At 40.0% G+C, this 288,358-nt stretch overlaps 2 protein-coding genes and 1 long non-coding RNA gene across 25 annotated transcripts; 1 reads left to right on the top strand and 2 right to left on the bottom strand.

Moving 5' to 3' along the window:
* The first annotated feature begins 58,341 nt into the window (after window positions 1–58,341).
* Window positions 58,342–70,809, top strand: LOC134295304 (uncharacterized). Its single transcript, XR_010001840.1, has 2 exons — window positions 58,342–58,483; window positions 65,639–70,809. It is a non-coding gene; the product is annotated as an uncharacterized LOC134295304 (long non-coding RNA).
* Window positions 70,810–74,230: 3,421 nt separating this feature from the next.
* Window positions 74,231–230,416, bottom strand: bin1 (bridging integrator 1). 21 transcript variants are annotated; one of them, XM_062967339.1, is made up of 20 exons: window positions 230,115–230,414; window positions 137,047–137,127; window positions 128,669–128,723; window positions 127,666–127,760; window positions 126,026–126,121; window positions 118,761–118,868; window positions 116,579–116,671; window positions 109,060–109,145; window positions 108,691–108,766; window positions 106,955–107,037; window positions 102,451–102,495; window positions 99,767–99,914; window positions 94,307–94,435; window positions 89,976–90,086; window positions 89,252–89,275; window positions 86,143–86,253; window positions 81,276–81,374; window positions 80,144–80,254; window positions 77,752–77,853; window positions 74,231–74,728 (listed from the first exon to the last, which is right to left on the bottom strand). In XM_062967339.1, the coding sequence occupies exons 1-20, from the start codon at window positions 230,193–230,195 to the stop codon at window positions 74,621–74,623; spliced, it is 1,842 nt and encodes a 613-aa protein (XP_062823409.1). In that variant the 5' UTR covers window positions 230,196–230,414; the 3' UTR covers window positions 74,231–74,620. The 21 variants fall into 21 exon arrangements, with proteins under 21 accessions (XP_062823409.1, XP_062823417.1, XP_062823412.1 ...); XM_062967347.1 differs by lacking the exon at window positions 230,115–230,414 and adding an exon at window positions 226,540–226,655; XM_062967342.1 differs by lacking the exon at window positions 81,276–81,374 and having other exon boundaries at window positions 230,115–230,416.
* An 11,318-nt stretch (window positions 230,417–241,734) lies between these two features.
* On the bottom strand, window positions 241,735–288,022 carry LOC100557779 (cytochrome P450 27C1). Of its 3 annotated transcripts, XM_016996653.2 has the most exons (10): window positions 287,477–288,022; window positions 272,292–272,482; window positions 266,283–266,482; window positions 264,912–265,121; window positions 264,397–264,560; window positions 261,526–261,692; window positions 258,984–259,062; window positions 256,843–257,046; window positions 254,366–254,528; window positions 241,735–250,044 (listed from the first exon to the last, which is right to left on the bottom strand). In XM_016996653.2, the coding sequence occupies exons 1-9, from the start codon at window positions 287,828–287,830 to the stop codon at window positions 254,412–254,414; spliced, it is 1,686 nt and encodes a 561-aa protein (XP_016852142.2). In that variant the 5' UTR covers window positions 287,831–288,022; the 3' UTR covers window positions 241,735–250,044; window positions 254,366–254,411. The 3 variants fall into 3 exon arrangements, with proteins under 3 accessions (XP_016852142.2, XP_008116992.3, XP_016852143.2); XM_008118785.3 differs by lacking the exon at window positions 241,735–250,044 and having other exon boundaries at window positions 250,094–254,528; XM_016996654.2 differs by lacking the exon at window positions 241,735–250,044 and having other exon boundaries at window positions 250,094–254,528; window positions 272,292–272,479.
* Window positions 288,023–288,358: the final 336 nt, after the last annotated feature.

The raw sequence follows: 288,358 nt of genomic DNA, 5'->3' as shown, positions 1-288,358 counted from the left end.
ATACTCAATGCCAATCATTTTTGACATACACCTACTCAAATCATTTTCAATAATAATGAAATGGCCAGAAATGAAAAGCGGCAAATATTCCCTTTTGGTGAACTATATATATAAGCATGTCAGTAATAATTAATTAACATGGAATATTGCATTACAAAAAAGGAGAAAGGAAGTAATGGATTATTATGCTTAAATTAACTTTTTTTTAAAAAGCAGTATGATGTCTAGTGCCTCTTCCTTTTCAGAATGCAGCCTGGATATCTGGTATTTCTCACTCAATATATGGTGAGAATCTTTGCTGTAAAATTCTAAGCATTACTTTACTTGCATGGAAGATTAATCCAACACTCCAATAGTAACTTCAGTCCTTAATACTTCTAATTATTTTTAATCTTTGCTTTGGTTTCAGTCCTGAGGATCTGGGGGTATATGATTCATACTTACTTTAAAGATTCATTTAACTTAGGATTCAAATTACCATGACATACACCAAAAACAAGATGTTAGCCCTTCCTAACAAGCATATGTCTATCCATTCGTTTTCTACACAATACATTCATCTATACTCTAACTAGCTTACATCTCCTTTCTACTGGGGACATTCTCAAGAAACCTGGGGAAAATTAAATGAATCTTATGTTATTCTGGAAACCCTATAATGGTTGTCATGTCTTTGCCCTGCATGCTGATATGCATATTGTGTTGCAAAAAAGAAGACAAAAAAAGAAACAACTTTGTTCTTTCCAGCCAAAGCAAGCTCTTTTCCATCGAGACTAGAATGTACTCTGCAGTATTTTTCTGTTTCCAGATAAGCTGGGCTTGCTTCTTTGAATCAAATCTTATTAGAATCTGAGCCAGGTAATGATTTTAACATATGCCAGCTACAATGCCTAGAATCTGGATTTACTCTGGGCAGTTGGATCAAATGGAAATCTCCATTGAATTCACCATTGTGCAGAGAAGAAAAATCAGTAAAGAAAGAAATTATAACTCACACGAGGACAAATGCAAAAAAAGGGAAGAAGGAAAGATTCTACAGGCTTTTTAAGACTAACTATTTTGGCATGAGCTTTTGTAGATATCAATTCACATCTTCAGTTATTGCCTCTGAGGAAGTGGATTAATACCCACAAATGTTTGTGCTAAAATATATACCAATTGTCAGAATTGTCCTGTGCGTGTGCGCAGGCCTTTCAATCGACCGCGGGGTCGATTGGAAGGCCTGCGCAGGTGCACAGGACCATCGACCATCGTCCTCGGCCTCCTTCCCCAGAGTCCGCCCCCCCCCCTCCCATTGACTGAGCCCGTGACGCCCCGCCCACCAGAGGCCCCCCATTGGCTGCGTGCCGCCCTCCGGCCTTGATTGACGGGCAGCAAGGAGGGGCTTGTGTGGGCAGAAAAAGAGAGAGGGACAGAAAGATGGAGGCCTCAGAGAAAAGAAGAAGGAGAAGCCCTGAGGGAGGGAGGGGGAGGGAGGGAGGGAGATTGGGGACATGCCTTTCTTGTTTGTGGGTCTCTCTGGCTTCTCGCGTGGGGTAGTGAGGAGGAGGAGGAGGAATGCCCTGTGTTGAGAGGCGAGGGCCAGGCCCGTCCTTGGCTGGGCGCAGGGCTCTCTGGGGAAGGGAGAATTACAACTCCCAGGTCGACGGGCGGGCGGCGGGCAACAGCAAGGGAGAGCAGGAGGGCGGCCACACAGATGGGTGGCTAGGCCTTCCGCCGCCACTGCCGCTGCCACCGGTATTTATTTTTGGGGAGGGGAGCAAAATTCAGGAGGGTCACCAAAATTCCGGTCGCCTACTTCCAAAATTACCTCGGGACAGCTCTGATAGCTTCAGTCCAAAATGAAGGGGCATTATTTTGACTTTCCAATACAGATACAGACTTTTGCAAGGCCAGCATAGCCTATGCATTCTTCTTTCTTTACTTTTATTTTCTTTCTCCTGCTCTATTTCTCTAGATGTCTCACGGTGTCGGCCGCTAAAAGGTGTCATGTAAATATGAAGAGATATAGATGCAGCTTGAAAATATGAAACCTTTTGCTGAGTTGTGGGCATGCAATTGTATTATCTGCACAGCAAGACATCTTTTCAGACACACACATTCCTCTGGAGCCTCACAAAATGCATGGCAGTATAAGTGAGTGGCAAGGGTGTTTTGGGAAAATTGATTTTGGCAGGCTCGGCAAGAATCTAAATGCTGGAAAAAATAATGGAAGAAGGATGAGACACTTTTATAATTGTCAGTCTTACAGCAGGAAAATCCTCTCCTCCCCACCTCCCAGCCTTCTTTCAATATGACAATGATGGATAACAGCTAAAAATATGAATGCCCTGCAACCTCTTGGGTTAATGGGCTAGCCCATTAACAGACAACCATGATTCCCAAGAAAGGAGGATATAACAGAGTTATCTACATACAGAAATGACTAAAAGAAGTATGGTTCCTGCTGTGTAACTAGGGATGGGTAGGTGTTCTGCAGGAGACAGCACTTTGTTATGATTGGTAATTTAGTTTGTTATGGATTCAGAAATACAATTCCCAATCTATTTGTCTTCTCCACCAAGCACACATAGACACACACATAAGAACACACATGAGAACATACCAATTCCCAAATTATTGTTTTAACCTGTTTCATACATCATTTGCACATTAAGAATTTCTCATATCACATTTATTAGAAAATGCTGTGCCAAAAATTCTTTTTGATTACAGCAGTTTTCGAAGAAGGAGTCATTTTATGACTTTATCACATAAACCGCCAGAATTGGCTTCCCCTGTTGATCCCTATGCAATGCAGGAAGCTTCCCGTGTTGTCGCCGTGGTGGCATATACCAATTCCTCCCTAGTTGCATGCTGGAGCAACTAGAGAGGAATATACCAATTCCTCCCTAGTTGCATGCTGGATGTAGCTCTACATTATGGGATGGGAGCCAGCGGGCTCTGTGGTGCAAATAGAGGGGAACCAACATATGCAACTGAAATTACCCCGTATGATGAGGTCATTTGTGTCTTGCATCACAAAAAGGAGGAAGTGGGGGAGAGGGAATGTGGCGGCACTGCCATCATTTCTTGGTGAGGGACTGGGCATGCAGAGGTTATTGTTGCTTCTCCTTGATCCTGTTATTCCACAATTTCCTAGAGAGGCAATTAAAAAGGTAGCAAAATAAGAAAGAAGAGAGCAAAAGATTCCAGGGATTAGAAGGGGGACCCTTACCAGGGTATCCCTATCAAAAGATCCCGCATTATGCCAATTCTTATCATAAACCCTAAATCTGCATTTTCTTCATACTTCACTATTTTCTTTTGGGGAATGAAGTCCTGGTGCTCCAAAATCCAATGGATTGCCAGCTCAAGGTTTTGTACTCTGGTTACTAAGAGGAATGACTGTTGGTACAATCACTGCAATCTACAGCAAAGCAGCATTTAGATGGTCAATTCCACTACCTTTCCCTGCTTAATACTGATGATTGATTGCTGATGCCTTAAGAATACAAACTGTTTTTCTGTCAACAGCAAAGGACAGAATTGCGTTAAGAAAACAGATCTTCTTCCTCTAACTTTACATCTACATATTGATTTTTAATCAGTCCCCCTTCTACCTGACCCTGATGTGGCAGAAAAAGTCAAAGCATGTTCTATCCCTGCCATTCGCAAGTGTGTCATCTATTACCTCATTAAGGAGAAAGTAGATGCATGCCCTACTTTTTCCTCAGTTCAATCTTTTCGAAAGTTTTTTTAATCACTTTTGTTTCAGTTAGCATCAGTTTTGCACTGATTAACCAAATGTTTTCCTTCCCTTCTGGTGGAATAAAGAGATCAAAAGAAATCTCATAGAACTAACTTGCAACTTGCCAAATTCTTTGAAACCTGGAGCAGAATATTTCCCAGTTGCCAAAGACAATTCATTGCCTACAGACTGGCACGAAAGTATAGTGCGATGTATATGCAGAATTTGAGGGATAAATTAAAAGCATTAGCAGTGGGTGATCCACATCTCTTTAAAAAGAATATATCCCATTTATTTGTAAAACCAGGGTCAGAGAGATCATTTTAAAAGCAAAGAGGATATGAGAGTGGGAAGTACAGATCTTCCCCCACACACTGCTCTATTTGACATCAATTTTCAACACATAATCAGTGCCCATTTTAACTGTTAAAGTGCTCCAAGGATTAGGGGCAATGCCACCTGAATGATCATTTCCTTCTGTAAGTGTGTATAGTACTCTGAGATGCTCTTTCAAGCGTTCCAACCAAAAAAGGTAGAATTGGTAGCTGCTGGAAATCTTTTTCCTTTGTGGCACAAAGTTTGTGAAACATGTTGATGTTGAAGCTGCTATTCTCCACGGCACTGGATTACAGCAGATTACAGTCCCAAAAATGCCCCCTTAATGTCCTACACATTTAGTCTTTTAACCTATAAACCTTAGCCTTCAAGAACAAGAGAGAAAATTGGTAAGTGACAAATCACAAATCGGAGTCATCTGACATGCGTATTCTGTCTTGATATTGAGAATAATAGTGCTCCAAAGCAGTCAGACCAAACCCAAAAAAGAGCCAGTCCAGAGTATCTTTCTAATAGGTCCTATCTGTTATACAGTAGAGTCTCTCGTATCCAACATAAATGGGCCGGCAGAACGTTGGATAAGTGAAAATGTTGGATAATGAGGGATTAAGAAAACCTATTAAACATCAAATTACATTATGATTTTACAAATTAAGCACCAAAACATCATGTGTTACAACAAATCGACCGAAAAAGCAGTTCAGTACATGATAACGTTATGTAGTAATTACTGTAATTACAAATTTAGCACCAAAACATTGCAATGTATTGAAAACATTGACTAAAAAACATTGACTACTAAAAGACCGACTGCGTTGGATAATATAGAATGTTGGATAAGTGGAAGTTGGATAAGCGAGACTACTGTAGTTTGTAAAGACACTGTAATGTATGGATTCACTGAAAAACTATGTGTAAGAAGCTGATTGGCCGAACCTGCAAGGAGCTGGGAATTTGATTGGATACTTTTTCTGTCATGCTGCTGGAGAGCCGGTTTGAGCTGGTTTACCTCAGAGAGAGTGTGTAAGCTGACTGAGAAACAGCCAGGAGAGAAGATGGCTGCCTGCTCTCTGAGGCCTTGATATTTCTGAGGCAATGAAGCAGATTTATGGACTTTAAAAGGACTGTGTATGTCTGCTGGTCTCTGTAAGCAATCAGAGGGACTATTGTAAATATCATTGCTCTGTTTACCTCTCAAAATTAGTAAAGTTCCTGTGTTATTTGTTCTACAATCCTGAGTGCTGCGTCATTACCCTGCAGGATAACTTTGGGTTCTCAGCCACATATAAGAGCTTCCATTTAACATCTACAATCTCCAACACTGTCTACTTTTCTTACTTCTTTCAATATGGGCAGTGAAATCTGTGGTAAATAGTGAAGTAAATGACCTTTTGTTGAGGACTAATATATCTTGGTCAGTGAAGCATTTAGCATTTCACAGAGCCTGCCAGTATTGAGTTACTCTGTCATCAACAGTCAATTAAATATGCTAGACTGTAAATCTACAGCAGTAACCCTGGGATTACAGCCTGCATTTCCAAGCAAGCACTTCAGGCAAAAGCTTGAAATGGTAACTATGTAGAATAAAGAAGAACGATTATTGGACATCATTTTTCTCTCCCTCATTCCCCTAGCCCCAGCCTTGTATAACTCTCAGTGATATCCCAATGGGATACTGTACAGTGTTTTTACACACTTTAAAGTTTAATTACTCTCTTTGTTGTTGTCCATTGGACAATCAGCCACCTATGAAATGAAGCTTTTTGGAAGGCACTTTATTTGTTGAAAAGACCCAGAACAAAGACTGATGAAGCGCACAAGACTGGTTATTTTGATAATATTCAGAATATGGTATGAAAACATTCTCTCTTTTTTTGTGATGTTAGGATTTGCATTTGACACATCAGCAAAGGTGTTAAGTGAACAAGGCAAAAAGGACATTAGGTGCAAAGTGGACTTTCCCCACTGAGTCGCAGCATGCTGAAAACTATTTCTAAGTCCAATTCAAACTGCCAAGTCTGGTGCCAGCACGCAACATCAAGCTTTGGCTGGGATTTTACTACCACTGACCAAACTACTATGACTGTTTGCATAGATCAGTGGTTCTCAACCTGTGGGTCCCCAGATGTTTTGGTCTTCAACCTCCAGAAGTCCTAACAGCTGGTAAAATGGCTGGGATTTCTGGGAGTTATAGGCCAAAACACCTGGGGACCCATAGGTCGAAAATCACTGATATAGATGGATTGCAGTCTGGAGATAACCCTGCAAAAATTATGATTTTTACTTCTGATGTCCCAAAAAGTAGGGATACAGATAATGCAGCCCCATAGTACTTTGAACATATCATGAGAAAACATGATTCACTAGAAAAGACACTAATGTTTGGTAAGGTGGAAGGAAAAGAAGAAGATGGATAAATTCAAACAAGGGAGACACAGCCTTAAGTCTTTAAGACCTGAGCAAAGCTACTGATGACAGGGTGACTAAGGGCCCTTCCACACAGCTATTTAATCCAGTTCAATGTGGATTTTCTGCAGCTGTGTGGAAGGGGCATTGGAGATCTCTCTTTCACAGGTTCACCATAAGTTTAACTCCTCATTAGGGCAGTTCGCAAACAATAAACATCCTAGTCACAAGCATTTTTAATCAGTTTCAATGGTGACATTTAGAAATTTAGATAGCCCCACTTCCACTGTTAGCACCCTTCTTCATATGCTCAGAATATCCTGGCATTTATATTTTGCTCTTGCAGGAGAACAGCACAAACTGCTGACAATTAAGTGTGCCTGAGTCTGTCAATATAATGAGACTGAAGTACTTCTGTAACTTTTATCAATAAAATCAATGGATTTGACTATTTTATGTCCCTATTTATGTATATGTTGAATGGTGACATCACAACTCTCCTCAGAAATCATGAAACACGTATTTCTTTTTCCCCAATGTGATTACTCTCCATTTCTTTTTCTTGCCTCCCTTCACCATTGCTGACAACTAGACACCAATATTTAGCTGTGGTTTCACAATGGTTGGACTTTCTTCAATAAATATGAATGTTGAGGGGAAGATCAATGTGCTTATATGGTCTACAAAGCTTTATGTCATCCATTTCTTCCAGATGAAGGAGTGAGCATACTAGAACTGGAACATTAAACTGGATTACTTAAGTATATGTTTTATCTTCTGCCTGCATCCCTATGGTTCTCTGTTATTTTTCTTTTGCCTTGAATCCAACTGATTCAGTCTTATGCATAAAGAACCAATCCATTTACTTTTTGTTTAATCTGTTTCCCTTTTCTTCTCTTTTTTACTGATTGTTTAGAGGATTTTTTTTAACAAATCCCATGGCTTTATATCACTTTATATCGCTGGCCACATGACCTTGGAGGTGTTTACGGACAACGCCGGCTCTTCGGCTTAGAAATGGAGATGAGCACCAACCCCCAGAGTTGGAAACGACTGGACTTAATGTCAGAGGAAACCTTTACCTTTATTTTACTATGGCCATGTTCCAGGTTCTTATTCTGTGTTAGTCTGTGGTAAAAATACAATTGCCAGGCACATAGTCTTTGAATTACATGGGAAGAATAAAAAGCATATAAAGTAAATTAGTGCCATAGTTATATAAAAACAATGGCCAGGAGGTGTGACAGTTCCTTTCCCAGGCTGATCCCATATTCTCCAAATCTTAGACTCCTGTAATTCACTCTTGTCTTTGTTCCCGCCCTTAAATCTTTACTGGCTTTAAACTACAGGAAAGGAGATCCCACCATACATAAATATGTGAGGGGAAGTCATAGGGAGGTGGGAGCAAGCTTGTTTTCTGCTGCCCTGGAGGGAGACGGAACAATGGCTTCAAACTACAGGAAAGGAGATTCCACCCGAACATTAGGAAGAGCTTCCTCACTGTGAGAGCTGTTCAGCAGTGGAACTCTCTGCTGCAGAGTGTGATAGAGGCTCCTTCTTTGGAGGCCTTTAAGCAGAGGCTGGATGGCCAACTGTCGGGGGTGCTTTGAATGTGATTTTCCTGCTTCTTGGCAGGGGGTTGAACTGGATGGCCCATGAGATCTCTTGCAACTCTGTTATTCTATAATTCTATGACTTGGGCCTAAGGTCACCCCTTATACTTGGACCAGTGGCTGTGCTGTTGTGGTGGGTTCACTGTGGATATTGTGACCAGCCTTCACTATACTTAATATTAACAGACAGAGAGAGTGATAAAACAAGTAGAATTTTACTAAGATATGTACTCAAAGAACTTTGAACTCAAAGAATCACAGCTTCCTAAGCCACAATCAGCTTTTTCCTTTCACTGACTATCCTGACTCTATTCCAGGTGTTCCCTGTCTCTGCCAAATCCAACCCCTATCATTTTCAAATCCAAATCCTCTCCGTCTTTCATGAAGGCAAGTCTTTAAGCATTTATTGAACCATGATTGGTTGCCTTGAGCCAGGTCTTACCTAGCTACTATCTTCACAGGGGCAAAAAATGAGCTGTTAAAACTACCCCAAGTAGGTCATCCTTACAAGAAACAAGCACAGTGTGACATTTAAATCCTTGTCTCCTGTGATATGCTCTTTTTGATAAGCAGTGTGTGCAGCTGTGCTTTTGGACCATCATGAGTTGGAAACACTCTTTCAGAAATGATGTATCAAAAGCTTCTGTTGCATATATGATAAGACCGAGAGTTCTTCTAGATAAGTGTACAGAAGCGTGTGTTATTAAGATACAGCTTTCTCAATTTTGCCAGCACCATCCACTCATTCCTTTCTTTTGGGGGCCGTTTGAACCGATTCCTCGTTACTGCACTAACCAGATGCACTAGATCAGGGGTCCCCAAACTTTTTAAACAGGGAGTCAGTTCACGGTCCCTCAGACCGTTGGAGGGCCGGACTATAGTTGAAAAAAATTATAAACAAATTCCTATGCACACTGCACATCTCTTATTTTGAAGTAAAAAAAAAAAACGAGAACAAATACAGTCTTACTGTTAATAATAATCATAATCATAATAAAAATAATAAAGATGGTTGGAAGAGACCCCTTGGGCCATTTAGTCCAACCCCCTTCTACCTTTGTGCACCAAAAGCACAAAGCAAAAAGCTACCCAGCCTCAATGTTGTTAATCATCATCATCATATATCACACAGTCCTAAATGCTGGAGAAGTGTTCAACTTGTGATTTTGTGATATGATATCCAGCTATGTTATACTGTGTCTTTGTGTCAATAATAATAATAATAATAATAATAATAATAATAATAATAATAATAATAATAAAGAGGATTGGAAAAGACCCCTTAGGCCATTTAGTCCAACCCCGCTTTTGCCTTTGTGCACCAAAAGCACTGGCAAAGCACCCCTTAATAATTATTAATTAAATAATAATTAAAATACCATTATAAACAAGGAAAGCTTTGGAAGGTGCGTACCAGGTGAGGGAGAAGGCGGGAAAGGTGTGTGCCTTTCCCTCTTCCCTTGCGCCACATGCGCCTTCCTCAGTGGAGGAGGAGGGAGCCACCGCTGCCACGGGGGGCGGATAAATGGCTTCGATGGGCCGCATGTAGCCCCCAGGCCTTAGTTTGGGGACCCCTGCACTAGATCATTGGTGTCCAATCTTTGGTCCTCCAGGTGTATTGGACCTCAGGTCCCAAAATTCCTGACGGACAAGCTGGCTAAGGCTTCTAGGCATTGGAGTCCCAAATACCTAGAGAACTAGAGGTTGGGTACCACTGGAGTAAATGAAGGAGACTAGATGAAGTTTAATGGCAAAACATCTCCTGCAGTCTCAGTGCAGCACCAGGTGACAGGTCCAACTTCAAAGCTTTCCATAAACTAGGCCCATTACCAAAGGGCTTGTCTTTTACTATCACTCATTCCATCTCATTAAATTGGAATTTCTAGACTTTCCAGCATGTGGCAGTGGTTTGAGCATTGAACCAGGGCCATGTCTACATTGAGAGATGGTGAATAGACCCCATGGCAGCCAAATGAATAATAGAACTGGGTTAATACAACTCCCCAAGAATTCAGAGCAAACTGTGACTTTGGGCTGGTGTAAGCAGTTGGGCTGATTCCAAGCTGGAATGGATTGCAACTGTTTACCTGATCACCTCATATTCCCTGGGCTTCAGTGGCCAAGGACACAGGATGGTACTCACAATCCCCTTCCCGTTCTCATCATCATGGCAGCCTGCAGGCACAATATGGCTACTGGCTGTCGCTCATTGCCTGGAATGATGCTAGCCAGTAATGAGGTGATCAGAAAAGGGAGGAGGGGAAGAATTGAGCTATTTCTCTTCTCTCCTGCCAGCCCACATCACCAAGACAACCTGGCCAATGTTGTCCCAGGAGATGAACAATGATCACTAGCCATCCAAGATTTCAGGTACCCAAGGGAGATCTTGGTATATGTCCCCTTCAGAAAGGGAAATCATACCATACCACATTATGCAATACTATGTCGTACAGGTTCTATGGCCAAAGCAGAGCTCTGTGTTGATCTCAGGACCGTGAATAAAAAATAAATAAATGAGTTATTAATCCACCCCATAAAGATAGATTTAATATACAATTTATGTAAAATTAGAAATAAGGGATTACCATGGGAACAGCTATGGTTGCATTTGATATTCTATGCTCAATGTCATACGAATCCCAAACCTACTCTGAAGTTGGTGGCATTCTGGTCCAAAAATATTCAACAAACTGCACACTAAAAGGTATAAATAATAGAAGTTGAATTAATACAACTATGAACAGTGTAAGTACAAATTACTTCAATGCTGAATGAACTAGCAGCCTGTTTTCAATACATGTTGTAATATTGGTACATGTCACGGTCTCTATTGAAGGTCAAGATGGATTACTCTTATGTATTAGCAAATCTGTTCTTGTTAGTAGCCATTAATTTAGCACTTTAAAATTGAATTAAGTGCTTTCTAAGTCTTTATTGTGTATTACTTTATAGCTGTCTTGGGAGGAAGGTCATTTTGATTCATGTTTTCAGATATGAGACTGAAAGGAGGTAATTTGCCCATAACTCGTTGAGAACACGCTAACAAAAAATTTAACATAGACAACTTCCTGTGTGGTTAAGACTTAATATGCCATTGATCAGGCTGTACTGATTGTAGCATATTTGGAAAGGCATGTATGGGAATCCTGACTGTGTCACAGCATTCAAAATATTAATAATCCATTTATATGAAAATTTGCTATGTCAGGAATATATTATACTCCAGACCAGTGAATTACAGTTGCACTGTACCCTTACTGAAAGTAAAGTCCTTCTTTTTCATATTTTTCCTTGGACTGGAACAAACCTTGTTTCAGGCCCATGTTTTATGAGTTCTGCCAGAGAACTAAGGTTCTTGGACCTCAAGAGGCAATCCTCAGCCCTGGGCCATATTCTCTGGTCCTTTGGGGAAGGGGGAGAAATCCCAAAGTGGAATTACTGCCTTGGAAAGTGTGTGTGCATACATTTTCCTCATTTGTTAGTTTTGGCTACCCATCCTTTCTTGTAATTGTGATGGCATAAACCTGACTTGCAATGTCATAATTATGTACCAGTTATATTTATTGTTGGTTCAAAATTTGAATGACCCAAAGCACACACACACACACCCCAAATACTGCCTTTCAAGCCTCACAGCCTCTCCAAACAACCATTGGAGGCCAATGTGATGAGTAAAATGATGAGTCAAACCCTCTCCCAACCACAAGGTGTGCAGAAACAGACAGCTGAGACATGATGCTGACAGGCATGACTGCTTCATCATGTTCCGAGTCAAAGAGACAAATGAAGACATTATCACTTACTACCTCACTCTCCAGCACCCTGGAAATAACTGTGTAGGAGTTGCTTTCAGGTTTCCAAAAAAATGGTGAATGGCATCAGGAGACATCATAGCTACAACTCTGTTGCTACATCTGATGTAGGATCTCTTGGAGTTTCTTACAAAAATGCCATACTCTTTGCAACTGTGGTGCTGCTTTCATGGTGAATTACATCCCCAGGACCAACCACCATGACGTCACAAGGGTTTGAGCCTAGGTCTCAGATTTTGGACCTGAAATCTCAATTACTGGGATAATCCTGCACTGGCAACTTTCCATTAACAGGCATATAGTTATTTCTAATAAACCTCTTACCAAAACAAAATATTGCTTTAATGTTTGTTTGTTTTTCATTTGGAAAATAATTGGGGGGGGGGGGAGACAACCCTCAAGAGAAAACTGAATTATAAAAATTCTAGATTGCCAAAAATGGATAAATTATCTTGTCTAATGAAAGAAAGTTCTATAAACATTATTCTAAAAATGGGAACTATTTGTATTATTCATAAAAAGCAAAGAAAATGTAAAAATGCTTATGAATTTTCAAGATTAAGTATATATATAAAATAATAACATTTTAAGGTAGAAACAGAGAAGACTTTAAGATAAGAAATTAGAATGTTAACAATACTTTGATTGTATGCCTTTTAAGGAAGGACATGGGGAGTCAACTTTAGTTGAGGGATTTTCACCCTCTATAATTTTAGTATTGAGTTTGTTATATTGGAAGGGAGGGTAGTTTTTAATTTTAGATTGGATATATCAGAAGTGTTGTTCATGATCATTGATTGTATAAATTGTATAGTGATGTCTTATCTTGCTGGAATACACATAGTATCTTAGTGTCTTAAGAACTATGCCTGCTGTTTCAATAAATCTGTTAAGGAGCCCCCAGATCGTGTAGTGGACTAAGTGACTGGAAGGTTGGGTTGCTGACCTGAAAGCTGCCAGGTTCGAATCCCACCTGGGGAGAGTGTGGATGAGCTCCCTCTATCAGCTCCAGCTCCATGCGGGGACATGAGAGAAGCCTCCCACAAGGATGGTAAAAACATCAAAAAACATCCGGGCGTCCCCTGGGCAACGTCCTTGCAGACGGCCAATTCTCCAGAAGCAACTCCGGTTGCTCCTGACACGAAAAAAAAAAATCTGTTAAACCTTTCTCCAATAGGAGTGTTTATTGTCTCCAAATTCTAAAAGAACTGCTTTGCCTTTGATAAAACAGATAGTTAGCAACTATGCTGGGGACTTTAAAAAAAGAAATATTACGTGAGCATCAAAAGGGAAGGATTTTCATTCTTTACTTCTAGAGCATGAGAGAGCCAATTTTTGGACTATAACTCCCAGAATCCTCCAATTCACGTGGCTACTTATAATGCTTGCTATATCTGCAGTCCCAAAAGTAACCTCTCCACGGTTTGCTTTCTTCTAGTAATCTAATTTCTCATTTCTGGACATTTTCCAAAAGCAGCGCACATTTAGAGCTAATGTTTTGTATTCACTGAGAGTTTATACTCATTTATTCTTAATTTATTTCTAAAATTGCCATCATTAGACATTTACTTGAACTGCTGAATCAAGTTGTTGACATTATGTAGCCTCATTTTCCCACCTGCCCTCTTTTTAATCTCTTTTGGCTGTTTTTATATTCTAATAAGGTTATGTTATTTCTCAGAATTTAAACCCATCATGCATTCCACTGGATCTGAATCTGTCAAAATAGTTTCTGGTGTTAGGTGCCATCTAATGCTTTTCAGCTGACAGAACATAAATATACAGTTTTCTCATTTCAGTGGGTCCCCTGTAATATCGAAGTTCAGCTTTATGATGGCATTTAACATGCCCTTTTCACATATGAAGCCATCATGTTGCTTCTCATCAATCATTGTTTGGTTTTTGAACAGGCTGCGAAATGAGACTAAGTTTTGTACTTTCTGAAAACTTTGGCAAGGGTCCGCTTTGTTTTACTCCAAGCAATAAGCGTACCTGAAGTTCACTCAGCATTTTGACCAATGTGTATATATTAAGCAGCTTCTATCAAATCTGTTTACTAAGCATTTAAAGTTAAAACATTGCAAATATCTATGAATATTTTTTAAACGAACGACAATAGCTCTAGTCTAGGACATGAATTACTAGATTCACATTGCAAGGTAGGAAATTCCACCTGAACATTAGGAAGAAACCTTTTGATTGTATGAATTTTTCAGTAATGGAATATATTGGAGAGTAGTGGACTCTCTTTCTTTGGAGATTTTAAAACAGAAACTGGATGGACTTTTTCAGGAGTGCTTTACTTGTGTATTGCAAAGGATTGAACTAGATCAGTGGTTCTCGACCCTAATGCCGCAATCCCTTAATACAGTTTCTCATGTTGTGGTGACTCCCAACCATAACATTTGTTGTGTTGTCGAAGGCTTTCATGGCCGGGATCACAGGGTTGTTGTATGTCTTTCGGGCTGTGTGGCCATGTTCCAGAAGCATTCTCTCCTGACGTTTCGCCCACATCTATGGCAGGCATCCTCAGAGGTTGTGAGGTATGGAGAAAACTAAGCAAAGAGGTTAATATATATCTGTGGAAAGTCTAGGGTGAGAGAGGTCAATATGAATGTAGTGTAGTTAATCACTTAAATTAGCATTGAAAAGCTTATCTGCTGTCTTCTTCCTGCCTCTGGGGCATCCTTTGTTTAGAGTCGTTAACTGCCCTTGGTTGATTCATGTCTGGAAACCCTCTGTTTTCAGAGTATTGCTTTTTATTTACTGTTCTGATTTTTGAGTTTTGTAATACTGGTAGCCAGATTTTGTTCATTTTCATGGTTTCTTCCTTTCTGTTGAAGTTGTCCACATGCTTGTGGATTTCAATGGCTTCTCTGTGTAGTCTGACATGATAGTTGTTAGAATGGTCCAGCATTTTTGTGTTCTCAAATAGTATTCTGTGTCCAGGCTGGTTCATCAAATGCTCTGCTATGGCTGATTTCTCTGGTTGAATTAGTCTGCAGTGCCTTTCATGTTCTTTGACTCTTGTTTGGGCGCTGCGTTTGGTGGTCCCTATGTAGACTTGTCCACAGCTGCATGGTATCCGGTAGACTCCTGCAGAAGAGAGAGGATCCCTCTTGTCCTTCGCTGACCGTAGCATTTGTTGGATTTTCTTCGTGGGTCTGTAGATAGTTTGTAGGTTGTGCTTCTTCATCAGCTTCCCTATGCGGTCAGTAGTTCCCTTGATGTATGGTAAGGACACCTTTCCTCTGGGTGGATCTTTGTCTTGACTCTCATGGCTTGTTCTTGGCCTTGCAGCTCTTCTGATGTCTGTGGTGGAGTATCCATTGGCCTGTAGAGCCCAGTTTAGGTGGTTGAGTTCACCTTGGAGGAGGTGAGGTTCGCAGATTCTTTGTGCACGGTCTGTCAGGGCTTTGATTGTGCTCCTTTTTTGACTTGGGTGATGGTTGGAGTTTTCACCATTTCACCTGTTTCACCATTGCCTCACCACTAGCTACTTTCAGTGGGACACTGGATTCTATGAACAGAAGGATGGAGTGGCCATGGGGAGCCCTCTCAGCCCAGTAGTAGCAAATTTCTATATGGAATACTTTGAAAAACAGGCCCTAGAAACAGCACCAAAAAAGCCAACTGTTTGGTTCAGATACGTAGATGACACCTTCACAATTTGGAGCCATGGAGAGGAAGAACTCAGCAAGTTCCTGGACCATCTTAACAGCATCCACCCAAACATCCAATTCACCATGGAAAAAGAAAAGGAAGGAAAACTGCCATTTCTAGATGTTCTGGTCATCCGCAAACCCAATCAACAATTGGGCCACACAGTTTACAGAAAACCTACACACACAGATAGATACCTTCATAAAAACTCCAACCATCACCCAAGTCAAAAAAGGAGCACAATCAAAGCCCTGACAGACCGTGCACAAAGAATCTGCGAACCTCACCTCCTCCAAGGTGAACTCAACCACCTAAACTGGGCTCTACAGGCCAATGGATACTCCACCACAGACATCAGAAGAGCTGCAAGGCCAAGAACAAGCCATGAGAGTCAAGACAAAGATCCACCCAGAGGAAAGGTGTCCTTACCATACATCAAGGGAACTACTGACCGCATAGGGAAGCTGATGAAGAAGCACAACCTACAAACTATCTACAGACCCACGAAGAAAATCCAACAAATGCTACGGTCAGCGAAGGACAAGAGGGATCCTCTCTCTTCTGCAGGAGTCTACCGGATACCATGCAGCTGTGGACAAGTCTACATAGGGACCACCAAACGCAGCGCCCAAACAAGAGTCAAAGAACATGAAAGGCACTGCAGACTAATTCAACCAGAGAAATCAGCCATAGCAGAGCATTTGATGAACCAGCCTGGACACAGAATACTATTTGAGAACACAAAAATGCTGGACCATTCTAACAACTATCATGTCAGACTACACAGAGAAGCCATTGAAATCCACAAGCATGTGGACAACTTCAACAGAAAGGAAGAAACCATGAAAATGAACAAAATCTGGCTACCAGTATTACAAAACTCAAAAATCAGAACAGTAAATAAAAAGCAATACTCTGAAAACAGAGGGTTTCCAGACATGAATCAACCAAGGGCAGTTAACGACTCTAAACAAAGGATGCCCCACAGGCAGGAAGAAGACAGCAGATAAGCTTTTCAATGCTAATTTAAGTGATTAACTACACTACATTCATACTGACCTCTCTCACCCTAGACTTTCCACAGATATATATTAACCTCTTTGCTTAGTTTTCTCCATACCTCACAACCTCTGAGGATGCCTGCCATAGATGTGGGCGAAACGTCAGGAGAGAATGCTTCTGGAACATGGCCACACAGCCCGAAAGACATACAACAACCCCATAACATTTGTTGCTACGTCATAACTAGAATTTTGCTACTGTTATGAATCGTAATGTAAATATCTGATATGTAGGATGTATTTTCATTCACTGGACCAAAATTGGCACAAATACCCAATATGCCCAAATTTGAATATTGGTGGGGTTGGGGGGGATTTATTTTGTCATCTGGGAGTTGTAGTTGCTGGAAAGGTTTGGTGGGTATTGACCTTGAGTTCTGGAGTTGTAGTTCATATATCCAGAGAGCACTGGACTCAAACTTGGCAAGAGAACTCAATATGCCCAAATGTGAACGCTCGTGGAGTTTGGGGAAAATAGTCACTGACATTTGGGAGTGGTAGAGGCTGGGATTTCTAGTTCACATACAATCAAAGAGCATTCTGAACCCCACCAAAGAGAAGAATAGGCGGAGAGATCTTCAGCCTTCTCTGCCAAAGGGGTTCCTAAGACCAACAGATATATCTCTGACATACCCCTCGCAACTACCATCCCAAATGTCAAGGTCTATTTTCCCCAAACTCCACCAGTGTTCACATTTGGGCATATTGAGTTCTCTTGCCAAGTCTGGTATAGATCCATCATTGTTTGAGCCAGTGGTCCCGACCCCCAGGTTGAGAAACACTGGACAAGATGGTGCTTGGAATACCTTCCAGCTCTGTGGGTTCTATGACCTTAGACCAAAAAGTCTAGAATTATCTTTCCATAGAAGTAGAAATAGACCTTTGAGAAAGAGGCTTTTTTTTTTTTTTTTTAGTTTTAACCCCCTTCCCACACATACACCTCCATGGAATCCTCTCTCCAAATATGCCTTCCTTGGCCAGACATGCTCCTCCTTTTGGCACAAGTTAAAGATATTTCTCTACTCGGGCATTTGATGGCATATGATTGCATGCTTTTTCCTAAAAACATTGGCCTCTGACTCTTTGATTATCCCAGTATTTTGTTCTCTCTGTGTGCGCATATGTTTGTACTTACTGGCTTAGACATTTTCTAGTTTGATTGAAGTATCTTTTTTTTAAAGTCCCAAAATATGAGAAATAATATTAAGAAATAATAAAGATGGGGCATAAAAACTACATGAAATCATGATGCATGTTGGCCTATTTGTTATATACATATAACTACAGTAGAGTCTCACTTATCCAAGCTAAACGGGCTGGCAGAAGCTTGGATAAGTGAATATCTTGGATAATAAGGAGGGATTAAGGAAACACCTATTAAACATCAAATTAGGTTATGATTTTACAAATTAAGCACCAAAACTTCATGTTATACAACAAATTTGACAGAAAAAGTAGTTCAATGCGCAGTAATGTTATGTTGTAATTACTGTATTTAAGAATTTAGCACCAAAATATCACGATATATTGAAAACATTGATGACAAAAATGGCTTGGATTATCCAGAGGCTTGGATAAGCGAGGCTTGGATAAGTGAGACTCTACTGTATTACTAATGTTTTAATGAATATAAATCAGAATTCTATTGTCTTATCCCAGCTAGAAAGGATTATTGTATGTGAGTCAATTTGTAGGTACATTGATTACCCAAGTCTATTCTAGTTGGGATTATCAATAGAATTTAGACCATAAGAAATTCATGGTGTCACCATCACTAAGCAGGCAAGTTGAATGCACACATACACACCTTAAACTTGTTATTAAACTGCTTGTTAAACCCTATCATCAACAGCCCTGCTCAGGTCTCGCAGACTCATAGAATCATAGAATCCTAGAGTTGGAAGAGACCTCATGGGTCATCCAGTCCAACCCCCTGCCAAGAAGGAGAAGAATCACATTCAAAGCACTCAGGGCTGTGACTTCTTTTATTGAGTCCATCCATCTGTGATGCTGTCTAGCTCTTTTTCTATATGTATACCCTATACGCAGGGCCGTAGCCAGAAAAAAATTTCGGGAGGGGTTTTGAAAATTTCGGGGGGGGGGGGGTTTGAACCCCTAGCACATACCCCTCCCCGCTACAAACCTGTCAATATCTGCTTGAGATAGTGCCTGGAGGGACTCTTAATGTTTTGCATCTCATAGACTTAGCATGGGGATTTGGTTAACCAGTTAAAATTCATGAGTAAACAAGATTTTTTTTATAACTTGAAAAATTTTGGGGGGAGTTTGAACCCCTAACCCCCCCCCCCCTCGCTACAGGCCTGCCTATAAGTATCAAATACTGACTCATATGCTAGTGGTTCGAAAACAAGTGGCCCTTTCTTACCGCCACAATTATAGGGTTATATTCCACTTTAACTGTCCTAGTTGTATCCTGTGGAATCCTGGAATCTGAAGTTTAGGGGAAAACCTTTAGAATTCACAGAGAACAAGTCTTGTTCCTATGATCAAAGTACAAACCCAAGATTTCATAGAACACAGCATGATAAAATTGAATCGTGATGCAATAATTCTGTAGAAATGTGCACAACTGTGTAGAAAATAAATGTATAATCTTCAGACACCTCAATCAGTGTTTCCCTTCCTCATTTCATGAACCTTCCTCTTTAATTTTCTGCTGTCCTTGTTTGAAAATGTGTGGTTCCTAACCGAAAAATCTCTTTGCTTTAATTTTGGGTTTGACTACTTTGTAGTCTCTTGTTAAGGCCTTTTGAACCAGAGGCTGTGCCACAGAGGCACATTATAACTTATTATGTACATACAACACATTTGCACCACCACGAGGAGAATTTAATAACAGATTCCTGAAAGGCAAAGGGAGGCGATTTCGTTCTTTCAGGATGATAAAAAAGTTTTTCCTCTCTGCTGTGATTCCAAAAAGGTTTTCTTTTGTCTGTTCACTTCCCTTTGAGGTTCTTTTGAACTGGAATTTTGGTGAGCAGCAGCTTCACAAGGGCAGCAGGGCACCAATAAGAAAAATAGCAATATCTATCCATACAACAACAAAAAAGGGTGAAAAGATTGAGCCTGGCTTTATATTTGGATTTCTATTAGTTTTGTTAGCACAGAGGCGTCTGGCTGAAATAGGGGAAGAAGAAACCAGGGGTCAAGACTGGGGAGATAATAGAACTGTTGGAATGTAGATAAATATGGTCATATACTTTGTTTTACACAAAATACACATGAAAGCTGTGCATGATGAAAGGTGTACACAGACACACTGATACAGGATGCACAATCTTCAGTACAGCCTACCGCACCCTTGCAATTTGTTTTGAAGACTCACAAGAGACACGCAGCAGCATGGTATGACATTGTAGAGTTATTTTCTATGGGAGGTTTACAAAACATCCCAGGAAATGGCAGGTATATTCTTATACACTTCCAGAAAGCTTTGTAAGAAATGGACAGTGGCAACTTTGGGGACGATAATGATATTAATATCTCTATATATCCCACCATTTCAAAACAGATACAGCTTGAAAATGTACATCATATAAAAGTTAAATTTATAATGGAACTTTAAAAAATCATAACTATTAAAAAACAAATATAAACAACATGTTACATGAAAAACCTTTTCCTCCCAAACAGTCAGCCCTCAATGTCCTGCCAAAACAAAGGTCTTTCCCTCCTTACAAAAGGACAGTAAGAATGATACCAGTTGAACCTCTCTAAGGCCCCTTCTACACTGCCCTATATCCCAGACTCAGATCTCAGGTTATCTGTTTATCCCAGACTAAATGGCAGTGGAGACCCATATAATTCAGGTCAAAGCAGATAATCTGGGGCCAGATCCTGGGAAATAGGGCAATGTTCCAGCCTAAGAAGGGAGTTTCACAACCTGGCAAGAGCCACTGAGGAGGTCCTCTCCTGTGTTCCCACCAAATGCACCTATAAGGATAGTGAAAAAGTTTCTGAATATTCTTCAAAGGCAGCACCATCCAGAACATGTAACATGTGAATTTATCCAAATGGGATAAATTTAAGGCATGTGTGACTATAGCCAGATTGGACATCTCAAGTAATAGGTGCCAGTAGCTCAATAGCCTTAATGGTGTGAATGCAGGTCAGTGCCAAAATCTAACTTTCAGATCCAGGATTAAATCCAGGAACATACCTAAAATACGAACCTGCAATTTCAGAGGGAGTATATTCCTTGTATTTTATGTTGACGTGTTTTAACTGCATTATGCCCCACCGTGAGGACAAGCAGGTAATAAATTGTTTGTTTGTTGTTGTTGTTGTTCAGCACAGTCCGAATCCCTATTCCCTGATCTACTTTCAAATGTGTCCCCATAGGTCTTGAGGAGCTATTTGCCTCATGTGATGTAATGCACCATACTTCACATCAGAGCCCCTAAGTCAGTATAGGCAAACAGCCAAGGGTTGGGGACCACATTGGCCTTCTCACAAGATTTTTTTCTTTGCAATTATCTATCTAATCTCTTTAAAATGTCAGTGCCTTGGACTGTTAAGTGTTTTGCAACCTGTGACTTTCCTTCTCGAAACTGTGGACTAAACAAATGATTGGACTATTGCAGAATTTCTTTGAAGCTGACTGTTTTATCATCATTATGTTTTCATCAATCTTTTAATTGTTTTACATTCACATTTTTCAAAATGAGTATTTAATTGTTTTTTAACATCTGCGGTGAATTTTGTTTTAATTTATATTATGAGCTTCCTTGGGTCCCATATTTTGAAAAGGGTAAGGTAATTAATTTATTAATTAGTTGGTGGGTTGCAAGTTCCAGAAAATATCTGGGGAGTATGCACATTTCCTCAGATCCCTTCTGATTATCGTCTCATGTAAGAGAATTAGGCTTACATTTTAAGAGTAACTAATTGTCCGCATTCTATTTCTTATTCTGCAGCATACTATGTTCACTTGGGCAAGTGGCAAACTCGTTTCTACTTTAGATAAAGTGCTTCAGTGTTCTGATAGGTGGAATAATGTTCCCCTAATATTATCTTCTCAGTGCAGTTGTGCAAAAATGATGCAGTAGAGAATTTCTTAAGTAAGTTTATTTGAGAGGATAAGCCTATCTCTTTGAGAGCCTGGCAGGGCATGTCCAGTTTTCCTCAAATCAATTCACTCCAGAAGAAAAACAGTGATATGCTTTAGAACATTCAGACCTTCAGTTACTGGATTTGATGCTGCGATAAATGGAAGCATTGAATCATTCATACATGTATAGTCAGCCCTCCATATTCACAGAATATGGATCCACATCAAGAAAATACACTTTACAAAATTCAAAAAACAAACCTTGATTCTGCCATTTTATTTAAGGGACACCATTTTATTATGCCATTTTATGTGATGGGACCTAAGCATCTGATTTTATTAACCATGGGGAGTCCTGGAACCAAATCCCCACAGATAGCAAGAGCCCACGGTATGTGCATTTATACTGTACAGAAACTGCTCGACACCTAAGAAATTTCAAACAATAACAATATAAAAATACAGAAAAGAAATGTGAAATCTCAGGTGCTTGTACTAACAACATCATAGCTAGTCTTTCAATCAGAGAAGAATTGTTTAAATATAGATGCTATCTGGTGGGCACCAAACTGCACTGAGGCAAATGGACTGACAATGGAAAGAAGTACAGAAGGGATACGATGAAGGAAGCCGTGTGATAAATTGCTGAGCTAAACCCTTTACAAGCAGGGTTTTTGTGAAGTGATTGTTTGTTGAAGGATCATGGTTACCTCTTATGTCTTTTGAAATGGAAATCTAGGATATAAATTACTCAAAGACATACAGTCAGCCCTACACATTCACTGGTGGTAGGTCCACAAGAAGCTTGGAAAGTGGAAATGGCACCATGAATTTGGGGCACCTTTTACTGTTTGGCATTATGTTTGTCACTGCAGTTCTGTACCTTATCTGTAGGCAGGTCACGTAAGAAGGGAGAAGACTGGGTACAATAACACTCAAGCCAGATTAAACATCACCTTCCATCCACCAGTCTGCCCTGGCCAATCACCATCTCAAATCCTGTCTCAGATTTATAAGCATAGGCTGACTATACTTTCTCAGAATGCCGTACTACCCTTAGTTGCACTTGTGGGGATTTAGAAAAACTGTTCTTTACCTCTTTGTTGCAACCCTGAAACAAAATACTTCAAAGAATGACCTCTCAGACCTAACCCTCCCTGAGGTAACCTAAAGTCTGTTGAAAACTCCCCCAGAACTATGATGTTTCCCACAAGGGAATGTTTGACTCTGCCTCTGAAATGCCTGGTGGCTCTTTGGTTTGAGGCAGTGAATACATTCAGACTTTTATGGGGAAAACTTTATGGAAGTGTTTTAGAGGAGCTATCCAAGACAGGTTTCAGTACTTTGGATAGCGCCCATAAACCTCAGCATGAATTCATTGCCCTGAAGCAACGGAGCTATGGGAACACTCTGTCTGAACTGCCACCAAGCTCCATCCATTGGCTTTTATTCTGAGACCAACTGTGTTGCTCCATTTCCTTTTTTCCTTTTTGGAGAAAATAAAAGAAATGTAGTTTCATCTCAGAATGGTCTCATGTGTGCTAAACCAATATGTACTGGTGTCAGACAAGTTTGTTGAATTGCTTCATAAAAGATATGGAGAAAAGCCAATTGCCAGCTGTGGCACAGCCTTGTACTTCCAAGCAGTCTTTGATAGAGAACCACAGAACTGGGAGGGCCCAAGAGACCATCTATTACAACCTATTGGTTTACACAATCCAAACCACAGGGGGCCAATATCAGCCCAATTAATGGTGCTAAATTCAATCTCTGGCTCCGCACATCTTTTAAAAGTACACAGCTTTTCTTTTGATGTCATGTTCTGCTGAGAAATGTTTGCACTTCTTTTAAGTGTCCCAACCTCTCTTGTTGCTTTTCATTTCCTAAAAGGGATTCCTTCTGGGTCAGACAGTGGAACGCCTGCTGTGTTGTTTATGGCATCCTATTAACTTTTGCTCCTCAAAAATTACATTGTTCTTCAACTTTGATCCTTTTTTTAAAAGCGTACGTGTGTGGAATTCATTCACATTTTTTCCCAGCCATGCAACGTTAAGTCATTAACATTCATTTCAATTAAAGGGGCTGCGGATGAAAATAAACCAAGCATCTGCAAGTAAAGTCAAGAAAGTGGCTCTAGGTCTATAATTTAAATTGTTCCTAATTCAAAACATTCTGAAACCTCTAATAGGCAAGGCTACAAACAATGATAAATGATTAAAAAACAGGACAGCTAGGATATTAATATTTAATAGTTGGGCCTATTTTACATTCACAAAACATGTAGTATTTAATATTTCAGTATTTGCAATCATTCAAATAATATTTCTAAATGCCTTAAAAGAAAAAAAATCAAAATTACTTATGTAATTGTAAACAAAACAGCAGATTTTGCCTTTCCTCTTCTTCTATGCTTGTAAAGTCTTGACCTATAATTTCTATGTGATCTATAATGTCATGACTCTTGTTGAACCAAGTATCTTCTAGTGAGCTCCCTTTGATATTAGTGGCCATCCATACAAGGGGCATCGCTGGGTCTGATGTCTGCTGTTAATTATCACCTAATGCCTTGGAGCAGGGGTCCCCAAACTAAGGCCCGTGGGCCGGCTGCGGCCCTCCAAGGTCATTTACCTGGCCCCTGTCCTAAACTTTAGACTTAGGGTTGACCTAAGTCTGAAACGACTTGGAGGCACACAACAACAACAATCCTAATTTTGGACTATTTCATCATAGTCTGGTCCCACAACAGTCTGAGGGACTGTGAACCGGCCCTCCACTTAAAAAGTTTGAGGACTTCTGCCTTGGAGCAACACAAATGCCAGGAGATTGTGAGAGATTTAAATGCCTGCTTCCAGATCTATTTACTTTTTTTAAAAGCCAGGGTAAACTTCAGCAGCAGGTGCTACTACAGCCCAGACCAAATGATTGCCATGCTGTTGTTGGCTGGGACAGAAAAACTGTATTATTGCAAAAGACCTGTTTGCCAGGTCTTACATGTATGCTATTTAGCAGCATGAGCCTTCCTTTTCTTTAGTAATTCTAAGCACCTCCCTTTCTCCTTGTTTAGTTCTCTTCCTCGAGGTTGCTCAAATCTTTTGACAAATCCTATGCCTGATCGAACATGTTTCCAAATATCCTTGGCATTATATAAAGTGAAAGTTGGGAAGTCGCCTGTAATGGAACAGGTAGGTTATGAATAGATTCATGTCAGCTAACTCTAGGCTGATTCTGATGCCTGCAGGAGTTTAGAAAACTTCAATAAAGATTTAGCAAACTCCAAGGACTAGAATAAAAGCAAGATGAACAAAACCTAATTTGAAACTGGGAATAATGAAAAGCAATTGTATTATTATCATCATCATCATCATCATCATCATCTTTATTTATATCCCGCCACCATTTCCCTGGAGGGACTCAGGGTGGCATACATGGCACTCCAGGGCATACATATAACATACAACAGGTAAAAATTGTATAAAAGTATAAAACAAGACACATAAAATTATAACAACAACCCCCATCAACACATATAGCATAAAATCAAAATAATACAATTTTAAAACAACAGTTGATAAAACTAACTGTCGTCAATTCACAAAGTGCCAAGTGTCAGCTTCATATGGGTCCATCCAGCCTAATGAAGGTCAAAGGCCTGTTTGAACATCTATGTTTTCAGGTTGGAATGGAATGATTGAAGGGTGGGGGCTAATCTAATCTCTTTTGGGAGGGTATTCCAGAGCCGGGGGGCCACCACAGAGAAGGCCCTCTCTCTCATCCCCACCAACCACGCTTGAGACCATGGTGGGACCAAGAGAAGGGCTTCCCCTGTCAATCTCAGAGCCCGTGCCAGTTCATAGAAAGAGATGTGGTCACAAAGATAGGTTAGACCTGAAGCATAAAGGGCTTTACAGGTGATAACCTGCACCTTGAACTGAGCCTGGAAACTTGTAAAATAAGCCACCCCAATATTACAGTATGTGTGGCTTCCCCAAACCAAACCTATGTGTTCCACTAAAGCTCCCATGAGCACCATACAATATGGCTTGGGATGATGAAGGTTTCAATGCAGCACCGCTGTAAAAAAAAGCCACCTTAGGAGGACTGCAAGTACCAGTGTGAATCTTTCACCATGTTTCATTCCATTGTCTTGAGCATACTTCTCATTTATATTTGCATATTACATTTATGGCACATGCCGCAGTTGTGAAGCTAGGGCAGAAGTGCAATTTCCTGTCCACCCTTACGTGCCATAAACTGTCATGGATTCCATTTGTTGTTACTGACCATTGCTGACAACAGCAGAGTTTACCCATGCCAGAATAGAGGCCAGTATAGAGGAGGGGGAAGAGCAAGAGAGAGGTATAGCACCTGTACATCTGAAGGCCTTCCAAGAGAAAAAGACTGATAAGGACTGACTGGGGCCTGAGAAAGGAGCTGGCTGAACTGTGGTGAACTTTAACGGGAGGGAAAGGATTCAAGGGGGATAGACAACTAGAGTTTTGGCATGTGATCTTCATTAGCAATTGAGCTATAGTAATTAGGCAATAATGATTTCTTTCTGAGAACCTCTTGTGAGTGATTTTGCATTGCTAGAAAGGTTCTGGAGTACATCACATAAACCCTATTAAGACAGTAATTAAGTTTCTAAAACTTAAAATGTTGATACACCTATAACACCTCCCATTAAAAAATCCTTCCACCATAGCCAGATAATAGTCAAAGTCCCATCTAAATAATTTTTAAAAATAGATCTTACCTGCTGGTGAAGAGAGCACTAACCTAGCCTCACTTGGGAGGAAGTTCTACAGCCTGGGAGCAGCTATCAAGGAGGACCTCTCTCTAATCTTCACCACATGACCACGGTGACAATCGTTTTCACTCGGTGCTTAAAACCCAAACAGACTCATGCAAGGAGAGGGTTTTGGTTTTTTTTTTTTTTTGGTTTTTATGTTTTAGGGTGAAGAAAGATACATCTCTGCTTCAAGGACAGTTTTCGGTTGGGGTAGTTATTATTTTTATTTTGTATACCATTTTATTTATTTATTTATTATTTATTTACTGCATTTATATACCGCTTTTCTCACCCCTGGGGGGGACTCAAAGCGGTTTACAACATAATGGCAAAATGCCAACCGTACATTAGAAAACATAATAGACTGATCAAATCATAAACAATAAATGAGCAACATCAAGTGTACTTATCAAACAACTCAAAAATAACCAAAATAGAAATTTAAATATGTAAATCAAACATTTAGGACATGTTTACTAACAGATCTAATATTAGTAAACAGTTAAAACGTTAAACGTAAAAAGGCAATTTGCAACAATTTTGTTGTTTACTTAGAGTGGTGCGAAGGTTTGGGAAGTGTTTTTCAGAAGAACTTGGGGGCTGCAAAAAGCCTCTGGGAAGACCTGTGACTCATTTGTTGGTGTCATTCAATCATAGAGTTGGAAGAGACAATAAGGGCCATCCAGTCCAGCCCCCTGCCATGCAGGAACATACAATCAAAGCACTCTTTGACAGGTAACCATCCAGCCTCTGCTTTAAAAAGCCTAGCAAAAAACACTCCACCACAATCCAAGGTAGCATGTTCCACGGCCAATAGCTCTTACCATCAACTTCTAGTGGCACATGGAAAGCCTATCATGGGGTCTTCTGGGACTGAGAGTGTGTGATTCACCCAACATCACCCAGTGGGATTCCAAGTGACTATCACTCCAGAGTTATAGTCCTATGCTCAAACCATTATCCTATGCTGGCCCATAGGTCACACTTTCCAACTCATGAGGCACATGGAAGTCTAAATCACTGACGGACATGTGGCCCTGCAACAGTTTCATGATGACAATTCTTTACAGAGGAGTATTGTACAATCTATTTGCCCTTTGAATATTATAGTGATTTGGTATGTAATTGAAACACTTCAGAAACATTGTTCTTTTCTTCTTGCCTTCTTTTTGTTTTAGATGGGGTTATTGTTAGTTCAATGATCTATTTTCTCTTCTTCCCAGTCCTATTAAAGCCAAGATCATCTTGATCCTTCACTATGTGTTTTTTTAGAAGCACTGAATGAAATACACAAGTGTACTTTGCATTCAGTATTTTTGACTTAACAAGCTGATTGACTTCAAGTGATAGCTTCACAATTTCCCCTCCGACCTTCATTACTTACACAAAGATGTGAAGTCAACCTTAACTGAAAGTAATTAAAGCAGCCTTGAAAAATAGCTCCTAGCCTCATCAAGCCATCACACAAACACACACACAAACATGTTTTCACATCAAACCTATTTTTAAGGAACAAAGGACAACATGAAAATGCGTTGAACACTCATTTGTTCACTTATGGTAGACATAGGGCCAACTTATATAAGCCCTACACAAGGCTGACAATACCATTTAGTATGATTTGACTGTATTGTATTCAAAGACCTGAACTGCTTGGTCCTATTTTACTTGAAGGAGTATCTCCCTCCCCCATATACACATGCCCAAGGACTGAGATCTGTGGGAGAGCCCCTCTTCTGTGACCCAGCAATCTTCAATTAAAAGTATGTTTTAAATATGCTTAAAGGATTTTTATCAGGGTTGTTGTATGTCTTTCGGGCTGTGTGGCCATGTTCCAGAAGCATTCTCTCCTGACGTTTCGCCCACATCTATGGCAGGCATCCTCAGAGGTTGTGAGGTATGGATATCCATACCTCACAACCTCTGAGGATGCCTGCCATAGATGTGGGCGAAACGTCAGGAGAGAATGCTTCTGGAACATGGCCACACAGCCCGAAAGACATACAACAACCCTGTGATTCTGGCCATGAAAGCCTTCGACAACAGATTTTTATCAGTCTTTACTCATGTTTTAACAATATTGATTCATAATGTTGATATGTAATTTTTTTAACATTTGTAAATTCATGTTTAAGCTGCAAACTTTTTAAAACATTATATGATTCCTTGAATTCCAATTTGGGGGGAAAGATAAAATATAAATTAGGTAAATACACAACAGAGGGCTTTATCTTCTTTGTGACCCCATCTGTGGGAAGTCTTCTCTTGTAAATCCAATCGGTAATAATTCTGGCTTCATTCTGATTCCAGTTTTAAACATTGGGGCCAAATTGATCTCTTCCAAAATGTACACATCAATTGTTTTAAATTGTTTTAATCTTTTAAGCTCATTTAATTTGTTAAATTGTTCAGTACATATTCAGTCTGTTTCAATTAATTTTTGTCTTATACTTTAAAATATTTATTGTACTTGCACACTACCCAGAGATTCAATGAAATACAGCAGTTATAAATCTAGGAATTGATTTACTGCAGTACACCCTTTAGCACCCTCCAAAGAATCCTTTTGTTGTTTATCTTCCATTCTCCAAGGAGAACAACCTGATCCCAAACCACGGCCAAAAGTGAGGTAAGACATTTCCATTCCCATTTTTGACAGGGCTATCTATCAAAGGTTTCCTACCATTCTAAATTACTGACTGAGATATCAAAGGAAAGCATTGGCATAGACTGCATTTCGAGCTGAAAAATTTAAAACTCCCTTGAGAAGAAAGACAGGGCAAAATTGGCAGAACTACCTCTCCGTTCCACAGCATTTTTCTACCCAACAGTTTATTACAGCTCAGATGTATGCAGTTTTGCACTCTTATCATTCTGTCTGGTAGAGTATGACCCCCGTATCTGTGGGGGATACCTTCCAAGACTCTGCATTGATATCTGAAACTATGAATAATAATGAACCTTCTATTTTGGATGCACTTGGCTGGAGACATACCATAGAATTGCATCAGTGGGCCTAGAGAAGCCAACAAACACTTCCAAGGGGGGATCTTTTTTGGAGGATACGTAAGAAGGCCATAGAGCTACTTGGCGGTAGTAGCTCCAGCAGCGACATTAGGATAAGGGGACAGACCAGCAAAGGGATAGGTTGGATCATCTTGACACATGACCCCAGATTCAATAGGTAAGTGCTGGATCTGGGGCACTTCTGGGCCCCAAATAACCAGGGTTAACCTGCCGAGTGTAAACACCTGCATCCAGGGCCTGCTTTCTTAAAATAAGCAGGCAGGCCCCAGCAATTGATCTCTATTTTGAAGCTGTTGATCATTTTTGTCAAGTATTTGGGTATTTAATGAACAGGTCCAAGTCAGAAATGCAATTAACTCTAGGATGTTTAGAGTATGGCAGTTTTTATATTGTCCAAATTCTATCACTTATTTGGATAAAATTATTCCTAGGAATTTTTCTCAGATGATGAATCTTAATATAAGTAAGCTGATTAAATATGTTGCACAAGAGTGGTCTTAAAATGAGTCTATGGGGTAAAGTAAACATGGGCATTTGGTCACTTTTTACAGAAACCTGTGACAAATGTTTTTTTTCTCCTTTGTGTTTTTATTTTGCTTCCTTTGTTGTAGTGGAACATTATGAATGCAGTTGTATTAGTGTTACAATTACACAATTCTTAGCTCAGATTGTACTGAGGATGAAAAGAATATTCTCGTTATTTTCCTAGTTGAAGTAACATAGGTTTCCTGGCACTCAGAGAACGCTATCAGCAAGAATAATGGAGAAGGAAGACTTTTGCACAGTTCCTCCTTATGTTAAAACACCACAAAGTGCTCCAAGGGAATTATTCTATGAAGAAATACATGGGGTGGGGAGAAAGGCTGCACCAAAACCAAAACATGTTTCTGTGCTGAAACTGTTTCCTGTCCAGGAAGTATGTTCTTTGCACACACAAAATATATTTTCCATGTAGGAAAATAGTAGGGAAAAAAACAATGAAAAAAGTATTTATTTCAGGAGAATAATGTTTTTAGAACACTTTAAAATTTTGAAATATGAATGCTTATCCAGTGTGTAGCGGGTTAAACCACTGAGCTGCTGAACTTTGAATCTGGGGATCAGGGTGAGCTATTAGTCCCAGCTTCTGCCAACCTAGCAGTTCAAAAACATGCAATTGTGAGCAAATCAATAGGCAGTGCTCTGGCAGAAAGGTAACAGCCACATGACCTTAGATGTGTCTACAGACAACGCCGGCTCTTCGGCTTAGAAACGGAGATGAGCGCCAACCCCCAGAATCGGACACGACTAGACTTAATGTCAGGGGAAAACCTTTACCTTTACTTATAGCAGAAATATGTTCATTTCTCCTGTAGCAGGACTAAAACTATGGTAATCTGTCCTTGTATTCAATAATGAGTAATAGTGTATTTACAAAACTCCAGGCAAGCAAATAGAATAACAGGTATAGAGCTGTAGAAATATGAAAGCAGCTACTGCTTTGTGGATGGGGCAGATGAGTCACTTGGTTGCCAAATCCTTTGGGTTTTCCCAGTTGTAGGCCACTGGCTGAAGTTGTCAAACACAGCTTAGTATCAGCTTACTTTTAAAGGGAACACTTCTTCACCTGTTCAGCAGTTTTTCTGCTTCTTATCGATCCCAAAGGAGGGATTTAAAAATTCAGCTTGTGGTTTAGTTCTTTAAAAAATAACAGGGCATAAGTTTAGAAACACGTATACTGAGGCAGATTGGCAGCATATCAAATCCCTGCATATGTTTTTAAACAGAGTATAAAGTTTTGTTTTTAATCTTCACTTAATTATTTATAGGAATGCTCATATAGTTTGAACTAAGTAGAAAACAGATTTGAAAACTTGGAAAGTAACAGGACATGAAACTGAAAAAAATAGTACAGCTGCTGAGAAATTGGATATTGGACGCTACACAACAGGGTCCAGCTACTAAAATGCTGCCATTGATGCATATGATGTGGCATTGTTTTTCCAGCTCCATATCCAGTCTCATCTCTACAAACTCGAACATAAGCACTCGGATTAGAAGAGCTCAGGGAGGAAAAGGCAGAGCCAGCAGCGTGTAGAGGAGATTTGAGCTGTTCTTTCTCTGGCTTCCAAGGAGTTGTTTTATCTCAGCACCCCAGCCGCAAAATAGTAGAGGAGCCATGTCAAATAAGAAATAAAAATGAGTGATGCCTATAAAAGAGAGATATCATGAGAATCTGCCATTTGGGAATAATGAAAGGCACGGCCAGCTTGGGCCGATTATGCAGCCTTACTAGAGGCCTGTCAGCATTGATAACAAAGGCAGACATCAATTCCTGTAAAAATGGCAACAGTGTGAATTGAAAATTCTGAAGCACCATTTAAGGTTGAAATGAGATATTCTTCAGAATGCATTTGTCTCTGTGTTCCTGCTCACTTGAAAAGAAATGGACAGAGCAAAAGGAAAAGGCAGTCACAGAAGTGCTGAGTGGATAGGACGGTGATCATTATTAATGCTGTTGTGGTTGTTTTCTCTTGCTTCCTATACAGCACCGTTAATTGCTAAGCATTTTAGAGTACAGTGCTACTTCCCAAAGGTGCAATTTCAAATCAAAAGAAAGAATCAAACTGAATTTTCTCAGAGAAAGTTTTGGTGATATCATATGATAGCCATCTTTAAATATCACAAGAGATAGCTATCTGGTAGCAGATAGAGAAAGCTTGTTTTCAGCTGCTACACATTCTAGGAAGGCTTGCTGGTAAAAAAAAAAAAGAATGTTTTGCTGGTAATAAGAACTGTTCATCAGCAGAATAGACTGCCTCAGAGGATGGTAGCTTTTCCTTCTTCATAGGCTTTTAATAGAGATTGGACTGATATATCTCAAAATTGCTTTAGTTAGATCAGTAGTTCCCAACCTTTGGGCCTCCACGTGTGTTGGACTTCAGCTCCAAAACACCTGGAGGCCCAAAGGTTGGGAACTACTGATCTAACTAAAGCAATTTTGAGATATATCAGTCCTTTGTGTTCTTTTCCAATTATGATTTTATGACAGCTCCAGGGAGGCAGATGCAATAGAACAGTGGTTCTCAACCTGTGGGTCCCCAGATGTTTTGGCCTTCAACTCCCAGAAATCCTAACAGCTGGTAAACTGGCTGGGATTTCTGAGAGTTGTAGGCCAAAACACCTGGGGACCCACAGGTTGAGAACCACTGGATTACAAGAAGAAAGTATGGAAGGGGCTAGCTTGGAAAATCAAACATGTCACAGTAGGAGGGATTTCTCAAATCATATACTCCATAGTGCAGGGGTCTCCAGATGAAGGCCCGTGGGCCAAATGCAACCCTCCAAGATCAATTACACAGCCTTCACCCTAAACTTTAAACTTAGGATCGCCCTAAGTCTGAAATGACTTGAAGGCACACAACAACATCAACCCTAACTAACTTGACTATCTTATCAGTCAAAAACAGACCCCAACTTCTCATTGAAATACTGATAAGTTTATGTTGGTTAACATTGTTCCTCATTTCAAACATTGAATAGTTTTTTCATGGAGGAAGGGAATTCCACTACAAATAAAATATGTGCAGTGTGCATAGGAATTTGGTCATGTTCTTTTCAAACTATACTCTGCCCACCTCTGTTTAAAAAGTTTGAGGAGCCCTGCCTTAGTACCTTGTCTTTGAGAAACACTTGAAACTAGGCATTCAAAAAATTGGCAGAATCTTTTTCTGACTACCACCACCTTCTCCACTTTCTGCATAACTAGATTGGTAGAGGTATTTCATCTTGATAAACCCTGGCCAATGGCATGCAATAGGTGAAAACCACACTTGAGTCACTCTCATAATTGTGAGGAGTGTTCATGAGGCATGGACCCCCTTTATTGTTTAATCCATTTTGGGACAGATATCTCAAGGACATTCTGTGACTGAAAAAAATATGGAAAGACAAAAAATATGGAAAGACGAAAATATGGAAGGATTGCAATAGAAGAAGAAAGTATGGAGGGGGCTGGCTTGGCAAATCAAACATGTCACAGTAGAAGAGATTTCTCAAATCGTATATTCCATAGTGCAGGGGTCCCCAAACTAAGGCCAGTGGGCCAGATCCAACCCTCCAAGATCAATTACACAGCCTTCACCCTAAATTGCCTAAATGTTTTATGTTGTGTCTGTGATTGCTATCACAGTTTTATAGTTTTAATGGTTTTTATTCTATTGTTATATGTTATTGTGGAACCCCCGATGGTGCAGCGGATTAAACTGCTGGGCTATTGAAATTGCTGACTGAAAGGTCAGCGATTCAAATCAGGGGAGCGGGGGGAGCTCCTGCTGTTAGTCCCAGTTTCTGTCAACCTAGCAGTTCAAAAACATGCAAATATGAGTAGATCAATAGATACCACTCCAGCGGGAAGGTAACGGTGGTCCATGCTGTCATGCTGACCACATGACCTTGGAGGTGTCTACGGACAACACTGGTTCTTTGGCTTAGAAATGGAGATGAGCACCAATCCCCAGAGTCAGACACAACTAAACATAATGTCAGCGGACATTACCTTTATCTTTACTATATGTTTTTGTTTTAATATTTGATGTTTACATTTGTGAGGCATTGAATTTTGCAATTTATTATATAGTAGAGTTCCGGTTTCCGACTTCTGGTTATCCGACCTACTGTATTATCCAACATGCTTGCCGGAGGGACGAAACTCTTCCCTTCAGCAAGCACCCGGTTTAGGGAAGCCTGGTTCATGTTGCTACCTAGCAACACGCATCAGGCTTCCCTAAACCGGGCACTCACCGGAGGGAGGAGGCTCATCCCTCCGGAAAGTACCCGCACTTTGGAGAAGCCCGGTGCATGTTGCCTAGCAACACGCACCAGGCTTCTCCAAAGTGCGGGTGCTTGCCAGAGGGACAAGAGTCTTCCCTTCGGCAAGCACCCGGCTTGCCGGGAGGGATAATAGGGTCTCCCTATTATCCGAAAGTTCCAGTTAACCAACATTCCACCTGCCCGTTTATATCCAGATAACCAGAACTCTACTGTATTATGAACCACTTTGAGTTCCCCCAGGGGTGAGAAAAGCAATATATAAATGCAATAAATAAATAAGAGAAATTAAATTTGTCTGAACTTAGTCCCACAGGTGTCTCAGTCAGAGTTTCCAGCCATTTGGGAGAACTAACTAGTTCAAGTTCTGTTAATAGGGATTTTTTTAAAAAAACACAACGCTTTAGTTACTCATGCTGTAATCAGTGGGATTTATGTTTTCATGACTAAGTTATTCTATTGATTTCAATGGAATGAAAGCATGACTACTTTAGTAAAGATAAAGGTTTTCCCCTGACATTTAGTCTAGTCATGTCTGACTCTGGGGGTTGGTGCTCTTCTCCATTTCTAAGCCGAAGAGCTCACATTGTCTGTAGACACCTCCAAGGTCATGTGGCTGGTATAAATGCATGGAGCGCCGTTACCTTCCCGCTGGTGCGGTACCTATTGATCTACTCACATTTGTATGCTTTCAAACTACTAGGTTGGCAGAAGCTGTGGCTAACAGCTTGTGTTCACACCACTCCCTGGATTCGAATCACTGACCTTTCAGTCAGCAAGTTGAGCAGCTCAGTGGTTTAACCCACTGTGGCATTGGGGGCTCCTCCATGACTACTTTACACCAAGTTAAATAGTTTACCATGAAAAGCAACACTAGCAACAAGCACAGCAGAGATTTAAAAATATATTGGAGTTAAGCACCTGGGACATAAATATTTCCATACACAAAAGGTTTTATACATATACATAGTTCTTTGAGGCATGTTAAAATTTCTATACTTCTGTACAAATGGGCTCCCTGCTTATATGCAGAGAGAAATATGGCCAGGAGACAAAATTCTCTCCTTATATAGAGCCCTGTCTAGCCTTTAGAGGTGCCAGGCCAGGACTACCCTCATCACTGAGATTCTGACACCAAATCTAAGACCTAGGGATGCTTCCTTGTGGTAATACTGGAGGCAGATTGCAATGATGTTACAAGGGTGGTGATACAAGGGACAACTGCATAAAGCCTCAGTCACTCCTCCAGGGACAATGTCATTCACATAAAAACCACCAAGTTCTAACAGTTGCAGAATATATACTTCCATGCACTTTTTAAGCAGCACTTTTATCCTGAGGTTCCTCCTACTTTCCTGAAGACAGGGGAATAGTTGGGGAAGAGCTTCAGGACTAGGCTCTGAAACATGGAAACCCTACTACCAGTAGTCATGTTTGCAGCAGTGTGGCCATTGCTATGCTATATCTACCCTCTAATTTCCTCAAAGTTTCATTCCTCCAGATTTACATTTTTCTGCCTTGTTTCATAATACAGCATTCTTTTCACTATCTTTGGGTGTTGCCCTGAGCTTATTTACCATTGGAAGTTGGATGAATATGGGTGTATTTGTGTGTTTTCCTTTCCATTATATGAGGGGTCTTCAAAAAGTTTCTGCACTTTTATATTTCATTAGAAACACAAGGGCAGGAAGAATAGTAATTGGTCGTGTCTGAGAGTGTCATGCGACTGTCTGGCAAGGTAGCCTTGCCGTTTAGTATAAGAGTTGTCATGCTGTGGTGAAGAAGGCTGCCAAACCCATAAATTGCACCAAAGAGAAACAGTGTTCTGTCATAGTTTTTTTTTTTTGTAAGTAGAAGCTGTGCTGAGAGCACAAATTCATCTCTGCATGTGTGCTCACAGTCATCTAGAAGTGGATTGAAATGTTCAAAAATGGCCATACTAGTGTGATGGATGCACAACCCCCCAGACGTCCAGCTATAGGCATGACCATGAGGGATGAAGAAAGAACCCTTGAACAAATCAGTGTCCGAATGCATCAGTAGCTACGCGCTCACACAAAAAACATTTTTGGCTGGTGGCATTACGACACTGGGAAATATGCATTGCAAAGGAAGGTGCCTATGTAGAAACGTGACATAATTTGTTTTGAAATTCTTAATTGAGTTTTTAAAAGTGCATAAACTTTTTGAAAAACCCTTATATGTCTCCACATTAACCTGTAGCTTTTTTGTACTTCATGATCTGAAAAAGGCCCTGAAAGCCTTTTCCGGGCTTTCATTAGAGCTCAGTAATCTGAGCATGGTGGAGAGACTATTATATAGTAAAAGAAAGGACAAACATACAGGTGTTTATATTGCCACATAAATGAGGCAAGCACAAAAAATGAACTAAGGATGCAAGATAATCTCTCAAATTTTCTTCCCTTTTGAACATTTTCCAAGCAATTTGTTTCCTACGAGGCTGAATGAAAAAGGTCAAGAGATGTCAAAGAGGTTTTCAACACAGCAGTAAAAATTAATGTTACATTTTCAGTGCCTTCAATTTGTTTTATTTTCTCAAGACTAAGGAAAATATGTGCGATCATATTGCCATGCTCCCAGATGTTTACAAGTAAGCAAAAAATAGTCAATGTAAGTTGATTAGAAAATTACATGTAAAGTACACCGACAGAGTAATTAATCTGTTTAAACTGGGGTTAACAAATGACAAGGCTTTTGTCTCCAATTTTTGTGGGTAATCTCAAGGTGGGAGACAAGGGAGCAAATTCTCCAATAACAACAATAATTTATTTGTTACCCGCCTCTCCTCACCGATGAAGGTGGGGCACAACATAGTTAAAACTCATTATGGTGGCTGTAGCTCTGAATTTAAGAAAAAGTTCTGTGCTATTCTCCATTTCTCTTATGACCTTATCACACCCGCCCTCCACGCCGTTTCAGCAGCAAGTGTGGCAAAACAGCAGGTACAAGGGATAACTCCATCACTTTGCATGCTGATCTGGTGCAGCAACGCTTATCCCATCACACGGGGGAAGCATTGCTCAAGTTGGCATGCTCCTGTGTTTGCAGAGAAGCATTGTAGAATGCTTCCACTCCAGTTGTGGATGGGTCTCTGCTGGAAGTCCAGTGATGTTTTGGAACGAACAGTGTGCCTATCCGTCACTGGACTGGTGGGGAATCATCCTAGGATGCTTCCATGTGAAGACGTCAATAGTTTGCTACAATGCCTGAATTCATGTGTTATTGCAACTTGCAAAGACTCCCTCCAGGGTATCTACATATTTACTGTGACGGCTTCCTATTTCCTATTACTTCAATAATTCTGTTTAGTTGCATTTTTCTGGGAGAAGGATTCATAGTGTTCATTAATCTCTCAAGGTGAGAGGAGTGTCTATGACCCCCAAAGTATTTAATTTTTCAGGACACTGAAAAAAATTCCGAAAATTTCAAACATTTGAAATGAGCCAAAGCCATGCAAAAACATGGTCATGCATAGGAGAGAATTTCCTGCTGGGTATTAACTCACCAGCAACATTCAGAAGAGTGGACCTTCACATAAAGCGAAATAGTAACAAAAGCTGTCACATTCTCTGTGGACTGCAAATTCTACTAACTACTTGGGTCCCAGGACTCCCGCTTGCAGAAATATCAACTTTTATGATTAATTCATCATGCAGGCATTTCACAGCATCCATTAAGCTTTTATATTTCAACAGAAAATCCTCAAGGAGACAACAAACCTCTCAGCAAGAATTTGAAGCCAAAATCTACAAAAAATAAAATAAAATAAAGTTGATTATAATATGCCCCTTTATCCCATCTCTCCAGAGTTCTTTCATTCACTCTCTTTCAGGCAAATTTGAAAGTCTCCCAAATCCTCCTGGTCTCAGCTGGTCTAGTTCTGTCACTTAACTCCATTAACATTTCTCTCTTATTTAGGGTTTTTTTTTTTTACTTTGATAGAAACGAAACCAGCTTCATCTTCTGTTTTAACAGAAATCTGAGGCGTCTCTTTTTTGCATGTCACATTTTTAAGTTTTAGCAAAAATGCTTTGACACTTTTTATTCTGCTTCCTAATTTCCAAGAGAGAGAAAAGCATATATTTGGTGATAACTATATCTCCCGACATGAAATGGGTCTGTGTGATTTAAATAAGGATTTAATATGTAAATCCTCTCTCAAAGACAATAAATTAACTATTTATCCAAAATGGATGTGTGGTACTTTTGTTGTTGTTGTTGTTGTTGTTGTTGTTAACTACCATCAGGTCAGCTTTGACTTATACTACACTATAATAACAGACATCCAAGAGCCTTAGCCTTCAGTAGCCCTAAGTAGGTCTTGAAAACTTGACTATAGCTTCCCTGTAAAACAGTGTCCCTCAACCTGTGGGCCCACAGATGTTTTGGCCTTCAACTCCCAGAAATCCTAACAGCTGGTAAACTGGCTGTGATTTCTGGGAGTTGTAGGTCAAAACACCTGGGAACCCATAGGTTGAGAATCACTGCTGTAAAATCTGTAGCATGATCTTCGTCTTCTGCAACCTTCCCATCTGGCCACTTTACTTTTCATGTTACTGTTTTCATACTAATACAAACTGGATCAATTAATTCTATTGCAGATCTGTTTCATAGTAAAGCTATGTGATTCTCAACAACTATTCACTCTGTATATGTGTGTGTGTGTGTGTGTGTGTGTGTGTGTGTGTGTGTGTGTAGCAGGATTGTAGCTAGCTACAGGATGAAGAATGAAGGCATTACTCCGCAATATGAGAATCCTGCCCCCTCTCAATGCAATTATTCCTTAATACCCAAATTCCTAGTAATTCAGACAATGATATTTGCATTTTTCACACCTAGGACTCTTCTATTTGCTGTATTATCATTTTCATGTCTGCCTATTTTCTTTGGATGCCTAAACAGTACAGCAGGCCCTTATATTCATGTAACACAATTTTCACACATAATCTGGAACCCTATTTTTTCTTACCTGAAATGAGTGATGTCTTGGGCTTCCAGCTGAAGCATACCATAGAACAGGGGTCCCCAGATGTTTTTGGCCTTCAACTCCCAGAAATCCTAACAGCTGGTAGACTGACTGGGATTTCTGGGAGTTGTAGGCCAAATGTCTCTGGGGACCCCAGTTTGAGAACCACTGCCAGAGAATCTCTTTGGAGGACCTAATGATGTATAAAGAAGTTTTCTCTCTTGGCTTCCAGCTTGATTCTGTGGTCAACTCCCACTGGAACATCTGGCATAACCTCTGGCAGAACTTTTTCCATAAAAGCACACTGGAGACTGAGAGAGAACATTTCTCTAGTCATCATTAAGTCCTTCCAGACAATTCTATGATAGTTAAAGCTCTTTGCATATAAATGAAATCACATCCAGTGATCTCACATAATACAGGCCTACTGTATTCCTAAACACTCAATGGAGACTTCCAATTAACACAATGCTAGAAATTTGAGGAGTGAAGTAAAATTTCTTGGGGAGGGGCAGAATTCTTTGGGAGTGCCAATTCTTTCATTTTGCTTCTTTCATAGTCACAACCCTGGGGAGGCTCCATGGCCCAGCAGCCCTGCTCCCTATGCCCTGCCTGGTTGCTGAAGCCAGAGCAAGAAAATGGGGATAGTTTTTTCTAACCTTCTCTATTCTCTTTTGAGTCTGCTCTTTTATCTACAGGGCTATAACTCACTGCTCCTTTTGTATTCTGTCACTAGAAATAAGGCTCTTGGATCATCTTGCAGGTGCTTGGCCATGCTCAATACATGCCTGAAATGCCCTGCATCCGCTGAGCAGTGGAAAGACTTTTTATGTTTTATTATTTGTTTAGAACATTTGGATCCCACCCTTCAGGCTCCCAGAACAATTCACAAATTATTAATTTGACAGTTCCTTGCCCTCAGGCTTACAATCTAATAAAACACAACATCCATGGAAAAGGGGATGGCAGTGGGGGGTTAAGTCCAGCAGATGCTAACAGATCTCTTCCTCAGTGGAATGAGAAAGAGAGAGAAAGGGCTAACTAACTCCCCACCTCCTCAAACACACACTCAGTTGTGGTATTCCTGATGAAAATTGAATGGAAGGGATGCCTCCTTTTTAAAAATATATATATATATATATATGTTGCTAATCTTGTATCTTGTTCTAGGCCCATGCTACTTAAAATGATAGTCTAGGTATCTGACCACTTTGAAAAAACTAAAGAAACAACAGCAGTCAATGGACACAAATAAGGTGCTGGTCCTGGCACAGGGGTACAAGTAAACCATGTCAGATAACTTAAGAAATACCAGTCTAGGAATACCGGTCTAATCTATGTTTCTCAATCACTGCACCTAAACTGTGGAATTGTTTGTCCTGGCAGGCTAAATTGGCATGCTCTTTGGCATCATTTAGCCTTAGGACAAAAACTTTCCTGACCACACAGTTATTGTGTGAGATTTATTGAATTTTTTAACAGTAGCATCTGGCTGTTTTTTATTGTAACATTGTTTTTTAACACCACTCCCGGGGTTTGAACCTGGGACCTTTCGGTCTGAAGGTTCAGCAGCTCAGTGCTTTAACACACTTCGCCACAGGGGCTCCTATGGATTGTGGGGGCTGTAGTCCTAAAGATTGACTTTGAGGCCTTCTAGCTTCAATACACACGTAAGGGTATATAACCCATTTACAAAATATCATGAAAGTCTGAGTTCACCCAAAAATTTGCATTGTAGAAGATGCTTTCCATCCCTGATCCAGGGTGAAATCAGCTCATTTCCCCAATTGCACAATCAGAGATTATCTCAACTGGGAGTTGAATGTTATTTCATCACTGGATTCAGGAAAGTATTTGGTAATATATGAAGGTGCCCATCTCAGAAAGTAAAATACAGGTTATATGGCGCACACACAGCTTTGTCTCCAGGAGAGGGGAATATCCATGGAGCTAAAGAAGCGGAGTTGTTGGCAACTGCGGCCACTGACACACACCTGCCCAAAATATCTGTTGCCCAATGTGGATGCTTCACTCAGTTTGATTGTAGGGCCAGCAGTAACTACATCACTGTTACCTGACTCGAGGCCTTCAGATCTTATCAGGACAATAACTGTGACATGTTTATCAGTCATGGACTTCTTTAATAATCTCCTCTTCAAGTAACTAAAAACTAGAGATCACCCCATGAAGACCACAATGGAACCCATAACCCCTACATTTAACCACAAAGCTATTAAGATAATAGGCATCAGTGTAAGATCTTTCCCTGAGGACTCTTTATTTCATCTTGTGGTTAAGGACTCCATACTGTCTTACCGCCTGCCCTTGCGGTGACACCAGCCTGCCTCCTTCCAGGCAGCTATGTTTAATTCCCCTTTTTGTGTTTTCCACTTTTTTCTTGCCATTATGAAAGAATAGCTGAATTGCTTTCTTATTTGAAAGGCTTTGACCCAAGGAAGTGAAGGAGGGAGGAAGAATGAATGGGACAAATAAAAAGCTATGGCAGATATCAAATGTTAGAGGAAAACATAGTCTCGTCAATGACAAAAAGGTGCAGAAAGATCAAGACCCAAAGGTTTTTCCTTTAGCTGCATTGGGCCAAGGCTCTGTCACAATGAGTCATTTGCCATCTCTCGTTTGTCACTGACATTTTAATATTCACTTTTTAGTACTGTGTAATGTAAGGATCCTATTTGAGATATAATGGCAGCTAGTGGTAAGCACTGAACTGAGACTCTTGAGATCCAGGTTCAACTCTGCACTGAGCCATGAAACTCACTGGGTGACTGAAGTCAAGTCACTCTCTCATATTAATATATCTTATAAGATATATACGATAAACATGAGGATAGAGTAGGAACAAGCGGCTTGTCTACATTAACTACAAAATTCCATCTCCATCATGAACTACTGGCTGTTTTCATGATGCACAGTAGGTTTTTTCTGGTTATGTTCACTTTGTTCTGATTTTAGCAAAGTCAGAGGATGTTTCAGAGTTTGAAGAAAACTCTGGAGCATCCCAAGGGTTTTCGGGGCAGCCAGGACAGTGAGATTAGTTCCAGTTTATTTATTTATTTATTTATTTATTTATTTATTTATTTACAGCATTTATATTCCACCCTTCTCACCCCGAAGGGGACTCAGGGCGGATCACATTACACATATAGGCAAACATTCAATGCCTTTTAACATAGAACAAAGACAAACAAACATAGGCTCCGAGCGGCCTCAAACTCATGACCTCCTGGTCAGAGTGATTCATTGCAATTAATTGCAGCTGGCTTGCTCTCCCGCCTGCGCCACAGCCTGGGCCCAGTTTGGGCCTATCCCCTATCCAGACTGGACACCAGCATCATCAACTTTCCTTGTTCTCAACAGCACCAGTCTTAGCCAGCCATAAAACTTCATCTAGGTTCCTTCACCTCTCCTGATGTTAGACTGACCAGCAAGAAGAAAATGGTTGATGTGTAGTGAAGGCTCCTTCTTTGAAGGCTTTTCAGCAGAGGCTGGATGGCCATCTGTCGGGGGTGCTTTGAATGTGATTTCCTACTTCTCAGCAGGGGATTGGACTGGATGGCCCATGAGGTCTCTTCCAACTCTATGATTCTATTATTCTATTATTCTGTTTGACTTCCTTTTCTCTAATCTTTATAGTATGTGAGTAACAGACAGAAAATAAATTCACAAGTCCAACAGATGTTTTTCAAAACCAGAGATGGATTTCTTGCAACTTCCAACTTTTCATTTTAGTTTTGAACACTTTTCATAATTCATTGTGAAACACACACCAGTCAGTCCCTGAGAAAGAAAGCCATGCCTCACATAGTTGTCTGCCTTTGACCTAACTGCTCCATTGACTGAGGATAAGGCTAGCAGTTGAGAGAGTTTGATGGGCTGCTGCACATGTCTGGCATTTCAGTTCAAAATTGGAAGAAAGCCAGCCTTGCACCAAAGCTTCAAAATTGCTTTGAACTCTGTTTGCAACCCTGGTTTGTCTTGGCCTTGGTGACAGTGATTCAGTCAAGTTTGTAGCGAAGGATGACAGCATTGCTCTTCCCAAATAGGAATTCTGCCCCTTCATGAATTTTAACTTCAATCCTCAATTTTCTAGGACTGCAGCAAATTAAGACTAGAAACAAGGTTTAGAGCCAAAGCAGAGGGGGAAGCAAAGTAGCAAAGGGTATTTTATTGATTGATTGATTGATTGATTGATTGATTTCCAACATTTATATCCCGCCCTTCTCGCCCGAAGGGACTCAGGGCGGCTTAAACAAATGGCAACAAATTCAATGCCTACACATAGTTAAAAATCATAACAGTACATTGAATCAATTAAAAACTATTTAATACAATATAATATACAAATATAGCAAAGAGAAGAGTTCTAGGTCTGAACAATTTTCAAAATTTCACTCTCTGCAATGCTAGAAATCTGGGAACTGCAGAATTGGAGGGGATAGCATAATTATTATTGGGGGAAGCCTTCATCCTGACCCTTCTCATAGTTACACTTGCTTTCAGTGTGCAGTGGGTTCAATTATATTGCTAACACAAGGAGGGTAAAATCTGTGGTGCTGTGAGCAACTCAAAAATGAATATAAAGCAACACGGAACTCTTCCAATCATGAAGCAACAGTGCCACCTTGAGATGCTTGACTTGAAAGCAAAACAACTAGATTTGCTGCTTCCAGTTTCACGCAAAACAATTGACTTTTATAGTAGCTAGGGGGATCATTTGACCCGTAAAAGGACTCTATGGGGACTATGCGGATAATGGAAATATAAGTAGAAGGGTAGTTTTCCTTTAAGTTTTTCTGTTGCTTGTGTAATTAATTGGGACTGCATAAATGGATACAAAGTGTGAGAAACTGCTGTTACCAATTGGTGAAAGTCTGGACAGGGATTGACTCTAAACTATACTATAAATAAAAAGGACTTGAAACCAAAAAAACCAAAAAGATTGACTTCGAACAAAATAAAAAAGACAGGCTGCTCAAAATGGAAGGATCGTGTTACACTTAGGGATGTTTGGCTGAGAATATAGCATTTTTCTCATTGGTGATTGGTGCCATTTTATTTGCCATAAGACCACAACCTTTAAAGAGGAACTTCTGGAAGATTTTAAGGCTTCCATAATGTTGACCTGACACCAGCTACTGACAGGTTTTTTATGTTTGCATTCAGTGAATGCAATATAATGGCATCCTGTGTACAGCGCTGGGTACTACACATTAGAACGGGTATGAGAGAAATGGAAAAGCTGCAACCAACATGATTAGGGAATTAGAGTGACTCTACCACAAAGAAAGGGTGCATAGTTCATGGAGAATTATTTTTAGTTTGGAATGAAACTAAATAAGTTAGACAGAGAGAACTTTCCTTCAAGTATCATTTGTGGGCTTGTCAGAGGCAACTGGTTGAGCTAAGCTTGAAAAGTCTTTAAGGAAAGGAATCTGTCTGCCCTTTGGGATTTCTCCCTAGGTAAAGGTTTTCCCCTGACATCAAGTCTAGTTGTGTCCGACTCTGAGGGTTGGTGCTCATCTTCATTTCTAAGTGGAAGAGCCAGCATTGTCTGTAAACACCTCCAAGGTCATGTGAGCATGGAGCGCTGTTACCTTCCCGTTGGAGCAGTACCTATTGATCTACTCACACTTGCATGTTTTCGAACAGCTAAATTGACAGAATCTGGGGTTAACAATGGGACCTCACCCTGCTCTCCAGATTCAAACCGCCCACCTCTCGGTCAGCAGGTTCAGCAGCTCAGCAGTTTAACCTGCTGCGCTTAAGCAGCAGATTATTGCCATCATCATATTCCTACTGCTACTGTAGAAATAACATATTCAGTTATTTGTAAGTAAGTTTTATATGGAACTCTTCTGTTTCTCACTAAAGCAGAAGTCATTCTTCCTTAATCCAAAATCTACTATTCCTCCCTCCTTCTTTCATTTAACTATAAATCAAAGCTAACCAGGACATGTCAGCCCTCTTCAAAAGGCTCCAAAGCACAAGGGCAAATCTCCTGGAAGTGCTATTGATACTCTGGAAATATAGAACTAGGGCCTATGATGTAATTTCCAGGATCATCCTAAGTGCTATGTTTGCACAAAAAACTTTGAAATGGCTTAATACTATTATTAGCAATGATACCTTATCATATTAGCAATGACAGAATTAAATAGCACCTCCCCAGAGTACCTCTCCTGTAAGAAAGCAATTGGTTTTTGTTTTCAAACAGTTATCTCTGTGCACGAGTTATCTCTGAAAATGTGGAGAAGGCACATTTGAAATAAAATTACTTTCTTTTTTAAGAAATGATTTGGCAGTGTAATCCTATATCCCCCAATCTTCCTGCATGCTAGATAAAATCCTGAAGTTCCACTGCTCTATCATATGTTTTGTTTTGTTTTTTAAAACTATTTAACAATTACAGCTAAGGTTATTTTAAAATTAATAATAAAACTTCAAATAAAATAATTTCTGCTTTGGGAAAAATTAGAGGTAGACGAGGGGACCAGCCATAACTTCAATGCTCACATGTTGGCAGAGAAGTGAAACAACCCCATTGCACAGATAGGGAAAAGGCACAACTTGCAAGTATTGAATGGCTTTCCAGTCAGTAACAGAAATAAGTTTATTATGAAGAGGAGACACACCAGTTTGCAATGAAGTCAGGTGTCTAGGGCCCCTTCCAAACAGCTGTATAAAATCCACATTGAACTGGAATATATGGCAGTATGGACTCAGATAATCCAGTTCAAAGCAGATATTGTGGATTATCTGATGTGATATTCTGAGTTATATGGTTGTGTGGAAGGACCCTAGGTTTCACATTCTTGGAAATATGCTGAAGACAGATACAGGAAAGCACCTCTCCCCCTCCCCAGTATTATTATTATAACTATTGTTATTCGTTTAAAGTTAAACATTATTCTATTAAATAATAAAATATGTATTTTTAACACCAGAGAAAAATAATGTACTTTTCCAGCCTGTTTCCCCAGACCCCAATTCTTCCAAGTTTTGTTTCTCACCCCTGCAGGTATATGATCAGCCTATTAAAGTTAGTGCCACTTATGCACATGCATTAAAAAGGAGAACAATTCTCTTAATGAATGTATGCATCCTTGATAGGATTTAATTGGTGCCTAGCAGGAGATCTAAACTTGCCAAAGAGGTAGAAAGTTCAAGGGAGAAGGAAAGCAAGAAAGAGTCATTACAAATTTAACCAGCTGTGTTAAAGCCTCAAAGCTTAGGAATTAAAAGCTTTTTAAAAGGCTTCCATCAGACTCACCGAGTCATCAAAATTTAAAGGCAGAATGACTCAAAACACGGATGCTAAGTCTTTAGCAGGAATATGGGAGGGAGGAAGATGAGGCGGGAGATCCCTGAAGAAGCTGGCTGTGTTGCGTGTTATTGATGATGTTCTTGGGGGGGCTATAAATTGCTTGCTTAATCTGCAGAGTGTGGCAGCATAACAGTGTGCTGTCAATGGAACATTAATGAAATGTAGCTTCATGGATGAGAATTGTTTGGTGTTATGATGGAACTCCCCATCTACAGCTCAGCAAACGGTATGAATAAGGTTGGCTGTCACCAAGCTGGGAGGAAACTGTAATCCTGACCCAGCTATGCGCATACTGGCTTCAATTAAAACGGTGGGAACTAAGTGAAACCCTCAGGTGTAGGGAACCCAGAGCCACATCACCTGACTCCAGCCGAGGGCAATAAGATAGGGGAAGCATGTGTGTGTGGCTTCCCCCAATGCATGCAATGGCATGCTCTGGTGGTGGCATGCACTGGGTCCACCCTCCTTCACCCTTGGAGCCATGCCAATGTCATGTGATGGGAGCTGGCCAGTTCAATGGGTGACTGGAGTTAAACTGATGCATGCTGCCGAATTTAGCCCCATGTGAAGAGGTCGTATGTAGGGAATAGGAATGACCACTGAGATCACTGTGTCCAAGGTGAACAGAATGTCAGCATTGAATGAGGAAGGAGTCCAAAGATTAACTGCATTTACAGAGATCCAGATGGGGAGCGGAACACTGAGATCACCTTCCAAACACAACAGAATGAAAGGCAAACCATCCAGGAAAAGCCCAGATCTCAAGAATGCTAAGGGTATTTCTGCATCTTTGGTAAGCAACTTTGGAGGGTCCAGGAGACCATTTTCTGCATCAGATACACACACAGGGGGGCACACTAGGCCTGAAAAACTAGAAAAATAGAATAAACTGGAAATGGTGAAACACTCAGTTTTGATTTTGAATTTGTTAACTTTGGGAAAAGGCAGGGCTAGAAGCCCTCTGGTTTCAAAAATCTCAAAATTGAAACTTCCAAAATGTTATGTACCATGAATAAACACTTATTTTAATTTAAAGATTTTCAGAGATGGGGAAAAAACAGGTTAGGAAGGGAAAGGGCCATGAGGGACCAAAGAAACACCTTGCATGCATAGTCTCCAACTGTCCTAATTTGATAGTCACAATTCATTGGTTGTCATGACACTTTTTGATCTGCTTTTAAGTTATTCTGTGTTTTCTCTGCTCCTTTCCCCCTTTGTTCTCCACTTACTTCAATGGCTGTAAACAGTTGTTTGCACTCAACTCAACAGAGTTCCTTCTCTGTAAGACTCAGACAAAAGCAAACTGCTGCAGCATCTCTTAGCTTGGGTGATCTTCCTCATTTTTGCCATCTTGACTACATTGTGATGTTATTTGACCACATGTGTCTGTGAAAGGCTGGAGTGTGTGGGAGTTGCATGCAGCTCAGTCGTGCACTATACTACATTTAAAATACTTTTTGAAAGTAATTTTCACATCTACAACACAGAAGAAATATGACATCCACAAAGAGTTAGAAAGTTGGAAATTTAGAAATATTGTATTTAAAAACCCTAAATATCCCTGAGAAGTCTGTGACTTAAGGATCTGATCACACTGAGGTCCGAATCTGTGGGGCAATGGAAGGGTGTTATCCTGCACCCCATATCATCCATTACTCCCCTTACTTCATCTCACAGGGGGAAGCATGGCCACCCAGCTTCCCCCGTTCTTCTCTATGGAACACAAGAAGCCCTCTGTGTTCCCAAGAGAGCATCTTAGCACACTGCCAGGATGCCTCCACTATGGAGTCTCACCAGAAGTTGCCTTACATCATATGATGGTGTCCAGCGGGCTCCACGGATGAAGCGTCCTGTCAGCATGCCAAGATGCAAATCCCTCTCCATGTGATGAGGTGGTAAGTAATTTACATGCCTGAACAACTGGCTATCCAGGTGCCAACTGTTGATGAGGAGTTCTAAGATCAAGCCCTGTATTTTGTATTTACAGTTCCTTGTTTTTAAAGCCAGATTTGTACCGAAATGCCTTCCAAATATATAGTACCTTTGAGTAAAGGACTATGATACCCTAAGGCTGCACAAAAGGCCTATGTGGGAAAGTTGAAGGATATTGTGGCCTGGAGAAGAAAAGGCCAAGGGGAGGAGAGTTGGAAAGGCAAGTGCAGGAATCTACTGCTAAAGTCTCCCTAAAGTAAACCTTCAGAAAAAATAGTATCTGCCACCTTCCAAGCTAGCTTATACTCTTAGGACCTTATCACATTCGCCTTAGGCTCCATCCAGGACAGAGCCAGGATGGAGCCCAATGGAGCCCATCCCATGTTGGAGGGCTACTTCTGGCAGTGCAACTCCCAGCAGGGCTCTGTCCTGGCTCCGTCCTAGAAGTGTCCTAGAACATAGCCCAAAGAACACAGGAGGCTTCCCATGTTCTCATTAGTTAGAATCAGGGTCAGTGCCGGGGAAGCAATGGTGCAGGGTGTGAGGCAATGTTTTCCTTCCCTGTCCCACAGATTCACCACGCTGCCTGGTTGAATTCCCCCACTGTCCCCCAGCCTGAGGACCTCAATGTGATGAGGTCCTTAGTGAGTTGTGTTGAGTAGTAGCACTCAACATAAGTATGCCTTTTAGAAGAGGGCAATGTTTGGGGATTAAATCTAAAGGGTTTAAAATGAAGAATGAAAATTTTCACTCCAAACATTATTAAGAATGTCTTACAGGTAAGACAGCTTCAACAATGCAACAATTACCCGAGTCTTCAAGCACAGATTGTTCAACCCTTTGTTAGAGATAATCCAGATCTGTTTCCTGCATGGTTTAAAAGACCAGCTCTAGGATTCTATGCAGTTAAACTGCATTATATTGGTTTACACTGACCATATAATGCAGATTTAAACTGCATTATATGGCTGAGCCTAAGATAACTAATTTAAAGATCAGTCTCAAACCTAAAGTGAATTTGTCACCCCATTGACATGGAAGCATCCAGTTACCATTGTATCGACCTGACCTACAAATGCAAGAGAACAGACAAGAAATTCAGCCTCAACTGTAGTAACCAAGGCAAATTTTATCTTTCATCTCCCTGAAGCAATGGAAGGCAGTATGTTCACTTTTACCATACTATTATTTATGGCAATAGAAGTGCGCTATAAATGCAAGGATGGAAAGAGGCTGTTCAGCTGAGAGAAGATGCTCTTCAGATGGCTGCTCAGGGGAGAATGAAATGTTTTTCCATCACTAATTGCCTCATAAATTGGTTTTATTCTTGCAGCTGAGGCTAACTTCCCCATTTAAAGTTCATAAAAGGACTGGGTTGTGCTCGATATTTTGGACTTGGCTGCCATGAAAAGAAGGAATTGTTGGAAAGGCAGAGGCTAAGTCAGGTGAGCTTTCACAAGCTGCTATAAGGTAGACTACAACCAAGGCTGTGCTAATGTTTATTCAGATTGTTGCCACAAACAGATTACAATATAATGCTGAGATCTAAACACATAAATTCAAAGCTTACCTGAGCCAACTCTTATTAGGCAGTCTTAGCCAACTCAAAATTTTCTGAATCAAATAGGTCAATGAAATAATTATATTTGTCAAATCTGTGCTGTAAAAGCGGGTGTTATTATTAGCAAGAGCTGCAATTTCTACAAAGTATCCTGGAGAAAAACTTTGTTTCTCAGAAAGTTATCAGATTAAATTAAAAAATAATTAATGGAAGAAATACATTCTTGAAAAGTTTAGACCTATCTATACTGGCCTTATCCTGCAATTCCTAGCCATGTGTGAAAAAGACAACAGAATGGAAACTTGGTGCAATTGCATGATTTAAAAGAGCTGCAATATTGAAGGTGCTCAACCCAATACGTTTCCATTACTAACAATAATGTGACTGTAGCAGAATATTAGGTTTGTGTGATAAAGTCCTCAGGAAAAATAATGCCTATTCTTTCACACTCAGAATCCAAACCTTTAAGCGTTTTTTAAAAGGAAAAAGAAAGAAACCTACAATTCCACAACAACAATTTATTGATTGAGGGATTCTGGGAGTTACAGCCCAAAAATGTAATTTTCTAAACTTCTTAAAAGGTATTTAGAGTTGGTCACTTGTCATCTGAACTAGCCTTGGCTCACAATAAGCCCTAGACATTTTCTTCCACTTATCTGTTCCTGGTTCTCGCTCTTTAGCGCACAAAGAACTAGAAACTGCAAGGAAAGGTCAGTACTAATGGATGTGTGGTCTTTAGTGATGTCTTTTTGCCATTACTGATCTTTTAATCTAAAACTCTCCGATTATTTCCTGAGAAACTACATTTTTGGAAATTGTCACTCTTGCTTAACAAGGCTACTTGCTTTTACATTTGGATTTGGATGTTTTATGTATTTAATTCATTTGATTTATAGGGCCACGAGTGATGTTATTATGAACATGAAGCAAAACTAGGAAATAACACATGTCTTTGGGCCTATGGAATTTCACTTGCATTGCATTTAGTACTTGCCTTAGAAGATCCTCTAAATTCCTGAGCAGTCACATCAAGTCTACGTATGGGAAGCAAACTGTAACCACTTTTGGTTTAAAAGAGGGAGGAAAGAGCTTTAATGTCTTGCCTATGGACTTTAAGGGTGCAATCATACACTCCAATTGAATCCCAATTAATTCCATTCTGGTGGCTGGCTGGGCTTAATTAAATAAAAATGTGAAACAAGTTTAAGTAAGGGCAATTAGATGGAAATGCAGTGTGCCTGGATATGAATGCTGATTAACCTAATATCAGGCAGAAATGCAGCTTTATGAGAGCTAAATGGTTTGTTTAATGGATAGGATGGCTTATAGTGTGTAATATATAAAGTCCTTAACAATAAACATTTAATTAGCAACTCCTCTTCTGTTTTTCTTCAATGTGCAGAGCAAAGTGGTTAATAAAAGAAAAGTCACAGGATTGGTGTAATTTATGTCTGGGTGAGATTTAATCTCCAGACTGCAGTGGTGGCAACAGATAGAAAATGGGTTTATCTGAGATTCTGAAAGGCTTGAAAAGGTTGTTTTATCATATATGTCATATTTTCCAAGAGAAGTAATCGATTTTCTCCCACAAGAAAACATGGGGAGCATCTAGACCAGTGGTTCTCAATGTGGGGTGTCCAGATTTTTTTGGTCTACAACTACCAGAAATCCCAACCAGTTTACCGGCTGTTAGGATTTCTGGGAGTTGAAGGCTAAAGACATCTGGGGACCCCAGGTTGAGAAACACTGATCAACACTGTTAAATTAATATAGTTTGAGACCACTTTAACTGCTATGGATCAATGCTATGGAATCCCTAGAGCTGTAATATAATAAGGCATTTAGACTTCTCTGCCAGTATAGATGCAGTTGAAGAAGCTTTCTCTGCCTTCAAAGTTCAACAGGACACCTAAGGGAATGTGCATTCCCTATTACTGGTCCATTCTGCCTTTCATAGCAGGATTTATTCAAGAGCTATACCTTAACAATCTGACTTGAAAATGTAATCTTGTGGACCTTCACAAAACAAACTGTACTCAACGTAAGAGAGATAGGTGAAGAAAAACATGTGCTATGTAAAAGACATCTTCTGCAACAGGTATGTTAAAATATTGTTGACATTTTTCATTCTAAAGAATGTTGCATAACTTTTAAAAATTATAAACCCAGTATTCAGGAAATAAGGAGATTTTGCTTCCAGAGGCAGAAGAGCAGGTGGCATCCTTGCCTCCTCCCAAATATAAACACCCACTACCCAAAGAGAGACAAATTGTTTTGGCACCTAGAGAGGGAATGCTCAAGCATAACCATAATGAATGAAATAATGAACAATCATCTGCTATTTTGACCTCCCCACCGCATATCAAATGGTGTCAGGTAGGTCCTTAATCCTCTACATAACAATGGGGGCGAGCCCTCATTCCATTGTAAACTCAAGCTAACTTCTCTTTAGCAAGTCCAGAAAATGGTTTTAGTATGCCACCATCTTCTCTAATTCACTAGATTTTATGGGAGCTCCCAACAACGACATCCTCCTCTTGTAACCCTTACCTGATTTTCCACCACTTTTTCCATCCTTTTGCCTTAATGCAGAAAATTAATTTGGGAGAAGAAGATGTTGGCCAGAATCCTGCTAGGGACTTGCATCTTCATGAATGAACATGTGTCTGTGGAATTAAAATTGGGCAGTTCCATAATATCCACATTCAATAAAGGGCTGCTGCTGTATTATTATGTAGGGCACCCAGTCAATTGATTAATGTGCACTGTAATTGATGCATAACTGGATGAATCTACCATCAGACAAAAGAATCAGAACGTACATCAGGATATCAACTAGAGCAGTGGTTCTCAACCTGGGATCCCCAGATGTTTGGCCTTCAACTCCCAGAAATCCCAGCCAGTTTACCAGCTGTTAGGTTTTCTGGGAGTTGAAGGCCAAACAGCTGATAAACTGGCTGGTATTTCTGGGAGTTGTAGGCCAAAAACATCTGGGGACCCATAGGAATTGAACTAGAGAGTATGCAGCAGTATAGCACAATGGCAATCATAACATTCTTACTAGTGTCCTATTATCAGGGCCAGCCCAACGCGGAGGCCACTGAAGCACCCGCTTCGGGCGCGTGGTCTCCAGGGGCGCCGTGGAGGCCAGCCAGGCCAGGGCGCGCGGGGTGGGAGGTGGGGCCTGGTCTGGGCGGAGCCCCACCTCCCACCCCGCACTCCCTGGCCCCGCCTCCACGCTGCGTGGGAGGCGGGGTCAGGGTGAGCAGCGCGGGAAGCGGGGCCAGTGTTGGCCCCACCTCCCGCACCGTTCGCCCTCGCCCGGCTGGGTACTGCGGCCTGGAGGGACTTTCCCGCTGCTTCCTGGCCGGCTGGCCTGGGCCAGGGCACATGGGGTGGGAGGCAGGGCCCCTTCTGGGTGGAGCCCCACCTCCCGCCCCGCGCGCCCTGGCCCCGCCTCTCACGCTGCGCGAGAGGCGAGGTCAAGGCGAGCAGCACGGGAGGCGGGGCCAGGGCACGGCAGGCGGGGCCAGATCTGGCCATGCCCCACCTTCCGCAGCGCATGGCCATGCCTCCCGGTGCAATTCCCCCCCCCCTTAATATTTAAAATTTTCTCGGGCCAGCCCTGCCTATTATACATCTTTGCAATTCTTTAAAAATATTTCTTAGTGTGTCTGCTACCTAGCTAAGTGTAGATAAAGTTATATAAGTTCCAGCTTTTATAACTGTGTGTAAAGGGGCTTCTTCATACCTTCTTCATACCTTACTTCATACCTTCTGATTGTCCCCATCTAGAAATGCTCCTTTTTCTTTGGTTGTTTCAGCTTCTCAGGCTTGAATTCATGGGTGAAATACATCAGCATATAAAAGCAGCCATTATACTTTTGTTGAATGCATTGGTATTGTATTCTGACATTAACTATTAAAGTGGGTTGCAAATCACAACAACTGTTGCCAGTATAGAATTGGTTAGACTTTCAGATGCCACAAAATTCTTTGTTGTTAACCTGGATAGGGATCACAAATTGTTCTTCCACATTTTCCAATGCCAGAAATAAGTTGTGATTCTTGACCAGTCTGACAACAAGGAATTTAACACAGTTTCTAAAAGTAATTCACAAACATATCTTTTCTAACTGTAGGCTTCTGTTTGACTCCAAAGAAATTGCTTACATGTTACTTCCAGTCCAAACACATTAAAAGCTTTCCTTGTCATTTATATTGGAGCACAATTAAAGGATATGAAAATACAATAGCATCCATCTCTTTTGCATTGTTTCGATTCTAAAGGATGGGGAGAATGCAAGCAATGGAAACGAACATATTAATTTTATCACACATTCACACCCACAAGTATCTATTTATTATATATGCTTGAATGCTTCGTATACCTATCTGGAAAAAATAATTACACCCTTTGAGCTGCCAGATTTCTATGGTATTCTGTTCATTCATTATGTGAGTAATTTTGTGAAAGAAATTCATTTTTAAACATCTGTGTTTTTCAACAGAAGTTCACTGCACATCCTGCATCACTGTTTATTCAGCTTAGGGCCCTTTCAAACTACATAATTACAGGACTATGGTTCCACTTTAACCACCGTTGCTCCATTCTGTGGGATTCTGGGACTTGTAGTTTAATCAGAAGAAAAGTTAAGCTCTCAGCCTAAGATGCTAAAGGCCCCTCTCTACACTGCAAATCCCAGGATTTCATAGGATGGAATCAAGGCCTTTAGAGCAGAATCATAGTGCTAATATAGGTTAACTGCATAAAGCTGTTCTGCCTTGGAAATATATGTCTTATACCTATAGTAATTCAGTTGTCCCATCAAACTACAGAGTAAAATGTGTTTTTATCTGTTTTGTTGTACTTAATTTTTGGGCCTTGGCAAGCATAAAGATGACTATCAAACACTTCTAATAAATGAAGGTCCTTCCTGGATAAAACAGGCGCACCCAAACCTTTTTGATAATGGAAATTTTCAGAAGATTTTTTTCCTTGTGGGGCCCTAACTCTGTCCCTGATTTTCCCACAGAACTCTAACCTTGTTTCTCAGAATTGTGTTCTCACACAGTTCTTCCTTCCTTCATCTACTCCTGTTTCCTGGATGTTTTTTGTAATGTAGTAGGTTTAGAAATAAAGAGATTCAAATTTTGTGTGTCATCAAAGGCTTTCGTGGCCGGGATCACAGGGTTATTTTATGTTTTCTGGGCTGTATGGCCATGTTCCAGAAGTATTCTCTCCTGACGTTTCGTGACGTTTCACCCACGTCTATGGCAGGCATATTCAAATTTTGTTTTTAAAGCAGAGGTCCAATAAGTACTTTGTACACTGGCATATACTTTTTAAAAAGCTTTTAAAATATTTTAAATATGCTTTTACAAAACCCTAGGGTTCTGCGAAACACAGTTTGGGAACAACTAGTCTAAAGAAGCATTTTTAAAAATATATAACATCACTTCATCATCGTAATCTCTGCATCTACTCGTTTCATTCTTGGGGGGGGGGGGGTGTTTTGAAGTAATTTCTTGGTCTTATCCAAAAATGCAAACCAGAACATAGTTTTCTAAAATTTTCTTCTCATTTTGTAACTGATTTTAAAACATTTAAGAATTATCATCTTAGTGGGAGTCATCATGGCATACTTGTTTGAGTGTGGGACTCAGCCATAGAAATCCATTGGGTGACCTTCAACTAGTCAAACTCCCTCAACAACCTCCATCTTAATAAATCTTTTCCAGGCAAATCTTCTGATAGGGTCATTGTGAGTCAGAGTTGACTTAGAGGAACACAACACCAGCAACATAGTCATAGTGCAAAAGTACAATTTCATTGCTGCCCTGTAAGCTTTAAAAAGGGGGCAGAATAAGAAACTTGAACATAATTCTTTCAATATATCTCAGAATTTAAAAGAAACCCACTCCAAGAAAGGAATAAAGTATTGCAGCTATTGCTTGGAATTTCCAGAAAAATAATTTGGGACAATGGAAACAGTATTCACATTTTAACAATGGTGGGGGAAGAACAAAGGGGGGGAAAAGAAACTAAGAACACCATAGCCTCCCAATACATTTACCCCCAAAGAAATAAATGAAGAAATGTTAGGGCACATTAAGGGCATATATGTGCCAAAAGAATTTTTTTGTAACCTTCAGATTTTCTTCCTCGGGGAGAAAACTGGAAAAACAAAAAGAGACAGCTTTCAATGCCAACAGGCTACCAGTGTGAAAATCCCCATGAACTTTGAAAGGGGACAAGTCAGAATCCCTTGGATTATTGGCTCAACTACTACCACTGGCAGCTGGTGGGCTTCTGTGCCAACGGAGCAGAGAACAGCATGAACTTTAAAGGAACTCTCCAAGGTGCTGACCCCTTTCCCCTAAGATAAATTCTTTGGACAGCTTCTTTAAAGTTCAGAGTAAAACCTGAAACAGGTTCACCACTCTAGGCACTAGTTGCCATTGGCTTCAATTCCCTGTGAGTGTAAATGGAGAGAAAAGTAGCATAGGAGCTTCTGTGAAGTTAACACCCCATCTTACTTTGCTGGCCTGCAAGCCTGCTTCTTTCATGACCTAGGAAAGATGAATAGTCCCTTGTGAGCAAAAACAGCCCAAGGAGCAGAGCCTGATTTTTAACTGTCACAGCAGTAGGCTAATGAATCCTGGGTGCTTGCTAAGTTTCAGCTCCTGCCTGATTTATTTATAGCCTTTGCAAATTGAACAGACAGTACGAGACCCAGGACAGACTGATTGCCAATCACATTTGGGGCTTTGTTCTGGCTGCTAATGAAGAAGAAAAGGACGTCATGCCTAGAAGCTGCGATCCATTTGGCTTCGGGCTCAAGTCAACCCAAGACAAAGCTCAGCTGCCAGCCCTGCATCTGCAGCATCATTAATTTAAGAATCCCACCAGGTGCCCTGCTGTGGCTGCTGCCAAGGACACTCTGCTCAGGGAAGGCATCCGCGTCATAACCACAGAGGTGCATGGGGTTATTTATTGACTGGGCAGACGTTAGCTGTTTTATCACTTTACCTCCACAAAGTGCCCATTACATGTGGATATTCATGCAATGATGTGGAATTGAGGTCCCTGTTCAGAGTGTACTAGAGCAAAGCTGCTTAGAGTGCATAGGACACCAGTCTGCAATACTTGCCTTCAAGATTTGCCAAAATCATTACAGCTCTGAAAATCATTTTTGGACTATAACTCCCACAACAGTCCCAGCCACTGACCAGGTCATCTGGGGAAGAACTTTTCCAAGCTCTAACTATGACCATAAAAGACACTCCACTCTGAACAATTGATGAACATGGAAAGGCAATAAATAGATCTAATCCTTAGCATAGAATTAGAGCATTTTGGTGTCATGCAACCCATTGGTGCAGTGGTTCTCAACCTATGGGTCCCCAGATGTTTTGGTCTTCAACTCCCAGAAATCCTAACAGCTGGTAAACAGCTGGGACTTCTGGGAGTTGTAGGCCAAAACATCTGGGGACCGACAGGTTGAGAACCACTGCACTGATGTCTGCAGAGGATTGCTTTCAGCTGCCACCAAAAATATGGAGGACTCGATGTGTGTTAGACAGATCACCACCCACTGACACTAATATTTGGAGGATTCGTACTCGTTACCACTACTAACACTGCCACAATGTTATATTCAGGAGCCTCCCCTGTGTTAGGATATTTAGAGCTCCACAGAAGACACTTTATGTGAGGAAAAACACAAAGCTGTTGTTTGTGTTGTCGAAGGCTTTCATGGCCGGGATCACAGGGTTGTTGTATGTTTTCCGGGCTGTATGGCCATGTTCTAGAAGCTGTTGTTTATTTGTTCTTAAACAGTAAATATTCATAGTGGTTTCAATAAAAGATTAGGCTTTACTCTTACGAAGAATGGTTTTATAACTTGAATTCTGTGGAGATACAGGAGTATAGTTCAGGTCTATGAATACCTTTTAAAAACCTTTTCTCCTGTTACTTGACACCAGCACTCTAATCTATGGAGTCTCTATAGAATTCTTAGCCCTTCTTCCCTGAAGGCTCTTAACTATATTCCTCAAAGAGGTTTCTTTTTAAAAACACAGTTCCCAAAACTATCTCTATCTTCATACTCCAAACACCTTCCAAACAAACTCCCTAGCTAACTGAATAAATTCTCTGACTGCATAGCTCCAACTGTTACTTTGGCTCTGCCCATCTCCAGTTGCTAAGCAACTCTCCCCATTTACAACAGCCAATCAGACTGCGCTTCCAGTAATGGCTGCCTGATCGCTCCTCCTCCTTGCTCTGCTCAGCTTTTGCAAGCAAGGCCTGAATCTACCTGTACATCGACCTTGTAAGGTAGGATAATCTGTTAGAATGTTGCTCTAAGGAAGCCACTGGTTACAATGCTTCATGGCAGATTCATTTGCTGATGAAAAGGTTCTAAGAACATTATCTTTCTTGTATCCTGATTGGCATCTTAACAGACCTCTTTCATATGATGCAGCTGCAGGTTTAGACCCAGGAGATATTACTGAGTTATATCAAGTAACCAATGGGTATGTGAACTGAGACCCAAAACAGGGTAAATGCAGCCATTGGAAAATGATCTACTACTGCTTGGACCAATCTGGAGCTAAGCCACCTTGGCTTTCAACCTGATTTTAGACTGCAACATATCTGAATGCCTATTATGATAATTCCAAAACCATGGCTAAGACTTCATTTCTCCTTCCAAATGTCTACAACACCCAAGAACAAGCTCAGGTCTTGTCAAAAAAGGGATAAATGTTTAGTAGGCTTTGAGGGAGGGAACTTGAATCAGAGAAACAAGTGCACAGATTTTTATGCTGCATGCCTTAAAATATTTTCTGAAGGGAACTGACAATATAACTTCCTGGTTATCCAAGAACCTTCTGCTAGAAAATCATGCAAAATGTACCAATCCTGAGAGGAAGATTGATTCAAAATGTATGAGGATTGTGTTGCAGAAATGGAATGCTAAGGCTAGAACACCAGTCATAGAATCATAGAATCATAGAATAGTAGAGTTGGAAGAGACCACATGGGCCATCTAGTCCAACCCCCTGCTAAGAAGCAGGAAATCGCATTCAAAGCACCCCCGACAGATGGCCATCCAGCCTCTGCTTAAAAGCCTCCAAAGAAGGAGCCTCCACCACGGCCCTGGGGAGAGAGTTCCACTGTCGAACAGCTCTCACAGTGAGGAAGTTCTTCCTGATGTTCAGGTGGAATCTCCTTTCCTGTAGTTTGAAGCCATTGTTCCGTGTCCTAGTCTGCAGGGCAGCAGAAAACAAGCTTGCTCCCTCTTCCCTATGACTTCCCTTCACGTATTTGTACATGGCTATCATGTCTCCTCTCAGCCTTCTCTTCTGCAGGCTAAACATGCCCAGCTCTTTAAGCCGCTCCTCATAGGGCTTGTTCTCCAGACCCTTAATCATTTTAGTCGCCCTCCTCTGGACGCTTTCCAGCTTGTCAACATCTCCCTTCAACTGTGGTGCCCAAAATTGGACACAGTATTCCAGGTGTGGTCTGACCAAGGCAGAATAGAGGGGGAGCATAACTTCCCTGGATCTAGACGCTATTCCCCTATTGATGCAGGCCAGAATCCCATTGGCTTTTTTAGCAGCCGCATCACATTGTTGGCTCATGTTTAACTTGTTGTCCACGAGGACTCCAAGGTCTTTTTCGCACACACTGCTGTCAAGCCAGGCGTCCCCTATTCTGTATCTTTGATTTCCATTTTTTCTGCCGAAGTGAAGTATCTTGCATTTGTCCCTGTTGAACTTCATTTTGTTAGTATTGGCCCATCTCTCTAGTCTGTCAAGATCGTTTTGAATTCTGCTCCTTTCTTCTGGAGTGTTAGCTATCCCTCCCAGTTTTGTGTCGTCTGCAAACTTGATGATCGTGCCTTCTAACCCTTCGTCTAAGTCGTTAATAAAGATGTTGAACAGAACCGGGCCCAGGACGGAGCCCTGCGGCACTCCACTTGTCACTTCTTTCCATGATGAAGACGACGCATTGGTGAGCACCCTTTGGGTTCGTTCGCTTAGCCAATTACAGATCCACCTAACCGTAGTTTTGTCTAGCCCACATTTTACTAGTTTGTTTGCCAGAAGGTCGTGGGGGACTTTGTCGAAGGCCTTACTGAAATCCAGGTAGGCTACATCCACAGCATTCCCTGTATCGACCCAACTCGTAACTCTATCGAAAAAAGAGATCAGATTAGTCTGGCATGACTTGTTTTTGGTAAATCCGTGTTGACTATTAGCAATGACCGCATTTGTTTCTAAGTGTTCGCAGACCACTTCCTTAATGATCTTTTCCAGAATTTTGCCTGGTATTGATGTGAGGCTGACCGGACGGTAATTGTTTGGGTCGTTCTTTTTTCCCTTCTTGAAGATAGGGACCACATTCGCCCTCCTCCAATCTGCTGGGACTTCTCCCGTTCTCCAAGAACTCTCGAAGATAATTGCCAGTGGTTCTGAAATAACTTCCGCTAGTTCCTTCAGTACTCTTGGGTGTAGCTGATCTGGCCCTGGGGACTTGAATTCGTTTAGGGAGCCCAAGTGTTCCTGGACAACTTGTTTCCCTATTTGGGGTTGGATTTCCCCCAATCCTTCGTCCATTCCGTGTTGCTGAGGTTGAAGATGGCTTTCTTTTTCTGAGAAGACCGAGGCAAAGAAGGCATTAAGTAGTTCTGCCTTTTCCCTGTCCCCTGTCGCCATCACCCCATCTTCTCCTTGCAATGGCCCTATCGCCTCCTTTTTCTTCCTTTTTCTACCAACGTAAGCAAAAAAGCCTTTTTTGTTGTTTTTTATGTCCCTGGCAAGCCTGAGCTCATTTTGCGCTTTAGCCTTGCGAACCTTTTCCCTACAGGTGTTGGCTATACGTTTGAATTCTTCTTTGGTGATTTCTCCCCTTTTCCACTTCTTGTGCATGTCACTTTTGAGCTTTAGCTCAGTTAGAAGTTCTTTGGACATCCATTCTGGCTTCTTTGCACTTGTCTTATTTTTCTTCTTTGTTGGCACTGTTTGCATTTGCGCCTTGAGTATTTCACTTTTGAAAAACTCCCATCCATCCTTAACTCCCTTGTTTTTTAATATCGGCGTCCATGGAATGCCGCTCAGTAATTCCTTCATTTTTTGGAAGTCAGCTCTCTTAAAGTCCAGAATGCGTGTTTGACTTGTCTTAGTTTCAGCATTCCTTTGTATTGCAAACTGCAGGAGCACATGGTCACTTGCCCCTAAGGATCCAACCACTTCAACTGTATTGATCAGGTCTTCCACATTTGTTAAGATTAGATCAAGAGTTGCTGATCCCCTTGTTGCCTCTTCTACCTTCTGGTGCACATCAAGAGGCCACAGTAGGATAAAGTAATGTATTTGGAATTGAGGAGGGGGAGGTTAAATCTTCCAGGATTTGAAGGAAGATGCAACACAGAGAGAAATGTTTAAGAGGTTGAGATTGGGAAAGATAAAGGATTTTGCATGATTGTTGTCAGAAAGATAAGAAGGGCGGAGAGGTTCATCTTTTCTTTAGGTCATGGGAGCCTAAGGAGTGGACGGAGAAGGAAGAACCTGATTCTGAGCATATGTACAAATGAGTGTGCATACACCCACACATAATGATAATCCAGGTACTAATATTTAGCATTGTTCATGTAATGTTTTAAAATTGTTTTTAGATCATTTGGATAGTTTAATTACATTAAAATTTGCTTGTTTGTATGTATATTATATTTTAACTTGTAAACCATTTGGGCTCTAGTCTTGCCATCGTATAAGTGAAGTTAATATTAATATGCATGTCTACTTATAGTCCCCAAGCTAGTAAACAAACATGAATTCAGATAGGGTGATTGAAAGCCACTTCTAACTTCGAAGCAAGAGATTAAATTCTATATTTTATTATTTGTAACAGTTTATATACTGTATTGATACCATTCATAATCTTCGCTGTGTTCATGTTGCATGAAGCAACATCTGAATGTTCTTTATACTATTGTAGTTATCTTAAAAAACATACAAAATTGCCATGGATTTTATAATATTCCATGCCTTCCAATACTTCTCAGCCGTGACATGTGTAACTGAGCAGCATTAGTGTGGTTATGATGGTAAATGTTAAAAACAAAGAAGATCAAATAAGATAGGAATGGCTGAAGAAGTTTGCTATTGTCTGAACATACAGGGAAAAGAAAGCTTCTACCCTATCCTTTCCTCTCCTCCTGCCCAGAATTGGGCACCACAATTCAAGAAGGAAATTGACAAGCTAGGTGTGTTACTCACTTGCAATTGGACTTTATTTAATAATGGCCATTGGCCATGTGCAATTCTAGTTTCTTTGTTGATTAATGAATACTGCTGTCAGCCATGATTAACGTGTTGGGTATACATTAAGATCCTATGTCAATCATTCAGTTATCCTTCAACTGTAAAATGTGTGGTTAATCGTCAATAGTTAAAACTAGGTACATGATATCAAACAGAACCTCTCAGTATAAAGTTGTGAAGGAAGGCTGTCTAAGGAACAAAATATTAAATTAAAATAAAAATTCTCGCAGTGAATATTGACTATTTAATATTTGACTAAAGAAACAAATAGAGTTAGTTATTCATTTTTTGTTCTCCACATGCTCATCATTCAGTAATAATTCCATGACATATTACCTCTGTTGTGCATATGAACCAATTTTAACATTTGAACGTAAGAGATATTGACCATAGACAATATCTGTCTCTGAATAAAACAGTCTTGTAATGGTCTTCCAAAACAGTTTGAATTTTGCTGTAAACTGAATTACTTCTGTTTTAGAAAACAAAAACTATGACCAATGTTCCTCTCTATGGTACTATGAAATGTTCTTTTCGCAAAGGAAAGCTAGTCTTATCCCTTCAAAATCTCTATTTTATAACCCATATTCCAGATGCTTATATGCGAGTTAAGAGATGTTTCAACTTCCAACACAAATTTCTCCAATTTCCCTTTGGTATATCCACAGTCTATCCTTTAGGCTCAGAGCTCTGGATGATATGGAACTAAGTAATGCCAAAAATATGAACATAGGAGAAATATTTGAGAGTAGAAAGCTTTCTTCATTTCCTCAGAATTGACAAGTCCCAGACATGGTTACAAACAATATTTAAGGATACAGTCCTTATACTATATACTTAAGGCCCACTGAAGTCAAGTTCTGAGTAGTTCTTAGTAGAAGTGTATAGGATTTCACAGTCACCATACACCTAATGCAGTTTGAATTGGTTTTAATACAGAAATAGCCAAAGTTCCAAGTATCTTATTCAATTGAGCAGATGACGTTGATTATTCTATTTGTTTAGTGAAAACCTTCACAAACAGATTTTTATTCAGTAGGTACACAACCCAGCTATGATCAAACAACAATATACAGGATGGGCTTAAAGCTAACCTTAAAAATGTGGAACACCAAGAACTGAGAAGCCCTGGCCCTCGAGTCTTGTAACTGGAGGTCAGCTGTTACCAACAGTGCTGTGGAATTCGAAAAGGCATGAATGGAGGGCAAAAGGGAGAAACATGTCAAGAGGAACCTTGTTGGAGCCACCCTACATCTGAAAATCTGTGTCCTCATTGTGATAAACCATTCAGATCCAGAATAGGTCTTCATGGTCACTTACAGATCCACTACCAAAACAATCATACTTGACTCTGAGTGATCGTCCATGATGATGATTAAATTTGCTAGAGAAGAGAGTTATTCTGATTGATGGTGAGACTGAAGTTGTCTTCTTTCTGTGAATTGAAGCTGAGAAAATGTGAGCTACTTCTAAGAAATTAATTAAAAGAAAAACAAATCTTGGCCTACCAGACTTAAAGTTATACTATGAGGCCTGTGCCCTGACATGGATAAAAAAACTGGGTAACACTGAAAAGGGGGAAAATATTAACATTGGAAAGATTTGGCTTAAGAATTGGCTGGCATTCTTACCTCTGGTATGAAAAAGCAAAGATTGAGAAAAATATTGGAAATCATTTTGTAAGATAAGTCTGGATTAAAATTTGGGAAAGATATATAAAAAAAAGATTTTATCCAAAAACCCAACTGTGGATTTCTCCCCTGGAAGCAGGTCAGAGGAGACTGTTAGGGTGGGTAAAATGGCACACTTACAAAGAAATTTTGAAAAAGTAAAATGGAACATATCAGATGAAAACACAAGAAGAGATTAACCATTTATACAAGAACATCTCCTGGTTTCAATATATGCAACTCAAAGAATACTGTAACAAAGACAAACTAGGTTTCATTGATAAAGAAATCGTATGGGATAAAATAATATCAACAGAAAAGAAAAGCATTACAAAGATATAGAAAAAAATTATTGGAGTGGTCCACTAAAATTGAACAAATAAAAGAACGCATGATAAAATGGGTCGCCAATATAGGCCGCCCAATAAAATTAGATGAATGTGAATGTATATGGAATCAAAAATTAAAATATACATATGCTGTGGACGTAAAAGAAAATTGGTATAAAATTATGTACCAATGGTACATAACCCCACAAAAATTAGGAATGTTTTACAAGAATATACAGAATAAATGTTGGAAATATGAAACTCAAGCTGGTTCATTCTACCATATGTGGTGGACCTGTGGAAAAGTGAAGAATTATTGGAAAGAGATCCAAGAAACTATCCAAAAGATACTCAAATTTATGTCAAAATATAAATATGACCAGAATAGTTCCTACTAGGATAGACAGATATGGATTTAGATATGGACACAGAAAAAGAGATTCTCTTTAATTACGTAGTAACAGCGGCAAATATTGTATACGCAAGAAACTGGAGAATAAAAGAAATGCCTACAAAATCAATGGCTAATAAAAATTATGGACATGGAGAAACTAACTCATTTACTGACAAAGAATTCAGGGAGACCAAAGAGTATAACAGACTGGCAATTATTTAAGGGTTATATGAACTCAGAGAAAATGAAGATAATAGTATAATTTATTCTGACAAATACAAATAAAATGAACCCAATAAAAGTAGAAAGAAAAGGAGCAGCACATATTGGAAAGAATAAGAGTCTAGAGACTATAAATCAACCACAAAGAAGAAGATTGAAAGACAACAACCCCCCTTTCTCCCTCCCTACACCTTTCCTTCCCTTTTTCCTTACCTCCCTAATCCCCTTTAGACCCTGACCCAGATAGATTAGTTTTACCCCATCCTTCCTACCGTATACAAACCCGACCGAAATTCTATCCTGCCAAATACTGTCCCTTTTTTTAACCTATTGTACACATAGGTAAAGGTAAAGGTTTTCCCCTGGCATTAAGTCTAGTTGTGTTCAACTCTGGGGGTTGGTGCTCATCTCCATTTTTTAGCCGAAGGGCCGGCGTTGTCTGTAGACACCTTCAAGATCATTGGCCGACATGACTGCAAGGTGCGCCATTACCTTCCCGTGGTACCTATTGATCTACTCACATTTGCATGTTTTCAAACTGCTAGGTTGGCAGAAGCTGGGGCTAACAGCGGAAGCTCACCTCGCTCCCCGGATTCGAACGGCAGACCTTTCAGTCAGCAAGTTCAGCACCTCAGTGGTTTAACCCACTGCACCATTAGGGGCTCCTATTTGTACACATAGAAAACCCTCAATAAAAATTATAAAGAAAAAACAAAAAAACACAGTTTAATAAGATTGTAAAGAGAAATAGGGGACAGATGTTTTGAAAAGATACAAGATTTGTATTTGGCAAATGTGTCCTGAGAATACTGAATTTTGCAAAGGAGCCAGACCAATGTGGTATGTTTATTGTTAAGAAGATAAGAATGAGGACAACCAGATGGCTGAGCTACTCAGACCACATTGGAACCAAATCCTTACACAGATCGGAAGGCAAAAGAAAAAGAAAAAGAAAAGAAAGAACAGTGAGGCTTGCTTTCTGCTTTTTACCCTGTCGTTGCTAGAACTTATTTTGGATTTATTAGAGATGGAGCAATGTCCTTCTCCAGAAGATTTACAGAAGTTTCTGGAAAAGATAAGATCTTTCAGAAATGATGCTATGTTAATATTAAAAGAAGAACTGAAAGAAAATTAAGCAATGGCCAGAGAATCTATTTCAGTTTGCAAGGCAGTAGTGCGTGAAGCTGAGTTAAATACAAGAGGAAGAATACGTTAAAGGAAATACCTTAAAATAGGTTAAGAACTTCGGTAATAATATTCCAATGGATTAACAGGAAGATATGAGGTTAAAGGAATAGAGATTATATTGTTACTAGCTGTGCCCGGCTACGCGTTGCTGTGGCGAAGTCAGGTGGTATGGGAAATAAAGTATTGAGGAATTGGTGGTAGTTAAGGTCAAGGGTAAAGGTTTTCCCCTTACATTAAGTCCATTATAAATGGGCTATATAGCTGTGTGGAAGGGCCTTGAGTCTACACTGCCATATAATCCAGTTAAAATCAGATAATCTGTATTTTATAGGCAGTGTGGAAGAGGCCTAAGTGAGGCCTAACTCTGCCTGTCCCCTGGGCTGAGTGGGTTGCTAGGAGACCAAGTGGGCGGAGCTTAGCCTTCTAACTGGCAGCAATTGAATAAAAACAATTCTTCCTCTCCCTTTAATTAGGACTTTATTTTTCTTTTCTTTTTGTTGTATGAACGTAGAGGCATGGATGACGGGTTGTGCTGCCAAGTTTAGTGTTTCTGGGATGTGTAGTTTTGTTGTTTTGTCCTAGGCTGAAATTTCATTACCCTTTTATATATATAGATGGTTTTAAAGAGAAATGTTATAAAATGAAACTTTATAAAATGATGTAGTGTTGATATGTTAGATGGCTTTATTAGATGGCTCCTATGAACTGACACAGGGCCTAAGATCTGCAAGGGAAGCTTTCCTCTCGGTCCCACCTCTGTTTCAAGTGTGGCTGGTGGGAACAAGTTATTGATTTACATGACTATGTATCTTACTGTATTTTATGTGTTTTTGCACCACTGAGTGCTTTTGTGAGCCCTCCCAAGTTGTTGGGGATTGTGGATGATAGATGGTTTTTAAGTGTGCCTGTGAGCCCAGAGACACCCTGCAGAATGATGCACCACTCAGCTTTGCAGAACAAAGTAACACAGGAACTTTTACTAAATTTAAGAAATCAACAGAACAATGGTATTTAGAATAGTCCCTCTGATTGCTTCCAGGAATCAGCAGTCCTTTCTTTGTCCATGAATCTGCTTCAGTGAAGATCAGCAACAAATAAGGCCTCAAAAATAGTCAGGCCTCTCTGAGTACAGTGCCATCTTCTTTCCAGCCAGTACTCAGTAGATTCACACACAGAGAGAGAAACCTGTTCAAACTGGTTCTCCAGCAGCAGGATAGCAACAGTTACAAATCAATTCCCAGGTCCTTGCAAACTCAGCTAATTGGCTTTATGCATTTGATTTTCCAGTTAACACACATATAGCAAACCCTGACACGATTCCCTTCAGGGAGATGGTGGCAGGATGCAAATAAAGTTGTCTATTATTATTATTATTATTATTATTATTATTATTATTATTATTATTATTATTATTATTATTAGTGTGCAATGAATGTGAATTGTATTTTGTCTTATAATTCTGTTATGACATGGAGCAGAATTGAGAAAACGTGTTAGGATGGAAGAGATTAAATTGATCATTATTGGAGTAGATTTTCAGTGATGAACAAAAACATTTTGTTTAGAATTATGTTTGCATTTCAGACAGCATATGCTTTTATAACTAATGTATATAGTTTAAGCAACGACAAAAAGGTACATTTATATGAAAATGCATGTATTTTGGAAATGTGAGTAAGGGATGTTTTATTGATTTTAAAGAGTAAACTTAAATCTGAACTGGAGCCTTTTTTTTGGGGGGGGGGGAATAATGGATGTACAGTTGGGAAAGAGATGGAAGATAGATTATAGTGTACAAATATGATAGCAAGATTTTTATGTGTAATGATGGAAGCCTTATCCAAACTGGAGAAATGGTCATCAATGTCAACATGTTTTGGTTGAAATAAATTGTTTTGGTTTGCTTAGAGACTTTTTATAGACATTTTATAATAAAAAAGAAAATAGTGGTTTTAGGCTGAATAAGTGATTTAAAGAAGAGAACATGCTGTAATGTTTAGAGAGAATAACTTTTTGTACATATAATTGTTGAAAGGAAGACTGGAAATTTTCTCTTAATTTTTCTTTTTCTCTATTTTTTCCAATTTCTGTAACTGTTAATGTTTTTTATTCTCAATAAAAAATGAAGAGTTCCATAATAAATCTGAGAAAACATTCAGGGAATATAGAAGGCTCCATGGGAAGGAGAGCAGACATGGTGTAGTGGTTTGAGCACTGGAATAATGACTCTGGAGGTAAAGGTAAAGATTTCACCTTGAGATTAAGTCTAGTCGTGTCTGACTCTGGGGGTTGGTGCTCATCTCCATTTCTAAGCCGAGGAGCCGGCATTGTCCATAGATGCCTCCAAGGTCATGTGGCTGGCATGACTGCATAGTCACGTTACCTTCCCGCATAAGCAGTATCTATTCATCTACTCACATTGTTTTCGAACTGCTAGGTTGATAGAAGCTGGGGCTAACAGTAGGAGCTCACCCCGCTCACCGGATTTAAACCACCGACCTTTCAGTCAGCAAGTTCAGCGGCTCAGCAATTTACCCCACTGCGCCACTGGGGGCCATGTTGACTCTGGAGAACAGGCATCAAATCTGCACTCAGCCATGGAAACCTACTGGGTGACCTTAGGAAAGTCACACTCTCTCAGCTTCAAAGGAAGGTAAAGACACACACTCCCAAACAACTCTTCTGATAGGGTTGTCACAAGTCAGAAATGTCTTAAAAGGCACACAAGACAACAAATAGGAAGGGCTAATTGGCGATGGCAGTCTCCCAATTCAGCCAGCAGAATTTCTCATCGAGAGCAAAAGCCTCCTGTTAATGAATGGAGCTCTTCCATATACAGGAGGATTTTGTGAGATACCACCTAATATTTCTGTAGCAAAAAATACTTTGGTTTTAGATTATTCACACAGAATGTATCATAGCAGGCATCATCTCATTTGAGGCTTTTGTTGTTTGCATAACAAAGCATGTGTCTTTTATGTTATTGTTTGCTGTCTGCAGTTTTTTATAAGCACTTGTTATATAAACAGCATCTACCTGGTTAATTGACTTTTTAAGTCAATCAATCATAGAGTTGGAAGAGGCCCCAAGGGCCACCCAGTCCAACCCCCTGCCACGCAGAAACACACCATCAAAGCACTCCTGACAGATGGTACTTTTAATAGATTAACCCCACTGATTCATCTCGGAAGCCCTAATTAAAAAAAGAATCCAACACTGGGCTTGATGCCAGCTGTGCTTTTATATCCATCTACAATATCCAGGACATAATAGGGCAAATCGTATTATTTGTGTTCATTTGAAGTATTCCCTCTTTATTGAGCAGCTTTCTTCAGAAGCAAATTGAAATCCATGTGAGAGGTGCATTTCCCTATTGCATCAACAGAGGAAAATTGAATGAGACCTGAGAATACAAGCTTATCAACCATGATTTTAAAGGCCAAGAGCTATACCATTTTTGTACAGCATTAAAATACAGAATCAATACGGACATAATACAGTACTGGATGGCTGCTTTTCCACAACAAAATGAAAAATTTATCAGAAACACTTTTATAACACTCGTCCGAAAACTCAGACACAAACATCAAGGAAAAAGACAATGAATGAGAAGTCAGCAAAAAAAAATATATTGTTATATGTATATATATATGCACTAGTAGCTAGAGAAGCAATATAACATTTCACATCTCAGCTGGAAATTATAATTGTATCATCATTCATTACCATCAATACCACCATATTTTTATTCCACAAAGTTTAGGTTTCTGTGGTTTCTAGTTTGCATAAAAATATAGTATACCAATAACTTATTTACTGGCTAAAAACATTTTTAGTTGCTATTTCTTTAAAGGTGCCTCACAGTATTTTGTTTTGTAAAAGTGGGACAAATTGGCTTTACAAATACATAAGAATAGTTTTAAGGACAGGCTGTAAAGGATACAAGAATAACACTATGATAAAGTAACCATCAACAGTGCCATAACTTCCATGCTTGCAGTGAAGTAGTTGAAGGACATGCCAGTTCTACAGAAGAATTTATATAATGGAGTTTACCTGAAGGATTTCTCACCAAATCCAGAATGCATTAATTGTTTTTCAAGTCCCATTGAGTCACTTTAAAAAAATCTTCTAAGCTTAGTTGCAAAGCCAATAGTAAATCCATGAGATATAGATTCAGTGGTTGTAAGTACATAAATAATTTTTCCCTATTGTACAAACACTCTTGGCTTTATGTGTCTGCACTTTTGACAGTGGAGTGACTCTGAATAATAATGCATCTGCAAAGCAAAGCTGGACCAGAGATAGTTACTGAGTAAAAAAGAAGCCTCTCTTTTGGACCTCCCCTAAAAGTCTGTTAACATTCTCTCATTCTCATGTGCTTTGTGATTTTACAAACCATTTTAAGATTAACCGGATTTGATTTGCGTCTTCTAGATAGCTTGGGTTTACCAGGTTTTTCTATGTTCAATGTGTTGTCAAAGGCTTTCATGGCAGGAAACACAGGGTTGTTGTGTGTTTTCCAGGCTGTATGACCATGTTCCAGAAGCATTCTCACCTGACGTTTCGCCCACATCTATGGCAGGCATCCTCAGAGATTGTGAGGTTGTGTTGTGCATATACATCACAATCTCTGAGGATGCCTGCCATAGATGTGGGCAAAACATCAGGAGAGAATGCTTCTGGAACACGGCCATACAGCCCGGAAAACACACAACAACCCTTTTCTATATTCCATAAGATTATTCAATGCAATGGTCTCATGTGTATTTCAGGCAAGAAAACCTAGCATCTTCCAGAAAAATCCTTTCACGTCAAGAAAAAGAAAGAAAGGATGGAAGGAAGGAAGGAAATAAGATTGAAAACTGTAATGGAGAAATTAGAAACAAATGAACTCAGACATAAAAGGAGCCAAAGAGTTTACTAGCTAGATTAATAATTCAAGTAAAGTTTAAAGTGCAACAGGATTCATTTGCGTCGGGGGGGGGAAACCTGTTGCTATTTGTTATTTGTTCATTTTGAACACTGCCTAGAGATGTGCTTGCTCTTAACCACAGACAAAACAACAATAAAGCAAATAACAGTCGAAGCAATACAAACACAGATATGTATATTAGACCAATGGGTCTACACACTTTCTTTTCCACTTCAATTTGTTTTTTATCCTGTGCAACAAGGGGCTTAAAATCCATTTAAAAGAACACATCAGTCTTATCTATCATCCTGATTGAACTGGGAATATCTGTCAAAAAACAGCCAATGCTAATCTTTACCTCCACAGTTGCTGAGAAAAGATCAGTAGGCAGGTTCTCTGTCTTGGAGGAAACTTGGCCATCCATTACCAGTTTTCTCATTGTGGAGCAGCACTAATCTTCTGAGGAAATTGAAGGTTTTCTTAAAATACCATTGAAACCCACTGTATTAAACAACTGAGTACCATTTCCATAGTCGCATTCCACACTGCAACCTATTTCTCTCTCATGTAAATAAGATAAGAATGTATTTTTTTTCTTTTTGCCCAGGCTCCTTCTCCACTGGCATGTGCTAACCACTGAACAAGCATGCTTTCTTCAGTGATCTTGGCAAAACGTTGCAGCACAGTTGGCGCACCATTGCAGTAGATGACAACCTATTTCTAGGGGTAATATCTCACCCAATAAATCAGAGTACCGTAGTAAGTCAACACTTAACCCAGGCTCTGTCAATTCAGTGAGTCTAACCTCATTGGGATCCCCAAATGAATTTAAAACCAGGAGTGAAAATTGTGTGCCCTTCCAGATTAGATATGTGAACAATACTTGTCAATATTTTCATCTTTGATGAGGAAAGGCTGTCTTGATACTCCAAAAACCTAGCTAAGGAAAAGAAGTCCATCTGTGAAATTTTTCACAATTCAAGGTGGTTGCAGAAAATTCATTCTGGCAGAAATTACTCATAGTTTTCCTGTGTAGAAAACATATGTATTTACTGTGCATATTTACTGGTCTTTGCACAGAAAATACATGCAGGAAAACTACATGTGGTGTTTCTGTACAGGAATCTGTGCATTTATGTAAATTTCATAAATATTACCGAAATTGCATGAACACATAGATTTCTGCACAGAAATAATATCTGTTATTTTTCTGCATTTTCTGTGAAAAAAAAACCAACAATCATGCAAGAATCAGTGTTCTTAGCACAAAATACATATTTTCTGTACAAAAGCACATCTTCATAGCAAAAAAATGGGCATTTTGTAGAAATGAAATTTCCACAAGAAATCTCCAAGTACAAACATTGCACAGAAACCCTCTTTTTCTCACAGAGAATGAAGAAATTTGCTAGAAATACTACTGTATTTCACCAAATCGGTGCTGCACTTTGTTCCAATTTAGGGGCTCTAAAAACAGTGCATTTTAGATTCGATAGTGACTTACATTCATCCTTTTGTGGTTCGTTTGTTTTTTAAGTGTCTTGCCTCCGAGAGAGGAGGCAGAGGAAGGGCCCCAGCCCCAAAATGGATCCATTTTTGTTTTTGTTTTTAAATAGTCTTACCTCTGAAAGAGGAGGAGGAAGAGAGAGGGCCCCAGTCGTAACAGCTTGACTTTGGGATTTGTTTTGGGTTTTTTTAAGTCTTATCTCTGAAAAAGGAGAGGAGGAGGAGTCTGCCTGAGCTAAATATCACTTGCTGCTTCTGCTACCTCTCCAATGGGCCCATAGACTTAGTAAAAAAAAAGATTCCTGCAGACAAAATGATGCCTGGAGTTCTCTACACTCTACTACTAGTCATTTTGTATGCATGAATCTTTATTTACTAAGTCTATTGGCCTGTTGTGCATGCAGAGGAAATTCTAAAAGGTATTGTACATATTTAAATTATTTAAAATATTCTAAGAATTTTAAGAAAATTATTTTCCTCTCCTCCAAATAGAAGCTTCAGAGGGGTGAGGGGGTCCTTACACTTGATGGCACCTTAGATCCAATGAAATAGGGTAATTCCTGCATTTAAGAGGGTGTTTGCATTGCTCTTTAAGGTGCTGTTGGACTCTAATTCCCAGAAATTGGTGCTATGGGTTGTCCTGGCTAGGATAGCTGGAGTTGCAATCCAGTAACATCTTGATGCTAACGGGATTTCATACCCAGTTTAGGAATAGACAAGCAGTGGTCTCCCTACGTCACCTATCTGGACTCCCTGAAGGCATCTCTATCACATAGCCATCTACCTTGCTACAAGTAAAAATACTATTTGGTAATCACTGCTTTTAATGGAACATCAGACACTAGACGACCACAAAATAATCTTATAACTAGATTAGCACTAAAGCTGATGGACACATTCACCCGCCAGAGATAAGATAAAACAGATGGATGAAATTTTGCCTGCAGTTTTTCAAACTACAGAGGAAACACGCTGGAAGCAAGTGGTGTTCATGTTGATATTGCATCAAATGGAAACAAAATGCAATAACATGTTCTTTCTTCCATTTGCTAGCTGTTTTCTTTCCACTCCTCTAAAATGCAGCTGGATTTGGAACTAACTCCTGCTCATTCTAAATCCAGTTTAACAAACATACATTAAATCATCATTTTTAAAAAGAAATTAAGTATGTATATAGTGTTCATTACAGGGCAAAAAGGTGCCATTGTATTAGTTTGCGTCACATCTTTGAATGAACTTTGTATCAGGCCTAGCTTACTTAATTTTGCTTTTTGATATATACTCAATGGTGACTTGGTTTGCTTTTCAAAGTATAAAATCACAGTTCATATTACGCTTTTCCAAAGAAAGAACAGCACTCACACACGCGCGCGCACACATATACATAATTATAATGTGTGAACACTGTACACTAAATATTTATTTTCAACAGCATGACAGGCATTGGGTTTATGGCAGCTGGTTCAAATATTCTGCAGGGTCTGAAATCCAAGGGATGCCACATAAGCAACATCAGGCACAAGACAGGTTGACTGCACCTTCCCACAAGGTAAACTTTATTGTGTCATTTCAATTAGTAGTTAGTATTCCACAATTTATATGGCTGAAAACACCTCAATTCCAATTCACGCAAAATTACTCCACTGCTTTGGTGACAAACCTCCTGAACACCAGCACTCTTCAAAGGAAAAGAAAAAAGGACTGTTTCAACCTGTCATTCTTTATTACCTATATATTTGATAGCAACACTTTGAATTCAATGTACTTCTAAAACACTGTTTTCTGTGAAGAATCCGACTCTTAGGCTTTTGTTCCTTTAAAATTCTCTCTATTATTTTTAGATTTTCCCCAAGGGGAGAGGGATGAAAACACATCTTGCTTTCTTGCTGGAGAGAAGCCATGTAGGAGCCTCAGGACCTCACTGCACTCTCTCCGTGAAATTCTCTGGGAAAACTCCTCGGCATTGGTCAAGTTCTTTGTGCTGAAGCCAGTCAGCTTCTTTCACACCCATCAGCCAGCCTTCATCCTGCCAGAGTAAAAGGTGAAAGAAAAAGTTTATGCCAAGTGAGCAACAAAGAGAAAGTCAGCATATACCTCTCAGGTCCTGAAACCTGACTTTGGGTAAATAAGGAGGTCTTTTTTATTACCGATAATCAGTTTATCAGACATAGCCATATTGTCATGCAGCAAAATACAACAAAATATACATCTCAGATACCTCACAACCTCTGAGGATGCCTGCCATAGATGTGGGCGAAACGTCAGGAGAGAATACTTCTGGAACATGGTCATACATCCCAGAAAACACACAACAACCCTATACATCTCAGTGTTTTCTATTTATTTTGTTGTATTTCATGGTTATGAAGAGTAAATGGGCTTCTCTTGAATACATCTAGGTCAGTGGTTCCCCACGTTTGGTCCTCCAGGTGTTTTGGACTTCAGCTCCCACAGTTCCTAACAGCTGATAAGATGGCTGGGATTTCTGGGAGTTGAAGTCTAAACACTTGGAGGCCCAAAGGTTGGGAACCACTGACCTCGGTAATAAGCTAATTGTTAAGACTGCCAATGGATCTTGTAGCACCCTAGAGACCAAGAAAAATAAAACTGGCAGCAGAAATGTTCATGGACAAAGGCTGGATCTACACTGCCCTATAATCCAGTTTCTGAATCCAGATTATCTGCTTTGAACTGGATTATATGAGTCTACGCTGCCATATAATCCAGTTCAAAGCAAATAATCTGATCCAGAATCTGGATTATATGGCTGTGTAGATGGGGCCTAAGAAATGTTGTGGCTACTCACACAAGCCCCTCATCCAGAAGTGCATCCAGGTGTTGAAAGGTCTATTCAGTTTTGAGAGTCATTCTAAGGTCCTATGATAATTGGCTATATTAGAAAAGAGGAGGCGGACATTCCTTGTAGAACTACTTCCCCAGCAAAATGTGTGATGTAGCACTAGGTAAAGGTAAGGGTTTTCCCCTGACATTAAGTCTAGTTGTGTCCAACGCTGAAGCCAGCGTTGTCCATAGACACCTCCAAAGTCATGTGGCCGTTACCTTCCTGGCAGAGCTGTACCTATTGATCTACTCACATTTGAATGTTTTCAAACTGCTAGGTTGGCAGAAGCTGGGGCTAACAGCAGGAGCTCACCTCACTCCCCAGATTCGAACTGTTGACCTTTCAGTCAGCAAGTTCAGCAGCTCAGTGTTTTTTAAAAAAACAAAAACAAAAATACAATCTAATTTAATTGTCATTTAATAGTGGCATTGGCTAAGATATTCCGAATTCCATATTGCTCATTTTATGACAGTTCACTTTAGTGATTTCTTTTTTAAGCAAGGAAGATATTTTCTTTGTCTGTTGGAACACAGCACCATCTACTGGAAAGCTGTTTTATGCCATTAGAAAACTAGGCATTTTGGGCATGTACAGCATCTGTTCCATCAATGAGGCTTTGTTACATAAATATAATAATCACACAGGCCTGAAACCCCATTCACAGCACAAAAGCCACATCTGTGTTTTCTCTTGTGTATGAAGAACAATTAGATGCTAGCATAAGAAATGAGATAAAGATGCAGAGGCTTTTAAAGCCTGAAATGGGAAAAGAACAATTGTTTGCATACTTCATGATGTGAACCTCATATATGACAACAAAAGTGTGTGTCATGGTCCAGAATTCTAACTAAAACCAAAGGTTTGCTTGTAGTTGACTTGTATTGCATCCACTGAAGTGGAACAGGCCAAACAATTGGGAGGCATAGCCAAAACTCCAGAAGACAGGAACAGAATTCAAAACGATTTTAACAAATTAGAGAGATGGGCCGAAACAAAATGAAGTTCAACAGCGACAAATGTAAGATACTCCATTTAGGCAGAAAAAATGAAATATAAAGATACAGAATGGGGGATGCCTGGCTTGACAGCAGTACATGTGAAAAAGATCGTGGAGTCCTTGTGGACAACAAGTTAAACATGATGTGGCGGCAAAAAAAGCCAATGGGACTTTGGCCTGCATAAATAGGAGTATAGAGTCTAGATCCAGGGAAAGTCATGTTACCCCTCTATTCTGCTTGGTCAGACCACACCTGGAATCACACTGTGTCCAATTCTGGGCACAGCAATCAAAAGGAGATATTAACAAGCTGGAAAGTGTCCAGAGGGCAACTAAAATGATCAAGGGTCTGGAGAACAAGCCCTATGAGGAGCGGCTTAAAGAGCTGGGCATGTTTAGCCTGCAGAAGAGAAGGCTGAGAGGAGATATGATAGCCATGTATAAATATGTGAAGGGAAATCATAAGGAGGAGGGAGCAAGCTTGTTTTCTGCTGCCCTGCAGACTAGGATACAGAACAATGGCTTCAAACTTCAGGAAAGGAGATTCCACCTGAACATTAGGAAGAACTTCCTCACTGTGAGAACTGTTCGGCAGTGGAACTCTGCCCCGGACTGTGGTGGAGGCTCCTTCTTTGGAGGCTTTTGAGTAGAGGCTGGATGGCCATCTGTCAGGGGTACTTTGATTTTCCTGCTTCTTGGCAGGGGGTTGGACTGGATGGCCCGTGAGGTCTCTTCCAACTCTTTGATTCTATAAAACGATGTGTCTCCCACTGCTTTCTTCATGTTATCATGTGACTTATTTTAATTTATATTGTTCCTGTGTATAAATTGACCACAGCTATTTCTGCACACTTAATTATCTCCCCATTGAGCTTCATGCTTAGGGAAGCTTCCAGTTAATCACTACAAAGAACCAAACAAGTTTGTTATATGGAAGACTAAGGCTTTTTCAATATATCTTAATACTCATTGGCAGGTTGCATTGAGGTTTGTCACAGAGACCTCAAAGCAAAGGGGAGATCTGAGCCAAGTCTTTTTGGTCCAGGTCCAAAAATCCTAACCTGGCAAAAAGTATGATTTGCAGTTTAAAAAAATACCTTCTTTGAACTAGACTGTCCAAGAGGTCTATCAATGAAGGAGTAACTGTGTCCACTATTTACTATACCACACAGGTTACAAGATTATCAGCAGCTCCATTCAATCTCCATACCTGCTCGTCAGGATTGTCAAATGGAATCACCAAAACAACATCCCCAGCCTTCAGCTGTAGCTCATCGCTGTCAGTGGCAGCGTAGTCATGCATGGCTTGTACCTGCAAAGAGATAATGACTTCAGTGTGATCTTTGGAGATCTCGCCTTATCTCACAAACAAGGGTTGTTTCATCTTTATCGAGCTCTGCCTCACCAATACACCAAACAAATGGGTAAATTGTTATCAAAGGTCTGTTCTATTGCTCTTTTTCCTGTAAAGTACATGAACTGGAAAGGTTTGTGATAGGAAGGTTATCACTAAAGGATAACCCTAACTGGAGACCCAAATTCATATATTATTTTGGACCACTGAAAACATTAACAAAAAAACGTGTATGCAGCACTGAGTGAATTACAAGAGAAGCCAATCAATATTTTTAAGCTGCTGCTTCTGAAGGCAACATTGGGGATAAAATTGGAGAAGAGGGACTCAGGGAGTAGGGTTTGTATATTCTCTTTACTTAAAAATAGTCTTATTGATATATTTCATTTATAAAGTAATGAAGAGGGGGAGGATATAAGGTGTATATTCTCTTTTGAACCTCTCTGTATTATGCCCCAGAATAAAAAAAAACTGATCCCAGGTGGACAAATCTCATGGTCCCACAAGAATGGTGTCGGACTTGCTTCATCGTAAGTATCTTTTTCATCTGCCATTTATAATGCAATGCAACATCAGAAAGGAAATTACCATCTGTACTATGGTGGGGGAGAGAAGCAGCCACACATCTAGGACTCCAAAAAGCAATTTTGTCGTAAGGGTACTAAGACTAGACAGAATATTCAAAAATATTTGGAAAATGGTCTACAAGCATGTTTTTTTTTGCATGTAGAGAAACCCTGATAAGAAGCAGCAGAAAAAAGCCTTTTCTGTGCAGAAAGTATTTCCACCCATAACTAGTCTGCACAGAATAGTTTGTAATTGGGGACTTCTCCTGTGGAAATTTTTTTGCTTATAATTGATTTACATGGAAAACAGCATGTTCTGTGAATAAAACAATATTTCTTCACAAAATATTATCTCCTATGCAACAAATGCTGTTTCCTGAAGGGAAAAGGCTGTTTTTTGCACAAAACAATCATGTGTGAATTTTTCACAAAAATGGGTCCTGAATTGTGAATAGACTTTGAAAACTGTGTGTTTTAAATACATTCTTGAAGTAAGATCACTAAAATTGCTTACTGACCCCTTTGAGAAGAAATTTAGTGAAGGATTACATCCCTAAAGGATAATTGCAGCAATGTATTTAGGGGAAGCTGCCTTGGCCATACAGCAAAATATACCTTTATCAGCTGACCAAAATAAACAAAACTTCACACAAGCTTTTGAAGTTCTAGATGTAGCAGTATATCTTTAAAGATGATATTAGCTTCATTAGCAGCAGTAAAGTAACTCCTTTTGGGATCCTGATGTCTCTGTTTTTTGTGAAGCAAAAGACAGAGACATCAGGATCCCAAAAGGAGTTACTTGACTGCTGCTAATAAAGCTAATACTGTATTATTCTTTTCTTTGTTCTCACATGACCAAGAAATAGAGGAGTGTCCTCTGCCTGCACTGATCTCTCTCCTAAGACCACTGAATAATATTTGATACGCAGTATAGGCCCATGACTACATTTTCCTTTCTTCTCATGTATGATTGTTAACATCTTTTGTTGTTTGTGCATTTTGGTTGGCCAATAAAGATATCACTCTCTTGTGGATCTTATTTTATGAAACAATGTATCTAAAATTAAAATGTGACACCCAAATGTTAATACTTTACTACAAATTTCCTAACCTTTAAAATTTAACAAACCCTTAATTTGCCAGATGCCATCCATTTTGAAATATAGATGATATCACTGAGCATCTTTTATCCAAACCCATGTCAGATTGCATGCATGGGATAAAGTGATCCCAGGCTGTTTTGGGTTATGGATGCCATTTTTGTTTTGTATCAGGAACGACTTGAGAAACTAAGTTGCTTCTGGTGTGAGAGAATTGGCTATCTGCAAGGATGTTGCCCAGGGGACTCCTGGATGTTTTGATGTTTTTACTATCCTTGTGGGAGGCTTCTCTCATGTCCCCACATGGCACTGGAGATGATAGAGGGAGCTCATCCGCGCTCTCCCTGGGTTGGATTTGAACCAGCTACCTTCAAATCAGCAACCCAACCTTCAAGTCAGAAGTCCTACTGGCACAAGGGTTTAAACCACTGTGCCATCGGGGACTCCTTTGGATGCATGCCATGAATTATACTGTAATTTAATTCCTTCAGTTTTACTGGCATAATACCCTTGATTTTTTTCAGTACAGTACAACCTGGAGAATGAATATATTCAGCTGTGTCCTCACCTCCAGACACTTACCTTGAAAAGGAAACCTGGGGGCATGTCAGCCCTCTCAGAGGGGGCTCCACTCTCCACTGTCCCATTGACAGTTGCTGAGAAAGTCTCCACAACTACAGCGGGCAGAGAGCTCTAAGGAAAGAAGAGAAAGTAGACCAAAAAAATAGCAATCAATAGTAGGCCCTGTTTAAGAAAACAACTTGAGAGGCTCACTGTACAGCTGTTTCTTTCACCCCCAAAATACTAGCTAGACATGAATTCTTAATTTAAAAATTCACTCAGGTGCCTGGGATTTTATTTCTTTTTTACTCTATGCCACTGAGGTTATGACTTAGGCCAAGAATAGCCACAGAAGTAAGGAAAATGATGACAAGATGGGGCGGTTTTTTGAAAAAAGGAAAGCACAAAAAGTGGTAAATATCACTGGGATAAAGATTAATGGGAGAAAACGGAAAGCTCTGCCGCAAGGGTATGAAGAGGGATAGGTTCAAAACAGGCAGAAGTTCTCAGTCTCCCTTCCAACCTTCCTTCGTTTATAATTGGTGCTCATGTTCGTCTTGGCTGCTGATAACATCTATGTTCTCAGCATCCTTCTTCACAGCAGCTAACAACTCAGTTCGACCGTGTGAAGGCAACAAATGGGTTGCCTCTGGCCAGATCTTTTAGCATCACCAGACACAGAAAGAAAATGGAAGCTGACCTCAGGGGGTGCAAAGGAGTTAGCTTATGTTGTAGGTTCAGTGCTGTTTCAAAACCACAGCCTTCTTAACTTGCCTGGAGGGATCTTTCAGGGCAGACATGGGTTGCTGGACCACACATAAAGGAGGTACGCTGATTAACTGGGACTGAGGAGATCAATAGAGATATTCTCCTCCTGGCTGCACATGATACTACTCCATGCTTAGCAGTTTGCATCAAGGGAACATTTCTTTATGGAAGGATATCTATGGGCTTTGTTCAATAGTCCCAAGTAAGCAAAACAGAGCCCTCCACCAGGAATGCGGTTCATATGGATGGTATGGGGCAGCTGAAGCTAGGACACTCCGGCTCCATTCAGTTCACTGGTGTTAAGAGAAACTAGCCTAGGATGCCAGCCTGGGCCAGCACGAAAAGAGACTGAAACCCCATCCCTCTCCCTTGTCTGCTGTCTTACTGAGGCAGATCCTGAGTCAGTTTCGGTTTTAGCTGCTTCAGCTCCAGCTGCTGCTTCTTTGCCAGCTGCCTCAGCACCAGCAGGAGCGGCTTCTGTGGACTGCAACACAAAAGCCAGTTAAACTCCTCAAATCTCCCAACATGTCCAGGAGAGCACCGATTGAGAATGGCTGCATTTTTACAACTCATCTGAACTAGGAGTTCCTGCCAGTCAGTGTCAAGGAGACACTGTCTTCATAGCAGTGGCTGCACAGCCAATGACTAGGAATCCATGCCAGGCTCTTCCAGTGGGTATGCTGGCACAATTGCAAGGAACATCAATTGGATGAAGGACAAATGCCTCTGGGCTGGAAAGTTATTCTAAATGTCATCAAAGTACACCCTGCTAGGCACTCATGGTTGCCTTATGTAGGTCGAGTTCATCTGCTTCAGGGGCATTTTTATACATTAAGCTTGAGGATCTGAGGCTTTTATCCATGAGTCTTCTCTTGCACTACTTGTGTGAACCCAGATACACATGGAAGCAAAACAAACTTTGACTGCAATGCAAACAGTTTTAAAATATATATTTGCATTATGAAGACATTGGGGAAAACCTCACATCTGGATACATGTTTGGTTGTTGTTCTTGTTTCTTTTAACTTTGTGCCCTTTCCACTGTTGCTCCTTTGCTTCAACACATGAGCCAAGAGAATGCTCAAAAGTTGCTACACTATTACAGGACTTGAAGTCTCGCTTTTGCATAGCATCGGTACAAGAATAATACTTTAGAACTTCCATTTTGAGTTGAATGGGGCTGACAGAGAAATTCCTGCTGAGAAGACAGGGAAGGAAATAAAATGATAATGAACTTTGTTATTGTAAATAGATATTCTTACAATAACAGGAGCTGTCTTTTGGACAAAGGATTACCAACTGATGCATACACATGGAGTTCACTGTCCTAAAACAAACACAAAAAGGCAGCAACCAGATATGAAAATGGAGCAAACCCTGCTGATCAATTATACTGCACAAGCATGAACAGAATTAATGACAGATGGTGAAAATTATGTATTGGCTGAGAGACAGAGCTCCCTGACCTACTGGAAATAATATTAATGCTGTTCAAGGCTGCCATCATCTGGTCACTGAAGAAAAATCTAGTTAACAACATTAAATTTGCCATCTCTTCATGATATCTAGGGATTATACCAAGCATGAGGAAACTCTTTTACTCCAATGGCCAAATTCAGTTTCAAGGATGTTGTTGGTGAAGCACATTGCAATGGTAGCCAGAAACAGTAGTAAAGGAGTGGGATCAAAACTGCAATATCTTTTTAGCTTAAAGCCTCTACTGGCAGTAACTATGTTGTGGGAAATGGACTGCAGGCTTTTTGAATAGGAAGAAAATGTAATTATAAAAAACTGAAGGAGGAATGGCCATCTGGGGAAGCTTAGAGGGCCAGATGAGGACTCCCTGAGGACCAGATTCAATTCCTGGGTTCTCCATTTCTGGTTCATAAAACTCTCAATTATAGCAGCATATGATCTGAGGTCTAGACGAGAAAGTCAGATAATAAAATAACGAACTCTACTGAAACACAACTAGCTACCTGATTCATTATCTTATGGTAAGTGTTGTTTTTTGTGCACCTTTGGGCCCTTTTTGATATTTATTCATTCATTCAAATACACATACATTTGTGAGTGTTTGTTGTAAACAGTGCAATACTTTCCAGCTATTAGTCTTCCATAATCATTTCTCAGATAATATATTTTCATTAAGGAGTCACAGTCTTCTATTTAAATAGTACACATAAAGGTATTATGGGCTCCAAATTAATATCCGTTTCCTCCTTGTCTACCGTCTTATAGCTTCCCCTATGTACATTTTTAGATTAATTTTACATTAAGATGTGGAATCATTGGTTGCTATTCATATGGTAAGTGTTGTTTTAAGGCAGCAGTAGGAAAACCATAGCTCTTCACGGATGTCAAGCATCCATCAACTCCTACCACGATGAGCAATGGTTAGGATGATAGGGCTAGTAGATAATTATGTAAAGGAAGGTCATAACCTCCCAACTTCTGCACAAGCCAGTGCCTCATGTGAATTATGGAATGTACCAGCTAGTGCAATTTAAAGTCATTATTATTTCTGTAGTTATAATGGCCTACCCCTATGATTTCCAACCCTGGATCCCTAGATGCTGTTGGCCTATAGTTCCCAGAATCCCTGACCATGGGTCATATGATTAATGGCAACTGGGATGAGAAGTCCAGCGGCATCTGGGGGCTAAAAGGCAAGAACAGTTGGTCTAGTCCATCTAGATGAGAACACCTCAATTCTCTAAAAAGATTTTTCCAAAGCAGAGGGGGGGGGGTGTCGCATACCAATTATGAATAAATACAACAGACTTGCCCAGTTCTTTCCTTTATAAAGAAATACACATTAACAGATTAATGTTTTTAGTTAATGACTTAGTAAATGCAGTTTTCCAAAGAACAGGAACAGCAAGAATGCAAACACTATAAAGATTCAATGCCCAATTCTATGCATGCTTATTCAAAGATATTCAGTCTCACTGTTTTTAAGTTACAATAGGTATCAGACTGCATTCTTATTCTTCATATAATGTCTACTATATATAGAAATTACGCTTCCAGGTGTCATAAAAATAGCGAATCTCACTCCATCTATCAATTTCCCACTTGCCCTCAGTGCAAGGTAGCTGAAAATTTGAAGTAGTCCAACCCAAAATAATATATCTTATTCATGTCTGCATCAATAGGGTAAAACCTGACCAATGACCACTAATGTTAGCATCATGAACTGCCCTCAGAACAGAATTAAAAACTGCATTTGATTGCTCTTATCCTAAGCTGCTGTAGTAGAAATTGGGTACTGTACAATGACTGCCCTGTCTTGAGTTTTACAAATACTAGGTTTTACATAGCCTTCTGCTCCGGTAAATATTTAGGAAATTATTAAACCAAGCTAATGTAAAACTGAAACGAGTACAGCCTTATAATGCGCCATCTATGAGTGGGTTCATTCATACATACACTGAGTATTGTTTGTCTTGACGGGGTTAATTTGTGAAATTCATTTTTCAATGTTAATATATCATTTTCTAAACAAAATTTCCTCTGCAGGAAAATGTATTTACAAAGAATCTTTCATCTTTCTGCCTTTTTTGTCTTAGAAATGAACAGGCCTACTGGTGGGGCACAGAGGTTCTGCTAGCCCAGCCTCCCTCTGTCCTCTCCAAACTCCATGATTCTCTAAGGCAGTGGTTCTCAAACTGTGCTTCTCCAGATGTTTTGGACTTCAGCTCCCATGATTCCTAACAGCTGATAAACTAGTTGGGATTTCTGGGAACTGAAGTCCAACACCTAGAGGAGCACAGTTTGAGTGTTTACTATCACATAGCATATTGCTATATGCTAAATATACACATCTAGGAATAGCCCTTTAAAAAACATCCACAAACTGAACTTTTGTTCAGATCTTTTACTCTATTCTTTCTCCTTTTCTTTAACTATGTTCAGGTGTGCCTTAGCAATTACTTTGACTAAAAAACTAGCACCTTCAAAGGTTTAATTTAACAGAATAAAGATTGGGTTTTAAAATATAAAAATGCTCATGAAAGTATTAATGATCTTATTATTCTCTCTGGGGAGCAAAGAGTGAACTGGGAAGGAAGGTTGAGCAAGGGCACAGGTAATACACAATTTGTTTTCAGGCTGTGTAACTGGTTATCAGTGAAGCAGGAAATAAATGTTGAGTTTTAATCCATAATACTATCCATTTCAGTAATGCAATCCAGGGTGCTAAATTTGATGGCTAGGATGAGTACTTGGACAGTACCGCTAAGGCACAGGATAAAACCCAGAGCGGTTGCAACATCTTGCTTATGTAGAAATTGTCAATTATTCCTAACCACCTCAAAGGAAACTATCAAGTCTAATTCCCCTGCATGTTGATTATCTTTCTTTGTATCTGTTTTAGTGGCTTTAAGAACAAACCACTTTGCCACTATGGATTTCTGCTTTGCCAAACTTGAAGTACCAGCAATTTTGGATAATTTGTGGCACTGTCAAGTGGTACATGATAAAAGCTAGTCATCCTGCAGTAAGAGGAGACACATCGCAGGGACTTCAGAGTATCTTAACTACATACTATTAACTTGCTTGGTATATATTCTGGAGCCCAATGCTCATAAGAAGAGCCCTGTAAGATCTGAAGCCAAGTCCTTCTAGTCCAAAAGTTACCAACCAACAGCAGAAAGAAAGTTCCTTGTTCCAGCTCCAGTTTCTCCTGACATGACTCATGTGCACAGAAAACATTCATATACCTGCTCTCATAAATTGAGAATAATCTCCAATACTCAGGAGTCAGACCATAAAGCACAATGAACACATGCATTCCAAATTTTTCCCATATACACCATGCCACCATAAGTTATATACCCACCCACCCATTTTTTAAAGTGCAACACAATCACAGTAGTATGCCTTGTGAGGACAAGGAAGCCAAGGAACACAAGCTGAACGGTACTGGAATACATTGAACATGCTCCACACATTCTGTTCATCTCCCTCACATGCAATAGAATGAAACACAGCCTTATTTGATATCTTTTCCCATGACAGTATCATAACATCAGGCCAGCTAATCCAAGAAATAGTACATGGTGAAGCTCAGGGAACAGATAAACTCATAGTTGCACTGGAAATGAATGACATAGGTTAAAAAAATCTGCCTAAACTACTATCTTTCTTAAATTTTCCACAGACCAACAAATATGTACGCCCTACACTGGACACAACAGCCAGGACAGGCCAGTATCATACAGATGATGGTTTCAAGTACTTTCACTTACTTGGCTGATCTCAGTCACAGTGGTCTGGTCAGGCCAGTCCACCACGAACGCATTATCGTTAGGATTATCAACAGGAAACTGATCCATGCTGCTAGAGGGAGTCTTTTCAGGCTGATGAGATGTAAAGGAAGAGGAAGAGAGAAACAGAGATGGGAGGGGGCAGCAGCAGGCATGGGTACAGGAAAGATATAAAAATGAGAAGAGTGTAGTGAGAAGTCACACAGCAGACAATGAAACAGTCCTCGGGCAAATAGGCCTGCTGGACAGTTAAGGATCAAGTGCTCTTTATTTTTGGATAGATGATGGGAGGAGAGCATCCATTCTCATGGCAAACATGCATCACTGACTGGTCTGGATGGTTAGATTTGGGATGCATCACTAGGCAGAGCTTTACTGATTTTAAATGACACAAGTGCAACTACATTGAAGGCCTTTAATGCAAGTACCAGGCAGTCTAGTTTCCCAGAATACTCTATGCTAGCTTAAGTTGGCCAAAGAAAACCATGAATCTATTTCAAGACATCCCTCCTATACGGAAGGGATATCTTGCTTTCTGCACCATCTATATATGCACCATTCAACGTCAAACATCAGCACAGCATTAAGAGACCTTCCTTTGTTGATGAAGATGGTAGTAGAACCCATTGTAAATTCTTCATTGTATCTGGCACTATGGAGATTTAACTGAACATAACAAAAAAGAAAGTGATGCTGTTCTTCACATTTGCTCTACCAAAGTTGCTCCTAATGGAGATCCATAGAAAAAATAAAACTCAAGATGTTCAAAAGATTGTTTCATTATTAGTAGAAAAACCCAAAATGGGTTTCTTCAAGGAGTTGTTTAGAATCAAACTTCTGAAATATTTGAACCAGGATATCTAAAAATGTTTATTAGACCATTCCATTTTCACTTCTTCAGTAAATGAAGTTTGAGAGTCCAACATGGACCCAAATACTTGTGCTTTTCTACTAATAAAATTACCATCTATCTCCAGTTTCTGCTTCTTTTGCATTTTTGACAATGAGCAGAAATGTTTCTTAATTAACAACAAAGAACTGTTTGTCTTACTTAGTCTTAAAGGCTGTACCAAGGCATTTAAAAATCTCTTGTCATCAAAAACTGTTCCACATAAAACTTATGTTCAATATGAAACTAATCAATCTCTTGGTTGATAATGGTTTCAGTAGTCCTAGTCTTATTAGTCTAGGTCTGTCATTGCAACTAAAAGCAGACAGATAGGAGGTTGTTATAAAGAAAAGCAGGTTGACTTCTTGAATAAAAGATCATGACATGAGAAATAAGTAAAATAGTTAAGATTTATCAATACTTCTCCCAAAACAGATAAAAAGGAGATAAGCTACCATACCAAGATTATAGCTGGGATAATTAATGTCACGCTGTTCAACAAAATATGAGACTCATTTCCATATGGCATGATATATTGAAGTGGCTGCAGATAGAGAAACCACGGGATATTGTGGCATTTTACACTACAATAATTACCAAAGGCATGCCACGTGATCCATATGACTGGGCTGTAATAGCTACACAGAAGCAACCACATCAGAGTCCCCTAGTACTACTCTTTTAAGTAAGGGAAACAATTTCCATTTCCCTCTCTCTGTTTTTAATAGTTAGCAGTTAATGTCATTTAATTGGAGCAAAAGTCTTCAGATGTCCTTCAAATAGGGCTGCAAGCTTTACTCACAGGTCTGTACAAAAATCAGCTGATCATTCGTGACCACACTTTTTAATGAATGGTAGCAAACTGAGAATCAAGTTCATTTCAGGTCTTTTCACTTCTTGATGTGGCTCTGATATGGAATGAGTTCAGCAAAGTCAGACTTTCCTTCTAAGAATACATGACACCACTTACTAACTAATATGTAGCCTTGCTATTTTTTTCAGCATTTCAAGAAAACATTTATGTCAATTGGTTCAGCAAATAAATGTTCATTGGTAGACAATCCCACTTTCAGTGAAGTTAAACTGCTATAGAACAATATGCATGCACACATGTGTCTTCCAGTTATCTGTCAATTTATGGCAACCTAATTAATTTCATAGCTTCCTTAGCAAAAAAAAAAACTCAGAGATAGTTTTTCCAGTTTTTTCCTCGGAAATATAGGCTACAGTATCTGGTATTTCTTGGCGGTCCCCTATCCAAGCACTAATCAGGACTCATCCTGCTTAGACCTTTCCAAGTTCAAATGCAATCTGATATGTTCATTGTATTTAGGATATAAATCTTTACAAGTGAGAAGGTGGAGGGAAAGAAAGACACTAAGTAACATGTTTTAAAAGATCAACAGGGGAAATGCTTGAATCAGGGAAATAGACAAGGCCACTGTACAAAGGAGAAACTGAGGGAACTTGACTGGCTAGTTCTTTTAAAAGACCACTTTCACCTCAAAGGCATCTATTTGGCAGCAATAAGTAACCTACATTGTACCACTTAAAGGCATATGAAGTATCTTCCTGTGAAAAACCAGAATTAGTCCAGGCAACAAAGAACAAATATAACTTCTAAAGAGACAACAGAGAGCAAGCAAAAGCATACATATCAGCATGTCCAACACAGAATGGGGCCTTGTAAAGGGATTATTCCCAGATAGGTATTTGGGAGCACAGTATAAAATAGCACAACTCTCACTGATACAGAAGTAATTTGTTTTGCTGTTGATGTCCCATTGCAGCAAAACAACATAAACTGTTTTGGATAGGTTGAGGATTAGTTGGGTGGCAGTTGAGATGTATGCACAATGTATAAGCAGAGATAGGGAATAATCTGCTGAGAAGGATAAAATAGCAGTGACGTACACAACAAAATATGTAGCAACAAGATTTAAGCTTCAGTAAATTAACATGTCATTAAGATCATGTTAATACAGAGAACCACTGTGTTAATGGCAAAGCACAGGATTAGCAGACAAAAGGGCTACCACAGTAACATACAAAAGTAGATCAATACTGAGAAGATGAGAAGTGAAAGGCAAAACCAGCATGACAATATTTGTATAGAAGGGTCGGGAAAAATAATACTTGCACAAAGTAAACAATGCACCACGTGGTTCATGCCACTAATCACTGGATTAATAGAAATCTTACCTCCCATAAATCCCAAGGCAAAGACTAAGCATAGCAAATTGCAATTGGAATAAAAACAGAAGCTTTGTTAAATCAGCCAACATAGAATGTAAAAACACACGCATACAGATCAGGTTTAGTGACTTGTATTATAAGATGATTTAATAATGTATTATATGTAAACATACTGCCTATGATCTTAGATTTCACGTAATCATGTTCTTTAACAAGTCTAACTTATCTAGGTTACACTGGATAAGATAAGCAAACTTTAACTTGAGATGTTGAAACTTTCACAATTCTCACATGTGATAGAAGAATTGGTGAAGTTAGGCTGAAATGCAAATTCACACACAACACAATCTGAAGGATTTAAATTAATTGACCATCTTTAGATGATCATCTTAGTAAAAACGCAATCGCATGAAGATTTATCACCCTCCAGTGTCAGCAAAAGCCATCAAGTAGAAAGAAACAAGATACAAATAGTCACCCAGTTCAGTCCTGGGACACATTAGGGTTGTACAGAGGCTAGTTTTCCTATTACAGTTCTAAAAATAAACAAATGGACAAAGAAGCCTCCCAAAGCTGGACACAAGTTCCAAGAACTGTGAGGGCTGGTGGAATATATTGAGAAGATAATTATGTGGACTCTGTCATGAAGTCCCTATGAGGTCCTAAACAAGCTAGTCTGTAATATTGCAGGGGAGTGGGTGGAGTCAAACAATGGCAATAGAAAACCAACCTGAGCTGCAGGTGTAGGTGACTTCCCTACGGAGCTGTTATCTGCTTTAATGGGATCAAAATCCAAATCCAAAAGGCTGGCTCCCTCCTGGAAGGGTCCAGGAACATCAAACTTGGCAGCATTAAAGAAGAAAAGCAGTACTGTGTGTTAGTCAAAGAGAAGCACCAAATGGTATGAGGAAGGCATTATCCGGGAGCTGAAGGTACAAAAGGTCTACATAAAACTTCATGGTACATAAATACCAAAATATGCCCACTTGCCACAATGTGCTTAAAGTTTTTGCACAAATGTAATCATGAAAACAAACCATTCATCATACCTATCATGCCACAGGTCCAGACAACATTATAGGGATGCTCTTCAATTCCCCATGATCTGTGACTTTTAAAATAAGTGCCTAAATTCTAGTTCAGAATTCATTGTTTCAAGTCTCAGATAACTTTCAATGCAACTGTAGGATCAAAGCTTCAGGTTCAGTAGCATTTTCTATTGAAACTTTGTTGTAGCTTACCAGCATATCGGTACCACCATAATCAGGTATAAAGTACATTTTTCCTTCTTCAGAACGTAGCTCTGCAATGTAGTTATTTTTTTATCTGTCCATAGTCAATTGTTTTCCATCCTGTGATGTTATTTCCAGTACGGTTTACCAATTCTATTATACACTACCTGATATCAAATATGTAACCATTGATACTAATACCAATCAAGAGAGAAAGCTTGCCTTATAACATAAAAGTAATATATTCTATCTAAGGTTATCATGGAGCACATTCTGACATCCTTTACAAGAGCAATATTAAAGTCCATGGCACTGCACTCAGCAAATAATTCAATATTCTGGCAGGACAATTTGGAACCATTCTTTTTTGTCCAGTCTTCTGCGTCTGAAAGATGTATTTTACCAGAACTCTGCTATTCAATCAATTTTCTTGACACTACAGCTAGATCGCTCATCCAGCCTACTCAAGAGTTCATTAACCTCTGAATCAATACTTGAAAAAAATCACAGATCATCTGTAAAAACAAATATTCCTGCGAACAGATCCTAAATTCCTGTTATCTTGAAGCCAAAGTCCTTTTTTCACATGCACACTTCACAGCTCATTTTTTCCATGTAGCTATCATTTGGATCTTTTGGTCTTTAGCACTTTGTGCTCTTTAACTTTTTCTTTGCTTTTCACTACTTTCCACTGATACAGAAACAAACCATATATATTGGCTCCCTTTGAAGGCAGGACATCAAGAGATTTGACTGAAAAATTATACAAAATCAAAACAGCTGCAGCCTTACCTGTCACCTGCACCAGGTATCCACAAGATCTCTTTCATGTTAGTTTCCCCTGACTCTACTCCCCAACAATGAACCCAGCAACAAATATAAACTTCCACTGTGGTGCATCGAAGCCCGAAGCCCTAGGTTTTCTTTTCTAGGAAACAAACTCTTCTGTTGGAAAACCAGACTCCTTTAGAACGATGCTGTCCTCCAGTTCAGGCATTTTGCATTCTGAACACACTCCAAGCTGAATGCCATATTTACAAAAGTATGGTTTTTGGTTTTTAAATACAGAAACAGAGAATATAAAACATGGTGTGAGAACTGTTGAGGCATGCTACAAGGAAAGATAGGTGTGGAAAGAGATGGAAGGTTTAGTGGCCCACGGCTTTCTCAAATATCAAAGGTAACATGGGATAGATATGTAACCAGAATTATTGCACTGAGCATCTGTCCAGAAATGCCCTACATAATGCAAGTGTTCTCAGTTTTAGTCTTTGTTATTCTGTTATTGCAAATCACACTGGTAAAGTCCCTTGCCATTCTGCCTCCTTCTAGGATTCCTTGTTAACCTGTGGCCCTGATTTCTTCAGAAAAAGAATACATTTGCTAGCATAACATCTGCCTGTTGCCTGTCACTAAAACTAAACTAGACATGGATAGAGTTTCTCTGAAGATAGGTTTAGATGCTCTGTAGCCGGGGGTAGTGGTGCCTTGAGAATGCATGTTTCAACCCTTCCCACCTCCACTTGTCATTTCTCCAGTCTAAATCCATAGCGTGCCCCGATTTAGTAGCTGCAAAAGAATTAAAGCAGCCATGTACCTGACCCCTCTCATTGCTGTTGATACCTGCTACAAGGATTTCATTTGAGGAATGGAAAGACAGAAAAGCACCTCTAAGTGAGGGATACTTCATTCACCCATTCTAAATTGAGTCCCTTTCAACTGCTTGGACATACTGGAACATAAAGCAGAAAATCCAAGCAGAATTGCTTTCTCCTACCTACAGGTTTTGACAATCTCCAAAGTCTGTCATCCAAGACCTCTTCTACACTGCCATATAATCCAAATTAGCAAAGCAGACAATCCACATTATCTGTTTTGAACTGGATTGTATGAGTCTACACTGCCATGTAATCCAGTTCAAAGCAGATAATCTGGATTTTATATGGCAGTGTAGAAGGGGCCTAAAATGAGCTCTCCTTGCACCCTCCAGAGCAATTCATCATTTATTTTGCATTTGGGTGTAATGCTTTTGCATGAGCATTCTCCACAGGCTTTCTTCCAAATCCTTCAGAGCATTAGACAAACTGCATACTCTCATTTTTAAGACCTATTAACCTAAATATTAAACCTCCTGAATACTACTGTCAGGCCCTTCTGTTTTTCATTAAGAAATAAGCATTTTTTCATAGAGTATTTTCAGAACAGGAAGTGATTGGATGGTCACGTCCAGTTCAAAAGTGGCTACAAATTAAAGAGGGATACCATTTAAATAGCTAACCATACTTTCCAAAGACTTCTGGAGGCACTATCCACCATTCTCTCATCATATTTTCATCAGTGAGATGTCTGGGGATTTCTCATGCAGTCCACAGGCTAAATTAATTTTACATACTCCTGCTCTACGTAAACCATGCTCCAAGCTATATTCATCTATCACAACAATACCTAAGTAGTGACTACTAAGTCACTACTAAGGTATTGTTGTGCTGTCCCATGTGCTATCAAATTCCTGTTGACCTATGGAAAACCCATTAATTTTGTGGGATTTTCTTAGGCAATGGTCCACTTTTTCCTTCTATTGGAATATTAGCATATAACACCTGGCCACTAGGCAGGCTTTTAAAAAGATTTAAAACTAGCCAAGTGTCAACTTTGCATCTTTGTTTCTTTCCTATCCAGTCTATAGTGAATCCTAATGCACCTCTACAGTCACTCTCCATGCTTCTCTGTGAGGTGACCTCATAACCTGCATCCTACACTTGCCTTTTCTCCCAAATCCAGGCCCCTCACGCAACGTTTCAGCCGTCGAACAGGAGGAAGAGGTAAAAGTCGCAGGCCACTGCACTGAGATAGGGAAGGAAGAGTGGAGTCAGGAAATAGGCATGCTAGAGGTGTCACTCAATGAATAAATGTATTTTTACAAATAAAAGTAGCTGTCATAATCATGGTGATGGTGATGGTAATCATAACATGAGTTGTGAGAATGCAGCCAGAAAACTGGTCAGTTTGCTTTTTTTTTTTTCCCCCTTCACTGCAACTACGGTTAAGTAATCCCTGTGAAAGTTCAGTTTTGTACATCTACCACTTGCCTACTACTTTTGACAATACATTGCAATGCAATATATGAAAGGGTTTGTCAAATTTATAAGGATTGCTTGAAGGGCCATGGGATTCAGAAAAGCTCAAGGAAGCTAATGGCTTTAAAACAGCGTAGCCCAAAGACTAGCACTGCTCTATCAGCAGTTTGCTTCCCAAACATCTAAAGTCACTGATACAAAACTCATTTATTTCCCAAAATTATTTTTAATCAAGATTTAAATTCAACTACTCATTACTGGAGCGTTTTATAACAGTAGGCTCTGCTAAACGTAAACAGGTACTTCAAATAACCATTCCAAATGGCTTTATATACGCTTAATTTTAAGGAGTGCAGAAATAAAGTGACCCAGCATCACAAATCACATGAAGGGAGTAATATATTAGCTGGGGAGACCATCATGTTGGCCAGTAATCCCAAACACTCCAGCTTGCCTGAATCTTTCCATACCTTTAGATAAATCATGTGGACCATAAATCATGTCATGGAAACATGATTCATACAGAACTTCCTTTACATGTGAATAGCACTGGCACTACTTTATGAGAGAAATGTTGAGGGACTTTTTTGCCCAATTCAAAGTTTGTTGTCCCCTTACACTCACCTTTGACCCCACTGAGCAGTTTTCATGGCCTGACACCTCTAATAAGGGGGGAAAAGGGAGGAGGAAACAAGGTTGAAGCGTATATGTAGGAGCGGAGAAGAGAGGGTAGGGAAGAAGGAGAAGCTAACCTGCGAGGGGGTTGTCACACTGATCTCTGGGACAAAATTGTCATCAAACAGGTTGATGATGTTCTCCTGCTTCATCTCCTTGGATGGAGTGAGTTTTGGAGGTGGCGGCACGGGAGGACCTTTTCTCAACTGCATGCAAGCGAACACATGACGACGGCACACACAGCAACACCCAAAAAACCAGAGACAGGAACTAGGTTAGCAAAAAAAATTAAAAAATAACTAAACAAAAAATTAAACATTAAAAAAACACAAATAAAGGTGGGGAGAGGGGGCTAGAGTAAGGCTGAAAACCAAAACAAAACACATGTGGGAAGAGGGAGAAACAGTCACACACTTCCAAAAGAAGGCTTTGCATCATTAGTTACACTTCGTGGGTCCTGGGTAGGTCTCCCTTCTGCAGAGGAGAAGCGTAACACAATTAATATGCATATGAAAAGTCATGCATACATAATTAGAGTCTGTGCAACCTTCTGGTATAACAAGGTGAGGATTTACATGTTACAAGAAAAAATGCTTGAGGAACTAGAGAAGACAGCAGCACTACTTTGAGCAGCAATACCTATCTGCATATCGAGAAAGAAGAATACCCAAGCCAGCTTGATTTGATCTGATTTTTAAAAGACTTGCACTCCCAACGTTACAAAAACACAAGGTCAGCTGTAACACTTACAATGGGTTTCCTGGAATGGGATACAAGTCATTAGAAACTGGTCCCAACTTTTTCTAGAATCACAGCATTCCTATGTGATTCCACAGATGTCACAAAAATACAGTATGCTGGTCTGGGAATCCCTGTTCTCCTACCACACAGTGCATTGCAAGTTTTTTTTTCTTCTTTTACATTTTGAGAGGATCAGCCGCATATTTTAATTTTTACTTGGATCAATTAGATGTAGCTTTTCACCTTCTCCTTGATCTCCCTTCCCAGATCTTCTCTCCAACAGAATATACTAAGCAATTCTAAAATTGCAGGGTTGATTCTTCTAGATAGAATGATAGAGCAGTACATTGATTTTCAATGGTGTTTCACAGATATTCTAAAAATGTTTCCTGATCAAGACATTATACAAAATCATGTTAGCCTGGCTTGTCCAGAACAATAAATATGCTGAGCTTGATACGTAAATATGAACAAACTAGACACTTGTCAGCAAGGCTAACTCTCCAACACCCTCAAAGTGTCAAAACAGATTTCCACAATTCTCACACTGTTCTTTCAGCAACAGGCCTGGATTTAACAAACAAGATGGCATTGATTGTTCAGCTTCCAGACATCATTGTTAGTCATTATTGCCTTACAACTCAAGAAACGATACCATCCAAATCGATTCAACTCAAGGAGTGGATTTCCAATCTTTCATTTCTTCTATGTCATCATGATGTGTCTCCTTCTTGCTTTTTTCTTTCACTAAATTAGCGGTTCTCAACTTGTGGGTCCCCAGGTGTTTTGGCCTACAACTCCCAGAAATTCCAGCCAGTTTATCAACTGTTAGGATTTCTGGGAATTGAAGGCCAAAACATCTGGGGACCCACAGGTTAAGAACCACTGCCCTAAACTGACTCGGTTTTGTCAGTCATAGGGTATGTTTCTTCCATGCAAAGAAACATGGAAGTGAGAAGGATGAGAAGGGCGGGATATAAATGTTGGCAATAAAATGTTGGAAATAATTTGCTGTTATGTTCCATCCAAAATTGCTAGGAAAAGATGGCATTCTCTACCCTTTAACACTTAAATAATTGTTTCCTATTTTATGGATGGATCCTTTCCTCTATATGGACAGAAATGTGAAATACAATTGACCCTCTAGATCCACAGATTTTGCATCCATGGATTCAACCATCTACACATTGAAAGTATTTCAGAAAAAACAACCCTTGATTTTGCTATTTTATATAGAAGACACAGTTTTACGACACCATTGCATATAAAAGGATTTTGATATCTACAGGGGCCCTGGAACCAAACCCCAGCATATACCAAGGGCCCACTGGACAACACTGGACGTTCCCTTTCAGCTGCATAACTCAAGATTCCATGGGCTGTCAGGAAAGAAACAAACACATGAGGTTGCAGAAACCTTTTCTAAAAGTTATTTTTGTTATTAGTTGGCTTTCCTTTTTGCAATGATAGGCCAAAGTACACACAGGTGTAGAACAGGAAGTTGCCTGCATTTTTCAGATGCCTGACACTGTTTGCTTGGGGTGGGAGAGCATGAGTCAACCAGTCACTGAGCTGAGTAACACTGCCAGTCAACACTGCCAAAGAAAAACCCAGGCTCAGTTTTCCAGATTTTATGTCTTCCTCAACACACCCAAATTAGTAATATACTGTACGTGCAGGTATATATTGCTGTACTATGCTAGAAGTCAATTAGAAATTAGGAAGGATTAACAGATTCACTGCTTTGTGGGTGCCTTTTTCAAGGTCTGTATGTCACATACAAAATTCTTCTGGAAAGTCCAATTTAAAGCTTTACAAATCCAGCATTTTGTGGCCTTTTATATCCACCTTTTTAAAGGTAAAGGTAAAGGTTTCCCCTGACATTAAGTCCAGTCGTGACTGACTCTGGGGGTTGGTGCTCATCTCCATTTCTAAGCCGAAGAGCCGGCATTGTCCATAGACATCTCCAGGTCATGTGGCCGGCATGACTGCATGGAGCGCCGTTACCTTCCCGCTGGAGCGGTACCTATTGATCTACTCACATTTACATGTTTTCGAACTGCTAGGTTGGCAACCTTTTTACATGGACGTAATATGTTACAGAGGTTACGTTTAAAATGCAGTGAAATAGAAGTACCAGCTGATGGCAGTGTTCACCATAGATTTTTTTTTATTAGGCTTGGAGAGAGGTGTTAAAATTCAGGTGGTATAAGACCTAATCGCTCATGGTGTATACACTAATCTTATTTTAATTTATGCTCACACATTTCACAGGGTGTTGTAGTGATTCAGGAATTTGCTCTACAATTGATCAAAGGAAATGAATGGGATACAACACAAGTAGTGTTAATGTCATTATGGTATCTTTGGTATTCCCAGACTTTTCCATTTAAGAGCAACTGTTTAGAATTCCTAGATCACAAGCAATGAGAGGAACATCTCATTGCATAGAGGAGCATCTCACTGCATAAGCATAGTGTTGTGCCAATAAAGTAGCACCTTTGACCCCAGGAATAGGAAGAGATGTTATTTTACTACGTCCCCCATCATCCTTCATTATCAGTGAAGCTGGCTGGGCCAAGTAGGGATGAAATCCATCAGGATCTGGAGAGCCACATAGTGCTCACCCAGATTTAAAGAAAGGAGAGTCATAGTTCAGCCAATAACAGTTCTCCCTATTTAGTGGATATCTTGCTTATTATTATGTATTAGGTTTTTAAATTGAAGATTTAACTGTTGATAGTCAATTTGGGTATTAAAATGGAAATACAAGGTTTAATGGTAACAGAATATAAAACAAATACACAATAGAAATAGGCAAATATGAAATATGGTGAATGCTACATTTTACTCATAAGATCTTCAAAAGGAATCGAATGTGACCACCTAGCATCAGAATAAGTGAAAACGTTAAACGACTGATATAATTTAATCAGGTATGGTTGGCCACTTTGTGTATGATGCATTGTAGTGTCTCTCTCCCCATGGTTTTCCCTTCCCTTCAACATGCAGTGGTACTTTGCTATTACTGGTATCACTACCAACAACAGAAATGATGCTATTACAAGCAGCTTGCGCTTTTCTTCTGCCTAGAATAAAAGGAATTAGCTATGACTCCTCACAGCACCAAATCCACTATAAAAAGAAGGCAAACAGTGGCAGCTGCTGCTTGCCATCCTGTCACAGTGTATTCTCAAAGGATATTGGGGCTTGACAGCTGCCTAAAGATACTATCCTTCAGTCATGGTAGTGAGCACAATGCAGAGTTATTGAGCTTTTTAAACCTACCAGTCAAAGAATATAGTAGCCAGAATGATGCTTTATCTGTGCACTAATCCATTGGATGAAGTTATCATAGTTTCCTCAAATATAAGCAATAGTTTACTACTGTAAAGCCTCCAACAAAAGTCAATTTATATGACCATTTGTATTCAAAATTATCCAAAATGATATTTAGATTCCAGTAAGCCAGCTCTTTTCACACAGAAATATCAGCACTTCTAGACCTCACCTTCTCACTCAGAAGCAAGGTAATGACAGAGGTAGAAGATAAAGTAGAAACAATACGGAAAATACATCCAGAATGACTGAATAATTGTCTCCAAAATCTTAGGATATAAATATCTGCCCAGAAAAAAGCTACTGAAAAGATGCATTAATCAATATTTCCTCTGCAAGATCTACCCACAAGAAAAGCTGAAATATCCAGTCATTCAGACAATAGATAATCCCATGCAATACATAAATGGTTAAAGGGTGAGTTCTCTGTCACCTCTTTGATAAGGACATGTAAAACAGAAATCATTCTTGCAACAAGGGTAATTCCAGATGGCATTTCCAGCACAAACAGGAGTATTTCATAAAAAAGTATTGAATAAATAGGAAGCACCTTAGAGGGAAATTCTTGTGATGGTCTGGTGTACAACATTAGGGCACCAGCGAGGAATGTTTGGCCCCACTGATATTTGGGACTAGAACTCCCACAATCCCTTTTCGTTTGTCATATTGGCTGAGGTTTCTGAGAGGTAGAACTTCAGAACATATGGACAACTAAAAGTTTTCCATTCCTGAACAAGAGCAACTACCTAGGCTTTTGAAAGGATACTGAGGTCCATTGGTTTTGTACTGAACTGCCTGTCAAGCAGCAGCCAGTATAAATGGTACAAAATCCAAGATGCACAAACAGAATTAGCATTTTGGTTATTCCCAATTCTTACATCTAATCCAATTCACATGTTTGTTCCCTAGATGTGTAACACATCTTTCTTAGCTCATGGAATGACTTGCCTCCACTATATTTTTAGATCTTTATTTATTTACACCCCAAATCCCCTCAGGGAGATAGGGCAGGTTACAAATAAAGTTATTATTATTAGTTATTATTCATTTATTTTGTTACTTAAAATCATTCTATTGCTTTCTTCTGCATTACCTGGTTCCACTTATGTCCTATGTCAAAAGTTCAGCCAGAGGCTATGCAAGCCAATGCAAGTCTTCTTAACTCAGCCATGTCTCTGCTTGCTTCCATGTGCAATCATATACAACAGCAATTATGTAAGAAACCCTGACCTGTATACACACCCCTTTTAAAGAGGAAGCATTGTTGTCTGTTTCTAGACAGTGAGATTGGATAAGGCAAAAAGACAACAAGTTGAATATTATTTTAGAACTGTAGAAGAACATGAATGGAGAGAAGACAATTACTCTAAATAGAGTAGGAGCTGAATGAACTCAACTAAGCATGAATTTGATATGTCTGTCCTCAAGGAAACTAAAGGAGCAACAACCCCCACTACCTGAGATGGAGACTTAGGGATGCCTCCCGCAGATGTATCCAAAGTGGATGGCTCTGGCTCATGATTGATGGCCTTGGACTCAGGGCTGGTGATGGGAGTCCCATCAGGTGGAGGAGACGAGGGTGTTTTGTTTGCTTTTGTACTGTCACTGCAGAAAAGAAGAAAGAAAGGAAGAGAAAGTTTCAGAATCAGCATTTAAAATGAAAATTTATTGTAGTTTCTTGAAAGGTTGCTTTCCCCTATATTGATAGAAACACTTCACAGTGTACCAAATGATATTGAAAGTGTGTGATGCTAAACATGTCTTGGGTATCTTTTTCATAAATTGTAAACAGCAGCTCCTGGGGGGCTGTGAAGAATGAAGTTTCAGACACACCACAAAATCAACACTAATAAAAAGTCACTATTTCACAAGAAAGAGGCCCAATGGGAGCATCCTCCAGTGCCAAAAAGCCCTGCGGGTGATTTACTAATTCATTATGGAAATAAAATATTTAAAAGTTTCCTCCCTAAATGCTGATATCACCAAATGTTGGTCACAAAAAAGCCACATTATACATTTAATATAATATATAATTGGGTCTAATTTTTATCACATAAGAGTTCTAACAGTAACAAATTTGGCTCCTATTAAAATACAGCTTTAAAATTAAGCACGTCACATCATGGCATACCAAGCAGCAGACACATTTTAACCTCCTGACTCAGTGTTCTCCCACACAACACTCAGTATTGCAAAATAAGTATGCCGATCTCTAAAGCATGAAAGCCATTTGGTTAGAGGCCATGGTCTTTGCAGCAACATAATAAGAAATGGAGTAATAGGCTTAATATTTAAACAACACGGAGTGGAAATGTTAAGAATACAACAGACAAGCTGCACTGAATTTCAGTATTTTTAGTAAAACTTACTTCCTACAACATACTTATCTCAGTATTTAGATTACTATTGTATTTTTCAAAAATGTTTTTAATCCCTTCACTTTAACAATAAAGCCTCTTGTCTAGACATTAGTACTACAAAATAAATCCCACTGAACTCATTGGGATGTGCCTCTGAATAAACACAGGTGGGAATTAGTTATCTTAGACCTTAACTTTCTGAAGGACGAAGGATTACACTGATGATAAGGAAGCAAGTGATGAAAAGTAGATCACCAGCTCTAACCTCATCCATCTTCTTCTGGCTTTTCTTTTGCCTCATAGGACCTTGTTTCACCTTTTGCATCTTATCCATAAGCACACATAGCCATAAGAGCGAGGGAAGAAAGCAACGAAGAACTTTCAACACAAAGGCCTCAAGTCACATCAGCCACCATGCATATTTATTCCACAGGTTAGTATATAAACACACTGTAATAAAACATGTCCCCCAAGCACTCACCCAGCTTTCCCTATTCTTTGAATTCTACATTATTTCTGGGAATAAGCAAAGAAATTAAAATAATGGTCTTTGCTTTTCTTTACAACTGAGGTCCCTTCCAGACAGGTCCTATGTCCCAGGATCTGATCCCAGGTTTTATGTTTACCCCAGATTATCTGGCAGTGTGGACTCATATAATCCAGTTTAAAGCAAAAAACCTGGGACCCAATCTTGAGATATAGGGCCTGTCTGGAAGGGCCCTGAAACTTGACCTTTTAAGATCAGAAAAAAACTATTATGTCATTCTAGGCTGCCACAGAGTATAAAGGAAAAGTACAAGGATGCAGAAAAATTGCTCACTAAATTGCATACACACAACCCATTTTTTTCTGGCTATGGTCCTGATAGGTCCTATTTTGTCCTATGTCCTCCATGCTTGCTTTCATCTTTGATTATAGCAAGGCTTCCAGAAGCTTCTTTTACTCAAAAAGAAATCTGGGTCATATGGTAATAATATGGCATCAAGTTCAAGAATCCTTACATTTTTCAGGGAAGCAAACCAACAGAGGTTGAAGAGTATTAGGCACTGTGTGATATAAGACAGTGTCCAACAAGTTGTCTAGCTATAAAGTTCTCAATGTACAGAGGGAAATATGCTTACGGAGATATGCAACTGTACACACCTCCACCTGTTATTGCCAACTGCAAACGCCTATCAATCCTTCTGAGCACCAACATGTCCTCTGCAGCTGCACACAAAGCTGGAGCTTTTTGCAGAAGCAATGGTAGCTGAGATTTTCTGAGAGCAGTAACTCAAAAAAGTATCTTTTCAAAGCTCTGGCATAAACATGGAACATTCCAGTTCAAATCTTGCCATATATGGCTACGAGTTCATTATAGCAGCTGGCAAAGTTGAAGGCATCTAAGGAGAAAAGAAGTTTTATGTCTTCATTTCCAAGAGCCCAGAATGTTGCCCCTATATCAAACAGCTGTTATTTGCCTTGTTGAATAGCTGTGTAAATTTAAAAGCCAAATTAAAGTCTTTAGTATTTGCATTAAACTTTGGGAAATGTAAGGATTATTTTCAGTACTAAGTATGGAAGGGGATAAGATTTTTAAAGAACAAATTAAGTTATTTGGTTTATTCATTCACACAAGTACAATCTAAAACAACTCCAGAACCAAAGCTGTTTGGATCATGCAAACCACTCAATTGCAGTCACCAAGCTATCAAGGCACTATGTTGTTAGAATGCAGCCTGGTATTTGACTTCTGCATCCAAATCAGAGCAAATGAGGAATGCAGCTCTCTATACTGGTACCTGCTCATCTTTTTCCTCAGCCTGGAGAACAGTTTAGTTTTCTTTCTGTTGAGGACGGCACACGTAAGTGATCTCCATTACAACAGGACTCAACCAATGAGAAAGAAAGGTGAAGATTCCGTGTATGAGCTAATGTGGTTACCATGAAGATATTCATTCAAAGAGGACCTACAGGACCACCTCCCAGTGTACATCAGATACACTTTGCAGAGAAGAGGCTCACTGGACATGTCAGTGGAGAAATGTTTACTATTTCTGCATTCTACCTAACACCATTCCTCCCTCCAGTTACCTCAAAGTTATTTCAGAATACACTGGGGGAAATCTTGGAAGTTGGGGTAGAAGAAGGTTGAAAGCTGTCTTGAATCTCATTCACAGGAGCAAGGGAGGATGTAAACCGAAGATGAATGAACAAACAAACAGAGACTGGGTTTTCCAAATTTTGATCCCCATCACAATAGCAAACTTGTATTCCCAAATATCTATGTTCTCTTTTAAACATGTCATGGAATGACCAACAGATTCTGTTGATGGACAGACCATGTAGATGTAGCTAGTCATATAAATTCCTCAATGAAATCATGTCCCACAGTTCTAACCAGGCAACAAGCTAGTGTTAAGGATCCAAGTGCTGTCTCATTAAATGTATTCATTTAATGTATTCATGTCACAGAGTGACCCTATAGAGACGCAGACCATGTAAAACTAATGGCATATATAAAAGGAATACATTACCACAGTGCTCAGTTCCTTCTGTCTTTACCAAAAAATGTTTTTCTTAAGGGTGGATTTTCAAATGTTTAAAATGTTGCACAGTGTAGTTTCTAATTTCTGAATTTTTCAGACTCCTATATTTGTAATACTTAAAACTGTGGGTAATTTTTTTCTTAACTTCAGCCCTAACTCAACTCTGTTTTTTGCCAATATAATTGGTATATAGCCAGTTCCCAGGTTATGAACAAGATAGGTTTTGTAGGTTTGTTCTTAAGTTTAATTTGTATGTAAGTCTGAACAGGTACATTTTAAGTGTAACTCCAGCCAAAAATACATAATTTTTAAAGCTTTGGATAGCATTGCTGTGCTTTGCTATATGTGTCCCTGTTCAGAAGATTTTACCTCACCTTCTGTGCCTGAGATCATTGGATTTTGAAAAATATGGCTTGTTCTGGAAACAAGGATTTGTAATAAAGCTTCAGGGGAGATACCTTTTCCCCATGATAACTCTTTCAAGAGTGAATTTCTCTTCCTAGGAGTGAATTTCCCTTCCTAGGGGTAAATTTCTCTCACTTCCTGTTTCTCATCCCCATTTTTAACTATGTGTCCTTTGTAAGTCAGAAGTTTGTAACTCGGGGATGCCTGTAATTGCCTTTAAGTCTAATTTTTTAACATTTCATGTAACAGGAACATGGCCATATAGCCCAGAAAGCTCACAGCAACCCAGTGATTCCAGCCATGAAAGCTTTGGACAACACAAGGAAAATGCCTCTCCTAAGTTCCTACACCTTTGAACTCCAGATATTTTTATTCAAAAACAGATTCAGTTGGGTTCAATGAGTATATACAAAATAAAAAGAAAGATACTGGGAGAGGTATCTAGCTTTGAGATTGATATACTTTCAGCAGAAGCTTTTAGGGACTCCAGTCCACTACATCAGATGTACCAGTATATAAGATAGCAACCTAAAACAATCAACCCTGAGATCATCTCTGGCTCTTTTGCTCAATCTCTGTGCTTGCAACACTGGTCTTGGCTTGTATTTTATTCATGTAAAGCAGAGTGTGAAACTATTTCCAAATTCTCTCCCACTCTCCTTTAATTCTTCTTGTACCTTTGACCAAGGTCTCTTTTGCAGAATCCATAGATGGTCTATAAGAAAACTGTCCACATCTTTGTGGGTGAGAGGTTGCTCCATACATTGGCCAAAAATATAAAAGATGCCAGCTTCGTGTCAGCTAGACAATTTCCTATAAGCTTGATACAGAATGATTTGACAAAGGTCTGAGAGTATGGATGTAAATCAGCAGGTGACTACAGAAAAGGTATCATGCTAATCTCCATTTATCCTCTGAAGGCAATCCAATGAAGCCACAGCCATCCTCCCTTCCCTAATGCTGGCTTGGCACATTCATCTCATTACAGCAACTGGGACACACAGCAGCTGGGAGTCTGAGTTCCCAAATTGCTTCATCACTCATGCATTTGGTTGAGAGCCAGAGGCCATCCCATCCAACAAGTGGGGCCTGCCTTCCCCTTAACTGTAGGAGTTGAGGGTGGGAAAGATAATTTATATATATGCACAGTTCTCACAGATTTTACTTTCTTCCTCTTTTTCCTCCCTCCTCAGCTGTCTTGGCTTCCTCAAAACTAAAACTGCATAACAGTCACAATTAATTTCCTTGCAAAGAATGCCGAGTGAACTTGGCTGAAAAAGGTAGTATGGTTTTGAGTTCCTCAAATGAGTGTGTGGAAGAAACAGAAACCAATACATGGCTTATTGCTTATGTTTCACCTTCTGGAACTCAAGACCTTCACTACTTCAAACAGAGGAGGAGGACAATAAATACCCTGACGTTTATCTCTTATATTGGATGGGAATCACAGAAACAATGCCTTGCCCATATGTTTGTCCAGATGTGCAGATTAACTCAAGTGGAAGATGCTGAGATGTGAAGGTTTTGGTCCTTCCCATACCTCTTTACATCCTAAATTTGTAATGTAATCAATTAGACCAGAAAGCCTCTAATTAAGCAATACAAGCCAATTTTTTTGTGTCAGGAGCGACTTGAGAAACTGCAATCACTTCTGATGTGAGAGAATTGGCCATCTGCAAGGACATTGCCCAGGGATGCTCGGATGTTTGATGTTTCTACCGTCCTTGTGGGACGCTTCTTTCATGTCCGTGCATGGGGAGCTGGAGCTGACAGAGGGAGCTCACCCGATCACCCCAGATTTGAACTGCCCACCTATTGGTCAGCAGTCCTGCTGGCACAAGGGTTTAATCCATTGTGCCACTGAGAGCTCCAAGACAAGCTAATGAATTCCACTGTGAGGTGAATGTAATATCCTGCCTTGTTCAAAAGCTGGCTACCACAGCTTTCCAGTTTGATTGCACTATGGTTGTGTGAATCCTAACCATTTAAAATTGACCAGGCATCTGAGCTGTGCAATGTCATTTAAGTATGTCAAGTCTTCATGTGTGCAATCCTATATGCATTCAACTCCATCCAATTTGTTTGCTCAATTTGCAAGTGCATGAAAACATAGCTCAAGCTGGTCCCCAGTTCTTAATAATATGAGTCAAAAGTAATAAAGCCAAGGAGCTCAAAGGGCCAGCCTTTAGCCCCAGAGCTCAGAATAAGGTTTATTATGATAATTGTTGTTATTATTTATTATTATTATGTATATAGCACCAACAATGTGCACGGCATTTTACAGAATTCAAGACAAGAAGTCCCTGCCCCCAAGGAGCTTACAAACTAAAATTGGACAAAGGGAAGAAAAAAAGAGGAAAGAGTGGGAAAGGGGAGGTAGGGATAAAGAGGGAAAGAATGTGTAATTAGTTCAGTTACACATACCTAGGCTAGTTACAGGCTGCGTTACATTAAGACAAAGAAGCTAGAGTCTCAAAGGTTGCCCCCTTTTCAATGGAATCAACCCAATGCGACTAAAGCAGTGGTTCTCAACCTGTTGGTCCCCAGATGTTTTTGGCCTTCAACTCCCAGAAATCCTAACAGCTGGTAAACTGTCTGGGACTTCTGGGAGTTGTAGGCTAAAACATCCAGGGAACCACAGGTTGAGAACCATTGCCCGGCACACAGAAACTGGCTTTATCCTGTACTTATCTCCAGAGTAGGAAAAGCTAGATTTCTGTGTCTGCTTCTTAAAAGAAGCTGCAATCATAACCAAGGGTTTCATTTTTTTTAAAAAGCAGAAAAATATTGTTCTCCATGTCTTTATATCATTTCCCCCAGGCCTGTAGCCGGGGGGGGGGGGGGGGGGGGGTTAAGGCTTCAACCACCCGAAATGTTTCAGGTTAAAAAAAAATCTTATTTACTCATGAATTGGTTAACCAGTTAAAATGCACGAGTAAACCAGATTTTTTTAACCTGAGACATTTTAGGGGGTTGAACCCTTAACCCCCCCCCCCCCCCGCCACCGGCTACAGACCTGATTTCTCCCTGTTTTCACCACCTTGTTTAAGAGGGTGCATGTGTCACCATGTTCAGCACATATGAAAAACCATGTGTTGTTCATTGCATATAAGGAAATGGCATCCATATGGTAAAACACATGTCTGCAGTCTGCAAGGGAGATAAAGGCATTGGATGAGTCAATTCCTTTGTTGGCAGAATGAAAGCAGGGAGAGATGAGGGGCATGCTTAATGACCCATGACAGTCAAATGAATAAGAGAAACAAAAATACAGACCTAACCCCACCCTTATCACAAATGCAAGATTTCCCCATATTCCCTTTGATACAGGTATAGGTTAACATTTACTAACCTTGGCTGAGCTTTCACAGGATAGGTGCTTGTTGCATGTGCTTTGTCTAGAGTCACAAGAACATCATTCAAGTTTTGGTTCAGCTGAAACAAACATTTAAAATAAAGTAGAAGCTCAGCAGAAAGGAAGATTCAGAATAGACCTCAACAAAAAGACAATGTCAGAAATGCATTAAAGAGAACCCAAGATTGCAAGAAGAGAAATTCACTAGACATGGTCATCCATTCATTGGCATTCCCTCTAACTCATGGTCACATAAAAACTGGGCAATTGGTTGATCTAAAGAAGCAGGTGCCACATGAGCAAATTCTATATCTAATTTACAAAACAAATTCAGCTCATGTTTCTTCTATTTCCTGCCTTTTCTCCCCCTCTGTTCCTTCAGTCACATGTTTCTACTGCTATCGCTCCTTGCATCAACACAGGGGCTTTGTTTTTCATTGGGACTTAATGCCTTCCTTCTGCTCACTCTTCCCATCTGCAGCTAGGAAACTTGCCTGCAACTGTAGCCTCGGTTGCTATGGAACTGCCGTTTATCACAAAACAACATGTTAAGCCAAGCTTAGCATTCACACTGGGGGAACGAAGAGGATGACGTCTTTGCCGGCAGCCCATGTGCCTGCCATGGCAGCCATTCTGTTGAACTCACCTGGCTTCAATAAAGTGCAAATGCCTCTTAAGGAAAGAAAACTTTCATGCACGTAACATTTATCCAAAGGGGAAATGCAAAAAACAGTAAAATATTAAAATCTTGTTACCAAGTGGTATCATGGGTGCCCAAGATTTGGTCTCCAAAAAGAGTACACAGTTGACAGAAAGCAATGATACTATGCATAATGTTGCAATGATACCACACATAATGTTATGCCATCACACTTTTGTTTGTGTTGATAAAATCACCCTTGCAGTTTGTGAAAGGTTGTTGAGGTACCTCCATGCAGAGTAGTGGCAGTACCCAGGTATGCCCATTTTGTGTGTCCAGACTCCTGCAAGTCCTGTAATCAATCTATATATCCCACACATGAGGGCTGGCACTCATTTTTCCTGGTTCATGGATAAATAGGCTTCAATTGCTGAATAATATACATACAATGAATGTCCTTTCCAATTTGAAAAGTGCATCAGCATTTTGATGTTCTGTCTGTCAGTAGCCAAGAACATTATATGCCAGATCAAAGTGACTGGGAGACATTTCCTGTATTTGTTTATACTTTAAAAAGTGATGCAGCCACTCCACAAAATGCTTACTAATGCTTTAGGCAACTCACAAAACCTAATGGTAACAAACATGAATTGGGTGGTAGAATTTACAAGTTATGAAAGAAGGGCAAGCCTGCCGAAAAATAAAGCAGCAAGACCACGCAAGATAATGTTTTGGTTTTGTTCCATTTCTATTCCTCTTTTCTGTTAAGGGAATTCAAAGCAACACTGATAGTATTCTCAGGCAGTTTCCCATCCAACCTTTGCCCAGACACTAAGCTGCTTAGCTTCAGTAAAGCTGTTTCATGTTCGTCATTCGTGTTGTAACCTCACAAGATGAATAATGACCATGAAACAATCTTGTTGAAACTGGGAAGCTGGGATGATGGGAAAGATTCTGATAACAAATGAAGGATTCCCATAACAATTCCCATAACAATTACAGCACTTTGAAAAGCAACTGAGAAAAGGTTTAGGGAAAGCCAGCTACCACATGCACAGTCCCTTAAAAGAGGAAGAGTGTTGTCCATCTTTACCTTGCCCATTTCCTTATGAAAGTTCTCTTCTAACCCAGCGATGCTCTGGAATGTGTTGACGTAGAAACCAACACGGCTGGCAAATAAAACGTAACACAGATTACTAAAGGCAGAAGCAGATCATTCTTCTTTAAATGCATGTTACTTACTAATAGACTCTCATTTCCTCTAGTAATTCACTTGCAAAGTCATAGTGTTAGTCAGAACTGATCCCCATTGCCTACACTTAGCAAATGAAACAATAAAGAATAGACAAAGTTGAGCTTTATTAGAACCCCAAGCTATCTAAAAGGACACCTTAAGCTGTTCCATCTACCAACCTGCCAAGTATATACACAGATATAGCAGGGTGAACTCTCCACTGCTTACCTATTCCATAGTGAAGGCAGCTCTTCCTGAAGATCAATATTCATCTCCTCAAACACTTTCTGGGCTTTTACTAAATCTTCTTCAGCCTGGAGAGAGGTGGTAAAATTAATGTCACTCCAATATGATATAGTTTTAGGAGACAACTTATTTGAGTTTATTGCATGGTCTGTGAGCAGCTTAAATCTAGGACATCCCTGATGGAGACCTGGATTGCTGTAGATAGTAGTTCTCAAACTGTGCTCCTCTGAGCCCTTATGACAGTAGTTCTCAACCTGTGAGTCCCCAGATGTTTTGGCTTTCAACTCCCAGAAATCCCAACAGCTGGTAAACTGGCTGGGATTTCTGGGATGTGTAGGCCAAAACATCTAGGGACCACTGCCTTAGGCCAGCTGCCACTGGCTCAGCCCATCTGTCAAATTTTAAAATGCAATGCGGCCCGGGTATCCAAAAGTTTCTTGGAGCTCCAAGAGAAACTTTCCATTCTGAGGTTTTAAAAGTTTGAGAACCCCTGCTGTAAATAATTGCCAAAGCATCTCCCTTGAACCAGGAAGAGCAATGAAATTCTCATTTACAGGGAATTACCCAGACCTGAGGAGCAACGCCCAAATGGTGACAATAAATGAAATCCCAGGGGATTCTGAAGTGATTTTGATGTGCTGTGCATGTGCTAAGAGAGCAAAAAGTTCATCTACCTTGCACTTTTTGTTCCTTCACATCTCTATCATGTTACTTTGCGTCACATCCAAAGTAACATGATGGAGCTGTGAAGGAACAAAAAGTACAAGGCTCTCTGCATTAGGCTTTGCATACTTATATAATACACCAGCTTTGCCCGGCCATGCGTTGCTGTGGCTTATGGGAATCCTTTGTTGGCCAGGTGGAATAGCAGTGAATAGATGTGTAGTTTTGTTGTTTTGTCCTAGGCCGAAATTTCATTACCCTTTTATATATATAGATGTAAGAGGAGAACACAGGGATTTGCATTTTAAAAAACAGAATTCCAGAGCCTAACTTTATTAAACCAATATTTTCAGTTTTAGAATTGTATGCAAATGTTAACTTTTAAAAATATATATCTAATTTCAACTAAATTTCAAATCTCACTGGTTCCTTTTATTAAAACCTACCCTTCTCATATGACCTTCTAATTCTCAACACTGTCCTCTCCCATCTTGAAATAATTATGTAAATTCTTGATTCAAAAAGCAAACATGCAAATAGCTTGCGTAATAAAAATTGTCTAGTAACCAGCTGCACATCCAATTTTTTTATTAAAAGAGATCTAAATGGGAGACTACTTAATACTACCATATATCCACAATTCTAGGCAAACAAAAATACTGCAGGATTCATCTCAATATGAAGCTGAAATGCATAGATTATTAACAATGCCCATGAGCTGAAGATTTAAAGAGACAAACACATTCTGTATAATAGTACCACAAAATATTTTGTTTCAGAGGCTTAATTTGGGACAGCCTAGTATAATATGGATAAACAGTGAACCTAGAAACATCAATTCAAATGCAAGGAAGGAGAGAAAGCATGCACACACAAGCAACAAAGATACACTCCACACCACAAAAGCGGGAAAGTCAGAAGCCTATGTGGGCTGTTGACAGAAAGCATTATTTGTGTGATCTGGAACTCTGAATACACATAGCATCGCCCGTCAACATTTGCAGATCTGACTTTCGTGGATTTGATTATTCATGGATTTGGTCTGTCTAGTAATATTTATTCCAATAGGATTCTGTGGTCAGCTTCTAGCAAAGTTTTACCAGAGAGTCATTAAGGAGAACCTAGAGAGTCCTAGGGAGATGTTCTCTCAAATAAAAAAATGGCAATTTTATTATACTCCTAGTTTTTCTCTTTGATGGGGATCATACGTTCTTCATCCCAGTGAATATAGACAGCTGGGTTGCAAAAAAAGTCCTGTGTGCTAGACTTCCTATTTTTTGCCCAGAATTAAAAGCAGATTCCAATCTATCACTAAAGGCTGCAAATACCAGAAACATCCTTGAATACAAAATGGCTCATTTGGCTAAATCACAGATATCCTTTCTTAGCAAAGATAAGAAGGCTGTGGTTTGGAACACAGAAACTGCCTATAAAACTACAGTATAGGCAGTCCCCAAGTTGTTGAACTGAATTTGTATATAAGTTGGAAGAGGTACATTTTGGCATGCTTTGGATAGCACAGGGAGGGATTAACACCCTGTAGGGTTTGTTTTGCTGTCCATGCCCCTGTTCAGAAGAGTTCACCTCACTTTCTTTCCCTGTGATCATTGGATTTTGAAAATTTTAGCTTTGTGTGGAAATAAGGATTGGTGATAAAGCTTCAATTGTGATACCTTTTCCCTATGATAACTCTTTCAGGAATGAATTTCCCTTCCTAGGGGTAATTTCTCTCACTTCCTGTTGTCTCACCCCCATTCTTAGCTATGTGTCATTTGTAAATTGGATATTCATAACTCGGGGACTGCCTGTACTTTGTTGCTCAGTGAACATCCATACCCTTACAGCTGAAACAATCAACATCTTAAGAAACCCCCAAAAGCAAACTATGTTCTTATTTATGACAAAGCAATTCCCAAGGCAGCGTTCACTCTCAAAATAAGTATAAAGTAATGATTAGACCTATTCCAGATTCTGTTGTCTTCCCAAAGGGATCACACAGCCATCAGAAAACAGGGAATATTTTTGCTGTTTTTATTTGAATTTGAATTTTATTTGAATTTGTTCAGTTAAACAAATTTCTAGTTCAAGGCTTATGTCTTAATGCATTTTTATGACACTACAGATTTTCCACAATTAGCCTATTTCAAGGTACACTATGGACAAAAAAGTAAACTTACTCTTCAAATGCAAGAAAAAAAAGAAACCAAACCCATAAATAACTAGATTATATTCTCAAGAGTAAACAAATAATGGATTGGATCTGGACATATTATTACCATATCCACCATCATTTCACAATTAAAACAGGGACATGTGTGGTCAAGATGGCAAAAATTATTAAGGAGGAAGATCATACAAACTAGGAGAGGCGGCAGCAGTTTGCTTTTTCCTGAGTCGACCTGTCCTCTCCTCTCTGCTCCTTGCTGAGTTAATAATGTGTAAACTATTGTTTCACTTTGAACTTAAATTACAAAAACGTATGAGTACTGAGAGCAAAGGAGGAAAGTAGAGAGAAGAGAGAGAACCTTGGACATTTTCAAAGCAGCTGAAAAGGCAGAATGACCAAAGATTAATTGGGACTGTTCCTGGCAAATTGGGATTTGTGGTGGTTGCACATAGGAATGTTCACTGTTTTCATGTGCCTTGTTTTTCTGCACTCAAGCACCAAGAAGCTATTTTTTTACCAGTTGTGTCTGAGGTGGGAGGGAAAAAACAATGCTTTGGACTCCATCCCAACTTCCACCCAGTTTTTAGGATGCCTGTGCAGGCACTGCACAGTGGATGGCTTAAATCCATATCCTGACCTGCAATAAATGTTTGTGTAGAAACAGCCTCAGAAAGACAAGTGCTGTGTCTACACTTACTTGATAATCCAGTTTAAAGGACTCCAGATCTGCTCCAATGTAGCCCAGGAGCATCCTAGAGCCAGATGGGCCAAGGACACATGGAAGGCCTTTCCACACAACCATATAACTCAGAATATCAAGGCGGATAATCCACAATATCTTTCAAGTGGGATATCTGAGTCCACACTGCCATAGAACCCAGTTCAATGTGGATTTTATACGGCAGAGAACTGCTTATTGGCAGCTATGCAACAATGAGTTTATTGGAGATAAAGAAGTGGATTGGGCCAGATTCAGACTAATCTATGTGTTCACACCTCCAAAATTCCATGATTATTGTAAAGCTTCCTGGAAGATCCAAAGTAAATCGCATATGCTCTTGACTTACATTAATGACTGAATGTAGTGCTTCTGCTGCAAATCCAACCATGCATTGGCTGGATTTCTCACAGCAGCTTAACAGTGAATCCGCTTTATTTTGGCCAAGTAGAAATGTCCTAAGTCTGGATCTGATCCTTTTTTTTTTCTTCATCATAAATGACTACTGTCAATGTCATCTGGATTCCCTTCAAAGTTCCAGCTTAACAATCAGGTTACATTTATTAAAAAAACTGGATTTAGAAATGGGTTTTCCCCTTCCGTCTTAAATTATAATACATCTTGCTTTCAGCTGTATTACAAAATTCCCATGCACAGTAAGAAGGAATTATGGCCTTCTGGATCCAACAAGATGCAGGAAAAACAGTCTGTTTGATGAGTCGTTGGTTCTCAGTTTGTTTCACAAAACAAGCATCTGGATTGCTTCTAGTCAGCAAATTTGCTGTCCAAAGCAGTTTTTTTCTAACCACCTACCCATTCTTCTCTACCACTGTAAAAACTGATTATGTTCCAGAAGAGAAAACTGGAAGTTTTTTCTGCCATAGCTCTCCAGACACTTCTGCTCATTTTTTCTTGTTTATCTGAAGGGTCTACAACAGTTATTTTTTTAACTGCAAGGGAGGCAGGAGTTCTTGTCCATCTAGAAATGTTTGATGTCAGAACCCAAGTAAGGGTGGGGGAATGACAGACAGAATCAAATGAAGAACTTATTTATACAACTTATTTATATATTTAAAGACTCACGCCCCTTCTACACTACCATATATTTCATATTATCAAAGCAGATAATCCACAATATCTGCTTTGAACTGGATTATATGAGTCTACACTGCAAAATAATCCAGTTCAAAGCAGATAATCTGGATTTTATATGGTAGTGTAGAAGGGGCCTTGGACACATTTTGATTGCCGTTTGTAGGATTTACCCCAAATATTTTCAAGTCAAAAGATCAGCAGTTGCTTTGTTTCAGTTCAGGCTTACGATGTGGATACCAAGTTAGCACAAGCTTAAACTTTATTTAAGACATCGTTCCAGCAGTCTGCTAAATTCTAAACCACCCTGTTCAAATCAAAGTTGGAAATGGTTTTTTTTTTAAGTCAAAAAAGGCGAAGGGATCATTTTGACAAGATAGTTGTTCAGAGCATTATAGCAAAGGAAACTCAACAAATGACCCTGAAATCTAGCTTTCCAGCTGAAGCCTGGCTATTCCATCTTAGCTAAGCTTTGGGACAAATTTTACACATGTATACACATTAATCATAGAACCATAAAACTGGAAAAGACCACCAGGGCCATCCACTTCCAGTCATGCAGGAACATACAATCAAAACACTTCTGAGAGATAGCCATCCAGCATCTGTTTGAAAACTGCCTGGGAGGGAGACCATCACACTTCAAGGCAGCAAATCCACTATCGAACAGCTGCCAGGATGTTCTTCCTAATGTTTAGGTGGAATCTCTTTTTCTGCAATTTAAATTCATTACTCTGTTTCCTATTCTCTGGAGGAGCTGAAAATAAGTTTTTCCCCTCCTTGGTAAAGAGGAAATATCGCCATTCCAACATATAAAAATACTCATTTTGTCTTCTTTGCAATCAAATTAATCAACAAACTAAGAAGTACAGACTAATTTAGATGTAACCCTCTATAATGTTCTGAAAAGTCAAATATTGGCCTTCATATCAGTTTTGCTGAACCCAAATTTCTCCAGATGTTTTGGACTATCATCATTTCAGCCATAGTCAACATGGCCAGAGTTTAGGCATTAGGGCAAAGGTTTTCAACCTGGAGTCCCCAGATGTTTTGGCCTTTAACTCCCAGAAATCCTAACAGCTGGTAAACTAGCTGGGATTTCTGGGAGTTGTAGGTCAAAACACCTGGGGACCCACAGGTTGAGAACCACTGCATTAGGGGAACTGCACCGCAAATCATCTAGAGAGACCCAGGTTGAAAAAAACATTTTAAAGAATCAATGAATAAAAAAGGATGAAAATCCTAGTTTGTAGGCAGCTAGTTTTTCACTAGCCGGTACAAGAGAGTCAAAGTTTCTCAGCAACATGCAAAAAAGTTGGCTCCTTCCACCTACAACAATGTGTTTTTGTCCTCCAATAACTGGGTGCTTGTTTCTTTTCCTTCATTACTCAGCTCTTCATTTACCAGTTACATCATCTAGCCTCCAACTCCATGGCAAGGAACAACCTGGTTTCCCTTTCTCATAGCAAGTAGATACATAATAACATTTTTTGGTTTATTATTAAATTCCTTCCCACAATGTCCCTGGAATCTTAGACATTCTCATCCAAATTGCATTTAAATTGGCACTTGTATTAAGCCGATGGTTTTTGTTTTTTGAAAGTAGAGCAGGAAAATTCCTTGTTGCTAATCCAAAATATAAAAGTTCTCAAACATGTGAAGAAGATACTGTATTGCTTTCTGGTGATCCCATTCCAAAACATTTTAGAGAAGCTGAATTATTACGTATGGTATACACTCAGATGCTGAAACACACAAGGGTATCTCTGTGAAGATTCAAACTATAAAACTATAAAATGACTTCTCTTCTCTCTCCTTGACAAATGCTTAAGTGGAGCAGGTGGCCATTGCAGTAACATATATGAGAAATATGAATGTGGTTCAGAAAGAAAACAAATCTTGAGTTTGTGGAAGGGAAAAGACTCATTAGAAATTATGGACAAACCACTGAAGGTTGAAATGTGTGTGGGAATGATTTCGCATTTAATAATAATAATAGTAATAATAATAATAATAATAATCTTTATTTATACCCCACCACCATCTCCCCAACGGGGACTTGGGGCGGCTTACATGGGGCCATGCCCAGAACAATACAATATAACAGAATATAAATAGAACAACAAGTCATAACACATTGAACAATACAGTAAAAGATAATATATACTACATTACGCAAAATCAGAAAAACAATAAAACAAGGGCGGGCCACATGAACACTAAGCATTTGAAGGAGACAGTGCTTAGAAGCTACCAGGTTTGAGAACTGTACTAATACTAGGACGCCAGTACAATGCTAAAACATCTAAGAGAAAGGCAATAGCAAACCTCTTCTGAATAAATTGTGCAATGATAATCCTACTGTAGAGTTGTCAAAAAGGGACAAAGGAAGGAAAATGGGAAAATTTCAAGGATGTGCTTGTCACCTTAATATTTATTCTGTTTTTTAACCAAACATGCAAATATCTTAGCACAGAAATCAGCAACTGGAATCATCAGAGCCAGTATAAATATTAGAACTTGTTGGCTTTACATATAATTGGAACAGAATTGATCCACAAAATCCCATTCTGTCTTGAGTTGGGTCAACATCTAAATCTTGTGTTTCGCCTCTGATACTGGTAATAGATTCATGAACAGCAAGAGTAAGACATTTAGTACTGGAAAAAAAATAGAAGACCATACACATCTCTTTAAAAGAAGAAACATTCTATAGTTTTGTAATTTTGCTTTGAACCTTATTTCACACCCACATGAGAAATCATTTTACTGAGAGTGAATGCTGCCTGAGGATAAAGGTCAGAGCTGCAGCCAGAAATAGCACATGCAGGGTTAGGGAGCAGGGTAGGCTGGGCCATCACCTGGTTCCGCAGCAGATTAGTCTGAGCTACGAGATGCGCTTGCAGCTTCCCTTGGCACCATTGAGGCGCAGCTTTCTCAAGCAACGAGACAGGCTGTGTGGGAGTGTTTTCAGAACAAAAACAAGAAAACAGACGAGAGATTTAGAAACAAAAACCAAACAGCAAGAGTGTTATAGGGTCAGGCTGAACCAACAACCCCTGACAAACAGGAGATAAATGAAGCATTAAGAGATAAGTCAAGGATGAATCCTAGGCAGCATGCGGAAGTCTAGCAGTAAGTTAACACTCCATAGTATGGTCAAAGGACACCAAGGCCCGGCAGAGCTTACGAACACTCCAGCTGCAGAGAGCAACAGAGAAGAAACTGTTAGTCATTTAGAAGGCAACAAATTCCAGCTTTGGAGAAGGGTTTCCCTTCTAGGAGGTAGTAGCAACGTCAAGAAAAGCCAGGATTAAGAGACCACATCTTTATTATTACAAGCATGCAGATTATTCCAAAATTTGTGAGACTTTATTTCAACACCACCTTCTAATATGGATACTAGACCCTGTTCTTTAAAGTGATTCTTGTGTCTTTAATAAGAGGATTCATACAAAGATGCTTGATAGCAACTGATTTTACTGTCAGCACAGAATTAAGTGGGCGGGGGGAGGGGGGGAGAAAGAGAGAGACCTACATCAGTCAAACATCTCCCTACCAGACCTGTGGTTAAAGTACCAGAGCCCTGGTAAGGTCAGAACACAACAAAAGTAGGCTGAACGTGTTACCAACATTTAGAGACATCAGGTAACTATGACCCCTTCTACACTGCCATATTAAATCCAGATATATTTTTTTTGTGTCAGGAGTGACTTGAGAAATTGCAAGTCGCTTCTGGAGTGAGAGAATTGGCCGTCTGCAAGGACGTTGCCCAGGGAACGCCCGGATATTTTGATGTTTTACCATCCTTGTGGGAGGCTTCTCTCATGTCCCCGCATGGAGCTGGAGCTGATAGAAGGAGCTCATCCGCGCTCTCCCCGGGTGGGATTCAAACTTGGCAGCTTGCAGATCAGCAGCCCAACCTTCAAGTCACAAGGCTTTAACCCACTGCACCACCGGGGGCTCCTAATCCAGATTATCTGCAGTGTAGACTCAAATAATCCAGTTCAAAGCAGGTAATGTGGATTATGTGTTTTGGTAATCTGGATTACATGGCAGTGTAAAAGGTGCCTAAAAGGGCTGAAGGTCTATCACTCTGACCTTTTGGTTAGTAACGCATGGTACCTACAGACCACACTATCCTTGAACATCTGAGGTAGGAATATTTACAGATGGACACATGAAGGCTTCCCAAGGCCTCGAGTCCTTTGTATAGAACATAGTGCAAGTGCTGACATATCTCTCCAAAGTCTACATTAAGGCATAGATGGTGGGATAGAGGAAATCACATCAACAGGGATGAGGTTAGAAGCACAGCACCATCTTCCCCTTAACCACAGAACTAGTAAAACAAAACTAGTAACATATTATAATTTTAACAAATATCACACTGGTTTAGAAACTGGTCTGCATGTGAATCTGAATGTTTTTCACTCCAAATTGAAAGTACTCCACTCAAAGCCTCTGATGGGTGCTGCTACCATTTTACTGTATTTGGGGACATTGGGAGGGAATTGCCCCAGTTCAGAACAGTTCTGAACTGTTCTGAACAAAGTTGGCATTACTCTGACATACATTTATCAAATGAGAAGAAAGGGAGGGGAAAACAGTGGCATTCCTTCCAATTATACTGTAAACAGGCAGCTTTCATCCTTCAGATTCCCCCTCATTTGTGTTTAATTCTTTCACCTGAACATACTCAGGTGCAGCTGTTGCCTTGCCACCTTTTCTATAAATACCAGTTTAAGTGCTGTTTATCAAAGTGCGCAATCACTGTCATTAGGCATCACACACTACTGTTCATTTTCAACAAAATAAAAGTCAAATTCTTTGGGAAATACTGCAAAAGAAAATTAACTGGAGACATGACAAATACAAGGATAATATATCATTCAAACGGAAAATGAACAGCAATTTCTTCACATTTCAAATTAACAACAAGAGCAGTAGTAATACTCTAAATGTCTGCATGGTAGAAAAAAAGAAAGAAAGGAGGGGGAGGATTAGAAAGATAGTATGGCATTTCTAACCAGTGCTCCTTACCTTGGCAATTTTAGTTTCATCTTTCTTCTTTGCAGTCTGTAGGGATTCAAAATGATGCCTGGCACTGTCAAAGTCTACAAGTTTCCTTCCTCGTTTAGCAATACGAGACTGAAAGAAGTTGGAGAAGTAGAGAAAAAGAGGGAGATGTTACTGAACACAAGTCTTATAACGCAGGCCCCTTCCACATAGCTGAATAAAATCCCACATTTTCTGATTTGAACTGGAATATATGGCAGTCTGGACTCAGATAACTCAGTTCAAAGCAGATATTGGAGATTTTCTGTCTTGATATTCTGGGTTATATGGCTGTGTGAAAGAGTCCTCAGTGGACTAAGCAATGTTTGCATTTGCTTAGCATGCCAACACCTATGCAGTTGTCTCAAAAATAGGTAAATTAAACATGATAGAAGTCACTCATTCCAACATTTTTCCATGTGTATTCAATACACAACTGTACAGCAGCAGGAGCAGACACAGTTTAAATTAACACTAAATAAATTAACATTAAATTAACATTAAATAGATTAAAGGGGAGGTTGGCCATCCAACTGGGCATGTGATCAACAAAAACTGCACCATTTACTCAGCCAATTATACACATTTAATCTCTCCACCACCAACAACCCCTTTTTTAAAATGCTCAAAATTTTACAGTTCTCTTCTGGATCCTTTGCGGTTTTGAGGCTAACTAATAAAACAAAGTCCATTTACAAGAGGTTCTTACGAGAAGACTGTTAACAACATGAGGCTTCCATATGATGTTCCTGGACATCTACTGTGAAGTATGAACTTTGTAAATTCAGATAGATAATTATATACAATGAAGACTGACTTTCTATTACAGCTTCTCTCATTAAAATACCATATTTCATCACATAATAATCACACAGCTCATTTAGGGATGGCAAAATTTCCCACATAACAGTCGCACTCTTAGTTCATTCGCTTGGGCAAGTAAACTAATGATGTGACTGCTGCTTTGATACTGCTTTTGACTTGGCTCCCAGCTGACAGAAAGAGGGCCTGTCCTCTTTCACCCACCCGCAAGGCTGCATCATCATAGGGACTACTATTATGCAGTGAAAAAAGTCCCTCAAATGGGCTTTTTAAACCACATAATAGTCACAATTGCATAACAGTCGCACACCCCTTGTCTCCAAAAAATCATTCAAAATTATTTCCCCCTATCATTTTGCTTAGACAGGACTCTTTTGAAGTCATCAAAATATAGTTAGATTTAAGGCTAACATATGTTCATTTCTCAGGGTGCAGATAAACAAATCTGCTCTTATTAAATAATTCTGGGCACATTATATTAAGTTGTGGGTCTCAGAGTACAGTAGCTAAAGAACAACCAGCAGAGGTCAGTAGTCTTTCCAAACATACGACTGAAATAAGCAAGCAGCAGTATGTCTCTGAACAAACTGCTATGGGCCAAGCAGGGGTCTCTTTTTGGTGCTATGGTGCATGGGATAAGGACATTAGCCCTTTCCTTCCCTGGCCTGGTCCCTTGGCAGTCAAGGGATTCATGCAACCTTGCCTTGCCATGGGATTCAAATCCTAACCATCTAACTGAAGGAAGTAATTTCTTTGGTACAAGTGACATGAAATAATTACATCTGCCAAGGCTAGCAGACCAAGTAAATAGTTTGATTGTATCTCTCAAATGTGAGGCTTTCCTGCATCTACATCTGCCTCTGTACGTGATGCTCCTCTCACCTCCCTCCTAGTCTACCAGCTGGACATCACTCATGCTTCATATAATTAAATCTCTTCATTTCTAGTTAAATTAAATTAAATTCAATTAAGACACTGAGAATCTTTCAAGTATTCTGCTACATTTGAACGTGACAGATTTCAGATGCTTCCCTCAAGGAAGTCAATTTTTGTCAGTAATTTAGCCCAAGAAATATTTGCTTACTAATTTCAGTGGCTACTGAAAAAAACATATGCAGAAGAGGGGAAATCCACTATCGAATACAAAAGGGTAGGGGTAATTTACATCTCACAGATGAGAAAGAAAAGACAAGGGGATTACAGGTTGAGAATTCCTTGTCTGCAATTCCAAAATCTGAAATTCTCCGAAATCGTCCACATTGGTGGCTAAGATAGTGACACCTTTGCTTTCTTATTATTCAGTGCATACAAACTAGTATTTGTGCACAAAATTATTTAAAATATTGCACAAAATTACCGTTAGGTTATGTGTATAAGGTTTATAAATAACATAAATAAATACAGTAGAGTCTCGCTTATCCAACATTCTGTATTATCCAACACAGTTTGCCTTTTAGTAGTGAATGTTTTTGTAGTCAATTTTTAATACATTGTGAAGTTTTGGTCGTAAATTCGTAAATACAGTAATTGCTACATAACGTTATGTATTGAACTGCTTTTTCTGTCCATTTGTTGTAAAACATGATGTTTTGTTGCTTAATTTGTAAAATCATAATGTAATTTGACATTTAATAGTTATTTTCTTTATCCCTCCTTATTATCCAACATTTTCACTTATCCAATGTTCTGCCAGCCCGTTTGTGTTGGATAAGTGAGACTCTACTGTAATAGAGTTTAATCTTGCTTCTCTTCATAGTTCTCCTTTAGGAAGTTAAATGTTAATCATTATCATATGTTGTATGAACCCGCGAATGCAACACTTTTAACAGAAAAACACAGTACTGAATATTGCCTACTTCAGGGGTTATAGTACAGTCCTTTCCCTGTATGAAAGATGAGTTTTTCCTCTTACTTTCAGGCTAATAGTTATCATGCAGGCAAATCAATATGGCCAGATATAATTGTTACAGCTGCTTCAAAATAAATGGAGATTCTCTCTCTCTCTCTCTCTCTCTCTCTCTCTCACACACACACACACACACACACACACACACACACACACACAGAGAGTACTGTAGCCAAGGGGGGGTTGGGGTTCAACCCCTCCCCCCGAAAATTTTCAGTTGTTTTTAAACTGGTTTATAGAATCATAGAATCACAGAGTTGGAAGAGACCTCATGGGCCATCCAGTCCAACCCCCACCAAAAAGCAGGAAACTCGCATTCAAAGCACTCCAGCCATCCAGCTTCTGCTTAAAAGCCTCCAAAGAAGGAGCCTCCACCACACTCCAAGGCAGAGAGTTCCACTGCTGAACAGCTCTCACAGTTAGGAAGTTCTTCCTAATGTTCAGGTGGAATCTCTTATCCTATAGTTTAAAGCTGTTGTGCTGCATCCAAGTCCCCAGAGCAGCAGAAAACAAGCTTGCTCCCTCCTCCCCATGACTTCCCCTCACATATTTACACATGGCTATCATGTCTCCTCTCAGAATTCTCTTCTGTGGGCTAAACATGCCCAGCTCTTTACTCATGAATTTTAACTGATTAACCAAATCCCCATGAGTCTCCACTGAAGTTTATCTGTCTTGACTGTCCACTGAAGTTTATTGATGGAGTATGATTTCTAAATTGTTTTGTGTTATGGAACTACTCTTCATGATTTGCTTTAAAAAGTCTTCCCCTCCCCCCCAAAAAAATTCTGACTATGGCCCTGCACGCGCGCACACACACACACACACTTCTGTACAAATTGAAATGTTCTCAGAGAAAGGAAAGACAATATGGTTTTATCTCTCTTCTGGGATCCAACAGCAATGTGTGTTTAAACCGAGTATTTAATTTCACTTGGAAAAAGCCATTTTCCAAGTGGGGATGTAGTCACCAGTACTGCCAGATGGGAAGTAGATTTCCTTTTCAGCCTTCTCAACACCACTGCAAGAGGAAAGCTCACGTGATAAGATCCAATGCTAGGGAGAGACATGTTCTCAACACAGTGATGTGCTGAAAAGGCTCCCCTCCTCACTCTGTGCCTGTATATAAGGACGTCACCAAATGCAACCAATGTTTCAAAAGTGCTTTCATGAAGTCATTCTGATTAGAAAAAAAGGGTATTGAAGGCAAAACAAAAAGAAATAAAAAACAGAATTCTTTTCTATCACAAATAGGAAGGAAACACTCATGGAATGAGCAGGAGATAATTCAGTCACAAAAGCCACTTTGTTTGACATTCTTTGCTTCAATTTTAAGTGACTTGATTGATAATGTCTATCTATCCCACTCTTTAACTGAACAAAAAGAGAGTAAGATGTTCCTTTTAGAACTTCACAAATGATTTACACAGATTTTTTTAAAACAAAACATAATATGTGATTCAGAATGAACCTTTGCACATAGTGAGCAAATAGGAATTGCACTATATAAGAACAGTACTTATATTTCTTAATGCTCCCTAAAAATGAAGGAGAAAGGCATCCCTTCATTATTGGAGCATTTTTGCATTGAATCTAAGAGATGAAATGAATGGAGAAGACTAAAGAGATCCTGATGGCCTTAAGTATAGAATTTTATATGTATGTATGTATGTATGTATGTATGTATGTATATGTGTGTACACATACATACACACACTCACACATATATCTATATCTATATCTGCTTAAGGGCATAGGCTAATGAAAAACATAATTGCTCCATTCCACATCCAAGGGCACAGTGTAATGCCCAAAATATGAACACACACACACAAAAAGAAAAATATAGGAAAGAGGTAGCATCCAGCAGTTAATTTTGGTCAGGAAACTGGGCAAGAGGGCATGGTTTCTGCAGTTCCTGATGCTCATCCAAATGGATGAGCGGTTCCTGATGCTCATCCAAAATCATGCAATGTATGAAATCAGTTTAGCCCTGCACATAATTGTATTTCATCTGCAACTGAAGACAACAGTTGCTTTAGCAGATTTTATTAACATCTGTTAGAACAAATGCAGTCAGGTTTTAAATATCTTATTTTTACACATTTACTTTTACTGCTATTAGTAGTTTGAGTAATGTTAGAGTTTTTTTTTATATACAGTAGAGTCTTGCTTATCCAACCTTCACTTATCCAACGTTCTGTATTATCCAACACAGTCTGCCTTTTAGTAGCCATTGTTTTTGTAGTCAATGTTTTTAATGCATTGCAACGTTTCGGTGCTAAATTTGTAAATACAGTAATTCCAACGAATGTTACTGTGTATTGAACTGCTTTTTCTATCGATTTGTTGTAAAACATGATGTTTTGGTGCTTAATTTGTAAAATCATAATGTAATTTGAAGTTTAATAGGTTTTATCTTAATCCCTATTTATTATCCAACATTTTCGCTTATCCAACATTCTGCTGGCCCGTTTATGTTGGGTAAGCGAGACTCTACTGTATATGGTAGGCTCTTGGTATGGCTGTCAAGCAGTTTGACGTCAATAAATCATTGTTGCTATCACCATTAATTTAGTCAAATATTAGCTTTTATCACACATTACGGAAACATATGGTGCATGACATGCTGCTTATAGTAGTTAAACATTATCTTACGAAAGATATAAAGAAAGGAGCTCACTAATTGCACCCCGTTCTAGCTTCATGGGAATTTTACATGGGCTACAGTTTCAAACTTTCCTCTTCAAATGTATGGACAGCAGGGGAAATCTGGCAAAAAACAAGACACTGAAAGAAGCTTTGGCTTCTTCTCTGAGGCTCTTATTTCCTTTATGTTCTATATTTGTACCTCCTTCTCCCTTCTCTCTTCTCCCCTCACTCCCTCCACTCTTCCTTTCCTTCTCCATGCACTGAGTGCTACACACATGACCACCACCATGTTGAAAGCAGCCCCTTCTCTTTTGTTGTAGATAGATAGACAGGCAGACGGATACTGTATTTCTTCAATTTTAAGACACACATTTTTCCTATGTTAAGATCTCTAAAAATGGGGTGCATCATAGAATTGCAGGTGTATCATGTATTATTAATGGTGATACTAAAATTAGGGTGCATCTTACAATTAATGACATCTTACAATTGAAGAAATACATGAGATATGCACACACACACACATTCATTTCTCCACATTCACAGGTTTGACGTTGATGGTTTTGATTATTCCTGTGCTTGTGAGCTTGTGCCGGCTCCTTTACTAGCTCTTCCCTTCCCGCTTCTTCTCCTACCTCTTCTGTCCTGTCAAGAGTACCACTCATACCAAGGCATGTGCACATTCATGTAGCAATCCCTGCCTCAGGAGGGATAAAAAGTCACCTCAAGAAGATGGGCTGCCCTGATGGAGATGTGCTAACACTGATATGCCATCATCTGCACAAGCCAACCTTTGAAAAATAAAGGTGACTGTAAGCCAGCAAAACAGAAACAAATAGTGTTTCATGGCGGGAATGATCAGGCAGCCTCCTATCCACCTGTGCCTCCCGTCCACTCAAAACCCCATCCCTGACAGCACAGAAGGCAACTTGGGCCACAGGCACCCATGAAATAATGTATGTTTTCCAGAAAAAAAAATGTGGAATAAAATTTGAATTTTTAACAGATTTCAGCCCTATCCACGTTACAACAGTAGATGTGGCTCTTAATGAGACATGCCACATTATTACAGTATGTCTACATCCCACACCACTGGAGAAATTATACTGTCTAGCCGGTATTGCACCACCTGACATCTGCCAGGAAGTAGCAGCTAATAATGAAAGGTTCAAGGCAGTGACATCTCTGGTCCATCCCCTGTTTGGATATCAGCAAGCACGTCAACACCTTAAATCAAGAAATAGCTTTCTAAGATCTACAGAGTTACTCACAGGAACACCTCAATGAGTGAGAGCCCAAAAGTGACAGGCTAAAACCTGGAACCTCAAGCTATACCTCATACCGATTGAGAGAATCCCTCCTGGGCACACAGAAGGCTGGGCGACTTGGAAGGCACTGAACAGACTGTGCTCTGGCACCATGAGATGCAGAGCCAACCATAAGAAATGGGACTACAAAGTGGAGTCCACAACATGCGAGTGTGGGGAAAAGCAAACCACAGACCATCTATTACAATGCAGCCTGAGCCCTGCCACATGCACAATGGAGGACCTTCTTATAGCAACACCAGAGGCACTCCAAGTGGCCAGCTACTGGTCAAAGGACATTTAGTATAATATCAAGGTTTTTTAAAACTTTGTGTTTTTAAATACATTACAACTGTACCCTCAGTTCAGTTCTGACATGATAAATAAAAGTAACAGATTTCAGCCTATGAGGATGAAAAACAATTGAATTAGATTCAAATCCATAAGAACATTGTGTGATGCCAGCACTGGATACAAGGCAAGTACGATTTTTTTTCACCCATTTAGACAACTCTTTCATTTTACAAAAAGGAATATCTGAGAGAATAAAGCGACTCCCATACTTTTATATCTGGGAACTGGCCGAGGTAGGTGTCCATAGTTAGCAGGGCTTGATCCACCAGCTTCTGATGGAAGTCCGTCCACAGCAGGTCATTGTTCTAGAACAGAATAAGACCTTAGATCAGTCAAGTAGAAAACCTGTCAAATGTTATTATCGTACAACTTGATGAGTTGCTGTCTGCATTATGGATGCCAAACTCAGGTGTGCCATCAAGCATACGCTCAGGCGAGAGCTACAGGCGATGAGTGAAACTGCCTGATGCATGTGCTTACAACATGTGCTGTTATGAGTAAAGGTTTTTTTGTAGTATATATGTAAAAGCACTAAGAGCAGCTGAAGAATCAATAAGAACTTACACATTATGAATATTTATGGGTCTCATCTGATGCCCGCTATTCTGTCCTGTCCAATTGCTATTGTTCCTTGGGGACCCATTTGACATCAACACTGGACTCACATTCAAATCAGGCTTAAACCTTGCTTTTCACCCAAGGTTTTCTGATCTAGAGATGACCAGACTACCTTAAAGTGATTTTATATGCTGTATGCTGGGAATAATATTTGAAATGGGATTTTCTCTGTTTAAAATTGTTTTTGCACTATTTTGAATTGTTCAACATTCTCTTAGATTGTTTTTAGTTGTTTTGTTGCCACTATTGAAATCTTTGATATACGGCAGAATACAGATATAGATATAGATTAATTAAATACTTATTTCTACTAAAGAATTACTTAAGAATACAAGATAAATATAATGTGGCCTCCCTTCAGGCCTTGTTTAGCATCACATGAACAAACCTTGTTGAGTCTTGTATTTGCATATACACATGCACACACATTTCTCTCAAATTCCACTTATACAGCCTTAGCCATGATTTAACACTGCATCCAAAAAGACAAACTGCATTTTAATTTAAACTATGCTTTATTGAAATAAGCCAGGATCAATCCATGATTTATGATCTTGGCTTGTTTTAATAAACCATAATTTAATTTCAACATGGTTTGTCCTTTTCCTGGTACAGTGCCGAACTATGGATAGGATTAAGTTGAAGTAGATAATTCCAAGCACTTTTTCATGCCCACACCAAAAGAATAGGAGAGGGGAAAGTGATGCAAATATGTGGCCTAAACAGGTACAATCACATAATAATAAATTGTAGCTTCGTGTAATGTCTAAATTAGGCTTCTATACTACAACTTACCCACCACTCCTACCACTCATCAGTATAACAATTATGGCTTCCGTGAAACGGAGGCCATAAGTAAAGGTAAAGGTTTCCCCTTGAAATTAATTCCACTCAAGTCTGACTCTGGGGGGTGATGCTCATCTCCATTTCTAAGCTGAAGAGCCGCCGTTGTCCATAGATGTCTCCTAGGTCATGTGGCTGGCATTGCTGCATGGAGCACCATTACATTCTTGCCAAAGTGGTAGCTATTGATCTACTCACATTTGCATGTTTTGAACTGCTAGGTTAGCAGAAGCTGGGGCTAACAGTGGGAGCTTGCCCCCATCCCATATATTCGAACTGCCAACCTTCTGATCAGCAAGTTCTGTGGCTTAGCAGTTTAATCTGCTGCGCCACCATGGCCCCACAGAGGCCATAACACATGCTAAATCATGACATAACAAAACCTCACCTCTGCTATTTTATTAGTGTCATCTCTTCCTGGCCATTCTGGCTCATACACTTCTTGCAAGCATTCTGTCAGTTTCTTGGAGGCCTCGTGCATAGCTTGAAGGGGAAAAAACAGATTTTAAATTTCAAATGACACAGTATTATTTCACCAGTTAAAGATCCCAAAAATTATACTCATTTATCATGATTTCATTCATAATCTTTGACAAAAAAAATACTTTGTGTGAGTTATTTTCTAGGCAAGAAAGGGGGAGGTTAATATAAGGACACTACAGAAACTATAAGTCTCTTTCTGCTATCAGTGTGTACAAACAAAAAGAATAAGACATGTTTTTTGTAAAAAAAAAAAACATACAATCTATTTTCAGAAAGTGACAAATTTGGTGTTTACCACGTGTTTGTGGTAGCTGTATACTTTTCAAAGCATGCTACTTTTTTATTTTAAAAAAGGCAGACTGAATGTGCATCTACACTGCACAATTACACTCAGCCATCCACATTTGTGGCTTTAACTTTCGTGGACTTGATTAATACATTCTCTTTCTAGGTATTCCAGTGTGGTGATATGGTCAATGTTTGGGAAGTTGACCACAGAAATGCAAATGATTGCTCACTGCCTACCTCCCTACAGGCAGCAAGAAAGCTACCTTCCCAGGCTTCTTCTCTTCAATGTATCTTGGCAACCAGAGAAAGAGGCAAAGCAATAAGAAAGCAGAGAGTGAGTGAGCAGGTGGAGAAAAGGGCAGGAGGCGAGAGGTCCCCTTAGGACCATGGTGGGTACCCACCTACCCCCTGGTAACTGAAGTGGCAATGTCCCACCCTCCCATCCCACCTGAAGTTATTCACATTTTTCTACTTTTATGGAAGGCCGAGGAGCTTTCAAAAATTAATATAGCTATTTCTGGCATTGCTTGAGTTAGACATAAATAAACTTCCAGCTGTCTATGCCATTCACTTCACAGCAGAAGATTGTAGAAATGCTACAACAATTATTCAGAGATTACCTTTTACTGAAGCCAGATATGTCCTGAGATCCTTCTGCAGCCTGGATCCTTCCATCTGAAAAAAAAACCCAGTAAACATGACAAGTAAGCTGACTGTAACTTTCATCAATGGATTGGCTATATAATTCAAAATACTAGTATGCATCTTTTAATGCCCTAAGCAGATTGTGACCAATGTAGTTTCTCCGAACCAAACTGGTACAGTCTCTTAATCCAGCTTCCAAGACATTCTGTATATGCTTTCAAACTCATGTCTAAAATAGGTGGCCTTTTCAGGGTCCTATAAAACAATATCCCAAACTGAGCCTATATTATTCCCATTTATTAAGCACCACTTTGTTTCCAAAGGCTTCCAAAGGCTTTTACTTTTCTATATCCACCAATTTAGGACTTCCCAAGCAGCTTCCATCCATACCAAAATCAAAATGCAAATTCAGTAAACAGCATGAAAACGGAGCTTCCCAAGCAGCTTCCATTCATACCAAAATCAAAACACAAATTCAGTAAACAGCATGAAAACGGAGCTATTCCTATGTCCCTGTTACCAAAAATTCTAGATCCCATCCTGTGGGTGTAAGACAGTGGGATGCAGCAATGTTCCCAGGTCATGCCAACAGCAGGCGGATGCATGAATGTTCTTGGAAAAGCAGAAAGGTTTCATCTAGAAGTCCTCAGAGACGTGACCAACCAGGTTCTCCAGACAAAGAGTTCCCATCTCACAAGAGCAATAGAATGCAGAACTCAAGCTTCTGGAAATCCACAGTCTCCCTTCATATTTTCAAAACAGCAGCACACAAAATTGAAAGAAATTCTCTCAAATATTCAGAATCTGAGAATCAGATCCAAAAGAAGTATTTTAAGACAACAAATAAAAAGGGAATATTTGCCAAATATCTAACTATTCAGAGATCATTTAGCATTAATATTTTTAGAAACTATTCTGGCAAATAATTAGAGAGACTGATTATTTTTATCAGTAAATGTTGGAAATAGCAACCTCCCAAGCCACTCACTATTTATTTGATAATGTATATATTTAGTAACCTGTATTCTATATGTATGTTGATTTGATTCTTTGGTGTGGGAGGAGTTATAGACATGTGATTATACTGAGCATGTGCAAACTCAAGACTCTACTTTGTATTCAGTGTCTGTTTGGACTTCAATGGGAGTAGATGTCTTACATCAGACCTCAGAGGAGGTGGATGTATGGAAGTTTGTGTTTGAACTTCATGCATAGCAGTTTGCTGTTTGGACTTCAGTGGAGATATCAGTTTAGAGACTTCATATTTGCTTATGGATTTCAGTGAGTACAACTATTTTCAAAGATTAAGGACTATCGATAAAGAATGATATCCTGTGTTCTCAAGACAAAGAGAAGAAGCGATATCCTATCAGTAACTGAACCTTATTAAGAATTGTGCCTGTATGGTGAATTAATACAAGTTATGTTATTTTTCAAAGAAGACTTTGTTTTTATCTCTGAGTGCATATTTTAAACTAAGGTTTAAAGGGAGTGTATCCTTTGGACAACTTCAACTGCAAAGAAACAACCATCCTCTGCTAACCAAATATATTTTTGTAGCGGTGTATCTTTATTCTTGGCAGTCTAAAGACATGGTTCTTCAGTTTAACAGCTGAAGTTACCTGTGTATCATTATATTAATGCTTGTGAATATCACTTGTTAAAAGAGTTGACTTCTAACAAGGTCATGCTTTTCTTGACTAGTGGTTTTCCAAAGGTGGCCAAAAGGGTATGTGCCCATAGACTGAGTGCAGTTATGTTCCAATAGCTTATGCAATAAGTTACATTTTGCAATAGGCTATGGAATGTCCAATAGTAAAGACCACAACTGCAATGCTGAGCATTGTCCACTCCTTCCAGCCATTTCATTGGAGGAAAGCAGGACTCACGAAAGACCCCATCTTTACCACTTCACCCTACAAAAAAACATATCACCCTTGATTGACACATCACTTGATTACAAGCTAAAGTAAGTCAACTATGAATTGGTATAATCTTAATTTCACCACTGCCACCTTTTCTTTGACTACCACCATCTGGTGTAGGATAGTGAAAGAAAAGCTTCTAGTTCACAATTGGAATGCACAATTTTTAAAAAGAGATCCTCCTCTTAAAGTATTTGAGGCTCATATTTTGCCAGAGTTTCTACCACTGTTCAGCTAAAGTAAAATATCTCTTCTGGTGGTTTTATCTCTAAATCGTACATCTTCAAAGAGATATAAAGAAATCTGTAGCACCTTTGAGACTGAGGTCAGCACTTTAGTCTGAAACAGACCAACACAGTTATGTCTTTGAATACCTCCAAAGAGAATACAAAAGGAAAGAGAAGGTCACATGCCGGTTGCCCTTTTGCAGCTATAATTAACAAAGGTTGGATAGGATTTTTGGCTTCCTGACAAACAGCTGTAGATCTGCAAAAGGGAGGATGCAGGAAAAGGAAGGGGGGTTTTGTCTGACAGTACACTAATATGTGATACTGTATTTCCATCTTCCTTTCACTCTCACTAAAAAAAAAGGAAACTCACAGAACATCTGCCGCAAAAGGTACCAAGGTTTGAATAGATGTTTCCTCTCATGAGCTTCCTTCTGTCCTGAAAACATTAATCCTAAATGTGTCTGCTGCAGCTTCTTTCTTATCCTGTGCTAGTCAAACTAAACAGTAGCCACACAGTATGCCAAGATTCTCACGGTACTTGGCATAGGCAATAATGCCAATATGTACATTTCCTTCTCACATCAACTCATTGCTAATGCTTGCCCCCTTACCACTTCAAACTGATCAGAGAGCCAAGCTAGAAGGTACTGTGCCCCACAATGGTCAACATCAGTGGCTTCAGTGTTCAAATTCACCCTTTACTGCAAAGTCTCTGGAAGAGTTCAAACCACATATTTTTCTGCCTTTACTTTGCAAGCTGTAGAGGTCTACATCCTAGCGATGTTAGCCCAACAATCTTCAAACAGCTTGGAATTGTCTTAGAAACACAGAGTGAAGGCAAGAAGTAAAATTGCTATCATTAATGCATTAAATCACCCATCATGGACTGGCACATAAGAAATATACCTTCTCAGTAACTTTGCTAGTGTTCCAACCCAGTATTTAAATACCCACACAAAATAAGAGGACGAACAGGATAATGCTGTTTATTTTACTCAAACACAACAGATCTCAGTTTTGTCCTGAAAAGAGGACTGCTGCTATTGTGAGTCTAACAATACATTCCCATACTTCGTATGGATACACAAAACTATGGATAATCGTGATCCCATTAAAATAAAGGACTTCTAGCCCAAGAATGTAATAAACTCTCACTGGAGGACCTAGAAAATGGTCAGAGGGCGTATTTTGTCAGATACAGATATCTGATATCAGATACGGAGACCGCAGATACTGGTCTGGCAGATACAGAGTAACCTCATACAAATATACAAAACTTTATTATGGTCCATAGATCCACAGCTGTTGAATAAATAGCATACAGGAATTTACAAATCCCTCGTAACTGGGTAAATAAACAATACAGACACATACTACATAATGTCAGGTAATATTCTGATCGGAAACTAGTCTCTTTCTCTGTCTTGCTGCCACTGCAAGGAACTTTGCCATCATGAGGGTCACCCCGTGGTGCTTGTCCTCCAAAAGATGTCTGACCTTGCCTTGCGGGGAATAGTCGGACAGTCAGGTCAGGACTGGGTGTAAGAGTTGGCCACATTGAGCTAAGTAATAGTGACACTGCAACAAGATGTGTTCTAATGGTTCTATTTCATTTCCACCACATGGGCATAATCTTTGGGAGTACGGGATGCCTCATGAATCCTGTACACCCAAAGTGCAATGAGGGCCTCAGATTAAAAGCCAGAGGATACAAGAGGAATGGTTTTCCTATGGGGATCATGGGGATCATGTGAATTGTTCTGATTGAGGTCAACAGCTAACCAATCTCTATCTTCTTTGCCATAAGACATCAACAGCCATGATTTTGTTCTTTCCTACCCCTCTAACTGCAGCACACACCAACTACTGGTGAAGGCTCTGCGCTCTATCACAGCCCCATGGGTATATCTAAAAACATTTTAGGAAATTATTTTTAGCATTAACACTTTCTCCCAATAGCAACCCACAAGAGGGAATTTCTGCACACACAGTGCACCTGTTCTCTGCCAACAGATCAAAGAATGCTTCCCTCTACACGCAGAGCTTTTAAGAAGCTCCAGATGTGAAAATGAGTAGTGAAAGCGCTAGTCACCTCAGTAAGCTATGTAAACTGCATCAAGATGCATTCCAAGTAAGTATCCAATTGCAAGTACATTTCAAATCATCCAAGTTAAATGTTGGTGTATATTGTGCATTTCAGCAGTTCAGAGTACTTCACAGGCTTAGTAAAGAAATGTCAACCTATTTTTATGACACTAATGCTCTGCTGTTCTCAATATACTTCCCCAGGCAATTTGCATTGCAATTAAATAAATAAAATGCAGATAAATATCCCAAAGCATTGAAGCATAGGGCAGTTGTAATATATAGTCACTCCATGGGATCTTCTAGCCCAGTTTTGCCAAGTCTAACTGGCAGTAATGGTTCTTTGGAGTTTAAGGTAGATTTCTTTCCTAGTCCTTCCTAGTGATTCCAAGATGATTTGTGGTCCAAATGCTAACCATACTTTCCCTTGCTTAACTTCTGACATCTGATAAAAGTAGATATCAGGATAGTGTGGTGGCACTATATACATAAGTAAAGGTAAAGGTTTTCCCCTGACGTTAAGTCCAGTCATGTCTGACTCTGGGGGTTGGTGCTCATCTCCATTTCCAAGCCGAAGAGCCGGCGTTGTCCATAGACATCTCCAGGTCATGTGGCCAGCATGACTGCATGGAGCGCCGTTACCTTCCCGCCAGAGCAGTACCTATTGATCTACTCACATTTGCATGTTTTTGAACTGCTAGGTTGGCAGGAGCTGGGGCTAACAGCGGGCGCTCATTCCGCTCCCGGGATTTGAACCTGGGACCTTTTGGTCCGCAAGTTCAGCAGCTCAGCGCTTTAACACACTGTGCCACCAGGGCCCCCACTATATACATACACATCTCTAAAACAAGAGCTATTCAATAAAACTATCAATGTCTTAAAATATAGAAGAAACAACAAGAAAACTGTTTCTCTAAAGGACTAGAGATGAGGTACCAAGCAAGCTTCTTGGCTGATAGAATTCTATAATTAGAGAACAACACACAAATAATATTATCCCCATTGCAACCACCATCCTTTTCTTTGGTGAGATCAGAATATCCAACAAAAGCCAAAAATCCTGACATCTGGGCAGGCTGACATGAGTGCAGAAGACCTTTCTTGAGGTATGTACATATGTCTAAGAAACCAAGGCAATGTTATCTTGTTAAGATAGAGCATAAGATTAAGAAAATATTGGATATAAAAGTCAAAATGGAACCAGAATGCTTTTTTTGGGAATGTTTGATATAGAAAAATAAAGAGATACTCTTCAACTACTTAGTTACAGCAGTGAGAATGCTCTACGCTAGAAATTGGCAAGGAAAAGAAATACTTTTAGCATCTCTAGTTAAAAGAATTAGCATTCAGGTGAGGTGAAAATCATTTGCCTTAGACCTGGAATAACTGTGCTTTAACAGAAAAGTCACTGTTAGAATAGACTATTGATACCAATGCCTGAATAATTGAAATAAGCAGCTTCATATGTCTAAAATGGTAGGGAAACATTCTCTCATCTTCCTCACCACTCATCCCCAAAGTAATTAGCTGATTTGAAGATACACTTCAAAAGCAAAAGAGGCAAAAATAGAGAGCAGAAGTTAATTTGGCAAGTCAGGGAACAAAAGAAAAATAAACATGGTCATCTGAAAAATTATTGTGCATTTTTGGCAATGTAAGTTTTGTTATCTCTATATTCTCTACCTTATAAGGGTGCAAGAAAGATAGAGGCACATGAAGAAAAACAACAAAGAGTTACTGTTTACTAGCAATATCATCTAGAATCCCCATTCGGAGAATGAAGTAGGGCAACAGTGCCTGCCCCCAGTCTGAAGAAGCATACATCTTTATCTGCAATCTTAGTCTGTCATGGTAAATGCAGCAGCTTATTCTGAGAGACTGATATGTAATACAGAGAGACTCTTCCTCCTTCTGCCTATCCCCAGCTGTGGTGTCCATCAAACTCCAGAGGTGCCTGGGACCATCTGAATGCTAATACCCCTGCCAAAAAAAACCCATGCTTGCCTTGTGCGTCACGTAGCAAAGTTGGTCCCTAAGGAAAGGCAGGGGCAGATCTCGTGCCATTTGCAAGACACAGCCTAGCAAGTTCTCTGAATGGACATACAGGGTATTTAGAACAAGGTCACCCCTCCCTCTCCCCATTCAAGAATTTTAAAAAGATGGCAGTACTATGGAGTGAGAGAGCTAATTTTATATCCCTTCCACTTTCACAACAGAGCTTATACCAACATTGAGTGTACAGAAAGAGATTCTGAGCTCATAGCAAATCAAGGATAGCTGCTAGTCTTCACAGCAAAACAGCAAACAATGGGTCCCTTTTTCAAGGAATGCCCAGAAGTCATGACCATCCTTCCTGTTAGAAAAAGGGCTCTGACTGTACATGTACAAGCTCAGCTTTCTTGTGTTTCAAGATTTCCTAACAAGCTGCTAGAAGCTTGGTTTCCCAGGGTGATCTACTTGATATAATGCACGTGGGCTAGACCGGGGGAGAGACCGGGGGAATCAAAGAAAATCCTGCAAACCCAATTTCAAAGCAGGAAATATTTTCTTTTTTACATACACAACATTTTGGCAGAACTACAGCACCTAAAAGCTGTCCAGGAAACCAGTTTCAGAATGATGTGGCATTTCTGAATTCCAAGCCTCAAACTACATTACACAGTATACTCAGGAGCAAAACAAAGGGTCAAACAAGATGTGACATTAAAGATGGAATTTGGCATTCCATGACTCTGTTATGTTAAATGTAAACAGTCACTGGGACTCTGATCAAGACTTCAGGAACAGTGAGAAGAGGGAGTGATTTGTTCATCCTACAATCAGTTCCAGTAGAAATCACCTCATCTTTGGAAAAACAGCTGTATAACTCAGGAGATGCGCTATTTTTTCTTTTCATTTATTTACAACTGAAGTGGGCAACTATGGCAGATCTGGGGGAGGCATTTTGATGGCCTGAGACCCCCAGGTGCCACATGGACAGCCAAAAACTAAAACAAAGCCTCAATGGTTTTCAAGAGACACCACTTTGCTATGCCATTGTATATGATGAGACTTGAGCTTCCACAGATGTTGGTTTCCACGGGAGTCCTGGAACCAAATCCCAGCCAATAGTGAAGGCCCTATTGTACTTGCTAAATCTCTTGAGATAAGAAGCAAGTAGTGTTACAATATCCAATCTGTATGCAGGACTAAAGATGAGTGAGTCATCCGGTAGTGTCTGCTCAGACTAATCTATCACTACTACATCTTCCTTCTGGATACATCTTCTACACCAACCTCCCACTTCTAAAAAAAAAATGGTTTCTGGTTGCATTAGTTATTCAAGGAAATACTAACACGTAGCAGGACAATGTTCAATGATAACAATTTACTCTATAGGCTCAGAGTTTGGAAATCATTCAGATAATATTTTAGGTACAGATGAGGGTTTTTTAGGCAATTCTTTATATTACTGTTTCTCAACTATAGCTAAAGCAACTCCTTTAAAAGAAAAAAGATGGCTCCCTATTGCATAAAGTTACTCTCCCATTTTCTCAGTCACCTGAACACTCACAATAGACTTTGAATCGTATAATATTCCTCCTCAATATTTCCATAAATATAAATGTAACTTTAAGGACACAGTTGCATTCTACACATTATGTCGCAATCATTAGGTAAAGTGATCAAACCTTACTGTAGTTCCAGATCAAATTACAGTAGAGTCTCGCTTATCCTACCTTTGCTTAGCTAACTTTCTGTATTATCCAACGCAGTCTGCCTTTTAGTAGTCAATGTCTTTGTAGTCAATGTTTTCAATACATTGTGATGTTTTGGTGCTAAATTTGTAAATACAGTAATTACTACATAACATTACCATGTATTGAACTGTTTTTCTGTCTATTTGTTATAAAACATGATGTTTTGGTGCTTAATTTGTAAAATCATAATGTAATTTGATGTTTAATAGGCTTTTCCTAAACCCCGCCTTATTATCCAACATTTTCGCTTATCCAATGTTCTACAGGCCCGTTTATGTTGGATAAATGAGACTCTACTGTAACTGCAAATGTCAACTTCTCTGTAATGGGTTGCTTCCAAGTGCTAAAGAATTACAGTTTCAAAATTACTTACCAGCTGTTTGTTGAAGTTTTGCACACATTGTTCAAACTGCTCATCTTTTGTTTCATCAGCTTTACCAAGTTTTTGCAGAACCTAGATGTGCATAAAAAGAGAAGAGAGAAAAGATTTTAGAACCACAAAGATTTAACACTACTGACAAAAAGTGGGATAGGTGGGGGGGGGGGAAGAGGGGTGAATTGGATTATATGAGTACACTGCCATATAATCCAGTTCAAAGCAGATAATCTGGATTTTATATGGCAGTGCAGAAGAGACCTGAGTTACAAACAGTTGACTTACAAATGACTCATAGTTAATAATGGAGGTGAGATAACAGAAATGAGAGAAATCTACCCATAAGAAAGAAATTAACTCCTGAAATTGCTATCTGGGTGAAGGGGGATCTCCACTGAAGCTTTCTCTCCAATCCTTGTTTCCACAACAAGCCAGATTTTTCAAAATTTGATTATTATCACTGGGACAGAAAGTGAGGTGAAATCTAGAACCTATCTTGTTAATAACTTGAGGACTGCCTGTATAACACAATAAAAAAAGAATACAATTCAGTACATAAGGCAGCTTGTAAGGCAGGGGTGGACAACTATGGTGGAGTGATGACCAATTTTCATCATACACCACCACCTCCAGCGTGCTACACTTTTGCATTTCAAGACACTGAAAGTTATATTCCATTACCCTACTGCCATTTTGACAGATATGTATTGTTTACTGATGAGGGAGGTGTTAGAAAAGTGGTGAAAGTAAACCACCAAGATGGAAAGAGTATTTGAAAATATTTAAAACTAGTCAAAAACACACTTCCCAAGTGTTACAAAATCCTGATGAGAAGAATTCTGGACTGACAAAGTATATTCAGCAATAAATTTGCATGTGAGTGAGGTATTATTATATTTTGATCTCTGTGCCATGTGTTGTGGTGTAGGAAGATTATAGTTGTATGCTTGTGCTGGCTGAACTGCTGACCTGAAGATTTGAAGGTCGGCAGTTCGAATCTACGGGTGGAGCTCCCGTCTGTCAGCCCCAGCTTTCCATGCGGGGACATGAGAGAAGCCTCCCACAGGGTGGTAACACATCTGAGCATCCCCTGGGGAATATCTCTGTAAACTGCCAATTCTCTCACACCAGAAGCGACTTGCAGTATGTTCTCAAATCGCTTCTGTTGTATGTATTTTATGTTGGTGTGTTTTGACTATGTTGGATCCCACCTTGAACTCTTTAGCCTGCATCTTCTTCTTCTTCTTCTTCTTCTTCTTCTTATTATTATTATTATTATTATTATTATTACACTGAAATTAGTATTTTCTGTGCTGGAAATAGCATTCCCTATATATTTTTGTGGAGAAATAATCCTATGCGATCCTATACAGCATGTATGAATTTTGTGCAGAATAAGCAGCAAGATGAAAGGTTTTTTACAACAGAAAGAAAATTATTAAAATAACTATTTAGTGAAGGAATACATCTCTAGTAAACTGCTGCATTTGCAGCCAGCTTTCTGTATTGCAGGGGGAGCTTTTGGTCACCTGTCCGCTTATGGCGACTCCAGGATTTCCTAGGGTTTTCTTAGGCAAGAAATACTTTCTTCTTCTGAAATATAACCTATAGCATGCATTGCTTGTCTCCCATCCCAATAATAACCAGGGCTGACCCTGCAAGATAAGACAAGATCTGATGCTTATAGAGTATTTAGTAACTACCCATAGCACCATGCAAGTCTTCAACAGAAACGTCTCAAAGAAAATGGGATATTTTGTGAAAGAAAAGCTGCCAACTCAACTTGAGATTTCATGCCAAAATATGAGAGCAGGGATAGGTCCTGATTATGTTGCTGAATCGAGCCCTTAGGATGTCATACAGGGAAGGCAGACAAGGATTTGGAGATTTGATCAAATTGATTTGGAGCCAGTTAATACCGGAAACAGACACAGTGGGTGCAAGCATATACACTCACTTGCTCGCTGGTGTCCTAACCTCAGTCATGACTTTTGTCAAGCTAACATTATGCAAAGCACAAAACACGTACAAACACCTTTGTAATATATCAGCAGCTCTTCCACCAGCTGAGGTGGGATGAAGATGTAAAACCAGTCCATTTATTAAAAAAAAGCAAACTTTCTCGTACTTTGATCCAGAGATTCCTACAGAAACCTACAGAAGCATAGGAGTTCCCTGGGACTTCAGCAAACATCCTGAAACCTGGTAACCCTAGCAACCATGTGGCATAAATGCTGCCTTTAAATTTAGCAAAATTTGATTTTCAGAAGTCTGTGATACATATGTATTGCCATTATCCAGCCAACAGGGAGGCCTAGAATAACCACGGGAAACAGCCCAGGCCTCTTTTAACACCAGCAATCCTTCTTGGCAGTGAAATACAGCCATTATTCCAGGCAGAGTAAATTGTAATCAAGACACTTCATTTATCAGCCATTCCCTTTTGATGCTCTTTGTACAGTGTCAAGTGCATGGCTGAATGTGGAGGGTGCCTTGAATGTCATTCTGTTTCCTACACAGATAACTCTGGATTGTCTGGTTTGAGAAATTGGAGGACTAAAGCGGCAGGAACACATAGCAGCAGTAGTGGTAGCATACCATATTTCATTGCATAATAATCACACTTTATAATCTCCCTTTTTTACCCGAAAAAGGGGGTTGGGACTATTACACTTTTAAAATATTGTGCCATTTTTATGTACATAAAAGACAGCCTTTCAGTTGTCTAGCTAGGCTTCCCTCTCCATGCGTCTTGCTGAACTACATAAACAATAACTTTGCCCGCCCCCTTTCAGGTATGGTGTTTTGTTCACTCACCTGCGCACCCACCCACTCTTCTGGAAGCACCGTATCTGAAAACTGGCTTTAAAAATGTCATCTTCAGATATAGACAGAAAAGTAATACCATAAACCAACATATACAAATATGATGCAACTGCACATATCTGTAAATTAGGATTGGCAGTGGCTATGTTAATTTTTAAAACAGCAAAAGAAAATCTGATCTTTTCTGACAGGTGAATGCATTTGGATGATGTGCCAAACTATGGACTTGATATCAGTATTTGTTATATTTGTTTGTTTTATGGAGGCATTGAATGTTTGCTGTTGTATGTTGGAATCCACCCTGAGTCCCCTCGGGGACATGGGGGAGAATAGAAATGTTGTTGTTGTTGTTGTTGTTGTTGTTGTTGTTGTTATTATTATTATTATTATTATTATTATTATTATTATTATTATTATTATTATTATTATTATTATGCATTGCACAAGGCAAGCAAGCCAGCAGTGAAGCTGGCCCACCACCTTGGTGATGGTCCCTATCACACAAATCAATAACTCAGAATTCCCCAGTGTTCCCACAGTGCCTCCATTCTGCTTCCATGCAAACAATTAAATTATGTCAGGGGGTAGGATTTTCCTTCTCAACCTCCTCCTATGTGTAGTCAAATTTTACAATGATAGTTACCTTTTTGTTGTTCTTTATTGCTGAAACTACACAATTGCTCATTTAAAAAAAAATGAAACGAGAAGTGAGGAGAGTCAGAATTACAAGAACGTGCAGAAGTACAATTAACATAATTATGCAAATGAAAATAAATACAATATTGAAGATGCTCAACCCAATATGTATCTGCTACTAATTGTAGTATGACTGCTATGGCTTCATGCAATAAATTCCTATGTATTTAGGGTCTTAGAAAACTATAGTTTGCTTCATTTTAAAGGAACTATAGCTTGCTTTCAAGCACAATGGGAAACTTCCAAGTTTCCTCCACCCATTGTGCAGAATGTAAGTGTTGCATCCCAGGCAGGAACATCTCTGTACTTAAACACCACCACAGTCCAGTATAAATCAGCAAGCAGTTTATTGAAGATTATATAATAAGCAAACAGTAAAAATAGAAAAAGTAAATTAGTTCAAAACCATGAAAAAAATCCATAAAATTTAAGGTACAAAGGTATAATCCACAAACCAGGAAAGCAAGGAGTGAGGATATAAAAAGTCAGCTTAAAATCCAACACACAGAACTGCAAGATAATCTGTTAACTTGGAAACCAAAACTTTGAATCACTTGAGACATGAAACAAGAATTTCAATTCACTCAGGCTGTATTCCAGTTGCCTCTTTAATCAACATTGTCCTGACTGAAGAAAAATCTTTCCCCTGTCTCATATAAAGGAGCTCATGTCCCATAAAGAGACAAGAAAGCATTAAGTTTACAGTCAGATAGCGATCTCTTTGCTAACTAGCGAGTTGTTCTTCACATGGCCTGGGAATCTGAATGCAACTTGATTAAGATGCTCTTCCTATCTCTTGACTCATTAATTCTCTCACCTGGCAAATTGTCTTCTGAGTACCCTTCTCTAGGGAAAGGCTGCTGCCCTGGGCCTCTCTCGGGAATTTGGTCTCCAGTTCCAGGAACACAGCTCTCACTTTCTGGACTTAAAATCTTCTCAGCTGACTAGCGAGCTCAACATCCCCATTGACATTTGGTATGACATTAGGTCCATCACCCCCCTTGACATTAGATACAACATCAGGTATCAATGGTGACTGATCAGGTACGACAGTAGGTATCTTTGGCCACACAACAGTAAGAAGAGAAAGTCCCCACCTCTTTCCAGTTTCCACCCACAGTTGATCCACCTGAGTACCATCAGTCTCTTTAGTTTGCACTTAACATTGTGCCGTCCGCCAGACAATAAAAAACTATAAAACTGAAACGTGCTGTCCTTTATCCGGGCGAACTGCAAATCCCTATAAGCTGTCCTATAGATATTGAACGACTGAGTCTGGATAACTTCAAAAAAGGATGTTTATTCATACAAGGTTGTAAACCTGGCACAGATCTTAAAGTTGCAGAAAATGAAACAAATTTCTATAGGTTTTAGGTACAGAATTATCCCTGGTTCCAGAAAGCAAAGGTGATTATAAAACCACTATACCCTAATCACGCTGCCTATATTAGAAGGAGAAACTCTTTCCTTCCCTATCTTTACAGCAAAGATTAGTTCTAGAAGCGACAGAATAACCCTGCTCCTCCAACTAGATTTCCTATTCCAGATCAATATAATTCAATACTTATCTAATTTGGATAGGCTTAGATTGGCCTGGTTTTGAGGATGATTTGTCCCAGTTAGCCTTGCACAGCTCCAGCACGTTGGAAGACTATAGCCAGAATGAAGCTCCAAAATGGAGACTAGACCCTGGTAAAAAGGGCGGTCCTAAGATGTTGCATTCTTTGACCAATCACTGCAAAGAAAACTGCAGCCAGCTCTTGCAGATTCCAAGCCATTTTTCCTAGGCTTTTGCAGCCAGAGGCTCAAACAAAATGTAAAGGAGGGAAAACAAACAAACGACCAATAGGTAAGGCAAACCATCGTCCTGGGGGACGGAACACTCCCCGCTAAATTCCCAGGATGTGGGAATTTACCAATCAAAAACATACAAACACCTTTGTATACACAACAATACAAACACTAGAACTTTAAACATCTCCAATAAGCAACACGAGGTCACTAATTGGTCTGTCCAAAATGGACACTTTGTCTCTGTTGCAAGTCTTTAATTGAACTTTCCTGACCTTACCGTCCGGGCAAGGAAAGGTCTTTAATACAATGCCCATGGGCCACGCATGGCGGGGCAAGTCTTTGTCCTTTAACAACACAACGTTGTTAACCTCAATGTTGTCCTGTGGGCTTTGCCAGATTCTTCTAGCTTGAAGCTGGCTTAAGTACTCAGCTTTCCACCTTTTCCAAAAGTGGTTGGCCAAGGACTGCACCTGTTTCCACAGGGCACGGTGAGTTCCATCCGGAACTGGCAACATGATGTCCTTCCATCCTGGCACCTTTTGTGTCAAAATAAGTGCAGGAGTCAGTGGTTGTAAGTTCTCAGGGTCACTGGTAAGGGGAACCAGCGGCCGGTTGTTGATAATTGCGGTAACTTCCGCCATAAGTGTCACCAAAACATCATGCGTCAATGACCTATGACTCAAAAGCATGGCATTAAGGATTTTGCGACTAATACCAATCATCCTCTCCCAAACACCACCCATATGGGAGGCGTGAGGAACATTGAAAGTCCACATAATTTGTTCAGTATTCGTAAAGTTCTGAACCTTTGGGTCTCTCCCAAACCTAGACACACAATTGAGTTCTTTGGTCGCACCTACAAAATTGGTGCCACAGTCCGACCGAATTGACTTAATTGGCCCTCTGAGGGCTATGAACCTTTTTAATGCGTTTAAAAATGATGAAGTGTCCATCCCTTCTATGACTTCTATATGGACAGCTCGTATTACTAAACAAGTAAACAAAACTGCCCACCTCTTGTTATTTACAACACCACCCCTGGTTTTCCTAGTGACAACCTCCCAAGGACCAAACACATCGATTCCCACATGGGAAAAGGGTGGGTCTGTCAAAGTCCTATCCTGAGGTAGTTCTGCCATCAACTGACTTTGACAGTTTCGCCTAAGGCGCCTGCATTTAACACATTTGAAAATACAACTGTTGACCAACCTTTTGGCATTAACTACCCACAGACCTTCATTTCTAAGGGCTGCCTCAGTTAGAGTTCTACCCTGATGATGGATCCTTTCATGGTGATGCCGAACGAGCAGCAATGCAGTGTGACTAATAGGGGGTATGATGATGGGGTTTTTTATGCACGCCTTGAGTTTAGCTTTGGCTAACCTTCCTCCAACTCTCAAAATACCCTCCTTGTCTAGAAATGGGTTTAACTCATTTAGAAGACTTTGATTAGGGATGTTGAGCCCTTGCTCTAGCCTAGCTATTTCCTGCTTGAAAGCAGATCTCTGCACTGACTTGAATATGATGCTCTTAGCCTTTATCATATCCTGGACCTGTAAAGGCTCACTATCTTTGCAAGCTAAACGATGTATAAGCCTAGCTACTGCTCTAAGAAGACTGTGCCACTCCGAAAAACGTTCAAAACGGTGTGGTTCCAGGCAAGATCTTTGGCCCATCTTGATTTCTGTGGTTGATTTGCAGGCTTTCACCTCTGCACTTCGTGAGACTTGAGCATTCATAATGTCCGAAAACCTTTGCTCATCTTTCGAGAGCGCTGTGGCTTCGTCTCTCTCAGAGACTTTGAAAATGGAGGAATACTCTGGAGTTATTGCTTGGCAGTAGACTGAGATGTGACTTAGGCAACTGCGCACAAGTGTAGGACGTCCACCTTTAAGCACCTGTGCTTGATTGGAGTCCAACGACGATGGTGGGTGCATCTTGTTTATGCACACTGGGCCTGTAACTGTCCAGCCTAGTGGTAGCAGCTGAGCAATGGGCGCCCCTGGAGGTCCCTTAACTTGGTCGTTCACATAGAACAAGTTCGGACAGTCCGCACCAAGCAGAAGGGCAATGTCCACATCTGGACGGAAAGCAGGTATGGCATTCTTTAATCGTCGCAAATGTGGATGAGCCTCCACAACTTCTCTAGTTACAATTTGTTTTTTGTTCCGAGGGATGGAGGAACACTCAATCAGGTCTGGCAACTTGAACTGCCTCTTCTGGTCGCAAGAGGAGACAACAAAGCCAGATGCTATGCGACCCTGCAACTTCTTTTTTCCTGCACACGTAGTCATAGTGTAGTCAACCATCTTGGTTTTAAGGTCAAACATGCGGAAGAACTCTGGAGTAGCCAGGGAGGCGTCGCTCTGTGAATCCAGGGCCACATAGAGTCTCTTTCTAAGCCAAGGGCTCTTGGCTGGATATACATCCGCTAGGCAGATAGGATGACAAACTCTGTACTGGTGCGAGTCAGAACACAGCTCTGTACAGGCGACTGCTGAAACCTCCACCTGCATCTCTGGTACGACTGGCTTGTCGGTGTCTTCGACTGCTGACTTTTCTTTTGGTGAAACGTTCCCTTTGGGGTGGGAGATGACACTGGAGTTGTGCATTGCGGTGCAATGCTTGAGGCTGTTGCATTTCTCACACTTGACGTTTTCTTTGCAGTTGGACGCAAAGTGTGGAGTTGCTCCACAGCATCTAAAGCAGATTCCCTGCTTTTGAACTAGCTGTTGCCTTTCTTTGTATGACTTTCTACTAAACTCCCTGCAGTTGGCCAAGCTGTGAGGCTTTTGGTGGATAGGGCAAAGCAACTCTTTTACCTCCGACCTGGGTTCATCAGTCTTGTGTTGAGTTTCGACTGCCTTTACGCTGACAGGTCTATTGGCCTCTCTAGGTGGTTTCTTGTCCACTTCAGATGCCTTCCCTGGATGGGTCCCTTGGTATAAGGTGGGGAGGCCCGTCTGCGGATCATTCCTTTCTCTGGCCGCCCTGGTGATGAACTGGACCAAATGAGAAAATGGAGGGTATGCCTGGGAGTGGGCCTCCTTGTAGTTGAAGACCTCCTGTCCCCAGCGTTCTTGCAAAGTGAAGGGCAGCTTGGTCAAGATCTGCCTCTGGGACAGGTGCTGATCGAGGCACTTCAAACCGGGCAGTTCTGGATTCTCCTTGGCCGACTCTAATTCCGTAAGGAGATCGCTAAGGTCCCACAAGAGTTTGAAGTCTTTGAGTTTTAAAGCTGGGAACCTTTGGAGCTTGTCCATAAGAGATGCTTCAATCTCTGTGCTGGCCCCATACCTCTGCTGCAACCTGGCCCAGGCCTTTTCCAGGGCTTTGTCGGGATCGGCTACGTGGGCTGCGTAGATCTTCTTAACTTGTGAGGATGAGGCTGGGCCCAACCATGCAGCCAGAAGAGTCAGTTCTTCCTCAGGCAATAACTTTAAGTCTCTGATTGCTCTCTGGAAGGTGGCCTTCCAGAGAAGAAATTCCTCAGGCTTGTCCGAAAACTTTTCGACACCCTTGTCCTTAAGATCTCTTCTGGGGCTTCTGATGATGGAGACAAGCTGGGACTCTGGCGTCGAAGGGAACAATTGAGGAGTTTGCTGTTGTGGAGTGGACTCCCACCGTGCACCTTGCGTCAACCTTTGGCCTCTTGGAGGGATGACATCGACCACTGACGAATCGGTGGCTCCCTGTGCAGCTGTCTGTAAGGGCCAACTAGCACTTGGCCTTGAGGCCCTGATTGACTGACCTAGGGATTTAGCAGGAGGCACAGGTAGCTCGGGCAAGGGTGAGCTCCCCGCTATGACGCTCTGCTCTGCAGGAAACTCAAAAGTGACTTTGGGGCCCTGCTCTGGGTAAGGAGAGAAGTCTTCCTGTTCCTCATCCGAAAACTGGCTGTTTAAGCTATTAAGATGCACAAGCACCTTGGAAGAAGGGTCCTGCTTCGGCAACTGACTTACATTTTCTTCTGTGAGTGGCTCAATTAGGGCCTTGGCCAAAGTCTCAGCCCTTACCTTTTTGGCAGTAGCATCCATCCTTATTCTAAGCATTTCTATTTCACCTTGCCTTTGGGCCTGTTCCATTTGCATTTCGCTTTGTCTACGGGCCTGTTCTATTTGCATTTCGCTTTGTCTACGGGCCTGTTCTATTTGCAGTCGTTGCTCTTCTTCTTTAAAGGGAAGGGTGAGATCAGCTGCCTTAGCATCAGCCTCCGCCCCCGCTACCTTGCTCTTTAGCTTCAGACGTGCAGCCTCCTTAATGTGCAAGGCAGCTAGGGAAGAGATGGCACTCCCAGCAGCAGAAGACTTGCTAGAGTGGCTATGTTTAGATGATGCACACTCCCTTAGCTTAGATACCTGGCTAGAGCGGTTGGACTTAAGACTAAGTGCCACAGCAGGTGATTTTAAAAGATTGGTCTCATGGCTGCATAAGGAAGACTGATTTCCTTTTGGCTCAGACCTTAGATTAACAGGTGGAGAACTAAATTCCAAGGCATCTAGAATTGCCCTCACCTTATTTTCTTTCTCATTAGTGTCAGCTAAGACACTCACTATTTCTAACTCTGAATCCTTGGCGTTAATGCGCTCGAGGACCTGGACTATCTTAGACACCAAACCCCTCCAAATACCGAAGGTCTCTTCAAGGTCGGTCTGTAATATGGATGGCACCCTTGTAATACCCAAGCTCTCAATTCTGTCCATCAATGTTACAATTCGCTCCCATGCCGAACCTAACCTCACATGGAGGAGCTCCTTTTCATCTATTAGATGGGCTAGCATCTTGGCTGAAGGGTGCTTTATCCTTTGGGGCCTTTCATTCCTACTTTCAGCCTCAGAAGGAGGTATACCATCTGTATCATCTTGAAATTGCATAGACATTATGAATTCTTAATAGCAAGTAAATTTACAACAAAAGCAAATACAACATACCAGCAAGTAAATTTACAATACAAGCAAATGCAATATATAATACAATGCACAACACTTAACCATAGCAATATATATCACTAAGTAACTATACTTTACAAAGATTGTGACCTTTGGCGCCAGATTTTAGTGGGCAAGCTGCAAAATGCCAACTGACAGCAACTTGCCACTTGATACCTCCCTTGCCCGAGTGACGTAAACTGCCAAAATGGCGACTTCGCCAAATTTTCAAGCACCTCGTGCTCTGCGGCTCGAGGCCTGCCGCCGAAGGAGCACCGAGGCTGGCTTTGGAAAGGAGGAGAGAAAAGACGCCTCCTCCCCGCTGTGAAGGGAGGTCACCACCGCAGGACGATGAAGCAGGTCACCACCACAGGACGATGAGGCAGGTCGAAGCCGGCCGAGTGCTCCGGCCGAACTCGCAGCAGCGTTGCCAGGCCTGTCCAGGTTCTAGCCTGGTTCTGGTGGGCTTCACGCCTCAGAGCCAGCCAAAGAACTGTCGCTGGTGCTCCGCGGCTCGAGGTCTACCGCCGAGGGAGCCCTGGACGTTGCTGGGAACTGCACAGCCTGTGCAAACCCAGAAAGCCACTGGGCCACGTGCGCACACGCGAGCCAAATAGCAAGGAAATAGAGCCCCACTATTTGACTCCTTCAGGTCTGAGAGCGGGCTCCACTGCCTCAGACGCTGGTAGAGTCTTTAGGTATGCAGACTGAGCTCAGGCGGAAAAGCCGCGGCCTAAACTAAACTTCCTAAACTATAAAAAACTATAAGCCGTGCAAGCTAGCTCAAGCGGAAAAACCGCTGATCTACCTCAAAACTGTGCCGTCCGCCAGACAATAAAAAACTATAAAACTGAAACGTGCTGTCCTTTATCCGGGCGAACTGCAAATCCCTATAAGCTGTCCTATAGATATTGAACGACTGAGTCTGGATAACTTCAAAAAAGGATGTTTATTCATACAAGGTTGTAAACCTGGCACAGATCTTAAAGTTGCAGAAAATGAAACAAATTTCTATAGGTTTTAGGTACAGAATTATCCCTGGTTCCAGAAAGCAAAGGTGATTATAAAACCACTATACCCTAATCACGCTGCCTATATTAGAAGGAGAAACTCTTTCCTTCCCTATCTTTACAGCAAAGATTAGTTCTAGAAGCGACAGAATAACCCTGCTCCTCCAACTAGATTTCCTATTCCAGATCAATATAATTCAATACTTATCTAATTTGGATAGGCTTAGATTGGCCTGGTTTTGAGGATGATTTGTCCCAGTTAGCCTTGCACAGCTCCAGCACGTTGGAAGACTATAGCCAGAATGAAGCTCCAAAATGGAGACTAGACCCTGGTAAAAAGGGCGGTCCTAAGATGTTGCATTCTTTGACCAATCACTGCAAAGAAAACTGCAGCCAGCTCTTGCAGATTCCAAGCCATTTTTCCTAGGCTTTTGCAGCCAGAGGCTCAAACAAAATGTAAAGGAGGGAAAACAAACAAACGACCAATAGGTAAGGCAAACCATCGTCCTGGGGGACGGAACAAACATGCCTGTCATTCTTAAATGCAAGCCAGTCTGAGAAGATGTCACATGTGCCAGTTTTAGAGTCCCTTGAGGGATATATTAAATGTGTGTTATAGATAGGGGAGGAGACAGGATTTTCTGCCTCTGATATAAAGCACTGCTTGTTTCATCCCAAAACTGATAATAAACAGAGAGAATGAGAAGCATCTTCTTGTTTTATACAAGATGGAATTAAAGGCATGGTTCACAAGAAGTCTATCAGCAGCCTCAACCCTTTCCTCTCATGTGTTAAGAGTTCTTGGTTTACACATGCACTTTCATGCAGAGATAAATCAAGATTCCCATACAGTTTGCAGCACAATTTTGAATTTAATCATACACGCATTACCCACATGAAAAGCTGATCACCGTAACGCTGCAAAGCACTCAAGTTTCAGAGTATCATTACACCCAAGTGTGCAAAACACATCAGTGAAGGCCAGTATTTAATCACTGAGTGGGTGGCCAGCTAAGCACCATCCTCTGCAGAAATTGGAGCTCTCAAAACTCAACTGGTCTGGAAAGCCAGAAGGCTGTGTTCATAGGGAATGTGATATGACTTGGTCACCAACTTGTGTTTCCACCATGCCTGTTAAAAGTTAGCCTAACCTTTAGGGATGAGAGAGGAAGTGTTCATGACCAAGGTCTTATTTAGCTTTATTTCAGCTATAGGCAAACAGGGCAGTAGCAACTGAATGATATATAAATGAATATGTGGAAGTAGGACCATAGCCAGAAATAAATTTGGGGGGGGGGGGATTTTTTAAGCAAATCATGAAGAGTAGTTCCATAATGCAAAATAATTTAGAAATCAGACTCCATCAATAAACTTCAGCGGACACTCAAGACAGATAAACTTCAGTAGACATCCATAGGGATTTTGTTAATCAGTTAAAATTCATGAGTAAACCAGGGTTTTTTTTAACCTGAAAAATTTCATGGGGGGTTGAACCCCTAACCCCCTCCCCCTTGGCTACAGCTCTGTATGGAAGTCATCAACAAATCAGAGAAGTGGGGACTTGCCGAATTCCCCAATTTTAGGGACTGGCCAACTTCATAAGTGGCTTAACTTCAGCAACACTGTTCCACCATCAGGTATCCTGAGAACTTGCAGCCAGCCTGACTCTCAAATGGTTTTCAATAAAATTCAAAGCATCCACTGTCTCTCCTTTTTTAAAAACTTGGAAAGCATGGCATGCACGGCAAAATTAAAGTTTTCCATTGTTTCATCTTAAATTGATCTTATGTTCAGTAGCAACATATGAAGCACCAACTGTCACCCCCATTTATCTTCTGCAGACCATTTATAATTTCATATACCAATTTATTGTGCTTCACATCCAATACTGAAAGGTGTGTGTGTGTCTAAAACATCACTTCAGTAATACTAAGGGATATTTCCATGTTTTGAACCCAGAAGTGCACAATCCACTCACATGCAGTTTTATTTACCATCATGGGCAGTATACAAGAACAGTAAAGGAGACTTCTTAATTAATTGTTCCCCAAACACAGCATCAAACACATTTACTGATTCAAAATCAAAAGTCACCCTGATTTCATTAAGCAGCTCTCTTTGGTCACACATCAGTATTTGGGTTTTTTAAAGTATTTAAATGTCCTCTAGTAGCACAAAGTTGAGTTTACAGTGTGTGTCATGCCCAAACCCATTGCCTTTTCTTTGCAGTCTGTAAACAGGATTGATTGTATTTGAAGCTAATACATTTATTAGGAAGTGGAGGGTGGCCTGCCTTTATAAATTTGTAACTATGAGTAGCTTGCATTTTTGTAAGTTAATATAGCCTTGTATATATGGTATATTATTATTAAGAAGGTCATGGGAGAGAAATACTCTGGGTGAGTTGAGCATAATGACTGGTATACTATATTAAAAAGGTTGAGTAAAATTTCAAAATTCAAAAAATGACGGGAATTAATTTCAGAAAGACTATCACTTGTAGTCCCTCCAAGATAAAAAAAAAAATCTTCAAGATCACCAAAGAGTATGTGATAGTGGAGAAAAAAGTAAAAAGGCAAGCAGATTAGAATTAGAATTGATTTTATATCTTAATTACTTCTCCCCACTAACCCACTACTCTCCGAATATGTCACGCCAAGTAAATATTTCTATTTTATTTTTCACCCCCTCAAGTCCTTCGAGAAAGGGGAGGAAACAGAAGGATGGTATATCAGCACTCTGCCCTTTTGTCTTTGCCCCAGGAAAAAACCAAGAAGGGTTCCAATAATAATAATAATAATAATAACAACAACAACAACAACAACAACTTTATTTTTATACCCCACCCCATCTCCCCGAAGGGACTCGAGGCGGCTTACATGGGGCCAGGCCCGATAAAACAAACAAAACAGTAACAAAGCAATAAAACAATTATCCCAGTAAAAAACATCAACATCAATAAAAACAATCATTAAAATCAACAAGCAGGATACAGTGTTAAAACAGGAGACTAATTCGTAGATCCCAGGCGAAATGCAGAGTGATACGAAATGGGAAAAGGAAATTTCACAGTTGGACAATAAAGTGCGGTATAAAATGGCAAGGCAACAACAATGGGACTATTATGGAATGGACAGATAGATCAATCCAGCAACAACTAAACATCGAAGGCCTTTTGAAACAGCCAGGTTTTTAAGCTCTTCCGGAAGGAGAGGAGGGTAGGGGCCTGCCTGATCTCTCTAGGGAGCGAGTTCCAAAGCTGGGGGGCCACGACGGAGAAGGCCCTCTCTCTCGTCCCCACCAACCGTGACTGTGAGGGTGGTGGGAGCGAGAGAAGGGCCTCCCCCGACGAGCGAAGAGAACGTGTGGGTTCATAGAGGGAGATGCGGTCTCTAAGGTAGGTGGGTCCCAAACCATTTAGGGCTTTGTAGGTGATAACCTGCACCTTGAATTGGGCCCGGAAAGTAAATGGCAGCCAGTGAAGCTCCTTAAACAGAGGCGTTGAACGCGCCCTGTAATTCGCTCCGGTTAGAAGCCTGGCTGCCGAACGCTGTACTAGTTGTAATTTCCGGGCCGTCTTCAAAGGCAGCCCCACGTAGAGCGCATTGCAATAGTCCAGTCTAGAGGTAACTAAGGCATGGACCACCCTTGTCAGATCAGACTTCTCGAGGTACGGTCGCAGCTGGCGCACAAGTTTTAGTTGTGCAAAGGCCCTCCCGGCCACAGCCAACACCTGAGCCTCAAGTGTCAGCCCCGAATCCAGGAGGACCCCCAAGCTGCAGACCTGCGCCTTCAGGGGGAGTGCGACCCCGTCAAGCACAGGTTGTCACCCAATACCCCGATCAGACGTACGACTGACCTGGAGGACCTCTGTCTTGTCGGGATTAAGTCTCAGTTTGTTCACCCTCATCCAGGCCAACACAGCGGCCAGACACTGGTCCAGAATCCGAGGGGCTTCCTTGGATTTAGGTGGAAAAGAGTAGTAGAGTTGGGTGTCATCCGCGTAGAGATGGCACCGCACTCCAAAACTCTGGATGACCTCTCCCAGCGGTTTCATGTAGATGTTAAAAAGCATGGGGGACAAAATAGAACCTTGCGGGACCCCACAGGTCAATGGCCAGGGGTCCGAGCAGGTGTCCCCCAGCTTCACCAACTACGGCTAGTGATGCCTAAACACATATATTCACATCCAAAGAAAAGAGAAATGTCTCAGAAGGTATAGCCATTACATTTGAAGGGTGTAACCCATGAGTTTAATTCACTTGTGAACCTGTATGGCGCAGTGCTTTAAGTGTTGGGCTAGGCAGGGCTGGATTAACCATTCAGCAAAATAACATGTTTAGGGCATCATGGGAAGAGGGACACCACCAAGGTTTTCCATTGCAAGGTTTCCTGTGGTCCATATGGTGCAAGACTGCAAATGATGCAACTGAACCGGGTTCCACAAAAATTAGCTCCCACAGTAAAAGACTTTGCAAGTAGGAGAAAGCTTTTCAAATATAAATAAAGTGGATGTATAAAGACATTATTTTATATCTTACTATATGTTTTGTTTCATTTTGAAAAATAACATATTATTCTGTAGTTTATTATTGTTTCTACTTAGAAGTAGATCTGCATGCAAGCACCAAAATGGTTTAAGTGCTGAGGCCCTCTAAAGGACCTGCATGTAAAAAGGTTGAGTGAGACAGAAAGTCAGATTGTTGAGTCTCTCCCATTTTTTGTAGATGGGGACCACTGCTGCTGAAGTCATGACTGTCATACAACTCAGAAATAGAATATCAGAAGGTGCTTTTACCCTCCTCGTAGACATGAGTAAGGTAGGAGATATACTCAGGTTGCAAATCTAAAGAATGCTACTGAGCAAATATTTATATTCCTGCATTCTGCTTACTATATTTTAAAAATCAGTTGCATTTTTATTTAGCCAGCAGGTGCTTTAACATCCTAGCTATCTAAGCACCGTTTCACCTAGCGCATGGAAGGAAATTAAAGCTGTCCTCAGGCACAAACATATGTACACTTCTCTCCATCGTAACTGTGTGTGACCTTCGCTCAGGTCACAAAGAAAGGTAAACTGGGCAGCGACCCAAGATCAATCTGCTGAGTCATTTCTCATTTGTGCTACATATCTCCTGAACGAGCTGAGAAGATTAAGGTCTATCCACACTTTTTAAAGAGCCTCCAACTTGCTTATCTTGCCAAAAGAGCAGCGCTACTTGCAGAGTGGGTGCGGAAAATGAAGTCAACAGCTATAAGTGTGTCTCTTAACCACTTTTCTCTGGTCCTGTATCAAAGACTCCTTTGAAAGCCACATAGAATCATAGAATAATAGAGTTAGAATAATAAGAGACTGCATGGACTATCTAGTCCAACCCCCTGCCATATAGGAAAAGCTCAATCAAAGCACCATAGATTTAATAATATAGGAATACCGAAGTTAACAAAGCCTCGTATAGTGAGGCTCCTTTTTTACAAGGCCTTCTCTCTCATTCTCTGTCTAGCTAAAAGATTTTTAGCAGCGTTGGCTTTGGAAGGATAGTTAAGAGGGGTGGAGAAAGACAGATTTTCAGTGTCAATTTGTAGCAGTGTGTCTGCAGTAAACAAAGCAAAAGGTTGACCTGGGAAAGAATGGGATTCTGCTTTAGCTGATTCCACCGTAGTGATGTATCTCTGCCTACAACTGGCAAGGTAAGTGGCTCCCTCCAGAATCCCTTCCTGAACATACATGAACACCAAAACAAAAAGAAATGGGCAGAGAGCAAAAATAAACCTGCCTCACCAGCTACCACGCAGCAGAAAGCATAAATCTGCAGGTTTGGCCACAAAAATGAAAATCACGAGAAAAGAAGAGGCTGATGAAATAATAAGTTGTTCTGAATGTATTCTGAAAGAAGCTTTCAAGTGTCCATGTGAACATTTAAAATGTTTTTTCTCTACTTATTCAAAACTTATCTCACTGGCTTGTTTCAGATAAGCCTTAAATAATAAGTACACTGTGAGACTAACATAAAAGAGTTTGCTGAAACAAAGTACTCTAGTGTAGGAACCTATCATTATTCTTTCTATGCTACGTTTCCCTTTGGTATCAATGTCATGCCCAAGAATGCAACTACTTTATTAACTGAGGCATATCCATACAGTACTAACAACTAGCATAGTTTGCATGCATCTAAGCTCATGTCTGGGGAGTGCACAACTCTGGAACATGTATCTAGACTTCTGCATGTTCTAATATACAGTAACATATACCCCATGATTTCACAGATTAAACCCAGAGCAACATCAGGTGGTGATTGTCACTGATGAGGAAAAACACACCAGCTAGGAGAGGCAACAGCCTAAGTCTACTGGGAAGGGCAAAAATTTGCCCGCTCCTCCCCTGCTACCCCCCAACTGAATGGAGCACTAACTACTTTTGTGCTTTAAACTCAGTTTGAATCAACTGAATTAAGATAAGGAGAAAGAGGGAAAATGGGATCAGGAGAAATTGAGACATTTTAAGCGCAGCTGAAAACAATGGGAATAGCATGGAATTAATCCCTGCCAAATCAGGACAACGGGAAGGCATACAATGCATTATAGAAGCATTTGTCCCGTTTTGACTTTCCTCCCCATTCTTTTGAGCTTGCAGTTCCTAGGTTTTCAAAGTAGCAGTAAATCAAAATCCATGCCAATTCAGAGCGTGGCAATCAGAAAGTTGCTGCTAAGCTTATGTTAAACCTAAAAACCAACTAAAACTTTTAATTAACTAGCCATGTATTTCTCTGGAAATTAAAATTCACAAGGTTGCTGTGAGTTTTTCGGTCTGTATAGCCATGTTACAGAAGCATTCTCTCCTGACATTTCACCCACATCTATGGCAGGTATCCTCAAAGGTTGTGAGGTATACTGGAAACTGAGCAAGGGAGGTTTATATATCTGTGGCAGGTCCAGGGTGGGAGAAAAAACTCTTGCCCGTTGGTGGCCAATGTGGATGTTGTAATTAATCACCTTGATTAGCATTAATGGCCTTGCAGCTCAAGGCCTAGCTAATTCCTGCCTGGGGGACTTCTTTGTTGGGAGGTGTTTGCTGGCCCTGATTGTTTCATGTCTGGAATTACCTTGTCTTCTGGGTGTTGTCCTGATTTTAGAGTTTTTTTTAATACTAGTAGCCGGATTTTGTTCATTTTCATGGTTTCCTCCTTTCTGTGGAAATTGCCCACATGCTTGTGGATTTCAACGGCTTCTCTGTGTAGTCTGAAACAGTAGTTGTCAGAGCGGTCTGGCATTTCTGAGTTCTCAAATAATACACTATGTCCAGGTTGATTCATCAAGTGCTCTGCCATGGCTGACTTCTCTGGTTGAATCAGTCTGCAGTGCCTTTCATATTTCTGTCCTTATGAAAGACTCACACTCCAAAATACAGCGCTTTTTGGCATCTTGTTCAATTTTTATAAATGAAAAAAACTTCCTAACCCTCAGACATAAGAGACACTTGGCCGTCCTCGTTGTGATATAACCTTCAACTTAAACTGATGGAATAAACATTATTACCATTTGAGGAACACAATATACTCAGTGCTATGAAGATGCCAAATATTTTTATTGCAGCAGAAAATTTAAGACAAATCTGTACGAGAAAATTATAAGGAAAGTGACTATTTTTACATGTTATTGTACCACCACAAAATAGCAAATCTCTCAGAGGAAATTGGGATTGCTAAAAGACCTGAGACCTTCTTGCTTCATTTTGCTGCCATTTCTGTCAAATTAATGCAGTTCAACACCTCTTTAATTTGTGACCTACCCTTTAAGAAATGCAAGTCAGCAACTTTTTAAGAATAGAAAGGTATTTAATTGACTAGTTCTTTGAACCTTGGAAACTCTTGATAGGAAAAACAGAACAACTATATGTTTCTAAGTGTTTGTTGAGCTGTTGATCAGATAAAATTATCATTTCTAAACAAGAAAGAATGGAACATTAAACCAAAAGAACTCAATCTGGGCATGCCAGGCACATTACAAATGTAATAAAATGCATCTGTTTTGAGTTCCAGATATAGTATTGTGTATTTGTAATATTGGATTCTTGAACTTGTAATTAGTTGAACTAATTCGGTCAAGATACTGCAAAACCCTCTACACATATTTTGTTAAGAAAACCCAGTGAGAGGTTCACCTTAGGACCACCATAAGTTGGAAACGATATGAAGGCACACAACAATAACAAGCACTTTGACACATCCAGTTTAGTCCAAAGCAAATGAGTTCAAAACAATTGAAAACCTAGAAGACTCACTTTCAAAATCTCACTCAACCATGAAGCACATGGGACACAACATGCATTGTAAGTTTCCATATGAATGAAGTTTTCAAGTGCTAATAGGGAACATGTGAAGTGGTTTTCAGACTCTGACTTCCCAACAAGGAGATGTTAGCACCTCTTTCCCCAGTACCTGAATAAACAGTGTGAACCAAAACATCATTTTCTAAGTACCATGGAAGATCCAAGAAATGTCAGGAGGTTCGTTGGAGAATGGTATATAACAGAGTAGATTTTCAACTCTAGAATAAACAAATGCCTTATGCTTTCAATGAAAACAGAGGGAAGAGATGTATACGCACACCAAGACAGATGAGGAAGTGCAAAGGGCAGCTCTGAGCCTCTGGGAATTGAAATTGGACCCAGCCCAAGTCAAGGTGGATCTCTCAGCTGGCCTTTCCCAGAAGCATCCTTATCCAAAATGATATCTAGACACATCCTTGGCATGAATGGGTTGGTACAAAAATGTGTGCTGAGCCAGGTGGCTAAGGATGCATACAACAGCAGAAATGTGTATCCACCATTTCAGCTCTTAATGAATTATGAGTTCATACAATGACACCCATCCTCTAGAGAGGCGCAGGTGGTGTCAGTTATTAGATCATTCCCAGACAGCTATTTGTGTTCTGCTCTCTCTTTCCTCCATTAAGCTACTCTGTTGGATGATTGCAAAGTCAGATAAAGTCAGGATGGAAACTTCAGGCTATTAATGGAGCAGATTTGCCCGCACAATAAGCACTGAAGAAAAGAACTTAGCACAAGCCAATGTAGCAATCAGGCCTAGCTGACCAGAATTTGCTGCATAGGAAGAAGAAACAGGAGGTGAGGGAGAATCCCACAAATATGTGCAGCTATGGGATAGTGAACCAATGTTCCAGTACCATTTGGTTTGTGAGATATTTTACTCTCTTTTTTCTGCTGTCCTTGTGCCCTTTATTTTCCCACAGCCCTGGTGGTGCTTCAAGTTTCTTTTACTAGCAAACATCAAGGAGACACAGATAAAGGAGTTGCTCCCACATGCTGCCCACACAATGTAGAAAATAAATGTGGCACAAGTACACAGTGCGTAGTGTGGGGAAAGGAGTTGAATTCTCCAATATTTTGATTTATTTTTTTTCAGTATGTGTCCCAGCACAAAACGCCACAGAAACAGTTCTTTCACCTAACATGCCCACGTCATCTAGAACTGCCAACTAAGTATAAGAACCAGGCCACAAATCATCAAAGGAGCTTCTCACAGAAACACATCAGTCAGCCTTCAGGTGACTCCAGATTTTGACTCTAGAACCATGTATGGAGAAATACAAATCACCTATTTAAAAAAGGAAGTGGCAACATGGTGACAGGCTTTGGCCAGATATGTAAACATGTATTTAAAATATCTGAAGAGATTGTGCGCATGTATCTTTTTGCATGCAATAAGGATCTGAAGACTGTTTTTAGGATGATAAGATCACCTGGCCTGTTCCTGTGCCAGTTTGTCACCTCCATGCTTTGTTGTTGTTTACTCGTTCAGTTGCTTCCGACTCTTTGTGACCTCATGGACCAGCCCACGCCAGAGCTTCCTGTCAGCTGTCGCCGCCCCCAGTTCCTTCAAGGTCAAACCAGTCATTTCAAGGATACCATCAATCCATCCTGCCCTTGGTTGGCCTCTCTTCCTTTTTCCTTACATTTTCCCCAGCATCATGATCTTCTCCAAGCTTTCCTGTCTTCTCATCATGTGGCCAAAGTACCTCCATTCTATAGAGTCCTAAAATAAGTACTAGTAAGTTATCTCTAAGCAACAAAGTTGCTGATATGAATCCGCCTCACCCTGAGGTAAGAAGCTGAACTAGGTAGCCTTCAGATCTCTTTAATACAATGGTTCTAACCAGAGTGAGAAAGGGGAGGTAGGGATAAAGAGGGAAAGAATGTGTAATTAGTTCAGTTACACATTCCTAGGCTAGTTACAGCCTGTGTTACAATAAGACAAAGAAGCTAGAGTGTCAAAGGTTGCCCCCTTTTCAATGGAATCAGCCCAATGCCACTAAAGCGGTAGTTCTCAACCTGTGGGTCCCTAGATGTTTTTGGCCTTCAAATCCCAGAAATCCTAACAGCTGGTAAACTGGCTGGGATTTCTGGGAGTTGTAAGCCAAAACAACTAGGGAGCCACAGGCTGAGAACCACTGCTTTAATACATTTCAAGTTGAGAAACCAACCAACCAGATTGCCCATGCTACAACGCTCTTGGAATGAAAGAATCAAAAGTATATTCACCTCCCCTTCTTACAAAGGGAAGCAATTTTATATGCCCTAGAAAAGGGGCACTCAGTTCAATTAGAATGTCTATTCTTTCACACTATTATATCAATTAAAAAGTATTTTTGGTTGCAAGGTATGTTTTAAGCTGCCTCTTTCTCTGTTCTCACAGCAGATCAATGCAATAAAATATTGTCTCTAACAGCAGACTGAAATAGGAGTCCTGCAGCATTATTTGGAGTTCACAGAGTAGGTTAGAGCTTTCAGGAATGGATGTCATTTTTTTCCCTTTTCATCTCTCCACAACCTTTCTAGTTTTCTCCCTTCCCATTAGAGAAAGAGAACAAAACCCTTTGTCCTTTCACAACATTCAAAATCACATTCGGCTTAATGGCCAACCTGAAATTGCAGGCAGTGTCTCCCAACCAAAGTGATGTTTTCTGCCTGCTTCCAAATATAGCCGGTGCAGCACTGCTTACCAGCATGTCAACCATGGGATCTTTGGACTCTACTTTGGACTCTACTGTGACTATACTGTATGACAAGAGTCTGTATGCATATGCCATGACAGCTGTCACTGCTGATAAGGTTGTTGCTATTGTAGCACATTGTAATGCTTCTTCGTCCAGAATCTGGCACCCTGCTACTAGACATTGGAGGGGAGGTCATCTATATTTTCAACAAATGCTTGGTCTCAGCATTTTATTAGTATCCTTGACAATTGTTGAGAATACCAAAGTATTGGCAAAACATGTTTTATCTCCCTGAAAATGGTAACTATATACCTGGAAGTCTGAATCAGTGAAAATGCTCCTTTTATATTCAACACCTGGGTTTGATTGTCTAGTAGTGGTGCACAGACTGTAAAGTAAACAAACACTTATCTTGCTCTATTCTGTGTGTGGACTTGCTGTCAGGTCCCTGGATTTAAACTGCAATCATTACTTTCTACAAAAAAATGCATGTGTCAATTCAAAAGCTATGAAAGATAGCTTTATAAAATGCTATGCCGGTAGGGCTTCTGGGAGTTACAGTCCAAAAACATTTGGGGGGGGGGCATACAATTCTTGCACTGAAGAGGCTACATATGGTTGGGTTAGAGGAATGGACAGGTAAATATGAAACTCTTTATACCCACACCTTCCAAAATATTAGTCCATCTCTACTTAACCTAGTGGTAACATACAATTATGGGAGGTAATAAAAGCAGAAAATGAAACACTGAATGCAAAATGTCTAGGCAGTCTGGAATTTGCTTGTGTTCTTTGTAAGACACACAGGATGAAAAATTGTTCTTTTGGCAGGCACATCCTGTACAAAAGCAGTTCAAAACCAGAGATGAGTTTATCAATCTGCTGCTGTCCTGTTTCATTTCGCATATGTTCACTCATGAATCTGTACTATTCCATATCAGTAATTCTAAATTTTATTTCAAACCTACAAAAATGCATTTACAGACTATTTTTTATGTTTCCTTTCAGTAAACATTTCTAATTGCATTTTATACAATTTTGAGTCAAGAAAGGCAGGAAACTTTGGAACGTGCAGACAATATGGAGGAAAACTCCATAATTTCATCTGGATTTTGTTATCACCTTATGTGCATCTACACTGTACAAAAACTGATCGACCTTTGGGTCTAGAGAGGGACAGTTGATGTACAGTAAATGTGCTGCTTGGTCTGCAAGTGCAATCCATAACAGTAGTGCCTGGTAGTTTCCATGTTTCTGAGGTAACTGTGTCTTGTAAGGTAACTGGAGGCTATCTCAAAATAGGGTTACAGTGTTACCTCACTACTTCGCGGTTCACTTTTCACAGACTCGCTGTTTTGTGATTTTTAAATAAACATTAAAATATTATAAATAATTTAAAAATATGATTTACAGTGGCGGTGGTCTTAGTCGGGTGCGGGCGGTGGGGCAGAAAAGGAGCCCAAACGGCAGCGGAAGGAGAAGGAGGCAACGCCATGTTCCCCTGCCTCTTTCTTCCCTTCCTCCCTTCCTCCCTCCCTCCCTCTTTCTACTTCCTTCTTAAGGAGAAGCCTAGCATCCCTACTTCACGGTTTTTCACTTATTGCGGGTGGTCCTGGAACGTAACCCCCATGATAAGTGAGGGAACACTGTAGTACCTTGGACAGTTCTTCCAAAGTATGGATTAAAATCCAGAGATGATTTATTGATATAAGCCCCTCTGAGGGTGAAGCAATGGAAACTGCGGGGCACGTTTTATTGTACTGCTCTTTTTACTGAGACCTTCATAAACAGAAGATCTGTAAGGTTTTATATTGATTATCTTTTGGCTGACCAACAACCCAAAGTTCCTGCCAAAGTTGCTAGCTTTTGTGCAGCAGCAATAGCTTTTGGCGCAAGATGCTGTCATAGTCTTAGAAGGTTTTAACATTTATTTCAGTATTTACCATTGTCATCTTAGCATTTAATGTTTAATACCGTTTTAACTATCATATTCAATACTGGGTTTTAACTTTGCTTTTGACAGTGTTCCTTAATACCTAAGAATATATGTTCATATTCCTACATTTGTTCATCTTTTAGTGCTGGTCGACCATAATATAGATAGACAGATAGATAGATAGATAGATAGATAGATAGATAGATAGATAGATAGATAATTTAAAAACCCTCCATATTTTGGGAGGGGAGTTTTCCACCAAGTCATCTTTCCTAAATTGCAATTTCCAGAATTCCCCAAACAGCATTTTTCCGAGCCTTTTGGTCTTAATCTTTAAAAGGTTCCAAGCCTAATTATTTGAGGCTTTCATCAATCATTCCAGTGGGATTGCTGCTCCTTGTTAACAGTGAATGAACTGAAGTCAGGTGGTTATTCTGTTCTCTTAAATCCACTGAAATAAAAGTATCAATAGCTATAAGTAACACTACACTGCTTTGACTTGAAAATGAACTTCAATTATTATTATTATTATTTGTATCACACTTTTTCTTTCTAAAAAGAGACTCAAAGCAGCTTACAGTAAAACCAATACAATACGATTTAAAACCTAAAAATATGCAAACATTAAAATAGAATTAAATATTAATAGCATTAAAATAAAGTTAAAACTCTTAAAACTGATTAAAAACCTATTCATAGCTAAAACCACAGCACCCTGACTTGATCTTAAAAACCTCCTTCTTTAAAAGCCTGCCTGAATAAAAAGATTTTAGCCTCCTGCTGAAAGAATAGCAGGAAGCATTCTGGCTTTCTTTGCAAGAAGGGAGGTCCAGAGCCAAGAGACAGCCACCAAGAAATGCATTAAGCACTGCAAAACCTGTGTTAGTCAAATATATAGCTGAAAGTGAGTGACATCTCACATTTATCAGAGACCCAGGATGATGTTTAAAAGTTCATATTACAAAGGCAAAAGCAAACAGCAAGCAGGAGAGCTCAGGAATTAACATGTATATGCCAGATGTATAGAACATAGGAGGAGCTGAGGAGTCTTCTAAACAAGGTGAAAGAAGAAAGTGCAATAGCTGGGTTTCAGTTAAACATCCAAAAACCAAGATTATGGCAACCAGACTGACTGATAATTGGAAAATAGAGGGAGAAAATGTGGAGGCAGTGGCAGACTTTATATTTCTAGGCACAAAGATTACTGCAGACACAGACTTCAGCCAGGAAATAGAAAGATGTTTACTACTTGGGAGGAGAGCAATGACCAATCTCGATAAAATAGTGAAGAGTAGAAACATCACACTGGCAACGAAGGTCTGCATAGTTAAAGCAATGCTATTTCCCATAGTAACCTATGGATGCGAGAGCTGGACCATAAGGAAGGCTGAGTGAAGGAAGATAAATGCTTTTGAACTGTGGTGTTGGAGGAATATTCTGAGAGTGCCTTGGACCGCAAGAAGATCCAACCAGTCCATCCTCCAGGAAATAATGCCCAACTACTCACTGGAGGGAAGGGTATTAGAGGCAAAGATGAAGTACTTTGGCCACATCATGAGAAGACAGGAAAGCTTGGAGAAGAGAATGATGCTGGGGAAAATGAAAGGAAAAGGAAGAGAGGCCGACCAAGGGCAAGGTGGATGGATGGTATCCTTGAAGTGACTGGCTTGACCTTGAAGGAGCTGGGGGTGGGGACAGCCAACAGGGAGCTCAGGCGTGGGCTGGTCCATGAGGTCACGAAGAGTCAGAAGCGACTGAACAAATAAACAACAACAACATAGAACACCATTGTTACGTGCACCAAAGACAAATCATTTAACTTCTTATATGATACAGGGGAAAGTTCCTGGCATTCTTTTTTTGTTATGTCTCTATTACACAACTGGGCAAATATACAGTAAACTCACAAATGATAAAAGCAATGACCAGATCCTCACTTTTCCTAACTTTTCACTGATGGAAGAAAGCTTCACTCAAAGAAGGCATTGTTTATGCTATGCTCAAGGAGACCCTCCTTGAGGAAAGAGCAATGGGGGGGGGCTTCAAATTGCCTGTCCACTTACAGCAATCCCACAAATTTCGTAGGGTTTTCTTAAGCAAGGAACAGTAGCCTTCAATTTCTATTCCAGGAATAGCTCTTCTTCCTCTCCATTTCTCAGGAAGCAGAATTTCAGTTCTAAAATCGCTATGCTCCTACTTCCGCCCTGAAGTCGGGTTCTTAATTATTCCAGTCTTTACACTTCATTGGGAATCCTGGAAGATTTCTTCTTCTCTCATGAACCTTTCAAAAATAGGCTTGTTGCCAAAATGTGGAAGATATGGGCAAAGCAGCTTATTTTTCCCAACAATGGGCATAGGAATCAAGAAGCACTGAAACGGGTGGGGTGGGGAGTGTTAAAGCCTTTTATCTCACGTCCAATTGCTTTTCTAAATTAGGCACTGACATTTTGTGGAACCAATGTCAGTCCCTTGGGGAAGCCTCAGTTACAAGGGCTGTTCACATTGCCTCTAATTATAGATTTCAACTATGGAGGGAATGGACAGACAAAGATGACAGGGTGGCGGCTCCACTGCTTCCTGTTCCACTTTCTTGCATGATCCATCTGCAGGTGGACTTCACAAGGATCATTCTGAATACTAGATGTCAAGCAACCCTGGCATTAAATATCTATATGTATATATCTAGATCTCTAGGAAAGATGAATACACTACAGTGATAAAGTTTGAAATGGAGGTTCTCAACAAATAATGCTTCCAATACAAATTGAGTATTCCTTATAAAAATTAAATCCAGAAGTGATTTGGATTTTGGATATCTGGAATACCTGTTTTTGCATAAACATACGTAATGATAGCTCTTGCCTACTTACAATTAAGCAACTCCAAAATATTTTAAATTACAACGGAGGTCATTCATAAAGATAGAACATTTTAGAGAAAGCTATTCTGAAGGCATCTTGGAGATGGGGCATAATGATATATCTTGGAGATGGGACCCAAGTCTAAACACAAAATGCAGTTATGTTTCAAATAAACCTTATATACATTGATTGAAGATAATTTTATACACAATATTTTAATAATTTTGTGCATGAAACAAAATGTGTGTACATTGAACTATCAGAATGTAAATGTGTCACTATCTCAGCCACTCATGGAACATTTCAAATTTTGGACTATTTCAGATTTTGGACTATTTCAGATTTTGGACTACTAGGTATAGATTCAACATGCAATAATGCTTCCAAGGTGAGCAGGAAAATGAAGATGGTTCTGTTGATCTATATTATACTATACAATATTAAATTATATTATTGTATTACTATATATTAAGCAGTTTTCCTTTCCAATAGGAATATGTCTCTTGTAAAACGAATAGCTCTTGCTATTCCTTATAAAAATTAGATCCAGAAATGATTTGGATTTTGAATTTCTGGAATACCTTTTTTTGCATATACATACATAATGATAGCTCTTGTCTACTTACCATTAAGCAACTCCAAACTATTTTAAATTACAACAGAGTTCATTCATAAAGATACAACGTTTTTAGGAAAGCTATTCTGAAGACATCAACTAAACTCAGAGAGAATATTGGAGTCCAAGGGAGTTAGATTATGATGAAACAGTCCCTATTAATGAAAAGGTTTCAGGGCTTTGGCTCTGTATGTCCTGGCTTCACTATGCCACTATACAGTACAACCAAGCTGAATTGTTTTCCAAGCTTAATTCATAAAGGAACTACATAAAGTATGTCTAGATTTGTCAACACAGGTACTAGCTGTAGTACTGTATTTCTGTGTTTCTTTGGGTCTCTAGAGAGGGGAAAAAATCATAGGATGACCCACAGTAATATAGCAAGTATCTTTGTATCACATGGGCATCCATTTTTACATGGCATCCGCTCACTGGTCCAGCAGAAGGAAGTTTTTATATCGGTTACACACATCAACATAACAAAAAACCAGGAACAAAGAGAAAGAAAGGGGAATTGCTACTAGTGGATGCATGTACTTTAACCTTGAGAAATAGGTGAGGACACAGAGAACCAACATTATAATTCAAAATAGCAGCTAAGGATTTGAAAAAAAAAACCCTCCATGCATCAGGCTTATTGTAAGTAAGGCTACGTAGGATGAAAATTCTAGCAGGAATGGTGCTACCTGATGGTCTCATTTTGCTATCTGTTCAACCATCACCATCCTGCCAATTCTGAATTGTTAGCAACACTTGGTTTTAACCACCCTAATAGTAGTGTTGCTGCTGCTGTTGGTGTGTGCCCTCAAGTCATTCCCATCTTTTGATGACTCAAAGGCAAATCTATCACAGATGTCCCGCAGAAAGATTCATCCAATGGGAGATTGCCATTGCCTTCCTCTGAAGCTGAGAAAGTATCATTCATCCAAGGCCACCCAGTGGGTTTCCATAAGTGGTTGAGCATTCAGACTTTGGTTTCCTGGCACGGTAATGTGCAAATCCCTAAATTGAGAAGGGATGTGACCTTGGCACTAGTATCATGATCTAGTCTTGTCTCTAGATTAAAAGACAGGCATAGAAACATAGGACAAAGTTTGGCTTGGTTTTTACAGTTAGTCCCTAATCAAAGTGATGAAAAATTTAGAGAACCTTGGTTGTTGTTTTTTTAAAACTGAGGCTGTATCCAAGTTATACAGACAGTATAAACAACTGAACATATGTAAATGAAGATTCACTTTCTCTCTCTCTCTCTCTCTCTCTCTCTCTCTCTATATATATATATATATATATATATATGTGTGTGTTCATTGTTTTCAGTGTTCACATTTCTAATTAAAGGTCTCAACAGACACAAGGCAAGTCCAGCATCTCTCTGTTTCCTGTCTTCCTCTAGCATGCCTAGTGACCAATCTCTCACTTTTGCTCTCCATAAATGTTTCAGGTTCTCAGATAACAGTGATCCGATTTAAAGCTCAGCAGGTTTTATTTTTGACAACACTAGGAAAGGGCTCGATTACCAAGCTTGGATATGAAGCCTTGTTTGCTCAGTTCTGGGTTCGAAGGGTGGTGACAGATGCTGAATATATTACATACAAGTGGACAGGAACTGTCATTGCCAGATGGGCTGCAGGGAGATCTTGCATAGAGAGAGCTTCTCCTGCTGCAGTTCGGAAGCATTTCAGCTGATATATTTCCCACTAGAGTTTAACTTTACCCTTGCCTGGGATCAGGCAAGGCATATTCATTTGAAAATGTAGGCATGTGTGCATGTATTTTAAAAGCCTGTCAGAAAAGCAATACTGAAAGAATGGTTAAAAATAATTCAAGAGGAGAGTCATTCAGAAAGTTAAAGAGCTTTATGGCCATTTTAGAATGGAGATCTTCCTAAGAAAAGTGAACACAGAAGAATGTGGTATAAGCATATACAGTAGAGTCTCACTTATCCAAGCTAAACGGGCCGGCAGAACCTTGGATAAGCGAATATTTTGGATAATAAGGAGGGATTACGGAAAAGCCTATTAAACATCAAATTAGGATATGATTTTACAAATTAAGCATCAAAATGTCATGTTATACAACAAATTTGACAAAAAAGTAGTTCAATACACAGTAATGTTATGTTGTAATTACTTTATTTATGAATTTAGCATCAAAATATCACAATATATTGAAAACATTGACTACAAAAATGGCTTGGATAATCCAAAACCTTGGATAAGCGAGTCTTGGATGAGTGAGACTCTACTGTATGTCTGAGGGCCCTTCCAGACAGGGCTCAAACTATAGGCCCTGTCGGACTTTTACCTGAAGCGTCCAAACGACACCTCAGGTAAAAGTGAAGTAATTCAAGTCAAAGTAGGTAAACACTGCTTTGTCCTGAATTACTTTAATACTCCATTAGACACGAGCCTGCCTGAAAGGCCCGGGTCTAATGGACTATAGGGCCAGTGGGAACTGACCCACGGGACCGCTTCCACAGTCCTGGGGTCAGTCCCCACAGCCCACCTTGGTTCTTAGGGCTTCAAAAGCTCGGAGAACCAAGGAGAGTACCTACCCACTTCCCAACCCTGCCCCGCAAAAAAAAATCCTTAAAAGAAAATGAGGCCACCATTAGGCCTTTCTGGGGGCCTCCTGGACCATACCAGGAGGTGGGGGTGCCAAATTGCTCCTGCCCCCCCCACCTCCTGCCACATCATTGGTATGGTCCAAGAGGCCTCTAGAGAGGCTTAATGGTAGCACAGGAAGTTTTGTTTTCTTTTAAGGCTTTGGGAGGGTGGGGTGGCCCCATTCTGGCATGATAGTTACTGCACTGGAATGGAGACAACTCCCTGGGAAAATCCGGGTCTTTTGGGCACCCATGGGGACTAAAACCCACAATAAAGTGGATTTCTTAAATCCACATTATTGTGGGTTTAAACCCTGTCTGGAAGCGTCCTGAAATAGAAAGGGGAAACAGAGATTGAGCTGACTTTTTTTGAGAGAGATTTGTTTTTGGTCTATCCTTGGTCTTAAAGCAACGTTACTAGATTTTTAACACAAATATCATTGTGAATGCTGTGGTGGAACAAAGGAGGTACAACACTCACCAACAGTTTAACATCTGAATTCAGAAGATTCTGAATTAACAAGATGAGTAGATGTAAGCCTCAACCTTTTATAGATCCTCATTACTTTTCTCTGCACATGATGGGCAAAAACTAGAAGCTGACACTTCTAGTTAGTGGATCATCCTAATTTCTCACTGTATTCAAATATGACAAACTATGGTTTTCTTGAAACATGGATCTACCCTTCATATGAGATCATGGTTTGTGAGCAAACCAAAGTTCATGCAAGTCTGCTGAATTGAACACAACAGCTGACTATGGTTTGTTTCCATATGTAAAAGAAAGTAAAGAGGAAATGTGAGAAAGCAGCGATCACATCTGTTCACCATCATAACAACAAACCATAAAATGTTGTATCTGATTTCAGCCATGGGGTGTCTAAATTTCTCTGGGCACTTCCAGACAGCGCCAAAATCTACATTTTAGAACTGAGTCAAAAAATCCTATGACCCAACAGCAGGTCCACAAAGTGAACTGTCAGTCCTGGGATATGGTCCCCCGCCATCCTCACAGCCTTCCTCTGTCACAGATAAAGATGGAGAGTGGACAGGGAACATCTGGTGGAAGTTTTTTTTAAAAAATCTCACCATTATGTGCTGGACCTTATATGTGCACATGCAAATATCCTAATATAAATGCAAGCAGATTTGCATGTGTGCATACGTGGTCCAAAGCACAACGGAGGGTATTTTTTAAAAAAAAACTTCTGTGGGATCTCTCCCCCCAATTCTTAATTCAACATCTGTTTAAGATTATAAAGTGTAAAATAAAGAGTTTCAAAGAGTTCTAACAGCTCTCAATTTGTGCTTCCTTTGAACCACCTGTGTGTCCGTTTGACAATGCAAGTGCACTGAAGCAGTCTATAAAGGGGGGAGGGAAAGAAAGCATGTGATTCACTTTTTCAGGCTGAATCAATTCATAAGCGCACCTTTTAAACATGTGCTTTTTAGCTCTTAACCTGATCCCTCCCATACTTTGGCCACCCCTTTGAATCCGGTTACTTACGGGTTTTACTCCATGTGTAGAAGGACCCTCTGTAGCCATTGCTCCTACTCATCTGAATGAAAGGAAACAATTTTCCTGCTTTATAACTCTTTAGCAATATGCCAAAATGTTATGACCTCCGTTCTGGGTTTATAGAGCAAGGAGGAATGTGCCCAGGCCATAGTTAGGGTCAGGAGGGATTACAGTACTTCCTGATATGGGTCCAAGAAATACCAAAATCCAAGATTGAGGAAGTAAAACCTATTATTCTTCAAAGTGGGAATATAAACTAATGAGTCAGCTCTATGAAGCGTTCATGTAATTTGATGTCAGAGTTAATGAGATGCATATACGTTGGGTAAAAAAATAATCCAGCTTGGGGATGTGCCAGGATGACTAAACAGTAATGTTGCATTATGCTGCCCTGAATTGAACTCAGATTCTGCCTCCAAGTCTAACATAATGTTATAAACTAGTGACACTACCTTGTCTTGATGGACATCATCTGACAGTACAGAATGTCCTTCAATGTGCTTAAATTTGTTACATAAGTAGCAAGAAGGGAACAACACAGAATTTGAAAAGAATGCCCACAGTATAATATAATAGACCACTTTTGCTCAGACAGCAGTGTCACCAAGATTTTCCTCTGTCTTTGTCATTCAGATACACACATAACAGCTCATACATTAACTAGTTTCATTGCAGGTCCCAATTATGTCCAGGTGAATTGTATTGCTCCCTGACAATACACTGATGTTTTCTAAAAAACATCTTCTTATCCATATCATTGGGAATAGGTTTGTAGTCACCTAGGAATTAAAAGAGGCAATTCCTGTGTGGATGCAAAAACTAGGACATCCAACCAAAAGGAAGCATTAACTTTTGACTAAAAATGCTACTCCATATGTTGCATACAATCTTGACAACACTGAACTTCCACTGTGGAGAAGAGTAGGATACACTTTAGGACAAGCTGGTGAAAACATTGAGATTTAAAGTTAGCTTCAGCATGCAAGAACTGACCTTCTGTTCCTACTGTCCAATTTTCTAACATCAGAAAAGCTGTTAATCTGTCTGGATGAATCCCAAAAACCCTTATACAAAATCCAAACATTAGCCTTTTTAGGCGAGAACTGGCTACTTTGGATTTCAGCAGCTCTCTAAGGTACCAAGAAGTGGACTTTACCAGCAGCAATTCTAGTGATGCTTTAAATGGAAATACTGGGAATGAAATTGAGATCTTCTTCATATAACATATGATTCTGGCCAATGAAACATGTCCTTTCCTTCATGCTTCAAGATATCTACCCTTTCCATACCAAAACATAACATCTGGTTATTAATAGATGTGAAATGGGAGTTTCCTGTGGTTTCATTTATCCATGTTCAATAAAATGTGTCCTCTTTAGCCATTTTTAGAATCTCCCATGTGATGCAATAGTGTTCTTAGGCCAGTAGTCCTTCATTTTAATAGGGTTTGCTACTACTATTTTGTGGTTTTATGTATCCACCAAAGTCCTGCAGTGTATTCCCCATGGATACAAGAATCATCCTATAGAGAGGAAGGTCACTCTACAGTATAGCATGAGCTAGCCATATAAAAATTCTAACTGGAAAAATCTAAATACGAATAGGCCTTAGATCAGGAGCCATTTTCTTTAAGATCCACCATTATTTTGAAACTGGCAACATAATTGCCTCTGTAGACATTGCTCCATCACAAAATACAGATAATGATGATGAAAAACCACTGTTTGAATAATTCAATTAATGTATGCTCCTATGCAATTCTAGGTGTAAATCCAACACCCATCCGGAAGAGGATGCACAACAGACATTTCTCAAAGGCTTAGTAACTCACATGGTGAAGCTTTAAAAAGAACATGATGGTATTTAAATTCTACCTTCTCCAAAAGCTCTCAAGTATCCTTCCGTTAGCAAAATATATCATAATTTCCACCATCTCCTTATTAATTTTGGATTGTTGTTTTATTGACTCAGTAATTAAATGGTAGGCAGTATTCTATAAAAGTCTGGATGCAATCTACTGTAAGAGAGATGGCTGTATTTGACTGTTATTTTTACAGCATGAAAAATTAAACCTTGAGTGCTTCTGAAAAGATCAGCAATAGTGACAAAAGCCTTCTCTCTGGTTATAAGTCCAAAACTAGACCATATATGACCAAAAAATTAGTACCACCTGATATTCATTCATTGGTCACATGTCCATGAGACAATACTGTGACTTATCCATCGTGATAATGCAGCCGACATTTTAGAATAGCCAGGATAAATTAGTCAAATCAAGAAATTAAAGAATATTACTTTTATAATATAATAATATCTAATGAATAAAAAACCTGCATGAATCCCTGTCATCTCCAGCCTTATTTGAGTCTTGCAAATTCTATTAATTATTTCAATTTAAGCAAAGAGTCAGGAATACAAATATTGAGAGACAGAATATTGTGAAACAAATTCTGAATGCTTAAAGGTGTTGTGCTCCAATAAGATATTTTTGTTTCCTGCCAGGAATTTTTCTGTGTTGAAGATCCATTCTTTTTTTCTTATTAAGCACAACCTATCATCGTTTAACATTGGTTTGTCGAAAATAACTCTGACTGTAAATGTCATGGGATCTAAGCTACAGCTAGAAGGACAGCAGAGATGTGTTGCTGTCAGTCAAATGCCTGATGGAGATGTGTGGCTGCATCGGACACCATTGTCAGCTGTCGTCTTTAGAGCCAAGTGTCTATTCTCAGCTATTCGTGCCGTCATCATGACTAACCACAGGAACCATCAGCATCCAAGACTGCACACACTCCCAGGTCTTGTCCCTGCACAGTGCACATACATGTCCCTGGTGAACGCACACATAGCAACTCACGTTACACATCTAAAGGAGAATGTAAAATAACAGAAGGCAACTGTGTGCAACTGAAATACTGAGACGACATAATCCAATACCCTAAAACTGTATTCTTGTGCATTTTTAATGCTGCAGTCATAATTTCAAGGGAAGGCAGATTACTACTTGTCTTTTCTAAGAAACCCCTACACTTATTAATTATTATTAGGCCCACCAGATGATTAAGTAAAAAGACAACAATAGAAGATATTATGATATCTGATTACAGAAGCAGAATAGTTTAATACAACATGTAAATGAATAAGAAAGTGGGGAATCGTCTTTTAAATTTGTACATGTTTGTATGTGTTTTGTGTTTATAGCTAACAGATAAAATTATTTTTGTGATGTGTGATATGTTATGTTGTTTTGTTATGTCACATGTAGTCTTGTCTTGTTTACTTTTACTATATCAATACACTTTAAAAGAAAACCTTAACATTGATGGGATCAATATAAGTCAAGAGATGACTTGAAGGCACATAGCAGCATACACAGATGCCCATGTGCACATATACAATTTGTTTTGATAGTGTATTAAATTGTCTTTAATGTTCTTGTGAATAAAAGTGTTGAAATTATGCAAGCCATGTTTGCTGGAGAACCAGAAGGTTTGGGGAAAATCCATGGAAAATTCTGCTGGGTGATGACTTTTTGAAGAGGGCAGGGATAATTTTAAAATGGAAAGAATTCAGTAGTGTGTACTATAAGGTCGTGTATTCCATCCCTATGAAATTTCATGGGGTCACCATAAGTCAACAGACGACTTGAAGGCTCATACACACAGATTACAGGAATTCAACATTTCGTGACTGGGGATTTGTGCTGAGAACTAGGACATGGAAAGGTCTGGGGATCATGGTTGACTGTAAGGACAATAAGCTTTGTCATGCTACAGAGAAGATATTTCCACAGTGTATCTGGCCAGGCATTTTCAGTGAAGACAGGGAGTTAGTCAGTCCTGATGAATTCTATTTATTGCCATTGTTAAAAGTTGTAATTGAAGTACGGTTACAAAGCTGTGCACTTTTAAAGGAAATTGCCATGGTCAACAGACAAGGAAATGGTATAGTGGAAATAAGGAATCCTGTAGAATAATTTTTACATTAGCATGAGTGTTCACTTTTTCAGATGCACTGATGGAGTAACATTAAAGCCACAAGTTAATTATGGGGATAGGTAAAAGTAAAGGTTTTCCCCTGACATTAAGTCTAATTGTATCAGACTTTGGGGGTTGGTGCTCATCTCCATTTCTAAGTTGAGGAGCCAGCATTGTCCGTAGACACCTCCAAGGTCATGTGGCTGGCATGACTGCATGGAGCGGTGTTACCTTCCCGCCAGAGCGGTACCTATTGATCTACTCACATTTGCATGTTTTCAAACTGCTAGGTTGACAGAAGCTGGAGCTAACAGCGGGAGCTCACCCTGATCCCTGGATTCAAACTGCCGACCTTTTGGTCATCAAGTTCATCAGCTCAGTGGTTAATCCGCTATGCCACCAGGGCTCCCAATCATGGGAATAGATAGCATATAATGTAATAGGACAGAAAATTGTGCACATTATGACCCTGGACATAGTCTTCAAAGAAAGGTAAAAGATACAGGTTTATTACAACTAGTCTGCTGGTTCTGGAAGCAATAAATTCTGCTTGCCAAGAAAAATCTGTTCCTGTGAAGAAGACATGCAACCAAACTATGCATTTTCCTCTGGAAGTTTTCCTTCCTAGTCAAGAAGCTCCAAAGCCCAAGACCGTCCACCAGAAAGGGCTTCTCTCATGTTTCCCACAAACTTGCCTCGGAAGGCAGTGGGACCAAAAGAACATCCCCTCAAAGATCTTAGAGCCCGGGCAGGCTCATACAGGAAGATGTTTATTCATTTTCATTTATATCCTATGGATTAAAACAGATTAAAAGAAAGTTCAGCTCTAATTGTCAACCCCGAGTGTCTTGAATTTCAGCTGGCCCATATTGCAGTTTTGAAAATATGGCAACGTTATCCTCTTTCACAAATTTTGTTGAAAATACATCCCATTAATAAATTTTGAAAGTTTGGGTGTTGCCTTATGGCAGGCGTTAGTTTACTACACACATTAACCTCAGTCTTACATGGTATCTCACCCACTTGACTTAACGGGCAAATGTGATAATTTAGCTTCACCAGGAATTGAGTAGCCAGATCTCATGGCGGTTACCCTAAAACAAAGCACACACCCCAGTATTGAAGTTGTGACCTGGGATTTTGCGCAGTATTTATAAAACTGACTTTGTGGTGTCCACATGAACCACAGATAGCTTATTGGAGGTCTGTCTTTCATATGGCCACTGTGGGTAAAAGTCAACTTAACAACAAATAACAACAAAAACAACTGCGCAAAATTCTTTGTCATTTTGTGCAAAAGGTGAGGATCTTCCTTTATCTATGTCAGGCACAAAATGTGAAGATTTACATCCTAGTACTTTTACAAATCTGACTATCTCATGGTGCAGCCCATGGACAAATATATCTATTGTGGCTCTTAGAGCCAGCTAAATTTAGGAGTGATATAGCTTCTTGGTTTTTAGTCCTCTTTGTTTTTTTGCCTTGGAGTTGCTAAGATCAAGCTAACTAAAACAGAAAGCAGGAGATAAAAGCAGAAAGGCCAAGGTCCTGCTATTAATAACATTCCTGACTAATTCAGAAACTTCCTACTATCTGAAAGTAGGGGTTGCTTTAGGGGCCAGAACAATGCTCTGAACACACCTGAGGCCCATCCAGTGATAAAACCAATACCAGGATGTGCAACTACAGTTAACCATTGGTTGCTCTCCTCTCTTGTACTGGAACCCATTTGCTCTCTCTATTTGTGTGAAATGTGGGGAAACACAAACAAACAAGTCTGTGAGAGTGAAAAGGAGACAACTGGTACTGCCAGGAGGGTTCTGAGAACCCAAACTGTTTCCCATACAAAACCTGTATTTAATATCTAAATGATCTTTTAAAGGGATTTTTTTCCTGTGAGCCACAGTGCTAGGTAGATGCCACTTCTGATGGTAATTTACCAACATTTTGACTGGTGGTCTTCACTGATTGACTTTGGCATGGAAACTAGTTTTTAATTTCTGCTTTAAATGTTATTCAGAAAAAATGAGCATGGGGACAAAAAATGAAAAAAAAAGAATTTAAAAAGTGGAGTAAAATAGCTCACAAGCCACCACTTCTTGGACAATCAGACAATTTGGCAAGTTACGGTGTTACCATGTGGCCTAGCAATTCCAGCATTTGCTGGATCCATATTAAACTATCTACCAAAGTAAGTTCCACTATGCACCAACCACAGAGCATTGCTTTAAAACATGACCAACTGTCGTAAGAAATTGAGAAGCCTCTTTTGAACATCACTTCTGTAGCACATGCAGGAGCTTAGTCATTGTCTTCCAGCATTTGTTTCAAATCAGGGGAAATTAAAGGGAGGAAGAGGCATTAGGGGTGGCCTCCCATCCCAACGGTTTGGTTTCCATATGCTTATCGTTTCATGAATTAGTTTCCATGCAAGAAAAGTTGAAAGGAAACAACAAAAAGGATGCTTTTAAGTACAGTTTTATATGTTTTAACTAGCTACTGCTTAGATGTTTCAAACAGCTATTGCTAAAACAGGAAACTGAGGTTGTAAATTTGACAGTCATCCAATACATCAGTGCAGTTACATCACAAGACAGGCAAGAAAGCAGGCAAGGAAGAATATGTGTGCATCATGCATACAGTCTTTTGGCTTATCAACTGGAAACTACAAAGCTGCCTTACATTTGCCATTGATTCATCTAGTTAAGGGCCCTTCCACACAGCCATATAACCCAGAATATCAAGGCATAAAATCCCAGAATATCTGCTTTGAACTGGGTTATCTGAGTCCACACTGCCATATATTCCAGTTCAAAGCAGATAATGTGGGATTTTATTTGGCTATGTGGAAGGAGCCTCAGTGTCATCCATACCAAGGATGGACTAAAGTCCAGCATTTGTTTTGCTTTTTAACCGAAACCCCAAATCTGCAAACTGGAGCAAAACATTTTGAGCCCCAGGGTTTATTTTCTGCCCACCCACCCCTCTCCACCCACACCCACACACCAGGGGGCCATTCACACAGCACAATTATAGCATTGTGATCCCACTTTAACTCCCATGACATTATCTCATGAAATCCTGGCATTCTAAGGGAGAGGCCCAAGACATACAGCAGACCCCAGGATTCCATAGCATGCAGTCATAGAAGTTAAAAGTGGAATCATAGTACTATATGCATTGTATGGTTTTACTGAGCTCTCTTCATTTTCAGAAGTATAATTTTGGAGATGGGGGGAGGGCTGGAAGAGATGTTGTTCAAGAAGAATGAGTCAGAAACCTTTGATGCATCACCAACCCTTGCTGATATGCTGCAAATCTACCAGTCTATCCAGATCTTCATTCTCCCTGATCTACAGTGACTGGCAGGAGCAATCTGAGGTCTCAGGCAAAGGTTCTTTCCTGGAGCACTGGACTCTTGACCTTTTCGCTAGAGAAACCAAGGATTGGATGCAACACCAATCTCTGTGCAAAACCACAAGCTGTAATACATCGCTACAACAGAAATTAAAGGGGGGGGGGCATATACCTAAGGGCCAGGCTTTAGCACAGCAGATTAAACTACCAGCTGCAATAAATCTTGTCAGTCAAGAGGTTGACAGTTCGAAGCCCAGGTCAGGGTGAGCTCCTGACCTTTAGCCCAGCTTCCGCCTACCTAGCGGTTCAAAAGCAAAATGTGAGTAGATAAATAGGGACTGCTTCAAAAGCAGGGAGGTATTAAGGCACCCATAAGGAAATGCCAGGAAAAATGCTGGCGATCAAAAAAGGAGGAAGTTATGAGCAAAGCTCTTTTGCAGGGAGATGGAGTGACAACACCACCCACATGGCCGGAGCCGAGCACAAACTCGGAGAAAAGCCTATCTATGTTCAGATTGTTTGTCTTCTCAGTCTATAAAACAGCATTAAATGTATGTTCTGTGATTCGCCCTGAGTCCCCTTCGGGTGAGAAAAGCGGAATATAAACACTGTAAATAAATAAATAAAACAATGCTATTTTAGCTTTCTTGGTATTTTAAACAAGCAATTGATAAGTTTTACAATGATAACCTTGTAAGCAGAGCTTAAAGAAGTCCCTGGGCATAATGCAGTAAGACATGGAAGTGCATCTACTGTTAACAGGTAAGCTAAACCCAAGAGACAGTGATCATCAATAAGCCCATATAAAATATGAATTCTTGACCACTGCGCTGTACCAAATTTGAGATTAAAGTTGTGAGCACCTCTGGACTCACAGCTTTATATTCCATCTGTAATGTGTCCAAAATTCTGCTCACCTTTTATTATTCTTGTAAAAAAAAAAGAGGTGAATAACTACAGAGGAGATGGGGAACTATTTTAATCCTTTTCCCCTCCACTAGCTTTCATTGTTACATGTTAGCATGCTAGAAGTAAAGTAACACTCTTGCAGAATTTATGGTCAATTTGGGGTAGGTCAGATTTATTTGATGGCTAAACAAACCACCTTAAATTATTTAAAAATACAAATTGACAGTCTTGGGGCTTGAGAGAGCTTTAGAGGCCACCCTTTGAGTTTCCAAAGACACATGTAACTGGCAGGCTATACTTTTCCTGTATGGAAGAAACATTGACAGATTATCCATGAATATTTTTGAGCATTTAATATGGATGAAATATATAGCATTGTTAAATTAGATTAAGAATACAGCATTAGTGCAGCATCCTAGGAATGACAAAGGTCTCATATTAGAATGATTATTTTAACTAGTTAACTAGTTAATTAACCTGTTAATTAGATGTTTAAAAGAAAAATGTGGAGATTGAATATGGGAATCAGTACAAGCAAACTATTTATTTCCGGTCCATAAAACCAGTTGCACTTAGAGAATAATACCATTTAGAGAACAATACCATCACACATTGAAGAATGCTGAAGCAGAATCTTCTAAATATTCACCTTAGATGCAGCTGAGTTTCATCTTGAGCAATGGAAAAAGGAGGAAGCTGGCATGTTTTGCTCACTGTATATATTTTAGTCCTGTTTATTAGTCATATCCATATGCATATCCCTACATATATGCAGCCATAATTAGCTTCTAGTGGTGCAGGTAGTGGATAATAATCATTATATTATCCACCTCTCCTTGTGGCTTGAAGTGGGGTTCAACATTGTTAAAACAAACAGATAAAACACTATGAAAATACAAAAATTTAACAGGGTTAAAATGCAGGTTTAAATCCTCAAGCTAAAACTGAATGGGTATTAAACCCTGGATGAAATCGAATTTAAAAAGTCATACTACCAAGGAGGAGTGTTCCTTCATTTTTATTGTTTTTATTACACTTAGTTCAAAATGTGATTACACACATGTTTAAATATAGTTCAGTCTTCTTCCCATGCCCCTTTCCCCCCAAAATCCATCTCTGAGTCTGTGGTCATTCCTTCAGTCTACATGTACATTTCTCTTCTCTTTATGATCTGCCATTCACTGAACAGTAAACAAATGCTTTGAGAAACAAGCAAACAATAATAAATGAATGACTCATGGTTCAGCCATAAGCAGAGCATTCAGAGAGTCAGAAGATGGAATTAGGAAAATAAAGTGACGATTGTGTTGTTGTGATGATGGTTGTTACTGTTGTTCTTGTTTTTCTAATCATTATAGGGCATTCTAAAAAATAATGTATGTCATGCAGAAACTGGCTGGAATCATTGCCAATAAAATACTTCTACTAATTCCACAGAGCCCCCGGTGGCGCAGTGAGTTAAACCGCTGAGCTGCTGAACTTGCTGACCATTGGTCATTGGTTCAAATCTGGGGAGTGGGGTGAGCTCTTGCTGTTAGCCCCAGCTTCTGCCAACTAGCGATTCGAAAACATTCAAATGTAAGTAGATCAATAGGTACCACTCTGACTGAAAGTTAACAGCGCTCCATGCAGTCATGCCCATAGCCACATGACTTTGGAGATGTCTACGGACAATGCCGGCTCTTCAGCTTAGAAATTGAGATTAACACCAACCCCCAGAGTCGGACACAACTAGACTTTATGTCAAGGGGAAACCTTTTCCTTTACGTTTTTACTAATTCCACTCCTTCCCCAGACAATCCAAACAGTCCCTGGAATGTGGAAAGTTGAGCTGAATTAAAAGTCTGTAGTATCTCTTCCTTTTTCCACTTCCCATATTATTTTCTACATGATTGTCACAAATCACATGTGCCTGCTTATCCATACAACTGCCATTTCCAATAGCATCACATTTTAGCTTACACAGGCAACTCCTGTAAATAATCTCTTTTTCAGAATTACTGGTAAGACTTTCATAAAAAGGAATGCATCATGACGAGTGGCTAGCAAATGTCCTTCCATTGCATGCCCACATGTTGGTGTCACAACGAAGTAATGAGTAACACAACAAACATGTGGCCATGTATAGCTCCTCAGCCTCATGTGCACAGGAGATGCCTTTCGGTTAACAGTTGAGGTGAGTTGCAGGGGAGGAAGAGAAGTCAGCATTAAGTGCTGGAAATAAAACAGGCCATACTGCCAATAAGAAAAAAAGGTTCAACAAAGCAACCAGCTACCTATTTCATGCACACATAGAACAATTTTATGTTAACAGCAGGAGTAAAGGGATCTTCTCTGGATGGCAATGTGATGCAAAAGAGAGACTTAACTCTTCCACTTAGAAACTGGAGTCTTCTTCCTTGTGCTGCCTTCATTTCATTGCAGTTTCACATTACATTTCCATTAGGAGGAAGCGTACACTCATATTATGCTCATGCATTGCCTTTAACGTTAGATGTGTTACTTCTTGTTCTTGCTCTTCTCCTCTGTCTGAAAAGAGTTGTTCCTCTTCGTTTGATTGTTTCGTATTTACTATTTTTGCTTCAGAGAACAAATAGGGAAGCACGATGCGAAAAGATACTAATCTCTCCAATACCATATGAATCAGGAATTGGATCAGATTGTACAGTTCCACCCACACACAAAAAACACACACACAAGAAGCCTTCTTACCTCTGACTGAAAGTATTTATCCCATAAACCTATTGTCGCAACCATGGGAGAACTACCAAGCAAAAACTATTATACAGCCCAACAAAAACTTTTCTTGATATCTTGGTTTTTAGGCCTGTTCCTGGACTTATTTTTGGTACTGATTCAGAAAATAGTATTGAATAGACTGCATCAGCTCTAGTTTCTTAGATATGGTTATCATGATTTTCTGTGGGTAAGCAGATATATGGTATATGACATATGCTCTGTATCTCAAAGACTAGAGCCAATAGGAGGAAACTGGTGAAATTTTTGGAAATGGCTTTAAAAGGTCCTTTTTGTGGTTTCTTTTTAGTTATGTACCAATTCTGAGAACCAGTGTTGGACTAAAGCTCTTTGATATCAGGGTTTCTATCCTCACCTAGTCATGGAAATATACTGGGAGACCTTTTCCAAGTTTCAGTCCCTCGGACTGAGGAAGAGTTAGAGAAATGGGTTGAGAGCTTTGAATGCCTGGAGGGTCGGGTTGTTGGGCTGAGGATGAGATCTTACACACTTTTCCTTGGAAGCAAGTTTCTCCAGAGGTCAAGGACCATTCAGTTCCAAGTGAGGAGAGGTGGAGTGGGACCTGAAGGAAGACTAGGGGCTCTTTCTCTCTCTCCCAAGCAGATCGCCCCTTGAGCAGTATTGTGGCGGACACAGTAGAGGGCACTCTCCTATGGTTCTCCTAGTGGCCCTATAAGCACTTGTAAAACTGGAACAGAATGAAGAAGGCGGGGCCAGGAAGACATCTTTCCACCATGCCTCCTGTATCAATTTAATGATATAATGATATATAATAATATTATACTATACTAATATTATAATACATTGTATATACATGTAATATTGATAATAATATTATGATGTAATACAATGCAATAATAATTATAATTCACTATTATAATTGTATATTTATATTACATGCAATATTACTAATAATATTGCGATATAGTTGTATAATATAATATATTGTATGTATATATACTTGTAAACCGCCCTGAGTCCCCTTTGGGGTGAGAAGGGCGGTATATAAATGTCTCAAATAAATAAATAAATAATAAATAAAAGGTTGGCACTCTCAGAACAGTCACCACAAAACAAAAATGGTCAGGAAACTCCACTAAGTGATACAGCAATCTTTTAATTGATAACCACTAGTAATAGCAATATTTACAATAATTCTAAATAAGTTGTCTTTAGAATGGATCTTGGAGCCCAGTGGTTCTCAACCTGTGGGTCCCCAGGTGTTTTGGCCTACAACCCCCAGAAATCCCAGCCTGTTTACCAGATGTTAGGATTTCCGGTAGTTGAAAGCCAAAATATCTGGGGACCCACAGGTCAAGAACCACTGTTGTAGCCCATTAAAGACAGAGAGCGAAGTTGATGGTGTAAGTTTTAACCACAGATGCAGAAAGCAGATTTGAGTTTACAAAGGCTTGTGCTACCAATTTCATTATCTCAATTTTGAAGGTGTTTCAAGATCCTTTTGTGTACTGATATTCTAGACTAAATTGGTTTGAATTCTAAAGAAGTGGAACTAGATCCACACATGTTCCAAATATTAAGGTTGATGAGAAAGAACCAACTTCTTTATATCCAGCTTGACTATGATGGGCCATCATCTCCCATCCATTGTCTAAGAACCAAATAAGAAGCCTATAATCCGCACAGCACCCTGATCTCTAATTAAACTTTAAGGATGAGAGAGAAGCAGTGTTACAGGCAGCAAGTATCTGTCCCTTCAAGTAACCAGATCCCTGTTATTAGCTACCATCCTGACATTTGAAAAATGTTCCAGCTGTACTTCCCCTTGTATTCTGCTCTTGCTGTGCAGCCACAGCAAGGCGTTTAGAAGCCTGAGGTAGAAGCAAAGCTGAGACAGAACAGAGAAATTAGTATATCTCTCCCAAACTGCACAACAACAGGATCTGAATGCAGACCAAAAAAAATGGGAAACACATATTTTCTGTTATTCACCAAAAAACAATTCAAGCCAAGATTCTGTACCATGCAGTACTTTTTATTACCATTGGTTCTGATCAGCAAAAGAAAACTGAACACTAGCATTTATCAAAGTCAATACTGGATGCTACAACAGAATTTGGAATTCCAGATGTCAAAAGAAATCAAATTAGCTTAACCATTTTGCTTGCCTGCATAAATCCAAACCATTCTTGCTTCTTTACGCCTTTTTCAAACTCTACACAACTTGAGTTGTCAATGAGGAATAATCATTTCAGCCATCTCAATGCAAAAGAGGAAAATTATGCAAGTTTTTTTCCTCAAATCATTGGTTAACATCTTGTCTAGAAACAAATCTATGTCTCACTTTGTATCAGTGTTCCTAAACAAAAAGGAATCTGGGGGAATACTGGCCAGGTTTTGATGCAAAACTGAGCCTTAGTGAACTTATAGCTGATGGGTGGCTCCCTGTTCCAACTAGGCATTGTGCTGCTGGAGAGCAGTCCCAAGGCATTTTCAGTTCTAGGTCTTCTAAACAATACATGTGCCGTCCGCCGGACAATAAAAAGCTATAAAACTGAAACGTGCTGTCCTTTATCCGGGCGAACTGCAAATCCCTATAAGCTGTCCTATAGATATTGAACAACTGAGTCTGGATAACTTCAAAAAAGGATGTTTATTCATACAAGGTTGTAAACCTGGCACAGATCTTAAAGTTGCAGAAAATGAAACAAATTTCCATAGGTTTTAGTTGCAGAATTATCCCTGGTTCCAGAAGGCAAAAGTGATTATAAAACCACTATACCCTAATCACGCTGCCTATGTTAGAAGGAGAAACTCTTTCCTTCCCTATCTTTACAGCAAAGATTAGTTCTAGAAGCGATGGAATAACTTTGCTCCTCTAACTAGATTTCCTATTCCAGATCAATATAATTCAATACTTATCTAATTTGGATAGGCTTAGATTGGCCTGGTTTTGAGGATGATTTGTCCCAGTTAGCCTTGCACAGCTCCAGCACGTTGGAAGACAATAGCCAGAATGAAGCTCCAAAATGGAGACTAGACCCTGGTAAAAAGGGCGGTCCTAAGATGTTGCACTCTTTGACCAATCACTGCAAAGAAAACTGCAGCCAGCTATTGCAGATTCCAAGCCACTTTTCCTAGGCTTTTGCAGCCAGAGGCTCAAACAAAATGCAAAGGAGGGAAAACAAACAAACGACCAATAGGTAAGGCAAACCATCGTCCTGGGGGACGGAACACTCCCCGCTAAATTCCCAGGATGTGGGAATTTACCAATCAAAAACATACAAACACCTTTGTATACACAACAATACAAACACTAGAACTTTAAACATCTCCAATAAGCAACACGAGGTCACTAATTGGTCTGTCCAAAATGGACACTTTGCCTCTGTTGCAAGTCTTTAATTGAACTTTCCTGACCTTACCGTCCGGGCAAGGAAAGGTCTTTAATACAATGCCCATGGGCCACGCATGGCGGGGCAAGTCTTTGTCCTTTAACAACACAACGTTGTTAACCTCAATGTTGTCCTGTGGGCTTTGCCAGATTCTTCTAGCTTGAAGCTGGCTTAAGTACTCAGCTTTCCACCTTTTCCAAAAGTGGTTGGCCAAGGACTGCACCTGTTTCCACAGGGCACGGTGAGTTCCGTCCGGAACTGGCAACATGACGTCCTTCCATCCTGGCACCTTTTGTGTCAAAATAAGTGCAGGAGTCAGTGGTTGTAAGTTCTCAGGGTCACTGGTAAGGGGAACCAGCGGCCGGTTGTTGATAATTGCGGTAACTTCCGCCATAAGTGTCACCAAAACATCATGCGTCAATGACCTATGACTCAAAAACATGGCATTAAGGATTTTGCGACTAATACCAATCATCCTCTCCCAAACACCACCCATATGGGAGGCGTGAGGAACATTGAAAGTCCACATAATTTGTTCAGTATTCGTAAAGTTCTGAACCTTTGGGTCTCTCCCAAACCTAGACACACAATTGAGTTCTTTGGTCGCACCTACAAAATTGGTGCCACAGTCCGACCGAATTGACTTAATTGGCCCTCTGAGGGCTATGAACCTTTTCAATGCGTTTAAAAATGATGAAGTGTCCATTCCTTCTATGACTTCTATATGGACAGCTCGTATTACTAAACAAGTAAACAAAACTGCCCACCTCTTGTTATTTACAACACCACCCCTGGTTTTCCTAGTGACAACCTCCCAAGGACCAAACACATCGATTCCCACATGGGAAAAGGGTGGGTCTGTCAAAGTCCTATCCTGAGGTAGTTCTGCCATCAACTGACTTTGACAGTTTCGTCTGAGTCGCCGACATTTGACACATTTGAAAATACAACTGTTGACCAACCTTTTGGCATTAACTACCCACAGACCTTCATTTCTAAGGGCTGCCTCAGTTAGAGTTCTACCCTGATGATGGATCCTTTCATGGTGATGCCGAACGAGCAGCAATGCAGTGTGACTATTAGGGGGTATGATGATGGGGTTTTTTACGCACACCTTGAGTTTAGCCTTGGCTAACCTTCCTCCAACTCTCAAAATACCCTCCTTGTCTAGAAATGGGTTTAACTCACGCAAGAAACTCCGGCTGGGGGTGTCAAGCCCTTGTTCTAACCTGGCTATTTCTAGACTAAACTCATGCCTCTGAACTGACCTGAATATTACTCCCTTCGCCTTCAACATGTCCTGAACTTGCAAAGGCTGACTATCTTTGCAGACTAAGCGATGTATAAGCCTAGCAACTGCTCTAAGAAGACTGTGCCACTCCGAAAAACGTTCAAAACGGTGTGGTTCCAGGCAAGATCTTTGGCCCATCTTGATTTCTGTGGTCATCTTGCAAACTTTCACCTCTGGAACGGACTCGGGCAATTCTGTATTTTCGGTGGGAGAAAAGGCTGATGGAAAATTGACTTCGGTTAAGCATCTGGGGCCTGTCAGCCAACTTGAACTTGACACTCGTTGAGCTGAAGCTCCTCTGGAAGCGATGTCAGCTGGGTTGTTGCTGGTGGCGACATGGTGCCACTGGCTAGGCGTAGAACTGGATAGAATGTTGTTGATTCTATTAGCCACATACACCTTGAATCTTTTGGTTGTGTTGTTGATGTAACCAAGCACAACTGTACTGTCCGTGTGGAAATGGACATCTTGAAACAAGTCTCCTATCTCTTGCTGGATGATGCGCCAGAGCTGGACAGCAAGAACTGCTGCACACAATTCCAGCCGGGGTATTGAAGTTCCCATAGGAGCTATTTTAGCCTTTGCCATGATGAATCCTGCGTGACAAAAATCTCTGTCCTTTTGTCGCATGTATGCCACAGCTGCTATAGCTCGCTCAGATGCGTCACAGAAGATGTGAAGTTCTGTGGTGGGTTCTATCATTACCTTGCAGGGCACAAATTGTCTGGGAACTGCGATGGTTTCCAGGCCTTCAGCTTGGGCAGTCCAGTTTGACCAAGCTGTTTTTATTGATTGAGACAGCTCTTGATCCCATCCTATTTTTTCTTGGATCACCTGTCTGAACAAAAGTTTAGCAGTGATCAGGACAGGAGCAGCTATGCCTAAGGGATCAAATATCCCATTGATGGCGGAAAGCATCTGTCTCTTAGTGTTCACAAACTGAAATTTAGATGCTCTTAACGAAAGATGGTCCGATTTTACATCCCAGAGAAGTCCTAAACTAGACTGGGAGCTTAACCCTTTGAATAACTCATGAACATTGCTTTCCGCTAAGTCTTCGGAGGGAAAGGCTTGCAAGATTTGTCTGCTGTTGGATAATAGTTTGTGCAGGCGAATGTTGGCACCTTTTAACAAAGTCTGCAGCTCATGCACTATTTGGATGGCTTGATGAACGGAGTCAAACGAAACCAGAAGATCATCCACGTAGAAGTTGTGGTTAACTATGCTGGCGACTTCTGGACTGAACTGGTGCCCAAACTCATCTGCGGTTCTTTTGAGGCAGTAGTTTGCAACGGCTGGAGACGGGGTATTTCCAAAGACATGTACGCGCATCTGAAAAACCCGAACGTCACACAAATTTTGAGTGTCCGCGTACCACAAGAACTTGAGGTACCTGCGATGATCAGGATGAACTAAAAAGGCGTAAAACATCTTGTGGATGTCTGCAATAACAGCAAACTCTTTCTCTCTAAATCTCAAGATGACTCCGAGCAAACTGTTTAAAAGATCTGGTCCCTTTAGCAAAACATTATTAAGAGAAATGCCTTGGCATGTGGCACTGGCATCGAATACAATTCGGACCTTGTTAGGCTTTTGGGGATGCGTGACCTTATGGAAAGGCAGGAACCAGTTTTCTTCATTGACCTCACTTTGATCAGAGACCTCGGCGTAGTTACTTTGGAACATGTCTTCCATAAAGCCAACGATTTGCTCCTTTACCTTGGGGTCTTTCTGCATCTTCTTCTTTAGTGACCAGAGTCTATTTTCTGCCACATGCCTGTTGTTTGGCAAAGTGGGTTTTTCTGCTTTAAAAGGCAGAGGGGCTATCCAATTTCCCTCTGGACTCCGGGAAACTTGAGAGTTCATGATCTCTAGAAACCTCTGTTCATCTTTGGAAAGCGCTGTAGTTTCATCCCTTTCGGAGACTTCAAAGATGGAAGAATACTCTGGTGTTATCCCCTGACAATAGACCGAGATATGACTCAAACAGCTATGCATTAGTGTGGGGCGACTGCCTTGAAGCACGTGCGCTTGACGAGTGCCCACCGACGATGGAGGGTGCATCCTATTTATGCACACTGGGCCTGTAACTGTCCAGCCTAGTGGTAGCAGCTGAGCAATGGGCGCCCCTGGAGGTCCCTTAACTTGGTCGTCCACGTAGAACAAGTTCGGACAGTCCGCACCAAGCAGAAGGGCAATGTTCACATCTGGACGGAAAGCAGGTAAGGCGTTCTTCAGCCTTCGCAAGTGTGGATGAGCCTCCACAACTTCTCTAGTTACAATCTGTTTTTTGTTCCGAGGGATGGAGGAACACTCAATCAGGTCTGGCAACTTGAACTGTCTCTTCTGGTCACAAGAGGAAACAACAAAGCCGGATGCTATGCGACCCTGCAACTTCTTCTTCCCTACACAGGTGGACATGGTGTAGTCGACCGTCTGGGTTTTTATGTCAAACAGTTGGAAAAACTCTGGAGTCGCCAGGGAGGCGTCGCTTTGTGAATCCAAAGCCACGTAAAGTCTCTTTTTAAGCCAAGGTCTTCTGGCTGGATATACATCTGCTAGGCAGATGGGATGGCAGACTCTGAACTGGTGCACGTCAGAGCATAGTTCAGTACAGGCGACCGATGGAGCATCCTCCTGCATCCGTGACGCGGCCTGCGTGTTGGTGGCTTCAGTAGATGACCCTTTTTTGGAAAACGTGTCCCCTTTGGCGTGGGAGACAGCGTCAGAGTTGTGCATCGCGGTGCAATGCTTAAGGCTGTTACACCTTGCGCATTTGACGTCCTCTTTGCAGTTGGATGCAAAGTGAAGAGTTGCTCCACAGCACCTAAAACATATGCCCAGCTTCTGAACAATCTGTTGTCTTTCTTTATAAGGCTTCTTGCCAAATTCCCGGCAGTTGGCCAAACTGTGAGGCCTTTGGTGAATGGGGCAGAGCACCTCCTTCACCTCTGACTTGGATTCGTTGGCCCTGTGCTGAGTTTCAACAGCCTTAACACTAACCGGTCTTTTGGCCTCTCTGGATGGTTTTTTCTCCACTTTAGGTGCCTTCTCTGGCTGGGTCCCTTGGTATAAGGTGGGGAGGCCCGTCTGTGGATCATTCCTTTCTCTGGCCGCCCTGGTGATGAACTGGACCAAATGAGAAAATGGAGGGTATGCCTGGGAGTGGGCCTCCTTGTAGTTGAAGACCTCCTGTCCCCAGCATTCTTGCAAAGTGAAGGGCAGCTTGGTCAAGATCTGCCTCTGGGACAGGTGCTGATCGAGGCACCTCAAACCGGGCAGTTCTGGATTCTCCTTGGCCGACTCTAATTCCGTAAGGAGATCGCTGAGGTCCCACAAGAGTTTGAAGTCTTTGAGTTTTAAAGCTGGGAACCTTTGGAGCTTGTCCATAAGAGATGCTTCAATCTCTGTGCTGGCCCCATACCTCTGCTGCAACCTGGCCCAGGCCTTTTCCAGGGCTTTGTCGGGATCGGCTACGTGGGCTGCGTAGATCTTCTTAACTTGTGAGGATGAGGCTGGGCCCAACCATGCAGCCAGAAGAGTCAGTTCTTCCTCAGGCAATAACTTTAAGTCTCTGATTGCTCTCTGGAAGGTGGCCTTCCAGAGAAGAAATTCCTCAGGCTTGTCCGAAAACTTTTCGACACCCTTGTCCTTAAGATCTCTTCTGGGGCTTCTGATGATGGAGACAAGCTGGGACTCTGGCGTCGAAGGGAACAATTGAGGAGTTTGCTGTTGTGGAGTGGACTCCCACCGTGCACCTTGCGTCAACCTTTGGCCTCTTGGAGGGATGACATCGACCACTGACGAATCGATGGCTCCCTGTGCAGCTGTCTGTAGGGGCCAACTAGCACTCGGCCTTGAGGCCCTGATTGACTGACCTAGGGTTTTAGCAGGAGGCACAGGTAGCTCGAGCAAGGGTGAGCTCCCCGCTATGACGCTCTGCTCTGCAGGAAACTCAAAAGTGACTTTGGGGCCCTGCTCTGGGTAAGGAGAGAAGTCTTCCTGTTCCTCATCCGAAAACTGGCTGTTCATGCTGCCAAGGTGCGCAAACACTTTGGCAGAAGGATCCTGTATTGGTAACTGGCTTACATTTTCTTCTGTGAGTGGCTCAATTAGGGCTTTGGCCAAAGTCTCAGCCCTTACCCTTTTGGCTGCGGCATCCATCTTTATTCTAAGCATCTCTATACGAGCCTGTTCTATTTGCATTTCGCTTTGTCTACGGGCCTGTTCTATTTGCATTTCGCTTTGTCTACGGGCCTGTTCTATTTGCAGTCGTTGCTCTTCTTCTTTAAAGGGAAGGGTGAGATCAGCTGCCTTAGCATCAGCCTCCGCCCCCGCTACCTTGCTCTTTAGCTCCAGACGTGCAGCCTCCTTAATGTGCAAGGCAGCTAGGGAAGAGATGGCACTCCCAGCAGCAGAAGACTTGCTAGAGTGGCTGTGTTTAGACGATGCACGCTCCCTTAGTTTAGATACCTGGCTAGAGCGGTTGGACTTAAGACTAAGTGCCACAGCAGGTGATTTTAAAAGATTGGTCTCATGGCTGCATAAGGAAGACTGATTTCCTTTTGGCTCAGACCTTATATTAACAGGTGGAGAACTAAATTCCAAGGCATCTAGAATTGCCCTCACCTTATTTTCTTTCTCATGAGTGTCAGCTAAGACACTCACTATTTCTAACTCTGAATCCTTGGCGTTAATGCGCTCGAGGACCTGGACTATCTTAGACACCAAACCCCTCCAGAGACCGAAGGTCTCTTCAAGGTCTGTCTGTAATATGGATGGCACCCTTGTAATACCCAAGCTCTCAATTCTGTCCATCAATGTTACAATTCGCTCCCATGCCGAACCTAACCTCACATGGAGGAGCTCCTTTTCATCTATTAGATGGGCTAGCATCTTGGCTGAAAGGTGCTTTATCCTTTGGGGCCTTTCATTCCTACTTTCAGCCTCAGAAGGAGGTATACCATCTGTATCGTCTTGAAATTGCATAGACATTATGTATTCTTAATAGCAAGTAAATTTACAACAAAAGCAAATACAACATATAATACAATGCACAACACTTAACCATAGCAATATATATCACTAAGTAACTATACTTTACAAAGATTGTGACCTTTGGCGCCAGATTTTAGTGGGCAAGCTGCAAAATGCCAACTGACAGCAACTTGCCACTTGATACCTCCCTTGCCCGAGTGACGTAAACTGCCAAAATGGCGACTTCGCCAAATTTTCAAGCACCTCGTGCTCTGCGGCTCGAGGCCTGCCGCCGAAGGAGCACCGAGGCTGGCTTTGGAAAGGAGGAGAGAAGAGACGCCTCCTCCCCGCTGTGAAGGGAGGTCACCACCGCAGGACGATGAAACAGGTCACCACCGCAGGACGATGAAGCAGGTCACCACCGCAGGACGATGAGGCAGGTCACCACCGCAGGACGATGAGGCAGGTCACCACCGCAGGACGATGAGGCAGGTCACCACCGCAGGACGATGAGGCAGGTCACCACCGCAGGACGATGAGGCAGGTCACCACCGCAGGACGATGAGGCAGGTCACCACCGCCAGGCGATGAGGCAGGTCACCACCGCAGGACGATGAGGCAGGTCACCACCGCCGGACCATGAGGCAGGTCACCACCGCAGGACGATGAGGCAGGTCGAAGCCGGCCGAGTGCTCCGGCCGAACTCGCAGCAGCGTTGCCAGGCCTGTCCAGGTTCTAGCCTGGTTCTGGTGGGCTTCACGCCTCAGAGCCAGCCAAAGAACTGTCGCTGGTGCTCCGCGGCTCGAGGTCTACCGCCGAGGGAGCCCTGGACGTTGCTGGGAACTGCACAGCCTGTGCAAACCCAGAAAGCCACTGGGCCACGTGCGCACACGCGAGCCAAATAGCAAGGAAATAGAGCCCCACTATTTGACTCCTTCAGGTCTGAGAGCGGGCTCCACTGCCTCAGACGCTGGTAGAGTCTTTAGGTATGCAGACTGAGCTCAGGCGGAAAAGCCGCGGCCTATACTAAACTTCCTAAACTATAAAAAACTATAAGCCGTGCAAGCTAGCTCAAGCGGAAAAACCGCTGATCTACCTCAAAACTGTGCCGTCCGCCGGACAATAAAAAGCTATAAAACTGAAACGTGCTGTCCTTTATCCGGGCGAACTGCAAATCCCTATAAGCTGTCCTATAGATATTGAACAACTGAGTCTGGATAACTTCAAAAAAGGATGTTTATTCATACAAGGTTGTAAACCTGGCACAGATCTTAAAGTTGCAGAAAATGAAACAAATTTCCATAGGTTTTAGTTGCAGAATTATCCCTGGTTCCAGAAGGCAAAAGTGATTATAAAACCACTATACCCTAATCACGCTGCCTATGTTAGAAGGAGAAACTCTTTCCTTCCCTATCTTTACAGCAAAGATTAGTTCTAGAAGCGATGGAATAACTTTGCTCCTCTAACTAGATTTCCTATTCCAGATCAATATAATTCAATACTTATCTAATTTGGATAGGCTTAGATTGGCCTGGTTTTGAGGATGATTTGTCCCAGTTAGCCTTGCACAGCTCCAGCACGTTGGAAGACAATAGCCAGAATGAAGCTCCAAAATGGAGACTAGACCCTGGTAAAAAGGGCGGTCCTAAGATGTTGCACTCTTTGACCAATCACTGCAAAGAAAACTGCAGCCAGCTATTGCAGATTCCAAGCCACTTTTCCTAGGCTTTTGCAGCCAGAGGCTCAAACAAAATGCAAAGGAGGGAAAACAAACAAACGACCAATAGGTAAGGCAAACCATCGTCCTGGGGGACGGAACAATACAGAAAGGCCTTTATACAATTATTCAAAGCCAGATATATAATATCACTTGGCTTTAATTTCAGGAAAAAGATTGTGTTCCTATAATATCATCAGATAAAGTAGAACAAATAAGTACCTAACTGTTCAACCATTCTAGTGATCCCATCTTCATGATAAGCATATCCAAGGTAAGTATTGCCACAAGCTACTGAATGACACCTGTATAACTCTTTTCAAATATGTCTGAATATGCAGCTAAGACCAAAACACTGGTCAAGATATATATCATTGTATCTTGTGGCGCTGGCTGGTTAGTAGCCAGCTGCAATACATCACTATGACCAAGAGGTCATGAGTTCGAGGTCAGCCCGTGTTGGAGTGAGCACCCGACCATTAAAATAAAAAATAGCCCTGCTCATTGTTGGCCTAAGCAACTTAAAAGATAGTTGCATCTATCAAGTAAGAAATTCAGGTACCACTTATGTGGGGAGGCTAATTTAACTAATTTATGACACCATAAAAATCATCCAGCAACATTTGGAATGAGGAAGTCGGCATCACAGTGGATGATGAAGCAGTTGCTTCCCCTGTGGCCGGAATTGAGCTAGCATAGAGTATTGATTTGACTGTTGGATTGGGCAAGTCACTCCCTCGCAGCCTCAGAAAAAAGGCAATGGCAAACCACTTCTGAACAAAAAACACCAAGAAAACCCTGTGGTAGGGTCACCATAGTCCAGAAATAGCTTGAAAGCACACAGCTGCAACACATTTTGCATAACTGGCATATTTGGGAATATTGTAAAATAGGGCCAGAAAGTGCTGTCACATCCCACTCTTCAGCATTTTGCAAGATCTGACATTTTTACAGTTGGATCACATGTAGCAAAGCTTGCACAATGTACAGTATGGGAATGGTATTTTACTATACATTTCCAGTGGTGTTTATTTAGGACTTCCTCTAGAGGTCAAATGAAATTCATGAGGTTTCCTCATACCCTCAAACCGTGCTTTGAAAACGTGTTTTTCTGAATATTTGAAACAATAATTACAAGTATTTTCTTTTTTTCCCTAGGCCCAATTTTCACAGGCTTGACAAAACAAAGAATCAGCAGTTACTCTCTGCCTATCAGCATGATAGAATCTTCTGTTTCAGTGAAATACGGCACACTGGTTGACTTACTACAAACAGAAATGTTTTTAGCACTGACATGCAGAGGAAAAATTGGCTACTTTGGGTTGGAAGCAGCACAACACAAAACAACCCAATAATTTTGATTTCAGCATATCCATATACATTTTTCAATTTAGAAGCATACATCAGTAGACATTCAGTGTAATATAAGCAATCCATGGATCTGTATTGGAACAAATACAGTCTAGATGTGACACAAAATCAGTAGGAAGGGGAAGACTACAATGGAGAAGGGAAGCAAGGAAACCTGGACATTTTAGGAAAGAGTTTGGATGCAAACCTGGGAATATGCAAGTTAAATAAAAAATACAGGGCTGAAAAGTCTTGATACTTCCATTCACCTTTCTTTTCTTTCTGGAGGACCCCTGAGAAACTTGTCCATAAATCCGTGGTTCTTTTATCCACAAATAGATTCATGATATCAGTAACTTTTCTGAGAAAAATTACTGTTGACTAAATGACATCATGCACCTAACTACTAATTTCTTGTACCTCCCAAAGCCTACCTTTGGATTACAAACCTATAACTCTTCCATCTATTTTGTTAAAACGTGAAAATCCCCCTTTTTTAATTCTCTCTTCTCCATTTTCTCAATATTTTATGAAAGGGACAGGTTTGTTCTGGCTGACTGCGCTTTATGGAAGCTTTCACAATCACCACTTTCATAAAATGCAACACTTTTCCCCACTACAACCTAGATCAGTGGTTGTCAACCTGTGGGTCCCCAGTTGTTTTGGTCTTCAACTCCCAGAAATTCTTTTTTTTTTAAATTCATTTTTATTAAAAATTTGTGTAGTACAATTAAAAAAAGAAAATATATATAAAAAAATTAAAAAAATTAAAAAAAAGATTTTTTAAAAATCCCAGAAATTCTTATAGCTGGTAAACTGACTGGGATTTCGGGGAGTTGTAGGCTGAAACACCTGGGGACCCACAGGTTGAGAACCACTGATTTAGAAGAAAGGTTCTGTTGTTGACAACCACTGACCTAAATAGTCTTATATATAACAAAGGCTGAAAATACAGTCTGTGGTCCATCTCATTCCACCTACAAACAAAGGGGGCCCACAGGACTAATTATTTAGCCTTATTACAAACTCACTTTCAACATACCATCAATCCCCTTCCCCCAAAAAAACAAAGGCCACAAACAGAATTCACTGGGGATGTGGTCTGTGACCTGTTTCTGAACTGGGAGGCCTAGCACATGACAACAGGGCTTCCAAATCCATTGTAGTTTCCTTATCTGACATATAGTGTATTCCCCTAGTATTTCTATCATTTCTTATTATGTATATATGTACAAAACCATATTATACTATTGTGTTGTACAACAGATCCAAAAAATGTACAGCAATTAAAAAAAACTAGAGGGTGTCCAAAAATGTATACACTCTTAACCATTTATTATTCTGGAATTTTCTTTGTATTTTTTCCATAAAATGTATGCGCCCTTAAAAGGCTAAAAAATTCTAATAGTAAAGAAGGGAGTTTTACAACTCTATGCTTCAACAATGCAAGCAGTGCATTGTTACACAAGAACAATAATTTGAACACCAGGTATGTGATCTAAGATGAAATTTGCAACTGATTAAGTAATTATTATAACATTTTGTCTTCAACATGAATGTATTTAACTAGCCTTCTAATAATCAATAGAGCTATTATCACGTGCATACATTTATTTGGGACACCCCATATATGTAATTACAAAAAAAATGCTGCAGAACATAACTATGTAACATAACAATTTATAAACTACAAATCATTATGAGTCATCAGATGGTGAGGGAATACTAGAAGTTGAGCACCATCCAAGACAAAAGTCTTCTTCCTGGTTATTAAGGAAGACCTGTAGTAATGATCAAAGCAGCTGAGAAGTTCTATATGGAAGAAAGTATTCTCTCAGATATCCTTGTCCAAACTGTGCTTAAAAATCAATGTCAAAACTTTAAACCTAGCCCAGTAACAATCTGACAGCCAGCCGGGTCTTATGAAGCATTACATTTCCCTCTGGAGATATTGCATAAGAGAGAAGTGCATAGTATATGTTGCATAATACAGCTGTTAGGTTACACCCTATAACCCAGAGTTATACTGCTGGGTGCTTTGTGAAATAGCACTGTGGTTAAGATTGCCATAGGGTCCTTTTTCAGGCTCCACTGTTTCTGCAGCTTACTGGTTTGCTGAATACGGCCCTGGCAGTGCTGGCATTCACTGAGTCTTGTTCAACCCTCTCACAAGTTATTGCTTTTGTGTAGAATTTTAAACTATTACTTGCTTTTGTGTACAATTTTAAACTATTAATTTAAATAAATTAATAAACAGCTATTATAGTATTTTTTTTCAGCATCCCTCTCTCTGTGTGTTAAACAACCCAGTGACAGGATAATGCAGGAGGTGGCAATTTCCTCTAGTTGAGTAAGCCTCATAATTTTGTTTGCCCAAGCCCCTTGCCCTAAATGCTTAAGGACAACACTGTAAGCACACATCTTCACCATCTCATTTGAAATCAAAGAGAGTAGGTTTACAATTTTGTATCAAGTTTCAATTTTAGGTTTCTGCTGTTTCCACTCCATCCCACTTCCTGATAGTCCCAATTTTCCTTTCTGAATGTCAGCATCCAAATGAGAATTAATCTTGTGGCACCTTCAAGAGTCACACATTCATATTATATGTGCTTTTGTGAACTATAGCCAATCCTCGCTGTCTTCCGGAAGCAGTTAAAAACATGGATGCTGTGCATTCGTTTAGTTAAGTCCGTTATACCTGGCCCTTACCTACTTTGAAATTTGCCCGATTACTTTATAGTTGACTTCCACCTCAAAATCATCTTCCCTATTTAGGTGCCTGCTTTATGTATATTCTATTTTTGATATAGACACTTGTATCAGTTTTGATTGTTGCCCACTCATGTCCTATATTGGACTTTTTAAATGGCTTGTGATTATTGCTAATATTTTGTGTTTTTAATAATGTTTTTAAACTATGGCCTGTTTAAATTGTTTTATTATGATGTTTGTTGGTTAACTGTTGATTTTTATGATGTTAATGTGATTGATTGGGCTTGTCCCCATGTGAGCCACTCCGAGTCCCCTGTGGGGAGATGGAGGTGGCAAACAAAAATAAAGTTGTTATTATTATTATTATTATTATTATTATTATTATTACTTCATCAGGGAGATAGAAATTCAGATATTTGAACAGCACATATGCTTGGAGATGTTCTTGCAGACAGAGATGATACTGGGAAATCAAGTTCAGAAGGTCTTGGTAGTGACATCCACATTGTTAGCAATAGCCTTTCATCAATAATCTGCATTGTATGTATATCTGAAATTCTAGACAGCATCTAGTATCCATGTAGTACACTATGTAGTACACTATGTAGTACATGCTTAGTTTTTAAGATACACAAGACTCGTCCCATTTCTTTTAACCGAAACCGGCCAAACTGGCAACTCTTTTGGACACTATTTTGCTTTCACTTCTTTTGTGATACCGCAATTTTTGCACTCCTGCCTTGTTATATTCAGAAAATCACAAGTATTTTTAAAGTGCAGACAAGATGGCAAACCACACAACTCACTCATCTACATGTGTGTAGACATATACACTGAAGGGAGTGGGGGAAATAACATAAAAAGCCTGCAGGTCATGAAATGCAGGCATTCTAAAGCTGAAGCGTACTGCGTAAGCCCATTTATGGGGATCAGCCTCTGAAAATAGGCCAGTCAACAAAACAGAGGAGGGGGCTCTATCACTGAAAGATGATTTCACACTGCTAAACACTCAGCTGAACATTTTGTACTGGTACAAATCCACTTTGAAAATTGTTCATTACTACTTCACTTGAAAATCCAGTACACCCCTTAATGAGGGTATCTCCTCTAGAAATAAGATCACTGCTCTTGCAACTAAATGTCTCTTCAGTCTCCATATTTCTAGCAATGCCATAACATAAAATTTCAGTTGAGCATTGGAAAAGCACCGTTTAGGCACTTGAAGTAAAGGACATTTGAAAACAACAGAAAAGTTCTAGCAGAGAAAAATTTTCTATGTTTCCTTCTCTCCAGCACTAGAAATTTGAAGACTGGAGAGAAATTTTGGAGAGGTACGAGAATTTGTGGGGGAAGAAAAAAGTCCTCATTTCCCCCAGAAGTTATGCCTCTGACCATTGCTTTATTCTCTTCCATTTTTGAGAACGTTAGCATCCTTGGAGAGAGAGGTCACTTCAGACAATGTAATAGCCAGTGTGTAGTGATTTAAATGTTAGGGTTAGGAATCTAGAAATTGGGGTTTGAACCCACACTTGGCCATGGAAATCCTTGGGGTGATCTTGGTCACCCTCTCTCAGTATCAGAGGAAGGAAATTACAGGCTCATTGGTTGTTGATTCTAATTTGTTTTTATTCTATCACAACTGCTATGCTGTCATAATTGTTGTTTTATTCTGTTTTATGATGCTGTGTGTGTATTTTAATGTGATTATATTCTATGATGTTGACCAGGCCCGTCTCCATGTAAGCCGCTCCAGGTCCCCTTGGGGAGATGGAGGCAGGGTACAAAAATAAAGTTGTTGTTGTTGTTGTTGTTGTTATTATTAAAAGCAAAACCTCTCTGAATAAATCACGCTAAGAAAAGTCTTTGATAATGTCACCTTAGGTCCGCATAAAATGGAAACAACATGAAGGCACACAGCAAAAAGGAATGAGCATCCTCCTATTCTTGCATTATCTTAAATACTAACAGTGGTGACAATTTAAAATGCATTTATGCCTGTTTTGCATGAACGGCTTGAATGAATGGTTGTGACATCTAAACAGTGTCATATGCTGCAGGAATTATTGTTGTGTGTCTTCAAGTAATTTCTGACTCAGAATAAGCCTACGGCAAACCTGTCACAGGGATTTCCTGGCTAGATTTGTTCTGGGAGAAAGGAGTCTTTACCTTCCTCTGAGGCTGAGAGAGTATGACTTGTCCAAGATCCCCGGAGGGAGTTCAGGCTGAGTGAGGATGTGAGCCTTGATCTCTCAGTTTCATAGTCCAACACTCAAATTGCTTTACACATTGGCTCTTGCTGGCAAAAATGAGATACAATAATTCCAAAACCTCAAAACTGTATTAGGATAATAATTGGGATGTTATATTGGTGCACAACCCATTTCTGGGGCAAAACAAAGAACAGAATGCATGTAAAAGCCCAAGTCCACACACACTTCAATCACCTTCAGACGGTGTATGCAGAAAGCTCAGAAGAGGAGCAGCAGGAGAAGCAGGCAAAGAGCAGCCTGGGAGCACATGTGCTTGAAGGTTTGGGAGGTAGGCCAAGAAAGAATTGTCTGTCCATTATTCACCTTTTGAAAAAGTCACAGGAGCCCATTACATTAACTTTTTTATTGTTTAACTTTTGAAAGAAAGGCTCATTTTTTAAAACTAGTTCAAGCCACGCGAGGGCCGTGGTAGTGCAGTGGATTAAACCACTAAGCTGCAGAATTTGCTGACTGAAATGTCAGTGGTTCAAATACAAGGAGCGGGGTGAGCTCCCGTTGTTAGCCCCAGCTTCTGTCAACCTGACCTTGTGGATTGAAAGGACACAAGTTCGAATCCGAGGAGTGGAGTGAGCACCTGCTGTTAGCTCCAGCTTCTGCCAACCTAGCAGTTTGAAAACATTCAAATGTGAGTAGATCAATAGGTACCGCTCCAGCAGGAAGGTAACAGCGCTCCATGCACTCATGCCGGCCACATGACCTTGGAGGCATCTACGGACAACACCTGCTCTTCAGCTTCAACCTTTACCTTTACTGTGGAACAAACCGTTCCACAATTACAAACATTCGACTTGCAACGACACACAGTTAAGTCTGAGGATGAGGAAAGAGGAAGTGATACAAATCTACCACTTGGAAGGAGAATTCACTCCCGAAAGAGTTATCATGGGAAAAAGTTGTCTTCACTGAAGCTTTGTCACCAATCCTTATTTCGACAACAAGCCAAATTTTTCAAAATACATTATTCACAGAGACAGAAAGTGAAGTGAAATCTTCTGAAGAGGAACACAAACAGCATAACAAAAGTCACAGGAGTGTTGAGCCTTTCCTATGCTATCCAAATTTCTATCTATCTATCTATCTATCTACATGCACGCATACACATAGTTGGAGTTAAACTTTAAATGTACCTGTTCCAACATATTCAACCTAAGAACAAATATACAGAAACAATCTTTTTCATAACTTGGGGACTGCCTATAGTGGACTTCAAGCCTCTTCCATTTTGGGTTTCTTCCCCTTTCCATCTTTGTTTCTGGCAGTCCATAATGTCCTTGGAAGCTCATAGGTGCATAAAATGGGCAACTGACACTATCCAATCCAAGACTTTTGTCACAGGAGGATGGCTTGGCTACTGTCCTTTTTATAACTTCCTCCACATTGAGGGGGGTTTTTTTGTTCAGGTATGTAGATTTTTTAATCAACCTTTATCAACCTTTGCAGCTTAAATTCGTCTTTTGTTAATATCTGCCATGCTATTTCCAAGTGTCTGTGTTTTTGTATAAAATATATGGATGTATAAAATATATGGGAGCCCCCGGAGGCGCAGTGTGTTAAAGCGCTGGGCTGCTGACCTTGTGGATTGAAAGAACACAGGTTCGAATTCAGGGAGCGGAGGGAGCACCCACTGTTAGCTCCAGCTTCTGTCAACCTAGCAGTTTGAAAACATGCAAATGTGAGAAGATCAATATGTATTGTTCTGGTGAGAAGGTAATGACACTCCATGCACTCATGCCAGCCTCATGACTTTGGAGGTGTCTACGGACAACGCCGGCTCTTTGGCTTAGAAATTGAGATGAGTACCAAACCCGAGAGTCAGACATGACGGCACTTAATGTCAGGGGAAAACCTTTACCTTTACTATATGGATGTTTCACGTTGTTAGTCACCTAAAATTCTGTTCTGGTAGATGAAAAGGTGGGATACAAGTTTGCCTGATAAATAAATACATTGTAAGTTGTCCCAGTGCTGTAATTCACATGGATTAAAATTTGTTGTTCAGCAGCATTCCTGCTTTTACAAAGTGTTTTAGAGCAAAAACAGCCAGACCCACCAAATATTAGTCATCCCAATCAGCCAGAGGCAGGATGCAGTGTAAAGAATGAATGTAGCATTGACACTAATATATGATCTGGCACATTGCTTTTATAAAATGTCACAGGAAAGCTGAAGGAAATTGGTCTTCGATGCAACGCAAATACATTCATCTCATTATCTATTTTTTAATCCAGATTTCATAGCTAATATTTCTGAATCTGTAAATTTTCTGAATGCAAGAGCTGTAGATAATAAAATAATCCTACAAGAATAATACTAAAATAGCCCACAATCAACCCATTTTCTTCAAGAGCTCATAAAAATCTAAAACTTTTCATGAAGACCAAAAGAACATATAAATCTATATACAGACAGTCTCCCAAGTTACAAACATCTGACTCCTAGTTACAAATGGGTGAAACAACAAAAAGTGAGAGGAAATCTGCCCTAAGAAGGAAATTTTAAAAGGTGGGCAGTGATTGTCTTCTGAGCTCAGGAATCGATTTTCTCGTAACTGGAGGAAACGAAAAAAAAAAAAACACGTGGGATGAGAAGGGTCAAATTTGCCTGTGTTGAATCGCTTCAGTGACATGGAGTAAGGGCCTTTCCTGTGGGCAGTTCCCTTCCAAGCATTGACATTTCTCTCTCAAAATCATAGTGGGATTTGAAGGGAAATCCAAAGTGTTTTTCCAGGGTTTTTTCTCCCATTTTTTTAATTGAGTGGGCGAGAACTGCACTAGAGCTCATCCGAAAATGGATGATATTGGGGGGAAAGGCAAGAAAGAACAATGTGTGGTGGGATCTGGGAAATGAAATTATTTGCTTTCTAGTGCAATGGGACACAATACCATGGTAATATGACACTTACACCCCCACATGGGATAATGTCCTATGAGTCTAGATACAAAATTCAAATTCCTACTTGGATGAAAATAAAAACTTTATTTAATGGCAAATAAACCCACCAATTCATACAATGGAGTTCTATATAAAGCTATTTTTTTAAGTCCTGCGTGAAAAGCCAGAGATCCATTATCACTGTTGACAGTGCTAAGCTAGATGTATAAGGCAACTTCCTGTTTCCTTGTGTTTTTACAAAGATATTATAGTAATACCGTCTACATAATATACATTAGCACATGCAACATATTTTTCAATCCATGTTCTCTTTGTTAGCAATATGTAAGTGCCAAGATGGGAACAGGAAGAATCAACCACTGAAGAGTGCTCTATAATGTTAAAAAAAATCCTTTACATTTCAATGTTGCATCAGCATGGAAGAGACTGGTGTCCACAGAACTATATTAAAAATTAAGACAAGGTACCTGGAAGTAAGTTTGTTCATAGTGCTAATGAGAAAATAGTGTGCCTTAAATCTAGGAAAGAAGAGACTTTATTTTCCCCAACTCAGCATCTCTTTGCATTTATTTATGCAAATGCCTAACAAGCTACAAGATGATAAACAGAACTCCAAATGTTCCAGCATAATGCAACATAGTCTTCTTGCTAATAGCTTAGGAAGGGGAGTAGAAATATTCCAGCAGTCGTAAACAGGAAACATCAAATAAATCATTTCGCATATATGCATATAAGTCTACCACACATTTTTTCTAAATGCACAAATGACGAATAAATTCTGCTAATAAGAAATGTACAGTTCCTTCACCCCTATTGATGGTTTATTACTTAATAAAGACACAATCACGTTATCACAGCAGTTTTTCCTCTTATTTTTAATGTGTAGAATTTTCTACAAATTCAATTTATTATGTCATTCCTCATTCAGCTAACACCATTAACAACTAACTGTCATAAGATCTGAAACAACACATTAATACATCCAATTAATCAGTCAATTGCAGATTTAACATAGGGATTCTGTTGGAGCTACGATACTTATTGACCACATGTAACAATGCATTTAAACAGTCTTTTTACCCTCCGTTCAGTTTTAACCTTCATATTATCTTCTGCAAGTACTGTGAAATCGATTGGCCATAGATTCAGTACAGAAGCAAGTATGCAAAACTTGTATCTCATAAAACGACTTGCAGCCACAAAAACTTAGGCCAAATAAAACAGGTGGGTCCAAGTGACACTTAAAGTGTGTTGTTGGTGTCTTTGCTTCTAGGGTACAACAGATCTAAATCCCTTGAAAGATATTACATATAATCTACCCAGTGGATTGACTCCCAAAATATGTGCAATACTTTAAAGCAGTGATTCTCAACCTCAAGTTGAGTCCTCAAGTGTTTTAGCATACAACTCCCAGAAATCCCAGCCAGTTTACCAGCTGTTAGGATTTCTGGGAGTTGAAGGCCAAAACATCTGGGGACCCACAGGTTGAGAACCACTGCTTTAAAGGGTTAAACAAAATCACAGCTATTGGTCTAAATTTACTTTCAGTGTTCAGATACTGTGGATCTCTGACTTGAAACTGCTGGAAACAAAGGGAGCTGTCATCTTCATTCTTTACTTGTAAGTTTACCAGATGTATCCAACTGACTCCTGGTAGCAACCTGGCCTTCATCTATTTCTTCATATACCCATTCATCCTGTTGTTCAAAAATCCACTTTGCATTCAAAATACATCCCAAAATATGTAAGGAGTTTCCTAATAAACAGCTAAACCAGGTCATAGAAAGAGAGGAGCTAGAGAGAGAAGATTAATCGTAAGCTCTATGTCAGGCAAAGTAGGAATCTGAGCCTATCTTCCTATCCCAACGCCCACTCTCTGTCCTGTGGGCGGGAATCTCTTAATCCTTCAGCTGTTTTAGACATCAGCTCCCAGGAGCCCTATCTAGCATGACCAATGTCAAAGAATTATGAGAGTGATTATTCAAAACTTCTGGAAGGACAGAGGTTCATCAGCTCTGCTCCAATTTTACCATGTCAGCAAAGCACGGCAAAATATTCTACCTATTTCTGTAATGGTTTGAGCAAATGTTTCACAAACATCTCTTTGACAGCTAAAATAAGACTCTGAGATCTACCTGTGAGCATCATAAATTCAAACCATGGTCTGAAAGAGTGGTTTTAAAAACTGAAGATAGGGATCCCTTCCACACAGCTGAATAAAATCCCACATTATCTGCTTTGAACTGGAATATAGGGCAGCGTGGACTCAGATAACCCAGTTCAAATCAGATATTGTGGGATTTTCTGCCTTGATATTTCAGGATAGATGGCTATGTGGAAGGGCCCTGTTTTAACAGAATGTAACAAAACTCAAAGGCTAAAGATATCAACATATCAAAAACGTTTCAGAAAATAGTACTGTACATCCATAAAAGAACACAGCCTACAGCAACAGAAGTTCAGGAAAGAGAGTAAATCGGGCTAACCAAGAATCAAAAGGACTGCCGGGCCTTTGGGCTGTTGTACATGGATTGAAAGATATTGTTCAATATAGCTGTTTATTTCCAAAGACAAACAGATGTTTGTAACTTGGGGATTGTTTTTTTATTTTAAAAAATGCAATATAACTTTTACTTAATCCTTGAATTGCAAACTCCCTCTCTCCAGAGAAACAAAACATCAAAAAGACATGGAATAACTGCCATGAACTAAAGGATATTTTCCACATTACAACCATTGAGGCAGCTGTATAAACACAAATATTGCCCCCTTCCCGCAAGGGGAAAAAGGATTAATTTATTATCAGATGTAGAAATTTATTCCTGAACAATCACCCATACCAAAGCAAATAATTATTAAATACCAGGCAGATCCACACATTAACCTCTTGAGGAAGAGAAGTATTTGTCCTGATTGACCTCGCATTTTTTGCAAGTAAGAGGGCATAAAGTTTCCTTGATTTTCTGCAAATTTTATATAGCCATGCTTGACTATTATGGTATGACTGCTGAGTACACATGTCTGTGACTTCCCTGCACAATCCTTTGGGTATTTCTTACAGGGATGCAAAGAATATTATTATTTCAACAAGTTCATTACAGAAATTAGGATAACCATTTGGGAGCACAGAAGTCCAAGATAGAATAGTGGTTGAACCAAGACTTTGTAAATCAGGCTTTGATTCCCTGCTACATCACAGAAACCCACCTTGGACAAGAAATGCTCTTTCAGATTCAGAAGAAGGCAATGGCAATCTCCCTCTGAAAAAATCTTGCCAAGGAAGCTCCATGATAAGTAACCTTAGGGTCACTATCAGTCAGAAACAAATAGAAGGCACATGACAACAGGGTTGTTGTGTGTTTTCCGGGCTGTATGGCCATGTTCCAGAAGTATTCTCTCCTGACATTTCATACAGCCCAGAAAACACACAACAACCCTGTGATTCCAGCCATGAAAGCCTTCGACAACACACATGACAACACATTGAGAGCAGAACTCAATGAAACTCTGAAGACAAAGTTGAATGAAACAAATCTATCTTTGCAAGGGGCTAGGGCTTCAGTGCTCCATAGTATAGATCTTTCTCCCTCCACAGTCATGAAATAATTATGCCAAAAAATTGTAAATATGCATAATTCCCTTGGGTTTTTCTGAACTGAGAACTTGGTGTACTCTGATGTAGAGCCTGGGAGGTTCTGAGCCCAACTAATTTGCTATTCCTGCTACAACATAAAAGGTTCAGAGCATTTCTATTCTGGGAGTTTTAAAAACTGTCTTGTTGACCTGAATGTTAGTTCTTAAGACTATCCAGTATGAGGGATTCAAAAGGCTTCTTATCTTTATTGCCAGTCATTTCCATCCACGACTACATTCCCACACATCAGCCTTCATAGTCCAGACCATTGCTACAAGCCCATGGAAATAAAAAAATGGCTATATCAGACCAAAGAAGTCTAGCATCCATTTGTCCATAGTAGGCTGCAAGGTGGTTCTCAGAAACTCTCAGTGAGAGCAGGACAGGGCATTTTGTTTCCTAAGGCAACCTAAAATGCATTTTATCCACATGCAACCAAATTGTTTTGGCATCTAGAATATTACATCACTCTCTCACCTTGCCACTAAAATGCAAAAGAATACTACATTGGCAAATAAGTTAACATGGTGATCAGTTAATTTATATGTGTAGATGCATACATAAAGATATATAAAAGGTAAAGGTTTTCGCCTGACATTAAGTTTAGTTGTGTCTGACTCTGGGGGTTGGTGCTCATCTCCCTTTCTAAGCTGAAGAGCCTGCGTTGTCCATAGACACCTCCACGGTCATGTGGCTGGCATGACTGCATAGAGTGACTGCATAGAGCACTGTTACCTTCCCGCTGGAGCGGTACCTATTGATCCTTTCACATTTGCATGTTTTCAAACTGCTAGGTTGGCAGAAGCTGGAGCTAACAGCAGGAGCTCACCCCGCTCACCAAATTCGAACAACTGACCTTTTGGTCAGCAGGTTAAGCAGCTCAGCAGTTTAATCCGCTACACCACTGGGGGCTCCCATACATACTATGTAAAGATGCATACTATGGCTGAAATCCAGTGCAAAATTATGGCATTATAATTCCACTTTTTCTGTCATCTTGAAACCTATGAAATTATGTGCTGTGTAGCTTGCTCAGATATACCAGATGAGCTTTCTGGATAGGAATTGTAACAGTGTCTCCTTCAACTGCCAATTCTAGGATTCCTTAGGACACAACCACCACAGTTAAATTGGAACCTCACTATAAATCTGCAATGTGAATGAGCTCCAGATCTGAACAGTTGGGAAGCCCTTAAAAGCATAGTTTTTATGTAATTTGGAGGGATGTCGAGGAGATAGTAAAGAACATCTTGTTGTAGATGCTGTGTGCGGAGGATATAATCTCTTCCTGGAATTGCTCACTCCATCAGCATATGCACAAAATCATATTTAAAGATGAAGGAACCAACATATCACTCCAGTTGGGAAGAGAGTGGCCTATGCATCTTCTGAATCTGTTATCCAGATATTATTAGGTTGTCAACTAAAAATCAACTCACTGCTTGTCCATCTTGGGGCGCTTTATCCTGGATCAGACAACCTTTCAAACAGGTAACCTTCAAAGAAAAGCTTGTCATTTGTACTCCACTGATAGCATTTTCAAATTTTGTTTTGTCCATTAAAGTTTGGCGACTTTGCTACTGACTATGTTTGAGGGCCAAATGATCCATTTGGTGATGGAAACTGGCATTTGACCAAGGCTTGGCTGATGAAATGAAAAACCCTCTTGTCTCTGAAGTTGGATTGACAACCAGATTATAATTCTGCAGAGATATAAGCTATGCAAGTGATGGTCAGCTGAATGGAAGCAGCAGGAAACTACTGCCCATCACCAAGACCCAAAGCTTTAAGAGTTGCTAGCGATGGCTATCCTCTACCCTTTTCTACCCTTCTTCTATAAACAAGTGACAGGACCTAGGATTTTATGCCTTCTTGGAGTTTTTTTAAAAGTGGGAGAAAGGATAAAATAAACAAGTGGTAATATGTTCTCTGTATTGTCGAAGGCTTTCATGGTCAGAATCACTTGGTTGTTGTGGGTTTTCCATGCTGTATGGCCATGTTCCAGAAGCATTCTCTCCTGACATTTTGCCCACATCTATGATATGCATCCTCACAACCTCTGAGGATGCCTGCCATAGATGTGGGTGAAACATCAGGAGAGAATGCTTCTGGAATATGGCCATACAACCCGAAAAACACACAACAACCCAATATGCTCTCTGTTATATTAGGTAACCAGGTGTAAAGAAAAACGAGGTTCCTGTGCTTTTAATAGCAATGCAGAGCTCAGTGAGAATAGCTACAACTACTGAAATTGCCTCTTTTGCCAGCTATCAAAAGATCCCTGTCTTCTTTTACATCAGATTGCTTTAGTATCCATAATATATGGACCATACATAAGTTTGGTTGAGAATGAAGGTGAGCTGTCTCTCTGTCCCATCCCTGTCACAGAGACATCCGGTGTGATGAAAAGGCTTTTTTGGTAGTAGTTTTCAGACTGTGGAACCATCCCTTCTTCCGCTCTCCTTCCTCTGACAGGTGAAAAAGACCTTTTCATTTAGACAGGTTCTTGGCAATAGATGGGTTGTTTCAGAATGATCTTTCAGCAGCTTCCCTCAGCTGTCTCCTTTTTGCTGTGGTGCCTTTAATAGCAATCCAGCACTACACAGCCTTTTTTCAGCAACAGCTTTACTTGCTCACTTGTCTGCATCAAGCTGCTGTTCGGGAGCATAGGAGTAAGACTAGTAAAGAAAAGAAACACTACCTGGAGTATGACCATGTGCTTATGTACTCCTGACCTTTTTAAATCTCAAGCAAGCTCATATATGAATCATATTCAGTGGACAACAGAGCAACGAATTAAACACAATCTTTAGAAGACCAAAGATCCACAGCTAAGGCTAGTATAAAACAGTATCCTACTTTAAATTTTAAGCTCCTAAGGCAATTCTGAAAAGCAAAAAAACAAAGACTACAATCTTCATACAGTAAAAATCAAACTCCCTAAATATTCAGGAAAGTAAAATATGAACATGTAACTAATAGGGCCAAAATAGCCTCACTTAATTCAGCTTGCATCAATGTCACATTCCATGCCCAGTAACTTCACAACATCATAAGTCTTTGGTATTTGGGTAGGCATCTAACTTGCTTAGTTAAACCCTATCTATAGCTAGCTGTAACCCTAGCAAGAGGCACTGTGGGCAAAAAATAGTGCAGTTTGCACTGACTCCACATTCTCTGACTACCTCTTCTCCTCCCACTCCCTGAAGAAGAGACTTGAAATGATAATCTTTCTGCTAAAAAGGGCCTTTACAGTAATTTCTTTCTTCAGAGACAGAAATAAATTCAGAATTAAATTTTTAAAAGAGCTGGGTACAGATAATGCAAAATCATAAAAACAATAGTCATCTAAGGCCTAGCTTGGAAAGGAATATAGAACTGAGAAAGGAATGAAGCAGGGGAGGAAGAAATTTACAGTATTTTCTGATCTGTCCTGTTAGATTCAAATTCCTAGGCACTGAGTCTATCTCACAGACCTGCAGACATTATCACATTATTAACCTGTATATTTCTGTCCCACATCATTTCATAAATTTATCAAGGTGAGTCTCATCAAGTAAGTATCTGTGCTTGACCTCCTCCCCAATGCAAACATGGCACATGGATTTATCTCCTATTCATTCACTCCCTATAATGTGTTTATTTAAAGTATTTGTGTTTCACCTCCGAGCCCACAAGAGCTCCCAAGAAAATGAACAAATAAAAAACCAATAAAAATAATACAGAGGAAAAATATAAAAATATTCTAAAACCCAACTCTAAAAACTTTCTAAAACCTAACAGTTAAAACAACGATTTCAGACAGTGAATGCCGCATGGAACAGCACTAATTTGGCTGCTGGACAGAACCCTCTCCCTCTCTCATACAGACAGGAAAAATGAGAGAAGTTAATGATAGTAACCTATATTTCATAGACCCATGGATGTGAAGACTTTTTGATTAACGGGTACCAGGGCATCATTTACCATCAGTGGTATCTTCTTGGTGATGTCTCCATTGTGCCTGCCATGATGAAGGCTGGAATTCCAAAATGTCCTACTACATCACTTTTTCAAATGAGTAAATTGATTATAGCATGGGAGAAAGCATGCTCTATTATGGTGTGGCCCAATGTTCATACACCCTCATATGCACCATTAAAGCAGCTCCACTGGCTGCCAAGGAGTTCCAGGATCCAATTCAAAGTGCTGGTTATTACCTATAAAGCCCTATACGCTTCAGGTCCAATCTATCTGCGAGACCACTTCTCTTTCTATGAACCAGTGTGGGCTTTGAGATCTGCTGGGGAGGCCCTCCTCTCAGTCCCACCACCGTCTCAAGTACAGTTGGTGGGGACGAGAGAGGGGTCCTTCTCGGTGGTGGCTCCCATCTTTGGAATGCCCTCCCAAGGGAGATCAGGCTAGCCCCCACTCTCCAAGCCTTCCGTACACAATTGAAGACATGTTTTTTTTGACATGCCTTTGACCATATTTAGATTATTTTTATGAATATAATTGAGGACCTATAAATTATTTCATTAAGAACTTTATAAGACTGATATATTGGGTACTGTTGTTTTATACCTGCAGCCATTGCTGTATTTTATTCTTTTTAACCAGGGGGATGTTTGAAGTGTGATATTTATGTTGGTTGTTACTGTTTGATGTTATTGTTTCTGCTGCTGCTGCTGCTCAATCACACAGTCATTTCCAACTCTTCGTGACCTCATGGACCAGTCCATGCCAGAGCTCCCTGTCGGCCGTCACCGCACCCAGTTCCTTCAAGTTCATGCCAGTCACTTCAAGGATACTGTCCCTCCACCTTGCCCTTGGTCAGCCTCTCTTCCTTTTTGCTTCCACTTTCACCAGCATCATGATCTTTTCCAAGTTTTCCTGCCTTCTCATGATGTGGCTAAAATACTTCATCTTTGCCTCTAATATCCTTCCCTCCAGTGAGCAGTTGGGCATTATTTCCTGGAGGATGGACTGGTTGGATCTTCTTGTGGTCCAAGGCACTCTCAGGATTTTCCTCCAGCACCAAAGTTCAAAAGCATCTATCTTCCTTTGCTCAGCCTTCCTTATGGTCCAGCTGTCTTGTTTCTGCACTTTTTGTATTTTGTGTGTTGCTCCTTTGAGTGCTTTGTGAGTTGCCCTGAGTTCCTCTGGGAGATGGTGGCAGGGTATAAATAAAAATTTTCATTATTATTATTATTATTATTATTATTATTATTATTATTATTATTATTATATTGTTGAACTGCAGATCCCATTCTCCTCTGTCATCTTAGTCAGTGATAAAAGATTACGGAAACAGTACATGTTGCTTATCTTGTTCTACAGTGAGTGATTAGAGACCAGAAGAGAGTCAACTCTAAAAAAAATCGCACAATGTTTTTCTTTTAAATATATTGAGGGAACCCCCATTCCCCATCTGGCTCAAATGCAAAATAAGAACACGGCTATATTGGTAAATTACCAGTGTCTCTCCTGTATAAATTCTACTGAGGACACTGCAGAGCGGACACTGAGCTGCACTGAGGAACTGCGGTGTTGTAAATAATAGATGCCATTATATTCCACTGGGCATTGATGTTAAGGAAAAGTCAACAACTCCTTAAAAGGAAGGACATGTGGGAAAAGAGGCATTGTTGCTATATGCCACAATAACCCTTCAGATCTTTGTAAGCCATAAACGTGCGTAAGAAACATTTAACTGGTTAATAAGTCAGATGTTTCTTTTTGCCTCAAAATGTCTACAGATAAGATCTATGTTTAATATGCACCCCTGGCATCCAATAGCTAATAATAGTAACCTACTTGCTACTTCCAAACAATGGAGTATTGAGACTTCCCCCCAGAAGGAGTGCAAGTGTAGCATCTCTGTCTGTATAACACTTTTCTGGCTTTATAAAATGCAGTGTCAAAATATAACTATCATTGCTATTCCTCTATTTTTCCAGATACTTACTTGTTCATAGCTACTATGTAAAAAGATTTGAACTCATGTGTCCAGGTATCCAACATTAAAAACCACAATATTCCATCATAATAATGTGCTGATCTCTAGATGAATTTCCCTGAGTAAAATTGAAATCAAGCATTATAATTGGACTTTTTTTTTTTCAAACAAACGTAAGTAAGCTGCAGAGTTTTGTTATTGCTGCTCACAGAATGAGATCAGAATGAATGATCTAGAAGAAGTACACAGTATACTGTGAACAGGAATGTTTGGATAATAGGGAAAAATTTTGAAATTAACTATGTCTGACTGGAAGACATAGAAAATACCTAGAGAAGTATCCTCTCTAGGAATTTGCCAGGATCTTCTCAAAACTGTATGGTAACTTCTGGTGGAAGTATAGATAGGAGTATCTGGAGGACCTAGAAAATTCCTAGAAATAATATATTTTGTTGGATGTAGATAGGGAAAACCATGTCTACTGGTCCTACAGGTATGAAAGTTATACTGGCTCGATCTACACTGCCATATAATGTCGTTTGAAACAGAGACAAAACAGAGATGCTTGCCATCAAGGGTCCTAATCTAGGGATTACCAGTTCTTGATGGAGTTACACTCCCCCTAAAAGACTGTGTTCGCAGTTTGGGAGTGCTCCGGGATCCATCTCTCCAAATGTCAGCTCATGTAGATACAACGATCAGAAGTGCTTACTACCAGCTTCAGCTGCTACACCAGCTGTGCCCCTTCCTAGAATCAGGGGACCTAAAGATGGGAGGGCATGCACTGGTAACCTCAAGGTTGGACTTCTGCAATACGCTTTACATTGGACTACCTTTGTACCAATAGGTAAAAAGCAGGAAAGTAACAGTGCTCCATGCAGTCATGCCGGCCACATGATCTTGGAGACGTCTACGGACAATACCGGCTCTTAGAAATTGAGATGAACACAACCTCTCAGAGTTGGACACAACTAGACTTAACATCAGGGAAAACCTTTATCTTTAACCTACCTTTGCACCAAGTTACAGAAACATCCTAGAGTGAGCATATTACACCCATCCTAAAGTCACTCCACTGGTTGCCAATTAGTTTCCAGGTAAAGTACAAAGTGTTGATTTTGACCTAAAGCCCTCCATGATTTGGGTCTAGGTCGCCTACAGGTTTGCCTTCTCCTGAACAATCCACCCTTTAGTACACAGATCCTCTGAGGGACGCTAACTACAACCCAACTGGTAACTATCACCCAGTAAGACTATGGAATGACCTGACAGAAGAGGTCTGACAGCTAAATGAGTCATCAGAATTAAAAACAGAATTACAAACCTATTTCTTCCGGCAGGACTATCCAGTCAACTCTGAATCATGAGTTTGAATTTAGATTCTGTTACCACTATATGTTGATTTTGTACCCTGTGTTTAGTGTATGTTTTTATAATGGTTTTTATCTATGTATTTTATTGTATGTATTTTATGTTCATATGTTTTGACTCTATTGTACCCTGCATTGAAGTATTAAGAGAAGTGGGTAACAAATATAATTCTAACTACTCCTGATGATTTCCAGAAAAGAATTTTGGTCCAAGATGCAATTCAGATCCAGCTGTAACATTTTCCAAAGAATAAGGGAAGTTGCTGGAATTAATTCTCATGAAACTGTACACGACCATTATTTCCTTCAATAGATGAGATGGAACCAAAGAGTCTCATGTGGCCGTGAAGATGGAGGTCTTCCTCTTTTCTCCTCAGGAGTGAAGTCATTAATTCCAACAAACTCAAAAAATGTGCAAAAGAATAACCAAATGCTATCAATTTTCCCTCTTATATTTTTACATCAAGTATATTTATTTCCTTCCACCACAGCTAATAATAATACAGCCTTTTCTCTGTCCTTCTCTCCAGGCTTCTTTACTTCTGGCCCTTCCACTTAATACAGTACAAGCCAAACAATAAAAGGCTGCACATAAAACAAGCAGCTACTCCCTTAACAATGATGTGTTTTGCAGATTCAAACCAAGATTACTATTTCTTGGCAGAATTAGCTCTATTTCTCTCTCACTGTTTTAAAGCATAATAAGTACTCCATCTGAGCCCTCAATTCCCTTCTCTATGCTGACATCACTCCAAAAGACTTTAGCACATTCACTTTTTATATGGAGAGGATCCAAACCCACGCTCTAAAGTTGATCATTTAACTTTTGCCCTTTTTTGAATAGCAGCGGAAGGATTCTTTTTCAGAAGAAATGCACTTCTTCATAGGATATCTATGAAAATTAAAATGCTGTACTGAGTTGTTAAAAGAATATCCAAAGCTGGTTGCTTGTCTTTTCTAGTTATTTTAGTTATGTAAAACTAAAAGATACACACACATTCACTATTAATAATCTTGCAAATGAGATACTGGATAAACACGTTTAAAATTTTTGATATTGTTCCTTTCTCTTCCATCACTAGATGAGATGAGAACTGCAGTGAGGAGAAACTGAGGCAAGAGCATTATATATATGGTAATCTTTATTCATTGCCAAAGTGAAACACTTGTCCTAGAAATAAGCAATGAAAAGGTGCAATATAAAAGCCGATCACTATTAGCATAGAAATAGTGGGATCATTGCCACATTAAGGACCTGAGAGAGGGAGGAGAATACAGCAAGACTTTCAAAGTTAAGGTCCTTCGTGATATTATTCAGCTGGATTTTATTACAGTATGTGTTAGACTCTCAGTACGTAATGTTACACTATACTTCATCCAAGCGAGGGATGTACTGCTGCTGTTTCCAAGTTGCTAGTTGTTACCACCCACGTATTCTAGCACAAGCTCACTCAGAGTTTTAAAACACATATCAGTACTCAAATTATTCTTTCCTTCATGTTTCTAGATCTGCTAGAAATATCCAGGACAAACAAATCTATCCCAAAGGTGCATGCATTTAAGTCTTGACTTTAAAGGACACCAAGGCTTTGGCTGCACCATGTCCATGATCCTTTCCTGCTCTATGTATTTATTAATTTTTTTTATTACAATACAGTAGAGTCTCACTTATCCAAGCTAAACAGGCCGGCAGAAGCTTGGATAAGCGAATAACTTGGATAATAAGGAGGGATTAAGGAAAAGCCTATTAAACGTCAAATTAGGTTATGATTTTACAAATTAAGCACCAAAACATCATGTTATACAACAAATTTGACAGAAAAAGTAGTTCAATATGCAGTAATGCTATGTAGTAATTACTGTATTTACGAATTTAGCACCAAAATATCACGATATATTGAAAACATTGACTACAAAAATGGCTTGGATTATCCAGAGGCTTGGATAAGCGAGGCTTGGATTAGTGAGATTCTACTGTATTTATATCCCGCCCTTCTCACCCAATAGGGGACTCAGGGCAGCTTACAATAAAACACATATATAAAATTGTACAATACATTGTGAATCAATTAAAAAGTTTTTAAATTGCATCAGACATTCATAAAAACACTTAAAAAATACAGATGGGCATGTTCGAGCCTAAAAGACGGAGTCTTTCAATTGAGTTCCAGCGTACATAATAATAATTAGTGCTGCTAATTTTTATTCGAAAGCCTGGCCCCACAACCAAGTTTTAACTTTCCTACAGAAAGATAGGAGGGAGGGAGCCTGCCTGAGTTCACTGGGGAGGGTGTTCCATAGGTGGGGAGCCACTACTGAAAAGGCCCTGTCTCTCGTTTTCCTGAAAATAAGACATCCCCTGAAAATAAGACCTGGCAGAGGTTTTGGTGAATTGCAAATATAAGACATTCCCCGAAAGTAAGACGTAGGAGGAGGGAGCATTATATGGTAGTGTGGGTGTGGCCTGGGATTGAAGAGAGCCAGGTTCAGCAATGAAACTCACAAGAGAAACCTGAGCTTATCATATTCTCCCTTGTCCTGACTTATCTCATGGAGCTGCTAGGAAGATGAAGCAGTCAGATGGACATGGCTTCTCCTGGAACACATTGGAAGAAAGACTGTAACTAATAATTATTATTCTATCAACTAATAGTTGTATACTGACAAATGGAACAAATAAATAATTCAAACAGAATGTCAATTATGTTTTTATACTATATTGGGATATATCCAAAATCGATTTTACAAGATTTCTTCTGGTGTAGTGAGGAAAGGCATAGACCTAGAACACAATCAAAACAACCAGGGGGAACCTTCTATAAAGGTTAATCCTGATTTCAAATACGGTTGCACTAGGAAGTAGGTTTGTTGAGAATGACAGAATAGAATCTGCAATGCTATGTCAACACACAGGACCAGCTATACTGCTAAACAAAGTGAGGCTACTACTTCAAGCAGCTGGTGTGGGATGTTATTCACTCTTGTAGCATTTTTTTCTCAGTAGAGAAGAGAAAAGGTGCGTGTAGGATTAACTGCCTTAAGTACCAAAATAAATTCCTTTATCCCTTAGATACCAAGCTGGTATGTCAGATATTATCAGCACATGGGCCTTAAAGGTAGATGTAAGTGTGTGGTGTGGGTCTGTGTGTAAGCAGGGGGAGGAAGGGTTTCGTATGCTAAGAGTGAGGGACTGATATTTGATTTCACAATGGTATGCTGGGATATTTTGCCTTTAAAAAAACAAAGAAAGCTCAGGGATTACAACAAGTTTATTTCAGGACAAGGCCTATGAAAAGAGACACTGTGAAAAGACAGACACTAAAGTCACTGTCTCATTATAGCATCACAAAACGAATCCTGGAGTATGCAAAGTGAATCTAAGGTTTTCCCTAAATTGTGCTAATTTATCTTAGAGTGCAAAAGATCACTGAATTTTTAAATCATTGGATGAACACTGTCAGAAAGTATGTTTTATAAACATATCACATGAACAACGGACAAGGAAAGAGTTCTGTGACATAAATCTATAGATTAAAATTATCTTTGCCATGTTGGAATCCCAGTTTAGATATTCCAAATATACAAAACCTTTTTATGGTTCTGTACACTGCTGGGGAAGAAACACAATGGTGTGTAAGCCATTTGGAGATGAAAAACACCTGTTGTCAATTAACTTGTGACTAGGAAATTGTTGAAAATAACAACCTTCTTCAAGCCTCCTCTAGTAATTTGTAAATCTATTATTCTGTTTGATTACTGTTTTGTATATATGTTCTGGTATGCAGCTTATTTTGCTCTATGTTTCCTGAGAGATTGTGGAAGGGGCTGCAGACCACATGATCCGATCTGAGATTGCTCAGACATCAGACTCCATTTTAGATTCTTCTTTAGGCTGCTAAGAGCAACACATGCCTGATGTTGTGAGAAAGATGCCCTGTCCCATCTGCACAGAGAAGCTATCTCAAGCATACCTGAAACTAGACTGATAAGCTATGTTTGTGAGTAAACCAAATATGTTCTTTTACCAAGGACTACTCATTTTGTCTCTTGAGTGCATGATGTAAAACTAGTTGTTTTGTGGGAGAGTAGACATATTTTTGGGCACTGAAAAGCACTTCCGAAACCCTGCTGTTTTTATACACTGACATATTCTCTGTTTTCCTAACAGATCAGAGACAATAGGTTCAGACTAATAGCTGAAGACATTGCCTTGCATATTACATTTAGTTGTATATCATATGAGAAGATTCTTCACTAATGGGTTTTTGGCTCATCTCTGAAAGATCAAACCTTTTCCAAAAGGTTATGATCTCCAAATGGTTATGAATGACATTTTGCAAAGGAAATAATTAGACTTTTCATTGGGAAAAAGATGTAGGTTTGGGGCCAAAAACATGTCTTGCATCTAGAAGATCCCAGATTCAGTTCCTGGTATCTCCAGATACAATTGAAAAATGCAATTACACTGTACAATTAATGCAGTTTGACACCATTCTAACTGCCATGGCTAAATGCTAAGGAATTCTGGAAGTCGTGGTAAAGCACCCACATTCTCACTGGTAGAGAAAACTAAAGACCCTATAGAACTACACAGCCCATGATTCCATAGCATTTAACCATGGCTATTAAAGTGGCATCAGTGCATTAATTCTACAGTATAATTGGTTTCACAGTTGTATGAAGAATTTACCTTCAATGAATAGAAGGGACTGAAGGAACTTTCACTGGAGGAAGGCAGAAAATTTTGTAGACTTCTACAGTCCACCATTCAACAATCTTTTAAAGGGTTCTTGACCCTCAGAAGAAGATTTTCAGTGACTCACATACACTTTTTATTTACAAGACCTTTGGTTCCAAGCCATAATGAAATAGATGATGAATGTCTTGCCTTGTGTCTTGCCTTGTGATGCATACTCTTTTTCATGATTTCCTTTCACACCATGTGGAACATTGCTCCTCTTCCCATATAGACATGTACCCCAGGCAATTGTGGTTTCCCATAATGCCCCTGTCATACCATCTGTGATTACAGAAGTGGATAAATATAGCAGATATGCCCAAACATATGTTACATGGATCACTTTTTCAAAAGGTGCTGCCACCTGTCAGCAAGCCTTTCTTAACCTACTTTGCACCAACTGACATCTGCTTGACTTTCAGACTATAATACTTATTAATTTTACATTTCTGAAAAAACATGTCTGAAAACATTGAGGTGTACTGGTAGACAGGTGCCTCCTTGTTGTCTCTCAACCTATCACTACCCCATACATTTTAATGGGTTTTCTTAGCTAAGAAATACTCAGAGGTAGCTTGCCATTGCTTTCTCTGAAATGCAGCCTACAGCAGCAGATATTTCTGGTGCTTTCATGATATTTAAGCTTATTTAAGTTTATCTAAGCTTTTGGGGGGCTGAATATTCTAAAGGTACTAGCTCCTTCCTGGTCATGGAAACTAAGCAAGGTCAGCCCCAGTTATTACTTGGATGGGAGACCGCCAATAAAGAACAAGTACTATTGTTGGTTATATTTCAAAGGAAGAAATTGGCAAAACCATTTGTAATGTTTCCATGCCTAAGAAAATCCTATAAATTAACTCAGTCACTATAAGTCAAAAGGCAATCTGAAGACATACCGCTTTTGGATAATATCTATCTTTCATTCATTCATTCATTGCCCTTCAGCCAAAAGGAACTTGGGTCTCCTTACTAAGATAGTAACTTTGACAGCCAAAGTTACCCTCTTCTTCTAACTTTCCTTTAAATTGAGCAGTGTTGGATAGCACTATTATGTGTTTCAGGATACACACAATTAGTTCACTTGAGGCAGTGGGGAGGCCAGTAAATCTAGTTAGTGCACCAAATAAAGGAAATATCTGTAAAAACAGGATACCTCTTAGAATTTTGAGTGCTTTACATACACTTTACACACACTTTAAATCTCCAGTCATTACTTTGTATTTTAAAAAAACGGTTATTTCTTCATTGCTCTGAAAAGTAATGTGTTGCAAGTAACATTCCTTGTAACATTTTACTTACACACACAGACAAACTGACTTATCAGTAACACAGTAGAAATGTTTTATTTATTTATGTATTTATTTATTTACAACATTTATACCCTGCCCTTCTCACCCGAGGGGACTCAGGGCGGACTCAGGTTTTTTTATTATTCATTTGCTAATTCAGCTATTTAATATCCCAAATCCTTGAAATATGGAGCCTAAGATAATATTCAGCACCTGAACTGGACTGTAGTTTCAAGCCCCAAGCTTTCTTTATTTCAGCGGCCTAGTTTGAAGTTTGAGAGCCAGAAAATCAAAAATCCTTAGTGGTCTGCTACAGATCAGTCAGGGATCTGCTAGTAGATCTTTTAAGTGCCTGTGCTCCTCTTCTGTAGATCACGCCCTTTAACCCTACCCAAAATATAGAGATTCCAAGAGACACCCAAAGACTTCTTGACAGGTAACTTTTTTGGAAACATGTTCCATTAAGACAAAATGTTTGAAAGCCACTGGCATAAGGGCACATTTTAAATGCTTACAAGATATTCCCATCCCATGTCCACATCCTAAAATGAGAAGAAGTATCTCTTCTCATAAAACAGCCACAAATACACAAAGACTCTTGATCAGGATAGACATCCCTGTGTGTTCTGGAAATATGACAACATCCATCCTCACCACTTCATGAGAAGTTCCTTATCAAGTAACACATATAATGCTTTTATTGATTGATAATCTCCTGAAGATCCAGTAACTAGCCTAAAAATGACTAATGCTGAAGGACAGTGGAAGTGAAGTTAGTGTAGACTAGATCAGGAGGCTTTGTCAGAGAAGAATAAGATAGCACTATTTCCATAGTCCAGATTCAAATATTATTTTGATTTCAGATTTTATAGCTTTCATAGCACAGGTGATATGCCCTACCCACTTTCCTTTCCAAATGAAGTGGTGAGGCTATGGTAGGAATATGTGTGGCTGGCTCAAATCATCTGTCAACTTATAGTGACCCTGTGAATTTCACACCATTTTCTTAGACAAAGATACTCAGAAGTGGTTTTGCCATTTCATCCTCTGAAATATAGCCTACAGCATCTGGTATTCATTGGCAGTCTCCCATCCAAGAACTAAACAGAGCTGATAGGATCTGATGGCTCTAGACCCTTAGGGCATGTAGGTTAATAAACAGAATCCTTATTTCACCATGGAATAACCATGAAACACTTTCCACATACCTAGGCTTCCACTACTTATCACACCATTTATTGTTTTCTGGTTCTCATCGAGTGCCTTCTTTTTTTGGTTCCAACTTAGAGTTATCCTAACCTAGGATTTCCTTAGGAAAATCTTTTCAGAGGTAGTTTGGAATTATCTTCTTCTGAGACTGAGAGTGTAACTTGCCCAACCAAAGTCAGTGAGTTTCCTTGACAGAACAGGGATTGAAACACTGATTCCCAAATCTCTAGTCCAAAGTTCAAACCAATTAACCTCACTGGATTTCTAACAGCACCCTGAATTACTATATTTTACACAGGACAAATCTGGGATAATTTAAATATCTCAGTGCATCACAGCCTCCTACAGCTTAAATGATAGATTCCTTTCTCTTTGGGCTGCTGTGAGTCTTTCAGGCTGTATGGCCATGTTCCAGAAGCTTTCTCTCCTGATGTTTCGCCCACATCTGTGGCAGGCATCCTCCAAGGTTGTGAGGTATGGTCTACATCTCCATCTTCTTCTTTGGTCTACATCGCCATCTGCCCACTTTTCTCCCTTGTTAGCACTGTGACTTCTTCATAGCAAAGCTTTCTTGGGTACTTTCCCTCTCTGTCATAATTGGACCAAAACCATCTCAAGCTATTTCACTATCATGCCTACGCCCACATACAGTGGGTGGGATCCAAAGTTTTATTTCAGCTATGGGAATAAATTTGCTACAAACTTTTCTATCAACACAATTTATTCCAAACACTTCTATCAGCAGAGAGAGGGTTGGATTTTTCTTTCTACATCAGTTCTCTAAACCACCGGCAGTCCCCAATACCACTATCCACCACTGTTTTGAAAGATCTCTCAAATTTCCAGATTATTTTCAGAGGCTAAAGGAGACTGCAAAAACATTAAGGCTATTTCCTTCTCTCTTTAGCCAGCAGAACAGCTCTGGTGGATCAATAGTCTTTCCACTGGTGGAAGAAATCCTTCTGTCTTCCAAGGATTTTTGCCAAACTTTTTAATCTTTATATGAGGTCACAAGAATAGTTTAGATATTTATGACCTTTGTTCTTAAAAGATACAGAGCAATGTTTGTGACAGTGTATGGCAGAACAACATGGTGTAGTGGTTTGACATTTGAGAGCAGCAGAGAGCCAATGTAGTAGAGTGGTTTGTGTGTTAGGTTAAGATTTTGGAGACCAAGGTTCAAATCCCTGCTTTGTCACAAAAACCCATTTAGTGACCTTGGGCAAGTCCCATTCTTTCTGTTTTAGGAGGACCAATGCAAACCTCCTTGGAACAAATTTTGCTAAGAAAACCATGTGTTAGGGTTGCTATAAATCAGAAACAACTTGAAAATGCAAAACAACATAGGAACCAGATACACTTTCCAAAAAAGTTTGGGTGGAGTCCCATCTCCTGCCTGAGCCCAGAGTCAGAAGTGGGGAGGTTACTACTTCCAATATGTAGCCAACAAGAGCAGACCAGTTGCATCATGAGGACATTCAAGTAGCTAGTGACAGGATTCCCCTATCACAGCCAAGCGAAGCTGACAACATTAGACTCAAAGCCATGGCTTAAATATGAATGTAACTCCCATTTAGAGTAGACCCACTGAATCAATAAGAATGTAGCAAGTCAAAATATCTGTAAATCCCATTGACTCAATGGGTCTATTCTAGTTGGGACTAACAAGTGGATTTAGGCCAGCACTGATGCATGTTTCATGCTGATACATCTTGAACTTGTTTATGTTTAAACACATTGTGGCTTTTGTATGTTATCATAACAGAGAACAAAGCATATTCCTCACATCAGATGTCATAGCTGTGCCTTTCTAACAATAAGCATTTATCTTTTGTTTGTTAGATTATACATTCCCTCACACTTGCAGCAAGCCATTCCTTTTAAGACCTTCACAAAGAGAATTTCACAAAGAGAAGTTCTGCAATACACAATTTGTTACCATTTTAAAAGCCAGAACAATGACAAAAAATCATAGCTGGTCCTCTGCTTGAATAAAGTTGAACTGGATCTTATTCAAGCCATAAAGCCCTTACTTGAGACAGAAAATTGGTAAAATTCAAGCCAAACAACGGGATAAAGTAAAACAGACAGAATGCCACTTCTCCATTGAATGTTATTCCAAAGTAGATCAAGAACTATTTGCTCCAAACTGCCATGGAGTGACAGCATGACCATGCCTTTCTTCCCAAAAGTAAGGTGACACTTTGTACTCCATAGCAACTTGCCACCCAGGCAAAGAGTTCTGCTGTAAATAGACCTGCTCCATTTAGAAACGGAGTTTAACTTATCCATCTCAGACTTGCAGAGGCAGAAATAGAACTATTCCTTCACCACCTAAATTCTCACATGTAGGACCACACTTCCATGTGGAGGACAGGTGTGCAAGGAACCTCTCTCCCTCCCTGCTCCCAGAAAAAGGGAATGCTGCAACTTTTGCCAGCGAGCAGTAGCCACAGCTATTGAAAGCAAGTGGCTGTGACTTTGAGTTGCTGCTTCTCAAAGCATGTATATACGTTTTTCTGTGTGGTACAGTAACTAGGAAAGTAGACTGGGACCTCTGAGATGTAAGATCCAGTCCTCCATTCACTGGCAGACCTTGCTCCAGTTACCCTCTCGGAGGACCCTTCCACACAGCCATATAACCCAGAATATCAGGACAGAAAATCCCACAACATCTGCTTTGAACTGAGTTATCCGAGTCCACACTGCCATATATTCCAGCTCAAAGCAGAAAATGTGGGATTTTATTCAGCTGTGTGGAAGGAGACAGAGTTACTGTGAAAATAAATGGAGGAAAAGAAGGGGTACACCACTCATTAGAGGAAAAGTAACATAGAACCATATTGAAATGAATGCTTCCGGCTTCAGCATAGCATAGCACTGTACTGGAGGACCTAGAAAATGCTTAGAGAGAGCATTTCTAGGTCCTCCAGTGCAACTCTATTGTTAGCTTCCAGTGGAAGCATAGTATAGAATCTCACTGGAGGATCTAGAAAAGATCTAGGTAAAACATCTCTTTTTCAGACATGTTGGATATCAATTCCACAGATACAGGGGTCATATTGTATTTGAAAATAAGAATCCATCCTTGAGGCATGGAAAGCAGACCCTTTTTCCTACTAAAGGCAGTACAGAGTCCGAGAATGGGAAAGTGGTATGAAATCTACAGAAGGAATTCAACAAGCAAACTTTTCCTTCCCATTTGTATGTCATCCTAGTGCAATTAAACAGACACGGTTTATCTTTTTCCCACCTCTGCAAAGTCTACCTTCTTCATTCCATGAAAAAAGATATACTAGGAAAGAGAACATGGTTAACACAACCCCAGCTGTATTGTTCTAGGGCCAGATTACCTTGGAGGAGGGTTGGAGATCTCTCCCACTTGTACTAGGCAATCAACATCACCCACAACTGACTTTTGTTGCAAACTGGCAGAACAAGTTTTCCCCAAAACTTATTTCTGTACAAAGAATAGAACCTCTGCATACACTTGAAATATAACATAACTGTTCAACCACAAGTTTGGATAAGTGCATCCACCTCTGCAAAGTTATCTCTCTACAAATTGTGGTTAAAGATTCGGTTGAAGTGGGCCCCTTACGTGGCCTAGCATCTTTATCATTAAACAGTTTTTCAGAACCAGAAAGAAGTTTCCAGCAGGAGCTTTAGTGGAAGAGCCTCATTCAGTCACATTTTTTGTGCTATTTGTGGTCTCCAGGAAAATTCTGGTGTCGAAAAATGGCCCTAGGGTTATCACAGTTCCCTTCCCTCAGTTAGCAATCACAAATAACCCACTTTTCAGAAGTGGCAGAACAAATGATCTGCAGCTAAGAATAGGGCAAGCAAAAGCACGGAAAGATCAAATCAGTCAAATCAGCTATCTTTCACTTATCCAAAACCAGCTTGGGTAGGACCACACTGCACCACTGGTGACTATAAATCACCACACTGGATTCTTTTTGGCAGCCAAGGACAAGATGCTAACGCTGCCATTGTAGGGCTTGCACACCCTGTGCTGCCATTGTAGGGCTTGCAGGGGACTCCTGCCAAGGAAATAGGCAAATAATTGGGCTGCTGGTGGGGAAGAGGAGATGACTCAAAGGATGATATTTCCTTCTAACAAGGATGGTATTTGCTTCAGAAAAATGGGAGAAGAGCAGTGCTTCAGAGACACCCAAATGAAATACCACTCCAACCTCTCCAAGCACTCCAAGGCTATTAATAAACTGTTTAAATAGGTTTTTTAATTGACAAATAAAGCAGTGCATTCAATGCACACTACTACTCCAGTTAGATCACCTTCTATCTCAGCCTTCCTTTTGAGAGGGTGCCAGAAACTATATCTCCTTCCATCTTATTCTCACAAGCCAGTGACACGCAATGCAATAAGGTTTCTTTCACCCTGCACAAGTGTAGTGCTATGATTCTACTTTTATTGCCATGGCAACATCCCGTGGAACTGCAGGAATTGCAGTTTAGGGAGAGGCATTAAAATCTTCAGCCAGACAGCTTTTGGGCCTCATCAGACTCCAACACCCAACTTTCCACATGGCACTTCAAGTGGAATATAAGCGCTATGATGGTACCATGTGAAGGAGACAGTGGCAGTCATATAATGAACTTTCTCTGTTATGGTTGGGTAGGGTTTTGAACTGGCTCTCCCTGCTCCCAGCCTTCAACAAATAAGGACATTTAATCTTAAAGTAACAAATCAAAAAATAATAATATGGCCTAAAGCCTTCCCAAGAGCCACATCAGCCATTCCTTTTGTGGTTATTGTGTTTCCGACTTATGATGACCCTAAGGAATCAGAGAGTTTTCTTGGCGCAATTTATTCAGAGTGAGTTTGCCCTTGCTTTCCTCTGAGGCTGACAGCGTGTGGTTTATCTAAGGGTCACCTAAGCAAAGGGTTTCCATGGCCCTGAAGTGATTCAAATGATCAAACAACTACACCAGGCTAGCTCAGCTCTTTCTTTTACTAAATCTTAAATGGGCACAAAAGGGATCCAAAGATGAAGCAAATGCTATGTATCAAGAGTGACAACAGGTGATGGCAAAGCAAGTGGGGCTGGCCTACACAGAGAGGAGGGACAGACAGACTGTCTCCTGTCGACATGAACAAGAAGGGAGGAAAGAGGCCTCAACGGCATCTTAGGGCCTTTCTACATAGCCATATAACTCAGGATATCAAGGCAAAAAATCCCAAAATATCTGCTTAGAACTGGGTAATCTGAGTCCACACATATTTTCCAGTCCAAAGCAGGTAATGTGGGATTTTATTCAGCTGTATAGAAGGGGCGAAGAAAGGGAGAAGAAGGTTTTCATGTCAGAAGCACTGAGGTAACACCATCCTGCCCTCCATCCAAATGAGTAGAAGTTGGAGCAGTGACAGGAGTTGCCTCTTCCCAATCATGGAAGATTGATGGACAGATGGTAGGGCTCTGAATCGATCGTTCTTGCAAATATATTGTTTTTCCAGGAATTCCTGATGATCCCCTTTACTCTTTCCTCTCTGCTGAGTGGAGCCATGAGAGAGAGAAATAGAGAATGAGGACTCTGGGTACATCTCCACTGTAGGGTTAATGCAGTTTGATGGCACTTAGAGCTCAATCGGAGCTTGGGAGTTCTCCTGGATTCATCTCTGAGCCTGGAACCCCAGGCCTCAACAGTGGCCAGGGGAGCTTTCACACAATTAAAACTTGTGCGCCAGTTGTGCCTGTACCTTGGGAAGTCAGACTTGGCCACAGTAGTCCATGCTCTGGTTGCATCTAGAGTAGACTACTGCAACACACTCGATGTGGGGTTGCCTTTGAAGACTGTTCAGAAGCTTCAAGTAGTCCAATGGGTGGCAGCCAGAATGCTGGCTTTAGCCTATAACAGTGGTTCTCAGCCTGGGGTCCCCAGAAGTTTTTGACCTACAACTCCCAGAAATCCTGGCCAGTTTACCAGCTGTTAGGATTTCTGGGAGTTGAAGATATCTGGGAACCCCAGGTTGAGAACCACTGGCCTATACATTCCTAAATGGTTCCTGTCCAGCTTACCTATCCAAATGCATCTCCCTTTATGAGCCAGCTAAGGCACTAAGATTGGCTGAGGAGGTCCTGCTCTCAGTCCCACCACCCTTGCAGGCATGACTGGTGGGGACGAGAGACAGGGCCTTCTCGGTAGTGGCCCCTTGGCTGTGGAAATCCCTCCCCAATGAGATCAGATCAGCCCCCTCCCTCCTAGTGTTTAAGAAGCATGTCAAGACCTGTTTATTCAAGCAGGTATTGACAGAAATATGGAAAGACACCCAGAATCGATGCAATGGCTTAAACGTTTTAAGTTGTGTCTGTGATGGCTATCACAATTTTATAGTCTTAATGTTTTTTTTTATTCTATTGTTATATACAGTAGAGTCTCAGTTATCCAGCATTCGCTTATCCAACGTTCTGGATTATCCAACGCATTTTTGTAGTCAATATTTTCAATACATCGTGATATTTTGGTGCTAAATTCGTAAATACAGTAATTACTACATAGCATTACTGCGTATTGAACTACTTTTTCTGTCAAATTTGTTGTCTAACATGATGTTTTGGTGCTTAATTTGTAAAATCATAACCTAATTTGGTGTTTAATAGGCTTCTCCTTAATCTCTCCTTATTAACCAACATATTCGCTTATCCAATGTTCTGCTGGCCCGTTAATGTTGGATAAGTGAGACTCTACTGTATTGTTGTTTGATATTTGATGTTTACATAGATGAGGCATTCAATTTTGCCATTTATTGTGCCGTGAACTGCTTGGAGGGTGAGAAAAGTGGGAAATAAATACAGTAGAGTCTCACTAATCCAAGCCTCGCTTATCCAAGCCTCTGGATAATCCAAGCCATTTTTGTAGTCAATGTTTTCAATATATCATGATATTTTGGTGCTAAATTCGTAAATACAGTAATTACAACATAACATTACTGCGTACTGAACTACTTTTTCTGTCAAATTTGTTGTATAACATGAAGTTTTGGTGCTTAATTTGTAAAATCATAACCTAATTTGGTGTTTAATAGGCTTCTCCTTAATCTCTCCTTATTAACCAACATATTCGCTTATCCAATGTTCTGCTGGCCCGTTAATGTTGGATAAGTGAGACTCTACTGTATTGTTGTTTGATATTTGATGTTTACATAGGTGAGGCATTCAATTTTGCCATTGATTGTGCCGTGAACCGCTTGGAGGGTGAGAAAAGTGGGAAATAAATACAGTAGAGTCTCACTAATCCAAGCCTCGCTTATCCAAGCCTCTGGATAATCCAAGCCATTTTTGTAGTCAATGTTTTCAATATATCATGATATTTTGGTGCTAAATTCGTAAATACAGTAATTACAACATAACATTACTGCGTACTGAACTACTTTTTCTGTCAAATTTGTTGTATAACATGAAGTTTTGGTGCTTAATTTGTAAAATCATAACCTAATTTGATGTTTAATAGGCTTTTCATTAATCCCTCCTTATTATCCAAGATATTCGCTTATCCAAGCTTCTGCCGGCCCGTTTAGCTTGGATAAGTGAGACTCTACTGTAAATGCTATGGAATCCAGGGAGTTGTAGTTTGGTGAGGCACCCTCCATTCTTTGGCAGAGAAGGCTAAAGGGTAGGCATGGGCAAACATGGGCCCTCCAGGTGTTTTGGGCTTCAACTCCCACCATTCCTAACAGCCTACCGGCTGTTAGGAATGGTGGGAGTTGAAGTCCAAAACACCTGGAGGGCCCAAGTTTGCCCATGCCTGCTAAAGGCTTTGTAATAATGCACCTCCAGTGATACGACAGCACTGAGCTGAGGCAGAACAGCAGAGATGATGGCTCCCACTCAAAAGAAGCCTGGAAGCGGACATATTCCCCAATTAAGCCTCTCTTTTTGGTCTCAGTAAATGACAACCGGAGGGCAGGCACCAACCTTGGACTCCGCCTCCTGGCCAGGAACAAATGGAGAGACCTTTCTTTCTCTCCCTCTGCAGGTGAAATGCCCAGGCGACGGAGGATAGGGGCTTCACCTTGTGAGGGAGAAAAAGCGCGCGCCTGGGAAGATTGACAGCCTCACGTGTTTGGGGGCGAGCGAGAGAGAGAGGGAACTCTCAACCCCCCCCCCGTTCCATGTGACGTCACTTGGAGCAGAAGGCCCTCCCCCTCCCCTTGGAGGCCAGGCCTGGGCGAATCCTTCTCTCTGGCTCTTTCTTTCTCTCTCTGGTTAATTCTCGCGCTTTGACCTCGGCGGCTATAAATAACCCGCACGGACGCATGCACGCAGGCAAGCCAAAGCAACGCTCGGGTTTCTCGCCAATGCTAAAGCCTCTCCAACTGGGAGCCTCAAGGAAACGCAATGGCGGGGGCGAAGGCGTGGGTGGGCCGACCCCACGTAGACACACACACATACATACATACATAACATAGCTCTTCCGCACACACAGAAACATCCCGAATGCATACAGCTCTTACACATGCCATCCATATATTCTGCAAGCAGTCACACACCATGCACATACATAAATTGAACATGTATACAGCTTTTCTGAATACACACACACACCTTTAACTATTCCTCACACACACCTCATACACATATAGTCATGCACACAGCTCTTCCTCACACAAACACAAATCCAGGGTGGGCCAAAAGTCACCAAGGAGCCCTCTAGACACAATACATAACGCCATTGACAAGAGCTGATTTGCCACACATCGTGGAAATGTGTTCCCTATATGTCAGTGGTTCCCAACCTTTTTCTGACCAGGGACCAATTTCCAACATTAGTATCAAAAGGGTTACGAATCGGTTTTTGGTCAGCTTTAGATTCGGTTTGGTTATTTGGGGTGCTGATGCAGAAAACTGCATTGGATAGACCACATCAGCTCTATTTTCTGATACAGAACATATGTCTCCCAGTAGTCACCATCTGATCACCTACAGAAAACCATATTTAATCATCTAAAGCCGATGTGGTCTATCCAATGCAATTTTCTGAATCAGCATCCCAAATAACCCCAGGGACAGGCCTCAAAATGAAGACACCAAGAAAAAAAAAATTCGGTTGGGCTGTGTTATCCGTAGTAATAACTGTGATACCACAGACCATATTTTAGTTCTTGCAGACCACAGGTTGGGAACCACTGCATATGAGCTGAATAAGCTGTTACAGTAGAGTCTCACTTATCCAACATTCGCTTATCCATCGTTCTGGATTATCCAACACAGTCTGCCTTTTAGCAGTCAATGTTTTCATAGTCAATCTTTTCAATACATTGTGATGTTTTGGTGCTAAATTCATAAATACAGTAATTACTACATAACATTGCTGTGTATTGAACTGCTTTTTCTGTCAAATTTGTTGTAAAACGTGATGTTTTGATGTGTAATCTGTAAAATCATAATGTAATTTGATGTTTAATGGGCTTTTCCCTTAACCCCTCCTTATTATCCAACATATCCAACGTTCTGCTGGCCCGTTTATGTTGGGTAAGTGAGACTGTATTACCATTAAAACCAAAAAAGAGTCATTTTGGGCCACTCTGCGCGCGCACACACACACACACACACCACAGGCATAGTACATAGTACAAAGTTATGCAGCTCTTCTTCCAAACTTCATATAGAGAGAGCTATATGTGTATATATACATACATATACATATACATGCACACACAAAGATATACAGCTGATCTGCATACATCTCTAGAAAGATAGATGGAAGGGTAGTCTGTGTATAACAGGATAGGTTACAAACAAGATAGGTTCTGTAGGCTTGTTCTTAAGCTAAATTTGTAAGTCGGAACAGTTACTTTTAGAAATGTAACTCCACCCCCCTGTCCACAAACACACACACACATATATGGATAGCACTGGGAAGAGTTAACACCCCTGTGTTGTGCTGTCTGACCCTCCACAGAAGATGTCACCTCATTTTCTGTCCCTGTGATCATTGGATTTTGAAAACATTGACTTGTTGTGGAAACAAGGATTGGAGAGAAGGCTTCAGTGGAGACTCCGTGAGACTTCAGTGGAGACTCTTTCAGGAGTAAATTTCCCTTCCTAGGGGTAGATTTGTCTCACTTCCTGTTGTCTAGCCCTGTTTGTAACTATGAACCCTTCTACACTGGCATATAAGCCACATTATCAAAGCAAATGTTAGTAGATCAATAGGTACCACTTTGGCAGGAAGGTAACAGCGCTCTATGCAGTCGTGCCGGCCACATGACCTTGGAGGTGGCTATGGACAATGCCAGCTCTTCAGTTTAGAAATGGAGATGAGCACCAATCCCCATAGTCAGACATGACTGGACTGAATATCAGGGGAAAACGTTCACCTTAACCTAAGGCCAGGGCTGTTGGTAAAGTGCTGGGGCCTAATCATAATAAAATGCGCATTATCAAAGCAGATTTATTTATTGTATCAGAAGCAAATTGAGGGTACAGTTGTACTGTATAATCCACATTACCCGCTTTGAATTGGGTAAAATGAGTTTACACTGTGTTGTTGAAAGCTTTCATGGGTTGCTGTGAGTTTTCCGGGCTGTCTGGCCATGTTCCAGAAGCATATTCTTCTGACATTTCTCCCACATCTATAGCAGGCATCCTCAGAGGTTGTGAGGTCTGTTGGAAACTAAGTGAGGAAGGTTTATATATCTGTGGAAAGTCCAATCTATACTGCTATATAATCCAATTCAAAGCAGATAATCGGGGTGTAGAAGGAGCCTCAGAGTCACTTGTCAATCAGATGACTGGGGGACTGCCAGTAGATGTGCATGTGTGTGTACAAATGTATACCACTCTTCCACACACATCATATATGTGGAAATAGATGGAGCTTGACTGCACACACAATAGGTAAAGGTAAAGGTTTCCCCTGACGTTAAGTGCAGTCTGACTCTGGGGATTGGTGCTCATCTCCATTTCTAAGCCAAAGAGCCAGCGTTTTCCGTAGACACCTTCAAAGTCATGTGGCCAGCACCGTTATCTTCCCGCCGGAGCGGTATCTATTGATCTACTCACATTTGCATGTTTTCAAACTGCTAGGTTGGCAAACACAATATATATCCACAAATGCATACAGTTCTTCCTCACACAGACACACCACAAAAAGCCCAGTGGTTCTCAACCTGGGGTCTTCATCTCCCAGAAATCATAACAGCTGGTTAACTGGCTGGGATTTCTGGGAGTTGTGGGCCAAAAACATCTGGGGACAGAGATGAGCTAGGCAGACCAGAAAACGCCTTTCAGAAAACGTGACATTTCAGCCCGGCAATGAAATCAGGGCTGAATGGAATCATAATCATCATAACGGGGGAGGGGGGACACCCAAGCCTCCACCATGCCAAGCCCCAATTGGCGGAGAGACTGGAGAAGGAAGGGATTAATGGCGAGGCTGGAGCTGTCAGTGTCATCCATCCCCAGGAGCGCAAGCCTCGGCCCCTCTTCCTTCGCCCACATGGCTGGCTTTCCCTTGCCCCCCCCCCCTTTTTTTTTTTCTTCTGTACCTTCTCCTGGGCCCGGGTGAGCTTCTTCTGCATGTTGCTGGCGATCTTCCCCGCGGTGACTCCTTTGCCCATCTCAGCCATCTTGTCCTGGTCTTGGGGGGGAGGCCGATTTCGAAAGAGAGGGACCGAGGCGGCGGCTGGGCTCCGGCTGCGGCTGAGAAGCGGAGGACGGGGCTCGGGGCTGGGAGCGCCGCAATGGCCCTCGCCCTCTTCAAGAGCCGGGGACGCCGCGGAGGCAGCCTTTTAAAGAGACAGGCGCAGCCGGCAGGGCTCTTAAAGGGCCCGCGCAGTGCACCGCCTCGCGGCCAGATGGAGGGAAAAAGGCTCCGAAGGCTCTGCCTTACTCGGGGCTTCCCTCCTGGATTAATTGAAGCTCAGTGAGGAGGACCGTCCTTGAAGGAGCTGGGGGTGGCGACAGCCGACAGGGAGCTCTGGCGTGGGCTGGGCCATGAGGTCACGAAGAGTCGGGAAGCGACTGAACGAATAAACAACAACAAAGTGAGGAGGGCTAACCAGCCTTCAAAAGTCAAGCATTTCCATCTGGCTGGAGACAAGCCCACGGGTGGATGGATACAGAAGCACTAGGGTCCTCAATGCCTTAAGGCAGGCCTGGGCAAACTTGGGCCCTCCAGGTGTTTTGGACTTCAACTCCCACAATTCCTAACAGCCGGTAGGCTGTTAGGAATTGTGGGAGTTGAAGTCCAAAACATCTGGAGGGCCCAAGTTTGCCCAGGCCTGCCTTAAGGCAGTGGTTCTCAACCTTCTTAATTTCACAACCCCTTCATACGAATTCCTCACGTTGTGGTGACCCCCAACCATAACATTATTTTCGTTGCTACTTCATAACTCTCATTTTGCTACTGTTATTCGTAATCTAAATATCTGATCTGCAGGATGTATTTTCTTTCATTCACTGGACCAAATTTGGCACAAATACCCGATACGCCTAAATTTGAATACTAGTGGGGTTGAGGGGGGATTGAATTTGTCATTTGGGAGTTGTAGTTGCTGGGATGTATAGTTCACCTACAATCAAACAGAATTCTGAACTTCACAAATGATGGAATTGAACCAAACTTGGCACACAGAACTCCAATGACCAAAGGGAAATACTAGAAGGGCATGGAATCCCCTATGGCGCAGCGGATTAAACTGCTGAGCTGCTGAGCTTATTGACCGAAAGGTCAGCAGTTCGAATCCAGTGAATGGGGTGAGCTCTCGCTGTTAGCCCCAGCATTTGCCAACCTAGCAATTTGAAAACATGCAGATGTGAGTAGATCAATAGGTACCGCTTTGGTGGAAAGGTAACAGTGCTCCATGCTGTCATGCTGGCCACATGACCTTGGAGGCACCTACAGACAAGGCCGGCTCTTTGGCTTAGAAATGGAGATGAGCACCAACCCCCAGAATTGGACATGACTAGACTTAATGTCAGGAGATAAACCTTTACCTAACCTTTACTTTGGTGGACATTGATCTTGAGTTCTGGAGTTGTAGTTCACCTACATCCAGACAGCACTATGGACTCCAAACAATGATGGATCTGGACTAAACTTGGCACAAATACTCAATATGCTCTAATGTGAACACTGGTAGAGTTTGGGGAAAATAGATCTTGACATTTGGGAGTTGTAGTTGCTGGGATTTATAGAATCATAGAATCGTAGAATTGAAAGTGACCTCATGGGCCATCCAGTCCAACCCCCTGCCAAGAAGAAGGAATATAGTTCACCTACAATCAAAGAACCCCTTGAACCCCACCAACGATAGAATTGGGCCAAACTTCCCACACAGAAACCTCATGACCAAGAGAAAATACTGGTCTTTGGCAACCCCTCTGAACCCCACTTGCGACCTCCCAGAGGTCCCGACCCACAGGCTGAGAAATGCTTCCCTAAGTCACCAGATCCCAGAAGCTAAGCAAGGTCTACCCTCGTTAACACATGGATGGGAAACCGCGAAAGAATGCCATGCAAAAGGATGAATTGGCAACACTACCTCTGCACATTCCTTGCCTAAGGAATAGGTTACCTTAATAGGTTACTAATTGTGCTTTTTCTATTTTTAATATGGGAGAGACATTGGGGAGGAGAGGATGTGCAATCTCTGGGTTTCTTGTGTGCCACCCGCCTGATGCCGAAATTGCAAGAGGAACTCTGAAGGAACTCTCCAAGGTGCTGAATGCTTATTCAGGACCTTGGATACTTCACTACATTGACACCTCCGGTTATATTGGAAATAACTGCACTCAGTCTTGGGGCACCCATCCCTTTGGGCGTAAATGGCAGTCATAACCTGATTGAAAAGGAAATAATGATGTCATATCCATTTGGCAAATGTGAATCTCCATGAACATATGAAGATTACCTTTTGAAAACCACTAGTCAAGAAAAGCATGACCTTGATAGAAGTCAACCCTTTGAACAAGTGATATTAATAAGCATTCATGTAATGGCACACAGGTAACTCAGCTGTTAAACTGAAGAACCATGTCTTTGAACTGCCAAGGACAAAGACATGCCATTACAAAAATATATTTGGTTAACAGAGGATGGTTGTTTCTTTGCAGTTGAAATTGCAGTTGCAGTTGCCCAAAAGATATTATTATTTCCCTTGAAACCTCTTAGTTAAAATATGCACTCAGAGATAATAAACAAAGCCTTCTTTGAACAATAACATATCTTGTTTACTCACAAACATCTTGTATTAATTCACCATATAGGCACATTTCTTATTTAAATTGAGTAATAGACAGGATGTAGTTCTCTCTGTGTTGAGTACACAGGGTATCATTCTTAATTAGGTATCTTTAGGTATAGTTATACTCACTGAAGTCCATAAGTCATACTTCTATACTGAAGTCCAAACAGAAATATGCATCTGCTTCCATTGAGGTGTGATGCAAACATGAATCCATCTCTACTGAGGTATAAAGCAGACAGAATATAAAATGGAGTCCTGAGTCTGAACGTGTTCATAACTCCTCCCACACCAAAGAGGTACAGTTAAATCAACATACTGGCAAATCAACATACACATAGAATACAGGTTAGCAAATATATACGTACATTAACAAATGAATAGTGAAAGGCTTGGGAGGTTTCTGTTTCCAACAGGCTAATGTCCAGCATTGGATACAGAAGTCATAACTGTTAGTCACCAAAAAGGAGACTCATCTGTCTCAAAGATTCACCAAAAATCCTTCTTTCTTATGACCTTCTCTTAGAAAGGTTGTGTGCTCCTGATAGAAAGTAACTTAAAATGAAGGAGCCCCCGGTGATGCAATGAGTTAAATCCTTGTGTCAGCAGGACTGCTGACTGACAGGTCAGTGGTTCAAATCAGGGGAGAGTGGGTAAGCTCCCTCTGTCAACTCCAGCTCCCCACGCTGGGACATGAGAGAAGCCTCCCAAAAGGATGGTAAAACATCAAACATCTAGGCATCTCTCCTGACATTTCACCCACATCTATGGCAGGCCAGAAGAAATGCTTCTGGAACATGACCATACAGCCTGGAAAACTCACAGCAACCCAAAAAAATCAAGATTTATTTTTCCAAATTGAAAATAGGAAGTAAGGATGGGCAGGGCATGCTGACCTCTATATTACCACAAGAGATGAAAGCAAGCCCTGGCAGTTTCTTATCGTTGTTTTAAAGGCAAAAAGATGTGGAGCCAATAAAATGTCTCATAACAATAAACTCTATGCTTTAGGATAGAAAGGAAGAAAAGAAAAATGTGTTCTCATATTATACTGCTAACCCCAAGACTACAGAGTAGTCACTGTTTACATTTGATTGCACAAGTTTAACAATACAGTTACAATGTAAGTTTAACAATACAAGTTTAGCAATTGCACAAGTTTAACAATACATTTCTATATATACCTAATTAGATGTCATATTGAGTTCAATGGGATGTACTCTCAAGAAAATGGGCATAAAGTTGGAGTCCACATTTCTGTAAATTGGTAAATGAACCAATGTAAGGTTTTTTGTTGCTGATGCAACTAAGTAAGCACTCATCTAATGAAGTTGCACATAAATAAACTTGACAAAGAATGTTTGCACTGATCAGCTTTTTGTCATTTAGTCCAGGATCGAAAATGCAATCGCACATGTAGCATCTGTTTGCCAAAACAAATCTTCATCTGGTTGGAGATACAGATGCGTATATACACACTAATCCATAAATGTTGGAGGCTTTGTGACAATGCAAAAAGTTATTATCTTACATTAACCGTAATATTGGCAAAAGCATGAAATGAAGAGTGGACGTTTGGCCAATTAACCAGGGGTTATTTTATTTGCTTGGATTGAGACTGAAGTGCATTTTTGTTTATATTTTAATCCAGTTTTATTCTGGTGTACAGTTGGCCTTCCATAGCCATGAATTCTGCATTTACAGGTTCCACCATCCAGGACTTGAAAATCTTAAAATACAGGGTGTTTGAAAAAGAACTCCCTATTCACCATTTAATTTCAATGGTGAATAGGGAGTTCTTTTTCAAACACCCTGTATATTCCAAAAAGCTAACTTTAATTTGGACATTGTATATAAGGGGCACCATTTTACTACACCATTGTATATGATGGGGCTTGAACTTTCACAGGCTATGATATCATTTTGTCCTTTTTTGAACAACCCTGTCCTCTTTTTCATGTCACTACTTCAGATGCTTTGCTTGTCTATTGTGGTACCCAATAGGTATATTGGACTACAACTCCCATCGCATTCACCATGGAATTACTGTGATGCATTCAGACTATAGAAGTTCTAGTGTGACTTACCGTATCTGCTGGAAGAGCTGTTCAGTGGACTCCTAAGAAAAAGTGTTGGCTACATTACATTACTAGGGGACACCTAGACAGAGTAAATAAATGTTGCTGTTGATGGCTTTATTTTTTACTGTAATTCTCAGTGTATTTGTTTTTAAATACACAGGCAATGTTTCTCTTGTCCCAGAACATTTGATGGCAACTTGCAGAACCAGCAGCAACCTTCTGTTGTTGTTGTTGTTGTTGTTGTTGTTGTTGTTGTTGTTGTTGTTGTTTTAAGGGGAGGTTTGTTCTGGACAGGGCTTTCTGTTTGCTTGTTCATTTATTCCAAGATGTATTAAGGCAACAACAACAACAACAGGAACAGCAGCAGCAGCAGCAGCAGCAGCAGCAACAAAACACCGAAGAACTTATATGGTTCAATATGTGTGATTAATACTATTTTCTTTGACGGTATCTCCTCAAACACTGGCCTGAAAAGACTAACCAGAATTGGTGAAAAATCAAGCCAGGAATGTTGACCTGTTATTTTCAGTTTTATTATTAATGTTCATACGTATTTTATTCTATTCTATTTTTGACGTAACGGTGCATTCCTCTGCAAGTCCACCAAAAACATACCCATTGAAATTAAGAGGATTAAGTTACAAGTGACTTACAAGTTCCATCCCTTCCAATGGATCTACTCTAGATGGAAACCATTTTGAGTTTAATTTCAGATATTTTCAGAGGTCACCACTTTTCTTTTTGAAAAAGTTGGACCTAGAGAAATAATAATTTCAAAGCAACGCATGGAAATTAGGTGATATTGTTGCAATCAGAAACAATGTTCCCCAGTTACTTTTTAATGTGCATTAACATGTATTAATTTTAATTTATTTTTAAGCTTTATGTTTTGTATGTGTTTTAAGGTATTGAATAATTGCCATATGTAAGCCGCTTTGAGTCCCCTTCGGAGTTGAGAAAGATGGGTATAAATAGGGTAAGTAACTAACTAAATAAGAAAAATCTGCTGCTGTTATGTTTCTTCAAATGGACTATAACTTATGGAAATATTCTCAAAATATTTTCTTGTCAAGGTATATTCAGAGAAGGTTTAACATTGCCTTCTTCTGAGAATGTAACTTACTCAAACCAGTGTGTTTCTATGCTGAGCAAGGATTTAAATCCTGGTCCTCCAGAACACTCAGACGGCTATATCACACTGGCTATCAAGGTTAACTTTAAGGACATTTTCATATTTTAGTCATTTTAACAGGAGAAAAGGCTTCTGGAACATGGTCATACAGCCCGAAAGACTCACAGCAACCCAGTGATTCCGGCCATGAAAGCTTTCAACAATACATTAAATTCTCACAGTTGACATCATTTTATTATGAGTTCTGTAGTTTGGGAGATTTTAAGGAACGAAAAGAAAGGAAAATAAAAAGAAACACAAGCAAGATCGTCCTTTTCCTAAAAATTGATGAACCATTCACCAAATCTTCTGCAGTATGACTTTTGTCAAACAAAGCCACAGCTCGATAACAACCACAGCCACATCCTGCAAATGTTATGTCTTGGTGCTTTTTGATATGTCAGTGAAGGTGATACAGAACTCATTTTGAATGACTACAATGAAGGATGCAAATGCTACTATCTCCCACTTGAAATAGCTAACCAAATACTGTATTTCTTCCATTCTAAGATACACTTTTTCCTATATAAACATCTCCAAAAAGGGGATGTGTATTAGAATTGCACGTGTATCTTATATTCTTGTAGAATTGTTGGTGGTGGTAAAATTCAGGTACATTTTACAATAAATGGTGTCTTACAATTGAAGAATATGGTGTATATGTATAAACTAAATGTGTATATGTATGTGTTTTGATATAAGGAGCAAAAGAGAGAAGATTTCTATTTCCTGATTTCTCTACTCTTCATTACAGGTGGTTTGTTGCAAAGGGAATAGTCTGCTGCTGTGAATTAAAAACAGATCACTGAACTATGTTAAGGGAAAATAATGAGATCAACAAAACCAGAACAGTGAGTCATCCACCTGGATGTCAAAGAATGACAAATCATTCTTAGGACTATTTGGTAGAGAAGGAGGAGTGGAAATGCAGACTTTTCAAGAGATTAGATTAAGAATTGGCAGCAAATCTCATCCAGTTAATTGCATGGTTTCTCTATTACCTGCCTACTAGTTCACAAAAAAAAAAAAAAGATTTCTATACTCTGCCTGAGAAAGCTAGAAGCCAAAAGCTCATAGAAATATTAATTGTGCATGCATATTCTTAACTATAAACTTGTAAGATTTGTATATACAGTGTTCCCTCACTACTTCATGGTTCACTTTTCGTGGATTCGCTGTTTCGCAGTTTTTCAGTAAACTCTAAAAGACTATTATAAATCATAAAAAATTACAATTTACAGCCTAAGGAAGGGAGGAAGGAGAAGCCAAAGAGAGAGCCCAAGCAGCAACGGGAGGAGAAGGAGGCGATTTATCAACACACGATTGGTTGATAAAGACGTAAAATAGTACATAACTACTAAAATAATGTATAAATATTAAAATAATTATAGCATCCCTACTTGGCGGAATTTCACTTAATTATAGCGTCCTGGAACCTAACCCCCACGATAAGTGAGGGAATACTGTATAGGGAAAAAATAACCTCAACTCTTTTGGCATCACTATTGTTGTGTGCCTTTATGTCATTTCTGATTTATGGTGACCCCAAGATGACCCTATCATGGCGCTCTTCTTGGCAAGAATTGTTCTGGGAGGTTTGCCTTTGCTTTCCTTTGAAGCTGAGAGAGAGTTACTTGTCCAAGATAATCCAGTGGGATTCCATAACCACACATGGATTTGAATCCTGATCTCCAATTGCATTTGATCCCTTTCTGGACACAATTCTTGAGACTAGACTGTGAGGATTTGTAAAAGAGGCACCATGATGTGGTGAGTTAACTGGAAAGGGCATGTGGCGACAGCTGATTGGCTGAGCCGGTCAGGAGCCATAATTCCAATTGGCTGCTGTCTCTAGCTTGGTGCTGAGGCAAACAGTTTTAACTACCACTTTCATCTCAGAGAGAGAGGAGAGCAGCTGACTGGAAACTGTCAGGAAGGAAATGGCTGCCATACTCTCCGAAGCCTGACTATTTATAAGGCAAATGAGGCATTTTTAAAGATGGTTTAAAGAGACTGTTTATTCTCTATGTACTCAGTATGAATTCAAAAAGATTGCTATATATATTGTTGCCCTGTTTGAATTTTTGAATTGAAGTAAAGATACTGTTACTTTTATAAAGCCTGAGTGACATTTCATTATACTGCAGGGGTTTACCTTGATTCAGAAACTGTGGAAATTTAATTATTTCTACAAATCTCAACATAGACTATTTGAGATTCAATATCTCTCAGTATAAGTCTGGCTGAATTGAAAGGTCTGCAGAGGAAATCTTTGCCTTATTTCCATCATTTTTGTGTCCAAGGAAAACTTTGTTTCTGGAGTTAATAGTGTGTAGCTGAAGAAGATCATTGAATAAAAAAACATTCAGCTTAACATTTTAAAACAAACATTAATTTTTCATTTTTTACCACTGTGCATACCTTTTTATACCATTTTAATGCTCATATGAGTAGTAAGGAATTTATGTCAAGATTGTCAAGTATATTTGTGTGGGTGTGTGTGTACACTATGTATTTACAATGCATTATGTGTACATTGTGTTTGTATATATGGTGTGTGCACACTGTATTGTGATTTCTTGCCCTCTAGATTCTTTGTTGTTGTTAATATAGATCAATCCAGCTGTCTGCATGGTATAGCACAGTGTTTCTCAACCTGTGGGTCCCCAGGTGTTTTGGCCTACAACTCTCAGAAATCCCAGCCAGTTTGCCAGCTGTTAGGATTTCTGGGAGTTGAAGGCCAAAACATCTGGGGACCCACAGGCTGAGAACCACTGGTGTAGCAGTTTGAATATTGCACTATGACACTGGCAAACAGGGTTCAAATCCTCACTCAGCCATGCAAACTCACTGGGCGACCTAAAACAAGCAATGGCTCTTCTGAACAAATCCTGCCAAGAAAATGGTGTGAAGGGGCCCCCATAGGTAGGGAACCATATAAAGCAAATAACAACAAGAAGTTGCTTGCACTTTGTACTCCCCTTGTGGGAACTGTCATATTGAGTGACCTTATTTCAAAATGTACTGCTGGAAAGCCTCCAAATGGCAAAATTACTCAGACAAGGCATCTATTGAATTTCAGGTGTGTGATTTGTCAATTCGTAGATCCTCAAAACCTTTCCTCTGTTATCTTCGGAGTGACTCCTGGAAGTCAGCTGCCGGCATTCCTGAATGATGATGAAGCATCTGTCATGAGGCACAACTGATAGGGCAGGCAAATCTTACAGTATCTGATATCTGCCTACATGGCTTTGGGGTTTTTTCTAGGCTTAATGATCTGACTAAGGAATATTGTTGGTCTCCAGGAATTACATTGCAATATTCAGCACCAAGGCAAACTTTTCTAGTTTACTATCTACCAAGGAATCCTCCTATGAAATTGTTGTAGGAGGAAGATATAATAATGTACCATACTGTGAACACCCATGTCCTTGTGAGGCTGAGGTGGTAGAAACTGTGGGGCACGTTTTATTGTACTGCTCTTTTTATCAAGACTTTTGACATTTTATCAAACCAGATTTATAAAGAATATCAGGGAGAACTGAAAAGTTTTATGTTGATTTGGCTGACCAGTCTCCTGAAACTACAGCCAAAGTTGCCAGTTTCTGTGCAGCAGCAATAGTCTTAAAAAGTTTTACTATTGTATTTCAGTTTTTTATCACTGTTATTCAAATATATAAAATTTATTACTGTCTTTTATTCTCATCCACACATTATGTCTTAACTGCTTTTAAAATTGTATTTCATTGTCTAAATTTATGTTTACTCATCTATTACTGTTTATTTTGAAGCTGGTCATTTATGTATGTATGTATGTATGTATGTATGTATGTATGTATGTTGTAGGATAGTGTGGCCATCCTGGAGTTGAAATAGTAAGCAACAAATCCTTGCCATTACTCTGTGTGGTAGGGAGTATATACCATGCAAACCTTCAGCTATATTATTCAGAAGATTATTCGTGGTGGTGGGCAAGCAATCTTTCAGGAAAGCTTATCTACCAGTAGTAAACATATCACTGAGGAATGCCCCAAGGAGCTTCTAAGGAATCTGCCCATTCCAGAGATAATACATGGAATCCTTCATCTTCTGTGTGGCTGCTTCTTGTGAAGAGCATGAAATGCAGATTGAAACAGGTCTTGCTAAGTTTTAAAAAAGGAAATATTTGAAGTCCTTAATAAGACACAGTTACAAGCAGCACACCACTTACAGGCACTATAATTCTGTAATTAAAATTCAAACTTCAAAAGCTTGTCTAAATAAAAATGTCTTCACCTGATGAGGGAAAGTCAGCTGAGAGGGGGTTAACTGGACTTTTTCTGAAAGGGAGTTCCATAGTCAAGGAGCAGACATAGAGGGTGTCTCTACACTGCAGAATGAATGCAGTTTAGCATCACTTTAAGTGCCCTGGCTCAATGCTATGGAGTCTATAGAATTCTCTGCCAAAGAATGATGGTACCTCAGCAAACTACAACTCCAAGGACTCCATAGCATGGAGCCATGGCAATTAAAGTGGTATCAAACTGCATTAATTCTACAGAGTAGATGCACCCAGAAAAGACTATCTCACAAGTCTCAGCAACTATGAAACTGAGAGAAAGCCCTCTGCAAATCTTAACACTTGCAGTAGATTAGATCATGTCTTCAGAAACAACCTCATCAGACAGGCAAAAATGCCCATGCAATGATACTTCCACTTCACTTGAGGCACGAAGCCCTCCAGTTCCCATCACATGATGTTGATCTACTTCCGGCAGGGCTCCATGCCTCAAGTGATGTGGAAATATTGCAGGAGGTTGTGGAGGCAACACAGGAGGCTTCCTGTATTACATAGGGCACAACCTGGGGAAGCTGGGCAATGACACCCCATGCCCTGCATCACACACCCAGAGAACCCCATGGGATAATGTGAGGGAGAAGGGGTGTGATGCAGGGCATGGGGTGATGGGTTCCCCATGCCCCCTTCAGGCCCCAGAGGATTTGCCATGAGGCTTAGTGAATCCCAGCCTTAATATGATGAGGTCCTATGCAGAGGGCTTCAAACTTTGAGACCAGCAATTTAAATGCTCCCTAGAAAAGAATCGGTAGATAAGGCAACATATGTGCTTTTGAAATTCTAAGAACCATGGCAATTGTAAATAAGTAACCCAGAGTTACATACTTGTGACTGTTATATATTCATGATCTCCACGAAGCCCCTAATTTGGGGCCTACATAGGAACCACGGAAGTCCCCACTTTCCAGACAGCACCTGCTGTGATTAGCAGGCCCCCATCTTTAAGCAGAAGAAGACAATCTGTAAGAGGTGTTCAATGGTTGTAGTAGAAGTCTCTTATCTATACTTCCCAAGGCTTCCCCCCTTCATTGGAGGACAGTTGCACACACCATGCATCTGGCCCTAGAATAGTCTGGTTCTTCCAGGGATGGAGGACACAGTCACTTTGCAAATGAAGACTCAGATGTTGATCAGGCAGATCTCTGTCTCTAGAATAGCATTGGGGGATGTGTGTGTACCTATTTTGCCCCTTTGCCTAGCACGCCAAAATCTCTTTGGCACCTCTGTTAAGAAAATGTTAATTTCCAAATTAAGTAAAAGGCCGACAATGAAGCTTTGTTGACTCATGCACTTAGTGTTTTAAAAATGAAAGACTCAGGGGCCAAGGTAAAATCATTTAACAGAGATGTTGGTGTTGTTATGTTTATTGTGCACTCCAAAACACAACCCTAGGGTTCACAATTTTCATAAAGTGCTTTTATTTTATGGCAGTGAGTGGGTAAATATAGGTCCTGGGGACATCAAGTTAGTTTTAGCTTCATTTTGGGACAATTTGGGAGTATTTATTTTTAGTTTTATTTTCAGGGGGATTCTGAAGTATGTGAAGTTTGGGAAGGGTTCATGTGTTTTCCAGCAATGGTAAACTATTTTGAAGGGTGAAAATTCACCCCAAATTAAAATGAGTCCTGGAGGCACAGCCTCAGGGCACCCAAATTGGCTCCTGTGGGTTTCATGCGACCTACAGACTGCACTCCCCCCTCCTGGGCTTTATGGCCTAAGCGATGAGTACGAATCATGCAGTCTTTGCAATGTTGGATTGCAACTCTAAGGATTCCCAGGTCTTCAGGGACATGACAACAATATCTTGATGATTTCTGAAATGCCTGCTCCCCCATCAAAACACAACTAGATTATACAATAAGATAGCAAAGATCAACCTGGAAGAATAAGCCTGTCAAATATCACTGTCACCAAATGCCAGTCATTCTCCAGGGATCACAGATGCAGATAACTTATCATTCCTTGCATTTCCACAGTAAAATCCCTGCAGGGCTCACAGGAATAAATTGCTAAGACTGGACTGGCCTGTGTTCCTTCACTGACTTCTCCGTATCTGCTACTTCAGCTCCAAAATCCAATTGTCTGGGAGAATGTATTTTAAAATGGGTTGTAGATTAGCAGACTATTTACACAAGTTTTCTTTTCTTTGACTGAAGACATTTTAGCTTGGCCAGGTTGTACAAATATATTAAACTAACTAGAAAAACTTACCAGGATTGAGATATGTTCACTTATGCTGCCAGGAGAATTATAGGCACATACTGAAATTAACAAGCCAATCTTCTCCATGAAAAAAAGCTCCAGTGAATTAGCCTAAAGTCACTCTAGGGTGAATTGCTATAGGATTCAGTAAAAATGTGACAATTTCATATGTTCTCAGGAAATGAACATTGAACATGTTTTAATTGTTTTTAAATTGTTGTTGTTGTATGCTTTTTAAATGTATTTATTGCTGTGTTTGAATTTGTTTTTACTGTTGTATTTTTATATTGTTTGGGCATGGTCCCTTTGTAAGCTGCCCCGAGTCCCCTTGGGGAGATGGGGCGGGATATAAGAATAAATTATTATTATTATTATTATTATTATTATTATTATTATTATTATTATTATTAAATGACACCTCTTTTTCTCTCCTGAATTACTGCCCGCATGAGCTTTGTGAAGATAAGCACAGTTCTGGGCCAGGAGGTTTATTCTGACTGTGGATGTTGCGAAGCTCTAAGCATTTGATTTCTATGAGAAATATTGGAGCAGGCATGATGCTTGTTGTGGTCACCATGAGATGAAGCACTTGCTTTGGAAATATAGAACTCCTTGCAGGTTTCACTCCTCCAAGGTTAGTCTGAAATGGAGAAAGAAGCAATCAGTGGCATATTTCAGAGAAACAGTAGGATTTTATGGATTAAAAGGGGAGAAATATTACACTAGGTTAAATGATTTTTGTTACTGAGTTATAAATGTCACTTTCCGATTGGTTCTAATAAAAACATGGAAAAGGTTTATTAAACTGCACAAAGGTTAAGGAAAATTACAAACAAAATGCCTAGTAATGGTAAAGGTTTCCCCTGACATTGAGTCTAGTGTCCGACTCTGGGGGTTGGTCCTATCTCAATTTCTAAGCCGAAGAGCCGGTGTTGTCCGTAGACACCTCCAAGGTCATGTGGCCAGCATGACTGAATGGAGCGCTGTTACCTTCCCGCAGAAGCAGTACCTTTTGATCTACTCATATTTGCATGTTTTTAAACTGCTAGGTTGGCAGAAGCTTGGGCTAACAGAGGTAGCTCACTCCGCTCCCCGGATTCAAACCACCAACCTTAAGGTTAGCAAATTCAGCAGCTCAGCAATTTAATCCGCTGCACCACCGAGGGCTCCTTACGAAATGCCTAGACTGAAGGAAATAATAGTACTATCCTTAGCCAAAAAAACAATGTTTCTGGAGTGCAACTACTGTACTTTCAAAGTAAGTACCACACAATTAAACAGGAAAAAACACTTTCAAACCAGGAACATGTTTTCAAATTTTGTTACATAGTGTTATTTGTGTGTTGTTTTATGCCAGCAGCCCTTGGGAAAGTCACACATGAAACCTTGAAATCATCCCAGTAAATGAGAGAGTGAAATATGGATTTTGACATTTTATTGATCAGTAAATGCAACAGATGTTTCCTTAGGCATATAAATGCCATGAAGTGTTTTCATTTGTTGTATTTATCATCAAATGAGTGGCCGCCAAAAGTGCCAATTATCAATGGTCATGCTCAGGTCTTGCAGATTTGGGGCCGTGGTTTCCCCAGACTGTATATAAACATGTGTAGTTCTGTGTTCCTCTTTTTCTACTGTATTACACTTTACAGCACTTAAAGGCCCCAGATACTTCTGATCTTGAAAGCTAAGCATTGTCAGTCCAAGTTAGTAAGTGTGAGGATCCTTTTAAACAATCCAGATGCCATAAGTTATTTTTGAGCAAGGAACTGGCAAAGCCACTTCAGAGTATCCCTGGCCTAAGGAAACATTCTGCAATTTAGGGGTTTTCCATAAGTCAACAAGCAACTTGAAGGCATATATCTATTCTAATGAATTATGTCATCTAATAGTGTATCGTAAGTGTAGAGGCCCTCGGTTGTTTAGGCACAGATCAGGCTTCATTTGCACTTGGACCCAGTCACTTGCACTTTTGGAAGCCCAAGATATTTGTAAAATTTCCTCCAGCACCACATTTTAAATCGATAATTTTCCTACGTTATTATGAAATATTTTCATAAATTAGAATATTGTTGTCAAAGGATGTCTCTGATCAGAATTCTTCAACCATGATAGCATTGTGAAATGCATAACTCAGAAGACCAGGAATGCAAACATGTGTCAATTGAGCAAAGAATTTGAAAAATAAACACTACAAAGTTGCCAAAAAAGCACCACCTAGTGGCAATTTGGTTCCAAACAGAAAAATACCCTCAATTTAATTTTGATCTATTGTTTCACTGCATTACAAAAAGGACAGGTGGACTTTTTATCAGTTTTCATACTATTTCCATATGATCAAGACTTACTTAGGGCAAAAGCAGGTCTCCTGCCAGCCTTCAAAGAATATCCAAAGTCAATGTGTGTTCTTTCCCATTTAACAGTTCACATTTCAATATAGGTTGTGGATTGCAGGAGCCCCGGTGGCAAAGTGCATTAAAGCACTGAGCTGGAGACCGAAAGGTCCCAGGTTCAAACCCCGGGAGCAGCGTGAGCGGCTGCTGTTAGCTCCAGTTCCTGCCAACCTAGCAGTTCGAAAACATGCAAATGTGAGTAGATCAATAGGTACCACTCCGGCAGGAAGGTAACAGCATTGTCTACGGACAACGCCGGCTCTTCGGCTTAGAAATGGAGATGAGCACCAACCCCCAGAGTCAGACATGACTGGACTTAATGTCAGGGGAAAACCTTTACCTTTTTACCTGTGGATTGCAGAGATGAAATCAACAGGGTACAAGCAGACTTCAGACGTGGCTACTCCACCCTCAATTACATCCACGCAACCAAACAGCTACTGGGAAAAATTAGGGAATATCAAGTTCCAGTTTGTCATACTTTTGTTGATTACCAAAAGGCCTTTGACTCAATAGTCTCCTTAAAGCTCTGCACCAAGTTGGTGTAAATCCAGGACATGTGAACATCGTGAAAAGCATAAATACAGGGTGCACAACAGATATAAAACTGTTGTCAGAAGTGAGTCACATCAGAATAAATAAAGGAGTGTGTCAATATAGCCAAAACTGTTTGCGGCAACTTTAGAAAACTTCTTCCGAAAAACGAAATTTAAAGGTGGGATTTCAACTGACAGCAAACAACTTTCTCATCTCCTCTTCACAAACGACTGCATCCTTTTCACCAAAAATCCAGAAGATTTACAACATGATCTCCAACAATTAGCCTGACCCTCCAGTAGAACTGGAAATGAACTTGAAGAAAACGAAATGGTTGAAAAATGAGCCATGTGTCCATCTTTATAAATAGCGATGAAATTGAGGAAGTGACTGAATGTTTATATCTTCAACAACAAATACAGTTGAATAAATTGGCAAATGAAGAATGCGCAAGAAGACATAAGGTGGCTTGGATGGCTACCTTATGGACAATGCTAACAGATGCTAAACTGCCAATGAAGGTCAGAGCAGATATTTTCAACACGACAGTTCTACCAGCAATGTTATATACATCTGAAACATGGACAACAACAAAGTTAGAGGAGTAAAAACTGGCATTGACTAAGAGAGCAATGGGAAGAAGGATGTGTGATCTGACAATAAGAGAAAAAGTCAGCAAGAAAGAGCTGTGTCAAAGAACTGGGGTACGTGACATGGTCAATGAGATCTATGAGGCAAAAAGAAGATGGGCAGGGCATATAGCACGAACACAAGACAACTGACTGACATGTCAACGAATGAATTGGATACCAAGAGACCCTTGGGCAGACTTCGTACTTGATGGGACAAACCAATGGTTAAGCTAATCAGCCAAGAAAGGAAAAGAACAGTATTGTATATTGGCAAATGGTAGATTTGCGTGAAGCCCAAAGGAGTGGATTGAAAACAAATAGGATAGAATAGAATAGAATAGAATAGAATCATTACATATTGGTAGGTTTTCCTTGGTTAATTATGCTTTTGTTGGTTAGTATTGTGTATGTTTGTGCCTTCAAGTTGCCTGCTGGTTTATGGCAATCCCATGAATTCCATTGGGTTTTCTTACTCTAGATATGGGTTTTCCAGTTCTTTCTTATGGAATATAACCTATGGTGCCTGGTATTCAATGGTGGTCCTCCACCCAAGTACTAATCAAGGCTGAAGGATGGTTTTGAATAATTAAAACAGTCAAGGATATGAAAATGTGACTACAGTATGAACCTGTATCCAAAGAGATCACTATCTGCAGTTCGGGTTATCCACATTTCTAAAAATGTGGTGTCCCACCAGGCATTTTCTAAGTCCTCCAGCATAACTTGGTGATATTCTTGGGCAAGATGTCCCTCATTCTAATAGGGTTATCTATTATCTATGGTTTAATATATCCATGTGAAGTCTGGGAATATATCCTCCATGGATACTGGGGTTATACTAGAGAAGCAATAACTTTAAAAGAACACCATAAACTTACAGGTTTTATTTTTATTATGTGCTGATGTGAAATATTCATTAGTTCATTCATTTGTTTATTCTGACCAATATTGTGGGATTTTAGGGATGTGTAGAACTAAAATCAGTTAAAACAGCTTTGATGAACATAATGTCCTCAGTTTGGCACTAAACTGGATGTGTTGCACAGGTATCCTTTTTCTGAATAGCATATGTACCTTCAGTTGAAGGCCACTTACAACCTCTGCATGTAAGTAAATTCACTACCCCTCTCCAAAAACCAGGTCTTTTTAAAAGCAAGTTGGGAATGTAAACGTGGGAAATAAACTTTGAGTTAAACTTCTTTTCTCAGGCAAAGAAAAAAGGAAAAGGTTCTGACTCAATGGGGCCTAACGTAGCCAACACAGATCAAACATGTCACTGGATAGCCACAGAGGCAAACCAGACAATATCAAATACAGACTCAGTCCACAGACAACTAGTTGTGCTTTAAAACCCAATGAAATAGAATTTAAGCACAACTAATTTGTTCTGGGTTAAAATAAGAGGATTAGGAAATCAGGCTTGCTTAATCAATTATCAAACCACCACCACACAAATAATCTGGAGCCAAAGTCAATACATTCATTTTCTACACAGTGGAATATATGTAGTTTACTTTATGATAATGGCCTTGAGCAGATAAAAGCAACAAAGGTGATGGGAAGAGAAGAGGAAACAAAACTCTGTGTTTTGGAGCACAACTTCCATACTTTTTATCATTTGTTATTCTGGCTGGATCTTCTAGAAACTTGAGTCTAAAATAACCAGTCTCTCATCCTGACTAGACTACCATATAGTCGGGATATGGTATAGTTGGGATGCATAACAGGCGTTTGTACCTTTTACACAAAAAGTTGTTCCTCTTCTCTACCAAGGATAATATTTCAGATTTCTTCAACACTTACCATGAATCATATCATTTCAAAGAAGCATGAGGAATGATTTCTCTTCCAAGCCATCTGGCTATGTACTTGTTCCTTTTGAAGACGATTACATCAATTCTCTGATTAGTTCCTGGACCACTTCTATGCTGTTGTTGTTGTGTTAGACATTACCTAATCAGAAAACTTTTTAAAAATCTGAGATACATTGCCAGTTTTTTTGGAAAGCAAAGCATAGGGGGAGAAAGGTCAATGGTTTTCTGTGTATATGTGGTTTTGTTTTTTATGGGTTTATATTAATATAAAGACTGATACGAGTTCTCTGTTGATAGACTTTAGATCAGGCATGGGCAAACCCCGGCCCTCTAGGTGTTTTGGACTTCAACTCCCACAATTCCTAAATGCCGGTAGACTGTTCGGAATTGTGGGAATTGAAGTCCAAAACACTTAGGAGGGCCTGCTTAAGATCATATGGTTTGCTGAAACAAGGTAAGATAGCTCTTTTAAAGTCATTGATTCTAGAAAAAAGCAGCTATTGGCGCAATCTTTGGCCATCTTTGTAACTAAGGGCTTGTGCACATGAACTAAAAATAATCATACTCACCTTGTAGGCATTGCAATCCTGACACCTGGCATTCTTGGAGATTTGTCTGCAATGTGTTTCTTTTGGCTTTAATCCATTTAAAACAACCTTGCCTTTCACCCCATGGTTTTACAGGAGATCTGGACTTTCAGAGCTGTGGGCGACCATTCAGGTGGCATTGGTTCATGAGGTAGGGAAGGAGTCAATGGTAGGAGGTGAGCATTCCCACCCAGGTTGAATTTTAAATATGTTTTTTTAAAAAGGTCTGTGGACAGATACTTCCACCTCTGCTTAACAGAAAATATGTTCATTCACATGTATCATTGCAAAGCCAAAACAAAGTAGAGTGTTCATGGCTGTAAATAATGTGAAGAACTGGAAATGTGTAATACCCCCTAACAATGAGGTCAGTTTGGCAGGTGGAAATATGTGGCCAGTTATGGCAATGTCATCACGATGTGTGCTATGTATGTAGTGTTAATGCAAGCAAGGAAAATATACTGCCAAACAGACAGTATAGACCAGGGCTTCTTGGACGTTTTCTACTCATGGCTCCTTTCTGCTTGAGAATTTTTTACGTGACCCTAGGTATATAGGTATATAAAATAGGTTAAAAAAAATTAAACATTTTCTGATAATAAATCAGCATTTGCAAGGCTTGTTAACAGACTGGTTTTTCCTTTTATGAAGTATTGCTTAAGCATTTTTTTAGAGTCCAGTATAAACACTGTACATTGTTGTTAACAAATTTATGTAAATGTCTTTTGTTGTTGCCAATTTTTTCAGGACTCCAACATTGAGCTAAGGGGGCTCCATTTGGGGTCAGGACCCACAGTTTAGGACGCAATGGTGTAGACAAGTTGTAACTAGAGAACGAAGTTGGTAGTATAAACTTTCATAGACTTAAGTCCACTCTATCATCTGATGAAATAGACTAAAGTCCATGAAAGTTTATGCAACCAACTTCTTTGAGTTAGTATCAAGAATACTGACCCGGAGTAACACAGTTATTTGAATTCTATTGCAGCAGTACAATACAAAAACCAGGGACAAATAATGACATTTATCCAAGTATTTCAAATATTTTATCCATGGAAATTATTAAAATTTTCTTTCAAATGTATATAGGTAATTTGTAATGCTATTTATTAGAAAAAGTCATTCTTTGCTTTGCTTTTTTATGAAAGTTCCCATTTACTTACTTAGGTGATCCCTTGTTGTCCGGGTATGATGGCCTTCCAAGTTCTTGGAAGACACCTGTGTGTGAGTTTTTTTAATGTGTAGAGGTCGGTACACAGCTGATCAACACACAGTCTTCACAGAGTGAGAGTCCCAGCCATTAGAAAACACATGAAGAAGTGGGTGAACTGTAACTTCCATCATCCAAGGTCAATTCTCTCCAAACCCCACCAGAATTTTCTGTTGGTCGGTGTGAGCGTGTGTGTGTTTGTGTATGTGCCGATTTTAATCCAGATCCGTGGTTGGCGGGAGTCATGGGACTGTCTGGATGTGAGAGCTGTCATGGAAACCACCCACAAACATAGATACAAACATATACACATACATACAAATATATTTTCACTTTTATTATATATATATCAATGAAATATTAATTTACAAAAGATTACTAATAATATTAGAATTTACAAATACAGCAAATGCAACAATCCAAAATGCAGATCAATTAAGAATTCAAACTGAGAATCAGTGCTTGATCCCTACTTAAGCAGAAAGTTTGCCAAAAGCAGGTTGCAATACTGAAGGCTAATCAGTTTTTATTCTCTATTTGAAAATGTCTTTTACTTCTGCACAAAATATCCAGAGATAAGGAGAGGAAGTTGGACATATTCCTGAGAAAGTTGTATATATTCTCATATATTTGGAATATTAGTGCAAAGCTCAGATTATGGAAAGTAATTGTAAATGAAGTAGCATCAGTGCTTTGAAATAGCTAATGGAAATGTATAGTTTCTTTCCAAAAGGTACCACATCCAAAATAATTTTCAAAATGTGTTATAAGTGACAGCACATTGTCGGCAAGGAGTAGAATATTATATACCAGTGGTTCTCAACCTGTGGGTCCCCAGATGTTTTGGCCTTCAACTCCCAGAAATCCTAACAGCTAGTAAACTGGTTGGGATTTGATACAGGGCTTGGAAAATGCATTTTATAGCAAAACGATGCTCATCCTTGGCACGTTTTTTTCGATTCCTGTAAAATTATTCGGATGGATTTGGTACCTTTTGGAAAAAAGCTCCACAATGTCCCTCTTGGTATGCCCATAACCAACGTGTTTTTAAAAATATGAATGTTAGCAGAACATTAAACTGAAGACATATAACGGCTTCACCACTGAAAATTGTTCTTAGGAACCTTTCCTTATAAATGTCACACTGTGGCATTCCAGTTCATTAACAGACAACTCAAACTTCTGCTTATCATTAGCTATACCAGTGGTTCCCAACCTTAGGTCCTCCAGTTGTTTTGGACTTCAACTCCCATAAATCCCAGCCAACTTAGCAGCTGTGATGAACTATGGGAGCTGAAGTCCAAAATACCTGGAGAACCAAACTGGGAACCACTGAGCTATACAAATTGCTTAGAAAAGCAGTATTTAAAAGTGCACATTTCTCATACAGAAACATCATGCAATTTACCTATTTGTCCTGGAGAGGGCAGTAATATGCACAAAATAATAGAGCTACCGTGTTTCCCCTAAAATAAGACCTCCTCAAAGAATAAGACCTAGCAGGGGTTTGGGGGGATTGCCAGATATAAGGCCTCCCCTGAAAGTAAGACCTAGCAACTAAGGCTGCAGCAGAGTTCCATTGGGAAACATGGCTGCAGGGCAGAAGCAGCACTCATTCATACACCGGAGGGAGGGAGGGAGAGAAAGTGCTTGCTGTCCTTGCCTTGCCTGTCCCCCAGCCTCCGTGGCTGCTGCTGCGCTGCCGTTTCTTCCTTCCGTCTCCGTCCTGGCCATGCTCCCTTTGCCCCCAAGGCTTCTGATTGGCTCCTGGAGCCAGGGCAAGGGAGGGTGGGAGGGAAGGAAGAGGGCTTTCCACTCGTCCTGCTCTTCCTGTTTCTTAAAGGTACAGGACACATAGGGATTCTCCTCTCATCTTTACTCGTCTCCTATGCCATGAAACTTATTATTTTATACTATTATTCTATTACCATATTATTATCATCATATCTGTTACTATTATTATATCCCATTAATATATTTTATATCATTATATTATATTTTTCTATTATTATTATTATTATTATTATTATTATTATTATTATATCATTATATTATTATTATATTATTATTCTATTATATTTTCATATTATTATATTATTATTCTGTTATTATATTCCATTTTATATTATCCTATTAATATAATTTATATCATTCTATTATTTATTTATTTATTTATTTATTTATTTACAGTATTTATATTCCGCCCTTCTCACCCCGAAGGGGACTCAGGGCGGATCACATTACACATATAGGCAAACATTCAATGCCTTTTAACATAGAACAAAGACAAGACAAACATAGGCTCCGAGCGGGCCTCGAACTCATGACCTCCTGGTCAGAGTGATTCATTGCAGTGATTCATTGCAGCTGCTCTCCAGCCTGCGCCACAGCCCGAGCCCTATTCCATTCTATTATTCTATTATATTATCCTATTATTATTATATTATTATTATGCTATTCTGTTATTATATCCCATTATTATATTATCCTATTAATACCATATTATTATCATATTCTGTTATTTTTATATCCCATTATTATATTATCTCATTAATATATTGTATATCATTATATTATTATTATATTATCATATTATTATTATAGTATATTATATTATTCATCATTCATGACTACATCGAAACTAGAATAGAGAGAAGTCAGCGTGGAAACCTTGTGAAACCTAAACTGCAAGAGTTACCATAGATTGATGTATATGTAAATAATGGTAGTAACAAGAAAATTTTGATAGGATTCATAGTTTGTCTGGTTATGCTGGTTTGTGATGACAACCACTTTACAGTATATAATAAATGTTCATTTTGTTGTTATAAATGTAAGCTCTTCTTCATGGAAAAATAAGACATCCCCTGAAAATAAGACCTAGTGCATCTTTGGGAGCAAAAATTAATATAAGACCCTATCTTATTTTTGGGGAAACAGGGTATGTATAAAAGTGAATGGTATGTACCACTTGTATTTTATGTAAAAGACAGTCAAACTGCTAAAATAAAAATTTAATGTACAAAAAAGTCTAAATTTGTAATAACTGCCAATTAAAATGGACATGTATATACAATTATTTTTTACTATTTCTATGACTTGTATATGAAATTTTGTATCAAATGTATACTCCTTTACAATGTTATTAAATAAACTTTTCAGGGAATAAAATCCAGTGGGCTTGTACATTTCTTTACTTTTTAAAAAGTGTCTTTATATTCAAAGCCATTTGACATTTGAAACATTATTGTTATTTCATGAAAACTTAGAGGAAATGGCAGATGCGTACCTTTTTTTTTTTTGCTTGGTGTCTTGGTTTTGAGACCTGTTCCTGGGGCTATTTTAGGTGCTGATTCAGAAAATTGCATTGGATAGACTACATTAGCTCTAGTTTTTTTAGATATCGTTGTCATGATTTTCTATCAGCAAGCAGATGAAAACTGCTATATATATATACTAGCTGTGCCTGGCCACGCGTTGCTGTGGCGAAGTATGGTGGTATGGGAAATAGAATATTGAGAAATTGGTGGTAGTTAAGGTAAAGGGTAAAGGTGTGGAGTCCAGATAATCCAGTTAAAGCAGATAATATAAGATTATATGGGTTATATAGCTGTGTGGAAGGGTCTTGAGTCTACACTGCCATCTAATCCAGTTAAAATCTGATAATCTGTATTTTATAGGCAGTGGGGAAGAGGCCTAAGTGAGGCCTAACTCTGCCTGTCCCCTTGGTGAGTGGGTTGCTACGAGACCAAGTGGGCGGAGCTTATCCTTCTAACTGGCAGCAATTGGATAAAAACAATTATTCCTCTCCCTCTAATTAGGACTTTATTTTTCTTTTCGTTTTGTTGTATCAACCTAGAGGCGTGGATGATGGGTTGTGTTGTCAATTTTGAGGTTGTGGGGTGTTTAGTTTTGATGTTTTGGCGGTCGCCAGGATTCCATCACTCTTTTATATATATAGATATATAGTATATATTCTGTATCTCGAAAACTGCAAGTCAAATATATCCAGAAACAGAGATAACATTTGAGGCATCAAAATGTGTATTGCCAGTGAAAATTTCCAAAAAGACATGGAAAAGAAGAAAAAAAATCAAACCAGTGTTTATCCTGTACTCTGAGAAGCTTGGATGAACCCTTGTGATTAGAGACAATATCCAGATGGTGTAAACCTGTTCCTATTTAACTCATGAGTAGCCATACACCTCTTTTCACTTCAGTTGCCTAACAATGGAAAGAAGTTGAGAAGAGGTAACACAGTGATCACAGTCTTTTTGTGGGATTTAAATATATTTTGTAATTGCTGGAATGGTCTAGGGAGGCTCATGGGAAAGGAATGCAATGATATGCTATTTTTACTCCACCCAAGGAAAAATGCGATTAACGTGATTTGGTTCTCTCTATTGTCATTCTAAGCCTGCCAGAATTAACTGGATTCTCACTAGAAAAAAAAGTGAATTATCTTAATGAATTCTTAATATTCTAGGGGGTGGGGTGGCATGGTGTTTGAGGGAAGAGATAACCCCCTAGATAAGCAACCAAAATGAGATTACAGAAATCTATTACTGACTTAGAGAATCCTCAGCACCTTTCTGTCGGAAGTCATGCTGGAGGGAATCCTGAAGTCCCTTCTCTCACTTTCTGTCTGCAAATTTGACGTTAATGGCATCTGCAGGAGTCAAGAGTCCATGGGTTTTGGCACAAACCGGTTTAGTTTTTGGAGAATTTTTTATTTCAAAATTTTGAAGAAGCTGAAAGAGATTAAATAATACAAGATTAATAAAATCTGTGGGTTAAAGATGGTCACTGTGCCAAGTCCTGAAAGCAACTGTGAAAATGGTGGAATATAAAGCATCCTGTTTAACCATAGTATAAAGGTAAAGGTTTCCCCTTGACATTAAGTCTAGTCATGCCCAGCTCTAGGGGTTGATGCTCATCTCAATTTCTAAGCTGAAGAGCCAGCGTTGTCCGTAGACACTTCCAAAGTCATATGGCTGCCATGGCTGCATGGAGTGCCATTACTTAACCATAGTAAGGAAGCAAAATATAGCATCTTGCTGGAACAACTCTAGAGCAGGAATTCTCAGGCACGGTTCCTTCACATGTTATAGATTTTAACCTGGGAGGTGAGATCTAAAGATTGCTCATCCCCATAACAATCTATATCTGTGACCATTCTTGTACCGGTTTGCACTTTTTACCTTTGTCAACTTGATATAGACACAGGGTCTACTCCCATCCCAATTTGCACTTCCAAGAATTTGCAGCACTTTACCAGTCACCTTGTGTTTACAATATTTATATGGTGCACCTTACCCAGTCTACTTTTACAACCTCTCCGTTTTCATCCATGTTTTTATTAGTTCTTGTCATTTGTTTTTATTGGCTAATGTTTAAATTTTTATAATTGTGCATGTCTTTTGTCTATTGTTGTGTTTTACATTGCTATTGTTTTTATTCGGGCTTGGCCCCATGTAAGCCGCCCTGAGTCCCCTTTGGGGAGATAGAGGCGGGGTATAAAAATAAATTTATTATTGTTATTATTGTTATTATTATTATTGTTATATTTGAAGGACCACAGGTTTTGAACCTGTTCCACAGCAACCATCGTCTCAAACTAGCTTAGAAAATATTACATTACACTTTCATTGGGGTTAGGGGCACAGGACCCTGGAAAAAGTGGGAAAACAACAATTTAAAAACAACATCTTTTTAACTTGAGAGATCACCTCTCTAGGAATCTCTAGATCTTCTACCAGAGAATTCTAAAGAGACCATATTAATGTCCTTTAAATAAATCTTGTGAAGAAAACTCTAGGATGGGTCACGACATATTAGAATTGACTTTGAGGCACAATAAAAACAACAACAAAAGCTAATTGAAGCCCATTAGCCTGGGAAAAGTGCCTACTGGATTCCAGCCATTCTTCATTTACAGGCAGTGTCTCTGCAAAAGTATACATACACATCTCAAACCTTTAATGTGTGAACCCTTCCCTTGGAAAGAATATGTCATTAATTTAAAGGGATTAAATTGGCACTTTAAAGTAAAACTGTGGCTGGAATTCACTATTCAATGCAATCCTTTTGGAGGGAACTCAAGACATGGCTTTTCAAACAGGCCTTTGACAATGGTTAATGTAACATTTAAAATTGGAGGACCTAAATAGAATGAAGTTTTACCCTGATGCTAATATTTTCATCCAATCTGGGACATTAAAACTGGTTTGTATATTATGGTTTTAATTATAATTTACTGTTTGTGTTTTATTGCTTATTTTGAGTTGAGGCATTTTATGTTAATCTCCATATGTTGTTCATTTTTATTTCACTTGGTGTTTATTTTTTATTGATTTAGACTAATGTCTGTTGTATATTTTATGTGTTTTGTTTTGAACTGTTGTTGTCTTGTAAGCCGCCCCGAGTCCCTCCAGGGAGATGGGGCAGGATATAAATAAAGTTTATTTATTATTATTTATTATTTATCTCAGTTATGTTGTAACCTGGAGATATGCATTCATAACTGATTTGTATTCAAGATCCTTACATATTCAACAGTGCATGAAATATGTTGGAATCATGAAAATCCTCAATTCTTGATAAACTAGACAGCAACTGCTGCAAGCAATAAGGATTTGTTCTCCTCCCCATTGGGGTGGTAATAAAAATAATAAAAATAATAATAATAATAATAATAATAATAATAATAACAATAATAATAATACTTTATTTTTATATCCCGCCTCCATCTCCCCGAAGGGGCTCGGGTGGCTTACATGGGTACAGCAGATGGATATCTCCAACACCACCTCATCTCTAGTGTGATGCACAGTGAGAGAGATTCTGCTTCTGATTGGTGCTCCAGAAATCACTGATGGGGCTGCAAACATCACTCTATGGCATTCTGAAGTAGAACAGACCCCCATCTCTCATAGCAACTGCTACTCGATAAGTCAGAATGGGGTGGTTGGGCCAGGAGGTTCAACAATCAGGGAGTCAGTTAAGTCTACTTAGCTGACTACCCAATCAAAAATTTTGGTCTGTGCATATATTTCAAATGCTTACCTGTATTAGTGCAAGGTGAATTTCCAGTTCAGCAACCCTCTTTCCTATACAACTCCGAATACCATAACCAAAAGGAATGGAGCCAAAATTGTCTACTCTGTCCATATTGCTTTTCCTGAGCCATCGATCAGGTTGGAACTCATTTGCTGATGGGAAATTATCTTCTTGATATGATGTAGCATAATGACAGAGAGCCAGCTGTGTCTAAGGAAACAAGTAGGAATCCCCAAATGTATTAACCCTAAATGTCAATATACTTACAATATTGCAAATATGAAGTCAATACACTTAAAGCCGGAGTACTACTTAATAAACATAATAGACTTTGAGCTAGGGAAGAATAAAGATAAAATATTATTCTATATAACGGCGGCAGCAAGGACACACATAGTGCATAGGTGGCGCACAAAAGAAATTCCGACAGTCGATATGTGGATTGCAAAATTAAGAGAATACATGGACATGGACTTGTTGTCCTTTCTGTAATGGGACCAGAACAAGACACTTAAGACGGATTGGTCACCATTGAAAAACTATCTGTGGGTAAAGAGGCAGATAGAGTTGGGATAGCCCAAGCGGATTAGGATGAAGGGAGGTTACATAGAAGGAGAAGATAAACAAAGGAATGAACGAGGAAGGTGTTGGCCTCAGCAAGATAAATACACACACACACACACACACACACACACACACACATATATATACACACAAACATACATACATATACAAGGAAGGAAGGAAGAACAGAAGCTAACTTTCCTATGGAATGGACCGGAGGTCTTCGAATTTCAAACCTCAAGCACAACTGTCATACTTCAGCTTGCTGGTCAATGCTACTGCTCTCTTCTCTTTCCCCTTTTCTGTCTTTCCCTTCTTCCCCCACCTTTTCCTTTTTTTCTTCTTTCTTTCTTTCTTTCTTTCTTTCTTTCTTTCTTTCTTTCTTTCTTTCTTTCTTTCTTTTTTCCCTTTCTTTTTCTTTCTTTTTTTTCTGCTCTGTTTCTCCCCTTCCTTCCCATCCTAGTCTGTCACCTCCTTTTTATCTATTTCTACTTAAAAAAAATAAAAAATAAATATCATTTAAAATATGAAGTCAATACAGCATATTAAAACCTTGTTATATACAGTAATGTCTCACTTATCCAACATTCACTTATCCTACGTTCTGGATTATCCAACGCATTTTTGTAGTCAATGTTTTCAATACATCGTGATATTTTTGTACTAAATTCGTAAATACAGTAATTACTACATAGCATTATTGCGTATTGAACTACTTTTTCTGTCAAATTTGTTGTATAACATGATGTTTTGGTGTTTAATTTGTAAAATCATAACCTAATTTGGTGTTTAATAGGCTTCTCCTTAATCGCTCCTTATTATCCAACATATTCACTTATCCAACGTTCTGCCAGCCTGTTTATGTTGGATAAGTGACTCTACTGTATTACTATTCACAAAGGGGACACAAGCACATTGATCTTGAAGTTCAAATTTCATCAAATAAGCTAAAATACTAAATGAAACACCAAATTATAATTGATGTGATACTGTTGCATTAAGTGCATGCTAAGTAGCTTCCAGACCCTTTGAAAATATGTTTTGTTGAAAGAGAGTGCATGGCCCATAACATTGTTTAATGGTTTATAATTTAAAAAATTGTTTGAAAAGTATCACAATATATTTTTTTATTTAAAAAAATTTAAATTCCCTCCTTTTGTCCAGATAAATGAGTAATTCTACTAATAAGTGATATTTTCTTGCTAAAACAGTAAAGCTCTAGTGGCTTTTTTATTTCCATTATTGAAACTTCATTAAAGGGTTTTTTATCTGGACCAGATATTATTTTGGTAGTCATTCAGTGTAAGCATGAGAGATTTAATTGCTTTCAAGAACTCAGCTATCCGTTCAATTGCTTTACTAAGAGATAACATTCCTTCCCTAATTGCATTTTTAGGATGAAAGATCAATAAATACTTCACAGAATTGTTGAATGAAAACCAAGATATCCTGAGTTTCAGATTTAAGTTAATGATTTCACAGGACTAAATCAGGCTTTCCCAGATTAGCCAATGTCATAGTAAAAGCACACCCTCAAGGAAAACATGAAACATCTTCCTTTCACAAGCCATTATACAACTTACCCCTTTCGGTATCAAGTATCCACCAACAATCATGTCTTTCTGGGTTATTCTGCCATTTCCTGGTAATACCGGAAATAACCTATAGACAAGTATCTATTAGAGATATTCAGGTCCAGTAACATTATAGTTTTCTAAGACTTCTTTGAAGTATAGAGATACAAGTAGGAAATGCAGCAGATAGCAATAAGCAAACATTTTCAACAATGTAGTGCAAGTGATAAAAGTTGCCAGTTGTCTCAGGACTTCTGTGATTTAACTTTTGCGTAAATGAGTTGAACAATGAAATGGCCAAGTTTGCGGTGACACCAATTTAGAACTGCAAAAGTTAAACAAACTTTTAAGAATTCCATGAGGATCTTTTAGACTCGGCCCTTAATACCAAATCAGTTGTTGGAAATGGTGTCCAACCATAAGAGAGGTGGTAGAAAAATTCATAAATTATTTAAAACATTTTTGGAAGATTATAAAAGACTATAAAGCATTTGTAAAATTATTCCATACATATGAGTTGCATGAATAATTTCATTTCCTTGATGTGGCGCTCACTTGCTTTTCAAACCAAGTCTGCATAGGATTTGGTTATGTTAAGGTTTATTGTAAGGGTTTTTTAAAAATGTATGACTGGTATGAACAGAATAAATGGAGAAATATTTGGTTTTCATTCCAAAACAAGAGAGCACATTTTAAAATTGATGTCATGCAATATACAATCAGCTTTGGGGTTTTTAACTGTCATCCAATTTCCCCTCATTTGTCGTTGTGTATTTTATCATTGTTTCCTAAGGCAACCCTAAGGCAAACATATCACAGGGGCTTTTGGAACTGAGAAATTGTGACTTGTCCAAGGTTTCTATGGCCAAGAGGGAAATCAACCCCTGGTCTCCAGAAATACTCAAGCCACTATGCCACACTAACCTACCTTCCCATCATAACTAATATTATAGTCATGTCTACAATAATAGAACTATCGTAGTATAAAACAGCATCACCTGCTTATCCACAGACTATGTACCCATAGTTTCACTTAACCATGCTCCAACACGTATGTCCACCCAAAATTGTTTGTGAGCTTCTATGATATGCCTTCCCACGTATAGTCAAAATATAGTTTGCTGTTATCTGCTGTTTTAGATATCTTAGGGGTGTTTCTCCTTATTACTCCTGCCACTGTTGGAGTTGGTTACAATTACTGGCTGCCATCAACAGAAGATGGGACTTCATCAGACAGTCTTTGGGCTCCGTTTACATGCACTTAGAAAAGAGAGCGCCAAGGGAGTCCCACGAAGGCCATCACATTACATCATGCTGATAGTATGGTCATCTGATTCTGGTGGGACTTCATGGTGCTCCGTTTCTTAAATGCATGGAAACAGAATTTCAAGACCAAACTGGAGAAAGCAAGGAAAGGCAGGGAGAAAATGGGGAAAAGCGTAGAAAGGATGCGGGATAGCTGGCTGTCCCAGAAGATGGGGGAAGATAGTAGGGAATGGGATGATTCCCTCTCCTTTCCCCTGTCCCTCCAATGAAGTCTCTACATAGTAAAGGCTAAAAGGTAGAAGCAGGGGAGAGAGCAGGAGGGCTGTGATTTTGGTGAGGAGGCTTTCCTCTGGACCAAGACTGGAGAGAGTCACCTGCTGCCACATTTTGCTCTAGACCTCACTACAACTGGGTGGTTATGGTGGAGGACTACCACCACTAGCAGTCATTGCAACCCCTGCTTTGGCTGCAAACCCCGCCACATCATCTCCCTATCACTAGCTCTTCCCCAGAGGGAGGAAAGCCCGAAGAATGCATGCCTAGTGCTTAGAATTATCACTGCCTCTGCTGCTGCTCTGTGCTATTTTATATACAGATGCCCATACCGTATTCCAGAAGCTAAGAAACAATTATAATGATGGAACATTTCTGGTCCCAAGCCTTTCAGATGAGATATATTCAATCTGTAATTTGAATGGAGATTTCCTTATAGCTTGTCCTTATTTCTTTTCTTACATCTTTGATCACTTGTGCAAAGTAAGAATCAAACCCTGAGCTCAAATGTCATTCGTTAGTAAATAATAATAATAATAACAACAACAATTTTATTTTTGTACTTTATTTTGAAGGGACTCGGGGCGGCTTACAAGCGGGACCAGGCCCAGGGCATACAACAAAATTCACCAACTAAAAAACGCAGTTAAAGCATAATAACATATAACAGTCCAATTAAAACACAATTACAAAACAGCAAAATAAAACAGCATTAAAACTATTTCAACAAAACTCAACAAACCAGCAACCAGGAATATGATGGACATTTTATTGCATTTAACTGACTTCCAGGCCAATTCTATACATGATTACTTGAAAATAGAGCCCACTAATTTCAGTGAAGCTTACTACTAAAGGTGTGAATAGAAATATATCCAAAAAGCACTTTTTAAGACTTCAGAATTTAGGGAAACTATTTGGATACCTGGACTACTCTAATATGCCATCCCAGTCAACTTTAAACAACAAGATGTAACGAAACAAGATTAATCAAATGTTTTGCTGCACTTACCTTAAAGTTTCTTTCAGAAGGGCCTTAATCATTGGTAAATTTGGGATATCATCTGCATCAGGGACTTTATCTTTCCCCAAGTTACGGACTATCTCTTTATAGACTGAATGCTGTACTTCTGGATGCTTTGCTAACATGTATGTTGCCCAGGATAAAGTGAATGAAGTCTAAAAGAGATGAAACACAGGACCAGTGGGAGAAAAAAATAAGGGTGGCATGATAATGTATGGCAAGTAGCATCTATTAGTCTACCCTCATCTTTCTTTATTACTTTTTACCAACACAGTGAGCTCCCAATCCTCAGGTTCAACCAACTACATAAAGTATTGCTACAGCCCATACCTAAAATGCCAATGATGTTCATGGGAATGCACTCACATCAGCATCATTTAACGATGTGGGGTGCAACCATCCATGAAAGATCTCAAACTCCCATGGATCTGGAGGGCCCAATGTATTGTACATGATGTGCCACACATTACTGAGGCTAAATTTTTGAACCTTCCATTCTGAATTTGCATTTTTCTGACTGTAGTCATGGAAATAATTACTTTTCTTCTTCATTTCACATTTTCATTACTGTAAACATATACTATTTGAATCAATAGGTAAGCACAATATTTTAATACTTTTCAAAACATCTGCAACATATATAGGGTGAAGTTGATTATGACATTTTACTTTTCTTTCTCCTGCCTCACAAAATAGGTTAAAAAGCTGGAAGATGGATGCCTTTTTTCCACAGTCCCTTATTCTATGTATTTTCAATTTATCCTACCTTATTGTTTCTCACATAAACTCAACTATGGACTCTTTTTCTCTCTCGTGACTAGAGGCTGGGAGCACTGCCTAACTACATACAATGCTATTGTGATCTAAACAGTGGCTCTTCTCAGGTTCCCAGCTCCTTCACATCCTCTTCAAAACTGGCACTGTGTGAAAATATCTGAAGTGCTTTGAAGCCAAGTAACAGCTGCCTGCTCCATTCTACTCAACGTCCCTGATAATCCTTTTAATGTGACTAAAGTTTTTGCATTCTGAATCAGAACTGAAAGGCCAGGTCTTGAATGCTTCATCTCATATAGAAGATAATTCCTCTCAAGTACCACAATATAGATTTGTAATTGCCAGGAATAGACAGTTATGAATGAAAGCTAACAGAATGGTTGTGATGGCATGAGGCTTTGTCAATTCAGGTTGGAGAGAATCAGGCCTCAAGTCTAAATGAAATGTATGCCAAGAATGCAGGAAACAAAAAAATGGTGTATTATATTTATGCTTTGAGGATACCTTTTAAGATATTTAAAATTATGCAGAATATTAAAAATGTACATTAAAAAAATCTCAGAATCATGCAAATTTGTAGTTCTAACTTGTAGTTCTCAAACACTGATTTTACCCATACTGATCAACTCTGGGAGTTGAAGTCGTAAATATCTGAAAAACCAAAGATTGTGAATTATAACATGTAACATTAGCTCGGGTTAGGGGTACAGGACAGTGGGAAAACTGTGAATGAACAATACTGTTTTTAACCTGAAAAAACAGATCTCTAGTATTGTCTAGGTCTTCCAACACAACTGCATGGTCAACGTCTGCCAGATCTTGACCATAGAGTCAAGAGCATTTCTTCTAGAGCAGTGATGCTCAACCTGGGGTCCCCAGATGTTTTTGGCCCAGAAATCCTAACAGCTGGTAAACTGGCTGGGATTTCTGGGAGTTGTAAGCCAAAAACATCTGGGGATCCCAGGTTGAGAACCACTGTTCTAGAGATTCCTAAAGAGAACATATTAATAAAATCTATAAATAATCAAATCTGCAAAAGTTAATACCACAAATGTGGTGGGATTTTTATTCCCTATGAATAAAAATATGTCATTGCATTAAATATTTGCACATTCCCTCTTTTGTTACTTCTAAATGCTGTCCTTTCTCAAATCTCAGACATAGGTTATATCTCTGTCAATGAGTCCAGTTTTAAGTATCCACCAAAGCAGTGTGAAACATAAGAAGAGAAATGACTGCTGTGAAGGTTTCACTTTTATTTTCATTTCACTGTTTAATGGGCAAGTGACAATACTATAGCCATCCAAATGTTTAAATGGAAATCTCTGCACTTTTTACCACCATCTCTACTAGCTAAGGCGGCTTATACTTGCATTTCAACATTTGGAGCAGATTCTGGCTTGCAGATGAGATCTTGTGTTTATATTTCCAGATCTCAGGGCCTGTTGCTTCTCAATTTATCAGAGGAAGAGAGAAGATTCTCAGAGTGTGAGGACTTGCCCAAGCATGTGTATCCTTCATATATTAGTCTTGGTCATTTTGTCTGAATGCATCTTAGGAGTTTATCACATGAGGAAGGCAAATTACGATTGCAGTAGGACAACAGCATCTCTGCCTTAAATGACCTCACTCCTTTCCCATCACTCTTCATTGGACCATTGGAAGGTGTTTCTTTTACAAAAGAAGATCACTAATGGATTCTTTGTGCTTCTAAAATAATTTATTTATGTTTGTAAAAGAGTATTGAGAAAGGAGTGACATCATTATAAGTTTGTATTGATGTGTTTGTTTACTATTTTGTTTTGGTTTGTTTCTATTGTTTATTATGGCATTGAATGTTTGCCATCTTTTGTTGAAAACCTCCCTGAGTCCCCCCAGGGAGATAGGGTGGGTTATAAATAAATTATTATTATTATTATTATTGGGTATGTCCAATGTGAAGGCGCTGTTATCCTGGTGTAACTGCAATTTGCCTGTCTTATGTGATAAAACTCCTTAAAAGCATCTAAAATTAGCCTCAAGTTATAAGCACTTGACTAAAACCAGCATGACACCAATAAATTACTATGCCTACTATTAACTTACTGTATCGACCCCTGCCAACAGCATTTCAGTCATATTGGCATAGATTTCTTCAAGGGTGAGTTCTTTACTTCGAAGCAGGGTTGTAAGAAGTCCACCCTTTAACTCTTCTCCTTTGTCTAAAAGGGATTGTATATGGTGTAATTTGTTGTCAATGTGAATTTGGCCTATGTGAAGAAAAGGTAGAAAGGTTAATCACTGGCATTTCACATCTCATGCTGTTATTTCTGATTTGCGATGTGATGGCCACAAACAAATATGGGATCTTCAGTAAAGATTGCATATTTTGAGGAAAGAATGCAGTTGGAAATTTCCATTTAGCAATATCTGAAGGGACACACAATTCCACTCCCGTTATAAGCCCAACCGTAGCTTTTCCTGCACCGATCTAGGATTTCATATCAAGTTCGTTTCTTAAAGAAATCTTTAGTAAGAAATACATAGACTGACTGTTTCTGACTTCCATGACATACTGAAGAAATGAAATGACATTCAAACAGATATATATTAAAACTTACTAAATTTAAAGAGTCCATCCCATGACCTACAGAATTCTCTCCAAGGTTTTGGGATAATTGGACGAAGCCATTTGGGAATTGCTCCTGCATACATGGTGGTTTTGAAACTGCTGAACATCAGTTCCAGTGCTTCAATGTATTCTGCAGTGTTCTGAGGAATGTCATTCTCCAGACACCCCAAGCGGCACTCAAACAAAACAGTCGCCACTCCTGCACAAAAAAGAACACAGAATTTATTATGCTAATTTCCAAAGCCAAGTCATAAAGCAATCCTGTATCTGTTTATTCCAAAACAGTAATCTCAATGAGACTTGAGGCGCATCTACTCTGTAATATTAATGCAGTTTGACACCACATTTGGCTCAATGCTCCCAAATTGTAGTTTTCACAAGGACTTTAGAATGCTGGCTCATCACCAAACTACAACTCATGTGATTTCATAGCTTTAAGCCATTGCAGTTAAATTTGTGTCAAGTGCATTAATTCTACACTGCAGATGAACCCTTAGGGCATTTTCACATGGCACAGTAATACTACTGTGGTTGCGGTTTAAATAGTTATTTAGGTGTCTGAGCCAGAGCACTCCTTTGCAGCCTCCCCAAACTACAAATTCAGATATTTTACAGGATGCAGCCAAGGCTGTTTAAAGTGTGAAAGGACACTTATTCCAAAAAGGTGGGCGGCATCCTTACAGTACAGAACTAACATGCTCTACAGGAAAAGTTTAAATTGCTTTGCATATAGTTTGGAAGCATGTTCCACTGATTCAACATACATCTTATTGAAATATGTACCTATAATCTTATATCCATACAATGCTCTGAAAACACAGCGTGGGAGGAAATAAAGCATGCATAGAATTAGCAGCAAGTGCAGACACAAAAAGCAGTGTCATTTAATGCATCCATGGAACACGAGAATACAGAACAACAAAAGGGTGAGTTGCAATACAACAATATCTGGAGAAGTATACAGTTCCCATTCAAAGGGCAATTCAAAGCATGCCAACTGCATATGCTCACTGGTGCCACTAAATTAAACCACAGCAAAATAAGTTATTATCATGATGCTGTATTGCAGTGGTTCTCAACCTGTGGGTCCCCAGGTGTTTTGGCCTGCAATTCCCAGAAATCCCAACCAGTTTATCAGCTGTAAACTGGAAGTTGAAGACCAAAACATCTGAGGACCCACAGGTTGAGAACCACTGCTGTATTATGACACAACACCCCATCTTAACATCATACTGAAATATTGCCTAATATGGCAACATACCTTTAGATGTAAAACATTTCTAGGATTTTACACCTATTGACACAAATACCACAACAGCAGTCATAATTAGCACAACTACTTGGTTTTAAGCAATCTCACCTTCCATTGAATACTTGAAAAAAAGGCTGTTGACATTTGTCACTGTTTCGCCATCTTTTTCTTGACGTCTCAGAATGCGGATCCTCTTGATCAAATCTGTAATAACTTCATTAACTCCTCCAGAGAAAGTGGCAACATCTTTGGGTTTCACCATTTTTTGTCTAAGCACACGCCTCATTTTTAGCCACTGTTCCCCCTCTCTGGAATAAATAAATGAAAGATTATCTTGATCACATTTTGTGCCAAAAAGTAAAGAGGGCAGTTCCCATTAGGAGGAAATAAACCAAAGTGTTTTTATTTGAACATTGTTGCTGGAAGGAGAATATAGGTGTAACCATTATTTCTTCATATATTTTTTTCTTTACTCCAGTAAGAAACAGAAATTAGTTGACATAAATTATGCATACAAATCTGCCGAATTATATATAATTTGCATATAATAAGTAGAATGAATCCACTTTTGGTATAAATCTGGGCAAAGTGCTGCACTTGGAGTTTTAAGTGCTCCAACAGCTCTGCTAATTGCAAGCTTTATTTCTGGGTACAATTCAATGTATTGGTTGTAAAACATATGACTTAAGTTCAAGCTATTTTTGAAAGACTATGTCTGGATCTGCACTGCCATATAATGCAGTTTGAATCTGTTTTATATGGTCAGTGTCGACCCATATAATACAGTTTAATTGCACTGAATTGAATTACAGTAGAGTCTTGCTTATCCAACCTTCGCTTATCCAATATTCTGTATTATCCAATGCAGTCTGCCTCCCACTCAGATCCACAGATGTCTCTCTAAGCAGCAACGCATAGTGGGCCAACACACTCAACAACACAAGTGCAGCCATGCTCCCAAACAAATGGCAGACTTGTTGAAAAACATGCTTTGGTGTTTAATTTGTAAAATCATAACGTAATTTGACATTTAATAGGCTTTTCCTTAATCCCTCCTTATTATCCAACATTTTCGCTTATCCAACGTTCTGCCAGCCCGTTTATGTTGGATAAGCGAGACTCTACTGTATATGGATCTACACTGGCCATATAATGCAAATTCGGACTACATTATATGTCAGTGTAGATCCAGCCATTGCCTCTGGAGAGGCATTTTCCTCACTCCCAACACCTTTACAGGCACAGATGATGGGAGCATAAGTGAGGGCCTTCTGCGTAGTTGCCCTAAATTGTGTAGCTCCTTCTCCTAAGAGCAGAATGATCCTACCTTACTGTCCTTCTATTGGTAGGCAAAAGTGATGAAAGTGATGGTGACGATAATGATGATAATGATTATTATTTTAGCAAGCTTTTAGAATGGAAGGTTTTATGGAAAGAGTTTTTAAGAGACTGATCAAGTGTTTACAACTGCTTTTTATTTATTTTTTCTAGTGTATTTTTTTAATTGTTTTACGATTGCTAAGAATTTAATTCTGTTTTAATGTCAATCTTGGGGGGAATTGTAGAGGAAAATTAAGGTAATAACAATAAGACTACTGGCCAAAATCCTGAATTAACAAGATCATCAAGTGAGAAACAAAAACAAAACAGCAGCAACAAACATAAAGTTTTTGTTTGGAAGCATGCCCGCCAAACAGAACACCAGAGCATGCAGGATTGGTAAAAGTACATACCAGCTATACATGGAAATAATGGTAGTAACAAGAAATTCTTGATAGATTCCATAGTTTGTCTGGTTATGTTGGTTTGTGATGACAACTACTGTACAGTATATAATAAATGTTCATTTTTTGTTCAACAATAAATGCGAATTCTTCCACATGGAAAAATAAGACATCCACTGAAAATAAGACCTAGCACATCTTTGGGAGCAAAAATTAATATAAGACACTGTCTTACTTTCGGGGAAACAAGGTACAAGGCAATGAGGGTGTGTGTGTGTGTATGTTGAAATCTGAAATGTACAATTAAATCAATCCTTCAGAATTAAATAATGACCAAGCCATGTCTGCGCATCTTCTTGAAACGCTATGACAGAAGTTATAGAAAGAACCCAGGATAATTTAAAGGAGTGTGCTGATTATATGTGGCCTGAAGCAAGCAAGCCCTGAAATGGCAGAGAAAGATGGAATGCTTAGACAGCAAAGCTGTGTTTGCCTAATTTGGCAAATAGTCGGCCCCTTTTGGATGCAGTTTGTCATTAGTGACATCAAAAAGGGCCTGCAGTAACAGTGAATGATTCATTTCTGCCTCTCCTCGACAGGCATTTCTCTGGCTCAGCACCTTCCATGAACCTAATTATTCATCAGCTGTAATCATGGATTGCAAGAGGCACCATTTGTGTGGTTGACTTTCTTTGTTAACATTGTTCCTATCTTCTCACAAGGCCCTCTTTGGCTGTCTCTGGAGGATGTGCCAGATAGTTATGTAGTTTTTGTTTTTGTTTTGAACTTTTTCCAAATAGAAGAAAAACTCATTAGACAAATAATGATGACCATTTTCACCAAGCAGAATGTTTAGCGCTTAAGGCGTTCTGCAAGGGCTCCCCTGAACTCAAGCATTGGGAAACAAATCTCTAATGGAAAGTGGGATCAAAGAGGATGGAGATTAAGTGTCATACTCAGAAAGGGAATGACTTTCAACTTCCCCAACCCAAGAACAGCAAGCATTAGTTTAGAAGGATGCTTTAAGGAATGAAAACAGAAAATCTCAACCTATTTAGTACTGTTACCATATCTAGAGATATTAGAAGACAATGTTGGTGTAAGTTAATAATTTTTAATCTGATTTATAGTGTATTGTATAATTTTTATATGTGTGTTTATTGTAAGCCGCCCTGAGTCCCCTGTCAGGTGAGAAGAGCAGGATATAAATGTTGTAATAATAAATAAATATGCTTATACGAGCACATGCAGATGAAACTATGTGATTCAAAGCATCATTGTAATTGAGTGATAATGACACCTCTGACACATGTACATCAGAAAATTCAAAAAGTAAATTAGCATAGAGTTTTAGATATGTTGATATATTAACACAATAAATGTAATAACAAATTGAAGCGATATTTCTATTTAAAAAATCATAAACTTCTGCTAAAATGTCAACATTCTGGACGAAGCAAAGACCACCAACATTGAAGCAATGATCCTCCACCATCAACTTCACTGGACTGGCCATCACTGTCTCCTGATCACCATCTCCCAAAGTTCAAAGCTCTCAGCTCAAGAACAATGGATGACAAAAGAGATTCAAAGATGAGCTTAAAGCTAACCTTTAAAAATGTGAAATAAACACTGAGAACGGGAAAGCCCTGGCCCTCAAGCATTACAACTGGAATTTCACTATTACCAACGTTGCTATGGATTTTCAAGAGACAGAGATACAGGGTAAAAGGGAGAAATGTGCCAAGAGGAAGGTGCACCAAGCAAACCCTTGTCAGGACTGCCTTCCATCTGGAAATGTATGTCCCCACTGCAAATGTCATGCAGATCCTGAATAGGTCTCTACCCTACAGTCATTTGTAGACCCACCGCCAAGACCCTACCACTGGAAGACAATCATACACAGCGACAAATGATAGCCTATGATAATGATGGGTGTTTGCTCAATGTCAAAGGTCTGCATTCAGTTTAAAGTTGTGGAAACATAGTCATGACTGAGATATAATTGTTCACATACATTTTGTTGGACATTTTGACTGCACATTTGAGTGTTCATTCAGCCATGTAGCTTTGCCATTCAAAACAAGGGTTATATAATACAATCAAAGTGTAACACCACAGGTGGAAATTTATGTCACACAACTGTGATGTAGTATCTCAAATCAGATCAGTTGTTATGACATACTTGAATCTATAGGTCCCTCATCATTTGCTACCTCCCTTCAAGAATGTTGATATGGGTTGTTGTTTGGAAAGGGAAGCAAAGTGTAAAATTAATATCTTTGCATCACTCCTGTTTCATGTTGTAATTGGTATACTAAAGTAGCACTTTTGTAACACAATTCATACATGCAGGAAAAACCAGAAGATGCCTAATTTTTTGACAAGAATATCATTTCATTCACCCCAGTCTGTGAAGGAAATTGGCTAAAGCTCCACTGGGGTTTGTTTATTTATCGTGTCAGAAGCAAATTGAGGATATAGTTATAATGTATTTAAAAACACAAACGAAGTTAAAAACTTGGCATTATACTAGATTTCCTTTGATCAAAGCTGGCCACTTGGAGTGCCTCTGGTTTCACTGAGAGAAGGTCCTCTATTGTGCATGTGGCACTTGTAGTAAGTGGTCTGTGGTTTGCTCTTCTCCACACTTGCATGTCATGGACTCCACTTTGTAGCCCTATTTCTTAAGGTTGGCTCTGCATCTCGTGGTGCCAGAGCACAGTCTGTTCAGCACCTTCCACGTCGCCCAGTCTTCTGTGCGCCCAGGGGGGAGTTTCTCATCCAGTATGAGCCATGGATTGAGGTTCCAGGTTTAATTAGTAGCTTCTACCAGCTAACCTTTGTGCTTGCGAAACACCTCTGTAAGACTCTTTATGTGAATATTTATGTTCATGTATCTTATGCTTCATATGTTTGCTGTAAATGGAAATATTTACTCTTTGGAATGTTTTCTAGCCACTTATGTATTTTCCCTGTAGGTCCACTATACCATTTTATTTACATACCTTCCACTTGAGGAATATTTAATTTTGGAGAACTTGATGTCCATTGAATTCTGTGGAATTCATATTTTTCCACTTGAGGAAAACTTTTGATAGTAGAAACCGGCATGGGAATTGGAAATCCTCTACATGGAAATCCTTCTCACAAGAGAGTAAGGACTCTGCGCCCTCAAAGAGAAGCCTCTTGCAAATCATATAGGGTTGCTTCTTTGGGACTCTTATTAAATGACCATACATTTTGCTTGCCAGACGGCTATAATTGTTATAAGACTTCGTGTATAAAACAGATTTATGTTTCACTGTACATGTCTATTAATATTGTATTTAAAACCATTGTAATTGATATACTACTGTTTGTAGCGGTCTTGTGTCTTGGTTCTGGGTTTTAGCCTGCCACTTTTGGATTCTCGCTTTCTGAGGTGCTCCTGCGAGTACCTCTGTAGATCTTAGGAAGCAATTTCTTGATTTAAGGAGTTGGCATGCTGGCTGATATCCGAACAGAGGATGGGCTGGAGATGTCAATGTCTTAGTCCTTTCATTAGAAGCTGCTACTTCCCGATGGTTGTCAGATGGTGCAATACCCACTAAACAGTATAATTTCTCCAGCAGTGGAGGGCATAGACATCCTATGATAATGTAGCATGTCTCATTAAGGGCCACATCCACTGTCTTAACATGATGAGATGTATTCCACACTGAGCATGCATATTCAGCAGCAGAGTAGCAAAGCACAAGGGTAGATGTCTTCACTGTTTCTGGTTGTAATCCCCAGGCTGTCCCAATCAGCTTTCATATGATATATATTATGTCTAGCACCCACTTTTTGCTTGATATTCAAGCAGTGCTTCTTATAAGTGAGAGGGTGGTCCAGAGTAACTCCCAGGTATTTTGGTGTGCTGCAATGCTCCCGTGGGATTCCTTCCCAGGTAATCCTCAGAGCTCGAGATGCTGGGGTGGTGAGAGTCATGAACTCGGTTGCAGAATCAATAACAATTGTCATTAAATGCTACTTATATTTAAATACCAAGAAGCATTTTGTTTTGTTGAGCTTTTATAATATACAAGCCAGTTCTTTTTAACATTAAAAAAAACTCAGTTGCTGATGCTTTGTCTCCCTTCACCCCCATGAAAGCAGAAGAATGTCAGTGACTCATACAGGGATTGGCTTTCTTTTGAATAAGCATATTACATCAGTAATTAGTTTGAATGTCCCTTAAGGGCATTTGCCAACAGTCATCCCATAGTTACACAGTCGTGATACTAGCACATTCTTTAAAGAAACACTTTAATCAAAACCAGTTTGAATGCATCATCAGATTCATATTTGCGGATTGCCAAGATAGCAGCATTGTTTGGCAACAAAAAGCCAAAAATTCCATTGCACTCACGCAGATATAAGTCCTGTTGCTCTCCCTCGCAAATCTCTGTATTCCTGCCAGGAATCCATGTCAGCACGTTGGGGTGCAGAGCCTTCTTCACGGAGAACCTGAGCCACCAGGTCTCGATCTGCAATGGATACAACTAGTTTGGGACCAAAATGTGACTTGAAAATTTTTCCATATTCCTGAACGTGCTTCTGCTATGAACAAAAAAGTAAATAATACATTATTCATTTTCACTGTCAAATATTATATAGCTGTACAATCATGTTTTCTAATTTGCACTGCTGATTTAAAAGTCATGAATCACATTAGGAACACCTAACCCAAACTACAACAAATGAAATTCTATGGTCTTCTGTCTTTCTATAGTATCCAAGAATCTTAGATTGCACCAATATTCTGCTTTTCAAAGTACAGTACATCTTATTATTCTAACAATTAGGTACATTAAAGTAGAAATTCAGCACCTGCAAGAAGCTTGGCGATATCCTGTTTCTGAGACTTACGCAATCAGGGAAAATTATATTTTCTTGGATGCACAGTGTCTTGGAAAATGCCGATACAAAGTTCAAGCAATTGTGGAAAAGAAGGACATGGGTGCTTGGTGTGATTTTAAACTGAATGTTGACAAAGGTAAAGGGAGAGGGGTTCTCTAATGTCACAGTCCAACTATAGAATGCCCTTCCTAGAAGCCTGACTACATACATTGCTGCTATTTTAAACTTTAAACTAGATCCACTGGGGGAGGGGAACAACAGTCTGGCAAACACTATATTACCCACGACCACAGGGAACTGCCAAAAGGCTAAATGGAGGGCTGCACAAACACAGCAAGGACCAATTACCGAGAGCACAATAATCCCAAATAAACAGCTCAAGGGGAGGTCACAGGGGCTTACATGTCTTTACACTAATGCACAGAGCATGGGAAATAAGCAAGACGAACTCCAACTTTTAGCACAGCACCACACGTACGACATCATAGGCATCACTGAAACCTGGTGGGATGACTCCCATCACTGGAATGTAGCCATTGAGGGCTATAACCTCTTTCACAGAAATAGAACAAAGGGGAGAGGAGGGGGAGTAGCTTTATATGTCAAAAACAGTTACGTTGCAGAAGAAATGCAAGACTGTAATCTGGGAAACCAGCTTGAAAGCATCTGGATAAGAATCAAGGGAACCAGGAGTCAAAAAGATCTCGTCGTGGGTGTCTACTACAGACCTCCGAACCAGGATATAGAACTTGATGAAGCCTTTTGTCAACAGCTGACCAAACAGGCACAAAGAAGAGATGTAGTAGTCATGGGCGACTTCAACTATCCTGATATCTGCTGGAAAACAAACTCGGCCAAGAGCACAAAGTCCAACAAATTCCTCACTTGCCTTGCAGACAATTTTATGGTCCAGAAGGTAGAGGAGGCAACAAGGGGATCAGCAACTCTTGATCTAATCTTTTTTTTTATTATTATGATTTTTATTGAGTTTTCAGTGTCACACTAACAAAAACAACACAAACAACACAAACCAATGTAAGGAAAGAGAGGTGATAATAGTACTAGTGAAAAGAAAAAAGAGTGAGATTTAAAATACCTATATATATATATATATATATAGATTACAAAAAAGAAAGAAAAGAAAAAAGAAAAAAAAAACAAAAACAAAAAAAAACAAAAAAAAACACACAAATGCACATATAACATGTTTGTCCTTCCATTCGTCCCTTATGAGAATCTAATTAACTTATATTATATTAATGTCTTGTCCTGGTAGAACCTATGTCTTCTAGTCATTTTCCAGTTTCCAATAGAGAAAAGAAACGGAGTTAAGTAATATTAGTTGCCATATAGTCCCTAAATAATTTCCAGTCAGTCTTATTTGATGATTGTGCTCTATAGGATCTTAACAGAAATGTTAGTTCATCCATGTCTCTAATGTCATCGATTTTCCCTATCCATTCATCTTTAGTTGGAACGCCTTGTTCTCCTTTAAGTCCCATGCGTAGGTATATTTTTGTTTCTTTTTCCATAAAACTTCCCACTCCTCCATATTTATTGATCTGCCAATGTTCTTGGCCCATTTTAACATACAATTTTTAACTACATCAGTTGCGTTCGTCCAATCCAATAGTCTTTCATATATCTTAGTTATTTCTTTCTTATCATTTTGCAGGATCTTATCCCAAAAGTTTTCATTTGTAGTGAAGCCAATTTCATTATCCACCGCAAATTTCTGCTTTATTTGGGCATACTGAAGCCAAGTCAAGTTTTTGTATTTCTTTTTGATTTGTTCCAAAGGTTTTATCTGATAACTATCATCTCTCTTGTGTAAAATTTCTTTATAGGTTGGCCATTCAGGCCAGCCTAATATTTTCCTGCTGTTTTCTTCTAACGGCGATATCCATAATGGGGTCCGAACGTACATAAATCTTTTATATTTTTCCCATACTTTTATTAGGGCGGAGCGGATGAAATGATTCCCAAAATTTTTCTCTATTTGTTTCTTATCGTACCATATGTACGCATGCCATCCCCGCCTCAGGTCGAAGCCTTCTAAATTTAGGATGTGTTCCCGCTTTAAATTACACCAGTCCTTAATCCATGACAATGCGCAGGCTTCAAAGTAAAGTCTAAAATTAGGGAGGCCAAATCCTCCTCTATCTTTTTTGTCTGTCATCGATGCATATTTTATTCTGGGTTTCTTGCCATTCCAAATAAATTTCGAAAGATCTTTATTCCAATCTGTAAATGTTTTAATTGTCCTAATTATGGGTAGAGTTTGAAAAAGGTACAAAATTTTTGGTAAGATATTCATTTTTATCGTTGCAATCCTACCCAATAATGAAATGTTTAGATGTTGCCATTTTTGTAAGTCTTTTTTGATTTCTTTCCATTTTACATTATAATTATTCTCCAAAAGATGCGCGTTTTTGGCCGTCAACCATATTCCTAAATATTTGATTTTCTTCGAGACTGAAATTCCTGTCAAGTTTTGTATGATTTCTTGATTTGTCTTAGTTATATTCTTTGTTAAGATCTTAGATTTCTTCTTGTTTATATAAAATCCAGCAACTTCCCCGTAATCCTGAATTTTGGACAACCACAACTGTAATTTTGATCTTGGGTCTTCGATAATACATATAATGTCGTCTGCAAAAGCCCTTATTTTAAATTCATGAGTCCCTATTTTTGTACCTTTCAGCTTTTGATCCTTTTTTAAGTTTTTTAATAGGACTTCTAAAGCGAAAATAAAAATTAAGGGCGATAAGGGACATCCCTGTCTCACCCCCTTTCCAATTTTAATATTTTGTGAGTGCTGCCCATTGATCCTAATTTTAGCCCTTTGGTCCTCGTATATAGTATCTATCGCATTATAGAACTGAAAGCCAATATCTATCTCTTTAAATAACAATTTTAAAAAAGACCAATTTAAATTATCAAAGGCTTTCTCCGCGTCGATGGAGAGAAGTGCAAGTTCTTTCTGATGATTCCATTCGTAGTATTCTATAATGTCTAAAATGCATCTGACATTTTCACTCATTTTCCTCCCTGGTAAAAAACCAGTTTGATCTTGACCCACCCAATTTAGGAGAAGTTCTTTAAATCTATTCGCCAATATACATGTAAATATTTTATAATCCAAATTTAATAGGGAAATGGGCCGATAATTCCTCACATTTGTAGTGTCTTGGTCTTCCTTAGGTATTACAATTATTTCTGCGTCTCTCCATGTGTCCGGAAGTTCTTTGTTCTGCAGTACTTTATTCATTACTCTTTTCAGATATGCCGCTATCTCCTCTTGCATTGTTTTGTAAAATCCTGCCGTAAAGCCATCCGGACCTGGTGCCTTGTTTAGTTTCAATGATCTTATTGCATTCTTTACTTCTTTTTCCGAAATCTCTTTATTTAAGATTCCTCTCTGCTCTTCCGTAATTTTCTCTAGCTTCTGGTTCCCAAGATATTGCACTATTTTCGTCAGGTCAATGGTCTCTTCTTTGTACAGTTGTGAGTAAAATTTTTCAAATTCTTGGAGGATTTCATCGTCTTTTGTAATAATTTTGTCTTCTTTCTTGATTTGTGTTATCTGTTGGTTCTGTCTTTTCTTCCGTATTTTCCTCATCAGCCATGCTCCTGGCTTATTGGCGTTCTCGAAGTTATTTTGTTTGATAAATCTTAATTGTTTAGCTGTTTCCTCCAATTCTAATCTATACTTTTCTTTTATCAGGATTTTTAATTCTTTTGATACTTTGTTATTATTTGGTGATTTCTTCAAAATAATTTCTTTTTTCCCAATTTCCAAATTTAACTCATCCAGTTTCTTTGTTTTTTCCTTTTTCATTCTGGCTTTTTGTTGTATTAAATGGCCTCTGATTACCGCTTTATAAGTATCCCAGAGTGTTGCATCCTTAATTTCTGGACTATCATTGAATTTAAAATATTCCTTGGAGAGTATTTTATATCTCTGAATATCTTCCGCTTTCCTCATCAAATTGTCATCAAATCTCCAATTGGGTGGGATTCTTTTCTGGTTTATAGTCATCTCTATCGCACAGTGGTCAGATTTATCTCTTGGTAAGATAAAAATCTTATCCATTTTTGTGAATAAAGTTCTTGTGGCCCAAATCATATCGATTCTAGACCAAACTGCGTGTCTGCAAGAAAAAAAGGTATAGTTTTTGACATTTGGGTTTCTCAGTCTCCATACATCCAGTAGGTCAAATTCTTCTTTTAATGATATAAAATTTTTGGGAAGAGTGCTTTGTGTATCTTTACTCCTTCTTTTGTTTATTGATTTGTCCATTTTAGGGTCTATGACTCCATTGAAATCTCCTAAAATAATCACGTTTTCCAAATGTGTATTCAATATTTGTTCCCGGAGATATTTTACAAATTTTGTCTTCGGCCCGTTAGGGGCGTATATATTACAAATTAGTATTTTTTGATTATCTATTGTAATTTCCACTCCAACCGCCCTCCCTTCTGTATCCTTAAATCTCAATTCTGCTGGAATGTTATTATTTACATATGTGACCACCCCTCTTTTTTTTTTTAATGTCTGATGCATAGAATTCATTTCCCAAACTTTTATTGACCAAGTGTGCTCCATGTCTCTGAGAAATATGTGTTTCCTGGATTGATATAATATCATATTTCCCTTTCATAATTTGTCTCATGATCATTTTTCTTTTACATGGAGAATTCCAACCGTTCACGTTGTTTGTATAACATTTAATTTGCCTTATAATTCCATCCATTAAATCAATTTTTTTGGTTCTGTAAGTGATGTTATGGGTTCTTCTTCCCCACTTTCCTCCCCTTTTTCGTCAGAGTCCAAGTCAAGTAGATTCATCTCGGCTAAGCCTTCCATTGTATTTGTTACCGTAGTTGCGTCTCCAGTTTGTGGTGAGTGGTATCTCTTCTTTTTCCTCTGAGGTAGTGAGAGTTCTAAAGAATCTTCGTAGTTCCCTTTCATCAGTTCTTTATAAAAATCTTTCGCTTTATCTATCGATGTCAGCCAGTGTTTCTCATTTTTAAAGGTAACCATGATTCCCTCTAATTTTTCCCAACGAAATCTTATTTTACGTTTCTTAAGTTCTTCCGTGAGGAAAAAGTAGTTTCTTCTTCTGTTCAATGTTGCTATTGGGAATTCCTTCAATATAATTACTTTTTTCTCTTTATAAAAAGTTGGTTTCCGACTATTCATCATCAATATTTCATCTCTGGTTTTCTTTTTCACAAAATTGACTATTACGTCTCTGGCCACCTTATTCCGTTTTGAGAAGTTAGTTTGTATTCTGTATGTCCTATCTAACTCACTCCCCATTTCCTGTTCCGATCTTTGTAGTATTTTTGCTGTGATCTGTATGATTTTTTGTCTTATGTTCTCATTAGTCTCCTCCTCTAAGTTCCTAAAACGGAGTTGAAATTCCATTTCTTTTTGTTCCATTAGTTCTTGTGTTTTTTCCAATTTCATAGACTTCTTTTGAAATTCATCCACACTCTTTTGAAATTTAATTTGTGATTTTTCCATTTTCTCCCGCGCTTTCTTTAGATCTATAATCTCTTCGTGTGTTGCTTTAATTTCATTTTTTATAAGTGCTATATCTTCTTTTATTTCTTTCTTCATTTCTAACATCTCTTGATGCATTTCCCGCTGAAATCTTTTTTGCTCTTCTGCGTTTTGGTCCTGCTTATCAGAGAGTTTCTGAATTTCTTTCAAAATATCTTTTAAGGCTAAGTCTTCCGTTTGGGAAGGTCTTCTCGCTGTCCCTTTTGTGTCCTTTAGGTCTTTGTCCTGTTTAAATTTAGGGACCGCCATATTCTAAATTAATTAGATGAGATAAACTTAAAGAAGTAGGTATACTATTTGTATTTCGCTATTTGGGAATTATCCTTCTTCCCCTCTATTCCCAATCAAGTTCAGTCAGTCCTTCCAATAAGTATGTGCTGTAATTAATATTGTTGTTTTTGCTTTATGAACTATATATTATTTTAAATCTTAACCATCCATTTCATCTTCCTTCCTTTCTTCCCTGAAGTTAGTTCTGTACAATTCTATGCAGACCAGTTTAAACCCTTAATTTTGTCCTTCGTCTTCCACCCACTTGGGGGCGCCCGTTCGCTCTTCTCCTTCTACGCACGTCCTGCCGCCTTTCTTTACTCGTCCTATCCTCCCTCGGCGTCCTCTTCTTCCCCGTCCGGGTATATCCTTCCGTTTCCGTTTTCTCACTTCCTCTTGTTTCCCGCCGACTTCAGCATGCCTTTCTTTTGTTTACAAGAAGTGCCCGTCGTAGACACAACAATATGGCGTCAAGGCCGTCTGGTTCCCCTTTCGTCAAGGTATGTATTCCCAATATTCTTTCGTTACTTCAAATCTTCACGGTCCGCGAATCCCACCGGCCTCTCCTGATCTTCACACACCCTTTCCAGAAATTTAACAGATAAAGTTTTTTTTTTTTTTGGCTCAGTGGGTACCTGCGTTCCTCCCTTGCTTTTCTTGGGAGAGGGGAGATTCAAATCTCAACCCGACCGACTTATAGAGTATTTTATAGTGATTCAAAAGTTCAAATTTTATGGACTGCTGGAGATGGCTATTGCCCAGGAGAGTATGCGTCCTGGATCATCGAATCTGTCCACTTTGCCAAATCATCCAGTAAGTACAGGCTTTCGCCCGCTTCCTGACTTGCGGTTCGCGGACCTCCGCGGCTTGGAGGGACAACGGGGTTAGCCTTGCTTCCAAAGCGCGCCCCAGACCCACCTTCACCGCTCGGAGGCTTGCGTCCCCCCCCGGTTCTATCCCCGGGGAGAGGGGAGCTAAAAGCTCTACCCAACCGCTAAAGTCAGTGGCTTGCTGGAGGAGCAAGTCCGACCTGCCGCCATCTCTGGCTCACCGGAAGTCCCCTTGATCTAATCTTAACAAAAGTGGAAGACCTGATTAATACAGTAGAAGTCATCGGATCCTTAGGGGCAAGTGACCATGTGCTCCTGCAGTTTGTGATACAATGGAAGGCTGAAACTAAGACAAGTCAAACACGCATTCTGGACTTTAAGAGAGCTGACTTCCAAAAAATGAAGGAAATACTGAGCAGCATTCCATGGACGCCAATATTAAAAGACAAGGGAGTTAACGATGGATGGGAGTTTTTTAAAAGTGAAATACTCAAGGTGCAAATGCAAACAGTGCCAACAAAGAAAAAAAATATGGCACGTGCGAAGAAGCCAGAATGGATGTCCAAAGAACTTCTAACTGGGCTAAGATTCAAAAGAGACATGCACAAGAAGTGGAAAAGGGGAGAAATCACCAAAGAAGAATTCAAACGTATAGCCAACTCCTGTAGGGAAAATGTTCGCAAGGCTAAAGCGCAAAATGAGCTCAGGCTTGCCAGGGACATTAAAAACAACAAAAAGGCTTTTTTGCTTAACGTTGGTAGAAAAAGGAAGAAAAAAGAGGCGATAGGGCCTCTGCGAGGAGAAGATGGGGTGATGGCGACAGGGGATAGGGAAAAGGCAAAACTGCTTAATGCCTTCTTTGCCTCAGTCTTCTCACAAAAAGAAAGCCATCTTCAACCTTAGCAACATGAAATGGACGAAGGATTTGGGGAAATCCAACCCCAAATAGGGAAACAAGTTGTCCAGGAACACCTGGCAATGTGATGCGGCTGCTAAGAAAGTCAACGGGATTCTGGCCTGCATCAATAGGGGAATAGCGTCTAGATCCAGGGAAGTCATGCTACCCCTCTATTCTGCCTTGGTCAGACCACACCTGGAATACTGTGTCCAATTCTGGGCACCACAGTTGAAGGGAGATGTTGACAAGCTGGAAAGCGTCCAGAGGAGGGCAACTAAAATGATCAAAGGTCTGGAGAATAAGCCCTATGAGGAGAGGCTTAAAGAACTGGGCATGTTTAGCCTGCAGAAGAGAAGGCTGAGAGGAGACATGATAGCCATGTACAAATATGTGAGGGGAAGTCATAGGGAGGAGGGAGCAAGCTTGTTTTCTGCTGCCCTGCAGACTAGGATGCGGAACAATGGCTTCAAACTACAGGAAAGGAGATTCCACCTGAACATTAGGAAGAACTTCCTCACAGTGAGGGCTGTTCGACAGTGGAACTCTCTCCCCCGGACTGTGGTGGAGGCTCCTTCTTTGGAGGCTTTTAAACAGAGGCTGGATGGCCATCTGTCGGGGGTGCTATGAATGCGATTTCCTGCTTCTTGGCAGGGGGTTGGACTGGATGGCCCATGAGGTCTCTTCCAACTCTACTATTCTATGATTCTATGATTCTATGGCTTCTCAATACACAAAATAAATATAAGAAAGCTCCTCTGAATATGACACAAAAACCTACCTTGTTTTTCAAATGTAGCTCAGAACTTCATAACAACAGTTTTAACTCACACTCACACACTCGCTTATTTTCTACCTCACACAAGCATCTGCTTCAAGACTATGCAGTTGATCATTTGGGTAGAAAGAGAGGCTAGAAATCTAGCCATAGAGATAATAGCATTACAACAAAGCAGGAATCTTTATATGGTGAAAATTGGATTTATGGTGAGTCTACAGTCATCCTTCACATTCACTGGAGTTAAGGGAACAGAACCCTGATAAAAGTGAAAAATTGCAAATAAAACCATGCTAAATTTTTTACCTAAGAGAACATCTATCTAGAAATCTCTAGATCTTCCAGCATGCCTGAGCATAGAATCACATTGGAGGACCTAAAGATTCCTAGAGAGCTGTTCTTTCTAGAAATCTCTAGGTCAGTGGTTCCCAACCTGTGGTCCCTGGACCACCAGCGGTACCTAAGAATTAAAATATGGTCTGCAGCCTCACCGTTACTACACCGTTGCAACAAGAGCGAGTGGTCTCGCAAAACCCTCTTATAGTGCTGAGGCAACAGGAATGTCAGGAGGGGAGGGGCTGACTACTTACGAAAGGCATGACAACAAGCCTCCTGGCTGCTGCTTCTCCTCCTCCCTCCCCCCCCTCCCCCTGAGCGGAGCCATTCCCTGTGGCGCTTGGAAGCAGGGGCACCTTAGTGTCTCTGTTTTTAGGCCTATCTCTGGGGTTATTTGGGTGCCGATTAAGAAAATTGCTTTGGATAGTCCACATCATCTCTAGATTATTAAATATGGTTTTCTGTGGGCAAGCAGATGGCGACTACTGGATGACATATGTTCTGTATCAGAAATTAGAGCTGATGTGGTCTATCCAATGCAATTTTATGAATCAGCACCCAAATAACCGAACCAAATCTAAAGTGGACCAAAAACTGATTCATAACCCATTTGGTTCTAATGTTGGAAAGTGGTCCCTGGTCAAAGTGGTCCTTGCTCAAAAAAAAAAAAATGGGAACCACTGCTCTAGGTCCTCCAGCATGACTGCAAGAAATTGACTATAGAATCACACTGAAAGATCTAGATTCCTAGAGAGAACATTTTAATCTGTTCCATGAATATTCAAATCTGCAAAAGTCAAAACCACAAATATACAGGGACAAATGTAGTCTTTTCCTTTGTAGAACAGAAAACAATGTGCTTAATGGATTATGACAGTTATGACTGTATTGTATCCAGGCTCCAAATGGAACCCAGAAGCAACTTTGGTTGCTTGCAATGACACATATGGGAAACTTTTTTCAAGAAGAAGTTGTTCATTTCTATACTAATGAAGATTCAACATTAATTACACAATATCCAGTTCTCCTGATCAAATTTGCTGGGTTAATTTCATTTCTCATCCCCACCCTGTTCTAAGGTACAAAAGCCCCTCGGCTAGAGTATTTGTATTACATATTTTCATGCCAATTTCCCTTTCTGTCTGCACCTTCTGAAAACGAGCACTAAGGCAACTTGTGATCCACACTCACACAGTGGAATTCTCTGAATCCAAGCCAGAGTTCTTGCAGGATGTTTTGACTATGAGGTGTATGTTTCAGTCTTAGGCTTTTCTTTAGCAACTACGCATAACTGGGTAAAGACAGGAGACATGGTTGTGTAGGAAGATATGTAAGTGCTCTCTCCTGGAGCATGTCCTCCTTTCCTCTTTGAAAAAAGAAGTGGTGGCCTCTCCTGAACATCCCTCTCCTGAACATCCCTTCCTGTGTCCGGTCTACCGATAATGAACAAGGCAGGTTGGAATGTGATGTTCCACTAGGTTTTGGATAAGCTGGCTGGGCTGGCTATAGAGACAATAAATCACGTAAGTAAGCCAGATCGGGAAAGGCAAGGTTCCCTGGCCACTAGTCCAATATGAGTGCTGAACCTGTCATTACCCTTGCCACACCTGTCATGGAAAGATGAAAAGAGGGAATGAGGAACATGTTAATGTTGTCTCTATCAATGCTGAGAATGAAGGCCTTTTCTTTACCATTGCCCCCTTCACCTCCTTCCTAGGCAGGGACAGTGTTATATTTTACAGACCATTGTTTCTCAACCTGTGGGTCCCCAGATGTTTTGGCCTTCAACTCCCAGAAATCCTAACAGCTGGTAAACTGGCTGAGATTTCTGTGAGTTGTAGGCCAAAACACCTGGGGACCCACAGATTGAGAACCACTGTTATAGACACTTTGAAATGTGGGGAGATTCTATCTATCTATCATCTATATATCAATCAACATCTCCCACACTGCTCCCAATAAGGGACCAAGTATTTTCAGTTTCACTTAATGCAGCAAAATTAGTTAAGTGAGCCCTAATTAAACCGGATACATTTCAAACTAGATGCAATGATAATAAGTCCTCAGTATCCTTTCCCACAAGGATCCTGGTTATCTGTAGGGAAAGGGGACATTGTAGATGATGCAGAAAAAAGTTCTTGGTGCCTTCTTTGTCCATATCCTGTCAATATCCTTGTTGAATTGTCATGTCCAGAACTGGCCGAAGTATTCCAGGTGAGGTCTGACCAAAGCTGAATAGAGACCTATTAACTTTCCTCGACCTCAACATTCTACTCTTATTGATGCTATTTAGAATTGCATTAACTTTTTAAGCTTTTTTCATGTCAGGAGCGACTTGAGAAACTGCAAGCTGCTTCAGGCATGAGAGAATTGGTCATCTGCAAGGATGTTGCCCAGGGGATGCTTGGATGTTTGATGTTTTACCATCCTTGTGGGAGGCTTCTTTCATTTCCCCTCATGAAAAGCTGGAGCTGACAGATCGAAGCTCACCACACTTCCTGGATTCGAACCACTGACCTTTCGGTCAGCAGTCCTGCTGGCACAAGGATTTAACCCATTGCGCCACCGGGGGCTCCAGCTTTTTAAGCTGCCACATCACATTGCTGACTCAAGCTCAACTTGTGGTTCACTAAGAATCCTACATACCTTTCACATATGATTTTGTCAAGCCAAGTGTCACGTCATTCTATATAGGTGTATTTCATTTCTTTTCTGCCTAATATTTCTCCCTGCTAAAACACCCAACTAGGAGAGACTGCAGTAGCTTGCTTTACTCAGAGCCTATTGGGAAGGGTAAGATTCTACTTCTTCCTCCCTTTTTTTCCTTCTGTAGACTTGAGTGCAAACTCTTTTTACACTTAGAAATCATTTTGCAACAAGTGAAGGAAGCTCAAGATAATGGAAGAGAGTGTAAAGGAAAGAAAGTGGACTGATAAGAGGATTAATCAGTGTCCCAGTCAAATCAGGACAGTTGGATGAACTTTTATTTCAAAAGTTAATCAATGGAGTGAATAAACCCCATGTGCAGCACAAAACAATCGGCCTTGTGAGGAAAGGTTAAGCAAACGATGTGAAACATTAGTGCCGTCAGCGAATGCCAGCAACTGAGCGGATGGCAAGCGCACCGGGTCCTTGGGGAGTACAAATGCGCTCTATGCAGTGTGAAAACACTGCTGTTCCATGGCAACCATCGGGTATACAGGATGGGGGAGGACCGGGGCCTGGAACCAGATGTGGGAAAGCTGGCCATCCAGGAACCAGCTGGGGGAAGGTGGTAGTGCTGGTGTGTGTGAAAGCAAGAGAGAAAGAAAGAATATCCCAGTTCCTTCTCTGAAAGATTCAGTCTTGCATCATTCCCACCAGAAAATGCACACAAAAGAGAGACAGTATTTACATGGGCTGCCTCCTCATAAGTCTATCTTAATTCAGGAGAAACATAGGAACCTAGGAATATAGTTATGGGTTGAATGAGACACAGGAGTGATAGATAGATAAATGATATCTCAGTTCATTCCCTGAAAAGAACACTCTGGAAAATGCAGAGAGAGAGAGAGAGTATTTACATGGGGCTGCTTCCCTCAGCCTAAGGAAATTCAGGAGCAAAACCAGGGCCAAAGAAGATAGGTGTGTGTTGAAGTGAGACATGGTGTGTGTGTATGTGCGTGCATGTTTAAAAAAAATAGAGAATAGAAAGGAGGAAACCACGAAAATGAACAAAATCTGGTACAGTAGAGTCTCACTTATCCAAGCTAAACGGGCTGGCAGAAGCTTGGATAAGCGAATATCTTGGATAATAAGGAGGGATTAAGGAAAAGCCTATTAAACATCAAATTAGGTTATGATTTTATAAATTAAGCACCAAAACTTCATGTTATACAACAAATTTGACAGAAAAAGTAGTTCAATACGCAGTAATGTTATGCTGTAATTACTGTATTTACAAATTTAGCACCAAAATATCACGATATATTGAAAACATTGACTACAAAAATGGCTTGGATTATCCAGAGGCTTGGATAAGCGAGGCTTGGATTAAGTGAGACTCTACTGTATTTAAAAACTCTAAAATAAGGAGCAACACTCAGGAAACAAGGGAATTCCAGACAGGAAACAATCAGGGCCAGCTAACACCTCCCAACCAAGGATTCCCCTGGGCAGGAAGCAGCCGGGCTTTGAAGCTGAAAGGCCATACAATACCAATCAAGGTGGCTAATTGCAACATTCACGTTGGCCTCAAGCAGACAAGCATTCTTTCTCCCACCCTGGACCTTCTATAGATATATAACCCCCACTTGCCTAGTTTCCAACAGAGGATGCCTGCCAGAGATGTGGGCGAAACGTCAGGAGAGAATGCTTCTGGAGATGGCCATACAATCGGAAAACTCACAGCAACCCAGAGAGAAAAACATGTTTTGGGGGCGGGGATAGTGTTCCTCAGCCTTCCCCGTACTTCTGAAGTAACAATATGGACGAGCCCCGCAGAAGTGTGTTGTGTGGCCTCAGTCGAGGCCTTTCGGCTCCAAACCCTGGCGAGGGAGGACAGCCTGAGGGAAGGAAGCCTTTCAAAGTGGCCTCCTCCTCCTCTTCACTGGTTGTGTAACTGGGAGCCCAGGGACGCAGCCACGAGGACTTCGCCGGGGAGGGGGGGGGGGGGAGTCAAAAAGCGAAAGAGAGCAAGGGCTTCCAATCCTCGACGCGCCTTTAACCCCTTTATTCGGACGAGAGGCGGCTTCCCAGGCCTACAAGCGCCTACAACATCCTCGCCCTCGAGTCCCAAACGCAGCCCCTCTCCGCTCACAACATTGACTCAGGCCTGCGGGGAAACCACCCTCCCTTTCAGCAAGACTTGTGGGCGGGCGAAGAGTGCTGCCTATTCCTTCTTGCCCGTGTGCCTAGCTAGCTACTTAAGCATTTCATGAGGTTGTCGAAGGCTTTCACGGCCGGAATCACTGGCTTGCTGTGAGTTTTCCAGGCTGTATAGCCATGTTCCAGAAGCAGCATTCTGCTGGAAACTAGGCAAGTGGGGTTTATGTATCTGTGGAAGGTCCAGGGTGGGCTGTATAGCCATGTTCCAGAAGCAGCATTCTCTCCTGACGTTTCGCCCACTTCTACGGCAGGCATCCTCAGAGGTGGTGAGGTCTCCCAAATGTTAAGGTCTATTTCCCCCAAACTCCACCAGTGTTCACATTTGGGCATGTTGAGTATCCGCGCCAAGTTTGGTCCAGATCCATCATTGTTTGAGTCCTCAGTGCTCTCTGGATGTCGGTGAATTACAACTCCCAGACTCAAAGTCAGTGCCCACCAAACCCTTCCAGTATTTTCTGTTGGTCATGAGAGTTTTGTGTGCCAAGTTTGGTTCAATTCCATCACTGGTGGAGTTCAGAATGCTCTTTGATTGTAGGCGAACTATACATCCCAGCAACTACAACTCCCAAATGACAAAATCAATCCCCCTCCAAACCCCACCAGTATTAAAAATTCGGTTTTTGTGCCAAATGTGGCCCAGTGAATGAAACTACATCTTGCATATCAGAGATTTACATTAGCAGTAACAAAATGACAGTGATGAAGTAGCAAGGAAAATAATGCTATCGTTGGGGGTCACCCCACATGGGGAACTGTATCAAGGGGTGGCGGTACAGTAGAGTCTCACTTATCCAACGTTCTAGATTATCCAACGCAGTTTTGTAGTCAATGTTTTCAATACATTGTGATATTTTGGTGCTAAATTCGTAAATACAGTAATTACTACATAGCATTACTGCGTATTGAACTACTTTTTCTGTCAAATTTGTTGTATAACATGTTTTGGTGCTTAATTTGTAAAATCATAACCTAATTTGATGTTTAAAGGGCTTTTCCTTAATCCCTCCTTATTATCCAACATATTCGCTTATCCAACGTTCTGCCGGCCCGTTTATGTTGGATAAGTGAGACTCTACTGTATTAGGAAAGTGGAGAACCACTGCCTTCTCCCCCCCCCCCCCCCGCCTCCCCCGATCCGAAGTGGTACCTGGATTTCATGGATGCGCCCAAAGCCATCCTTAAAGAAAAACTCGACCAGGTTGGAGAGGGTCCTGGGCCCGGGCATTTCCTCCAGGCGTTTCACTCCCAAGTGCTGCTGGAGCCGAGCCCGCTCCCTCTCCTCGCCCTGCTCGGCGGCCACCCGCTCCTCTTCCTCGTCTTCTTTGTCCTCCTCGGCTGCCGCTGCCGTCGTGGCCTTCTTGCAGGGCACCTCCGAAAGTTTGGGCCGCTGCCGGAGCCGGCGGAGGAAGACCAGACCCGGGCGGAGGCGGCTCCGGGGAAGAGGCTCCCGCAGCACATGCCCGCTCACCGCCAGCCTCAGCGCCTTGGCCAGGAGCGACATGGCTGGAGGCGGACGGAGGGCGAGAGAGAGAGTGAGAGAGAGCCTGGCGGGGACTAGAACCCGCGCAGCGAGCTCAGCCTTCCATGCGGACGGAGCGCCCTCCCCGGCTTGCCAGCATCAGTTTACACAAGCCGTGCTTTGAAAGGCTGGCTCCCTCCCCCGAGGCTGCCGAAAGGCGGGCTGTCCCCAGAGGAACCTTCCAGCGCAGGGTTTGGTTCACACGTCAGATCTTCCCCACCGGCCCCTTTCCTGGTGCGGGCCTGCGCTTGGGAACGGCCGGCCTTTTGGGCTCCCGCTGCGGCGCTTTCCGCACCATCTGGGCCACGGGGCGGGGGGAGGGCTGCTCCTCTCCTTCGGGGACCCTCTTGGAGCCTCCCTTGCCCTTTGGGCTCCGCTGGCGGCGCCAAAAGTTCTGCCGAGCGGCCCACAGGAAGGAGAACGCCCCTCACAATAGCTGGCTGTGAGTTTTCCGGGCTGTATTTCTTTATTATCTCATTATTACAACAATTCTATCCCGCCCTTCTCACC

The sequence above is a fragment of the Anolis carolinensis genome, chromosome 1 (genome assembly GCF_035594765.1).
Source record: "Anolis carolinensis isolate JA03-04 chromosome 1, rAnoCar3.1.pri, whole genome shotgun sequence".
Classification (NCBI taxonomy): Eukaryota; Metazoa; Chordata; class Lepidosauria; order Squamata; family Dactyloidae; genus Anolis; species Anolis carolinensis.
The sequence above is the reverse complement of the archived record's forward strand: the minus strand, read 5'-3'. Positions and strand labels throughout refer to the sequence as shown.

Excerpts from the sequence above, each read along its gene's own strand:
- bin1 (XM_062967339.1), bottom strand. The coding sequence starts at position 230,195 with ATGGCTGAGATGGGCAAAGGAGTCACCGCGGGGAAGATCGCCAGCAAC. Across the intron at positions 127,761-128,668 it reads ATATCTGGCTTCAGTAAAAG|CTATGCACGAGGCCTCCAAG; the intron begins GTAATCTCTGAA and ends TTCCCCTTCAAG. Across the intron at positions 118,869-126,025 it reads GCCAGTTCCCAGATATAAAA|TCTCGTATTGCTAAACGAGG; the intron begins GTATGGGAGTCG and ends AACTTCTTTCAG.
- LOC100557779 (XM_016996653.2), bottom strand. The coding sequence starts at position 287,830 with ATGTCGCTCCTGGCCAAGGCGCTGAGGCTGGCGGTGAGCGGGCATGTG. Across the intron at positions 266,483-272,291 it reads GCAACAGGACTTATATCTGC|AGAGGGGGAACAGTGGCTAA; the intron begins GTGAGTGCAATG and ends TATTTATTCCAG. Across the intron at positions 259,063-261,525 it reads CTTCTGAAAGAAACTTTAAG|GTTATTTCCGGTATTACCAG; the intron begins GTAAGTGCAGCA and ends ACTTGTCTATAG.